Consider the following 288,358-nt stretch of genomic DNA (forward strand, 5'->3'; position numbering starts at 1 on the left):
AAGCTTCAAAAAATTTCATATTATGACATATTATGTATATGATCGCATACACATATTGTGCGTAATGGATTACTGGGAGTATACCCTCAGAAAAATATATGGGAACATCACTGCTTTTGAACCCTTCTTTAAATGACAGACCTGTTTTTTCTACTGATTCATGTTCTTACTTATTTTTTAACTGCTTTGGTTCCTTGTGTAAAGCTGTAGCTTAAGTGTGCTTAAGGTGAAGCATAAGGTATAGTTTCATCCATTTACGTAAACATTTGTCCGTGTAAATTCCCATAGATTTCAGTTTTCGAGTTTAACATGTACTTCAATTTGTTATTGACGAAGAAAATTGTAAAAAATTTGAAACTTAAAAGTAGTTCAAGTCTAAGCAGATGATTTTTCAATTCTGTCCCGAATTGAATAACTATCTGTATTTCCAAAAAGCACCGGTATATACGAAATCTTAAAAAAATATTAAAACAGTCTTTTGCTTCTGTTTTTTGTCTGTGATCTCGAAAAATTAGAAAGAAATTTATTAAGTAACAATATTTTACTTTATTACGTACATTGGCACGAATATATTTTTTTTTTTTTTTTGAGCAATCACGATTGCTTATTGCTTTCATTTGACTGTTTTTTGATGTTCCTTTGATTTTTCCCACCGCCACCCTCTGCAGCATCACCGTCGACGGGTTCCTCACGATGCTGCACCTCTAGCGAAAACCGTCTCCAGGTTTCGTCAATATCCTACACTTACACGCATACATACACGCACCTACACACATATACATATATACACCTACACACACATTCATACTCCTACACACATACATACACCTACACACACACTCACATACACACAACTACCCACACACTCATGCCTGCACACAGACACAAACACATATGCCTACACACACATACCCCCACACACACCTACACACATACACACAACTACCCACACACTCATGCCTGCACACAGACAAATACACATGCCTACACACACACTCATACCCCCCATAGACAAAGACACACTTACATATACACACACACTCGTGATTGCGAAAAACATAATTTGAATTCAAGATGACAAAATTCAAATTAATTTTTTTTTTTTTTTTTGAAATTGATGTTTGTTCTCTTTTCTGTTTTGTCTATTATCTCGAGAAATTAAAACTAGTATGTTGTGGCCATCACGAAACTTTCTTCTATATTTTTCTTTTTTTTTTTTTCTGATCCCTGCCTATGCTTGACGAGGAAGCAATATTCCCAACAAAAACAAAATGACACATGCAAAAACTTGACGACTATCCCAATGTCTGAATTATTGCAAAAGCAAAGCAAAGAGCGAAAATTGAAAGTTATTTTAAAAGCCTTGCTTGAATTAATTACAAATATTTTATTTGTTAACAAACATAAGATGGCAACAGTTAAAAATTTTAAATCATTGAGATAATATTTCCGATCATTTCCATACAATTAAAATCACGAGAAATACGCAGACGACAATCTATTACGATTTATCTTTCTTATTGTTGCATTAATAAAGCTATTTTTATTCGCAAAAAAAAAAGAAAAAAAATCAACACCTCTTGGAGCGATCGGCGTCAAAATTGAACCAAAGCCTGTTTACATATGGATTCACATATATTCCAAATTTCAACCAGAACGTAGCATTACTTCTTGAGATAGGGCACTCAAAATGGAAAAAAAGAACGGGTGATTGCGCTACCCCCCTTTTTAGCTGTTGACACAAAAATAAAATCAGTTCTTATACCCACTAAGGGCTACTTGCCGATAAATTTTTCTTTCATTCCGTTCATTATTTCTTGAGATACAGCAGTCACAATTGACGACAAAAAACGTTCTATAGCTCAACCCCCATTTGAGTTATTGACACCAAAATTGAATCAGCACCTGTTCCTGTTAATACCAACATATGGACCAAATTTTGTTTGATTCCGCCAGTTACTTCCTGAGGAATAGCAAGCACGCGTAACTCGAAAAACGTCCCATTGCTCCACCCCCCTTGGAGGAATTCGCGCCAAAAACTAATGGGCACAAGTTCACATAGGGGCACATATGTGTACTAAATTTCGTTCGATTTCATGCGGTAGTTTTTGTTGTAGAGCGGCCACAAAAAACTGGTCACACACAGACGTGACACACATACATACACACACACACACACACACAGACAGACAGACATTTTCCAAAAATGGTCGAAATGGACTCAGCACACCTCAAAACGTTCGAATCCGTCAAAATTCGAAATTCGAAAATTTGCACGAATCCAATACTTTCTTCTATATATTAGATATAGAAGAAAGTAAAAAGTAACTTTATCATGTAACATTATTTTAGATCGCTTTTTTACGTTTGTTTGTTTCTGTTTTTCCCACTGTTTTAGGATTTTCTTCATAAATAATTAAAAAGATGTAAAATTTCAGAAACACATGTTTTTACTCTTTTGTTGTTATCTGGAATTTAAAAAACAAACAAGAAACCTGAGTTTTCCGAGACATTGAGGATTAAAATAGTAACTCCCGGCTGCACATAAAATTAGCATTTTTTTCACTCAGTCATTTAAGGATGTTTTGACGAACCGCAGTCTTGCGTTCAAACAACTAAATACACAGTAAAACAAACTTGAACCTCTTGGGATTCTGTATCAAAGAAACGTGCTTGATTCATATAACAAAACCAAGCTGATCCATCACGAACTGCTTTTGTAGGAGACCCAATCCTCATCTTACATGAATAGTGTAATAATAGAAAAAAGTTGAAATAGGCAGCGATCAAATCAGTACAATGAGACGTGTTGTTGATGCAAAAATTATTTGCCATCGTTATCGAGATATAAGGTCTTCAAGTCTGCTGAATTTTCAAGAAAAGCACCTATTTATTGGGTACTAATGGTACCCGCACGGCTTTGCCCGTAATAGAAAAATTAAAAGGTCTTTTGGTTCGCCTGTATATTTACAAATAATGTATGGTGAATTTTCTCGCCAATTAACTTGTACCCATGTTACGGTTCCACGCTATGATAATTTCGTATCTCGCCGATTGGCTTGTGCCCATGTTACGGTTCGACGTTATGATAATTTCGTAATATACTCGTCCATCTTATGATGATTTTGTTCTCAAAATTGGAATAGAAAAAGAACAAAATTGAATTTTCGAAAAATCGCTTCGAGGTGCACACCTCCATGCTACAAACTAACTTTGTGCCAAATTTCATGAAAATCGGCCGAACGGTCTAGGCGCTATGCGCGTCACAGAGATCCTGACAGACAGAGGGACATTCAGCTTTATTATTAGTAAAGATAAAGAAGAAACGGATCACGCAATTTCAGTCTGCATCCATCTACGAATCGTGTGAAAGATGTCTTCCATTACTCACTAAAACTCGCTAAGTTAGCAGAGTTTTCTTAAAATTTCGGCACTCGCACGGCTTTGCCAATAGAAGAAAATTAAAAGGTCATTTGGTTTGCCTGTATATTTACAAATAATGGATGATGAATTTCTCGCCCATATGCTATGTTCATCTGCCCGCCCATGGTCGCACATGGTAGTTTGTCCGTCCACGTTATGGCAATTTGCTCGTCCATGTTATGATAATTTTCTCGGTAAAATGCTCTTAAAGTTGGAATAGAAAACGAAAAAAATCGAATTTTCTAAACCTCGCTTCGAGGTGCACACCACCATGCTACAAACTATTATTTTGCCAAATTTCATGAAACTCGGCCGAACGGTTTAGGCGTTATGTGCGTCACAGAGATCCCGACATTTAGACAGAGATCCTGACTTCCGGCTTTACTATTAGTAAAGATTTCATTATTACACTATCGTGTGGTTTCCTGGTTAAAATGCTCACTGATTTAAACGCCAAGGGGGGGGGGGGGCACTTTTTTTTACTTTTGAGTTTCCTTTTAAACTCTTCAACGTAAAGACTGCTTCAACTTGTTATTCAATAAAAAAAAAGTTTACTTTCCCTTTTCCCTCGCTTACGTTTTTGAATTTGTTCAAGAGAGGCAAGACAGCCAGTTTCTCTAACCAGAGCTTTTACAAATGTTTTTATTGTTGTCTATCACTGTGAAGATAATAGAATGCCATTGCCTCGAGAGGTTAGACTTCTTTACTAAACATATAAGACAACACAAGAAAGATTTACTGCACTAAGAGAGGAAATAACACCCAGGGCTCCGGGGGGAATCGAACCCATGACCTTCGGCATTCAAAGCGAAGTTTCTAGCCTTGGATACCTTCCTCAGAGCCATGGATACCCCAAATATTTTATTAACAGAGTTTAGTGTGCAATGTTTGAAGAGAGACACATTTCGGGTTCTCAAGTGTTTTATGTCATACGTTTTTAGCGCTGGGAAGGAATCTGCTTCAGGGCCACTACAAATTTTTCAAAAAAAAAAAAATAAAAATAAATAAATAAAACTCGTAAAGTGTGGATTTTGGGAAAAACGGTACGTGGAAATATATCATCGTTTTTCACATATTTTCTTTTGAGAAGATTTTTCATGTACAGTATTTTCGTCGAGTTGGAGGCACAGTTTGGAGGCCGCTACAGACTTATCAGAAAAAAAAATAATAATTAATTTGAATTTTGACATCTTGAATTCAAATTATGTTTTTTGCAATCACGAGTGTGTGTATGTAGGCGTGTGTATTTGTGTGTGGGGGGTATGTGTGTTTGTGTGTAGGAGGTATGTGTATGTGGGCTTGTGTATATGTGTGTGGGGGTATGTGTGTTTGTGTGTAGGAGGTATGTGTATGTGGGCTTGTGTATTTGTGTGGGGGGTATGTGTGTTTGTGTGGTGGAGGTATGTGTATGTGTGTGTAGGCTTATGTGTTTGTGTCTGTGTGCAGGCATGAATGCGTGGGTAGTTGTGTGTGTGTGTGTGTGTTTTTGTGTGTGTGTATGTGTAGGTGTCTGTATGTATGCGTGTGTGTATGTGTTTGTGTGTGCGTGCGTGTGTGTGTAGTTGTGTATGTATGCGCGTGTGTGTAGGACATGGATGCAACCTGGGGACGGCTTTCGCTATAGGAGCAGCATCGTGAGGAGCCGGTCGACGGTGATGGTGCGGAGGGTGGCGGTGGGAAAAGAAAATGATAGCACGCCAAAAACAGTCAAATGAAAGCAATAAGCAATCGTGATTGCTCAAAAAAAAAGTGTTTTTTTGTTAAAATGATGCGTGGTAAACAAAAAACATAATAAACTTTGTTGTTTTCAGTCAAAGAGTTAAACGAAGCGTTTTTTTTATCTAAAGCAGTTGTTTTTTCCTGTTGAGCCGTGTTATCTTTTACCAATACTTGTTACCGAGTTTCGTATTACGTTTAGTTGATGATTTTATCGCCTTAAATTATCATACGAAGAACTTGATATCAGGTTCAATACTATCAGAAGGTTATGCCTTTCGAGAATTTAAAACTAGAGCCAACGCCATTTTTCATTGCCATAGTATTGCTTTCTAACCTCTTGTTGATTCGCCCCACGTACTAATCCACCGTTCACTACACTTGTTAAGTTTCGTGAAATTCAATGATTTTCACGTTCATTGCCATTTTTGATTAGACGTTTAGAACGTCATAAAACATTCAGTGCCACAGGTTAAAAAAAAATTAAACTATTAAAACGAGAGATACACATAAAACATCGTAATCTAATTATCTTTTTTTCTCATCTCTTATTTCGATCTTAAAAGTTATTTATTCCAACCACGCAGCCGATCTATAAATAGATCGCGATCTATTCCCAGCTGGTTAATGGAAAGAAAAGCGTGATCCGTTCTAACTAAGGCCACTATATAAGGGGAGCTGGCTTATCCGACATTTTGGTTCCAAAACTGTGGGGGGACAGAATTAGAATTTGTAAAAAAAAAGCTTCGTTGCAGAAAACTGGCGCCCAAGTTTTAGACGTATTGCCTGATTGACGTTTGATTATTTCATTCTGTAAATGAAGAAGATTTAATTAATGCAAATAAAAAACCAATAAGGTGTGAAAAATGAGGTTCATTCCAGTTTCATTTCCCTATACATTTTTGTTGAATTTGTAAACTGAGTTATCTTTCTAAATTTACCTTAAGTGACATTTTTACTTAACTTATCATCAATTGTTTTACAACATAGCAACCAGCGAATATTATGACGTAATTTATAAATACTAGAAACAAGGTTGGATCCAAAGCTGTCTTGGAACCAAAATGTCGGATAAGTCGGCCTGTCCTATTGAAGGGGTTCTAGTTCTAATACCTTGAGAAACTGGAAAAGAAGAGATCAGTTTTGCATCAACACGTTTCATCGAGATTTTGGTTTAACGCTCGACGGAAAATCTGAATAGCGGGAACCTGTGGTTTGGATTTCTGACAACTTCGGCAAGAAGTTGCTCAATATCGAAAATACTTTTCGCAAGGTTAAGGGAGATGAATGCATTAATGGGTTTTGAGTTGGTGAGACGAACATTCCTTAGATGGGCGTGGGTAAGAGTAGAATAGGGGCGCTTGGCGACTTGTTTGCTTTCTATCTTGGCGACCCAGTAGCAGAATTTTTTTTTAGCAGTGTACGACGCAGATTAATAATAATAATAAATAGTTTGCAAGATGAACCGACTTAAATCGTAAAATCTAAATTAGCACCGAGAAAGTGCTCGAAACAAAAATGTTAATACATGTAGGGTAACAGCACCAGTAACAGACAAGCTTAAGATATCGCTCTCAGGTTAACTCAATTTTCTGAGCCTTTCAATCAATTTAGACTTTTAAAACTATTTTTATCTCATGCAACTGACGTTTGGCTGCTTCTGGATTCTCTGAATTAGTTAATCCTATTATTATTTGTCCAATTTCGGATAAAGGTCCGATCTCCCCAGTAACAGACACCGACAATTCTGATGATACCAAGTAGCATATAGGATGAGTAAATTGGACAGAATTCCCTTCTTCTCTTCAAAACGTGCAAAAGTATCTTTACTTTCAGAACTCAAATCTTATTAAATTCAAATGAACATGAAACACCAGCTGACCTCGTGGTATCTGCTCATAAGCTTCCACCACTGCCTTGTAAATACCAACATTGTTAAAAAATTTCCGGAAAATTTACGGTAATTGTTACTGGCATCCATGTTGCCAGTAACTATTACCGTAAAAATCAAATGCTACTGTAAAATTTTACGGTTTCCTCGGTAGCCCACAGCAACCAATTGGCGCTGGGATCGCTTATTTCTCCGGTAGAAATTACCGTAGAAATCAACGATGCGTTAAGTCCGCCATTTTACAGTAACAATTACCAGAAAATCTTCCTGAATTTTTAACAGTGAACTGGTTCATAAAATTCACTCTGATAAACACTAGATGGTTGCACCGTATTCATGGATCGCAGAAACATCAGTTTTACTCGCCTAAAATTTTTATTATTTAAATCCAAACTTACGACTGTCTGTTACTGGACCCTTGTCTGTTACTGGTGCCGCTACCCTACATGCTACCCAGGTTCGATTATATCCCAGGACATATGGTACAAATCTTCAATAGCTGGAGTTTCAGATTGCTTTCACTTCAAAAATTTTAGTTCTTTTCTCGATCAAACTAAGAATTAGCCTGAACACTTTTCTATGAATCTACGACGCACGTCGCATCGTCGCGCTGTTTCTCCCACCTGGCTTGGCGAAAGCTGAAAAATATTGTTTACGTCGCCAATGTGTGTTTCTAAAATTACATTCTGTTAAGGCTTTTGAGGCGTTCCATGAAAAAAAAAGCCATTTTGTACAACATTTCGCAGCTTATAAAAGGTATTGAACCAATGTTTTCGCTTTAAAAAAATCACACATACCTTAATTTGTAATTTCTGAAGTACCAAAGTGTTTTTTATTACTTTTAAATGCCTTTTTTAATGAAATGCATGATCCTACACGTGTGGTACAAAATGTCTTTTTTCCATAGAATGGTCCTTTTAGTGTTTATTATACACGCATTTGGAGGGTTATTTTACGTATTAATGGATTTGAACTAAAGGCGCAGCGATGGGAGGTCACAGCATCCTCTCAATTTTTTTTCTTATTCGAAAAACTTTGACTAACGATTCGGGAAATTTGGAGACAATATTGCAACATCGTTATTTGTTTCTTTTTTTTTTAATCACTTTTATTAATGACTGGAAAATCGTAAGGTATGACGGGTGAACATTGCTTCTATATTTGAACGAAGCATGTTTGGTGATACAATAAAACCCCTCGCGGACATCCCTCTTATGTGAACAATTTTTAATTCTCCGATTCCAAGGCAAATTACATTATTAAACCCCTGTCCTGCGGACACCCTTCTGGTTGCGGACAAAAGAATTTGTCCCGTTAGTGTCCGCATTAGAGATGTTTTACTATTTTGATCGTTGACATTTTAATCCTAACTCCAGTGGATAAAACCTAAACTCCAGTAGATGACGTTCATTGTTGGCCGCTTTTTCGTTTCTTCATTCTCCTAAAAAGACAGTCTTACCAGTAAAAAAGTTAAGTTACCGGATCCAGTTCAGCCTTTTCAAAATAAAGCATTTCCCTGCATGAACCAAAAAATATTATCAAATTACCATGCTATGGAGCAAGTTTGGTTGTTGGTGACGTCAGAGTGTTACTTGATCAATGAATTCGCTATTATATATATGAGGATGTCTAATATCACTTCTCATCAGATGTAGGTATGTTTGCGTGCTCATATTTGTATTATTTGGTAAAATTCGGATGTCCATTTGGTAAATTTTGAATTTTTCCTAAACCTTCAAGTTCAAGGATTGAAATGCTTTGAATGACTTAATTTATTTTATAACGTATGATTTTATGTTTAATTTAATGCATAATCTTGCTTACTGGTTTGTTTTGGTAATTTGACCGATAATTTTAGGCATTATTTTAATCTAATTGTCTGGTGGAATTAGTCGTTGACCTGATCGTTTTTTCAGTTCTATAAAAAAGTTTTGTTCGATACGAAACTTTTTTTATTCTTTAAACGACAACTCTAAAGAAAATATTACAACATCGTACACGAGGGATTCTAGTCATAAGAAGCAAAAAAAAAAAAAAAAAGCAAGTCAACATTTTATACTGATTTTTTAAGATGCACTTTTTTTTCACATCACGTCTTCGTTCGTTCTTCAATCCTCACATTTTCTTCCCTTTCCAAGTTCTTCAACTCTTCTTGCTCAAACAGATAAAAATGAAAAATTTATTTTGCTACTACATATTAGTCATACACTCCAAAAATAAGAAACTTTATTCAATTTTGCTGTTTACATTTAAATTCACGTACAAAAATACATCAAACAGAAGAATAAAACAACTCTTTAAAAATAATAGACTATTCATCTTTAATATACGTCAATAAATATGTACAATTTATATACATCTGAAACTTTCTAAGTTAAAATTTATGCAGAGAAGTACGTAACTATCGTACTCCGAAGGCTCCAGTACTTAAGGGAAGCTGTAAAATCATATTTTATGTGTACAAAAGGATGAAATTTCACTTATTTTGAATGCAGTTATAATAAAAAGCTAAACAACACATAAAAAGCTCAGCAGATTAAAACGAAATCCGTTTGAAATGATCCTGAAACAATACTGTATCCTGGGAATAGAAAAATAACACTCCTCGAAAATCCTTAAATCCTGCAAATCGGTCCATAAAATTCTCATCCGTTTGTACCGATGAATAAGGATTATACCGAATATTATTGAATTATATCAGGCATAATACTTATTAGTCCGTTAAGTAATGAGCATTCCCTAAAAACCCAATAATTCTGTTTCGTCCGTTAGTATTTTCAGAACGATATTACACCGTTTTGTAAATTTACAATCGCTACCGTAATTAACAAGGGTAAATTTTGGGGTTGTGCCGTTTCTATTACCAGGGTGCGCTATAGTCCTCAATTTTGTCTCAAAAATGAAAATACTACAAAATTCAACTTGAACACAAAATACTCTAAGTTAACAAGCAAAAAAATAACTTAAAACATGAAATAATACAAATAAGCAAAACAGTCAGCACAAAAAATGTAAAATAATATGAATATTTATAACAATGAGTAGATAAAATATAAACAAATAGAATTTTATGGTACAACAATTTCTCTCTATTATCCGTAAATGGATCGTAGGCAATTTTTACGAAGAAATGATCTTGTAATTGAGTTCAAGTTTGGCTTGCATCACGGTTTGTTGTAGTTGACCAGTTCTGGGATATCGCAGTAGTGTATGAGACATTCGGGATTTTTGATGTTCATGACTTCTGGGACCTGGTTGGTGGCCACGATCTGCCGGACAACGCTCTCCATCCTTTTGTTGTTTAGATTGTACTGAAACATCAAAGACATAGAAATGAAACATTATAAATGTTACAACGCTCTCTATCCTTTTGTTGTTTAGATTGTACTGAAACATCAAAGAAATAGAAATGAAACATCATAAATGGTACAACGCTCTGCATTCTTTTGTTGTTCACATTGTACTGAAACATCAAAGAAATAGAAATGAAACATTATGAATGGTACAACGCTCTCCATCCTTTTGTTGTTTAGATTGTACTGAAACACCAAAGAAATAGAAATGAAACATTATAAATGCTACATCGCTCTCCGCTCTTTTGTTTGTCTAGATTGTAATGAAACATCGAAGAAATAGAAATGAAACGTCATAAATCGTACTTTTACATGCCAACTCTTTTGCTTAGTTTCATGCTTTTTTTATAAATATTAAACAAATATGTATAGGACTCTATCACCTAATAGGCTAACAATGCCGTGACCAAGAACCCTCAATTTTTAGAAAACCCTAACTGAATAAAATTGTTTATGATCGAATGTTAGAAAAGTGATCATTAAAAAAATTAATTGTGGGTCGTGATGACACACGATATAAGAGAAACTTTTATCTTTTCTTTTTTTTTACTTTCTGAACTGTTACTTCATCCGCATGTTTTCTCTCATGCCACGCTCTTGTTCTTTCCGCACCCGACTGAGGCTTATTCATAATGAAATTGTATATTTTAATGAATAAATGGGATTATAAACAACAAGAAAACTGAACAATACTCGGAATCAGCTTTTCAATTGTTTCGGAAAACAATGAAAATAATAGTAGTAATTATAAAGTTAATTTCGTTAATAAAAGTTAACAATTTCAATTTCAAAGGTTAACTTATTTAATGTAGATTACGCTTTAAACTAATGACTTGACTTGAATCAAAGAATCCTGCATTATTTGAAAAGTTTAAATCTCCGAATATGTGCCTGCTTAAGTTCAGCCTTCAAATTAATTTGTTGTGCTGCACCATTCTCATCTCGAAGAGTTGAATCAGCTTTTTTAGTAGATTCAACTCACCAGGGAATTGCCAAGCATTCGCTTTACCCACGAGTAAACTAGTTGAGTCAACTCGGTTCAGTTTTAACAGCGTTGGTGGAGCAGCTGCTCGAATAAATTCGGCTGATTAGAAGAAAAGTTGATTCAATTAAGTCACCTCGTGTGAAGACATCGAAAAACGCCAGTCAACTAGTAGAGAGGCAACTTTTTTGGAAAGTTGATTCAACTAATCCCCTTGTGTGTAGGAGGCCTTTGATTCTGATGCGCCGTTTTGTGCAAATGAAAAGGCAAATATAAAAATTAACTGACTTCACTACAACTGATGCGGAGACATTTATTCAGATTTGAAAACCTTTTCGGGTGCATATGCGATACATGATATTTGGATGGCTGATTCTCAAAAATGTTTTATTATTGCAAAAATGTACGGATTTTTTAAAAACTAAGGTTTTTAAAAACACACAGGTTTTTTTTAAATTGTATTTAACCAAAGCGATATTGCTCGTTTTCAAATGATACGATTCTCCAGGCACAGTTTGAATTGCTAAAATGAAAACAGGCGTAGCAAAAGACGAATTTTCATGCAAATAAAGAGCTACAACTTCAATACAAAACTGTACTAAAACGTTATGCCAAACTATCTTTATCAAGCCAGGGGGTGGGGAGGGGGAGTTGTTTTTAAATTTCAGAGTCTTGTCAATCATCGTGATTTTCTAAAACGCTTTAATTCGTAAATATTCAAAAAAAAAAAAAAAAGAGCTTTTTAGCGACACCCAAGTTATGTTTCTCTGTAGATAAAAAAGTAACTCAATTTAAAGATTAATGAGCAAGAATTTATTAAAATGTACATAAAGTTTTACTTTCAAACGCGACTTTCTCAAAACGTCATTTATTTATATGTTCACAATTATACTTAAAAGAAATGTTTGCTTTAGGACTCACGCTTTTTCCTTAACAGCTGTTTTCATGTTATACAACTATTCTTTTTTATCATTTAAAAAAGGACTATTGGTTAATATTTAATAAATTGTGAAATAAACAGAATTGAATTAAAATTTCACTCCAGTAGACTCTTAGAAATATGTTGAAAACACTGTGAAATTATGAAGTTTCTATTATTAAATGGTTTTGAGAAAATAGTACATGAAATTTAGCAATGTAACCTTACGTGTATAGAAAGTACCGACTCCCTTCAATTGTTTTATTTTAAGGGTCCAGTAACTTGGGGCCTTGACCCCTCCCCCTTAAAAACCCGTGTACAGACCCAGCGCTGGTTTATAGAGTGTCATGACACTTCCCTCTCCCCTAACACGAAGAATTATTGCCTTGAACTACATTTCAAGGACTTGAATTTCTAAAAATTTCCAAATTATCGGGGGTGAGTCCCAGACCCTTATTTGTGCTTCAATATTACTCATGGGGACCCATAATGGGCTGGACAAGTGGGGACTCAAGCCCCCTCCCCCCCTTCCTCAGAAATTAGAACTTCCTTGCTTAGAACTTTTTTCTTTTCAAAAATGTAAAAACATTTTTTCTCAAGCCAATATTAAGGTATTACAAATGTCAAATTTTAATAACTCCAATCTGAACTTAAATCGGTTTCCATGGGGAAAATATCTAAGCCCCCTCATAAAATTTGCATATGATATAACTTATACCCCTCCCTCCCCCCCCTAATTTGTGGTTTTATATTAATAATGACAGCGTCGAAAACCAGATGCTGAATCCGCCCTTGAAGAGTCCTTGGTTCTGAGCCATATTGCCATTCCTAAAATGTTAATAAAGATAGATGTGAGGACTCTTATAAACAGCACTAGTAAACCGCAACCAGAATTACTACACTTACCCCAATACTTGACTTTTAATACTCATTCTTTTTACACATGTCAGTTTTAGTGCTGCCATCTATGAATTACGTATGCAACTTTTAAAGGGGGTCCGCACAGTTCAAGCTGTTGTTGTGATTCTTCCTTTACTTTTCGCAAATAAATCCATGATTATTTTATTGAAATAGTTATGTTTTTATAGTTTGTTATTTTATTAGTATCACTTGTGCGCCATATTGCTTGGTATTATTATTAAGAGTTTTATTAAAACGGTTGAACATGTTTGTTTTGAAACTGTCAGCACTTTTACGCAGGAATTCAACAAGACATACAGGAAGAGAAAAACTAGTTTTTTTTTTTTTTTTTGAATTTAGGTTCATTAATTTGTCAATATCCAGCTCAAAACAAAATTTTACGAGGTGCGTATTCTATCCTGTTCTAAAATACAGGGTGTTTATTAAGTATTGCATTGATAAAGAAACTTGTTTTAAAAAACTACTCTGTGTTTAAACATTTCTTTTTTTTAAATTTTGATCCATATTTCAAACATATTTTTCTCAACAACGTTAATACACTTATACGTGAAAACATAAAATATTTCATGCTTCTGAGTAGCTTTAGACGATTTTCAACTTCGCGCGAGTCGCTAGCATATTTAAAAGTTGTGGAAAATATCCATGCAAATCCTTAGGTTTGCCTATGCGCAAGAGGGCGCTTTTCGCTTATGCAAATTGACCACCACAAACTCAACTGCCATCTCAACTTTGTTAGATGTTCCTTTTCATCTTATCTATGATGTTTGTCGGCTCGTGGCAGTGTTTGTTCACAAGGGCAGTTTGGAAGCCTTTAAAATGGGGTCGTTTCCAAAATTTTAAAAGTACATATTTATTTCTGAAACAGCATGCTTAAAAACATCAGATTTAACAATTTTAAAAATAATTTGACAAAGTTTAATATTTTTAAAAAATTATTTTAATCTGTGCGCCGATTCACTTTTATTTTTTACGCCTCTGCACATGACATCCAAAGTGATGTAATGCCATTCACTGACGCCATTAGCGCAGAGCGCAATATTTAATTCGCTTCTGAATTATCAGAAGCTAGATATGCGGCAGACAGCAAGCGTAAGCATTCATTGCGCCAGTGGAGTACGCGCCAAGATTCATCACTTGCGACGTCATAAAGACCACGCCTTGTTTGAAAAATCGAACATTTAAAAAAACAATAAAAAATTAAACGTTTTGAAAATAAAAGATTTTCCCTCGCTCCATGTTATTATATTTTGTTCATTTTATCAACTTCACTGACTAAAACTAGTACTTTTGACTGATGGAAACAACCCCATTGTAATTTCAAAGTAAAGTTGTTTTATTCAGTAAGTTACCGCCACCATTTTGTTTGGCATTCTTGGCTTCCTTAAGAGGTTTTCCACATCCAAGCTCAGTCACTTCCTATGCCAGGCTATTAAGTGTTAATTAGCACGAAACTGCTATCCTCGGCTGGAGTTGGCTGAGCTGGCGGTGTATTTCGTGTAAAGTTGTTTTATTTTTTACTCTGTTGCCTATAATTTGTTTTATACATCTCCACCTAAATGGGCAGAAAAACGAGTCAGGCTCTATCCTAGACTTTTGCTTTTGGGGGGAAAGATAAGAGACTCGGGGCTTGTTGTAAAAAACTTTCCCTCATACTTACCGGGACATCTGGCACTTCCAATATGACCTGCGGGACGTAGTCCACCCAGAGTTCTCGGTTGATGGTGTTGGCGATCTTCTCCCTAATCTGTTGCGAGAAGGAATGTCCTTTCCTCATTTTAACGAAGAGGACGGCCCTGGTATCGCCGTTATACTTGTCCTGTCCCACGCATATGTAGTCCTGGAGCTCTTCCATCTGGTGAACTGAAAAATAAAAAGTCTTATTTAATATCAATCGAAATTGCAGTTTTGCATTCAAACTGGCTGCGTCTCCCGGCTTTTCAGGATCTACCTCGAAAATAAAAGGTATGTCAGGTGACGCGTGTTCAACAATCAGGCTTAAAAAAAATTTAAAAAACGTCAAATTTTGCGGAATATTGAGGAAAAATAACCAAAAAGGAAACACTTTAAATCCCCAGATTACAGGAAAAGCCTCAAAACAAAAGCCAGAATTTTACTTGTTCATATTCGAGAAAAAACGTGACAACAGATCTTTCTTCTCAATGATTTTCTTCACGCTACAAATTTTTAATAAAAGCATTGTTACAGAAAGTTGAGATGAAGCACTGAACAATAATTTGAATGGAGGAAAGCCCTCGAAAAATAGGTATTTTCTGTCGGAATCTAAGTATCCTAATTAATAGTTTTTAATTGATATATCCGCTAATTATTGTCGGAGGATTATGTTGTATAGCCAAACATAAAGACGGGAAAATTACGAATCTATCGATACCTGGTTCGATGGTCAGTTCTCTGGCGTTCGGGAAAAGTAACTCGGACATAGATAGATAGATACGCTCAGTTTTTAATTATGTAAGATAAGCCAAAGTGCTAAAAATCCATGCAAAACGAGACAAAATTGTAGTTTTTTGTTCAATATGTTCACATTAATAATGGTAAGAAATTGCAGTTTTCCATGTTTTCAAAGGGTTCAAAATACAGAAACTATACTTTTCACCTTACTGGAAATCTTTTATAAAAATAAAACTATGAAATATTTGAAATTTGAACATGTTGATATAAATTGTCTTTTTCATTCTGAGAATAGGTCATAAAAGCATATTGACTATTCAGGATATATTTTCCCCGAAAACCGTTACAATCTTATTTTTTGTTTTACGCAAACACGTCTTGGAATCGTCCAAAACATAAATGAATTAAAACGAATGAACATAAAAAAAATATGAAAAAGAACTTGATCAAAGCAGAGAGAGAGAGAAACTAAGTAAAATTGTTTCACACCTCCATATTTCTCTATGCCTATTCATAGAGCTGACAAAAATAACGTGCATTGTTGTTATATTGTGTTTAATACAATCACTTGTAATAAAGTGAAACGGTACATAAGTGTGATAAGTGCTTTGAGTATTTTACAACATTTATTACCTCAATAACTGCAGAAAAATTTGTTAACTGTAAAATGTTTAATTCTTATGTTAAAGGATAAATACATGAATTTCTTTATTGAAATCTCAATACATTATTTTCATTTATTCTTAAAATTATTCATTTGTAGTATGTAAATATTAATCCGAAAACCCAATTCGACTAATATTCTTAGTCAAGCCTAGTTTTTCTCAAAATCTAGGCGCTCAGGGGAAAAAAAAGTTCGGATGAAGAATTGTTAGTGTGGTGTCACAATATAAGTAAATTTACTATGTTCGTATTTTTAAACTACGTACTTGCAAAATATATATCACCAGATCCAAATCTTTCGCCGTTCTGCTTCAAGGTATCGTCACTGAAATAAGAAACACGAGATTAATAAACGGAGTACATCTTCTTTCGTGGTGTATTCAATAAATAAGAATAAAAGTATCAATAACTTATAAATTTCTCAAGTAATCGTTAATAGACAGAACTAGACACTAGATCAGAACTAGACATTGGATTTGCAAAGGTGAAAGTTTAGAATCAAAGTTTTTAAATGCGTTTCTTAAATGGGTTACTTTTTATTAGGATTATTATTTCACCACGGAAGTTGACTGCTGTAACTGGTGAATACTTAGTTTTACAAGATTTAAATAACTTATATTCGCAATTCAAATAAATTACAGGAGGCACTACAGTATCTTTGTCAGGCCGTGGTGACCTGATTGGTAAGCCGTTGAGCTGTATCTGGAGGGTCGCAGTTTCGATGCCAGCCAATCGAAGATGCTCCGTGTTCAGTAATGGTAATGGGAGCACTCTAAATATGTTCGTGGTTGCAAAGTCCTCCGAGTTCTGATTCCAAATAAATACCTCTGGGGTGTTGGATCAGGGGTTTCTCGGCTCCTGGTCTGCATCAAAAACCAGAGCTCTTTTCAGGGCCACATTCAACCAGTTAAACCACTTGTAGTGGTTTAACTGGTACGAGAGGTATTTGTACGAGGGACCCTAAAGTGCAGTATAGTACAGTCTCTGTGTGATACTCTCTTCAGGGTCCCACCCAACCGGTTAAAAAACGTGTAGTGGTAGATACGGGGACCGTGTAGTGTAGTGTAGTCTCTGTGTAATGATGGCTAAAAAAAATAAAACCAAGACTACGTTGGATATGGTCTGTTCAGTGGATCATTTGTCGTTTTCGCACAAATTTGAAATGTTTTACTTATGGCTAAATTTCTTAAATCAAAGAAAGGTGGAGTATTCAATCTCTAAAACAGCAATTAGCTGGTAAAAGTGAAATTATTGTGCAACTTGAATCGATATCATGTAAAGTTCAGTCTTTTCTGATCGAAAAAGTTTGTTAGAAAATAATAATACACATTCTAGAGGATATGAAGCGTAAGAAGTAAAATGAGACAAAAGAAGTTTTGAAATTTACAGAGCTACAGTGCGCTGTTAATTGTAGCATCAAATAGTTACATTAAGCAATATTTTTCTTGCTATACAGTTTTTAACTGAACGCTTTTTAAAGAAAGATCTCTAAATGCCTCAATTTTACCATTCTTAACCCGGGTCAACAGGATATTGAATCAAGGCGAAATCTTATTAATATTGCCGATATCTAGATTTTTATGAATGCTCCCTGTTTATAGAACCCCTGTGTAACCTGTTACAGGGTTCGTACGCTCCTTCAAAAGTCCTCCAATACTCCTTTATTTAGGAATTTTTTTTGAAGGGCCCTTTTAACTCCTTCATTTTGGTTTTAACTCCTTCAAAACTCCTTTTTAGTTCAAGACTACAAGATCTTCCTCTATGACAGTAACTTATAATACTTTGATCGACAACTAACTTCATCACAAGGGCCATTTTAATGTAGTAGTTTCGTGCATTTTTTTTTTTTTTTCATATAGATGTCATTTACTAACTGATCATAGTTAAGTCATAAAAGTTGAAGGTGAAAATAGTATTAGATTATGAAGGTGTTTCATAAGTGAAGTAAAACATGCTTAAATGGTGCTTGACTATTTTTTCAAGTTTTATGATTATTGTTTTTCCCTGTACCACACTCTCAGCAGCAGAAGTCAGGTTGTTTAATTATTAGTTAAATCTTTAAAACTACATAAGCAGATGTACTATATTAAGTGATTGTGTCAAAAAAATAATTGTTTAGTAACTAGCAATTATGGTATTGTAAAAAGGGTCTTCCACAAGTGATGTCATGTCTTGAGGAGGAGACAGGTTCAAGAAAACTGTGACAAGGGGAAGAGAGAGGGTGACAAAATGTGACATCACAGTTATTATAATAATGTTTGTAGAAAATATGACGTGTGTGTGTGACAAGAGGAGGAGTTAGGTGAAGTGTGACACTAAGTGATAAAGGGGGAAGGGGGTTAAATATGCTGAAAAAAGTGTGACATCATCTATAATGACAGCCCATTAGTACTCCTTCAAAACCTTTTTTTACTCCTTCCAAACTCCTCCAAAACTACTTCATTTTATTTCTGAAATTGAGTACGAACCCTGTGTTACGAAACATAATTCGAATAAAACTAAAGAATACATTTTCAGTACAAATCTCGAAGTCTGATTTCATGGAGCATAATAAAAATGAAGTATATTTTATACAAAGAAGTACGTATATTCTTTCTATAAAATAAAATCAATTTTGCATCACATTCTTACCTTCTTCCGATGACTACAAGTCCATTTGTACGTGGGTTTATCCAACATTCATCATTTTGACTCCATACGCCTGTTGAAATAGAGAAATTGAGAGAAAAATACATTGGAAAAATGTTAATTTCAATCAAAAATGAAAGTGAATAATACTAAGCGGATATTATGCAGTAAGTTACCACCCAAACTTTGCTTTCAATTTACGAGTTGAACCTCACCATGGCTGCAGACTCTTGCTAGTGAGGTAAAATAACTTTATCTATCAGTTTGAAGGCTCTCTTAGCTTCAATGAGAGGACTTCTTCCTCCAGCTCGGTTATTCACTATTCCAGACTGATGAGCCACAATCTCTGGATGTGATGACCGGGCTGTCAGAATATTGCATGTAGTTCTGCCTTAGCCCTATCGTATATGGGTGGTAAATTTCTGCTTAATACTTAAGCTTCTGCTTGAAACAAGTTGTTAAAAGATATTTTAACACATGTTTTTCTATTTTTTGTAGTTTGAAGCAACAAGTATTGTTTCAAATAATTTTTGCTTTTATTGTAAATCAATTAGTTTGAAAATACTGTATTCAGGGGTTCCATGAAAAAAAAAAAAAAAAAGTTCCCTTCATTAAGGAAATAAAGAAAAGTTGTTTTGACAGAAGTACTAGTCTAGCTTAGGCGTTATTCTTTCTCAATGAAAACAATAACTTGCCTTAGATGCTAACGAACTATATTTTCTCCAGTTTGAAATAATTTTACTTCAAAAATGAACTTAATGAATGTGCAGACGTTAAAAGTTATGAAAACGATTCTTTCTCTTTCTGCATAAATATTCGTCGGAAATGAAATTTTTTTTTTTAAACTTTTTAACATGTCCTCATTTGAATCGATTATTTCAGAAAGGGCGTAAGTCCTACGGGAATCCATGGGACTTACGCCCTTTCTGAAATAATCGATTCATTTATGACAAGGGCAAAACCTTAAAAGTTGCCGAAAATAGGGAAATAAAACACGAATTATACAAAATAGAATAAAAGTTAAGATGATATTTTGCAATAGCAACTGACCAACATTTGAAAAAGCGGGACAATTGACACCGATTAAAAAGAAAAAAAAAAAAACCCTATAAATTGTGATAAAATTCCGAAACATCAAGAGAAAGATAACAAGTTTTGAATGATTTCAAAGCAGAAGAAAAATCGAGAGCGAAACTGAACGAATCATTGTGCAATGAATAAAATTGTTAAGTTGTTTTATTGATAAATCTTATCAGCGAAAGCTTCTGGCTCTTACTGAAGCATTATATTACTAATGGTAAAATAATCTTTTAATGTGATACAATCAACAAAATTTACAAAGTAAGTTTAAACTTAAAACTAAAAACATAATGAATAGAATAAAATAGGAAAGCAATGGTCAGGGGCGGTCCGAACTAAAATTTTTGGGAGGGAATAAATTTTCTATTTGTCGAATAAAACTCCGACATTTACCGAATGTTAAAATGTGAGCAAAGCATCGCTGGAATTTAAACAGGAAGTTCCGTTCAGAACTAAACGAACCTTCTTTTCCGTATAATAATATCGATTATCTAGTATCTGATCAATAGTCTCAAAATTAGCTAAAATTTCAAATTATTTCGAACAAAACTAACCGTACAGGAGTCGGATTCGGAGTCAACTGCCCTAAAATTCTAGGAGTCGGGAGATGATTATCAAGAGCTATTTCCAACAAATTTTGTTTGCAATGAATCCGCCTTTAAGTTCGGGATCTAAATTGACTTTTAATTTTACCGTAGGCACTAATGTTAAAGGATTTGAACTGTTCAAAATTGAACGGAAATTCGTTCAAATCAAAAAGATTTTTTATACATGTTCTTATTCAAAAACTTTTCCCTACAAAGTTTTTTTGAAGCAAATTCGTCTCTAAGTTTGAGATTGCTTCGAATTTCCCCGTAGGCGCTAATGTTTAGTTTTTTTTTTTTTTTTTTGAACTGTTCAAAACTAAACGAAAAATTGTTCGAACCAAAAAGTGAAGTGTGTTAATGAGGTGTCCTCGCCAAGATCTTTTGAACAAAAAAAAAATTTGTTCGAATCGAATTATTCACTCAAAAGTTACAGTATTACCCCGCATTATTCGGCAGGCCGCAAAAATGGCGGGAAAATCGAATTTTCTGACATGCCGGACAATTTGAAGTTTATTTTGCAGAAAATCAAATTTACTTTCCCCATTCAGAAAGCAAACCACTGCAAGGAGAAAAAAATAAATCCCAAAAGTAACCTTCTTTCAAAAAAAAAAAAAAAAAAAAAATCTATTGCATATAATATTTGCTTGTTATTTAGGTAGGTCATTATTAATGGATTTAATTATATGCCAATAAAGTAATCAATTCAGAAGCAATTATCGTTACTGCGATTTCTTCATAATTTCTTTTAATAAATTATTTTAGGTTCCTTTTAGAGGTGTAAGTTTAATGTTTATTTATTCAATAGCTATAGTAAATTCTTTAGCACTGGTTTAGGGGTAGTAACTTACTGCTTAAATTATTGCTTACTTAGTTTTAATTTAATTCTTTTAAATTATTCGTTATTAAACTATATTTTTCTCGTTAAAATAACAAATGACATTGTTAGTAAATATTTTCACAAAATTGAACTGTTTATTAATACTAATAAGATATGTATAGAACTTATATTCATTTTTAAGCGGAACACATATTTTTTTGTAGTATTAATTGTTTTTCCTAACCTCGATTTTTCTGGCATGCCGAAAAAGACCAGGCAAGTGTTATTGAAAATTTGGTGACCCCCGAATTTTACGGCAAGCCGGATAATGCGGAATAATACGGTATTAGAGGGGGACATACAGACAGACATTTTTTTCCAACTTTCCAATTTTTAATTTTTCGATATTTATTTAATTCTTTTTTTAAATTATTTTTTGCTTTTTTGCGATATTTTTAAGATGCATTAAGCCTTCTTTCATGCTTTTTTTTCTTTCTCTAACTTTTACTGGGAAAGTAGGCTAAGACGAAAACTGCAAGAATGCAATGATGTCTCCAAATTTGCAAATCGTCAGACAAAATGTTCCGAAAAAAGAATTTTTTGGATGGTCACAGTGACCACCCGAGGGTTCACATTGAGGCACCCTTGGCGATGGTGTTTGGTGAGGAAAATTGATTAAATTTGTAGCAAATGTATTGATCTGTTAAAAGGAAAGAATGGCATTGTATCCATCAATCAAAAGTACTACTTTTAGTCACTAAAGTTGATAAAATGAGCCAAAAAAAAAAAAAACATGGAGCGAGGAAATTCTTTTATTTTCAAAACGCTTAGTTTTCAATTAATTTTTTTAAATGTCTGTTTTTTTAAACAAGGCTTGGTCTTTATGACGTCACAAGTGATGCACTCCACTGGCGCGCTGAATGCTTATGCTTGCTGTCTACCGCGTTTCCAGGTTATGATAATTCAGAAGCGAATTAAGTATTACTCTCTGCGCTAATGGCATTTCATCACTTGTGATGTCATGTGCAGAAGCGTAAAAAATAGAAACTGAATCTGCGCACCGATTAAAATAATTCTTAAAAAATACTAAAACTTGTCATTTTTTTAAAAAAATGGTCACATCCTACAAAAAAGTGTTCGTACATTTACGACTTCAATAAAATAGACCCCTATCCATTGGTTAGAATTAATTTTTCAGAATAGTTATTTATTTATAAGATCTATGATTAATACTTAACAAAACTACATGAAAAATTTTAATGAAATATTAAAACTTAATGTTTAAAAAATCAAAAACCAAAAAGTGCCGGAAATTTTATCTTACAAAAGTCTTCGTACTATTTAAAAAAAGTCTATATATTATTGAATAATCTAACTTTTTACTAATTTAATTTTTAGTAGAATATGATTCATCATCCACAACAGCTTTGGAATGTCTGAGGATAGATTTCAATGGTTTTTTATTATTATTATTTTTTGCGTAATTTCTGAGTAAGTGTTCAACCACACTTCGAGTTTTACTGTTTCTAGCTCTTTTCGTATCAAAGCCGTATTTTCGTCCAGATATCTTTAAATATGTTACATTAGGTTCAAATAATGAGATTGAGGGGATATTTTCTAATTTAGCTGCAAACGTTGAAAACCATGTGCTTCTTAACGTTATCTTGATAAGAAATAGAGTTGTTTCCGATAACCAAATTTTTGGCTTAGAGTTTAAGTTTACTTTTCAAAATATTTAAATGAACTGCATGATTCATTATTTCATCAAAGAATTCCAAACTACCAAGTCCTGATGCTGATATGCACTTTCACACAAGAACACCTTCATCGTCCTGATTAACTGGTCCAACTAAGTTCTTAAGATTAAGTTCCTATTTTTTTTTCTATTTACTATTATACAGCAATTTACCCAAAAAATGTTGAATTCATTTTTATCTGTAAGTAATTCCAAAACGTTTTGAGCTTATCTATCATTGATTTTGCGACGAAAAGCGTCAGCTTTCTGCTTTTCGCACGAATAAGTAAATTTCTGCTTGAAGAGGTCCCATGGTAATCCAGCTAATCAGAACTTGGCAAACAATTTTAGGTGAAAATTAAATATAAAATGTTTGATTAAATTATCTAGAAACTTTTACAGCACACAAATGTGTATTTTTCGTAAATGTTTTAACTGTTAATCTCCGATCACGCTTTGTTAACTTTGCTGGTTGACCCTTCCTTACCTTGTTTTCGGTGCTATTATTTTCATTAAAGCATTTTATCAATCACTTTACTATAGAATGATATAAATTAACTAATTTAGAGATATTTCAAACCAATTCACCGCTACTATGAGGAAAAAATTCAAATTTCGAATGGTGTTTTTCGTTTTTTACGAATACCAGCCATTTTAAAGTATTAACCAAAATTTAAGGGAATAAATGAACAAAATAAAGCCAAATGACTTTAAAGGGTCAACACAATGCAAAAATAATAATTAAAAAATATATATATATATACAATTTTATTCATGAATTTATTCGAAAATATTTGAGTGTATGATGACTTTTGTGTCGTGTTATTTCTCTGTCTCTTCGTTTTTTGATCTATTTCAGAATTTAAAAAAAAGAGATCATGAATATTTTGAAAAAACTACTGGGTTTTATTTAGAATAAATTCAGTATCGCGTTAATCTAGTTTTACAAAAAATATTTCAAGGTTTACGAACACTTTTGGTAGCCACTGTATGTTTTTAAGCATGCTATTTCAGAGAAAAATACTTTTAAAATTTCGGAAACCGCCCCATTCTACTTCTAGATATTTATTGGGAGCCGTCTTTAAAATCCCACTTACCTGGGTATTTGGAGAAATAGGTATCATTCAGCCGACTGTGGTTCACGTCCTTCCACAGGAACACGGGGAAGGATGGAGAGGGCGTGGCTATTACGAGTTCACCTCTTTGGCCAACGACGGAGTTTCCTGAAAAGAAACAACTTGTTTAAAACTACACAATACAGTAGAACTTCGATAAAATACAGGGTGTTTCGCTTTAACCTGCAAGACCTTTACTTTCGCAAACATTAATCCTAGATGCATACTTCCAACTTTAACAAAAGTACTAGTCTAATTGCAAAAATGTTCAAAATCAGGTACAGAGTTAAGGTATTGAAAGTTTGAAGTGAAAATAAAAAAAAGTCAAAAAATGCAAAATGTATCTTTTTATGCGGGCCCCAGGTCCCCCAACTTATATTTAGAGAAATAATCTCCATTGAAAAATAGTTCCAACACAAAAAGTTTGAAGCTAGTACGACCAATATTCACCGAGATATGAAACGCAGCGTTTTGTGACTTACACCACTTTTCACTCGCCGTCAATAACAATGTTGGGGGGGGGGGGAATATAGCGGTTAACAAGTGTTTAAAATTATATGTGTGCATAGAGTGTGGATTTCCAAATTGTTTGAGGTTTTGTTGTGTGTTTTTGCGTATCACGGCAAAACATTTACATTTTTTTTTGATAGTAATGAAAAATATAATTACCTTGTTTTTCTTACTTTGACGACTTGTCATTCTTCTGAAAGGGCAATAAGTTCCAATCTCATTTTCTGTATGGTTCCTTAAAAGTTTGAACTGGAATATCTCCTTGAGTTTTGGTCGCACAAATGTCAAGTTTTTGTGTCAGTAATAGTTTTCAATGGAGATTATTTCTCTAAATATTAGTTCGGGGACCTAGGGCCCGTATAAAAAGTTAAATTTTGTATTTTTTGACTCATTTTTATTTTTGCTTCAAACTTTCAATATCTTAACTCTGCATTTTATTTTGAACATTTTTGCAATTGGAAGTATACATCTAGGACTAACGGTTGCTAAAATAAATGTATTGTAGGTTAAAACGGAACACCTTGTATACTCCGACTCTCCGAATCGTTGCTGATTATCCAAATCGATTCCAGAGTTGCAAAAAAAAAAAAAAAAATCCTGGAAAATTGGATCGATATATATATATATATATATATATATATATATATATATATATATATATATATATATATATATATATATATATATATATATGTTTCGTAAGTAATAAAAAATAAACCAGTTTGCTTATTTTATAACGAATATATATCCGTTAGGAAAGAGAATCACTTAAAACAGCATTATGACTACAAGGACCATTCCAACTCGGCTTGAAGAAAAAAAATAGGAAAGCATAAATTTCTGTTAATTCAGAGCAAAAGCAAAATAAGAATAAAGTGTTGAAATTAATTATGATTTCTGGGCAAATTGCTAAAAAATGAAACTGATGGTGAGTTTTTAAAGCAGTGCATGGATTCCGCAGTTAAAATTCTATCCCCCTCCCTCCCACCGCATTCATTTTCAATAACGTTAAAACTACAAATGACAACGGAAATGAGGTTCACTGGAACTCCGAAATAAGTGTTTGCAATTCTTAGAGCGTTTTGTGCAATTTAAAGTTATTGTATCTGTAATTCATCGTACAAAGCTTAACATTTAATCTATAAATGGTTATCTATGTAGTTTTCTTGATACTCAACTCGATTAGTCAATTACATTAGTATTTCCTCTTTTTTTACTACGATTCTAAAATGTGAAATTATGCTAGTAAATACTGACACATTAACCGTTCAAATAATGACATCATTAAGAGCTTAATTTGCATAAAATATTCAAGTATAAAAACAAATTTTGTATCTTGACAAATTCTTGCCCGATAATGTATGTTTCAAAGAAACCTCAAAGCTGTGTCCTTTATGAAATTTACTAAAATGTTTTACAGTGTAAAATTTCAATACTACCTCAGTAGATTTTTTTTACCGTTGTATATACGAGTAATTTTACTCGTGTTTTTAACGTAAAATTAGCTACGAGCTATCGCAAAGTATCACTTGCCGAGCTGTTTGTACAAAATTTTTAATACGAGAAATTGTTCAGATTCTCACTAGGGCTGGGCGATATATCGATATATCGTCATAAATCGATATATAACTATTACCACGGTAACGATATTTAGGTTTCTATCCGTCCGATACATCGGTTGAAACGGAAATACGGGACATATTACGGAGAAATTGAAATACTGACTCAAAAATACATAAGTTTTTATAGTTCTGTATGATGGGTGAGTGCTTGAAATTTCAAGAAATTAACTGCATTCTTCAATCAGTTATTTAATTTTTAATTATAGTACAAGGAAAAATTAAAAGGGCCGCCGAATTTTAAGGTGGACCCATTGTCAGATTAGTCTCCAGATCCCATCCCCCTAAAAAGTTTTCAAGAGGCGGGGCCCTTCTAAAGATCGCGCCCCTAGTTTCTGACAAGGCTGATATGGCCCTCTCGTGGGCCCTGAAAAGTGAATGCGTGTTGGTTAAAAAAACATCTTAATGCAACAATTAAAAATTAACCAATGGAGGCATCAACACGGTTCATAATTCTAATTAAACGTAAACCATTGACATTACGCCTGAATAACAGGTTTGCGAAATATACTGAACAGAAATGTTTGTGTTAAAAAAGAAGTGAAAAAAAAAACCTAATGAGATTAAATAAAATACACCGCCAGCTCAATCATTTCCATCCGAGCTGTCGTATCTCACTTAAGCCACTCATAGATGAATGAAAATAAACTATTTTCATTCATCTTCGATAATAAGAGAGAAAATTTTTATTCCGTTCATAACACGAGGCACAACTTGAACCGGTAATCCAATTTTAAAGCCTTATCGCCGGCAACCCTGTTATTACCGTTAATGCGCTGACATTGTGTTTTTCGTGAAAGTTGTACGCATAACGTTAATGCGATGACATATTGGTGTTTGTGAAAGTTGTACGCATTAACGAAGTTGGAATTGAGTTCTACATTCACGGGCATGGGTTCTTTGTGAAAGTTCTGCGCATTTTCGGAAGAGTAACAAGTATCATGATTGAAAAAGCTGAGCTTGTCGATTGATGACATTTATTGGATGATTTACCTAGATTCTCTAAGACTGTCGGATGAAGATAAAAAGAGAGTACAATTTTTAAGCATTTTTTTTTATTTACTAATTTAACATAAATGAATAATATGCATAATTCGTGGATTTTAAAAATTATGAAAAATTTTATAGAAATAAAATAAAGACTTAAAATTTATTTAAAAACTCCAAAAATGTTTACTGCATTAATTTTGATAATATTTAAATTTTCTCAAAATAAATAATTTTCTTTAATTTTTAATTTCTCCCCCCCCCCCCGAAATTATTTAAGTTACATATCAAATTGCAGTGCATTTAGAGCTGCATTCTTTAAAGATTTATTATTAGTATTTTACTAAATCTTACTCAACCAAAAAGTAAAAAGTCTTAAAGCAAAAGCTATTAAGTGACTAAAAACAAACTATTTAAGACATCAATACGAAAATATAGTTCAAAGTACATTCAAATTATTGAGACTGCTCAAATTGAAAGATTTAAACAAATTATTGAATTGAATATTTAAAACTTTTTCGTTGCGAGGCATTTTTGTCATGCATTGAGCTATACCATTGAGCACGCCCTCCCCCCCCCCCCTCCAGGAAAGTTTTGAATTAGAGAAATAATAATATTATATTTGGAAATGTTTTTTGTTGTTTTTCGATCCTTTGCACCCCCCCCCCCCCAAGAATGTATCGATATATCGTAAATATCGATATTTGGAGAGCGATATATCGCGGTATTAAAATTCTGATATCGCCCAGCTCCTAGCTCTCACACTAAAAAAGAATTGGTGAAACTAAGGTGTGATACCTTTGTGGTCAAAGCATCGAATATCCACGCGAGTGCCGGAGATTGGATTTCGCCGCCATACGCGGGGGAGTTGAGATCAAAACCAGAGAATGCTCCGAATACTTCGGTGGCACCTACAGAGAACAGAACAGAACAAAAGCGCTTGTAACAGCGTGGCATTGAATATTTATTGACATTGAAATTTACAGTTGCAGACATTTTAATCTTTTCAGGGCTATAGCGAAGCCCAGCATCAGTGCAAAAACTCGCAAAGCGCAACAGCCAAGACTAAAAGAATACCAATCACAATTTTTGTGGTTGTGCGTTGAGCATATATGCATTAAAATGGAGCTCCATTTTAGCCTTTTACTATCTATTTGTCAGGGTTTGTGATTTTTTTTAAATTTTATATTTTTTTAATAAAAAATCGGATTTTTAAAATTTTATTAAAATCTTCAAATTTAGTAGATAATAATTACTTTACTTTTACTAGCATAATATCCTTTCATACATTAGATAAATTCATTCAGCTTACTCTTTAAACTAAAATAAGTTCTCATAAATATTCAGTATTTTTTTCAAGATTAATTAGTAATGTTATAACGTGTAGATAAGATTCTAAAAAAAAAAACATTCTAAAAATGCGAAATTAATTCATAAAAATAAAATCAACTGATTTTTAATCCATGATTTTGCTTTAAAAAAAAAGATTTAAATCTTTTTTTTTTCAAATCAAATGATTTTTTTTTAATCACTTGATTAGAATCATGATTTTAATCAAGTTGATTTAAATCAGCAAACTGTGTAAATCTGTTAGCTGTTTTTTTTTTTTTTTTTGATAGATTTTCGTCTTACTTACATTGATTTCTCACATTATTTATATTTTAGCTTTAAAAATTTTTGTAATTTTTTCATTTATACTGTAATATAATTTCATACATGTATAAATTTATGATCAATGTGAGTAAGGAGTAAGTCGACAAGAAGTCAACAGTTAATACATATTTTAAGACTACGGCGAGGCTCCAAAATCATTGCAAAAAGGCTGTACGGATAAGATTGATTATCAGTCATTCACAATCAGGGTTGCCAGATTTAGGAACAATAAATACGGGACAGAATTCTAGAAGTGAAGAGGAGGGGGTGGACTTATTTTTGAGGACGCCGCTGTAAATTCAATCTCAACAAAGCATTAAACCTCAAAAGCTGTCGCCTATCAAGGTATAAAAATACAGTAGAACCTCCATTAAGGGACACCTCCGAATAAAGGGACACCTCTATTTAAGGGACATTTTTTCTGGTCCCAGTCGCTTTGAGTAGGGACTTCCATGTATTTCCCTCCAACTAAGGGACACTCTGTTTAAGGGACAGTCACAAAGCCAAAAATGCAAAAAAATAATGTATAAGCGCATGAATTTACTGGAATTCAAGTTTCACTTTTCCTCCAAAAATATAATTTGAGTTCAGTTTGACTTAAACATAGGTATGTGAAGGAAATAAGTAATGTATTGTAAAAAAAAAAAAAAACTTGCTGAAATTAACATGCATGTTTTGCCCACTCAACAACGTATTTAAGTAGGTTCAGTGTCAATGGAGAGTGCACAGCAACTAATAAGCTTTGGATATAAAACTTAAAATTTGAACATTAATTTTAATTCACATAGTATTACATTGTAATTTTACATAACATAAAGCAAATATATGTAATCAATTATTTCAAAATTATTTCTATATGCTACAAAGCTTTGCCATTACAAAATTTCTGATTAAATTTTTAATGAATAAAATATAAACTTAGAAATTTGAATAATTATGAATTTTATTTAGCATATTAACAAACATTTTCAGTATTTAATCATAAGAGTTAATTGTCTTAGTGTTGATGTTTATTGTGATATTATACTACTAAGTACACGGCATGAATCAATTCATCCACCTCCGAATAAGGGACACCTCTATTTAAGGGACAAAATGTCCGGTCCCCTTAGTGTCCCTTATTGAGAGGTTCTACTGTAGTTTTCATTGCGAATGACGACGGCATGCGCAGAGTTATATTTCCAATATTAGTCAATCAACAAAAAAGGCAACCCATTCGGCTCCTAATAGTCTGACGCAAAAAAAAAAAAAAAAAAAAAAAAACACAAACGAAATTAAAATTTTAACATTTTTTTTTTTTTTTTTTGATGTCACATGATTTTCTTATTGATCATTATTTCACATTTTTTGTTTGTTTTTTCCCTTAAAAATAATGTCTCGTTCTGTAAAATATTGTTATCAACTAGAATACGGGACTTTAGCCGTCCCGTATGGAAGTTCCCCGGGACGCGGGACACTTTTTCAAAATACGGGACTGTCCGTTGAAATCCGGGACGTCTGGCAACCCTGTTCACAATACTTGATGTTTTTGCACTGGTTGATGGAGCTTCATTTTCCGCCCTATAAATATCTGTTAGACGTTATTTTCCTTTTTCGACGCAATCTGATTTTTTTTTTACATTATTCATATTTTAGCTCAAAAAGTGTTTTATCACTCTTTGCTTACCGTACATGCTTCCGACGAACAAATCCTTCTTGATCTTGTTTCGAAGGTACTCGAAATTTTGTTTCTTGACCGGGCTTCCCCCGATGCCGATGATCTTCAGGCAGTCCAGATTGGAGTGAGCACCTGAAGAGAACATGGTAATTATCTCTTTGCAGATTAATTACGTTTCTAGAGTATGTTTTCATGACTGCATTATGAATTATGTGTATTATGCATTACGTTTGATTATTAAGCGTTGAAAATTGTGCAATTTGAGCTTCAATTAAAAAAAATCTAAGGAACAAATTTGATTTTTTTTCCCCTCCTTACTTTTTACCATCATGAAATTTGCCGCCACTAAGGGGCCATTCATTAATTAAGTAAGGACGGTTTTAGTAATTTTTGACCCCCCCCCCCATATAAGGATACGTAAGATTTTTCCAACCCCTCCCCCCCTATTCTTACGTAAGATTCTATTTCGTTTTCCAAAATAATAAAATAACGAATCTTACATCACTGAAATCGAAATTAAATTCACTATTATTAAATGAAACCTCTTTGTGTAAAGAAATATTTACTAAAAAGTTGGAATTTAGACTGAATTTTTTTTCCGACATTTTTTTGTATATGATGCGATACTAATTAAAAATAAAATATACCTTTTAATAGTGCGATTTTTTACATTATATTTTACACTATTCATTCATTGTAAAAAAAAAATAAAAATAGCTCATCCAAAAACGTTTTTTACCTTTCAGGCGCAAATGAAATATAATCCCTGTCAAACCACTTGACCACCGCAATTTCTAATGTAAAATATAGACTTGGGAAATATTACGTAAGAATGGGTTTGAACCCCCCCCCCCCCCCAGTAATTGTATGTAGGAATGTTAACAACTCCTCTCCCCCCTCGGGACCCTTACGTAATTAATGAATGGCCCCCTAAGATATGCTGTCCTAGGCTGTGGCGAAGTTTGCCTATTCTAGGAGTCGGGCCTGCTCCCAACTCGTTCCAATTTTGACAAAATCTCTTTAGTGTCAAGTCCTTAAAAAAGTACCTTTTTCTTCCCCAAATCTGGTCAACTTTCTACCCTTTTTCCCTTTAAAACTTTATTTTGTTTTTTATCTGTAACATTGTCAATCCTTTAGTATTTTTTTTAAACTAAAATCCATCTGAATGTGTTCATAACCCGTATTGGATATTCGATTTTTACGATGTAGTAGCAGAAATGTGAAACTGCTGCCCTTATGTCTTTCTCAGGCCCAACTCTAGTAGTTATGCCGCCCTAGGCGATATTGAAAAGTACCCCCCCTTCCCTTTAATAATCATAATCTTCTTTACTAATAATAAAGCAGTAAGTCTCTCTGTCCGGAGGATGTCTGGAGGATGTCTGGAGGATGTCTGTGACGCGCATAGCGCTTAAACCGTTCGGCCGATTTTCATGAAATTTGGCACAAAGTTAGTATGTAGCATGGGGGTGTGCACCTCGAAGCGATTTTTCGAAAATTCGATGTGGTTCTTTTTTTATTCCAATTTTAAGAAAAAAAGTATCATAAATTACGAAATTAATCGTAACGTGGAACCGTAACATGGGCACAAGCCAATTGGCGAGATACGAAATGATCATAACGTGGAACCGTAATGTCGGTACAAGCCAACTGGCGAGAAAATTCACTATACATTATCTTTACTAATAATAAAGCAGTAAGTCTCTCTGTCCGGAGGATGTCTGGAGGATGTCTGGAGGATGTCTGTAGGATGTCCGTAGGGATGTCTGTGACGCGCATAGCGCTTAAACCGTTCGGCCGATTTTTCATGAAATTTGGCACAAAGTTAGTATGTAGCATGGGGGTGTGCACCTCGAAGCGATTTTTCGAAAATTCGATGTGGTTCTTTTTTTATTCCAATTTTAAGAAAAAAAGTATCATAAATTACGAAATTATCGTAACGTGGAACCGTAACATGGGCACAAGCCAATTGGCGAGATACGAAATGATCATAACGTGGAACCGTAATGTCGGTACAAAAGCCAACTGGCGAGAAAATTCACTATACATTATTTGTAAATATTCTTTATCTTTACTAATAATAAAGCAGTAAGTCTCTCTGTCCGGAGGATGTCTGGAGGATGTCTGGAGGATGTCTGTAGGATGTCCGTAGGATGTCTGTGACGCGCATAGCGCTTAAACCGTTCGGCCGATTTTCATGAAATTTGGCACAAAGTTAGTATGTAGCATGGAGGTGTGCACCTCGAAGCGATTTTTCGAAAATTCGATGTGGTTCTTTTTTTATTCCAATTTTAAGAAAAAAAGTATCATAAATTACGAAATTATCGTAACGTGGAAACGTAACATGGGCACAAGCCATTACTAATAATAAAGCTGAAAGTCTCTCTGTCCGGAGGATGTCTGGATGTCTGGATGTCTGTAGGATGTCTGTAGGATGTCTGTAGGATGTCTGTGACGCGCATAGCGCCTAAACCGTTCGGCCGATTTTCATGAAATTTGGCACAAAGTTAGTATGTAGCATGGGGGTGTGCACCTCGAAGCGATTTTTCGAAAATTCGATGTGGTTCTTTTTCTATTCCAATTTTAAGAAAAAAAAACTATCATAAATTACGAAATTATCATAACGTGAAACCGTAACATGGGCACAAGCCAATTGGCGAGATACGAAATTATCATAACGTGGAACTGTAACGTCGGTGCAAGCCAATTGGCGAGAAAATTCACCATACATTATTTGTAAATATACAAGCGAACCAAAAGTCTTTTAATTTTTCTATTACGGGCGAAGCCGTGCGGGTGCCACTAGTTACTAATAATAAAGCAGAAAGTCTCTCTGTCCGGAGGATGTCTGGATGTCTGGATGTCTGTAGGATGTCTGTAGGAGGTCTGTAGGATGTCCGTAGGATGTCTGTGACGAGCATAGCGCCTAAACCGTTCGGCCGATTTTCATGAAATTTGGCACAAAGTTAGTATGTAGCATGCTGGTGTGCACCTCGAAGCGATTTTTCGAAAATTCGATGTAGTTCTTTTTTTATTCCAATTTTAAGAAAAAAAAAACTATCATAAATTACGAAATTATCATAACGTGGAACCGTAACATGGGCACAAGCCAATTGGCGAGATACTAAATTATCATCTTCTTTACTAATAATAAAGCAGAAAGTCTCTCTGTCCGGAGGATGTCTGGATGTCTGGATGTCTGTAGGATGTCTGTAGGATGTCCGTAGGATGTCTGTGACGAGCATAGCGCCTAAACCGTTCGGCCGATTTTCGTGAAATTTGGCACAAAGTTAGTATGTAGCATGTTGGTGTGCACCTCGAAGCGATTTTTCGAAACTTCGATGTGGTTCTTTTTTTATTCCAATTTTAAGAAAAAAAACTATCATAAATTACCGAAATTATCATAACGTGGAACCGTAACATGGGCACAAGCCAATTGGCGAGATACGAAATTATCATAACGTGGAAATGTAACGTCGGTACAAGACCAATTGGCGAGAAAATTCACCATATATTATTTGTAAATATACAAGCGAACCAAAAGACCTTTAATTTTTCTATTACGGGCGAAGCCGTGCGGGTGCCACTAGTAATAATATAAAATAATATATTAATAAAATAAAAATAATAGTAAAGTGCCTAAAATTCAAGTGAGTTTCTAGTTACGCCAATTTCTTGCCTCTAAAATTAAATTGAATTTCTTGTTAAATTCCGAACTTTGTTTTGCATATCCAAGCAATGGTACACACTCTAAATAATTTTAATTTTTAGGCATTGTAGCAGTGAATCTTATGGCGCTGAAACAGATATTCATACTTTAAAAAAAATGTATTTCAATTTCGAAAATTGCCGCCCCTAAAATATACCGCCCTAGGTTGCCTACCCCAGGAGCCGGGCCTGGTCTTTCTTCAAGTTCTTGTATCGAGTATCAACGATAAAAATTACAAATATAGGGTACTTTTGCCCAGGGCCGTAACCAGACTTTTGTTTCGGAGGGGTTTTACCAAACACATTTTTTGAAATATTTATATGGTCTAACGAATTTGGTTTCATGTGTATTCTATTGATTTTTGTTACAACTAGTGGTACCCGCACGGCTTCGCCCGTAATAGAAAAATTAAAAGGTCTTTTGGTTCGCCTGTATATTTACAAATAATGTATGGTGAATTCTCTCGCCAATTGGCTTGTACCCATGTTGCGGTTCCACGTTATGATAATTTCGTATCTCGCCAAATGGCTTGTGCCCATGTTACGGTTCCACGTTATGATAATTTCGTAATTTACTCGTCCATGTTATGATAATTTTGTTCTTAAAATTGGAATCGAAAAAGAACAAAATCGAATTTTCGAAAAATCGCTTCGAGGTGCACACCCCATGCTACAAACTAACTTTGTGCCAAGTTTCATGAAAATCGGCCGAACGGTCTAGGCGCAATGCGCGTCACAGTGATCCAAACATCCTACACACATCCAGACATCCTCCGGGCAGAGAGACTTTCAGCTTTATTATTAGTAAAGATAGATTATCTAAATGGAGGGAGGAGATATTCTTACAAAATGCCGTATTGTTACGTAATAAATGAATTTCTCAATAACTACTATAAACTGCCATAAACACACAATGAGTTTGTACAATTTTTCAGTCATACTAACTTCATTTCATAAATAAAATTGAAATAATAATAATTACAACAATATTATTTTTGTCTCCAAAATGTAAATAAATAAATAAATAAATAATGGAAAGCATTTCTTTGGATCAAAAATTTCGGAGGGGGTTTCAACCGTATAAACCACCCTCTTGCATACGGACCTGCTTTTTCCGCCCTCAGTTCTAACCGCCCGTGAGTAGGGCCTCGATTTGCCCATGGTTAGTGAGCGATGTGTCAAAACGTGTTAAACAGAAACGTGTCGCATCATTCGTGTGCTAAAGAAATTCTTCTACGTATCGGAAATCTGTCGGTATAATTAATAAATAATAAATGTAATTAATAAATAATAAATAATATTAATAAATAAATAAAATAAATAAATAATGGAAAGCATTTCTTTGGATCAAAAATTTCGGAGGGGGTTTGAACCCTATAAAGCACCCCCTTGCATACGGCCCTGCTTTTTCCGCCCTCAGTTTTTACCGCCCGTGAGTAGGGCCTCGATTTGCCCATGGTTAGTGAGCGATGTGTCAAAACGTGTTAAACAGAAACGTGTCACATCTTGCTTGTGCTAAAGAAATTCTTCTACGTATCGGAAATCTGTCGGTATAATTAATAAATAATAAATATAATTAACTAGAGGACCCGACAGACGTTGTTCTGTTCAAACTTTGTAAATTGAAAAGTTGAAAAATTTCAATACACTATCAGGTGTTTGAACCTTTTAGGTGAAACAAATTAGTAAAAAGAAAATGTTTTAAGCTGTTGGGTGTCAGAATGCGTGTATTTATTACAACTTGATTTATCTATTGCCCACTGAGCAATTGTTTTATTAACTATTTTTTTCTCGCGTTCTTGAGAGATCTTCATAGATTGTATGATTTGCTCCTTCCGCCATACTCAAAGGATAAAAAGCGTCCTCAGATATTAAGTGTAAAAAACTAACTTTCCATGTAAAATAAACGGCAAATCCCGCTGCAACATCCCCCATGTGAAAAAGAATAAAACAATCAAAAAGATATCGTTTAAAAAAATGATAAAGGTAAAAATAGTTCTTTGAATAAGCGAAAATCACCCATCTCTCTCCCCCTCTCTCCCGATGTAAAATAAACACATTCTTCAACTAAAATGATTAAACACTCTTTAAAAACCAACAACAATTCTTCGCAATTTGAAATATGTCTCCAAATAAACAAAAAAAATACTATAAATTACATTAACAGTAGCTTTAAAATGCAAACAAATAATCCCGCAACTCTATTGTTTATGACCAAATTCGCCAAACTACCACGTTACTGTAATCCAGCCGATCGGTGAGCGCAGCAAACTCCGACCGATGAGCGGTCCGATCTTTTGAACGAAAACTTTTAAATCTTGCTCTCTCGCTGAGCATTTGTCTCACTATATTTCCTTGTGAACTCAAATAATCTTCATAAATTAGGGGATATTTCGATAATTGGGAATCTGGCGCGGTCGTCTCGTTTTGGGCGTAAATAATTTAATTTTGGTAACCCTGCTGATTTATAGTAACCCTATGTGAATAGATGTTTCCGATCTCTTTGATTTGCAATGAAAAATACCTCTCGCGCAGGCACTGGAGCCAAAAATTGACGCCAATGAAGAAAGATCGCCAGATTCCCAATTATCGAAATATCCTCATATATGCCTAATTTTTTCTTTTCGCCAAAGATAAAAATCTTCCACTGCACAGATCTTTTGGGTACAGAACTACCCTGTTGTAATTTATCTGAAGGAAAATAAAGTTTGCTTCGTCTTTAAATTCCTCCGTCTTTTCCTTTAATAATATACTGAATAGTTTTATAATCCTTATTGACATTGGTGCCTAAACTCAGATGGATTTAAGCTGAGAAACAAATGTTGCTAGGTACGGTACTTTCTGATTATTTGGTTAGTGAAAGAAACCCGATTTCTTCTAGTGCTTAACTTTAAAATATTATATCACAGGACCTAAAATCGATGCTTTCCAGAAATGAAGGCTTCACTCTCTCTCTCTCTCTACGTTTTATCTATTGAACAATTAACATATCACAGTAGGAAATTTCATTACAAAAAGCAGAGCTGGCTTTCTGATTGTCCTTTGGCAACGGGTTAAATATTTTTCAGTTCTCGCTCAACAATAGGTTTAAATAAATATTAATCATTTGGGAGATATAACCATCCAATGTTTAAATTAATTAATTAATTAACAAAAAATGTTTCTGATTCTTTCCATCGCGCTTCAAAACCATGCTTGCCACAATTTAATTACACACAAAAAATTTGATCAAAATCTGTCCAGCCGTTTAAAAGCCTTATGGTGACAAACGTCGGCACAGAAGATTTTTATATATTAAGATAAATAATAAATAATATTAATAAATAAATAAAATAAATAATGAAAAGCATTTCTTTGGATCGAAAATTTCGGAGGAGGTTTAAACCATATAAACCACACCCTTGCATACGGCCCTGCTTTTTCCGCCCTCAGTTTTTACCGCCCGGGAGTAGGGCATCGATTTGCCCATGGTTAGTGAGCGATGTGTCAAAACGTGTTAAACAGAAACGTGTCACATCTTTCTTGTGCTAAAGAAATTCTTCTACGTATCGGAAATCTGTCGGTATAATTAATAAATAATAAATATAATTAATAAATAATAAATAATACTAATAAATAAAATAAATAAATAATGGAAAGCATTTCTTTAGATCAAAAATTTCGGAGGGGGTTTGAACCGTATAAACCACCCCCTTGCATACGGCCCTGCTTTTTCCGCCCTCAGTTCTAACCGCCCGTGAGTAGGGCCTCGATTTGCCCATGGTTAGTGAGCGATGTGTCAAAACGTGTTAAACAGAAACGTGTCGCATCTTTCGTGTGCTAAAGAAATTCTTCTACGTATCGGAAATCTGTCGGTATAATTAATAAATAATAAATACAATTAATAAATAATAAATAATATTAATAAATAAATAAAATAAATAAATAATGGAAAGCATTTCTTTGGATCAAAAATTTCGGAGTACGTATTTAATTTCTTCTACGTATCGGAAATCTGTCGGTATAATTAATAAACAATAAATATAATTAATAAATAATATTAATAAATAAATAAAATAAATAATGAAAAGCATTTCTTTAGATCAAAAATTTCGGAGGGGGTTTGAACCCTATAAAGCACCCCCTTGCATACGGCCCTGCTTTTTCCGCCCTCAGTTCTTACCGCCCGGGAGTAGGGCCTCGATTTGCCTATGGTTAGTGAGTGATGTGTTAAAACGTGTTAAACAGAAACATGTCACATCTTTCTTGTGCTAAAGAAATTCTTCTACGTATCGGAAATCTGTCGGTATAATTAATAAATAATAAATACAATTAATAAATAAATAATAAATACAATAATACTCGATTTGCCTATGGTTAGTGAGTGATGTGTTAAAACGTGTTAAACAGAAACATGTCACATCTTTCTTGTGCTAAAGAAATTCTTCTACGTATCGGAAATCTGTCGGTATAATTAATAAATAATAAATACAATTAATAAATAATAAATAATACTAATAAATAAATAAAATAAATAAATAATGGAAAGCATTTCTTTGGATCAAAAATTTCGGAGTACGTATTTAATTTCTTCTACGTATCGGAAATCTGTCGGTATGATTAATAAACAATAAATATAATTAATAAATAATATTAATAAATAGATAAAATAAATAATGAAAAGCATTTCTTTAGATCAAAAATTTCGGAGGGGGTTTGAACCCTATAAAGCACCCCCTTGCATACGGCCCTGCTTTTTCCGCCCTCAGTTCTTACCGCCCGTGAGTAGGGCATCAATTTGCCTATGGTTAGTGAGTGATGTGTTAAAACGTGTTAAACAGATGCGTGTCACATCTTTCTTATGCTAAAGAAATTCTTCTACGTATCGGAAATATGTCGGCATACCCTTGAATTTGTTTATCAGTGATAAGTCAGCTTATTGTTATAAGATTAAAAAGCGTCTGTTTAGCAAAAATGTCTCGTATCATACTTGTTATGCAGCGATGTGCCAGCTCATTGTCTACAATGGTTGTGATGATACAAACATGCGGATAAATCCTTATCAAACAAGTTTTAATCCGTTTTTTAGAAATGATATTAATGTGATTGTTGTGCAGTTTTCTTGTTTTGAAGACATAATTGTACTTACCTTACTCATTCACGTCAAATATACTAAAAACTGATGGAAATACTGAGAAAAAAGGTTTTTTTTTTTTTGACATAAAATTAATTAGAAAAAACAAAGAAGTCTATACAATTTCTAAAAAAAAAAAATAGATAAACCCTTAAATTCATAACATTTCAAAAGCATTTTATACTTTTTCTTGGACTTCAAATTTCTGTTCCAATCATGAGAAAAACACTTTAAAAAACCATAGCTTAATTTAGGTATGGTTTATGATTAAACAACCACTTGGCAATATCGGGCTTTAAATAAAAAAAGTCTAATAATTGACCATCAAATGTTCCAAAACATTGATTAACATTGCAAAAATTACTTACTATTTAAGTTGTATATTCGAAGGTAGTTGTTTATTCGTCATAGAATTAAAAGAAGTAGGCATTCGAAGCGCTCTAAACTTTAAAAAAATAATAAAAGTTCTACATTTGCGAATGCCCCCCTCCCCCACCCCCCCCCCCAAAAAAAATCTATTTTTTCTTCGTATAGTATTTAGATGACTAAATTGGGCATGTTGTCAAATGGCAGCACGATGCAATTTGAAGGTTGAAAACTAATCTCAATACAATGTTGCCAACTCTTAAGTTTGCACATACAGATTATCTGAAATTTTTGAAATACCATTACTTTGTTCATTTACAGAGTATTTCAAAAAGAATGGTAGGGTTCCGAACGTGCATATTTCTAAGAGCAAAAATGGTACAAAAACGATATTTTTTTCACACTTAAATCATTTTCAAGATTTTCTACATGCCCTTCTCCTGACGACTGAACGATATTACATCTGTACTTCAAACTTCCGCTGCCATACACGTTGTAACATGTACACAGTCACATAAGCAATTGCTGTAGTGATCCAAATTTTCCGTTCTTCAAGATCATCAGATCCCTTACCTTTGCCCATAGGAAAAAGTCACATCGTGTTAGGTCCGGTTGACTTAATTTTGCAAATAATTACAAATTTCGAATGAAATGGTGGCACGACAGCTAGAGTTTGAAACTGGTTGTACTTGTAATAAATGCGTTCAGCATGGTTTCTTGTTTTAGGCAAAAGTAATTTTGTTTAATAAATAATTAATCAGCAAACTAAATAAATTTTTCAAAGCTATTTAAAGGTTAGTTATTTTAAATTAATTATTAATAATTTTTAATAATCAGAAAAATTACTTCGATAGCTTATTGCGATCCATTAATTAATACTCCTTCATTTTTAAACTCGAAAAAATAAGATTAAGTTCAATTTTTATTCCCTGTTTTGTAAAGAATTTGGTTTCCTTCACGCGAGGCAACTTAGTTGATTCAACTTTCGAACGGGCGGTTATCAGGATATGTAACCAGGTAGAAAAGTGAAGGAATCGCCCGGCATCCTTCGCACGACAGTCAACTAATCTGGCACGCCAGGCACATGTGCCGCTGCCATTCTCCTCCCGATGAGTTGAATGAGCTTTGTAGTTGATTCAACTCATCGGGATATTGCCAAGCGTGAGTTCTACACACGAGTAAACTAGTTGAGTCAACTAGGTTCAGTTTTAACAGCGTTGTGGAGCAGCTGCTCGAATGAATTCCGCTCATTCGAAGAAAAGTTGACTAAACTAAGTTGCCTCGTGTGAAGACAACAAAGAACGCATATCAACTAGCTGACAGGCAACTTTTTCGAAAAGTTGATTCAACTATCTGCCTTGTGTAGGAGGCCTTGAGGTCCTTGTTTTCGTTTGGGACAAACTAAAAAACTGTAGGAAGTAATGTGAAAGAATGAAGTCTTTCATAAAATCATTAACACAACCAAATAGAACTTAACTTGGAGCCATTTGCACTAAAAGTGCGCTTCCTTTCATGATTTTTTTAATTACAGCTAAACAAAATCATACTGGGAATCATTTGCATTTAAAAATAAGCATCCTTTCATAATTTTTTTAACTAGAACTAAATGCCATTTAACTGAGAACCTTTTAAGGTAAGAAATAACAACATCATAAAAGCACAAATTGCAGATTACTGCAGACACGTGTTTCGGCGTTACAGGGGAACGCCTTTTTCAATGCAAAAAGTAATGAGCTTAGCTTTCAAAAAGCAAACAGCTTAAAAGATAAAAAATGCGGATTAGCCAAACAACCAATGAGAAAATTATAAACCAATAAAGAACCAATAAGAATGCAAGCAAAATGCAAGAGTTCTCTCAGAGGCACAGTAAAACCGAAAGCAAGAATTCAACTGGACAAAAATTAAGCCAAATAAACAAAAGGAAACTGTCAATAACCGTGAACCGCAAGAAAGGAAAAGCTGAATGGAATAAAAAAAAAAAAAAACACCAGGAAATGAAATAAACAAAATCAAAAAATTTGCATCTTTTCTTGAATTTTTAAATTATAACTAAGCGAAATCTTACTGGGAACCATTTGCTGTTTCTCCATTTTGTCCACGATGCTGGTGACAAGGAAAGCAAAGGTGACCTTGTACTGTGCGACCAAGTCCCCAGAAGTTGCTGCCTTGTCTCTCATAGTAAGGGCTTCCGCAGTACAGAAACAGTTTCACCCCCAACGCGAGAGTTGGTACAAACGTATCCCACAGACTCCAGCCAACCTGAAATTAGATTCAATTGCAATTGAAGAAAAGAACCACTGTAATATTTTGTATAAAAAGGTAATCGTTTTTTAAATATATTGAACGAATGTTATTCTTCAATTAAAACTTTAACTCGTCTTCAAAGTGCTTGATTATAACCGTCGTGATTTGGAAAGAATCCAGTTAAAGTAAAGGAGAGGGAGAAAGTAAAAAAAATAAAGAACATAAATAATAAAGAAAACTGCAAAATATGTTTTTAGTTAAAGAAATTTATTTTTACTATTTGTACACAACATTTTGAAAATTAGGTTAAAAGTTATGCAGTTCATTTGAAATTCTAGGCAACTTGTGCACAAATTCCGTGATTTAAAAAATACTCCATTTTTGGGCCACTTAGAGAAAGTGTTTTTCTGTTAAATACTACAGGCCAAAGTCATGCAGAAAAGCGTTTGTATGCACAGCTGAATCTGGCTGTCATAATTAGAAACACAACAAAACACAAGTCGTAATAACCCCGCCATATTGGAGCAAGAAAATACAACTGAGCTACTGTATTAATACATTTCTTGCTTTTTCGTATGCAGGGTGTTTCAAAACTCATGGAACAATATTTAAAGGTTCATTAAAAAAACATCTAAACAAGTTATAATCAATAGGAACGTATGGTGGCATTTGATAGAGCAATATGAGACATATTGTTACAAATTCTGTAGATAGTAATTATTTTTGTGATTAATTTGTCTAAATTTGGCGTTTACTAAATTATCTGTCATCTAAAATTATTGTAGTAACGTAACCTGTAAATAGTTTCCTGTAATGAATATACAGCCCCTATACAATCGATTGAAGTTTACGGGCCCCCTATTTTTCATTGATAAAATTTGTGAATGAAATAAGAAAGTGTGGAACGGTGTAGCATTTTCTGGAATAGTTGAGAGGTCTCTTTCGGTGTGTATAAAAAGCCGTTACGCATGATAAAAGAGCAGTCTCGATTGAGAATTTGTACTGAGAGTGTATTAGCTCTGTTTATTTCGAGGCATTTCGCTGTGTTGTTTTTCGTATTTGGAAGTAAATACGTGTGTAACCGTTGAGTTTACGGTGTTGTGTGATATTTGCTTAATTGCTGATGATTAATTTAGCAGTTGTTGACGATCTTCCCTGTACATAGTGTAAATAAATTTCCTGTATTCTTAATCAAGAACTGTGTCGTCCTTTCAAGAAAGTTGGAAGTCGCACCGGATCCGTTACAATATTTTTGAAGCAAAAATTATTTGTCCTTGTCCACCTGTTTTTGAGATTCGCCATTCCACCGCCACGTGCGGGACAAAAAGAAGCTTAAATCTCATTAACATTTTATCTTTCTCCTAATATTTTAACTAAACAGGGGTAAGCAAAATTTTTAATCTTTACATTCCATACAGAGATACTCCTGAAACAGTTATATTTTCATTAAACAATTTTTTTACTTAAAATTTGCTTAATTTGCAGGCGTCACGTGCGAGGACATCCAAAGTCAATTTACTCTTGTAACTTACTTATGAATTAGTTAATATTTTTGCTCTATTAACGTACTAATGTTAAAATAAATTGTAGATTTTGAGATCAAAGGTTCCAATGTAAAGCAAACATATCTCATTTATTGAGAAATAATAGTTTAAATTTTTGAAAAAAGTTGTGTTGGGGCATTCCACGAAAAAGGTGTTATTTTGTCCCGCACGTGATGGTTCCTATGTTTCACATTCATTTTTAATTTCTGCACCTCTGAGCCAAACGAATAAGAAGCCTAAACAGATAAAGATGAAGAACTAAAGGTACTTACCGGGTAACAAGTAAAGATGACGTCACCATTTTTTAGATTCAGGTGAAAGGCAAAATCTCTCAGTTGTGTGATGAAGGTCTGAAAATAAAAATAAACCTATTTTAAAAAAAGGTGTTTTTCTGTGTATGTGTGTGTTTTGCTTAAAATACTTGTAAATACAGGGGAGCCCGCTTAATCGAATAACCAATTTTCACGGAAAATTATTCTAATATGCGGGATATTTCATTAAACGGGATTTAAAATAATAGATATCAACGGTTTGGTACATTGAAATGATATATTAAGCGGGATATCCTTTTAACCGATGTTCTAATAAGTGGGCTTGACTGTATATAACCAGTGTTGGTAATAAAGCTATGTTAAGAAGGTTATCTCCCATTTACGGTTCTGCTATGTAACAGTACTCTATTGCTGATTTTACAATGACGGCGACAGCAACGAAAACTTTGTTGCAAACTTTCTGCATGCGGTACTGGTTCTGGCATTTTATTTTCTACTAGTGGGTATCCGCACGGCTTCGCCCGTAGTGGAAAATTAAAAGCTCATTTGGTTCACCTGCATATTTACAAATAATGGATGATGAATTTCTCGCCAATTTGCTGTGTTCATTTACTCGCCAATATTACGGTTCCACGTTACGATAATTTCGAAATTTACTCGTCCACGTAATGATAATTTGCTCGGTAAAGTGTTCTTAAAATTGGAGTAGAAAAAGAACAAAATCGAATTTTCGAAAAATCGCTTCGAGGTGCACAACTCCATGCTACGAACTAACTTTGCCAAATTTCATTAAAATCGGCCGAACGGTCTCGGCGCTATGCGCGTCACAGAGATCCAGAGTTCACAACAGACAGTGATCCAGATATCCAGACAGACTTTCAGCTTTATTATTAGTAAAGATAGTTAATATGATTTTCACCTAAGGAACTGTGACCAGTTGTGATCGCACTATAGACGTATTACGGGAATGAAGAACCTTATATGATAGTGTGACATACATAATCGCTGTGATACCAATCTAAGAGTATGTTTTAGCAATGCTAGTGAAAATGATTTTGAACCATTTCAATTATAAATTACGAAACTCAAAGAACCGGACAAATGATTTTTAGGGCATGAGTAACATTTGACTCCAAATACAGTATGCTTACGTAAGAAAATCTTACATAATTAAAAACTGAGCGTATGTATATATGTATCTATGTCTGAGTTACTGCTCCCGAACGCCAGTGAACTGACCATCGAATCAGGTACCGATAGATTCGTAATTTTCCCGTTTTTATGTTTGGCTATTTAACACAATCCTCCGATAATTATTAGCGGAGACATCAATTAAAAACTTTATTATTATACTTAGAGTTTGACATAAAATCCCTGTTTTTCGAAGGCTTTCCTTCATTAAAATTATTATTCAGTGCTTCAGCTCAACTTTCTATAACAATGCTTTTATTGAAATTTGTAGCGTGAAGAATTAAACAAATAAAATTCTGACCTTTTTTTTTTTTTTTTTTTTGAGGCTTTTCCTGTAATTGGGGATTTTTAAAATGTTTCCTTTTTGGTCATTTTTCCGCAAGCTGAAGCAAAATTTTACTGATTTTTTTTTTTTTTTGTTCAATCCTGATTGTTGAACACGCGTCACTTGACATAACTTTTATTTTTTAGATAGACCGTGCAAAGCCGGGCGACGCAGCTAGTAATTCATTCAAAAGCTGTAACCAGCTTTAATCGTCATAATGTCACTTAATCTGTAACTCACGTTTTAAAACAATTTTATTCAAAAAAATAATTACCCCAGCTGAATGTACAGGACCCTTGGGTAAGCCAGTCGTTCCTGAAGTAAAATTGATGCATATGGGATGATCGAATGGCAACTGCTCAAATACTATGTCTGGAATTGTACCATCAGCATTTCGGCCGCTCTCTAAGAACTCTTCTAAAAAGCAACTGAAAAAAATCGATAATAGTACTATTATTATTTATTTCTATATTTTGACTGTGTAACTATTATGTATTACTTATTTCTTTATATTGTACTATGTATTTATTATTTAGACAATCTATAGGTGACTGATTGACATTTTCTAAATAAAACTATAAGCATTTTGTAACATTTCATGCAAATATACACTATTTTTTTAAATCTTTTCCCGTGGTTTATTGTTTTAAGCTAAATTTAATGGTGCAGTAAAATTTAACTAGTAGCTTTAGCTGTGTTTGACAACTACAGAGAATGTATCCTTCGTGTTTTTTTTACAAATTGATTTCTAATACACTTTTAGTAGACTAGTAACTTGCACAGAGAACATTGTAGACGATTAACAATGTGGTTTCCATACATTTAAAAAATCAGAAATCGATTTTGGTGAAACGGAAATGTTTCCTGAAAGAGCAGAATCTTTCCGTCAACTGCACTTTTCTGATCTATCCAAAAAAAACTTTTTCATTTTTCAAAAAAAAAAGTAGAAGTATTGTCGTATGCGCAACACAACGTGGCGAGAAGTAAAAAAAAAAAAGAACATTCCAACTGCAGTACCTTCGATTTACGAGTTGAACCTCAACATGGCCTCGGACTCTCGCTGGTGAGAGAAATTAACCTTATCTACCAGCATTTTATTTACCATTGTTGGCTTCAATAAGCTGACATCTGCCTCCAGCATGGTTATTCACTATTTCAGGTGGTTGTCGGTATATTGCATGTAGAGCATAGTGCTGTTGTATTTCAAAAGTTCTGTTTTAAAAGCAAAACCTTAAGGTTTTGAACTTATTAAACTCTGCTAATAAATTGAGAAACGAACCTCAGATAATTTTTGATTTGCTTTTGTAGAGAAAGTTAATCTATTTTGAAAAAAAAAAAAAAACAATTTGGTCTAATAACGACTACGAATGAAGTATCGTTGAACGAAAGGTAGCCTGTAAGGATTTATACTACTGCAAAAACAATTTTTCCTGCTTAAAAAAGTTTTTTTTTTTTTTTTTTTTTTTTCAAAAATTAACCAACATTTTTTTTTTTTGAAAACAAAAATAACTTACCTATTTCGAATATGAGATATATCTTTCGTTAAAGTTTCTGGTTTAACAGCTACTATAATCACTCTTTCTAACGAAGGAGTACCTAAAAAATATTTTAAGTTATTGTTATTTCTTTTTATTATTTAATGCATTCATTGAAATTACTAACATAATTTTATCCGATAATGATTGTAAAATTTTGAGATTATACGTACTTTCGACAATTTTGGCCAGGTTATCAAAGGTGTTGAATTCATCCCCGTTGTCTTGATGCCAGTCCACAGTGATTAGAAATTTAGGTTCCATCATTTTGACAATATTAGAAGCAGCCTGTAGAAATATAATTTTAATAAAGTTAATAAGTGCTGTGATACTTAATCTTTATGCAGTGCATTAATGAATGTAAAAAAAGTCTTCGCTTTGAGCATTATTATTTTCTATTTATTCAGAAGCATTTACCACATTTTATCTTTTCCACTTAACTCTTCCTATTGAAGAATAAAAATCCATCTTCGCAGTTACCAATTGCTTGGTTTATCGGTTTTAAATGCTCAGATAAATCTGAGCGAGTGGATCCCTGAGGAATCTGTTGTTCACAGGGGCACCCCGAGGAGAGGTTACTGGGATCTACCAAACATTTTCCTTCTACTTAAAATTTTGCTCCCGATTCGGCAAATTTGAAGAAAGTATTGCAACATAGTTTTTTTTCTTTGGAAATTTTTTAAAAGTTATTTCTAAAGAATGCCTAATTTTCCCTCTCGTTAAATGTTACGCATTTTTAATGTGCGTGCACTGTGCACGCTCATTTTTTATCATTCGGCAAATTCAGAATTTCATTTGGCAAATTGAGCATTTTCTCCCTCCCAAAAATTTTAGTTCGGGATGCCCCTGGTTTTGTATCAAAAGCAGGGCTGCGGAGTATGAGGGTAAATGATCGGTTGCGACTCAACGAATTTTAAGGCATTCGACTCCGACTCATTTATCCCAAAATTATTCCGACTCCGACTGTGCTAGCATTGGCAGAGTCGCAGACCTTTGAGGTAAAATGATTAGCTCCTACTCTTGGAATTTTAAAAATGTGACTCGGACTCAGACTCCTTATCCAAAATCAGCTCGCCTTGGACTCCCCGAATTCACTGCCCTGATCAAAAATGACATTTCTTCCCTACCCCCTGCTGTTTACCTTCTAGTAAAGAGAAGGATTTATATTATTGTGGAATTGCTTTTTAATTGCGATAATAAAAACATAGAATACTCACTCTTGCTCCGTAATAGGGCAAAGGTCCTCCCCATATGGCTCCAATACTTGTCGTGGCTAACATGGCATAGATAGCTTCTTTTCTATTGGACATGTAGCCTGAAATAATAAGGAATGATTTGTTACTGATGGAATATATTCTAAACCTTGTTAAAGCATTGTTACAAAAGTGGTTACTTACAGGCGACAGTATCTCCTTTCTTCAGCCCATGGGCTCTAAAAGCAGCTGCATATTGTTTTACTTCTTTGAACATTTCCGCAAAAGTGACTGACTCTTCGTTCCCTAGTTCATCTAAAAAACATAAGGTCTGGTTTAATGGAAGCTATTTGAAAGAATTTTACCTTAAATAACTCTGTGTTTATCCATACACTTTTAGAGTTTTTAGTTTGTAACGCAGCAATTGATCGTCTTGAGTGCTTATTTAAAGGATGAGCCAGAAAAGTCCAATTTACACCAATGAGGCCAACTCGTTATTCTGCTGTGTACGATAGCAAAAATTCACGAGATTGTGATTTTGTCGTCATCTGTATGCCTAGGAAACTCCATGTACAGTACAATTATGACTTTTTTTCTGGCGCATGCAAAGGAAGAGACGCGCATTCTTTTAACTATGGTAAAAAATTTAAAAGGATTTTTTTTTTTTTTTGAGAATTACGGCTCACTTGGCTCGATGCGGAATAGGTTTCTACACACAGTGCACTGATAAACGGAAAATTGCAATGGGATGGTTTCCTTCAGTCAAAACTACCACTTTTAGTCATTGAAATGGATGGAATTAGCAAAAAAAAAAAAAAAAAACATGGACCCAAAAAATACTTTTTTTCCCCAGCAGTTTTTTTTAATTAATTTTTAAAATGTCCGATTTTTCAAACAAGGCGTGGTCTTGATGACGTCACAAATGTTGCACTTTGCCGCATCTTTCTACTACGTTTCCACGTTATGTTAATCAAACAGCAAATTAAAATTGTGCTCTTTGCTTGCTATCAACCATATCGTTGCCAAAACACGTGAGTAAAGATGTGAATTAAATATTTTTCACTGTGAATGGCAACCCTGAATGGTATTTCATCATTTGTTATGTCATCGGCAGAAGCCGTAAACAATGAAAGCGCTCCGATTTAAGTAATTTTTTAAAAATATTAAACGTAAACAAATTTATCAAAAAATGGTCAGATAATATGTTTTTAAGCATGCTCTTTCAGAAAAAAATACTTCTAAAATTTTGGAATCGACCCCATTTTTGGACTTATGTCAGTTTGGCTCCAAGGTACAGAATTCATTTATCTCTTTCTTCACTCAGTAATTACTCTTAGTATTTATTCATTTAGTAGTATGTTCACACATTTAGTTTCCCAATCGAACAAAAATATTTTTAATAATTATATCGAAAATATTTTATTCGAAAAATTTTCATTATCATTTTTCCACTTATAACAGGGTAAGTTTTTTAAATTTTACTTGACAGTACCAATTTACTGCCAAAAATGAACACTAACATTTCTATACATGCTGTACTACGAAATAAAATGTTCTCTGTAGTTTTCAAAACAAATTTGAATTTTTTCATTTAAAGAAATTAATTTATCCAAACTATTTAACTTAGCTCCATATTAGCCTACTAATCAGTTCTACCGGTATTTTTTCTCTGCAAAACACGTCTATACGTATTATTCTTATTACGTGATAATTTTGTGTATCATACCAAGTAACACCTAACGCCGCGTCAGTAAGAATGCTTCGTAGCATTCAAATTTACGATCTTGTCAAACATTTAAGACTGTATTAACGCCTCACAGCAGCACTAAGACATCTTATCCCAGGAATAACACTTAGGTATCGTTCAGTAATTTACCGCCCTACAGCCAGGGCTAAGGCAGAAATACATGAAATACACCACCAGCTCAGTCAATTCCAGCCGAGGACTGCAGTTTCGTGCTTATTAGCACTCATCAACCCGGCATAAGAGTGACTGATCTGGAGGTGGAAAACCTCTTAAAGAAGCCAAGAGTGCACAACAAACTGGTAGCTAATACAAAATTAGCACAGACCAGAATATACCTGCCTTGCCTTCAATCTACGAGTTGAACTGAACCATTGTTTCGGTCACTCGTCTGGTCAGTGCTAATTCTGTATTAGCTACCAGTTTGTTGTGCACTCTTGGCTTCCTCAAGAGGTTTTCCACCTCCAGCTCATTCACTTCCTATGCCGGGCTGATGAGTGCTAATAAGCACGAAACTGCAGTCCTCGGCTGGAATTGACTGAGCTGGCGGTGTATTTCATGTACTTAGGTATCGTGTTGCTCTGATGCGACGATATGATGATTGTATTAGTGAAAAGAACACTCAATAAATTAGTTAAGGAAATTGAAAATTTGGGAGAATGCTTATTTATAATTACCAGCACATATGAGGGCCACTCTGTTATCTCTGATTCGAAGAATGTTTTCAGCAAAATTGAAAAGCGCTCCACTGAACCAATCATTATCCAAAAAACCATCACCAGTTTTTACGAGCACCTGAAATTCAAGCAAGAAATAAATATTTAGCAGTAAGTTCTCGCCCTATGAGCAGACATTTGCCACTAGCTCGGTTATTCACTATTCCTGACTGAGGAGTTCTAATAAGATCGAAACTGCTGTCTCAGGATGTAATAACCGAACTGTCTGGTAAATTGTGTGTAAAAAGTAAATAGTTCTTTGGCTAAACTAATGTTGACTTGACAGTTTTAAAATATTGCTAAATTTGTAGCATTTTAACGATATTGACATATTTAGATATAATATTTTAATACTTGATCTACTACTTAAGTATTTTAATACCATGTTTCAACCCACTTCCCATTCGCAACTCTAATAAACTATAGGTGGCGCTGTAGTCTCTGACAAATGGCTGCAGGAAAAGGAAAAACAAAGACACAACCGATAACACCTTTTCCAATGCATTGAGCAAGTATAAGTACTACATTGCACATAGATGGCAATATGAGATACCTGCCTTGTCCGCGCAAATTTGCGGTGTTACTTCTTTGGACGATTTCTTAAATCGCCGAAAGATGGCGTCTCGAAGCTCAATTACGAATTAAAGGTTTTTAAAAAAATTTTCTTTAAAAAGCTTTAAAAAATTGTTTAATATTTCATTATTAAAAATGGATTTAGAGACTTTTAAATATTAAATTCACGTACAGCATTGCGTTCTGTTACAACTAAGTTATAATAAAATAACAACAGATCTTGTCAAATCTTGTATACTTGTTAACTGAAAGCAAATTAGATTAGCTTTAAATAAAAATAAAAAAAAAAATAATAATTTGAATTTTGACATCTTGAATTCAAATTATGTTTTTCGCAATAACGAACGTGTGTGTTTGTGTGTGTGGGGGGGGGCATCTGTGGGTGTGTGTCTGTATGCATGTGTGCGTATGTGTTTGTGTGTGTAGGTGTCTGTATGTATGCCTGTGTGTGTATACGTGTATTTGTGTGTGTGGGAATATTTGTGGGTGTGTGTATGTATGCGTGTGTGCGTAGGATATGGACGCAACCTGGAGACGGTTTTCGCTATAGGAGCAGCATCCTGAGGAGCCGGTCGACGGTGATGCTGCAGAGGGTGCTGGCGAGAAAATAAAATGATAGCACATCAAAACAGTGAAATGAAAGCAATAAGCAATCGTGATTGCCCAAAGAAAAAAACATTGAATTTAAAACCGTGATTCTTTAAAAACCCTAAACTCTCAAATTGGAGAAAATACTCTTTTGAAGGATATTGAAGCATGAAACGTTTGACACTTACAATGAAAACAATATTCAAGAAAAACTTAAAAAGTTCATAAAAAAAATCGGAGCCAGCTGTAACAATTTATCTAAATCCGTCTTAATTAGTAAACGATATTTTAAGACAGATATAAAAAGCAGGTTTTAGGAACTTTCCGTTAACTTACTTAAATTAAATATTGATCAGTACTAAGGTGACACTCTAGGCTCTCGTACGAGTTTTGGAGCTGATTTTTAAACGTCATACGCGAAAATCGTTGTCCTCTTAGTTATTTGAAGTTATCTTTAAGAGGAAATACAACAAGACAGTTGAATGGGGTTGTTTCCTTCAGTCAAAAGTACTACTTTTAGTCACTGAAATCGATAGAATGAGCAATATATATATATATATATATATATATATATATATATATATATATATATATATATATATATATATATATTGACCCAGAAAATACTTTCGTTTTCCCAACAGTTTTTTTTTTTTTAATTATTTCTTTTAAATGTCCGATTTTAAAAACAAGGCGTGGTCTTGATGACGTCACAAATGATGCAATTTGGCGCATTTTTATACGCATTTACACGTTATGATAATCAAGAAGCGAATGAAATATTGCGCCCTACGCTTGCCAGCAACCGTATCGTTGCCAATACATGTGAGTAAAGATGCGAATTAAATATTTTGCTCAGTGAATGGCAACACTAAATGGCATTTCATCTTTTGTGATGTCATCGGCAGAAGCGTAAATAGTGAAAGCGCAGAGATTTAAGTAATTTTTTTGAAATATTAAACTTAAACAAATTATTTAAAAAATGGTCAGATCCTATGATTTTCAAGCATGTTCTTTCAGATAAAAATACTTTTAAAATTTTGGAAACGACCCCATTGCGAAAATGTGATTGCATACTTGAAAGCGTGTTTCGGTAGAAATGATAAATCGAATTTGAGATCACATGGACAAGCTATTAAGTCTAAAATATGTTGGTCCGGGATACATTTTGAAATTTTTTTATTAAACAGTTTAGAGTTTTGAAATTGTTTGCTCTAATTCACCATCTATTTAATAAGCAAAATCATAACATAAATACTAATTTTTTTTTATTTAAATTAATTTATTAAAAAAAAATTTGCTTTAAATCACTAAAAATCAAAATTTCTTGGTCAATTTTCAATTTTTTTTCAAAAAATTATGCACAAATATCTACGCTTTAACTTTTATTCGGCAATTTAAAAAAAAATATTAATTTAATAAAAAATAGAAAATATGTGAGGAAAAATTTCAAAAAATTCAAAGATACTTTTAAAAAAATATATTTTTAAGTTTTTTTTTTTTTTCAAATTTACCGAATAAAAAAATAAAGTTAACTGTTTGAAAAAGATATGCGCCAAATTTCATTACTTAATCTTTATCAGTTCTTGACTTACATCAGTTTGAATGCAAAAAATCAATAAAAATTGCATCATGGAGGAAAAAACGTTAAAAGTTTAAAAGCTAAAATTAATATTAATTAAATGCCTGCAACAGAAATAATTATACCTTTCCTTCCAATTAAGATATAAACAAGATTTAAATGCTGTTTTAAGTAGAAAAAAACGAAAATTTTGACGATTTTTGTGTTTCGGACCTCCTTAAGAATTTTGTTAAAAAGTTCAGACTCGTAATTTGGAGTTAGATCAAAAGTTACAGACATTTTTTTTTCATATTTCAAAGTCGATTTCAGCCGATACTGCTTTGGAACTCAGTTGAAAAGATTTTCTTGCACAAGCATGTTAAATAAAGCCATGTTTTGTTTCGAGAAACTGAAAAGTTACTCACTTCATCGTAAGGCTTTGACGTGATGACACCAAGGTGATTCCAAACTTCTTCCCAAAAATCTATATAATTCTCAGTGCTCCATTTGTGAAAATCCCAATAAGAGCCTGTAAGAAAGTTATTATCGTATAGTTCAAGTGCTAACTGAACGCAAGCATTTATATTCATAATTAAGGTAGAATTAATTATTAAAAAAAAACATCTTAACTCGATTTCCATTAGTTCGTTACTATTTTCAATTAAACATTAAGGCATATTATTACTGCATTATGGAATAATTTTTTTGTTAATTTTATTTCGATATGCTCTAAGACTTATCTCTCTATTTTCTTTTATATTTTATACATTCTTTTACTAAGCATTATTTAAGTGCAGATAGGCTTAGTATGATCTTTCTTGGGTTTTTAGGCGTAACAGCCAACTGCTAAATAATTTTACAAGCTTCCTGGTGCATGGAAGGTTTGGTAACAATGTCAAGTTACTTATTCCCAGTTAAACTAGTTCAATCTAAGCCAGTTCAATCTTCATTTCTGAGGAGAATTGATAGCCAAAACTCAGAAACTGCCTTCATGGCTTTTGCTTTTAAGCTGTATCTACCTATGTTTATTTATGCTTTTAATTTTAATCTTGGTATGTGTTTTATTAATTAATTTAGTATTTATGTAGTTGGTTGAATAAAACGTTCCAGGCAGAGACAAAAAGGAATTTTAAACGCCTAAGGTTAAAAAGCAAGCACTCAGTTGCTTAGATTCTTTCCCAATAATATGTTTAACATGTAAGTTTTGAATCTTTTTAATAATGTATTCATGTTTTCGCACCGATAAATCTGCTTTGTATGCAAGTCGGGAAAGTGTTTGCTTCCGTGCTGCTGAATTTTACTTTCTTTTCTTAAACTTAAAGCAAATTTGAAGTCACTGTTGGTTAAAAACATCGTTTAAAAAGTAGTTTCCAACACATATTCTTTCAAGCATGCTAGTTAAGTGGATTAGAAGACTTTACACTTCTGTATATGATTCTATAATGCTACTTAGTTTCGACACATATCCTGAAGCATTTCGCGCTAGGTTGCTAAAAGTAAGTATTGAGCTGACACATTCTCTATTAAAATTGCACACACGTGTTTTGGAACAAATGAAGGCATGTAGTTACGTTAGATAGCAAAGGATTTTGCAGTTTATTAGTTTTAGCTATAAATCAACATTACAAAATGTACAAAGCAAGATACCAAATTCTGCTGCTTTAGCGCTGGCTTGAAGACGGTAAATTACTGATTAACACCCAAGCTTCGCCTTCTATTGGCTAGTTTGCCCATGCCATTGCTGGGCACTATACTAGTTTCTCAACCTGGACGTTTTATTTAACTACATAAATGCTCTAGTCATGAATGACAAACTGACTAGACAGATGAGTCCACAACAAGGACGAAACTGTAGTCTCTGGATGGGACAACTGGTCTGTCGGTATATTGCAAGTATTTCTGCCTTAGCCCTGGCTTCCGCTTAGGGGCAGAAACTTATTGCTTATACTTAAGCTTCGCCTTCGATTCGCGAGTTTTACCGCACCATTTCTGGGGACTCTTTGCTGGTGTTCTAAATGGACTTTAGCTACCAGTTTGCTGATATTTTTCAGCTTCAATGGAATGAATCTGCCTCCAGCTCGGTTATTGTCTATTCCAGATTGACGAGTCCATAAAAGAACGAAACGGTAGACTCTGAATGGCATAACCGGACTGTCAGATATTGCATGTAATTCTGTCTTAGGCCCGGCTGAAGAACTGTATTACCAAGTGTACTGCTGAATTACCAAGTGCATTTAAAATTTCTTTTAAATGAAACTAATTTCCCCTATAATTATTTAAAGCTTACTTTTATGATTTTTATTACTTCAAAAAACCTCAAACTAAGTGCTTAAAAATATGCTCAATTTTTTCCTAATCCCATTTTTATTTGCAAAAAAAAAAAAAAAAAAAAAAAAAAAAAAAAAAAAAAATTAAAAAAAATAAATAAATAAAAATGAACAGATAGCTGGAATTTAATAACCACTATTTCTCTTGTGATGTCTATGGCGTTTGCAAAACTCCTATAAGTTTTGCTGCTAGAAACAAATTGTTTTGATTGGTACTTGAACTTTAACTGTCCAAACATTATCTCGAGTAATTATCTGCCGTGAGAACGTAAATTGCAGTATCTGCAGAAATGAGTTTTTGAGACATTTGAAGAAACGCACTTTGGATTTCTTTCTAACAATAGGAAATTGTGGAAATTTAACGCTTTTTTCGTGTTTTATTTTCAGCGGAAACCGGATAAGCAAGCAGTAAAATTAAAGTACGATAGATGACAAAGATGCAAAAAAAAAAATGAAAATTTTGCATTTACTGCGTTTTACCTTCGCACATGAGCTTTGTACTCACTTTAATGAAAAATTCCAACTACTTTGAAATTTGTTATAGATACAATATTTTCATTGATGACAAAAAATATTTATTTGAAATTTTTCAAGAACTGGCAATAATTCCGAACAAAGAACATTATTCATAGACGTAGGATTAAAAAAAACGATCTGGCATGACTTCTTGAAATGACTTCCCAACATGATTGTGATGTAAACTAGGGAGGTTCAAAAATACATGTAAAAAAAAAAGTTTTTTCTAGATACCGGGGCACTCCTCAATATTTTTAGACTTGTGGATAGCAACATACTGGAAGAATTTTAGCTTCCTATTTCAACTGAAAGAGGGTGCTCAACCCCCTCCACCAAGCTTCAAACGTATGGGATTGAAAAAATGCATTGAACTGAAAAAACAATGCTATGTATTGTTACAAATTCTGTAAATAGTAATTATTGTAGTAACGTAACCTGTAAATAGTTTACCGTAATGAATATACAGCCCCTATACATTCGGCTGAAGTATACGATCCCCCTATTCTTTTTTTTCATTGATAAAATTTGTGAATGAAATAAGGAAGTGTAGAACGGTGTAGCATTTTCTGGAATAGTTGAGAGGTCTCTTTCGGTGTGTATAAAAAGCCGTTATGCATGATAAAGAGTTTAGTTTCGATTGAGAATTTGTACTGAGAGTGCATTAGCTCTGTTTATTGCGAGGCATTTCGCTGTGTTGTTTCTCGTATTTGGAAGTAAATACGTGTGTAACCGTTGAGTTTACGGTGTTGTGTGATATTTGCTTAATTGCTGATGATTAGTTTAGCAGTTGTTGACGATCTTTCCTGTACATAGTGTAAATAAATTTCTTGTGTTTTTAATAAAGAACTGTGTCGTCCTTTCAAGAAAGTTGGAAGCCACACCGGATCCGTTACAGTATTATAATATGCACGAGTAATATGCATGTACAATGCAATAAAATAATTATTTACAAAAAAGCAGCTGGGGAAAATTTCTTTGCTACGGCTAATGTTAAATTAAGGGGTCACTGAGCACCATCTTTTATAGCTTGAGTTAAAAACTAAAACTTTTACAGCATAATACTATTAGTAAGTCTTTAAAAAAAAAAAATTTGAATTTTGTCATCTTGAATTCAAATTATGTTTTTCGCAATCACGAGTGTATATATGCAGGCGTGCGTGTTTGTGTGTAGGGGGTATGTGTATGCGTGTGTTGGCATGTGTGTTTGTGTCTGTGTGCAGGCATGAGTGTGTAAGTAGTTGTGTGTATGAGTGTTTGTGTGATATTTGCTTAATTGCTGATGCTTAATTTAGCAGTTGTTGACGATCTTTCCTGTACATAGTGTAAATAAATTTCTTGTGTTTTTAATGAAGAACTGTGTCGTCCTTTCAAGAAAGTTGGAAGCCACACCGGATCCGTTACAGTATTATAATATGCACGAGTAATATGCATGTACAATGCAATAAAATAATTATTTACAAAAAAGCAGCTGGGGAAAATTTCTTTGCTACGGCTAATGTTAAATTAAGGGGTCACTGAGCACCATCTTATAGCTTGAGTTAAAAACTAAAACTTTTACAGCATAATACTATTAGTAAGTCTTTAAAAAAAAAAAATTTGAATTTTGTCATCTTGAATTCAAATTATGTTTTTCGCAATCACGAGTGTATATATGCAGGCGTGCGTGTTTGTGTGTAGGGGGTATGTGTATGCGTGTGTTGGCATGTGTGTTTGTGTCTGTGTGCAGGCATGAGTGTGTAAGTAGTTGCGTGTATGAGTGTTTGTGTGATATTTGCTTAATTGCTGATGCTTAATTTAGCAGTTGTTGGCGATCTTTCCTGTACATAGTGTAAATAAATTTCTTGTGTTTTTAATGAAGAACTGTGTCGTCCTTTCAAGAAAGTTGGAAGCCACACCGGATCCGTTACAGTATTATAATATGCACGAGTAATATGCATGTACAATGCAATAAAATAATTATTTACAAAAAAGCAGCTGGGGAAAATTTCTTTGCTACGGCTAATGTTAAATTAAGGGGTCACTGAGCACCATCTTATAGCTTGAGTTAAAAACTAAAACTTTTACAGCATAATACTATTAGTAAGTCTTTAAAAAAAAAAAATTTGAATTTTGTCATCTTGAATTCAAATTATGTTTTTCGCAATCACGAGTGTATATATGCAGGCGTGCGTGTTTGTGTGTAGGGGGTATGTGTATGCGTGTGTTGGCATGTGTGTTTGTGTCTGTGTGCAGGCATGAGTGTGTAAGTAGTTGTGTGTATGAGTGTTTGTGTGATATTTGCTTAATTGCTGATGCTTAATTTAGCAGTTGTTGACGATCTTTCCTGTACATAGTGTAAATAAATTTCTTGTGTTTTTAATGAAGAACTGTGTCGTCCTTTCAAGAAAGTTGGAAGCCACACCGGATCCGTTACAGTATTATAATATGCACGAGTAATATGCATGTACAATGCAATAAAATAATTATTTACAAAAAAGCAGCTGGGGAAAATTTCTTTGCTACGGCTAATGTTAAATTAAGGGGTCACTGAGCACCATCTTATAGCTTGAGTTAAAAACTAAAACTTTTACAGCATAATACTATTAGTAAGTCTTTAAAAAAAAAAAATTTGAATTTTGTCATCTTGAATTCAAATTATGTTTTTCGCAATCACGAGTGTATATATGCAGGCGTGCGTGTTTGTGTGTAGGGGGTATGTGTATGCGTGTGTTGGCATGTGTGTTTGTGTCTGTGTGCAGGCATGAGTGTGTAAGTAGTTGTGTGTATGAGTGTTTGTGTGATATTTGCTTAATTGCTGATGCTTAATTTAGCAGTTGTTGGCGATCTTTCCTGTACATAGTGTAAATAAATTTCTTGTGTTTTTAATGAAGAACTGTGTCGTCCTTTCAAGAAAGTTGGAAGCCACACCGGATCCGTTACAGTATTATAATATGCACGAGTAATATGCATGTACAATGCAATAAAATAATTATTTACAAAAAAGCAGCTGGGGAAAATTTCTTTGCTACGGCTAATGTTAAATTAAGGGGTCACTGAGCACCATCTTATAGCTTGAGTTAAAAACTAAAACTTTTACAGCATAATACTATTAGTAAGTCTTTAAAAAAAAAATTTGAATTTTGTCATCTTGAATTCAAATTATGTTTTTCGCAATCACGAGTGTATATATGTAGGCGTGCGTGTTTGTGTGTAGGGGGTATGTGTATGCGTGTGTTGGCATGTGTGTTTGTGTCTGTGTGCAGGCATGAGTGTGTAAGTAGTTGTGTGTATGAGTGTTTGTGTGATATTTGCTTAATTGCTGATGCTTAATTTAGCAGTTGTTGACGATCTTTCCTGTACATAGTGTAAATAAATTTCTTGTGTTTTTAATAAAGAACTGTGTCGTCCTTTCAAGAAAGTTGGAAGCCACACCGGATCCGTTACAGTATTATAATATGCACGAGTAATATGCATGTACAATGCAATAAAATAATTATTTACAAAAAAGCAGCTGGGGAAAATTTCTTTGCTACGGCTAATGTTAAATTAAGGGGTCACTGAGCACCATCTTATAGCTTGAGTTAAAAACTAAAACTTTTACAGCATAATACTATTAGTAAGTCTTTAAAAAAAAAAATTTGAATTTTGTCATCTTGAATTTAAATTATGTTTTTCGCAATCACGAGTGTATATATGTAGGCGTGCGTGTTTGTGTGTAGGGGGTATGTGTATGCGTGTGTTGGCATGTGTGTTTGTGTCTGTGTGCAGGCATGAGTGTGTAAGTAAATGTGTGTATGAGTGTTTGTGTGATATTTGCTTAATTGCTGATGCTTAATTTAGCAGTTGTTGACGATCTTTCCTGTACATAGTGTAAATAAATTTCTTGTGTTTTTAATAAAGAACTGTGTCGTCCTTTCAAGAAAGTTGGAAGCCACACCGGATCCGTTACAGTATTATAATATGCACGAGTAATATGCATGTACAATGCAATAAAATAATTATTTACAAAAAAGCAGCTGGGGAAAATTTCTTTGCTACGGCTAATGTTAAATTAAGGGGTCACTGAGCACCATCTTATAGCTTGAGTTAAAAACTAAAACTTTTACAGCATAATACTATTAGTAAGTCTTAAAAAAAAAAAATTTGAATTTTGTCATCTTGAATTCAAATTATGTTTTTCGCAATCACTAGTGTATATATGCAGGCGTGCGTGTTTGTGTGTAGGGGGTATGTGTATGCGTGTGTTGGCATGTGTGTTTGTGTCTGTGTGCAGGCATGAGTGTGTAAGTAGTTGTGTGTATGAGTGTTTGTGTGATATTTGCTTAATTGCTGATGCTTAATTTAGCAGTTGTTGGCGATCTTTCCTGTACATAGTGTAAATAAATTTCTTGTGTTTTTAATAAAGAACTGTGTCGTCCTTTCAAGAAAGTTGGAAGCCACACCGGATCCGTTACAGTATTATAATATGCACGAGTAATATGCATGTACAATGCAATAAAATAATTATTTACAAAAAAGCAGCTGGGGAAAATTTCTTTGCTACGGCTAATGTTAAATTAAGGGGTCACTGAGCACCATCTTATAGCTTGAGTTAAAAACTAAAACTTTTACAGCATAATACTATTAGTAAGTCTTTAAAAAAAAAAAATTTGAATTTTGTCATCTTGAATTCAAATTATGTTTTTCGCAATCACGAGTGTATATATGCAGGCGTGCGTGTTTGTGTGTAGGGGGTATGTGTATGCGTGTGTTGGCATGTGTGTTTGTGTGTGTGCAGGCATGAGTGTGTAAGTAGTTGTGTGTATGAGTGTTTGTGTGATATTTGCTTAATTGCTGATGCTTAATTTAGCAGTTGTTGACGATCTTTCCTGTACATAGTGTAAATAAATTTCTTGTGTTTTTAATAAAGAACTGTGTCGTCCTTTCAAGAAAGTTGGAAGCCACACCGGATCCGTTACAGTATTATAATATGCACGAGTAATATGCATGTACAATGCAATAAAATAATTATTTACAAAAAAGCAGCTGGGGAAAATTTCTTTGCTACGGCTAATGTTAAATTAAGGGGTCACTGAGCACCATCTTATAGCTTGAGTTAAAAACTAAAACTTTTACAGCATAATACTATTAGTAAGTCTTTAAAAAAAAAAAATTTGAATTTTGTCATCTTGAATTCAAATTATGTTTTTCGCAATCACGAGTGTATATATGTAGGCGTGCGTGTTTGTGTGTAGGGGGTATGTGTATGCGTGTGTTGGCATGTGTGTTTGTGTCTGTGTGCAGGCATGAGTGTGTAAGTAAATGTGTGTATGAGTGTTTGTGTGATATTTGCTTAATTGCTGATGCTTAATTTAGCAGTTGTTGACGATCTTTCCTGTACATAGTGTAAATAAATTTCTTGTGTTTTTAATAAAGAACTGTGTCGTCCTTTCAAGAAAGTTGGAAGCCACACCGGATCCGTTACAGTATTATAATATGCACGAGTAATATGCATGTACAATGCAATAAAATAATTATTTACAAAAAAGCAGCTGGGGAAAATTTCTTTGCTACGGCTAATGTTAAATTAAGGGGTCACTGAGCACCATCTTATAGCTTGAGTTAAAAACTAAAACTTTTACAGCATAATACTATTAGTAAGTCTTAAAAAAAAAAAAATTTGAATTTTGTCATCTTGAATTTAAATTATGTTTTTCGCAATCACGAGTGTATATATGTAGGCGTGCGTGTTTGTGTGTAGGGGGTATGTGTATGCGTGTGTTGGCATGTGTGTTTGTGTCTGTGTGCAGGCATGAGTGTGTAAGTAGTTGTGTGTATGAGTGTTTGTGTGATATTTGCTTAATTGCTGATGCTTAATTTAGCAGTTGTTGACGATCTTTCCTGTACATAGTGTAAATAAATTTCTTGTGTTTTTAATAAAGAACTGTGTCGTCCTTTCAAGAAAGTTGGAAGCCACACCGGATCCGTTACAGTATTATAATATGCACGAGTAATATGCATGTACAATGCAATAAAATAATTATTTACAAAAAAGCAGCTGGGGAAAATTTCTTTGCTACGGCTAATGTTAAATTAAGGGGTCACTGAGCACCATCTTATAGCTTGAGTTAAAAACTAAAACTTTTACAGCATAATACTATTAGTAAGTCTTAAAAAAAAAAAAATTTGAATTTTGTCATCTTGAATTTAAATTATGTTTTTCGCAATCACGAGTGTATATATGTAGGCGTGCGTGTTTGTGTGTAGGGGGTATGTGTATGCGTGTGTTGGCATGTGTGTTTGTGTCTGTGTGCAGGCATGAGTGTGTAAGTAGTTGTGTGTATGAGTGTTTGTGTGATATTTGCTTAATTGCTGATGCTTAATTTAGCAGTTGTTGGCGATCTTTCCTGTACATAGTGTAAATAAATTTCTTGTGTTTTTAATGAAGAACTGTGTCGTCCTTTCAAGAAAGTTGGAAGCCACACCGGATCCGTTACAGTATTATAATATGCACGAGTAATATGCATGTACAATGCAATAAAATAATTATTTACAAAAAAGCAGCTGGGGAAAATTTCTTTGCTAGGGCTAATGTTAAATTAAGGGGTCACTGAGCACCATCTTTTATAGCTTGAGTTAAAAACTAAAACTTTTACAGCATAATACTATTAGTAAGTCTTTAAAAAAAAAAATTTGAATTTTGTCATCTTGAATTCAAATTATGTTTTTCGCAATCACGAGTGTATATATGTAGGCGTGCGTGTTTGTGTGTAGGGGGTATGTGTATGCGTGTGTTGGCATGTGTGTTTGTGTCTGTGTGCAGGAATGAGTGTGTAAGTAGTTGTGTGTATGAGTGTTTGTGTGATATTTGCTTAATTGCTGATGCTTAATTTAGCAGTTGTTGACGATCTTTCCTGTACATAGTGTAAATAAATTTCTTGTGTTTTTAATAAAGAACTGTGTCGTCCTTTCAAGAAAGTTGGAAGCCACACCGGATCCGTTACAGTATTATAATATGCACGAGTAATATGCATGTACAATGCAATAAAATAATTATTTACAAAAAAGCAGCTGGGGAAAATTTCTTTGCTACGGCTAATGTTAAATTAAGGGGTCACTGAGCACCATCTTATAGCTTGAGTTAAAAACTAAAACTTTTACAGCATAATACTATTAGTAAGTCTTAAAAAAAAAAAAATTTGAATTTTGTCATCTTGAATTTAAATTATGTTTTTCGCAATCACGAGTGTATATATGTAGGCGTGCGTGTTTGTGTGTAGGGGGTATGTGTATGCGTGTGTTGGCATGTGTGTTTGTGTCTGTGTGCAGGCATGAGTGTGTAAGTAAATGTGTGTATGAGTGTTTGTGTGATATTTGCTTAATTGCTGATGCTTAATTTAGCAGTTGTTGACGATCTTTCCTGTACATAGTGTAAATAAATTTCTTGTGTTTTTAATAAAGAACTGTGTCGTCCTTTCAAGAAAGTTGGAAGCCACACCGGATCCGTTACAGTATTATAATATGCACGAGTAATATGCATGTACAATGCAATAAAATAATTATTTACAAAAAAGCAGCTGGGAAAATTTCTTTGCTACGGCTAATGTTAAATTAAGGGGTCACTGAGCACCATCTTATAGCTTGAGTTAAAAACTAAAACTTTTACAGCATAATACTATTAGTAAGTCTTTAAAAAAAAAAATTTGAATTTTGTCATCTTGAATTCAAATTATGTTTTTCGCAATCACTAGTGTATATATGCAGGCGTGCGTGTTTGTGTGTAGGGGGTATGTGTATGCGTGTGTTGGCATGTGTGTTTGTGTCTGTGTGCAGGCATGAGTGTGTAAGTAGTTGTGTGTATGAGTGTTTGTGTGATATTTGCTTAATTGCTGATGCTTAATTTAGCAGTTGTTGGCGATCTTTCCTGTACATAGTGTAAATAAATTTCTTGTGTTTTTAATAAAGAACTGTGTCGTCCTTTCAAGAAAGTTGGAAGCCACACCGGATCCGTTACAGTATTATAATATGCACGAGTAATATGCATGTACAATGCAATAAAAGAATTATTTACAAAAAAGCAGCTGGGGAAAATTTCTTTGCTACGGCTAATGTTAAATTAAGGGGTCACTGAGCACCATCTTATAGCTTGAGTTAAAAACTAAAACTTTTACAGCATAATACTATTAGTAAGTCTTAAAAAAAAAAATTTGAATTTTGTCATCTTGAATTCAAATTATGTTTTTCGCAATCACGAGTGTATATATGTAGGCGTGCGTGTTTGTGTGTAGGGGGTATGTGTATGCGTGTGTTGGCATGTGTGTTTGTGTCTGTGTGCAGGCATGAGTGTGTAAGTAGTTGTGTGTATGAGTGTTTGTGTGATATTTGCTTAATTGCTGATGCTTAATTTAGCAGTTGTTGACGATCTTTCCTGTACATAGTGTAAATACATTTCTTGTGTTTTTAATAAAGAACTGTGTCGTCCTTTCAAGAAAGTTGGAAGCCACACCGGATCCGTTACAGTATTATAATATGCACGAGTAATATGCATGTACAATGCAATAAAATAATTATTTACAAAAAAGCAGCTGGGGAAAATTTCTTTGCTACGGCTAATGTTAAATTAAGGGGTCACTGAGCACCATCTTATAGCTTGAGTTAAAAACTAAAACTTTTACAGCATAATACTATTAGTAAGTCTTAAAAAAAAAAAAATTTGAATTTTGTCATCTTGAATTCAAATTATGTTTTTCGCAATCACGAGTGTATATATGTAGGCGTGCGTGTTTGTGTGTAGGGGGTATGTGTATGCGTGTGTTGGCATGTGTGTTTGTGTCTGTGTGCAGGCATGAGTGTGTAAGTAGTTGTGTGTATGGGTGTTTGTGTGATATTTGCTTAATTGCTGATGCTTAATTTAGCAGTTGTTGACGATCTTTCCTGTACATAGTGTAAATAAATTTCTTGTGTTTTTAATAAAGAACTGTGTCGTCCTTTCAAGAAAGTTGGAAGCCACACCGGATCCGTTACAGTATTATAATATGCACGAGTAATATGCATGTACAATGCAATAAAATAATTATTTACAAAAAAGCAGCTGGGGAAAATTTCTTTGCTACGGCTAATGTTAAATTAAGGGGTCACTGAGCACCATCTTATAGCTTGAGTTAAAAACTAAAACTTTTACAGCATAATACTATTAGTAAGTCTTTAAAAAAAAAAAATTTGAATTTTGTCATCTTGAATTCAAATTATGTTTTTCGCAATCACGAGTGTATATATGCAGGCGTGCGTGTTTGTGTGTAGGGGGTATGTGTATGCGTGTGTTGGCATGTGTGTTTGTGTGTGTGCAGGCATGAGTGTGTAAGTAGTTGTGTGTATGAGTGTTTGTGTGATATTTGCTTAATTGCTGATGCTTAATTTAGCAGTTGTTGACGATCTTTCCTGTACATAGTGTAAATAAATTTCTTGTGTTTTTAATAAAGAACTGTGTCGTCCTTTCAAGAAAGTTGGAAGCCACACCGGATCCGTTACAGTATTATAATATGCACGAGTAATATGCATGTACAATGCAATAAAATAATTATTTACAAAAAAGCAGCTGGGGAAAATTTCTTTGCTACGGCTAATGTTAAATTAAGGGGTCACTGAGCACCATCTTATAGCTTGAGTTAAAAACTAAAACTTTTACAGCATAATACTATTAGTAAGTCTTTAAAAAAAAAAAATTTGAATTTTGTCATCTTGAATTCAAATTATGTTTTTCGCAATCACGAGTGTATATATGTAGGCGTGCGTGTTTGTGTGTAGGGGGTATGTGTATGCGTGTGTTGGCATGTGTGTTTGTGTCTGTGTGCAGGCATGAGTGTGTAAGTAGTTGTGTGTATGAGTGTTTGTGTGATATTTGCTTAATTGCTGATGCTTAATTTAGCAGTTGTTGACGATCTTTCCTGTACATAGTGTAAATAAATTTCTTGTGTTTTTAATAAAGAACTGTGTCGTCCTTTCAAGAAAGTTGGAAGCCACACCGGATCCGTTACAGTATTATAATATGCACGAGTAATATGCATGTACAATGCAATAAAATAATTATTTACAAAAAAGCAGCTGGGGAAAATTTCTTTGCTACGGCTAATGTTAAATTAAGGGGTCACTGAGCACCATCTTATAGCTTGAGTTAAAAACTAAAACTTTTACAGCATAATACTATTAGTAAGTCTTTAAAAAAAAAAAATTTGAATTTTGTCATCTTGAATTCAAATTATGTTTTTCGCAATCACGAGTGTATATATGCAGGCGTGCGTGTTTGTGTGTAGGGGGTATGTGTATGCGTGTGTTGGCATGTGTGTTTGTGTGTGTGCAGGCATGAGTGTGTAAGTAGTTGTGTGTATGAGTGTTTGTGTGATATTTGCTTAATTGCTGATGCTTAATTTAGCAGTTGTTGACGATCTTTCCTGTACATAGTGTAAATAAATTTCTTGTGTTTTTAATAAAGAACTGTGTCGTCCTTTCAAGAAAGTTGGAAGCCACACCGGATCCGTTACAGTATTATAATATGCACGAGTAATATGCATGTACAATGCAATAAAATAATTATTTACAAAAAAGCAGCTGGGGAAAATTTCTTTGCTACGGCTAATGTTAAATTAAGGGGTCACTGAGCACCATCTTATAGCTTGAGTTAAAAACTAAAACTTTTACAGCATAATACTATTAGTAAGTCTTTAAAAAAAAAAAATTTGAATTTTGTCATCTTGAATTCAAATTATGTTTTTCGCAATCACGAGTGTATATATGTAGGCGTGCGTGTTTGTGTGTAGGGGGTATGTGTATGCGTGTGTTGGCATGTGTGTTTGTGTCTGTGTGCAGGCATGAGTGTGTAAGTAGTTGTGTGTATGAGTGTTTGTGTGATATTTGCTTAATTGCTGATGCTTAATTTAGCAGTTGTTGACGATCTTTCCTGTACATAGTGTAAATAAATTTCTTGTGTTTTTAATAAAGAACTGTGTCGTCCTTTCAAGAAAGTTGGAAGCCACACCGGATCCGTTACAGTATTATAATATGCACGAGTAATATGCATGTACAATGCAATAAAATAATTATTTACAAAAAAGCAGCTGGGAAAATTTCTTTGCTACGGCTAATGTTAAATTAAGGGGTCACTGAGCACCATCTTATAGCTTGAGTTAAAAACTAAAACTTTTACAGCATAATACTATTAGTAAGTCTTTAAAAAAAAAAATTTGAATTTTGTCATCTTGAATTCAAATTATGTTTTTCGCAATCACAAGTGTATATATGCAGGCGTGCGTGTTTGTGTGTAGGGGGTATGTGTATGCGTGTGTTGGCATGTGTGTTTGTGTGTGTGCAGGCATGAGTGTGTAAGTAGTTGTGTGTATGAGTGTTTGTGTGATATTTGCTTAATTGCTGATGCTTAATTTAGCAGTTGTTGGCGATCTTTCCTGTACATAGTGTAAATAAATTTCTTGTGTTTTTAATGAAGAACTGCGTCGTCCTTTCAAGAAAGTTGGAAGCCACACCGGATCCGTTACAGTATTATAATATGCACGAGTAATATGCATGTACAATGCAATAAAATAATTATTTACAAAAAAGCAGCTGGGAAAATTTCTTTGCTACGGCTAATGTTAAATTAAGGGGTCACTGAGCACCATCTTATAGCTTGAGTTAAAAACTAAAACTTTTACAGCATAATACTATTAGTAAGTCTTTAAAAAAAAAAAATTTGAATTTTGTCATCTTGAATTCAAATTATGTTTTTCGCAATCACGAGTGTATATATGCAGGCGTGCGTGTTTGTGTGTAGGGGGTATGTGTATGCGTGTGTTGGCATGTGTGTTTGTGTGTGTGCAGGCATGAGTGTGTAAGTAGTTGTGTGTATGAGTGTTTGTGTGATATTTGCTTAATTGCTGATGCTTAATTTAGCAGTTGTTGACGATCTTTCCTGTACATAGTGTAAATAAATTTCTTGTGTTTTTAATAAAGAACTGTGTCGTCCTTTCAAGAAAGTTGGAAGCCACACCGGATCCGTTACAGTATTATAATATGCACGAGTAATATGCATGTACAATGCAATAAAATAATTATTTACAAAAAAGCAGCTGGGAAAATTTCTTTGCTACGGCTAATGTTAAATTAAGGGGTCACTGAGCACCATCTTATAGCTTGAGTTAAAAACTAAAACTTTTACAGCATAATACTATTAGTAAGTCTTTAAAAAAAAAAAATTTGAATTTTGTCATCTTGAATTCAAATTATGTTTTTTGCAATCACGAGTGTATATATGTAGGCGTGCGTGTTTGTGTGTAGGGGGTATGTGTATGCGTGTGTTGGCATGTGTGTTTGTGTCTGTGTGCAGGCATGAGTGTGTAAGTAAATGTGTGTATGAGTGTTTGTGTGATATTTGCTTAATTGCTGATGCTTAATTTAGCAGTTGTTGACGATCTTTCCTGTACATAGTGTAAATAAATTTCTTGTGTTTTTAATAAAGAACTGTGTCGTCCTTTCAAGAAAGTTGGAAGCCACACCGGATCCGTTACAGTATTATAATATGCACGAGTAATATGCATGTACAATGCAATAAAATAATTATTTACAAAAAAGCAGCTGGGAAAATTTCTTTGCTACGGCTAATGTTAAATTAAGGGGTCACTGAGCACCATCTTATAGCTTGAGTTAAAAACTAAAACTTTTACAGCATAATACTATTAGTAAGTCTTTAAAAAAAAAAATTTGAATTTTGTCATCTTGAATTCAAATTATGTTTTTCGCAATCACGAGTGTATATATGTAGGCGTGCGTGTTTGTGTGTAGGGGGTATGTGTATGCGTGTGTTGGCATGTGTGTTTGTGTCTGTGTGCAGGCATGAGTGTGTAAGTAAATGTGTGTATGAGTGTTTGTGTGATATTTGCTTAATTGCTGATGCTTAATTTAGCAGTTGTTGACGATCTTTCCTGTACATAGTGTAAATAAATTTCTTGTGTTTTTAATGAAGAACTGTGTCGTCCTTTCAAGAAAGTTGGAAGCCACACCGGATCCGTTACAGTATTATAATATGCACGAGTAATATGCATGTACAATGCAATAAAATAATTATTTACAAAAAAGCAGCTGGGAAAATTTCTTTGCTACGGCTAATGTTAAATTAAGGGGTCACTGAGCACCATCTTATAGCTTGAGTTAAAAACTAAAACTTTTACAGCATAATACTATTAGTAAGTCTTTAAAAAAAAAAATTTGAATTTTGTCATCTTGAATTCAAATTATGTTTTTCGCAATCACGAGTGTATATATGTAGGCGTGCGTGTTTGTGTGTAGGGGGTATGTGTATGCGTGTGTTGGCATGTGTGTTTGTGTCTGTGTGCAGGCATGAGTGTGTAAGTAAATGTGTGTATGAGTGTTTGTGTGATATTTGCTTAATTGCTGATGCTTAATTTAGCAGTTGTTGACGATCTTTCCTGTACATAGTGTAAATAAATTTCTTGTGTTTTTAATGAAGAACTGTGTCGTCCTTTCAAGAAAGTTGGAAGCCACACCGGATCCGTTACAGTATTATAATATGCACGAGTAATATGCATGTACAATGCAATAAAATAATTATTTACAAAAAAGCAGCTGGGAAAATTTCTTTGCTACGGCTAATGTTAAATTAAGGGGTCACTGAGCACCATCTTATAGCTTGAGTTAAAAACTAAAACTTTTACAGCATAATACTATTAGTAAGTCTTTAAAAAAAAAAATTTGAATTTTGTCATCTTGAATTCAAATTATGTTTTTCGCAATCACGAGTGTATATATGTAGGCGTGCGTGTTTGTGTGTAGGGGGTATGTGTATGCGTGTGTTGGCATGTGTGTTTGTGTCTGTGTGCAGGCATGAGTGTGTAAGTAAATGTGTGTATGAGTGTTTGTGTGATATTTGCTTAATTGCTGATGCTTAATTTAGCAGTTGTTGACGATCTTTCCTGTACATAGTGTAAATAAATTTCTTGTGTTTTTAATGAAGAACTGTGTCGTCCTTTCAAGAAAGTTGGAAGCCACACCGGATCCGTTACAGTATTATAATATGCACGAGTAATATGCATGTACAATGCAATAAAATAATTATTTACAAAAAAGCAGCTGGGGAAAATTTCTTTGCTACGGCTAATGTTAAATTAAGGGGTCACTGAGCACCATCTTATAGCTTGAGTTAAAAACTAAAACTTTTACAGCATAATACTATTAGTAAGTCTTAAAAAAAAATAATAATAATAATAATAATAATAAATTAATTTGAATTTTGTCATCTTGAATTCAAATTATGTTTTTCGCAATCACGAGTGTGTGTGTATATGTAAGCGTGTGTTTGTGTGTGGGGGGTATGTGTGTGTGTGTAGGCATGTGTGTTTGTGTCTGTGTGCAGGCATGAGTGTGTGGGTAGTTGTGTGTATGTGTGTGTGGGGGGGTATGTGTATGTAGGCATATGTGTTTGTGTCTGTGTGCAGGCATGAGTGTGTGGGTAGTTGTGTGTATGTGAGTGTGTAGATGTGTATGTGTTTGTGTATGTGTGTAGGTGTATGTATGTGTGTGTAGGTGTATATATGTATATGTGTGTAGTTGTGTATGTATGCGCGTGTGTGTAGGACATGGATGCAACCTGGAGACGGCTTTCGCTATAGGAGCAGCATCGTGAGGACCCGGTCGACGGTGATGCTGCGGAGGGTGGCGGTGGGAAAAATCAAAGGAACGTCAAAAACAGTCAAATGAAAGCAATAAGCAATCGTGATTGCTCAAAAAAAAAAAAAATTGAATTTTGTCATCTTGAATTCAAATTATGTTTTTCGCAATCACGAGTGTATATATGTAGGCGTGCGTGTTTGTGTGTAGGGGGTATGTGTATGCGTGTGTTGGCATGTGTGTTTGTGTCTGTGTGCAGGCATGAGTGTGTAGGTAGTTGTGTGTATGAGTGTTTGTGTGTGTGGAGGCGGGGTATGTGTATGTGTGTGTAGGCATATGTGTTTGTATCTGTGTGCAGGCATGAATGTGTTTTTAGTTGTGTGTATGTGTGTAGGTTATGTCGGTGTATGTGTTTGTGTGTGTGTGTGTGCATGTGTGTGTGTAGTTGTGTATGTATGCGCGTGTGTGTAGGACATGGATGAAACCTGGAGACGGCTTTCGCTATAGGAGCAGCATCGTGAGGAGCCGGTCGACGGCGATGGTGCGGAGGGTGGCGGTCGGAAAATAAAATGATAGGAATTCAAAACAGTCAAGTGAGAACAATAAGCAATCGTGATTGCTCAAAAATAGGGGGTGTCCTGGACTCTAGCTGAAAGAAAAAGTATTTTTAAACCACCCTAATGTATACCTCGATGAAACGAAACAGTTTGAAGAAGTCACATATTTATTGTAGTAGATCATGAACGTTTTTTATATTTTTTTATGTTATGAATAACATGTAATTTACTTACCAAAATGGACGTTGTATTTTTCTTCTATTTTCCTCTTGAACTTTTCTAGATTAGAGTTAGGTACTTTTTTGTTCCATACGAGCGTGGGGTGGTGTCCCATAGAATCAACTAATCCATTTTTTCTTGCCTTGACTGAAAAAAAAAAGAGAGGAAATGTTTTAGCAAAAAACGAAGCAATTACTTTAAAGTTGGCAATAATAGAATAGCTATTAATTTATCTTCCCGTTAATCCACACATATATAATAGCGAATTAACGAGTGACGCTCCTGACGCCATCATCAATCGCCAAGTCAGTAGCAAACCAGTTTCAAATGTACAGAATCTTGCTCATTGTTAAACCACGCCCCATTTCGGATGGACTCTACTACCAGTATACCAGAAAGATCAGTTTGCTTGCTAATGAATTCACTTTTCAATGGCTAGAAAATGGTTGTATCCGATTACCGGTGGAAGAGCCCTCATAAATGGGGCGTGGCTTAAGAGTGTTTGAACCATGAATTTTTGAAACTAATGTGTTACAGATTTAAGGTAGGAAGGAGCGTTTGTTAAATAAATGTTGATTGACTGTGTGAAACATTTGAAAAATCCTCATATATTTGATAGCCAGTGATCAAGTAACGCTCCTGACGTCATCAACAATGAAACTCGCACCACTGCATGATAATTTGATTGTATATTTTGGTAATGTTTGACATGCAGGGAAATGCTTTATTGTCACAAGGCTGAACTGGATCCGGCCACTTGACTGTTTTACTGGTAAGACTCATTTTAGGGGCATGAAGAAACGAAAAAGTGGTGAACTGTAAACGCTATCTATTGGAGTTTTGGGTTCATCCACTGGAGTGAGGGTTACGATTTCAACTATGAAAGTATAACCAAACAGGCAATGGCTTCGTTCAAATGTAGAAGCAATTTTCACTCGTAATACTTTAACGGACGACTTTCTAGTTATATTAATAATACGACCGTCCTGTTTATGTTTCATTGACTGATATTTTATTGTATTTTCATAACACACTATGAAGTTGATTTTATATTAGATTTAATTTACAGAATGAGATTTAACCAAACTCAGTTTCCAAACAGTTGAAATTTATTTTTTTTAAAAATATTTTCACGATTGCAACTTTGTAATTTCCAGTAAACCTTCTGTACCGCCAAATGTTTTGTTTTTTGCTTTTCAATGACTGAATAAATTGGTTAGTTTGCTTTGTAGCTCGAAATTTGTACTATTGTATCTGGGAAACTCTAAAACTATATCAGTTATTTTACAGGCGAAATGTTAATGCTGAAAAATATAGATGGGTTCAAACCGCTGGATGAAATGTAACCAAGGTTCATAATCACTACATTTCATAAACGTTTTAAAATGATTATCAACGTCATGACAACCATTTTGAAACGTTTATGAAACATTTGAACGCTACGTGTGCTACTAGGGAAAAGTTCAAGCTTTTTTCTTCTGGCATTGTTTTGAGAAAATGTTATTTTATGAATAAATGATTATTTTATACATCGTTATGTAATTATTCGTCCTTTTTTTTTGATATAAAAACTAAAGACCTGGATTTTACCTGAGAAAAGAAAAAGATTACGTTGAAGTTCAGAAGAAGTGAAATTAAACGTTCTTCTCTCAGATTTTTTTTTTTTTTTTTTTTTTCTGCTAACTGTAACGTTTTCAGTGTAATTCATCAATAGCGGAGATATTTTGCCAGAAAGAACAAAGCAATGAATGAAGTTTAAAACAAATGATTTGAATGTGATCAAGAGTTCTTATTTATATTTCTCCTCACAAAAAAATTAATGAAGTTTAATTGAAAAAACTCGTTAACGTTAAAAAGAAACTGTTACAACTGAAAAACTGAAAGCTACAAATAAAAATCTTATAGTATAATTACAAACTGAGCTTATGTATGTATGTGTCTATGTCCGAATTACTTCCCCCGAACGTCAGTGAACTGACCATCGAACCAGGTATCGATAGATTCGTAATTTTCCCATCTTAATTGCTTTGCTATTTAACACAATCCTCCGATATGAATTAGCGGAGACATCAACTAAAACTATCAATTATGACATTTAGATTTCGACCTAAAATCCCTACTTTTCGAAGGCTTTCCTCCATTCAAATTATTATTCAGTGCTTCATCTCAATTTTCCACAACAGTGCTTCAGTTAAAATTTTTAGCGTAAAGAAAATCATTGAGAAAAACGATCTCTGTGTGTGTGTTTGCCACATTTTTCTCGAATATGAACAAATAAAATCCTCGCTGTTGTTTTGGAGCTTTTCTTGTAATCGGGGGATTCAAAATATTTTCTTTTTGGTAATTATTCCGAGATCTGCCGCAAAATTTTAGCCTCATCGTTAAATACGCGTCACTTGACATAACTTTTATTTTCGTGGCAGACCGCGCAAAGCCGGGCGACGCAGCTAGTATGAATTAAATGTCAATTACGTAGATAAGTAATAATTTCTCAACAAGACAAAAAAAAGTCTTGAGAACGACCTTGTCATCCGAGGATGCAATTTTCAAATTTTCTCCACGGCGGAAAGGGGTGAAAACTGCTTCTGGAAGTCCCACGTTTCCTCACGCGAAATCCCTTGACCGAATGGCCCAAATGACACGCAAGTTAGCATACGGGTCACTTGGGTGCTCTACCCCTTGTTCGATCTACGCATTAAGGATGTAAACAGGGGGATTTGCCTTTTCTTGGTGTGTGCGTACATTTCTGAGTGTAAATGATCTGCGAAGACTAAGCTTCCAGATTATGTCATGTTCAAGGTCGGAAATTAACATTACGCTTTTGAGACGGTTGTTATTCGAAACGTATTGCAATTTTCGACAGAAAATCAGCTCGACTGATTGATGTATGTACGTAATTATCGAGCATTACCGAAAGTAAATGAGGTTTAGGAAATTAATGAGCATAAAAGTTACATTTTTATCACTTATTATTGTTGTATTATGTCTTTTGTAACTTACAACTTGGTTACTAATAATAAACTTGAATGTCTGGATCTCTGTCTGGACGTCTAGATGTCCGACTCTCTGTGACGCGCGTAGCGCCTAGACCGTTCGGCCGATTTTTATGAAATTTGGCACAAAATTATTTTGTAGCATGGAGATGTGCACATAGGAGCGATTTTTTGAAAATTCGATTTTGTTCTTTTTCTATTCCAATTTTAAAAACATTTTATCAAGTAAATTATCGTAACATGGACGAGCAAATTATCATAACATGGGCGAGCAAACTACCATAACATGGGCGAGCAAATAACCTAAGCAATTAGGGAGAAATTCACCATCCATTATTTGTAAATATACAGGCGAGCCAAATGAGCTTTTAATTTTCTACTACAGGCAAAGTCGTGCGGGTCCCGCTAGTCTAAAATAAAATCGAATATTTGGTGTATTTTTAATTCCATTTTTGCTCTTATAGTCTAAAATTCTAATATAACTGAAACACTGAAAATATGATCCGGATACATGGGTGGCGGATAAACAGGGCTCTACTGTACTCCGTTTTGCTTGTCGATAAAAAGATGCGGATGTGGAGAGAACTGAAAGCAAGAAACCGTTAGCAAAAAAAAATGCTGTAAAAAACTGAACAATCTAGGCGGTGCAACTAAATGATGTGTGTAACTTCTTGAAATGTTAAACTAAATTAGCTGGCCTTCAATTGGTGAATGTTAAATTTAATGATTTGCGTGACTTTTATGGGCAGTTTAAACGATCTCATCAAAATGTTGTGAATGTGTTACTCAATGATCTGTGCAACATGTTATGAATAATTTACTAAATAGATAATCTGTGCCGTATCTTCTGAATTTTAAACTAACCTTTGCATCACATCTTGTTTGCTCGGATTAAGATTTTCTTAGCAACGTTCGTGATAAAAATGTAAAGTTTATTTGTACGTTGGCAGTGTGCACGATGCTTACAAGGCTATTACATCTTTAGATAAGGATATTATAGATAAGCTGAAATGAAGTGCTAGTCATTGCATATGTAGAGGAGAGTAGTAATTAATGAAACATTTTTTTCCTGTTATTTTTTTTCTTTTGATCAGTTTTTTTTTTAATTTTTTTAAAATCTTCAGAATAATTTTATTGCACATTCAACAAAATAGAACGAATTCTAAAAGGTGAAAAAAAAAATCAACTTTCATGAACGATTAAGCTAAAGCTAAAGAAATCCATTTGTCCCACTTTGCTCCACTTATAGGGTTGAATGGATCACTGATGGTTATGACTGGGACACTATTTTAATGTGAGGAAAATAGCTACGAAATATTTTTTATTTATAAAATGAATATTAACATGAATAAATGACAGAAAAGTAGTTTGTAAATAACTTAATGAGAAAGAAAACGTTTTAATCATTTAACTCGGTTAACTCAACACGTTTTAAATAGAATGGCAAACCATTCTATTTAAAACGTGTTGAGTTAAATGCCAAACATAAAACTTTTCACTGTTACTTTTTTGTAACTTAAGATTCAAGGTAAACTTTTTTCTCTTGGCATTCATTAATATTCGCAATTTCAGCAACAGCAGCGGATTTTTCAGGTATAAGCAGCAGTATTAGGAATAAGTTAAACCTTTATTTTTCACGGGATTTCAACAAACCTTGAGCTGAGATAAATTATTTTGCATGATTCTTGAACTGGGTTCCATGGAAAACTAATATTCAGCTATCAGCATTTGTTTTGATTTATTCTCCTTTACAGTTACAAGAACTCATACAAGAGCTCAAAATTATAACTAAATTTACTATAGATATCAGTTATTGCTTCAAAATGTTTATTGATTTTGTAAGTAGATTAGGACAAATGACTTCAGTTAATGACCGAAACATTTAAAAATATCTACTAACTCTGCATTTTTCCCTGCACCTAAATATCTAAAATAAAAAAGAACTTTAAACATTTAAATGCATGAAAAGAGAAAATTGTGTCCCATTCAAACTCAACAATGCTTTTAAAACGTAACTGTTTTTTTTTTGTAAAAGATAATTCTAAAATTAAACCAAAATATCTATTAAAGTGAATAAAAGAATAATCGAGTTACTCAAAATAACTGACGATTAATGAATAATTTTGAAATTAGTAACGGATTTACGAAAATGAAAGCTTACTTTTCAATCAAAGTCTTGTTAACGGTGCTCTAAAAACAAAATTGGACCAACTTAGAAAAATAAAACGTTTTCCACATTACTTGAACCACTACTTCTATCTGTTGGTATCAAAAGTTTTTTTTTAATCTGTTGCTTATATTTATAGAAGCTTGTAGGGGCTCATTAAAGCTAATGATGCTGCAATCATCTTCTCTAAATATATATGCATATGAATATATTTCTAACTATTAATGAATAATTTCTTGGTAGAATAAATTGGAAAGAATGAATGGAAAAACATCTTTACTAATAATAAAGCTGAAAGTCTCTCTGTCCGGAGGATGTCTGGATGTCTGTGAAGCACATAGCGCCTAGATCGTTGGGCCGATTTTCATGAAATTTGGCACAAAGTTAGTTTGTAGCATGGGGGGGGGGGGGTGCACCTCGAAGCAATTTTTTGAAAATTCGATGTGGTTCTTTTTCTATTCCAATTTTAAGAACAAAAATATCATAAGGTGGACGAGTAAATTACGAAATTATCATAACGTGGAACCGTAACATGGGTACAAGCCAATTGGCGAGAAAATTCGCCACATATTATTTGTAAATATACAGGCGAACCAAAAGACCTTTTAATTTTTCTATTACGGGCAAAGCCGTATGGGTACCACTAGTATTGAATAAATCCAAGAGCTTTGTGTTAAAAACAACCGTTCAATTTCATGTAATTTATACACTGTTAAAAATTCAGGAAGATTTTCTGGTAATTGTTACTGTAAAATTGCATCGCCGACGCATCGCTGATTTTTACGGTAATTTATACCGGAGAAATAAGCGATCGCAGCGCCAACTGGTTGCTGTGGCCTACCGAGGAAACCGTAAAATTTTACAGTAACATTTGATTTTTACGGTAATAGTTACTGGCAACATGGATGCCAGTAACAATTACCGTAAATTTTCCGGAAAATTTTTAACAGTGTAGGCTATAAACTCTTTGTTGGAAGCAGATATTGCTAAAGATGTATTTCTCTTAACTTTACATTTTACAGCTAAAACAAATAATTAACAAAAATCCATGTCCAGTAATTCCAATGATTTTTATTTAATTTATTAGCACTTGATTTAGCTTGAACTTTATTTCCCTAATAAAATAAATTTTGTCAAGGCTGATTTTTTAGGGTAAAAAAGGTAGTATTTCTTTACTGGAGTTGAATACAAACATAAATGAAGTCTTAAACAAATGCAAAGAAGAATGTGCGATGATATAGTTTTTCGCGTTTTGCATATAAACACTTAAACAGTAAATTTTAACTATTTAAATTTAAGTTGGAAAAAGATTGAAAGTTTTCTACACACTCGGTTTTCTACACGTTCGAGATTCAATGAAGGTTTTTATAGGAACTAAAACTGGATTATTAAATTTTACATAACTTGCTTTATCGGAAATAAGATGTGTTACAGTAAAATATTCTTGACAATCATATAAAGAAATATTGTTAGTAACGAAGTTTTCTAGGGAGGAAACAAAGAACGTTTTTTTTTTTTTTTTTTTTGGATCTGGAGAATCTCTTTGGCATTAAATTTTTTTGACGAATTAGTAAGTTATAAAATCAGTTTATCCTCAATTTCACCGACAATTCAAATTTTCTCCCCCCTTTAATAAATCAAAAGGTATGATTAAAACTGAAAAACAGAAGGTGGGGGGGGGGGGGGGGTTCGTGTCGACGAAACTGGAAAGACACCATAAGCACTGGTGTTTCAAAAAAACGTAACATGTTTGTGCACTGAGACTAACAAATAATTTCTGCAGTTTATGAAACGCTGCATTTAGTACACTTGTAACAATGTTTTTTTTTTTTTTTTTTGTATGTATGTATGTGTTTTATTGATGATTAAAACAGAAATTTGAAACCAAGAAGTCTTCCTGGCTGTTAACAGCGACAGCACTAATGTTATTTAAATATGACTCGATAAAATTATTTAAAAAAATATAAAACTAAATTGAAAATAAGTAATTATGAATGTAATGTTTGCTTATTCATTGCTTAAAAATTTTGTTATTGATCAAATTTTCATAAGTAAGCACACTATTGAATTTAAAAAAAAATACATAAAACTGCAGATTAGGAATTTAAAAAAAAGAACTTAATTAGAGTTACATTTCAAAACTATATATGCTTAAACTTAAAACCATATGTTTGAAAATATTTTCCGTTATAATTTGTTTGTTAATCTATGACATTAAAACTAATTAATTGAGATGAAGCAGTTGCAGTGACTTAATTTAGATTTCTATCTGGCAATTAATAAATTATAATGAAGATTACAGTATCAGAATGGGGTCGTTTCCAAAATTTTAAAAGTATTTTCTTTTTCTGAAAGAGCATGCTTAAAAACATAGGATCTGACCATTTTTTAAATAATTTCTTTAAGTTTAATATTTAAAAAAAATTACTTAAATCGGTGCTCTTTCATCGTTTAACGCTTCTGCCGATGACATCACAAATGATGAAATGCCATTCAGTGTTGCCATTCACGGTCCAAAATATTTAATTCGCATCTTTACTCACGTGTATTGGCAACGATATGGCTGGTAGCAAGCGTAGAGCGCAATTTTAATTCGCTGCTTGATTATCATAATGTGGAAACGTAGTAGAAAGATGTGCCAAATTGCATCATTTGTGACGTCGTAAAGGCCACGCCTTGTTTGAAAAATCGGAAATTTTAAAAAATTAATTTAAAAAAAAACTTTGGAAAATAAAAGTATTTTCTGGGTCCATGTATTTTTTTTTTTTTTTGCTCATTCTATCCATTTCAATGACTAAAAGTAGTACTTTTGACTGAAGGAAATCACCCCATTAGTAAACTGAAAGAAATAATCAAAGGAATTTCCAAATTGAACATTAAAATCTTTTAAGTATTTTTCAGTTTGTAGTTCCTTTTTTATGAAAAGTAATTGCTCTAAAACAGTGAATTATATTATAAATTTTTATACAACTAAATGTTTTTAATTGTTGCTGATCATGAATAAATATCTACTAGCATGTGTAAAACTATGATTCCTAAAATGAAAAGATTTCTTTTTTTTTCCCTCTCTCTACTCCATCCCCCCCCCCTCACACCATTTCAAATCAACTCCTTCATGACTTTCCCTCATACAGGGTAAAAGAGCTCCGCTCTGGCCCATATAAATTCCTATCTGTATCTGTAAAACTATTTCAGAAAGAAATTGATTCTTTGCGTAAAATTCAGACAGTGAGAAACAAAGGGACGTAAGTGACAAAATTAAAAATTTGGAGCTAAGCAGTAAAAATGATAGGAAACCTCTTCTCTGTTTTGGGGCGTAAAATTCAGACAGTGAGAAACAAAGGGACGTAAGTGGCAAAATTAAAAATTTGGAGCTAAGCAGTAAAAATGATAGGAAACCTCTTCTCTGTTTTGGGGCGTAAAATTCAGACAGTGAGAAACAAAGGGACGTAAGTGGCAAAATTAAAAATTTGGAGCTAAGCAGTAAAAATGATAGGAAACCTCTTCTCTGTTTTGGGGCGTAAAATTCAGACAGTGAGAAACAAAGGGACGTAAGTGGCAAAATTAAAAATTTGGAGCTAACCAGTTAAAATGATAGGAAACCTCTTTGTTTTGGGGAGACAGATAGTATTAGCGACCCAGGTAGGTGCTGCTATACAGCATGGTTTAAAAAGGAATCGAATGAAAACCTACGAATGATCTAAATTATAAACTCGTTCTACTTAAAACGTCCGCTGCCATCCCTTTGCATTTCACTGCCTCAATCGTCAGTTTGTGTGTCAATGTCAAGAGTAAAATGTTTCAGAAAACTAATTTGATTCCCAGAGAGATATTGTCGGTTTTTTCTCAAATTGACGAGAGTTAAAATATTTCACAACACTTATTTAGTGTTCAGAAGAATGTGGTATGTTTGAAAATGACGAAATTCAAACTATTTTACAAAATTAAATGTATTTCAGAAAACTCAGACATTTTATATAAAAGCGGTTTTTGGTGTAAAAGTTACAGGGATTCTTGAAACAACATAATCATTTAACTTGAAAATGACAAATAATATTCATTGTTTTTTCCGATTCTGAAACATTTACAAATGTTGTAAAACCCAAAGAATTCAATGAATAAACGTATTTCTGCACTTGGGTAAATAAACCAAATTCTACACTTTTTATTTAAAAAAAAAAAAAAAAAACTACATAACTACGTAGAATATAAAATAGCATTATCCGTCAACAACGGCTTAGGTAAACATTCACACATTCTTTTAAAATATTTCAACTATCCTCAATTCTTTTGCCGTTGTCATGACAAAAAAAAAAAAAAGATAGCGCAGTCGCTAATTAAAATAATGTGAAAGAATAAAAAAAAATTGCAGACGACTAAAAAAAAAAACTGATAAATATTAAATCTAAAACACAACAAACGATAAATTTTACCTAATTTCAACAACTCAGTGTGACTTTGAGCCACGTCGCACAATAGTTCAAAACGACAAAAAAGCGGAAAAAATTCAATAACTTTGAATATTCTCAAAAAATGCTTTGGAAAATTGTTAAAATTGTTGCATGGTAATATTTATCTTCAATGCTTGCTAATCGTATACCCTGAAAAAGCCCGAATTTTACGTCCCTCGAATCTACGTTTTCCCCACGTTTTACGTTTTTTATCATCAAGTCCCAGTTTTTCCGTACACTAATAATATTAATTTAACACGGATGGAAAGTTTGTTATTTATGAATTTCCTGCATTTCACGTTTTCCCTCGGTAGTTAAAAAAAAAAGAGAGAAAATGTTTTAAAATCAAGAAAATTCCCTCTGTGCATTTTTAAACATAATCCACTCTGTTGAAAGTTAATCCATGAAAACAGAAACGCTTCGGCTCCGTCCGTATCTGACTTTATGGACTGAAGATGAACAAGAAGAAGAGGAAACATAACTTGTCTCTTCTTTCAATACTGCATTTAAGAGCTTAATAATAGTGAAAGACTATTTTCTTTATCATAAAGACCAGGAAAAAACTTTGCAAAATGTTCCAATCCTGGAAGATGCGGTATTTACTTTGGATTCAATGACTCATAATTACTGACTATTTTCAACCTAAACACTCGGATTCGTTACTTAATGTGTTAGAATGATCTAAACTGGTGTGTACAAAAATGTTCTTTTTGTAAAATATCTTATTTTTACATTTTATAAGTGTCATCGTAGCACCCTTTATTACTATTTTTGTTTCCTTATCTGATTTTTGCTTTTTATACATTTCCTGTATTTAACGTTTTCCCATGTTTTATGTTTTTGGATTTGAATTGACGTTTTTCCACATTTTATGCATTTTATGTTTGATTCAGGCCTCTGAGAACGTGAAATCGGGGTTTCTCTGTAGTTTAAATTCATTTTGTGTTTTTAGTGAAAAATATAAATTAAATCAGTCGTATACCACATGCAAGGTTTATTTATTGCAATTGATCCCCTCGAACAATATTTTCTGGCAATGTTGACAAACTGAGAACAGCTTTATACTAGAATGATTTCGAAAAAGAAATCAGAAATTTCAAACGTTTAATGATTTTCTAATTTCATTGTTTTATGAACAGAATGGTTATTTCACTTTTTATATAGATTTCTGTATGAGTTTCAAAATTTTCTTTCTCATATGTATCTTCTTTAAAGCCAAACAGTTCCGAAAATTGTTATTTTCAGGTTACTACTGCATTGCATGTAGAATAATGCGCCGCATTAAGCCATAACAACGTAAATCTGTTTAAAAAAATCCTCTATATTTATAGATGAATGTTTCAAAAGCCCCAATTTTCGGAAACAGTAAACAAACGTTTTTAGGCTCTCTTGCAAAGTAGTGAAACTGTGACATACGTTAGTCTGGAGCATGTCAAATTGGATGACCAATTTCTTTGATAAAAAAGCAATTTACCCCCGTCATACCGTTTCGGGTTATTTTCTAACTTACTATATTGGTATTCGTAAATAGCGTAGATCGAACAAAAACATCTGCCACGACTGCAGTCGCAGGTGGTCGCAGCTAAAATGTTGTTGTTTATTTACAGGAAGGATTCAACTATTGATGTATGTAAATTTTAGCCCACCGGAAGCCGCCGATAAAAGTATATTCCACAATAATTTTCATTATATTTTTTAAAAAATAATGTTTTTTTATTTCAGGTAGTTTTTAATTTCGATGAATTTTTAATTTTTAACTACGATGTAATATGCATCCTATATGTGTGAAAAACCAATCAGAAATGACTTTTATTAAATTTTAGTCCTCCTTATTGAACGAATGAATTAAAACTGAAGTATACGTCGTACGTCCGAAAAAAGTAAAAACGCAATTGTTCAACAATCTCTGCTTTTTTTTTTGTAAAAACGAATTATTTTTTTCAAAAAATTCTTTTGGAGTAAGTTACTACAACTGAAGGGCTAAGTAATTACGGCATGAAATATTTTTTATCTTAAAACTTAAAAATTGCTATTTTTCCGCCCTTGAACCACTGTGCGTCGCGTCGCGTCGGTTCAATATGTGCCATCTCCAATTTATTAGTATGTTTGACTTTAAAAAAAAGAAAAGAAAAAAGAAGATCCAGTGCTGTACTCTCTAACAAGGTTATGAAGATTATAAAATAAGTTTTCTACAGTTTATTTTCAAACGAAAAAAAATTGACAATATTGTACACAGCTCATTGCATCATTCAGTTACTCTAAAGTTATGGTTTGGAAGCTATTTAGGAAGTTCTTGAAATTGCTGTTACTACACTATAATATTCTAAGCAGTATTATAAATGATATAACTCTTGCCGTTTTCTGGAATACAAAGGTGCAGTTTTTAAACATTTAGAAATTGTATTTTTCAGATTTAAACTTGCTAAAATAATTTATTTTACTTCTCATTTCTGACGTGATTCAAACTGACCCTCGATGTCAAGATGAATTTGATCTAGGTTAATAATTCATTTTAAAGGGATTTAATAAATGTTATTCCTTAATTTAGGATGACTGTACTGTAGTTTTAGAGTATTCCTCCGTTTTATACCAACAAATGCACTAAAACTATTAAATATGTGGGGGGCAGTTTAAAGTAGAGAAATTGTGGTTCCAAGTCACTCTGAATGTACAAGCTACTATTTATGAAATAAGCTGCCTATTTTGACATTATTTTAAAGGTCAAAAATATGTAAAGAAAACCAAAATATTATATATTTTCCTACGTAACTTCATTTTTATGATATGAAAAAGTGTACTATTTCTAAACTAATTCATATTTCAGAACAATACAATTTGATCATGATAAAAATCCTATGCCTTCATTAATGGACCCGTTATTATCTACCATTGGTATCAAGATAAAAATGCCATTAGATCAAGGGAGAATGAATGAATTGACATTTTGTACCAACTGTTTTTCCACCCATGACTTTTTCTAAAGAACAACTATGATCAAACAAAAGTACGGAGCCTAAGTTAAACGATCCCTGTTTTATTAAAAAATAATCATCGTAATCGGTTCACCTACTGAGAAGTTATGAGGCATACACACCAACATACATATACGGTATAAATTAATAACTACCTCTGTTTTGAAGTCGATTAAAAATAAGAAATTCACTGGAGATAAATAAGAAATAATCTACATAATAATATTTATCTACATAATAATATTTATAAAGTAATGACTCGACAAATTAATGTGAATAATATGAAGTACTTCGCGTAGGAAAATTTACTTTGTGTCATAATGTAACTAGAGATATTTTTGAGGAAGAAAGCTTTATTTAATCATACTTTTCCAATTATTTTCTTCGTACTTCTCCAAAATAGAAATTCAAATCAAAAGCATCAAAAATAAAAAGTGTAGAACCTCCTAGAGCAGATATCTAATTATCTATTCTATAATTGAAATCACTTAATCGCTGCGGACGGTTTGATTTAAGAATTTTTTTCTTCTCGATTTGTTTCTCAAAAAATAAGTTTCGAGCATTTGAAGTTTATTACAATGCGGTTCGATTTCATAACTTTACGTTTTTTGCCACCTAATATTATGTACTGGTTTTTATAAATTCTAAATAATATAATTGAATAAACTTAATTTTTGATTCTTTTGAATCTGGAGATTTTTTTAAATTAAAGATACATTTCATTCAACCAAACACAATATCATACACAATCCCACAGTTGCTATCCAAATGTTTAGATGAGCTACTATTGATTTCCATTTCACTTCCAATTTCTTAAAGAGTAAGACCATTTTAACACTAAATAATAACTGCGCAAATATCGAATACAAATTTGAGAATGTATTCAAATATTTAAGGCGAAGACAACTCAGTCCACAACGGTGAATTCTCGCATTCGATGGAAATCCGCACTTATTGTACTGGAACAATTAATGATGGTTCATGATGATGCTTCATTTTTTCGTCCAATTCCTCAATAACATAAGAAGTTGCATTTAGATCTGTATCTTAACTTAGTATGCAGTGCACATTATCTTGACATGTTATGGTCACGCTGAACGCTCCAGTTATTTGAATAGATACAATATTTTTATTTTTGGATGTCATTTTTCCATTTGACTGCATCAGTTTGTAGCTTTCAGATAAAACACGCTTTCTTGATATTCTGATGACTTAACGGGAAAGTACACACTCCATCCCTTGAGATCATGGCGCGTTATTATTATTACTAGCATTGTTATTATTACTATTATTATTATTATTAATATAATTACTGTCATTATTATTACTATTACTATAACTATTATTATTATTACTACTGTTATTATAATTACTATTACTATAACTATTATTATTATTATTGCTATTATTTTTTTACTATTATTATAATTATTATTGTTATTATTACTACTTTTGAAACGGAGAATAACATTGAGGATGTTTGAGATGCGTGTGTCGTGTTTCATTTACAATTCTACATCTTGCGTCGAACCTTTACCAACTTTGCATTGTAATGGAAAGTATATTGTCGTTCATTTTTTATGTTTTCGATATTTAAAGTAGTTTAAAAGCGTTCTAAGTTTAGTTTCAGAGCCAGTTTCTTCTGTTTGGGTGAAAAAACATCTGTATCGTTAAAAATTTTTGCTCCAGTTTAAGGCCTGTCAAATACTGCACGAGTTTGAACTTGTTCCCTATTCAACGAAATTCCTTTTTTATAATATTATCCTTTTTCGTTGTCCTGTTTTTAAGCTTTGTAAATTATTGAAAATAATTATTCAATTATAATCGATATACAATTAATACATTTTGTATGGAAATGCGCATATATATGTTTTCACACTAAAAGAAATCTTTCAAATTAAAAATGGCGAAAATGTTACTCATTATTGATCTGCTTTATAAATATACTGTATGTTTAAAGTAAATCATTAATCGACATCTCCGAGAATATTATCAGTTATAATTAAAGTCCTGTCAATTTTACATTAGATGGATTACTGAGCAATAGACTTGTCTTATGGGATACGTCCCTTACTGAGCAAAAATGCGCAATTTAAAAAAATGTTTATGGAATTATTCAAAATTTAATTGCATCGCAGTATAGAGCCAAAAATCCGAATTAATTGATACCATGTGATTCGGATTTTGGAAAAAAACCAAGAAAGTCGCGTTTAGGAAAATAGCATAACATTCAATCAAATAAAATAATTGTACAATATGAGTGCACATAACGTACAATGCAGTACACTACGCTACAATCTGAAATTTAATTTTTCAACGAAGTTTAACAAAAATGAACTCTTGTTGATTACTGAACATGAAGACAAATTTAATAAACTTTTTGGAATTGCGATCGGCCTTTTGACGTACTACTGAATATAGAAGTAGAGTCCATGGTCTTCTTAAAGCTCGAGGAATAAAGAAAGAATCTAACATATTTGGAACTTTTATAGGATGTTTTGTGCAGCAATAATACTGCCCTTACCATGGAATTACCGTGATAGCTGTAATTATAAAACTTGGGGGAACTTTTACGATTCTCATTCAGGCTTATGGAGGAATTTTAAATAAAAAGTTATTCAGCAACTAAAACAATGAATACGGTGGACAAATACAACATTTTTTTTCTCTCTTTCTTTCGGTTTTTTTTAAAAATATATTTATTTATTTATGTTCAGAAAAAAGAGACTACCGTCAATTCCTCAAAGTAAAAATCTTTGAAAGCTTACTCAACTTTAAAGGAATTACGAGGTGCTGTGTGGCGTATTCATTCACTGGTCAGACTACTCGGTTCTACCAGGGACTACCAGGGTTTGAGCCAGAGAGCGGGATTGCGCGATTCCAGCAACTTTTAATAAAATCCCACGCAATAAAAATCTATTTGAGCTTTGCTACCGCTGAGATCAGTCTACATATTATTATGTTAAGAAGATAGCAAATTTCTCTTCTCGGTTTTTTTTTTTTTTTTTTTCTATTTTTTCACTTTTGTTTTAAGAAGACAGCCTGTCTGAATAGAGTATTTATGACCAAGGAACAGAAAAATCTAGGAATTTGGACTTAAAGAAACAGGAGGAAAATATCGAGAATAATTATGTATGGTGCACTGAACGTTCAAACACCTGTATAACTTTAAGTTTACTTTCTGCTCCTAGTTGCACTAAACAAAATGTATTTTTTATTCCGTTTTACACAAAAATTGCGCCAAAACATTTTTGTCTGCAGAATCGTCATTTTCCGACTTTCTCTCTCTCTCTCTCTTTTTTCTCTTTTAGGCATTCATTCATTTTCCAGAACAATTGAGTACTTTATTGGCCCTTCATTTAGAAAATGATAGATTTAAAAAACAAAGATTCTTTCCAACAAAATTGACATTGAAAGAGATTTTAATACTAATTTTTCTTTAACAAAAAAGTCGGTGTCGACAAAATAAAAAGAAGCATTTTTGTTCTAACAATCAAGTAAAACAATCGCTTTCGGTTTTATAGAAATCTGATCTATATTTTATGCAAGTATTTTGTCTGTATAAATATTTGTTTAAATGTTCAAGCAATAAACTACACTTAAAAAAAAAAGAAAAAAAACACTGCTCTTACTTCAATTTTTAAAACTCCCTGTTAAAATGTAGCCCCGTGTGGGAAATCATACCATACTTTTCCCCTAGTAAGAACCCTGCCTAGTAAATAATAATAATAAATTATTGATATTTCACAGCATATTTCTCACCTTTTAATTTTTCTCCAACATGTCCATTTTCGTACGAATTGGTGCGAGCGATAGACCCCGGCATATTCTCTCGTCTCGGGTAATCCAAAGAAAAATTGACAAACTCCTACTTTTGAAGAGCGAACTCGGTGGGTCAGTGCTGTCCCGAAACCAGCCGATAATATCTACAACTCGGCAATGATCTTTAAGCTTTATTGCAGAACAGTTTTACGTTAATCTCCGCGCCCCTCCCCCCTCCTCCTCCCCGCCCGTTGTCGGCCCGGTCGCGAAACCCGACGTTTAGTTCCGCTTCTCTGCCGATGACAATGACTTGGTAGCGAAAAGTATTATTAGGGGGAAACTGCAACCACTTTTCCGAGGGGATTTCTCTTCTGATTTTACTTCCGATGAAATCATTCCATATCACTTTGAATTGATAACATCGGTAAGGTTTGTTGCGCTCCGTGGGTGTTGATTAAGATGGAAAATGTTTTTGTTTTCTGCTTATATTGTAATCGGTGAGGTAGATTAGGTTACGTCTTGGGGTTGTTACTACGTGATCGCTTTTCTGGATGTTGTATTAAGATACCAACACCTGAAGATGTTGTCTTTCTGATTCTTATTAGTGGTTAAGCATTGCTGTTTTTGAAAGTTATGATGCAATCAGCTTTATCCGTTATTTCACTAAGGATGCAAAATGGTGGCTTTTTCCCCCCATTTTTGCAACTTTAACCAACACTTTTTTTTAAAACTTTGAACAGAAAAAATAGCTTTGTTTTAGAATTTTAAGCATAAAAAAGAATATGCTATATTTATGAGTGTTTCAAAAGCGAGCTTTAACTGTTTTAGAAGTTTTAACTGTTCTAGTTAGCAATTCATTTTTATGTTCAAAAAATATGAATCGAAAACAATAAAAGGGAGGAAAGAAAAACGAAAGTTTTGGGCATTAGATTTCTTTGAAAATAGAGAGACTTTTTTCATACACCGTTGAAGGTAAACTGTAAATATTTGAGGTTTTAGTACACTTCGCAGGGGTGGGGGGTAATGAGGTCTTTGCCGGTACTTTATAGGAGTTTTAAAAGCAAAGCTGTTAAAACTTAAAAGCAAAGCTGTTAAAACTTAAAAGCAAAGTTGTTAAAACTTAAAAGCAAAGCTGTTAAAACCTAAAAGCAAAGCTGTTAAAACTGAAAGCTGGACAAACGCACAAACTAAAATGTATATAGGGATGGTGGGGGAAAATGGGTACGCCTCCTTAATTTAAGGTAAATGGAAAATTGTTATTTTGATCTTAAAATATGAGACTGCTAATATTTAGTTTAAATTGCTCTTTGGGTATGAAATAAACAATGTTTTCTTCGTTTTATTTATTTATTTATTGTTTTTTTTCCCCTTATTATTATTATTTTTAACACTCAGAGTCTTGATTTCAGTGGCAGCACACAATATTTTTAGTTAAATTATGCAGAGTACATTTTTCCTTTACATTGAAAAATGTATAGATCCAACCAACTCGTAATGAAAACCAATCAGGAGCGTTACGTGTGTGACATCTTTCAAAAAGCCTCAGTAAAAAAATTCCACCAAATGTTTAAAGGTGAAAGTCAGGTTACAAGTACGTATCAATTTAATTTATGAAGTGAGATATTTTTCTTCTAGTTCCCCAATTTGACCTTGAAGGAAAACTTTTGTTCCTTTTGTGTTACGTGAGTGATCAAAACAAAAAAAAAAAAAAATGTGACCTGCATATTTTGAGGGGTGGAAAACTTATCAAAAGTTTTTATTTAAAAATAATTGAGACATAGTTATAGTAAAGCATCTGTGTTCATAATATTTGATACTTTTTTAAAAAAACAAAATTGATGATTAAGTAAAGAAATGGCTCTTACATTTATTTTTATTTTTTTTATTTATTTTTTATTTATTTTATTTATTTATTTATTTATTTATTTATTTATTTATTTTTTTTTTTTTTTTGACTTTGTCTAAATATTATCCAATAAGGCTAAAAGCTGATATAAAAATTTCTTAAACTCAAAATTGATGCTGAAATTGAAAAGAACAGATATTTTTCTCTCAAAAACAAAGGTTGTTTCTATATTATGTGAATTTTTTTTTTTTTTTTTTGATGTGTCTGGACCACTTTTCGTGGAATTGCCCACAATCCATATGTTCCAACCGCTGCAGCACTTTCTAGAGAATAAAAATTTGAAAATTTGACTTGAAACAAAAATGCTATATCCAGATTTTTTTTTTTTTTTTCAAAACTAGTTAGGGGCTGTTCACATAGATGTCACGCTTTGAGAAAGAGGGGGTACGTGAAATTGTGACAGTTGTGAAGAGAAGAAATTAGGGGCAATGAACAAGAAATGAGGCTCCAAGAATTTTTACAAGAATAGGTTAGTAAAAAATTGCGCGACATGGTGACAAATGAGGGAGGAGGTATAATGAAGTGTGACACTTTGTAACAAAGGTTCTCACTAAGGATTGCAATACCGGACCAAATATAAAATACCGTTATTCGGTATTTTTAAAACGTAATACCGGTATTGATACCGGTATTAGGAATTTCTCAGTAAATTATCAAAAAATATTGCTTTTTTTGCCATATTTCATAATTTTGTGCGAAAAGTGCATTTTTAATGAAAATTTATTTTCAACAAATATAAAATGAAGGAACAAATGCTATAATAAGAAGTCAATGATAATAAAAAACATAATGCATATATTGAGTTGTAACTAAGCCGTGAACTCGTCTTAGTGTACCGATTTCCTGCAGTTCAAAATACTCTTTCTGCGTGTAATAATTATTATCCGATATTAACATCATCTTCAACAAATTTCTCTGGATCAGGATATAGACATGTGTTTCATTAACCCTTCGGTTTGAAATTGATGATGAATTTAACTAAATTTGATCTTATTTGTTCATTTCGCTTTTTCGTTTTCTTTTCAAAATTCTTTATAGTTATGTTAATATCTGAAAATATGATCCATTTGATTTTGCCTTTCCTCAATGTAAATTTTTAAGGTACTATGTAATTTCTAAGTGTTATCTCGCCAAGTATACAGATAAATAGCGGGACAGGACAGGGCACCATTATTGGTAACAACGAAGTAGCATTTGTTATACTAAAAATGAAAATATTTTCTCAAAATTCAGTACACTTGAGTTAAATATTAAAAATTGTATTCCATAAAATATTGTTGCTGCTGATGGTTGGAATAAATTACTTATAGCGCAAATACAATTGTAATTCCAAATTTTTTTTTAAAAAGGGCAAGAGAGCAAGAAAGGATATTTGAAAAATAAAAACATGATGCACATAAACGCACGAAAACTTTTATTCATTGATATTCTACTAATTCGTGCTATTGAAGCCAAAATTTTACATCAATACATTGATTTTTGTGTTGTCTTGCTGAAAAAGATATATAACTTTGAAGTAACAACAGATATCTAATAAGTAATATTTAAAACTCTTTAATTGAAAGATATTTATTATTTTCAGATACCGAAAATACCGGTTTTTACTGAGGCAAATGCCGGTATTTCAAAAGGTCAAAATTGCTCGAAATACCGGTATTCGGTATACTGGTATTCCGGTATTGCAATCACTAGTTCTCCCCTACTGAGTTGAAAAAAAAAATTGATCTCATTTATAGACAGTCCCCTATCTTTTATCATTTGAACAATAGTTGATAATACGGAGTTAATTACATCACTGATTAAAAATTTAAAGCTTGGCAACAATTTATGAAAAAACAAAGAAATATACCTTTCTAGTCTCTCTCTTCTTAATATTACATTAGAAATAAAGAAGTTTAATGCATGATCGACTGAAAAAGTAAAAATATCTTGTTCATTGTATTTTGCAACAATATTTAGCACAATTTTTTAGCACGACTTAAAGCTGTTACAAAATATATTTTTATAATATTACAGAATAATAGGAAATGCATATATTTGCGCATAAACAAATGAAAAAACGAGGTCGCCTGCATCAAAAACGAATAGAAGGTTAGTAAAAAAAGAAGAATATGAGCTTCTGTTTTTCTTTAGTGTCGGTTTTCCTACCCTTTTCGTCAGTTCTTCGCCATTGAGAAAAGTGAGAAAATGAAAAAAACATTACTTTCTGGTCTTCCTAATATTACAAGAGAACGAAGAAGTTTAATACATGATAGGCTGAAAAAGTAAAAAATTCTTGTTCATTGTATTTTCCAACAATATTTAACAAAATTTGAGCACGACTTGAGCTGTTACAAAATATATTTTTATAATATTACAGAATAATAGAAAATGAATATATTTGCGCATAAACAAATGAGAAAACGAGGTCGCCTGCACAAAAAACGAATAGAAGGTTAGTAAAAAAGAAGAATACGAGCGTCTGTTTTTCTTTAGTGTCTGTTTTCCTACCCTTTTCGTCACTTCCTCCACCATTGCGAAAAGTGAGAACAGTTGAAGCGAGAGCTGGCCACACTGAGTGGCCTGGATTCAGAGGGAATTCACCCGAGATGGCGAACTAGACCCCGTTATTAAGCCAGACGAACACCTTGAAAATCGGAAAGTGGGGAAATCTTTTTGGTTCTAATAACAAGTTCACAACTGAGGAAAGTTGTGATTAGAAAGCTTTCGACTAAAAAATTGGCGTTTGAAAAATCCTGGCGTGGTTTCCTCAGATTGCTATCAAAGGCGTTAACACGCCACCAAAATCATAGAAATGGAAGAAAAAAAAGTTTGGAATTGCAGTTATAATTTGCTAAAGAAGCTGGGGTAGATACAGGAGTGAAGGCTATCTGCTTTCATGTTTTTAGTCCAGCCCTTTTTAAACATGTTAACAATGCAGTTTCACGGAGTTTTGATACCTGTCCAAAATTTTGCACTTTTACCGTGAACTGACTGGTAGCAGTTATACTTATTTATTTATTTTAAAATATTTGAATATTTCTCGGTATCTTTCTGTCAAAAGCACTTGGCGCATTTTTGATCTTGTCCTTTTGATTTGATTTATCGACACCATGTTACATAACCATACATTATTTTATCATTTTAATAAACAGACAGTTTAGGCAAGAAGCAGAACAGGGCATTAAACAAGACTAAAAGTTCTATTAAAATGAAAACTAATCCGCTGAATAACTAAATTGTCATCAAAAAGTAGAATAGTAGGGGAAGATGCTGCACCCACGGACGGTTGCACCTTCGGACGTTGGTCGAGAAATTCCAGGTATCGTCGAGAGGGAACCTAATTGGGGTTCAACCGTGTGTGTCACAACCCTCTCCAATACCCCAGGAAGTTTCAACGCCATCAAACGAACATTTAAGATTCTATCACATTTTTTTTTTTTTTTTTTTTTTTTGGTAGGGTCTATGTAAAAAAAAACATGAGCAATTTCTTTTTTTTTTCGTCCGTCGTGGATTGTATTATTCATTTTTGTTGTAGGTATCATGATTCCCTGTACTTTGAAGGTTTTGTTTCTGGTTTTTAATGTTGTAAAACTGTGGTCCTGTCGATGTGACTGCCTTGCAAAACCAAAGTGGCATACTTTTGTACCCAAGGACCCAAGGACACACAACCATGTGTACCCACGGACAGTAATTTTTAGTCTCCTTGGGTCACACATGAGTCTTCTTACATTGTGAAGTACCTCAAAATAGTGCCTTGTCATCAACGTCCGAAATTTGCTTTCAACAATGATGATGAATTTGAAGTAGGGCTTGTAGTTATAGATATTATATTGGTGTTGAAGTAACCCCTACCTGTTGTAGGATCTACAGGCCGTCAATCCCACCTGTTTTCATTTAAAGTCAACTTTTCTAGGTATTTGTTTGTTAAATCTAAACTGAGTTTTTTGTGGTGGGTTAATTTTGGTTAATAGTTTCAATTTGCATATAAATTGAAGTTGTTATGTAGATACATAGAGAGCCATACTATCATGAATCTAGTTATTTTTTTGTTTAAAAACATAATTATTCATAACATCATTAACTCTCTTAAGACTAATAACTTTTTAAAGAGTTCACTGATGTTAAAGATTAAGCAAAATTAATATTAAAAAAAAGGGAAAAACCTTCAGTTAATTTTCAAAGTTTAATTTCTGTTGGATATTTTATTTAATGTTATTTTCAATGGATGTTTGAAGTATTTCAATATAAAATGACTTATGAAAATGTATTGAGTATAATTGAGTTCCTCTGACATATTTATATATTATATTTTTATATGTCTATGTGTACAAAAGCACCTGTCCGCGGGGTGAACGGGTTGTTGTACCCACGAACAAAAAAGATGGTTTTTAAGAAATTTTTTTTGATGTTGAAAGCTTTGAAATTTTCACCTGACAAAAATTGCCAAATTAGATGATAAGTTGTAGATTCTGCCAGAATTTTTTTCCGATCGATTACCCATTCCCAGAGACCAGCAAAAATTGAAAAGTAAATTTTGTCCGTGGGTACAGCAGCTTCCCCTACAGTACATTTAAAAAAAATCATTAAATAATATGTAGAGCTTTGTCAAAATAATCCAGCAGCAAAATAAAACATCATTATAACTTATATAAAAATATATAATTGATGGAAGAGCAAACATGTCGGTGACGTAAACAGAAATTTTCTGTTTTCGCAAATTTAAAAAGTAAATAAGTTGCCAATCGGCATTAAAACGATTATATTGCTTGTAAAAAAAAAAAAAAAAAAGAATGATTTTGAGTTCATACTGGGGATAAACAATTTGTTTGAAAGGAAATTCGTTGCATTGTGTGATTGCTAACAATGTTATTGAAAATATTAATTTTCTATTTAAAATTAGGCTCTTAAATTGATTGTTGCATGTTTTAAAGTTTCATAAATAAGTGGATTTAATTGAGGGAATAAACAAAAACATTCATTGAAAATATTTTATTCAACTGAATAGAAAAATAACGGTACAAAATATTACATTTCAAACAGCATTTTGGATCAGAATTTTGAGCCTGCCATTTTTATAGTCGCCAGAAAGACGGAACGAAGTTTTCGTAAATAACGTTTGTTAAACTTTCAGCTTAGAAAGCTTATAATTCCTGTGACTTTATATTGAAAAAAATGTTTAGAATGTGTAAAATATTATAGTGCTAATTTTTGTATTTATTACACCTTTATGTCCTGTTGGTTTTATGTCAGGTGGTTATTCAAGAAAATTATTTTCTTCCAAGGGGATTAAAAGGTGATATTTTTTTTTTCGAGTTAATTATAGAGAAGTTTTCATTAATTGAGAACGGTATTTGTTTCAAAGCTTACACTGGTATTTCGGTACACACAAGCAATATCATTAAGAAACTCTGAAATTTGCAGCGTGTGCAAAAAAAAAAAGAAAAAAGAAAATAAATATAAAAACATCATAAAGTATTTTAGACACTTCTACAGTACAATTATGAAAGATAATTTCTTCTGAATTGCTGATGTTTATGCAAATTGCAACAAAATTAAGCGTTAGCTTTCTGATATACATCTTCAATATAACTTGTAAAATGTATTGTATTAATTTGTATACAGCACATATTTCCTACTTTTGTTTATTTCGCATCAATGAGGGGAGTTTTTAGTCTGATTGATTTAAATAATTATACTAAAAAATTGTCTGTTTAATTGAATCAAAACTACTTTTTAAAGTCGGATTTTAATTTTTTACATAGAGCTTTAAGGATTCAACTTAATTTACTTTCTTTAACAGTTTTCTGTGCTTCAATTATAGTGCAATTTTTGTCTTTTGAAAAGTTTTCCTGACATTTTTGTCGCATATTTCATGTTTTTTTTAGTAGTTTGCGCATTTCTTGCCAAAAATATTTATTGTGATTTCGTGCTTAATATATTTGTTAAGATTTTTAAGAGCGATTTTTTATTCCCTTTCTCTTCGATTTTACTGTTTCTTCCTTTTTTTTAAAGTATTTTTGTTCATAATTTTTAAGATGTTTATTGTGTATTTATCTGTGTGTGCGTTAAGTTTTTTTTTCACGTCAAGAACATAGATGTAGCAGGATACAGTCTGACCACCGATAATATAGGAAGGCAAACATTCGGTTTACAGGCGTAAATGGACGCATCTATTAGTTTACAGGGGTGATAGTTTGTTCGTTATAGATGTGCGCTTTTGCCTAATTATTTAGACGAAGTTTTCTACAAATGACAATTTGTTTACGGCAATATTTTTTTTTAAATCTAAACTATACATGGACTCGATCTACATTCTCACTATAAAAAATTATTGATGTATTTTTTTCTAACATAATTTTGAGCTAGCCATTTTGCTTTAACATTTCCGGACGAAATGAAAGCGTTTTATTTTATTTTTGTTGTTTCCATTGAAACTCTCTTGTTTCCTTTATTTTCATCTAAGAGAACGAAATAATTAACAACGCACTAGTGGCATTGCAAAACGTGCCCTGCTAGATTCATTCAAATTTATTTACAACCTACAAGAGCTTTTCAAAATCAATATTATAGTCAAAAACCTTTTCTTTTTTTTTTTTCAAGTAAAAAGTTTTATTTTATTGCAGAAACCCGTCTAGTACAAAAATCTTTAAAACAATTTGCAAAAAAAATTACACTTGAATCCCAACACTTGATAACACTTGAACCCTTGAACTTTGAAGTAACCACAGAAGTTTTTTTTTTTTGAGCAATCGCGATTGCTTATTGTTCTCATTTGACCGTCTTTGATGTTCCGTGCCTTTTTCAACCACCACCGCCACCTGCAGGCGCGGCTGCGTCCTCCGGTAGCCGCTCCTGGTCGGTCGCGTCCGTGTCCTAGACACACGCACACTCATACACATACGCACTCACACACATACACACAGGTCTACGCACACACAAAAGCCTACACATACACAACTAATACACACGTCTCCATAAAACAGGAGGGTAGACTTGGAGGAACAAGAGCCGTGTCTAGAGACAAGTGAGTAGAGTAGTAACCAATGAGTAGGGTCCTGTCGCAACTCGTGATTGCGAAAAACATAATTTAAATTCAAAATTTAAGAATTCAAATTAATTTTTAATTTTTTTTTTTTTTTCTGTTTCCTGAAAATTTAAAATAGAGCTCTTGACGGGTGTCTGATTCAATTGTTCACTTCGAAGAAATAATTTTCTATGTACGCCTATGATGTGTACTTACGATATATTTGTGTACTTACAATATATTTGTGTGTGTGTGAAATGTGTATGCATTGTTCCTCAATAGGGAAGTTTTCCATTTTTCAGTTTTATTTTTATATGATAGAATATAACATGTACGAAAATCATCGGTGAAAAAATTTTTGCGATACGATAAGTAGTTTTTTTAAAAATAATTTTTAAAGTTCAAGCGAATGTGACGTCAAATAGCTCAGGAAGTGACGTCATCCTCTCTTCCGCCGCGCTTAGCGGGCAACGAGAAACCGACCAAAGTGCAGTTGGCTTCGTTTAAGACGCACTTGGCATCGCATTTCTGGAACATTTAAATCTCTCATCCTCTTGGAAATATTCCAACACCATCATTGATGTTACTTGAGGATGATTATGAGGCTGTACTTTAACGAATCCGGCCTTCATGGTGTGTTGAAAAGGATTATTACATTTCTTAAAAATAAAAATATCGGCCCGCTCAAAATGTCCGTAGCGAAAACAGGGGACCTTCCGCGAAAGGCTAGAGCCCTGTGACGTAAGCGTGTGACGTTTCAGAAGAGTGCACTTTTGCGCGTGGGTTTGTAAAAATTCATTAAAACTCAATCATGGTGTTTTAAAATTCGGCGATAGTGAATTTTTGAGTTTTGAGGGTCAATTAACAATATCCAATAGACAAAATAGGTATATTTAATAGGTTGCAACTTCCCTATTGTTTTCCTGTTAAAATCGATATTATTTATTCATTTTCTGACGTGGATAATGATTTCTGTTATGGAACAATCCAGTATTTCTAACACAAAAGTAGTTTCATTTGCACCACAATCTTTTAATCCTCCTTACACAAAAGTTGCCGGAGTAAACAAATTCACGCCTCTTTAAACAGCGAGTGACTCACTGTTTTAATGTCAAACACACCGCAATATCAATGGTTCTTTTCGTACGTTTGTGGAAAAAAAACTTTGTTCCCATCGCAGATTTGAGGCGCGGCCTTGATCTCCAAATCACTTTTTTCTAGAACGCGAGTTTGAATCGGATTATTAATTCCTATTTTTGACTCAAAACAATGACTCGACATTTTTCAGAAATCTGTTTGCGAGGTATGTAATGAATAAATTTTCTCGAAAGTTGAATCAATGTGACTTTCACACATAATTGAGAAAATAATTCTTTTCTTCCATTTTGAGAAAGTGATAAAAGCTCGAGGTAGCGCCCAAGTTCTCTTGCATGAAGCCTAAGCTTCATGCTAAAACGTATGATCGAGAATAACGAGTAATAAACGAGTTCGTGACACAGAAATTTTGAAATAAAGGAGCTTTGTTTCTCCTTCTATGTATATATATAATAAATTACAAAGAACTTGTAAGGTATAAATTCCGGATAATTGGTAGAAATTTGATTATCCGAAAGCTGGTTTACCGTTTGTCCAATTAATCAGATCGATCAAAGGAGGAGAGTTGCCCTTTTCCCTAACTTTTTTTTATTACGACTGTACAATGTGTATTGCATCAATTTCTACCAGTACTTCCGTTTGAACTCTTTTAAAAAGTCTATTCAAGGTAAAAAGTTGACTTCCAGACCCTCAATTAGTAACATCATTTGCAACGATGGGCATTCCTGAGCCTGGGGAGAGTGGATGAATTTTACTGAAAAACTTTGCTAAAACCGTTTTTTAAATTTGTCTTTTTTTTTGGGGGGGGGGGGGGTAACTTTTTACCAGATCTTTCTCGGTCCGGATAGTCGGCACTCAACTGTACTTTTAAAATGTTCTATCTGTCTTAGCTAGAATTAATTTTTGACACAAAGCTTTAAAATATATTTTTTTCAAACCTGAACAGTTCAAGTCGTTCGAGATGATTTTTTTGCAATTGAGGGTCTTGGAAATTTACCCAGTTATCGTTAAACTGTTTGACTCTAAAGACTAAGAGCTAATGCATTTCGGACTTGCTGGTGCTATTGAACAGCTCATATATTTCATTAAAAAAGCAATAATTCATAAAGGTAATGAGCAAAATGTTTTGCGTAAGAAATTTCAAAGCAACAGCATTTTTTTCACTATCTCTTTTTAAATTATTAATTTAAATAAAATACATATATGAGCTAAAACATGCAGGACAAAATGTTCGGTTTTTTTTTTTTTTTTTTTTTTTTTTTTTTTTGTGGAATGGCATAGCTGAAATAATTTAGGGTTGGAAAACTGATTTGAGAAAATACTGAAAGAAATGTATAAAAACGAAAATTTGGAGCTCTAATTAAACTCGTAAAAACGTGCGCTCAATTTCTTTGGAAAAGTATTAAAATACTTATGGTTCAAAGCGGAACCCGCCCCCCCCCCCCTTTTTTTTTTGGGACTGAAGGAATTATTGGCAGAAGTCTTTGAAAAACTGATTTGAGAAAATACTGAAAGAAATATTATGAAAACGAAACTTTGAAGCTCTAATTAAACTCGTAAAAACGTGCGCTCAATTTCTTTGGAAAAGTATTAAAATATTTATGGTTCAAAGTGGAACCCCCCTCCCCTTTTTTTTTTTTTGTTTTTGGGACTGAAGGCATTATTGGAAGAAGTCTTTGAAAAACTGATTTGAGAAAATACTGAAAGAAATATATAAAAACGAAAATTTGAAGCTCTAATTAAACTCGTAAAAACGTGCGCTCAATTTCTTTGGAAAAGTATTAAAATATTTATGGTTCAAAGCGGAACCCGCCCCCTTTTTTTGGACTGAAGGCATTATTGGCAGAAGTCTTTGAAAACTGAAAACTATTCAAACACATTTCGTTCGATTGATCGAAAGCAAAAATTGATTTTATATTTTATCTCTGTGAAATAAAACGCTTTCATATTTAAGTCTTGAAAAAAATTTCACTTTGTTTTGTTAGTGTTATTTTTATACATATATACATTAAAATTATTTCCCTATAAGAAATTCAGGTATCATATTCAGTAAGTTACCGCCCTATAGCCAACCACATGTTTATCATTGCTCTGCACTGAATGTCACTATGTCATTATCATTGTCATAGATACTAACAACAAATAGTTTTCCACAGATAAGCTCCGATTCAAGTGTGCGTCAAATTTTCTAGAATGAAATTTGCAAGTCCTGCAGATCTTTTTACATCTTTCAAAATATACTTGTAAAATATTCTAGAAACATAAAATATGGGTGAATGTTGCTTCAAAAGTAGTCGTTAAAAATTATCTTCCAAAAGATAACGAAAGTTAACAAAAACGAAGAAAAATGATGTTTTACATCAGAATGAAATCGAATTTCTGGAGTTTTCGATAAAACATTTGTTGAATTATCTGGTATACGCAGACTTTTGTTTCTCATATACACACACAAAACTACTTGCAACTTTATCAAACTACAGTAAAAAGGCTGTTTTTTAGAAAGATAAATATTTCAGTGAGTTACATACAGGACTCAAAGAAGAAAAAAAAGCTTTTTTCGATAAGTTAGGATCATAAGTTTATCGATCATAGTTCGTCTCGTTAGCATAATGAAAGATATGATATAGCATAAAACTATAAAATGTCATTGGACTTGAACTACACCACCGCTCATAAATTTCAATGCACTTACCAAAATTATTTTTTACAAATTTCTTGAGAAATAAATGTTTTTAACTTTTGTTGTAGAAAAGCTGTGCTCCCGATGTTATTTTCCAATAAAAAATATATATATCACTCATGCATTTAGGGGACCAGCGACAAATTAAAAAAGCCAATTTTTTTTTTTATTATTATCAACCCCCCACCTCCCTTTTTTTACACGACTGAGCCCGCAAACTGAAAACATTCCTTAAAGCACAAGAAGATGAATAATTGGGAGAAAAAGAGAAAATAAAGTCAAGACAACAGACTTCAACTAGCTTAAATTAGTTTGGATAAAGTGCGAACTGAAATTAGGCAGTCGTAAAATTCTTTCAATATCTACACATATTCAATATTAAATTTGATAGAAATATTTTTTTTAATTAAAAATGTGCATTTCAGCCATTTTTGATGTAGTCAGAAATATTTCCGAAATTTATGGTCCAATGATCTTTAAGACAGTCCCGAGAAATCATCGTTCTACTATACATTATTTATCATCTAATAACTTCTAGATCAAAACCATAATCATTTTCCTTCATCATATAACAATCTTGTCATCAAGGTTATTATCATGGTTGCGCCAGCTCAGTATGCAAAAATATTTCGATTCTCCTCTCCTAATAGATCTACTGCCCATGAAAAAAGATCGTTCGCCTGATTACCGTTCCCATGCTTGATTGACAAAGAGCGCCCATGTTGCTCGCTCCTTCCTTGGCCTAGAAGAGATGCATCGAACAATAAAAAGGTTCGAATTTACGAACGGAGATCTTGAGTCATGCTTTGTTTGCATAGGAACCCTGCCAAGCGTATCACTTGGTTGCTGAAATGAGCGCTGGAACTATGAATTGAACAAGAGATAACTTTTCATTAAGAGATAACTTTTCGCTTGAAAATTGTGTGATTACAGATCTAGATCAGGAGAACATGAGATCGTTAAATGATCTATGTATTGCGAGTGTTCCAAACAGACGCATCAATATGATAGCAATGAATCGATAAGTAAAATCATCGGTGTTGAACAGGCTTGAAGTAATTGTTATTATATAATCATAATCGACCGTAATCGATCTAAATATTATAGATTTTGATCCTGAGTACATGAGATCATTAAATGATCTATGTATTGCGAGTGTTCCAAACTGACGCATCGATATGATAGCAATGAATCGATAAGTAAAATCATCGGTGTTGAACAGGCTTGAAGTAATTGCTATTATATAATCGTAATCGACCGTAATCGATCTAAATATTATAGATTTTGATCCTGAGATGAGATCATTAAATGATCTATGTACTGCGAATGACAAAAACCCCGATTTATAAAGAGGATGTGCTACACTGATGCCATGATTTGCTATGCAACATTGAGGAAAAAGCAACTATGTTCATAACCGCCGCATTGATATGATAGTAATGCATCGATAAATAAAATCATAGGTGTCTAACTGGCTTAAAGTAATCGCGATTACCTAATTGTAACCGACCGTAATCGATTATATCTTTGCGCAATTGTAATCATTATTGTAATTCAGACATTTGCTTTAGCTGAAATCGTAATTGTAATCAAACCGTTAACATTTCATGTAATCAAAATCGTAATCAGCCAATTTATAATTGCTGATTACGATTGTCAGCGATGCGACATCGATGGTAGAGCATCTATGTTCAAAACTGACGCATCGATATGGTAGCAATGCATCGGTAAATACAATCATCGGTGTTGAACAGGCGTGAAGTACTCGCAATCACGTACTTGCAATCGATTATGTTTTTGGGAAATTGTAATCTAAATAGATGTGTGTTATATTTGTAATCGTAATTTTAATCAAAACCATTAATCTTTGATATAATCGAAATCGTAATCAGTCAACTAGTAATTGCAATTTGATCTTGTTAGGGACCATTCATTAACTACTTAAGGGTCCAGAGGGGGAGGGGGTTAGAAAAATCTCTACATAACCTTATTTGGAGGGGGGGGGGGCTCAAACCAATTCTTACGTGATGTTTTCCAATTCGATATTTTATATTAAAAATCGCCCGGTGAAGTTTTTTGTCAGAGGTCATATTTTATTTGCATCTGGAAGGTAAAAAACGAATTAGGATGAGCTGTTTTTTACTTGTTTTTACAAAGAATGAATAGTGTAAAATATAATGAAAGAATCGCACTATGTATGGCATGTTTTATTTTTAATTAGCTTTGCTTCATATAATATATTTCAAAAAATAAAAATCTTTGATTTTTACGTCAAACTGGAAGTTTAATTTAACTGACCCTTTTCTAACAATATTTTATTGTTTTGAAAAGCGAATTGAAATCTTACTTAAGAATAGGAGGGAGGGGTTCGAAAAATCTTACCTACCATTACATAAGGGGAGGAGGGGTCAAAAAATTCCAAAATCATCCTTACGTAATTAATGAATGACCCCTTAGCAGTTTTAAAAATCCAACAAAAAATGCTAATATGTACCCAAAATTGACGTTGAATTTACAGAAGATACTTAAACATTTATTCAGAGTTCGTCATTGACCCTCTGATCCCCTCCACCCCCCACTCCCTTGATCTTGATTCGCTCTTTTAAAAAATGATTTAACGGCACAACAGGAGTGGTATGACACAGCAATTCCACTTCGAGCTTTTTGGTGAAAGAAGAAGCACCTCTAACTTGCACGATAAATACATTTACCTTCCACCCCTACTGCATTTATGAACTATTCCAAACCATAGGGAGAGAACTTGTTTAGCGTGTTGGCGCAATGTTTTTGTTTTAGAAATAATGTTCTTTGTAATTCCAAGTGTCATTTTAGTAATCCTTGTTGTAACAAATGATTTTATGGTACGTTTCCATAAATACCATTTATACGCTGCATAAATTAGATAAATTGCTTCTCTTTCATTTAAATTGTCTATCATTAGTTTATTTATAGAATACCTCGTTATTTCATAGAATAACTAGTTAAAGTGTCAAATTAATAACATATTACACACTTTAACGAATTCGATCAGTTATTTCATGGAATAACTAGGTATTCTATAAAATAACTGCATTGTATACTTTAACGGTAATTATGATAACTCCAACATTTATCAGCTTGAGGGTAGATTGTCGATTCTTTAAATGCTATTGTTGACCTCTATCTATTATTATAATCAAATTTCACTCAAAACTATGCATTGTTAATCAGGTATGAGATAGGGCTTCCAATCCCGCGCCGAATTCAGTCCCTCGGGATTTCGAGATTGTAAGGAGCCAATCCCGCTTGATCCCGCGGGATTGACTTTATTCTTCTAAAAAATAAATTTTAATGTCAAACAGAAAAGATTGTGCTTTTTGAGAGGGACTGTGTTTGTTGCTTGGATTAGTAGTTTTCTCGAATTCCGTACATCAATTGTAGAGCACTAGAAAGTCAGATCCCAATTCGCAATGGGGTTGTTGCCTTCAGTCAAAAGTAGTACTTTTAGTCACTGAAATTGATAGAATATGCAAAAAAAATAAAATAATAATAATAATAATAACATGGACCCAGAAAATTCTTTCATTTTCCCGATAGTTATTTTTCATTTTTTTTTTAAATGTCCGAGTTTGCAAACAAGGCGTGGTCTTGATGACGTCACAAATGATGCTCTTTGGCGCATTTTGTATCGCGCTTTTTCCACGTTATGATAATCAAGAAGCGATTTAAAATTGCGCTCTACGCTTGCTATCAACACTATCGTTGCCAATACACGTGAGTAAAGATGGGAATTAAATATTTTGCTCTGTGAATGTCACCACAGAATGGCATTTCATCATTTGTGATGTCATCGGCAAGAAATGTAAACAACGGAAGCGCACCGATTTAATTAACGTAATTTTTTTAAAACATTAAACTTAAACAAATTATTTAAAAAATGGTTAGATCCTATGTTTTTAAGCATGTTCTTTCAGAAAAAAATACTTTTAAAATTTTGGAAACTACCCCATTATCGTTTGGTACGCGCCCTAAGTGTGCCCTAAAAAAGTCCAATGCATCTTAACAAAGCATCGCTCGTATGGGATGAGAAAGGATTTTTGCTCGAAAAATAATGCGCTTGATGAAAACGCGTATTGTGACTCCTTTTTCTATTGTGGTATTTTCTTTATTTTTTTTTCTGAAGAGTAATTTCCAGAATTTTAAATTTTAGAGATGGTTTTCGAAAATGTTTACAATTTTCGAACATTTTCTCAATTACTGAACGAATGAAAACTGATGCCTCGAATGAGAATAGCAATTCCCCCTCAGAAAAATATACTCTATTTTAGCACTCTTTCATTAGCTTCACTTGTATGTTTGTGAGTAACTCTCCTTTGGACTAAGAGTCTCTCCTTGGACTAAGAGTGGCTTATTACTGTTAGTACATTCCACCACTTTATGAGCGTTCGTAGCCGAGCGGTCTAATAAGACGCGGGTCTTCGCTGACGTCCACCTCCGGGAATCATTGGGCGTGCGTTCTAATCCCGTCAGCACCGAAATTAAATTCATAATCTTGCAACTCAATTTCCCCCCACTTTTTGTGATCGGATTCTTTTAAAATTTGAAATGCACCATCAGACCCGATGACAATGCAATATTCTATAATCAAATTAACTTATTAACGATAAGTTATTAGTTTATTCTAATTAACAGGCTTTTATCAGCTTAACTTGAATGTTTGTGGGTCCAACTTACCAATGTTTGCACATGAATCTACCAGAAAGCATTCAAAATGTCTGATGCAAATATTGCAATAAAATACTAAGATACATTCCATTATAAAAATCGAATACACGCAAAAAGATTTCATTTAAGAGTTAGCAATATTTTGTACCTACATCTTATTTAAAAATAAAATAATAGTTTAAAAAACTAAAAAAAAAACGCTTTTGTAGCAAAATGAACTAAAAAGTAAAAAAAATGAATAATAGTTTAAAAAACTAAAAAAAATGCTTTAGTAGCAAAATGAACTAAAAACAATCTTTGGATGTCAAGTATATAAAGTAATTGACCAAACACTTAATTTTACTGTAATAGAAAAAAAGCGTGGGAGGTTTCTTATCAGTTGTCTTAAATTTCTTCCACTTGTTATCCATGCAAAAATGTAAATAGGCAACTTCCCGCGCTTTTTTTTATTACAGTAAAATTAAGTTTTTATTCAATTACTTCATATACTTGTCATCCAAAGATTATTTTCAGTTCATTTTGCTACTAAAGCCTGTTTTTTTAGCTTTTTAAAAAATTATTTTATTTAGTATTTCTAAATGGTAAATCCACACGCACATCACATGATACAAAGCTTTTCTTTCTCTTGCAGAAATACGAGAAAAGTGATTCAAACTTCAGATACTTGTGAAAATAGTCGTTTTATAAGTGGCGAAAGTTGGAAACCGTTTGCCTGCCAAAAAATTGCGGGATTTGAAATCCCGCTAAATATCATGCGGGGATCGGGATTTCGAGATTGGAAACCCTAGTATGAGAGCTTAAGCTCAAGCAATTTACGCTTTCAGAGTAACGAAATGTAAAACTTGTAATGGATAAAAAAACTAACGCTGCATAAAATAATTAAATGCAATTTGTGTTGTACGAACATTTTCCGGCGATAGATGCCTGAAGTTAATAAATCTTTACTATTATGTGTTGCTTCCGACAAACGTTATTACATTGATGACCAGAGCATTTAACTCTTAGTTATTTTTCTTTTCTTATTTTTATTTATTTATTTATTTTTATTGCGCATAATCAGTTTTTGTTTAAGTAGGCGTGAGGGGGGGGGGCGGTATAATGTTCTACAAAATGTGTCATTTAAAGTTGAAAAATGAAATTTTTCAAAAAAGTTTAAATATTTATTGTATTTTTCTGTCCTCTACCTACATTCAGATATTTCTACAGACTTCATATTTTTGAGCAAAAATTTTCAGAATGAAGCAATTATGTCATCGCCCCTAATCTTTTGGAAATTCATGATTACATTTATGGATCATAATCAATCAATCGAAGATTCAACCCAAATGTGGAAATCTTCACATAATCTAATGAGAAGTAAATAACGGTCATTTGTTAAAATCTGAAACTTTATAATCTTACCCGCCATAGCAAATAAAACATGCTTAGTCCAAACTAAAGTATCCGACTAGGTTCGGAGCAGTTTTTTTTAAAAACACCATTATAAAATAATATTAATGTTTTTTAGGAGCAGAATGATCTTAAAACATGTATTTTGCTTAAAAATAAACCATAATATCAATAATTTTTCTTTTAATGGGTGATTTTTCGGCAAAAATGACTGAAAATTACCAGTTAGGAGAAACACTGTATTAATAAAAATTAACTAGCTACAAACAATTTGCTTAGATTATTTCACATATATAAATGCTACACATGAAACAAACCGCAGGTTAAGAAATATTTCAAGAATTTTAAGGTTTATTACAAATTACGTGATTTTATCCAGAAATTTCTCGAAAATTAGTCACCTTTTTTGGGTAAAAAAGCTATAAATCAAAAAAATTTCATCATTTACATAATCTGCGGTCTGTTACACTAAAAAGTACTTACAAGACAGGCATGCCAAATTTCATACTTGAATACTGAATAGAATTTGCAAAATCATGTTTTCCGTAGCCAGTATCGAGCAAAAATTGCATTCTTCAAAAAACGTAAGTAAAGATTAGACTTAACACGTGTCATACTGCAGACACTTAGTATTCAAATGCTTATAACGTGATTTCTAATTCGCGTAGATTAAAAAACCAAAATGTTTTATAATGTTAAAGGATGGGGCTGTTGAATAAAACTATTTTCAGAAAAAGTGAATTTTTGCCGAAAATCGCCTTTTCAACGTAGTCGGATAATCAACTTTAATCTTTCAGATTGTCACATATTCACGCAAAAAATCTAAAATAGAATTTTGCTTATATGCTATAGGATTTATCGTGTAGCATAAATATTTAAACGTGTGGCTCTCAATCATCTGCCAGTTTCATAAATAGAAAAAAATACATAATATAATTTGAATATTATTAAAACTTATAAAACATAATTTTGCATTCCAATCGTGTAATCACTCCACTGAAGAAGTCAACTTCTTTGATACATTAGGGTCTAACTATTAACTTTATTTTTGAGGCATACAGTCGAACCTTGATATCTCGAACCTCCTTATCTCGAAACCCTTGATGTCACGAAAAAACATTTTTCCCCTGCATTTTATATAAAACCCCAATGTATTTTCCATAGTTATCTCGAAATTTATTTTTCGAAACCCTTGATATGTCGAAATTTTTGCACAAAAGCAAGTTTCAGTTGTCGTTTTTCTTAGGCAATTTTTGTAGTAAAACCAGTTCCAGGGACCAGTTTTCATCTCTCTTCTTGGAAACTTTGATTAGGAGATTGAAGTAAGATAATAGGGAAGTGTTGGTATGAAAGGGGTGCTGTATTTTCCCCAGAGATTAGAATCTTTGTGCATTTCTCTCGAACATTTTGTTCACTTTGAGGAAAGGGGGTTGATTTTTCACCAGTCAGATTTCAAGTGAAAATGGAAAATGCGTTCCTCATTTTCATTATTCTGCTTTTTTAACTCCTACAAAATGGCTACTGAAATCTTTTTTGAATGTGGGGAGCTACTAGTTGAAGATAAGGATTTTTGAATTTTTAGGTGAAAAACCAAGTTGAAGTTGTTCATTTCAAAATTTCTTCCTGTGCACATTCGACAATTATAAAATTTCAAATCTAGTAAAATATTGAAGACTACTTTATTGATCGTAATTTAAAGCGGTCTGTCTCATAGTACATATATAAATGCATATAGCGTATGTGTATGCAATTGTGAGAATTTCTAGTGTAATTTTTTCAAAACCTTGGTAACTCAAAAACTCGATATCTCGAATTTTTTTCTGTCCCGAGAGATTTGAGATATCGAGGTTGTACTGTATGTGTTTTTTGAGTGATTTAATCCATAGAAGTATGAAAAAAACGGAGATGCTGATGTGCGCGCACACATATGCATATGTTATAGTGACATCATACTTCATGTAAATGTACTTTTGATTATTTTGACTTTCTCTTAAAAAGACTCTTTTGATGTTTTTTCCAAGATTTTTTATCTATTTTACATTATCTCAATTTTTACTCATCATAGCCGTCACGCAGTTGGAAGCACAGTTAAGTTATACAGGAGTGCTTTACATGATTTATTTGATAACTAGTGGCACCCGCACGGCTTCGCCCGTAAAAGAAAACAAAAAGGGCATTTGGTCCGCCTATATACGTATCTATTTACAGTTAATGTTTACTAAGCATTAAGTAATTTTTTTTTTCAAAATCTCTTCATATGTTTGGCAGATTTGAAAACTTACCAATACGACTACTAGTACATTAGTGGCTATTACTACAGCAACTGGATTTTAATTGTCAATATTATATAACAATAAATTATTGGCCAACTACATAATAACGAAAGAGTTTTAAAAATAAAGAATAGTAAAATAAATAAATAACAATTTTAATACGAATGTAATAGGATGATATTGAAATGCATGGACGCATTAGGTTCGACTCATGAGTGTTATCGTTATAAAACACTCTGTAATTTCGTTTCTAAAACTAAATAATGTAACATCTTGATTAAACTATCTTAACTGCTCAGCAATAAGTTAAAATGGTATAAATATTTATTTATTTACAAAATTTTAAGTATTTGTTTAACCGTGTTTCTCATAAGTATTACTTTGTTTCCTAAATAAAAGATAAAGTTTACGATAAAAACGTATAAAATTAAACATTAGATATTTTCATTGCAATTACCAAGAATAGCTAAAAAATTTCACTATTGAGACTAATTTTTAAGGATAAAGAAAACGTTTATTAATGCAAATACTGAATTTTAGCTATAGTAACTCTTGAGAGACAGTAACACTCATGTGAGATGGACTTATGAAATAAATTATTGTAGAGTTTTGACTTTAATTCCTCTAAAATATGTGGTTATTTGAATACCATATCTTAAGAATTAGATTTTCCTCACCAACGCACAAATTTCATTTTTGCAAACATTAGCTTTGTGTCATTGTACATTCTTCAATTTTTAAGAAATGGGAATTGATTTTATATATATATATATATATATATATATATACACATAGATATATATGTGTGTATATATATATATATATATCTATATATACACTAGCTGTACCCGACGCGCGTTGCTACGCCAACAAAAAAATACATCATTATACTGATTTTGATGACAATCGGTTGAACGGGGCAGAAGTTGCTACTCTGCAGTGCCACCTGGTGGCGAGTGGCTTCAATGCGCATATTATGCACCTTCTCCGTGGAAAAATACATATATATAGCAATTTTCATAATAATCCGTCCAGGTATCAAGTGAAGCCGTGACTATACTCAAATTTTGTACTCCCGCAGTTTGCCAGATCAATCAATCGCTAAAAATATCAAATAGAAAAAGTTTTTAATCCCCCCGTTGCTGTAAGCCATAAAACAATAAAGAAAGAATTTATTTGTTCAAACTCAAGAAAAATGGCAACAGCTAACTTCTTATCAATGAGATCTTTCACGCGAATTAATTTCTGCAGCCGATAATTTTATTCGTATTTATCCAATGGATTGTGACTTAAATTGGAATAAAAAAGGAACTATCGATCGGATTTTTTTTCGAACTGGTCTATAAACATTCCCAGTACCAAAAATAACAAACGGTGAAAGTTTCAGCCAAATCTGCCGGGTAGTTTTTGAGTTCATGGATGACATACAGACAAACATTCATTTATATATATATATATATATATATATATATATATATATATATATATATATATATATATATATATATATATATATATATATATATATATATATATATATATATATATGTGTGTGTGTGTGTGTGTAAAAATATCTCTTTGATAAACGTATGAGTTAAAGGTAATACAATATCCATAACTATGAATCTATTCATTATTTGAGTCTCTTTTATCACGAGTGTTAATCCCTTCTCCCGAATGTTACCAAGTAACACTCATGAGATTTATAGAAGAATTCTTCGCTGGAATTTTTGCTATTGGGGTGTTTTTGAAAATGAGCTTACTCATGTTTGATTGAAATAAAACAAAATATAGGTGAAGCATCGAGTCGGATTGTCCCGCGCGTGATGGTGGAATGGCCCACTTTTTGTTTTCTAGTGTTCTTCAATTTAAATATTCAAACCTGGTATCAAGCTCTTTTGTATCAATTTGTACTATTATTTATAGTAGAGAAGAGTTGTTCATAAAACAAAACTTTCAACCAAAAATTTAAAGGAATATTTTATGGGTATTGCTAAAACATTAATTATAGTTTAGACCGGGGCAGGTTTACGCAGTGCCCTTTTTTCAAAATTATAACTGGAGAGGCAACAGTCATAAAAGATTGATGCTTCTCCCTCTCAAATATCCTCACAAGTTTTTGAGTATCAGTCGAGCTTCTGTCTAGCCCGCAGAAAGAATAATCTTTTTTCTACCGAGTCGAGTAAATTTAGAGTAGAACGTTTTGAAACTTATTGTGAATAAATAATACTGAGTTAAGAAGGATCAAATATATAAAAATTAGCAGAATTTTATCCTTTTTTGAGAATTGTGTTTGTATGAACTGAAGATTATTACATTTTTTTTTGCACGTTAAAAATAAATCCAAACTTCGGGCAAGTTTACGCGTTGGTGTCTAATAACCTTTACTCACGTACGTGCCCTGACGCTTTTTTCGCTCCGAACTATCTCAAAACATTTTAGTATTTTTAGGCTATTTAGTTTTGAAAATCACCATTTAATTTTTAATTGAGATACAAATTCGTATCTTATAGCTTACAATCACGTAGTGCTGTCTTCATGCCCGTTCAGCTTACTTCATACACTATTCAGTGTATTAGAACGTGCATTCTCAGACCGTCTTCCGGCTTCCTTATTAGGAAAACAATCTTTGGAAGGAAATAAATTAAATACATTTGCGCAGAGAAGTAAAAGTAAATCAACAACGTTTTATCTCGAAAAACTAGCAGAATACTGCAAGACTTGTATATTCAAGTGCCAGACATTTAGCAAATTATTGCTAATTTTGTGCGATAAAAAGTCGTTGATTTACTTTTAATCTTTGGAGTGTTTTTTTTTCTTCTCTGTATGAGTCTACACTTCCATCTAGACTCATTCATCTACCTATGCTGACTAATGAATTATCCGTTCTCCTCCCTTAACTCAGTAATACTCACAGTAAAAAACCTATAAAGGAATCGGGGTTTTATCCCTATTTTTATTTTCTTTTACAAAAAAGGAAGTATTGTATTCGCGAAAATATTTTCACTCAAAAATCGGCCTTAATTTCCATTTTGCTCACCCCCGAATGAATGTTGAGTTTTTCTCTCGACACGATCACACGTGGATATATGCCTAGGAACGTACGGACACCCGAAATATCAATTTTGACGACCCCCGAGTTAATTGCAACGAATTTTCTCGTGACGTCCGTATGTACGTATGTATGTGCGTATGTGTGTATGTATCTCGCATAACTCAAAAACGGTATGTCTTAGAAAGTTGAAATTTGGTACGTAGACTCCTAGTGGGGTCTAGTTGTGCACCTTCCCTTTTGGTTGCATTCGGATGTTCCTAAGGGGGTCTTTTGCCCCTTTTTGGGGGGAAAACATTGTTAATTTCGATGTAAACTCAAGTTGTGTTATAATTTGTCGGAAACTTGGCAATATATAGTAGGACTTGATCGATGCATCGGCCTGGCCGATGCATCGGCGCCGATGGTTCAACAATTTAGCCATCGGCATCGGCATCGGCGGCCGATGCTAACTTGGAGGAAACATCGGTCCATCGGCCTTAAAAAACATCGAAAAGCCGATGGAATTGGCCGATGTTTTCGAAAAAAAAGAAGGTGCTTTGCTGTTTTTCTTTTTAATACAAAGTAAAGGGAGTAAGTCATATAAAATTTTTTACTTAAATTTCAGTATGAATTTCTATTTTAGTCATCTATGAAAGATTTTTTAATACTGCATTCAGGAACAAACAAGTTAATTATTCCGTTGTTTTTTGCCGCTGGATGTACGTATGTATCTCTCATAAGTCATTACTCAAAAATGGAAAGCTGTAGAAGGTTAAAATTTCATATGTGGGGTCTGCGTACGTTCTAGTTGTGCACTTCCCTTTTTGTTTTCAATCGGGTGCTCTAAAAGGCCTATTTACTCATTTTTGTGTAGCTATCAATTACTTATTTCAACGCAAAAATTATATAAAGCGTCTAAGACTGACGATCATTTGGTAATATGTTGCCGAATTGGAGACCAAACTTATGATTATTTTAAACTCCATTTTTTACGAGTATTTCTTATTTCCGAGAACACTTGCGTGCCCTTTCCCCCCCCCCCCCCCACCCTTTTCCACTAATTCTGAAATTAAACTCTAATTATACTTCCGAGTTGTTTAAAACTAACACCATTCATAAAATTAAGAGTTTTTTTTTTTCAAGCTTTATTTATTGTTTAGGAAGAATTTAGAGCATTAATATAAGAAATTGATTAAAGACATTTTGGATGGTGACCTAATTCGGAAATCAAAGAGACTTTTGAATTTTTTCTTCAGAAGTGCTGAAGTAGATTGAGAAACTCTTCCGAGGCGTTGGTGGTAGCGGTTCCGTGCTACTGAAGCTTAATGTTGCGAGTTACTTCAAAATCAGAGGGTGACCCCCCCCCCCCCTTCCCTCGTCGTTTCAAGCATTTCTTAAATATTTAGCGATTATTTATTTTGCTCAAGAAATTTCATTTTGTATTGTATTTCTCATACTTGTTTCACCTATAGTTCGTAATGAGCCATCTTTTTTGCATCATTTATAGCGATCGATTTTTTTATATTGTAAGTAACTATTTTTATAAAAATACATAAAATCAATGAATGAAATTAATTTTTGTTTTCATCATATTTTTAATAATAGAATATAAAAAAGTTTCAATGATTTTTCTGTTATGCAAATTTTTAACTTCAGAAAATTATTGTTAAATTGAAAAAAATAATTTGAACTTGTTTATAGTGCTTCGTAAAAAATTAAACAATCAAATTGATCAATATTATATGTGCAAACATCAGATCAAGTGGTATATGTATTAAGTTATTATTAACTTGGTAAAAATATCGAGTTTATTTATTGGAGCTGCGTTTTAAGAACCTCGCAAATTTCATGGCTATTTCTTTTTTCAGCAGAAACGTTATGTCACTGTTATAGCTGTTACGAAAAATGCAAACATTTCTATTCATAAATTTTAAATAGGTATAAAAATATTCCTATTATGATTTAATATTGTAACTTATCTGTCACCCTTTTTGTTTAATTTTATGACTATAAAACATCTACATGCAATCTATCCACTTTCATTGTGCAATTTGTTGACGATTTCATTGCTTTTTTTTTATTATTAAAAATTTTTTTGAATGATTAACCAACATAATTTAATATTTTTAAACTATACATAGTGTACATAAATCCTTACATTATTACTAAAGTCTTAGTTATATGTTCAATTTAAAAAAAATAAACCAATTGGTTATTAAACAGTGTCTTTGTTTTTCTTCCTTTTTTTTTTTCTTTCTTCCTTTTTTCTTTTTTTTTTCTTTTTTCTTTTTTTTTTTTTTTTTGGCTGTTGTTTTTTTTCTTTCATCATACAGCAGTCAAAAAAGAAGAAGCGTAACTACACCCTATACAGATTGTATGTAGTACGATCCAAAAGTTCAAGGACAAGTTGTATAAAACCTTACCCAGAATAATTCACATTACCGAAGTACATCTACCATCAAAGGGTCACCTTGAGCTACTATGTACTTCTGCCAATGTTCGTATAATTTTTGGAAACTCCTGGAAGCCATTTTTCGCAACCTCCTCTAATGCAGCTTAATCTTCATCTGAAGAAAGAAAGCGGCGTCTCTGCAAATGCTTTTTTGCTAGGAATGGGTAAAAGTCACACGGAGCTAAGTCCGACGAAACGTTATATTATTTGTCTGTCATATCAGAGTACTAGCAGTACCCGCACGGCGATGCCCGTGCTAAGAATTTAAAGGAAGTCCGTTGAATCAGAAAAATCCACGCCCCTCCCCCTGATGTGAAATGATCATTTTTCCTGAACTAAAGTTCGTACATACCTTTTCAAAAAAAAAACTATTAAAGTTTCTTTGGAATTGAAAACTATTCGCCAAAACATTAAATTAGATTTACAGTTGCTTAATAACGCTTTAGCGAGTGAAGCGATTTGTTCTATCATTTAAAATTATTCGCCAAATAAGCAAAAAGAACATCAAAGTATCTTTTAAATGTAAAATAAGTCCGCAACTCTATTATTGTTTATCGCCAAACTCGCCCAGCAACCACGCTACCGTAACCTAGTTGTTAGCCTACGAAACTAACTCCTATTAATTAATTATCCCATCCGTCTAACGAAAAAAAAAACCCCGTGGAACATTCGAAAATCGTCATCAGGAAAAATTGAAAAAGTCGTATGTTTCATTCTGATAAAAACAAAATAAAAGTTTCTTTGGAATTCAAAACTATTTGCCGAAACATTGAATTACATTTACAGTTGCTTTAAAACAATAATTCTAGACTGGATTTGCTCAGCGCCTAATGCGCCAAGCGACCACGCAACGTGACCCAGCCGATTAGCGAGCGAAGCGAACTTCAAGTGCTTCGGTAATGTGAACTATTAAGGGTAAGGTTTTATACCTTCGGTAATAAGGTTTTATACAGCTTGTCCTTGAACTTTTGGATCATACTACGTACGTATGAGTTTTCAACTTACTATTTCATGAAGTTTTTGAGTGACGCAAATTTACGTACATGAAGACATCACCAGAGAACTTGCGATAATTAACTGAGGAGATGTTCAAAATGGATATTTCGGTCATCTGTATGTTCTTAGGTACATATGCACGTACAGATGTGCCGAAAAAACTTGTGAACTTCAAATTGGGTGATCGTAAAATAAAAATTTAAATCGAAATTTGATTTTTTTTTTGTGATTACAATTACCTATTCGTAGAATGGAAGTAAAGTGAAATGAATAAATGATCCTTCAAATCCCTGACAATCTTAGTAATTTATTTCCGTTTTATTTATTTTTTTTTTTTTGCCCATCGGCAATCGGCCATCGGTCATCGGCCTTCTTTGAACAATCGGCCAACAATCGGCATCGGCCCATCGACCAAAAAATGCCATCGGTCGAGCCCTAATATATAGCCAGTCTTTTGGTTGCCAAGTTTTGTCGCCAACTTGGCGACAAATTTGGAGATTTTTTTCTTTTTTTTAATTTGGTTTCAATTTGTCCACTGTTGTTGATATTTAGAAAGTAAACAATTGAATCCATAGACTAATAATAAGAGTAGACCGAGCTTTCTCATTCTTGCTGATAAAGAAAATTGGTTCATAGATGTATCATGTGACTAGTGGAAGGGCTTGGCGAAGACTTTGGCAGCATGGTTGCTAGATGGCAGCATTTTCTATAGTTTGGCACTCGACATGTATTTTAAGACAATGTGTTTTCATTAAAAAAAACTTCCAGGTGCAGAGATTGAACTGTTTTTCTTTTAGTTATGCATTATTTTGACATTAGTAACAGTTTTTGATCAGTTTTCGGTAACTTTTATTTCATTTGGAGCTGTCAGCGTTGGCGTGAACGAAATGGCGTAAACGTTTTGCGTTAACGCAAAAATGTACTAATCGGTATCTTAAATTGAAACTGTAGGTAAAAATCTTACCGTTTGCCGATTCTTTTTAGGCGCTTGCATCTTTAATTGCTTAGAGAGTTATTGAAATTGACTAAAGAAAATGCGCAATACTATCTAAACGAAAAACTCACTATATTAACAAAATATTTACAACTTCGAATAACAAATTTGCAAATCGGACTCCATAAAAGATCATTCTTCCGTGTTCCATCAATTCTATTTATTTTATTTCGCGTTGGCGTTGATCGTCTGCTACGATTAACGCCCGCTGTTGCTAGGATATCCACCAGTCACATGGTTTGTTTTATGAGCAGCAAATGGGTTGCCATAGCTCGGTCTATTCTTATTATTAGTCTATGATTGAATCACATTAAAATTGCCAATAATGGGGAAATGACATTAAATTGGAGTAAAAGGAAGTCATGTGATGCTCACATCAGCTCGTTTACCATCGGTATTACAATTTTACTAAGTTTATTTAAATGCACTTATTTTATTTTGATTTTGATAGTTATGTACGTTTTCGCGTGGTGACCAAAAGTATTGGGACACTCTGAAAAATTCACAATTTTAAGGAATACTCGAGAAATAAAAGATAAATTGCTTTGTAACTTTTGGTCGCATGACAGGTATGCTCCAGCTGTAAATTTTCAATAAAAACTATATCACCCTTGTGTTTCGGGGGTCAGTAACAAATTGAGGAAAACGAAAATGTTTTTTGGTCATCATTCATCGTAAATAGCTCAGAATGAGCGGTAAATTTCAGAAATTGTTCACCTCGCTATGTACAACCATTTTTCACACTTTTGAGAAGGTACCACTGATATTCACGAAAATATAAGTATGTATTTCTTTCAAAACTACAAATTTTATTTGTAAGATTTTGGCTCGTAGCACGCAAAGTTTTCCCTCGAAGCTTACGAAACTTTCAGAAAACTTGACAACATACAACAGAAGCATAATACTAAAATTTGAAATAGAAATGTTGAAAATTTGATAAAATATACACATTTAAAGCAATTATTTTTTTGAAACTGTTTGGGTGTGAATAAAAAGCAGCAAATCGACTAGTAAAGAGGCATGTTATCGGGTATAAACTTCACTTATTAATTTTATAAGCAATGAAAGCAAGTAGTCTTTCAAGTGTTTACTTTTAAAAGAAATTAATAAATTGAAAACATTACTGTAATCGTTTACATTTTATTCATAAAGAATTTGAACACAATGGATGGATAATATTGTCGGTGGCTTGGGGGCGGGGATCATGACCTCTCACTCTCATGTGTATAGATAATCTGTCACAGATAGGTGGATATAGATGTATATTAGTTATAAATTAATTAATTTATTTTTTCTTATCAGTTACTTCAGTGATAAGTTGTCAATGCATTTCTTTCTTTCTTTTTTTTTTTTTTTGAATTCAAAGCTTAATCCTTTTTGAATCCAGCTAGAAATAAACACAACAATGCGTAAGTACATCGTTTTATTTACAAACAGTAATGTACAGAATATTCTTAAACATTAAAGCAATATGCTCACAAAAATAGTTAAGAAAGTTTTGTAGGCTTATCTTAGCTTTACAAAAACTAAATAAATGCATTTTTTTGTTTCAAATAAGAAGAAAAGTATTTTGATTCTTCAAAACTTCAAAACATAAAACTCAATCATAACCTCATTACCATTAAGATCATTTTAAAATTCTTCTCTTCAATAACCTTATATGCTAAGATAAGAGATACACTATCAGCTTATGCGTATGATCAAAAGTATCTTTAAAACTCAGTAGTTAATTAAATTAACTTATTTCAGTTAAAACACTTAAGCTGTGTTTTGCTGTTTACGTGCCATCAAGCTTCTAAGAGGTTTAATAACGTTGAGTAAATAAAGCCGATCATAAAACATTACTTTTTAAAAAATATATTTAATTAAAAAATTTAATTTTCAATTCATAAAACGTTGCGATCACTCACTAAATCTAAGAATTTCCGATTATTTTGTATAAAATAAGTTTAATTATAAGCGTATAAAAAACTTTCGACGAAATCAGTTACATAAAAGATGCGATTGTACCACAGTATAAAAATAAGTTATTGCAATCATCAAAATACTTTTTTGTATACATATAAAATTACAAAGAATATATAAAAACAAAAAATGAACACTTCTTATGCTAGCAGCACTTGCACTCCTAGCATTATCACATGTTAATTTTTTAAATGCACTCAATGTTTCTAGGGCAAAAATTCGAACGTTATTTCTTATCAAAAATAGATATTCAGCTTTAATATATAAAAAATATACTTTACAACAAAGAAAAATAGGAATTTACTTTTAAAATACAATGAATAATTATATACGTTATGAACTATACTTAGTTGATCACAAAGACAAGTCGGTATGTTTTGTTAAATTTCTAAAGCTTATCTTTACTTTATCTCCTTTCCGAAAACGATGTTATGACTTTAAAAAATATCAACACTTAAAACTAATTGTTTAAGCATTACTTAAAAATCAATGCAATAAAAAACACGACTCATAGATTTTAATATTTAGATTTAATATTATATGTTATAGATTTTTAAATTTAGATGAGATGTTATTTATCTTGGTTGCTAAAATTCAGCGTATTGTAACTAATTCTTGTTTACTTAAACTTTAATTTTTATTTTCATGTTGATAATTTACTAAATTTTTGATATTTTTAAATTCAATTTTGGTTTGCTAATGTAAGCGAGTTGTTTGCAATATATTAACAGAAATAGTCTTTAAAAAAGAGAAAAGAAAGAGCCTTCGGATTTTTTATGGCTAAATTAATCAAACTAAAATATTTTTCATAGTATTTTAATTCAATTAAAATGTATTGAATAAAACAATGAACATTTTTGACAAAACAAATGTCCAATTTTAATTCAATGACGAAACATTTTTTATTTACAGCATTGCGTCGAGTCTAATCTGCTGCTGGATTTTTATGAGAATACTTGTCTACTAGTTCCTGAAGAATGATAGAAGACAAATGAGCAAAGCTACAAAAGTAAGATTTTATAGTTTAATTTGTAAGAAAAACGTTCTTAACCTCATAAATCAACTTATTTCACCGTAGTTTTAACGAAGAAAAAAACAACACAGTCCTATACAGTTGAGATGTACTTTTGAGTCTTTTGGACTGTTTACGATAATAGTCTAATGGAAATATTCCATTTTGTAATGTAACCTACCTAGAGTTAATTGACAAATGGTTATCACACATCGCGTATTAAACCACAAACTATTCATCCGCAGTCCAATTTTCTATTGAAGATTTTTACTAATCATGGATCTAAATCCGATATGGATTAACAATTCATACGCGGTTCAATTTTCGAATGAAGATTTTTACCAAAAACAGATTTAAATCCGATATGGAACGTTAATAATTCATCCGCAGTCCAACTTTCGAATAAAGATTTAAAAAAAAAAATCAGTCTAAAATCGATATGGGACATTAAGTTTTGAATTCGTCACCTCTGTTGGAACCATATGAAAGACGACTTTCTTGACTGAAGATGCCTTAAATATCCGTCGTTTCACATTTTTCCAGAGAAAGGGCAAAGAGGCACTACATTTTGCATTGAAAATCAACAAAGGAAAAACGCTTCCACTTGCAAACTAAAACATATATCTCAAAGAGAGGCAATTGCCCTCTATTGTCCCCCCAAAATGACTGGCCTGCTTATAGGTATAGGTCAGCAAGGTTCGTATACTGTGCTCACGTATTGATTCATCACTTTAATATGTCAAGAAACTCTAAATACACATTTAGGATTTGGGCAAAATTATTTTTGGTTGAATATTTCTGTTTGCACTCTTGAGACTTATGCTGCCGTGTGCAGGTAAAGGGCAGTAACTGCAAATTTTTCATTTTTTTTTTCATTTTTTTTTTCATTTTTCTTTTTTTTTTTTTTTTTTTTTTTTTTTTTTTTTTTTTTTTTTTTTTTTTTTTTTTTTTTTTTTTTTGGGTCATCTATTGTACGTTATCTTTATAGTACAAGCTCGCATTTGGTTTCCGCGATAAAAAAAAAAGGCGCGAAAAAGACGTCTAATTCCAACATTTCCCTATTATTAGTATTGAGTCCAAAACGCGTTTCTTCAAATATCTCGAAAACTCATTTCCGCAGATACTGCCGTTTACCTGCACACGGCAGTATGAAGGAATGGATGTGTAGCTTAGCGATCTAATGTGGCTCTGAGAACAAGACTTTGACTTTGGACGAGTTCAGTGTAGTGTGGAGAGAACAAACGGCATTGTTTAATACTTCTGCTATCGGAGTTCGAAGTTACAAGAGCCAGATCATACATGTCGTGATTCGCAGTCCTAAGTATTTGATTATAATTAGTACAGTTGGCTCTCTGTTTTACGACGCTCTATTTAACGATTTTCTCTATTTAAAGACGACTTTTCATGGTCCCGGATGCTTCACTGTAGTTTCAAAAGCATTCTATTTAAGGACGATTTTTTGTGGTCCCTTGAAAGTCGTTAAAAAGAGAGCCAACAGTATTATTTTTTTTAAGTTCTTGGTGTTCCTTTTCGAAAAACCTGTGGTTTTGTTGACAGTGTCACTTGACATAAAAGAGACGTCGCAGTGGACTATGACCCATACCTTTTACAAACAAATCCCAAATCAACATAATCATCCTGGATTCATGTTGGTTCATACAAAAGAATATCAAAACTGACGAAAAGAGCATTAGATTCAAATGAATTCCTAGGATATATGGGACGTAAAAATGGTTGAAACTTGTTTCGCCTCCCATATGAGAATCAAAATGTCACAATGTAATTAAAAGCGCAAACAAAAAAGACGAAAAGATAAATAAAATTTGCACACAATTGTTTCGTGGGTAATAAAACGAGTCTCTTCATCAGTGCAAAACAGAGATTACAACAATTACGAAAATGGGCAAGTGAACATAAAAATACGGCAAGAGACGGAATGAATGGCCAACAAGACCGGCTTGCTCTGCTTTATTGTTCACTTGTTGTTGTGAGCCTTTTTCTCTATAGTCTTTATGGTTTGTACTTTTAATTACGCTGTGCCATTTTGCTTCGCATATTTTAGTACGAAGTTTCCGACATTTTTACAAACATATTTATAAATACTTATACATTTTCAGTCTCTTCTAAGATTATCAGAAACCAATGTTCAGTTCTTCAGTTTTTGCTAAAAAATATTTCAATTCATATGATTCACTCGTATTGGAAAAATGTGTTATTTCTGGAAACAAATCTTTCTGGGACACCTTTCAGTAATCTTGAAGCTCTGGGATGTCAACGTAAGCAGGCAGACAAGCTGGATTCTTTATGTTGTGAGATTCGGGAATTTCGTTCGTTGTTAGGATAGTTTTCAGGAGTCGTTCCATCTTTTTTCCATTCAAATTGTACTGAAAAAAGAAAAACAAATCAAGAATCAAAATGAGAATAAATGTTAAGAATAATGTCTACATCTTGTTTTGCATAAATTTTGCCTCGTGACTTGTCAAGTTGATTGCAAACCCCAACAACTTGAAAGTACAAGAATGTACCGACAGTTTGGTTCGGATATCGAGAGACTTCAATTTTCGCTCTTGCGCAGGCCCGACTTCAGGCCACATCAGTCTAGTCAGAAACTAGGGGCTCGGGCCTTGAGAGGTCCCAGCGACACTGACGCAAAAAAATGAGGGAAAAAAAGAACGGAAGAAAAAAGGAAGAAAGAAAAAAGGGGGGGGGGGACTCCGAATAAGAAAAAACGTAAAGATTAAGTAGAATTTACTTTTTTGTATTCACTGTTGTGGAACTTTAAATAGTGTTAATTGTTTTCTAATAAGAATTTTTTCCCTTTTTTTTTTCATTTCTTTTTTATTTTTTTTTATTTTTTTTACGTAGGGAGGGAAGTCCTGGCGACATAACTGACAAGGGGCCCGGCTTGGCTCTCTGCATCCCTGCTCTTGTATTAAGCTCATCAGTCTGGGATACCCATAACTGAGTTAGAAACAGATTTTCTACCATTAAAGGCAAAGTACAGCTTGATAGCTTAAAAGTAATTCGCGATACTTTTCCCGTTAGATTATAAACTCTAACTGGAATAGAAGCATCATATGAAAGTGAAATGTATAGCTAGGGTTTTTCAAAATGAGATAGAAGACGGCAGGGAATAAAGAGAAGTGCTCTATTTTGATTTTTGGCGATTAGAGCGTTTGAAGTTTTAAATAAAAAACCAAAAAGGATTTAATGCTTCAACTCGATGTTTTAAACTTTTGAACTGCTTTTTCCCCTATTCACCACGATGCTGATTTGTCATTTATTATATCGTCACCTCAGAGCAACCATAAGACATCTAATCATAGAAACAACAGTAAAATATCCTACTGTTGTTCTGAGGCGACGATATAAAGATTGAACAAAAGCTTAACTCAAGTTTTGATTTGTATTTATAATTTACAATGCATGAAATAGGCTTGAAGGGGCATTAAAAATTCCTCCGTCCTGTTTTATTGGATACTTAATGGGAAGTTACTTTCAAATAAAAAAAATACGTGTCTCACGGATGACTCTGAAGGCTTTGCATTAAACAGTCCTAAATTTTCATATCCTACCGTTATGACTTTATTAGAATGTCCCAATGATAAACGTCTGTGTTTGCATATTAGAAGCCGTTTGGTCACCTTTGACTGTTAGCTGATTTCGCTTTCACACAGTTTCACACACTTAGTATGATTTCGCTTTCGCAGATTACCTCTAAAAACGGATTTCGTTTCTCTTGTATTTCTTGAGATATTAATATTTTACTGCGAAGAAACAAAATTATACGCAGAAAAGGAATATGAAGGGGTAAAATAGGTATTGCAATATCGAATTTTTGACCCAAGTTTGAGCTAAAAAGAAAAGTGTAGGTCTTTCGCATAGTCTCAAAAATAAAATGAGGGGCGAAAAAAAATCAGTTTTTCAAAATTACAGGAACTTTGAAGTGTGCCAGATCCTCACCTCTTACATTTGAAATAAAAATAAAAACACCTTTTTAAAAGCATTTTTAAGCTCTTTAATTTGCCAATGGATAATTTTTCTAGCAAGTAAATACTTTTTGAGATATGAAACAAAAACTGAAAAAAAAAAAAACACCCAAAATCTAAGATGACAGCACGTGTTTTCTCTATTCCGGGCATATTTTGAAAGGTAACCTGGCCAGAAACATTTTCTTCTAATCACAATTATGCATAAAAATTATCTCTTTTTAAATACAGAGGGGGGGGGTGAACCTTTCTAGAGGATCTTGTATTACAATAATGCTCTTGGAGGAAAAAAAATTATTTTGCATTCAACACAACGAATCGTTTTCTACATTTGAGGCAGTGAGAAGCAAAAGATGCAGGTGAATATTTTCAAGTTTTTAGTAAAACGCGTTTAAAGTTCTGGTCCTAGGTATGCTTTCATTGAAAAGTTTTTCTAAATCATGCTGCATAGCAACGCCTACCAGGGTTACTAAGAACTACCTCATGCCCCAAAATAGAGGGCAGGCTCACCTGCCTTTTGTACTGGTTATCTCCAAATTTTTAGTTTTGGCAGTTAATGCTTTTGTATCTCACTGACTCATTTGTTTGACAAAAATCGGCGACTTCTTACCGGTACATCCTGACACTCTAAAACCACAGCGGGCACATGTTCATCAGTCAGCTGATCAAGAATTTGGTCCTTGATTTTCTGAGATAATTCTTCCGTAAAAGTGTACGCCGGCTTAACCTTGACGAACAGCACGACTCTTTGGTCCCCCACGCTATTGTCTTGGCCGACGCAGATGTAATCTTGCAACTCTTCCATCGTATGAACTGAAATGATAATATTAAGATGAAGATATAGATGGATATCGATAGATAAAAATACGCATACATAAGAATCACAACAATAATTAAATTTATTTGTTGAATGTACAAAATCAGACTCACTTGCAGAATAGATGTCGGAACTGCAAAATCGCTCTCCATTTGGGTTTAACACATCATCGCTGCAAAATGCAAATAAGTACTTAAAATCCCATATACAATAAAAATACTACGAGGATCGATCCAAAACTAAGGTTCCCATCAGTTTTACAAATATATAGCACTGTCTATTCTAATTGAAATTTACATGGTTGGAAAAAAAAAAAGTTTCTCTATTTTTATACATAATCGCTTCCTTTTTCTGTGCATTATTGTCGATGGTCGAGTGTCACAGATTTCCACCACCAACCTGTTGATTAAGCGTTTCACCCCTTTTTTGACTTCGTCGTCACTCCGGAAACGTTGACCATCAAAGTGTTTCTTAAACTCAGGAAACAAGTGGTAATCACTAGACTCGAGCTCCGGATAGGAATCAAGAACGGAGTGGTTTGTTGACTGTCATGTCCCATACTGGTGGTGGAATTATGTGACACGAAGTTAAGGCACCGTCGACAATAATGCCCAGAAAAAGATGACGATTATGTATAAAAATAGAGAAACGTTTTTTTCTTTCCAACGATGTAAATTTCAATGAGAGACAGAGCTGTATGTTTGTAAAATTGATGGGAACCTTACTTTTGGACCGACCCTGGTATTTTTTAATACTGTATGAAAAAATGCATCGTCTAATGATACGTAAAGCAAAATATAATATTAAATCCAAAATAATACACGAATTTGTTCACAGGCACGACCTTCCGGAAAATTTAACAAAATTTAACGGAAACCGAAATTTTATCTATAAAGGTTTTAGTTTGGTTTGTTCACTAAATCAAACAACAGCTGAACAGTTTTGCATAATGCAAAGTTGTTTTTGACTTGTATATTAGAGCGCTAAAAACGTTGTATACTGCTGTTCATGACGTTCGATTTCAGCTTTATTAGATACTAGTGGTACCCGCACGGCTTTGCCCGTTGTAGAAAATTAAAAGGTCATTTGGTTTGCCTGTATATTTACAAATAATGGATGATGAATTTCTCGCCAATTTGTTATGTTGCTTGTCCATGTTACGGCTCCACGTTATGATAATTTGGTAATTTACTCTTCCACGTTGTGATAATTTGCTCGGAAAATTTTTCTTAAAATTGGAATAGAAAAAGAACAAAATCGAATTTTCGAAAAATCGCTTCGAGGTGCACACCCCTATGTTATAAACTAATTCTGTGCCAAATTTCATGAAAATCGGCCCAACGGTCTAGGCACTATGCACGTCACAGAGATCCTGACAGACAGACAGACAGAGATCCGGATAGAGAGAGATACAGACAGACAGAGTTTCAACTTTATTATTAGTAATAAAGATTTTTACCAGTAGTTTGTCACTGCCTTGCTTGTGTATACATGAGCTGGATATTCGAAAACTTTAGTGTTGAAAAGTATGCAAACATTTTGAAGTTGAAAAATATTTAAAAAGTTTTGAACTACTAATCGATTTTTTTCGATGGTTAAACATATATAAATTTTCAAAAATATTTCACAAATTACATAGCTCTCCCTGTCCCTTCTCCAGCTTCCCCTCTCTCTCCCCTAAAAAATATATTGCTGCAAAATAAGCATTTTTTCTTAATTTACTTATTCCGCTATGACTTGTTCGCGTACAATTCTAAAAGACTGATTAGAAAACTTTTCTACTTTACTTTCATGTTTTTGTGCAAGCTTTATGTTTTCTTTTATCTTCTATACATATAATAAAATAAGATGTTTGTGTGTGTGTGTGTGTGGCGCGCATCCCGGGAAAACGGTAAGGCCTAGAAAGATGAAATTTGGTATACAGGTGTAGTTTTTGCTGAAGTTGTGCACCTCGGGCTTCGATTTTTGATATTTTAATTAGAAAAAAAGTTATTTAATATTTTATGTGATTTTTAGCACTTTTTAACCTCACAGACCCCGAACCAATCGCGCCAGACAAATATTTTTTGTACTATAGGGTCGGAAATTTAATTTTAAATATGATGAATGAAAAAATTTTAAAGATAGAGCAATTTTTATATTTTTTATAAATTTTTGAAAAAACCTTTATTTTGCATTTTTTTCTGGGTTTTATATTTTTCTAATATCATCCTGCGAGAAGTATCAAATCCTCATTTCTAAAATTTAAGTTGGTAATAGTAAAAACATTTCGCCCTCTTCAGAAGAAAAAAGTTCTTAAAAATACGCAATAGTTTTACAATTTTTTTAATGTTGAACACATCATGTCTTTCCACGCATCAGTCGAAAAAAGCGTTCTTTAATCTTCTATGGCTCTGACGTCACTACTAGGATTTCGTTTCGATATTTACGACGGAATCTTAATCGCAAACAATGTTAATCTTTTTTTTTTTTACTATATAGCTTACTTCTAATTTTATGACGTGATGACCACGTGTTTTTCCGGCAGCGCTTGCTTTTTTTCTTTCTTTTTTTTGTTTTATTTATGGATTGCATTTATTTCTTTTTTCATTCTCCCCCCCCCCAAGCTGGACGTTTTGTTGTATCTATATTACGTTACATTTCATAGTTGTGCGCATTTAAGTCACTAAAAACAGCGAGATTTTTTTTTCTTTGTCACTTACTTTACTTTGTTACTGTTGGCACACTACGGGGAATTTTGGAGATAACTTTTTTTTTGCTCTACTTAAATAAAAAAGCGGTTTTTTGAGTGATCTTTGTTTTTATTAGGAAATGAGCTGGGAGGTTAAAATAAATAGAGATGGATAAGAAATTTAAGAGATAGATCGCCAATCTTGGCGTAAAAATGTGAATGGCACAAAAAAAGGTAGAGATGGATTGATTAATACTGCTGCCAAATTTATTTAAACAGCCGCCAAAGGCGGCAAGCTTGAATTAAAATTGTAAATGACAAGTTAGCCAAACAGCCGCCGTAGGTGGCTGCTTGCATAGAAAGGTGAATGGCGTAAGAAGGCGAACCAGCTGGTCGCCGCAGGCGGCTAGTATTACAATAAAATTCACAAAAATCAAATATTTGAAATAAAATTTAGTACTTCGCGTTCCAAGTAGAGTGTTAATTTTACATCATCTGAGATTATTAATACCCTATACTTACGTTCTTCCTATGATGACAATGCCTCGAGTTTTAGGATCAATCCAGCATTCGTCGTTTTGACACCACATGCCTGTAAAGAAGAGAAAATGATGTTAGCTTTTTTTTGCAATGTAATGCTATGCTTTATTGGTGACGAATACAGGAGCATTATCAAAGGGAGGATGAATTAATAAGAATTTTACAGCATCGGGCTACTGTATATTGTATTGGATTGAACTAAGTTGCTTCCCTAATCTTCTTTATTTTTATCGTTACTAATAATAAAGCTGAAAGTCTCTCTGTCTGGATGTCCGGAGGATGTCTGGATCTCTGTGACGCGCATAGCGCCTAGACCGTTCGGCCGATTTTCGTGAAATTTGACACAATGTTAGTTTGTAGCATGGGGGTGTGCACCTCGAAGCGATTTTTCGAAAATTCGATGTGTTTCTTCTTCTATTCCAATTTTAAGAACAAAACTATCATAAGATGGGACGGGTAAATTACGAAATTATCATAACGTGGAACCGTAACATGGGTACAAGCCAATTGGCGAGAAAATTCACCACACATTATTTGTAAATATACAGGCGAACCAAAAGACCTTTTAATTTTTCTATTACGGGCAAAGCCGTGCGGGTACCACTAGTTACTAATAATAAAAGCTGAAAGTCTCTCTGTCTGGATGCCTGAACGATGTCTAGATGTCTGTAGGATGACTGGATCTCTGTGACGCGCATAGCGCCTAGACCGTTCAGCCGATTTTCATGAAATTTGGAACAAAGTTAGTTTGTAGCGTGGGGGTGTGCACTTCGAAGCGATTTTGCGAAAATTCGATTTTGTTCTTTTTCTATTTCAAGCGATTTTTCGAACATTCGATTTTGTTCTTTTTCTATTTCAATTTTAAGAACATTTTCCGGAGCAAAATTATCATAAGATAGACGAGTAAATTACGAAATTATCATGACGTGGAATGTTAGAGCGAATGAACATAGCCAATTGGCGAGAAATTCGTCATCCATTGTTTGTAAATATACAGGCGAACCGAATGACCTTTTAATTTTCAACTACGGGCAAAGCCGTGCGTGTACCACTAGTGTACAATATGACAGCACTTGCAGATGGGATCTCTTCCTTTTTTTTTTCACTTTACGATGGAACAACAGAAGTAAAATCTGACTCTTATTTCAACATTTTTAATGCTTTATTTCTATTCTTGTCTCAGAGTGTGTAAGTGACAGTTTTAGGTCATCCACAGAGGTTGACACTAGTCCGTCTCGTCTCTTCCCGCCAAAGTGTGAGGTGCGAGGGGAAGCTGAATGCTGCTTTAGTGAAGATGTCGGGGGATAGGAGGGGGATATAGCTGCAAGGGGAAATAAGATCTGCTTACACTTAAAATCCTAACATGAAACGAATGAAAATTTTATATCGAAAATCTAAAAAACCCATAGACATAATAAGAATAGACCGAGCTATGGCAACCCTTTGCTGCTCATGAACCAAAAAATGTGACTAGTGGATATCCTAGCAACAGCGGGCTTTGATCGTAGCAGACGATCAACGGCCGTGAGAAATAAAATAAATAGAATTAATGGAACGCGGAATATTTATGGAGTCCGATTTGTAAATTTGTTATTCTAAGTTGTAAATATTTTGTTAATATAGTGAGTTTTTCGTTTAGATAGTATTGTGCATTTTCTTTAGTCAATTTCAATAATTCTGAGCAATTAAAGATGCAAGCGCCCAAATAGAATTGGCAAACGGTAAGATTTTTACCTACAATTTCAATTTAAGATTCCGATTAGTACATTTTTGCGTTAACGCAAAACGTTTACTCCATTACGTTCACGCCAACGCTGACGTAGCAGTTCCAAATGAAATAAAAGTTACTGAAAACTGTGATCAAAAACTAATTGCTAATGTCAAAATAATTCATAACTAAAAAAAAAACAATTCAATCTCTGCACCTGGAAAAAAATTATAATGAAAACACATTACTTAAAATACATGTCGAGTGCCAAACTATAGATAATGTTGCCATCTAGTAACCATGCTGCCGAAGTTTTCGCCAAGCCTTCCACCAGTCACATGATGTATCCATGAACTAATTTTTTCATCAGCGAATCTGGGAAAGCTCGGTCTACTCTTATTATTAGTCTATGAAAAAACCTGCTTATTGCACTGAATTTACGCTCACTTCAAGCACCAAAGGAGGTATATTTGTCGTCTTCAAGAAGACTTAATTGACCTTTTTAACTTTTAAACATCAAATTTCATCACAGTTGGCGTATCCAAGCGCAAAACTATGACCTTATTACTATAACTAAAATTAGGAACATTTTTGCTTAAATTAGTGAGTTTTGCTCAAAATTTTGAACATTAAATGCTATACTTCTCACTGAAGGTATTATTTAATTGAAAAAATATTATACCTGTAAATGTCCATAGGGATTGGCCACTTTTGGCTGGTACATTTCGCTACGAAAAAAAGGGAAATGTGGCACCCTAATGAATACATGCTATGCATATGGCAAAGTCCCATTGTAACTTGATGGGGATACACGACTTATTTAAGTGTACGACAAGTTTAACCAGCACATGAAACATTATAAGTTAGATTTTCTTTTATTGGGATGGTATAAGTTCTGTTCAAAATAGTTCGGTTATAAAACGTTACAATATATATATATATATATATATGATAGCAATATTTAAGGATTGAACAAGAAAGAAAAATTCTTTTAAAAGAACGAAAAAATGAAAAAATCCCAAAATACCCTGGGGCCTCATCAGGGGGTACTCCCCAAGGGTAGATGCGTTTTTTATATGTTTCTGTTTTAATTTCACGAACTTACTCTCAAAGCGAAACTTTTGATGATTCTGCCTTAAATTATTAAATCTGTCACTAAAAAAAACCCCCTATAAAAGTTGCATTTTTTTAAATATAAATTGCTAGTGAAAACTAATCTTCCAAATAGGGTCGTTTCCAAAATTTTAAAAGTATTTTTTTCTGAAAGAGCGTGCTTAAAAACACAGGATCTGACCGTTTTTTAAATAATTTGTTTAAGTTTAATATTTTTTAAAAATTAATTAAATCGGTGAGCTTTTATTGTTTACACTCCTGTCCGATGACATCACAAATGATGAAATGCCATTCAGTGAATGGCAATTCACAGAGCAAAATATTTAATTCACATCTTTACACACGTGTATTGGCAACGATATGGTTGGTAGCAAGCGTAGAGCGCAATTCTAATCAGCTTCTTGATTATCATAACGTGGAAACGCGATAGAAAGATGCGTCAAAGTGCATCATTTGTGACGTCATCAAGACCACGCCTTGTTTGATAAATCAGACATTTTAAAAAATTAATTAAATGATAACTGTTGGTAAAATGAAAGTATTTTCTAGGTCCATGTTTTTTTTTTTTGCTTATTCTATCAATTTAAGTGACAAAAAGTACTACTTTTGACTGAAGGAAACAACCCCGTTATCAATGCCTAAACGTTGCGCACTTTATTTAAAAAAAAAATGCTGGATCGAAATGCTGGAGCTGGTCTTCCTCATCTGCAAAACCTCAAAAAGACAGGCGCCTTACCGGGAACGTTTGTCAAGTAGAGATCTTCAATTTTTCGTCCTTGTGGGTCGTTCCAAACTGCGACGGGGAAGGCTGGATTAGGAGTGCCGATGACTAGTTCTCCTCTCTGCCCGACGACTGGATTTCCTGCGAAGATAAGGACGAATTTTAACTAAGAATAATTATAAAAATTTTCGATTTCAATTTCACATCAGTGTCAAGTGGAGACATTTAAACCATGCGGTAAATATAAAAGTCTTCCGAGTTTTTCTAAACACTAGTATATTAGGGAGGTTCAAAAACACATGCAAAAAAAACGAAGTTTCTCCTTGATATCAGGACACCCCTCAATATTTTTAGACTTGTGTGTAGCATTATACTGGAAGAATTTTAGCTTCCTATTTCAACTGAAAGAGGGTGCTCAACCCCCTCCCCTAAACTTCATCAGTATGGGGAGGAGGGTTAAAAAAATACATTGAACTGAAAAAACAATGCTATAATATACACGAGTAATATGCATATACATTGCAATAAAATAATTATTTTTAAAAAAACAGCTGGGGAAATTAAATGTTTCTAAATTTGGGACATTTTCTATGCTACGACAAATGTTAAATTGAGGGATCATTGGGCACCGTCTTAAAATTTGAGTAAGAAGTTAAAACTTTTACAGCATAGCACTATTAGTAAGTCTAAAAAAAAATTAGGGGGTGTCCTGTACTCTAGCTGAAAAAGAAGTTTTTTTGAACCACCCCATTGTATATGTATCCTCATTGTTTGTGGATGATTCTGTTAAAAAAGTTTTTTAGCAGTTTTTTAGCTTAGTGATCTTACATTTTCTTCTTCTCAGATTATTTTATTTATTAAGTGGAATGTCACTTAATCTTTTTTCATTTCTATTTATGCTTTGCAAATTAGGTATTTCCATTTACCTCTTAGCTGTTGCACTTTGGGATAATTGGCAACTACATTCCTATCTTTTTGAGAGACACTGTGCATTAGATTTGTATGTAAATTATACTTTTCAGTACATTCTATATAAATTTAGCGTATAATTTAGGGATTTTCTTTTCAAAGATTTTTTTTCATCAAATGGTTTCAGGATGCATTTAGTGCTCACATATGGCCCATGGGCTCTACGTTGTGTATTGTTGTTCGACAACTTTTTGAGGCCTCCATAATGAGTCCCGTTGAGTGGGTATGTCATGGTCTTCTACCTATATAACAGCTTCATTGAGTATGAAACCAGTTTCCACCTATCATCTAGTCTCTGTGGTAAATAAAAACAGGCTGGTGTTAGTGAAAACAGAATTTCATTTGTAAACAAACAGCCATACAGTTTTCATTCACTGTTAGTATAATCCTCGACGCAGTGTACACAATGTTACCTCGTAATTCATCCTAGAGGTAAAAAAGGATCTAAAGTTGAAGAGGGAAGTTTATTACCAATTATCCTTACCGACTTATAACATAGCCTATTTAAAACAAAATTGAACGCTCTTGTTTTTCTTAATTTCGGGGTGTTTTCATTAAAACGATTTTTTTTTTAGTTTATAGAAGTAAATATGATTCTCAAATGTTTTTGAATAAGCATATGGGCTTGAGTAGATATTTTTTTTTTTCGGACTTGGCCCAATGACATTTTCCTGTTACTTTTATACACTTAAGTAACTCTCTTTCAGCTGTTTTCTTTTTTTCTTTCTCCCCCCCCCCTTTTTTTTGCTTCTTAAACACTTATTAATGAATAGACCATAGCCTTTCCATTCAAGTTAGTTAAATTTCAAGATTTAGAGTTAAAAGTAAATGCGCTGTGAAAATCCTATGAAGTTCATTCAATGCCACGAAAATAAATGTTTTTAGTGATCAATTTGCCTTTTCATTTTGAATTTATACCTAAGCTACTTTTAACAGCTTGACTTTTAAATGTAAATGGGAAATCTTGACTAATTGCAAAATATTGAAGGAATATTACACATTAGTTTTCAATATATTCCGTGTGCAAAATATCACAGGATCAAAACGATCTTGTATCACAATTAAAATTCTTTCATACACATTTTTTAAAAATTCGTTTTCATTTAATCAAAATGTCATTTTTAACTTGGAGTTTTATGTCAAACAAGCAAAATGATTAATCATGTCCCTTAAAGCAAATATAATACATTGCGTAATTCTGGGAACATTTAAGAATTTTCACGAGCACAGAAACATTTTCACAAAAATAAGAACCTTAATTCATGAGTTATTTTAATGTCCGTAAGAAACATATTTTTTGTTGCAATACTGACCTTGTGCATCAATACATTTGAGATCCACCCCCAATGCTGGTGCTTGTATTTCGGCGCTATACACGGGAGTGTTGAAATCAAATCCGGAAAACACACCGATCACTTCAGTTGCACCTACAAAGAATAAAAATAATGCATGCGATGAGTTTGGGCTCTTCAGATCATGCAAATGCTCGCATAGCAAAAGATATGTAGACATACATAGTTCTACTCTTGTATAAGAAACTGAAAAGAAAGAAAAATATCTAAAAAATAAAAGAAAAAATGGATCTAATCAAAAGAAAAGAATTAATAGTTTCAAAAGAAGAGTGCGAGACCTATGAAATTGTTTCAAAACAACATTTTTTTGTTAATATTTTTCTCCCATCTATGTTTTGCGTTGGATGTTTTTCCGATATCAAAGTCTTTTAATAGAACCAAAAATTTCATGAAAAAAGTAACTGAATATGTTTATGAATGCAAAGGCCGTGATGAAAGTTAAACCTTTTATTAGTGATGACGCCATTCATCACATTGGTAAAAGTTTTCCCCTATTAGTTGTTCAAAGAAGACTTATTTTAGAGAAGATTTGACATTGATTTTTTACAGCTCACAGTTAAATAGAATATTTAGCGTTATTATAGTTTCCTTCGCAATATATGACGTGTATGATTGTAGCTGAAAAGCTGTAATTTCCCCTACTTTTAGTTTTCCTAAGAGAGTCTTTGGTATGTTAACACTTAAAATATAAATTTAGTTTTTATATGAACCATACTTCTTTTCACATCACTCGACCTCTTAGCATATACTACCGACCTCTTATCGTAGTCTTACTAGTTAGATTATATAAAGCATACTGTCAGGGGGTCTTACATATTTCAACTTGCTATAAATATTTTCTAACTGTTAAATAAATTTCTCGTTTTAAACATTACTTTTTCTTCCTTATAACTCCTATGGAAATAAACATACTAGAACACCTTTTTATTTTTGTGACTAGCTTGCTTTTTCTGCTGGTGTTATCATTTTTTTAAAAAATATATTAACTTTACAATGATTCAAAATAACTCACTGGTTTTTTTGTATTACTCTGGTGAAAAATTAAAATAGCCCCCGAAATTACTATTATTATTTTGTATTGATATTTCTCTCTCTCTCAATGTTTGTATTTGGAATATATGCACTTACTCTTTTGCATTATTTACTTTGAAAATAATTTATTTTTAATAATTCATTATTATTACTATTTTTTTAGTTATTATTATTGACTTTCCTTTGAAAATTCAAAATTCTTTCTTATGAATACAGCTGTTAATTGAGTTCTCTCTTTTTTTTTTTTTTACAAGTTTTAAATACACATTAAAAATGCCGATGTTTCAGAACATCGATAGTTCAAATCAGTTTATTTTTTCATCGATGTATCGATACCATCCATGTTTTAATCTTCGATATGGATGTTTTATTATCGTTGTAGAACTTCTACTAGCGTACATTTGTATTTCACTCGATAATTACGTAACGTTTTACCATTAGATTTTGCTCCACTGAACTACTCTTTCTTCTCGAAGAATACTATTTTCAATTAATCAGTCTTTATAGGTTGTGCATTGTTTTTTATGACCAAAAAGAGACAGTTAAGAATGCTTTTTCCAGCTATCCTATTCAAAAAAATACAATAACTCCTACGATTTCATGAAAACGAATACAATTCGCTAAAAATATATTTGTACCGCCATTTATACTGCTATAATTTGTGGCGAAAAAAAGCAAATTCAATTAAAAACAAAGGGAGCGTCAAAGTTCACTGAGCAAAGTTTCGAGAATCATTTTTGTAACCAAACTCTTTAGAAAGATCACTGGCACCACGAACTTAAATTTTTGGGAGGGCAGAAATTCTCAATTTGCAGAATGGAACTCCAAATTTTGCCGAATGGAACTCCAAAATTTCGTGGAATGATGATAATTTTTCCCAATAAAACACCAAATTTTACTGAATGATGGTAATTTTGTGGAATAGAACACCAAATATTGCCGAATGATGATAATTATGCGGTCAATTTTTAAGGTCATGATGACCTCCCATGACCTCATCAGGGCGCCCCTGAGTAACATGTATAATGAAATCTGCCTTGTCAGCATACAAGCATAAAGCACATACAGAGAGACAGATATCTTATTTTATCGGTAAAGATAACGAAGAAATGCTCCTATCCCACAAGAACTTTCCAAATGCTGTGTTTGAGCAACTTCACACAAGCTCAAACTATCCTTAATCATTATCTCATAAACAATGTTCTTCACGAAATGTGCATAAATGTTAACGAAAGGTAAATTAAACTGCAGAAAAATCTTTAAATAAAATCCTTGAATCACTTTCACGATCAAGCATAACAACCATAACCTTGAACCAACAGTAAAACACATACTCCAAAGATTAATTTAAATACGTCGTGCTGAACGTCTATCTAGCTATTGTTTTCTTTTTATGCATTTTTGCTGTAGGCTTGTGATGTTATCTATGCTTCAGGCTTTTAGTTTGAAATATGTGGAGTGTTTTTTTATTGCAATTTGGCATAGTTTACAAGCAAAAATGCTCGATATCTGACACTTCTAGTGTTTAAATGCGAGACGACCTTGCTTGTTTGACCTCGTCATCTCTATGCTTCATTCTCAACTGAGCTAGCTGGTCAATTGCACACCTTTGTTGTTAGCAATAATCAAGCCGCACCTATTTGTTCTTGCTTGCTTTGTTGTTCTATAACCACGCCTATTTTTTAATTGATACTCTATGAGAATTATCTGAAATTAAATAAAAGAAACAGGTATAAAATATAAGGGTTGCACGCTGTACTTCATTTGTGCCAAACGTGGAATCATGAGGAAGTGTGGGGTCATGACCTTTTCTAAGGTGACCAAATACATGTAGCATATTTCGTTTCATAAACGTGTTAAAATGGTTGCTTAACGTCGTGGCAGCTATTTTAAAACGTTTATGAAACGTTTAACCATTATGTGTGCTACCTGGCAAGATAACCTAAAATTGCATTTTGGAGGTTTTAATTTCGAGAAAACACCAGGAAAGAATCCCAAACTCCCTATGTTTTGCTCGGATATTATACGTATGACCCTTCTTCGATAACGATCCAATCCAAAAATAAACTGAATTCTCCCTTGATTTTTGCAGTATTACAATGCCTTTCGGTTGAATAAGGCTGAAGAATTATGAAACAGCATTTTTGAGCTTAAGTTAATCTACAATGACCGTAGCAATCTATAATTGGCATCAAGTTTAAAACAAAATACTCATTAGATACTTATTCCGCTACTAGTCGGTTCCAATAATACGTTAACTGAAAAGCTGTTATAAAGAAGCTAAACGACAAAAGCAAAGTTTTACAGTAGAAGAAAACTATTATGAATTATTAAAATAACTGCTAAAATCTTACTGAAGAATCGTTTGTAGACTGTAAATAGTCTGTTTTGAGAATAAAACTATTCATTTGTATATCCTTAGCAGTTATTTTAATTTCATATAAAGGAATCGCTTGTGTCTGCGTGGAAAATAAAAGGATTTGTGTGAAATTAGAGCAACTGCCAAAACCATACAAAAGAATAATTTTATTTTCGTAACAGACTATTTACAGGCTACAAATGATTTCTCATGGTTCTAGCAGTTATTTTCATGACTCAATCGTTTTTACTTTCTTCTATATCTAATATATAGAAGAAAGTATTGGATTCGTGGAAATTTTCGAACTTCGAATTTTGACGGATTCGAACGTTTTGAGGTGTGCTGAGTCCATTTCGACTATTTTTGGAAAATGTCTGTCTGTCTCTCTGTGTGTGTATGTGTGTCCGTGTGTATGTGTGTGTGTGTGTCACGTCTGTGTGTGACCAGTTTTTTGTGGCCGCTCTACAGAAAAAACTACCGCATGAAATCGAACGAAATTTGGTACACATATGTGCCCCTATGTGAACTTGTGCCCATTGGTTTTTGGCGCGAATTCCTCCAAGGGGGTGGAGCAATGGGACGTTTTTTGAGTTACGCGCGCTTGCTATTCCTCAGGAAGTAACTGGCGGAATCAAAAACAATTTGGTCCATATGTTGCCATTAACAGGAACAGGTGCTGATTCAATTTTGGTGTCAATAACTCAAACGGGGGTTGAGCTATAGAACGTTTTTTGTCGTCACTTGTGCCTGCTGTATCTCAAAAAATAATGAACGGAATGAAAGAAAAATTTATCGGCGAGTAGCCCTTAGTGGGTATAAGAGCTGATTTTATTTTGATGTCAACAGCTAAAAAGGGGGTAGCGCAATCGCCCGTTCTTTTTTTCCATTGTGAGTACCCTATCTCAAGAAGTAATGCTACGTTCTGGTTGAAATTTGGAATATATGTGAATCCATATGTAAAGAGGCTTTGGTTCAATTTTGACGCCAAACGCTGTAAGAGGTGTTGATTTTTTTTTTTTTTTTTTTTGGCGAATAAAAATAGCTTTATTAATGCAACAATAGGAAAGATAAATCGTAATAGATTGTCGTCTGCGTATTTTTCGTGATTTTAATTGTATGGAAATGATCGGAAATATTATCTCAATGATTTAAAATGTTTAACTGTTGCCATCTTATGTTTGTTAACAAATAAAATATTTGTAATTAATTCAAGCAAGGCTTTTAAAATAACTTTCAATTTTCGCCCTTTGCTTTGCTTTTGCAATAATTCAGACATTGGGATGGTCGTCAAGTTTTTTGCATGTGTAATTTTGTTTTTGTTGGGAATATTGCTTCCTCGTCAAGCATGGGGAGGGATCAGAAAAAAAAAAGAAAAATATAGAAGAAAGTTTCGTGATGGCCACAACATACTAGTTTCCTTCTCCTCTAAAGCTTTGTTTTTGTCACTTGCGCCTTTTGAACAATTATTCCTCAATTGTTCAGAACTACTGAAAAATGAAGGCATTAACTATCTGTGATACAATCTGGCTTTCTTAATGTTATTCCTTAACGTTCCCTTTAACTTCGTTAAAACTTTGAGCTTTCAATGGTTTTTTCTCTTCACCGAGATAAGGTTTTGAACTTCCGGATGTGATGCATGTCACTATGAAGCATAATGCACAACTACATCCTCGCAGCGATTATTTCTTGTGAATATTATTTATCTAATGACAATAGCGGAGTGAAAATAAGTTCAGTTATTAAGTGTTGTAATTTTCTGTCGTTGATGTGCTATGGTGAATGAAAGAGTAACTTCATACTAGCAATTTAACGAAACCGCGATTTAGTGTTTGCAATTTCGGGAATCAGTGGCTTCAGTGCTGTTTGAATAAATATCATTATAAACTTCATACATTCCGCAACTCGTTCAGTATGAAAAATGCACTTTTTTCTGAAGGAATCAAAATCTAAATAATAAACACGAATAAAATGTTTACATTCGTAACCTGCGAAAACATGCGTTCGTGGATGAAACATTGAATGTCCTTTCATCCAAAAGCTTTTTTTTTTCTCTTTTTTTAATGCTTTAAAAATGTAGCTTATACTGTTATACGAGCAGTTTAACTTTTTTTTCTATTGTTTAAACCAAAATGGGATATTTTTTTAATTTAAAAAATATTTTATGGGTTGAATTAATTGCTTGAACATCAAGTCGTTCCGAGTTGGGAAAAATGCTCTTTAGAAGAAAATGTGTTTTTCTTCAACAGGCTGAAAATAGCTTCTTATTATTTATCTCCTTCTGAACACATACATTTTAAGTATTTTTTGATAAATTTATAAGCAGCCTCCAAGTAGTAGCATTCAAGAAAAAATTTCATCATTGGTACCAAAAAGAAATAACATAAACCACTTGTGAATCCACAACGTGCCCTTCTTCTACCATCGCTCATCAAATTCGGGTTAAGAGAAATTAAGAGAATATTTATGAAGGGGATGTGTGCAGAGAAAGAGAAGAAGTGGATTTCTTGCCTCTCAGGAACAAATTCAAAATTTTCAATGGAGAAAAGATAAAAGAAGGGGGTTTGTTGACATACAAAAAACAAAAAAGCCTTTTATTATGAAGAATATGAAAATCAACTGTTAGAAGCAGAAACGAAAGTCTTGCTGGCAGTCAGATCCATATGAAGGGTAGACCGGGGCACATTTACGCAGTGCCCTTTTTTCAAAACGAGTTAAAATTGGAGAGCCAACAGTCATAACAGATTGATGCTACTCCCTAGCAAATATTCTCACAAGTTTTTGAACATCAGTCGAGCTTCGGTCCAGCATGCAGAAAGAATAATCTGTTTTCTACCAAGTTGAGTAAATTTTGTGTTGAACGTTTTGAAGCTTATTGTGAATAAAAAAATTTTGAAAAAAAAGATAGAACCGACTTCAAAATTGCTCTAAAAAGTGAAAAATAATTTTATTCTTTAAACACCATCGATTATGCTTTTAAACATAATTTTTGAAGTTGGCGCAAAAACAAAACGTAAAATCCAGTGTAACCACGCTTCGTTCATATTTTTTTTCAGAAAAGCATCCAAAGTTACGAACGAAACATTTATATCGCTATTCAAATATGTTGTCATCAATGCATAATGTATGTGATAGTGAAGAAACTGGTTCTGGTTAAATTTATAGTTGTATTTGAGTTATAGCTGTGAATGATTTTATCTATCGTTTTTGCGCCAACTTCAAAAATTATGTTTAAAAGCATAATCGATGGTGTTTAAAGAATTAAATTATTTTTCACTTTTTAGAGCAATTTTGAAGTCGGTTCTATTTTTTTTTCAAAATTTTTTTATTTCATTCTTTTTAGTGTAAATGTAGGTATTTCAGAAATAATAAGAAGTTACCACCACGAAACTTCACATTTTTTTCTTAAAAATGCTCCATACTAAAAAAAAAAAAACTATTGACACGCGTCGCGATTGGCACTAAAAACTTATCTTTGTTCCTCTCTGGAAATCATGCGTACTTAATTTAATTATAACCATTTAAGTATTACGTTTTTCCTAACTAATTTACATTCCACAGCATCTAAGTTGCTCATGATGCAATCCTGTATTTTCTTACTTAGCCCCGATCATCTGTTATCGGCATAGATGATAACGATAAAAATATTACAGAGTAGTTGAGTCAAACCTAATGGTAGCATTGTGAAGGCTAAGCAGATCCTAATCAATGCATCACCTCGCTTCCAGGTTAGGTTTACCCCTACTATGGAGCAATAGCACTGAAGAAAGGGAAGATTTTGATAATTCACATAAGGTTACTATAAATCAGCAGGGTTACTAAAATAAAATTATTTACGCCAAAAATGAGACGACAGCGCCAGATTCCCCATTATCGAAATATCCCTTGAAGAAATTTGATGCTTGCTTCAGAGAAGTCTTCATTCAAAATTATCATTACAATTACTATTAATGTTACTGTTATATGGCACCAAACTTTTATAACAATGAGTTTCATATTGTCGCGTAGATGAAGATAGCGAAGACAATGTGAAAGCCAAATGAAGCAAATACTCGTTAGTCTCAACTCGAGATCTTTATTCAGAACCACGAATGAACGTTACATCTTCTTATATACAACTTGAGAAAGTGTTGGAACTTTCCAGACTTGGAAAGATACAGAAATTAATAGAAGATTCGAGAAAATATGGGAAACAGTAGAAAAGAAATTTTAGTAAAATTCACTTTGTCCTAGTCGGGATTTGAACCCGGGTCGCTCGTGTGGGAGGCGAGAATTCTACCACTGGGCCACCGTTATCCACGGGTGAAAAGTGCGAACTTCGCTACAATATCATTTTAATCATTTAATAAGGAAAGTGCATAAAATTTACTCTTTTTTGCCCATAACTTTTTTTCTAAAGAACAAATATGGTCAAACAAAGTAATGGGACCTAAGTTGAGCCATCCATTATCCATTAAAAAAAGAATCATCAAAATCGGTTCACTAGGTGAGACGCTATGAGTGGACAAACAAAAAAAAAAAAAAAACATACATACGGTATGAATTGATAACCGCCTCCTTTTTGAAGTCGGTTAATAAATAATACTTGGTTAAGAAAAAACAAATTTATAAAGATTAGCAAAATTTTATCCTTTTTTGAGAATTGTATTTGTATGAACTGAAATGTTATTAAATTTTTTTGCGCGTTAAAAAAAAGTCCAAACTTGGCGACAGGGCAAGTTGACGTGTTGAACGTCGAAGCACCTTTCGATCGCTCTTACTCTGTCGTACTTAAACGTGCCCCTGACACCTTTTTCGCTCCAAACTGTCTCAACAATTTTTAGTATTTTCCAGCTATTTAGTTTTGAAAATTACCATTTGATTTTTAATTAAGTTACACATTCGTATCTTAATTCTTATCACATTCGCTTACAATCATATAGTGCCACGTTTGGCGTCAAAATAAATATGCGTTAACGTGCCCAGTGTCCGGGTTACGTTTACGCAACCGACTTGGACTCAAAAATAATTTTTTTAACGGTTAAGAACACAAGCTGAGCAACTACTGAATATGGGTCATTTTCTCTAAACTGCTAAATTCTTGTCCTTGCTCCAAAAATAACAAACTAACTAGTATAGAAATAAAACTGACGCTAGAATGCTTTAACAACATGTTTTTATGTTTGTAAAATAAGTTAAAACAAACTCTATTATTATTATACATTTAAATAATCTTTTGACATGATAAATGTCATTCCCCTGTGTGTCCCTACCTCCACCTTAAAGCAAAATCAGCTCTAAAGATTCAGGAAGCCATGCATATTTGTACAGAAAATGTTGTTTAACCTCTTAAGAAGTGTTATGCAATGTTGTAAAATAGAAAAAAAAAATTCTTCAAGGTTTGCATTATTTTTAAAAAAAAATAGTAAAAAATGTCCTTTGATTTTTTGTCATTCCTCTGTCGAGGAATGGAATGAATGTTTCTCACACCTGGTAATAGTTGTATTAACTCATAATTTAATCTTTGAATTCTGGTCGCATCATAGAAATAATCTTAATTAGTTCTTTTTGAATAAATATACGGTGTCGAGTATTATTCGGGTGATATCAAGTTAAATTTTGATAAGTATTTTTAATGACTGTCATTACCCTGTCTTTGATAATTCATTTAATTTTGTAATAATCGCTCAATGAATGATTGACTCTTGTTCGTACAGAGTTTCCCCCCCCCCTTACTTTAAGTGACATTGATATTTGTTGTTTGCAGTTATGACAATATATGTTAACTTTAATTTTTGTCATTCCCCTGTCGTCCTTCCCCTGTAAAATGTAAAGGAAACAAATAACCACAATAACTACTTTTTGGACACCACGACATTGGATCTTTTTCAATTTAATAAAAGTAGTGTTTCCTTTTCCCACATAAATTATAATATCGTCAGTAAAACGCATTATTTCCTCTAAGTGTCATTCCCCTGGCACAGTGACTGCCATTCCTTGCCCTGTCCAAATTGCGCTGTTTAGGGAAAATGACCCATATACTAATTTTGACACCATTAACTGCTTCATAAAACCGCAAAATCTAAAATTTCCCAAGTTAAAACATAAAAATTAGAAAACTCATTGAAAAAAAAATCCGCGAAAATGTGTCCCGGTCTAGCCTACTTCTTACATGAAACAAAAATGGCACATCACAACATTTTAAACTAAAGGACAGAAAAAAAGAGTTCAAATTCGTTGTACAGTGAAAAAAAAAAAAACACATATAGGACCACCTTTCCTTTTCTTGACAGACATTTACCACCACTAATGTCCCCCTCATTAAGAGAACACCGTTGTCACGGCAGGATGATTCCGAAATTGATCTCTCTCCAAGGTTGCTGGATTTCTCCGAAAGTCGGTCATCTGCACAGAAACAGTGTCACAGAAATTCCGGAAAATGGTGTCGAACCTCTCAATGCCACCGATCGAACACGCTCGTAAACAAGTCGTTTGCACTCTCAAAGTACTGCAGATTTACGGGAAAAGATCTCAGAAAAAGTGAAACTGCGGTTTCATTTTCGGAAACGTCAAGTGTTTTTTTGTAGAAACAATGTTCTGTGGTCGAGAAGTGGAACTAACGATGTGTTTTGTGGTGATAAAAAGGGGGATCCAGTTACATTCGAATTACCCGTCGAACGTTGTCCGTGTTGTTGCTTCTCCCTACGCAGCCAAGAGATTGTTCTTCGTCACTAGTGACTATAGAGTGTCAACAGATGTCACATCAGACGTGAAACGAATGCAATACCGTTAATACTTCCTTCAGGAAATTCGATTCATTACCGACAAAGCGTTGCTTTTTTAATCCGTCTAACAGCTTAGTTAAATGAAGTCAGGTGTAGCTAACAAACCTTACAGGTCGTTAAACACTTCATGAGGAAGTTAACTCAAAACCCTTTATTTGGATAATTGTCACAAAATCTGAAGTATGAGACAGTCCAGTCATGCGTAGATTCAGAGAGGGTTAAGGAGTCATGACCCTCCTCCCTTCCTCAAGCAACCAAATATAGCTTAAATCTGCATTTTGGAGACACATTTCAAAAAATTCTCGACAAACCCCTAAATCCCGCCCAAAAATTGCACTTTGATCCTCCCTACACCCTTTCCAATTATGACCCCCGCCTAAACCAGAAGCTGAAACTGCTTTTTAATCTAATAGTCAACTTAAAGAAAGTGCAATTCGTTAAAATGTGAGGGTTCCTTATCTTACTTACACTTAGCGACAAAACTTGAACTCTTTTTTCTGTCCTTTTGAAACTTTGGGATTCTGTATAAAAAAAACGTGCTTGTTTCATGTATTAAAACCAAAATCGTCCTCGAAGTACCATTTTCATAGTAGCTTGTCATCTGAGAAGTGCACACTGATTTGAATGAAAGTCAAGCTTCTTTTTCTGCTTCTGACAATTTCCAAACTCTTCCTCATGAAAGACTGCTTTGGTTTGCGAAACGAACAAACACCAACTAAACCCTCTGCCTCAAATAAATTTTTGAATTTGCTCCTTAGATGCAAAAAAGCTTCTCCTCTGTTCAGAGCTTTTTTAAATATTTTTATAAACCGAGTTCAATGTGCAATGGTGGTAGAAAAGCACATTGTACTTTCGCAAGTAGTTTATGTGATATGTTTAATGGCCAAGAACTAAGTTTCTTTTTGGATTCGGTTATTTGCAGGTCATAGTTTTATCAAATGAAAATTTGGGGGTTGTTTTGGTTGGTACCTTTTAAAGTACTTATGGTTCGACGAGAAAATGTAGATTATACAGTGATAGCAATTTTTTCTTTACTAAGCAAGAACAATCTTAACAGCGTCTCCTATCCTAATACTCTATCCACTGTTTGACCAACCCAATTCGAGTGTTTTCAAGGCTTTTCCTCGTGTGAATGTGAAGACCCTGAATATGATCAGGAAAAGTGTGTAATTCCTTGGAATGTTTTCAACATTTGCAGAATCTTCATTTTCTGATAGCGAGATTTTAGCCCACAACAGTTTAGTCACGCAGAATTCTGTTCGATCTAGTTCGGGATTTGTTTCTCTCAAAAAGAGTAGCTAAATATAGGGCCTTATACAAGGGAAAGTTTACAGGGTTAAAACCGACTCCAAAAATTTTCGAAACTATTCTAAATAATGCTCTTGGCACATCCTAAAGATTTCTCGGAAATACGTTTGGTAAAACCCTCCCTGAAACAAAGTCTGGTCACGACTAGGGTTTCCAATCCCGCTCCGATTTCAGTCCCGCGGGATTTCGGGATTGTAAGAAGCCAATCCCGCGGGATCCCGGGATCCCGCGGTATTGACTTTATTCTTCAAAAAGTTAGATTTTAATTTATAACGCGCTTGATGAAAACGTGCTGCTTAGCTCCACTGCATTTGGTTTTAGAGATTAAATAATTGTGGACATTCAGCAAAAGATCCCCAATAAACTTCATCTCCTTATAAAATACATTTTTCTTTTCCAATGGAGGTCATGTTTGGTTTTTGTTTAAGAATTGCAAATTTCGAACAAAAACTATGTCTATTCGATTTGCGTATTTTGCTATTTCATATAACTGATTCGATTATTTCAGAAAGGGCGTAAAGCCTACGGAAATCCATTGGACTTACGCCCTTTCTGAAATAATCGATTCAACTTACACTGAGAACTCACTTTTTGCCTAATTAACGTTGGTCATTGTATCCGTGCATTTAATGCTAATTGGTTTTATCAAGTAGTATCATCAGTAAAAGTTTCTGGATAACTTTGCTAATTTTACCTGTCATTTTAAAGAGACATTCTAAAACATGAACAGTTTAACGTATGCACTGTCATGTGAGTCATCCTGTGTTTCATCTAAGTTTCAATCATCTCTTTTGGAGTCGTGCCGTTGCCGAAAATTACAGATTGCTCAGGTAATTTATCCAACATAATTTTTTCAAGGTACCACTCACATTTATAATATTAGCTTAACGATGATAAAGGCATCGACAGACACCTTCTACCGGCAAGAGAGCTTAATGTCAGGCTTTTTCTTCGGAGAAAAATATTATGCACTTTTAGTAAGTTAAAGGTTATGAGTGCATTCCTTAAACTTACATAAGCGTTCCAATATTGCATTTAGTCTACTCCAATGGATTTTGCAATTTGTAATACACTTTCTCAATTTTTTTTCTAAAGCGCAATTTTCTGGGATTGAAATTTTACCGATGGTTTACGAAAACGTTCGTAATTTTTACGCATATTCCAAATATCTAAACGAATGAAAACAATAAACTTTCTTTAATGTGTTCTAAATTGATAAATTCACCGTTTATCATATGCGACACAAAGTTTTTCTTTCTCTTCTTGCAAATATACAAGGAAGGTGATTCAAACTTCAGATGATGTCTGTGAAAATATTCATTTTATGAGGGGCAAATGTTGGAAAACGCTTGCATGGAAAATCTTTTCGGGATTAAAAATTCCGCGGGATTTTGCTCTTGATCCCGCGGGATTAATCCCGCTAAATATCATGCGGGATTTGGGATCGGGATTTCGGGATTGGAAACCCTAATCACGATCCTGGCTGAGACATTAGCCTTCAGGCTGCAGGAAGAGAATTTGCTTGACTCCTGGCTTCGTTTTTTCCGGAAAAGGAATGTGGATTTTGTGGATTTTTTCGTAAAAAAGCATTTTGTTTATTGCCATCACATCCCAGGTTTTGGGAAACAGAGTATCACCTCCTATAGTGCAGCGCAATCAGGGACTTCATGAACTTAAATTTTGGGAAGGGTAGAAATTCTCAATTTGAACTCCAAATTCTGCCGAACAATTATAATTTTTTCGAATAGAACTCCAAATTTCGCCAAATGGAGCTCAAATTTTGCCGAATAATGATAATTTTACAGCATCGTCAGACAAAATCTGCCGAATAAGGATATTTTTGGGAGGTCACAGTGACCTCCCATCGGGGCGCTCCTGAGCAACAGCCGTCATTTTTCGGACAGCAGCAACGTAGTGTTCAATGTTATTTAATATCTCTATGCATAAACCTATTGTTCTCATTAAACTTGTACGTTCAGACAAAAAATAAACTATACTAAGCGGAAAATGTCATCAAAAAATCTGTAGCAATCGGAACAAAACTTTCATGTTTGAAATAACGGTACCCGTATTAGGTAAAAGAAAGTGCTTATAAAAAATCAACGATCCAAGCAAAAAGACCGGGCAAACCAGTAATAGCAAAAGAAACGAAAGTGTTTCTATTTTCCCTTACCTTCACACAGAAACTACGTAATTCATTTTTTCCTCCTTACAACTTGTTTTTTTTTTTTTTTCTAGTAGTATTATTAGAAATCGATCGATAACTACTTTGAACATATCTGTGGCAGAATATTATATGAGTAAAGCTAAAATATTGCAGACATCAGCTGCCATCCGAAACATTGCTCGCCTTAGGCGTGGATAATAATCACGTAGTTATGTTAAATAACAACTAGCTTAAGAATGAATATGTTCGTTCCGGCTAAGTATGTGTCAATGTTTGGAAAATTAAAAGTAACGCAATCGCAGAAAGCTTTGCCCGATACCTTGACGCAATAAGCACGGGGTGTACTGTTAGAACACCGTTTCACACTTGGGCTGTTAATGAGATATAACGCGCAAATTATCGGCCATGATCCTTCGAGCTTCTTAACCAGAATAGTCGTCAGAGCGCGAAAGAAAGTCGGAGACGGGTCATTCTGACAAAAATAACAGTACGAATCAGAGTTCCCGAGTCGGAGTCAAGGACCAATAAATCAGAAAAATCACTCACATATAAATAAAATCTTAAAGTTTCTTTAAAAGTAATAGAGGAATGTGGGGGCAAAGTGAAATAGTTAAGATAACTGACCTTTTTCAAAATTAACAAATTAAAAATTCGCTTTTTTTTCAGTACGTAAAGAAATAATAATGAATTTTAAAGTAGTTTATAGTTGCATTGAATTATTATTTTTTTTATTTTATTTTTATTTATTTATTTATTTATTTTTTTTTTTTTTTTGGCAGTGAATTTGAAAGTTAAAAAAAAGTGAACATTTTCACTTTTTATGTCTTAGGGCAAAGTGAAAAATACAATTTTTTTAAATGAATGCTTTATATTTGCTTCTTAAAAATATTGTTTGTCAAATGAATGAATAAATAAAAAAATTCAATCATGAAATAAATAGATAATGAAACAATAAATGAATATATAAATAAATTAACTAATGAGAAAAAATATGAGTGAAAAAAAAATAGTGAGTGTATAAATAAGTAAGTGAATTATTTTAGGAAGGAATGTAAATGAGTTAATTACTAAATCAATACGTAAGTGGTTTAATAGTTTATTGAAGTAAACAAAATGAACTATTTCACTTTGCCCTATCCACTTTACCCTGCATACACTTTACTAATTGTACAAAACATTAAAAATACAAATAAGCTAATTTTTAATAAACAAATACTGCACCGAATATTAGTAGGTCTCAATATTTAAAAGGTGTAACAAGGACTTTATTACAGCAAGCAAATTTTTGACTTGCAACAAAATGTTACAATATGAGTATCAATTCTTGAACACAGCTTATATTAACATATGCTTTGTGTTCAAAGATAACTTTTTCCTGACTGGAATGGACTACATGTGGTAATACATAGTTAAAATATTACCAGATAGCAGGCACTAAAAACAGAGCTTTTACTTTAGCATTTCACTTTGCCCCGCTATTTAGCTTTGCCCCGCATTCCCCTACATTAAAACAAATGGGAGATTTTTCTTTTTTTTTCAAAAAATGACTGGAATCTTGGATAGTTATATATGAAATGCGTTCATATTTTATGTTTGTCTTTTGTGCATTAGTTAACATTGAACTTCGTTAAAAACAAGTTGTCTTTAAATCTTATGTAAAGTTTATATTTGCATTGCACATTCAGTTTTTTTTTATTTTTTTTTTACTTTTTTTTTTTAGAAGGGGGTGACACTACAAATTACTGACGTCAAATCTTGGACACAAACTTTTTTTTTTGTAAAGGAGTTAGGGTCGTGGGTCAAAGGTTTAAAATTCCAAAAGTCGGAGTCGACCATTTTTCTCAGAATGCGCAATTCTGCCAGTGCTGTGGAGTTAAGAATCGGAGTCGGACTGATTTTGGGGGTAAAGGAGTCGGAGTAGGAGGCTTTAAAATTCCCAGTTTCGGAACCGAAGTCGGTCATTTTCTCTCCGACTCCGTAGCCTTATAACAGAATCATGTCCTACAATTTGGATTTTTTTAAAATCAATTTTAACAATTGACACCAATTAACTAAATGTTTTTTTTTAATATGATTTTTATTGAATCTACATTTAATTGCGTCATCAAGTATCAATGGTTTGTGCGTAAGTCATGTATGAGGACTTTAAAAATATTTTGTTTTGGAACTGGAAGGAGAATGTCAGGTGTCCCAGCTCTATAATTCATTAGGACTTAAAATGTGATTTAAAATCTTGCGCAATGCAACAACGATATAAAATATGACGTTGATTGTATATTTCACATAAAAATTACAACTTGAAGAAAAAAAGCAAAACGTTGCTTTTTATTTAAATCCCAACTTGTTCTATGGTTCAAACTGAACACTCTGTTACAGCCATTTCGAAAATAAAATTTTAAAAAGTACATGAAGTCTGGTAAATTTTTAATTTTTCTAAGTAGTAAATATGCTTAGTTAACCACTTGACAAGTAATGGCCATTCAACTAAAACGGTTATTTTGTCCCGCACGTGACGCCTCATATATGTCATCTTCTTTACTAATAATAAAGCTGAAAGTCTCTCTGTCCGGAGGATGTCTGGATGTCTGTAGGATGTTTGGAGGATGTCTGTGACGCGCATAGCGCCTAGACCGTTGGGCCGATTTTCATGAAATTTGGCACAAAGTTAGTTTGTAGCATGGGGGTGTGCACCTCGAAGCGATTTTTCGAAAATTCGATGTGGTTCTTTTTCTATTCCAATTTTAAGAAAAAAACTATGATAAAATACGAAATTATCATAACGTGGAACTGTAACGTGGGTACAAGCCAATTGGCGAGAAAATTCACCATACATTATTTGTAAATATACAGGCGAACCGAAAGACCTTTAATTTTTCCATTACGGGCGAAGCCGTGCGGGTGCCACTAGTTACTAATAATAAAGCTGAAAGTCTCTCTGTCCGGATGTCTGGATGTCTGTGACGCGCATAGCGCCTAGACCGTTGGGCCGATTTTCATGAAATTTGGCACAAAGTTAGTTTGTAGCATGGGGGTGTGCACCTCGAAGCGATTTTTCGAAAATTCGATGTGGTTCTTTTTTTATTCCAATTTTAAGAAAAAAAGTATCATAAATTACGAAATTATCATAATGTGGAACCGTAACATGGGCACAAGCCAATTGGCGAGATACGAAATTATCATAACGTGGAACTGTAACGTCGGTACAAGCCAATTGGCGAGAAAATTCACCATACATTATTTGTAAATATACAGGCAAACCAAAAGACCTCTAATTTTTCTATTACGGGCGAAGCCGTGCGGGTGCCACTAATTAAAAATGCTTTAAAATATTAATGAACAATTTTGTCTGCTTCACAAATCAACTTATGTGTGATATCTTAAGCAGAAACTTTTTTCATTACTCTTTGAAATCATTCCTTTTTAAAGAAATATATAAGCCGTCACGTGCGAGACAAGCAGTTGATTTTTTTTTTTTTTTTTTTTTTTTTTGTGGAAAGGACCGTTAGAACATTGTGACAATTTATACCGATTAATTATATTTTTCATTGATGTTCCATTTGTTTATTTTATTTATTTATTTATTTGTTTTGGAAGCCAATGATTTGTGCATAAATAATTCATGGGGAGCTAAAAAAATATTTTGTTTTCGAGCAAGGAGAATTTTAAGTGTCCCAGCTTCAGTTCGTAGGAACTTAAAATATGACTTAAAATCGTGCTGAAATACAACAGCAGTATGAAATATCAGTTATATTATGTTTTTCACATAAAAATAATTATGGTTATAAAACTTAAGAAAAAAAACCATAGAAAGATTGTTTTCATTTGAATTCCAACATGTTCTATGGTTAATATTTTCCACTCAACTATTTTAAAAATAAAATTTAAAAAAATATCTTGAATCTGGTAATTATTTTTAAAAAATTTAAATAGTGTAACTTCTGTACTTAGTCACTTTGTCTTCTAAAAGTCAACATATAAGGTGAATCTTATTCAGTTTTGCTGATACTTTTAATTGTTGAATGCCCAATCTTTTACATTTGTATTCAATGATGTTTTTAGTTAAAAAATGGTTTTTATTTGAAACTAGTGGCACCCGCACGGCTTCGCCCGTAATAGAAAAATTAAAGGTCTTTTGGTTCGCTTGTATATTTACAAATGATGTATGGTGAATTTTCTCGCCAATTGGCTTGTACCGACGTTACAGTTCCACGTTATGATCATTTCGTATCTCGCCAATTGGCTTGTGCCCATGTTACGATTCCACGTTATGATAATTTCGTAATTTATGATAGTTTTTTTTTTCTTAAAATTTGAATAAAAAAAGAACCACATCGAATTTTCGAAACATCGCTTCGAGGTGCACACCCCCATGCTACATACTAACTTTGTGCCAAATTTCATGAAAATCGGCCGAACGGTTTAAGCGCTATGCGCGTCACAGACATCCTACGGACATCCTACAGACATCCTACAGACATCCTCCAGACATCCTCCGGACAGAGAGACTTACTGCTTTATTATTAGTAAAGATGACAGTTAAGGTAATAGTTTGAATTATTATTTAATTTAATTCGATTCTGTAATTGAAACCTTTCTTTATAACTTTCGACTTTTTTAAAGCTTTCCACTCTGTTGCCCGAAGTGGATAAAATATTTAAAAACCCTTCACAAATTACTCATATACAAACCATTGACACTTTACTATACACAAGTAAATAGATAATCAATTTTTAAGAAATATCGAAGTTGTTAAAACTGATCATTTAAAAGTGTCGGTCATGATTTGAACTATTTTCGTGAGACTGACCCAACATATGATGTGGACGTAAGAAAAATATAACAAGAGAAAAATTTATATTTTTTATGTTTAATAAATCAGACCATAAACAAATTATGCATTCCTTGTTCATTACTTTCTGGCAAATAACTTTCTTATTATATTACTAGCGGTATCCTCACGGCTTTGCCCGTAGTAGATAATTAAAAGGTCATTTGGTGCGCCTGTATATTTACAAATAAGGCATGATGAATTTCTCGCCAATTTGCTATGTTCTTTGCTCGCCCATGGTTGCATATGATAGTTGGCTCGTCCACATTATGGTAATTTGCTCGGTAAAATGTTCTTAAAGTTGGAATAGAGAAAGAACAAAATCGAATTATCGAAAAATCGCTTCGATGTGCTCACCCCTATGCTACGAACTAATTTTGTGCCAAATTTCATGAAAATCGGCCGAACGGTCTTGGCGCTATGCGTGTACTGTCTGATCTCGAAAGCCGCGACTAGCACCGTTGAACGGTTCTATTTTAAAAAGGGGTGACAGCTTGTTGAAGAGAATGCACCATGGTAGCATTTCTGCTAAAAAAAAAAAAAAAGCCGCAACTCGAGCCAACATCTCTAATAAACAAATCCAACGGAAAAAAAAAAAAAAATCCCCCTCACATTCGTTATCTTTCTTATCAATGTCTCCCCTATTTTGATAAAATCAGAAGCGACCTGACGCATGCGCAAATTTGAGGAAGGTTGCGGTTTAAAATGTCAAACAGTAAAAGACTTACAGAGATCCAGATATCCAGACTTTTAGCTTTGTTATTAAGGGGTTAAGTACCTCAAAAATGACCAAACGATCAAAAAAATTTTCATTGCTTATTTCAAAACTAAACACTAGTCCAAACACAGGGAAAAGTTTCATTGCTTTAGTTCAAATATTTAAAAAGTTATGAATGGTTTTAGGCCATGCTTGCTATGTGTTCTTATGCAAAAAGAAAACTTTAAATTGATTTTTCTCGATGATCGTTTTTTTTTGTGTTTTCCTCTCATAAGAATCCCTAAGGATTTTTTTCTATTAAAGATACAACTTTAAAGTAATACTTTTTGCAATTAAGATAATATATTTAACAAAACTGTGCATTGGATAAGCATTTTATAAATTATTCAAATGTTTAGAGCGTGTTATACCTTTAAAAACCAAATTTTTTTGAAAAAAAATTACGATTTTTTCAGTAATTGATCACAGAAAATTTTCTAGTAAACACAAAAGCAAATGAATGCACAGATTTTTAGAGATGATGATTGTGATCGTTTAGCAAAAAGTTTTCTTTTTATATTAGTTTAAAATTTAAAAAGCCTTAGGGATTTTAAAAAAATGAAATTTTCCTAAATGTTTTGAATTTTTAAAAAAAGTAAGCAATATTTTAAAAAAAATTTTTAAAAATTATTGATTATAAAATAAGTAAGCATGTTATGGTTTCAACAAAAAATAGAATTTACTTAAATTAAAAAAAAAAATTGCTTGAAAGGTACTGTGACTCCTTAACTAGCGATACCCGCACGGCTTTGCCCGTAGTGTAAAATTAAAAGGTCATTTGGTTAGCCTGTATATTTACAAATAATGGATGATGAATTTCTCGCCAATTGGCTATGTTCATTTGCTCGCCCATGTTCCACGTTATGATAATTTTTTCGTCCACCACGTTATGGTAATTTAGCAGACCGATCCATAAAAATGTGTCACTTACCATAAAGGCAATTCAGGAAAACATCTTTCTTAACGTGATTGAGGATGAAATCGAAATTTTGCAATTTCACGGGACTTGCGCCAATAGTCAACATCTTCAGATGTTCCATTGTGCAGTCTGGACCTGGAATGATCAAAGTGAATGAGAAATTGATTTTAAAACGAGCTGATGTGTGCATCACATGACTTCCTTTTACACCAATTTAATGCTATTTCCCTATTATTGCAATTTTAATGGGATTCTCTCTCTAACTCTTTAAATATCACTAGCAATGGCCACATTGAAAGCAGATTTAAAAAAAAAAAAAAAAAAAAATCGCCAAATTTTTCGCCAAGTTGGCGACAAAACTTGGCAACCAAAAGACTGGCGATATATCGCCAAGTGACCGCCAAATTATAACACCACTTGAGTTTGCATCGAAATTAACAATGATTTCCCCCCAAAAAGGTGCAAAAGACCCCTTTAGAAACACCCGAATGCAACCAAAATAGGAGGTGCACAACTAGACCCCACTACGAGTCTATGTACCAAATTTCAACTTTCTAGGACATACCATTTTTGAGTTATGCGAGATACATACGCACATACGCACATACACACATACGCACATACATACAGACGTCACGAGAAAAGTCGTTGTAATTACCTCGGTGATGGTCAAAATGGATATTTCGCGTGTCTATACATTCTTAGGCACTTTTCCGCATGTGGTCGAATCGAAAAAAAAACTCAACATTCATTTGGGGGTGAGCAAAATGGAAATTAAGGGCGATTTTTGAGTGAAAATTTTTTCACGAATACAATACTTCCTTTTTTGTAAAAGGAAGTAAAAAAATGTCTTCTGATCGTTTTAAATTGTTTATGCATATTTTCAAGGACCCAAAATTGTTTTGTGCTTGCATCATTTCGTTGCTGAGAGATTAGCAAATGAAAAAAGTGTTTGAAAATATAGGATAATTTTCTGTTTCAAATTTTGAGCAGTCATTAAAGGTAACTTTGATTTATCTCTGTTTTTAACTACCCCACTTATATTCTAATTTTGTTACTGATTATATTAAGAGTTAAAGCATAAAACTGAAGAAAAACTCATTAAGTATCTTCTAATCTAAGACTTACTAATCCCCATATATTTGATAGCCAATTTACTGATCTAGTAACGCTCCCGGCGTCATCAACAATGAAATTCGCTCCATAGCATGATAACTTCGGTTATTTCGATTTCAGTTCCGAGTCACAACTGACTACAACTGTATTTATGTCGAGGACTGCATACTAAGTGCCTTGCCTCCATTATTTTTTTATACCGATAGATGGCAGCACCATCACCGGATCGAACAGTTAATGAGAATTTAGAACTAGACCAGGAGCTAATAACTACCTGGTGCTAGCACCCCCAGAGGTATCGTTTCACATGGAGGACATTGAGATCACGAGCATATTTAACGTCGCCGAGTCCCCATTAATGACGGCGGTGGGTTTTCGACCATCGAGGTTCGAACTCAGGACCCTCCGGCACCGAATCCGACACTCTACCGATCGGGCTACCACGGCCCTAACTTCGGTTATGTTTGACATGCAGGGAAATTCTTTATCTTGACGAGGCTGAACTGAAACAGGTAACTTAACTGTTTTACTGGTAAGACTGTCATTCTAGGAGAATGAAGAAACGGAAAAGTAGTCAATAATGAACGCGATCTACTGAAGTTTAAGTTTAATCCATAGGAGTTAGGGTTAAAATGTCAACTACAGTAGACCCTCGTTTTACGCGGGAGTTGCGCTCCACGGAAATGCCGCGTAAATGGAAACCTAATACTAGTGTTAAAATAGGGGTTTGGTTCCGTAGATAACAAAATACTTCATTCTAGTGATGACTAATTGCATAATAAGTTTATGGGTACTTATGTCGACTTTTATGCACAACATGCGTAAAGAAAACGTAAATTAATTTCGTGTTCTGTTTATAAAGAGGAGCTGGCTATGATAGTCTTTTGGCAGTCATTAAGAATTTGTCTCTGTAATTCTTTGCGAAGCATTAACGCATCCATGATTACTTTCATGAATCATTTCCATGATAGAATCTTCCTTCACTAACAAATCAGAACGATTATTTATATTGTCTAGGAATGGCTGAAAATTGTTTCAATGTGTGTGAACGCTTCTGCACTGTTAAAAATTCAGGAAGATTTTCTGGTAATTGTTACTGTAAAATTGCATCGCCGACGCATCGCTGGTTTTTACGGTAATTTATACCGGAGAAATAAGCGATCCCAGCGCCAATTGGTTGCTGCGGCCTACCGAGGATACCGTAAAATTTTACAGTAACATTTGATTTTTACGGTAATAGTTACTGGCAATATGGATGCCAGTAACAATTACCGTAAATTTTCCGGAAATTTTTTAACAGTGTGGTTGTGCGTCTCCGACATCAGTATCCTCGTTGGTTTTAGCCTCCTTTGTGACTCATAAAAGCTCTTCTTCCAGTCAGTTTTGAACTGTGTAAGTTTAATAACTCCACTTCTATCAAGAGCTCTGGAACCAATTTCATAAAATGTCTCCAATGGCCCAAGCTCGATTATTAGCACGCCAAAATGCAATTGATTACGAGTAATATGCAATCTTGAGGAGTTCGGATTTTGAAAGAGGGAAAAATTTTATCTGTTTATATTGCCGCATCCGCGTAAAACCAAGACTCATCCGCGTAAAATAAAATTAAGGTGTCAAATCTTAAACTGCGAATAATGAAAACCGCGTAAAATAAACCCGCGTAAAACGAGGGTCTATTGCATTAAAATATTACCAAACAGGCAATGGCTTCGTTCAAATGTAGAAGCAATTTTTAAATGTCATACCTTGACGGGCGATTTTCTAATGGGTTTTTTTCTTTCAGTCAAAAGTGTAACTACTTTTAGTCACTGAAACTGATGGAATAAGCAAAAAAAAAAATACATGGAGCGAGAAAAAAACTTTCATTTTCCCAACGCTTAACTTTTAATTAATTTTTTTAATGTCCGATTTTGAAAATAAAGCTTGGTCTTTATGACATCATAAATGATGTACTTTGGCGCATCTGTCTACCGAGTTTCCACGTTATGGTAATCAAGAAGCGAATTAAATATTGCGCTCTACGCTTGCTATCAACCATATCGTTGCCAACACATGTGAGTAAAGAAGCGAATTAAATATTGTGATCTACGAATGGCATTTCATCATTTGTGATGTCATCAGCAGAAGCGTAAACAATAAAGCGAAAGCACACCGATTAAAGTAATTTTTTTAAAATATTAATCTTGGTCAAATTATTTAAAAAATGGTCAGATCCTACGTTTTAAACATGCTCTTTCAGAAAAAAATACTTTTAAAATTTTGGAAACGACCCCATTATAAAAATTATTTTAAATGAATGATTAACCCGGTTCAAAAGGATCCTACCAGCCACTTAGAGTCATTTTGAGTCACGTGGCAAATGGGGTGAAAAATAAATAAGTTTCATAAAAGTAGTTCAGCTTTGAGTCATAAAAAAAGAAGCAAAATGTGTATCGACGGATCCTTATTTAAATGTGCACTATTTAATCACAATGAACCAAATATTTCGTAAACCAGGGTTTCCTCACTCCCCCCCCCCCTTTCACCGACGGATCCAGAAATTATTCAAGGAGGGGGCGATCAATTTTTTAGTTCACCTCTACCACGTAACTAATTGACACATCCTTGGGGGGATTGTCACATCATTTTTATCTGACACATCTAAAATATAGAAAACTATCCTAGGAGGTCTGAGAACCTATATCTGTCCTTTTCCGTTGAAAGAGTTATTTTAAAATTGAGTTTTAGAATTTCAATTTCTTAGTGATTCTGGGGCAATGTTTCAACCCTCCCTCCTTTCCCTAATATGATTGAAAATCGTCTAAAATTGCCATTTTTTTTGGAACTTCAATTTCGAAAAATTACAGGAGGAAAGTCACTGAACCTATTTCTCCATTAATGCTACCTAAAATGTCTACAATCGCGTCATTAAGAATTAAACTTTGCGAAATTCCCGTGGGAAGGCCTTTAAACTCATCCTCCCAACTTCACCAAAGATCGTCTGAAGTAGCCCTTTTGAAACTTCAATTATAAAAAGCTCACCCGGGAGAGACTTTCGAACTCCATTCCCTCCCTTGGTGTCGTCAAAGTCAAACTGCATTTGTGTTTTTAGAACTTCAATTTAGAAAAATTTGTCGATGCAGGGTCCCTCAAGGGAGGAGCGATCACCCCCATCGCCCCTCCCTTGTATCCGTCCTTGCCCCCCCCCCTCAATTAAAAGCTTCCCCCGCCTTTCCTTGCCCCCCGCCAGAGTATTAAAGGGTGCAATGTTACCTGGCACGACGTTGCTCTTCTCCATCTTGTCGACGACGCTGGTGGCTAGGAAAGTGTAAGCCACTTTGTACTTGTCCAAGAGCTCCCAGAATCCAATCTCGGGATAGAAGGGACAGCCATTGTACAACACCACCGTGACTCCTAAGGCGAAATTGGCGATGAAAAGATTCCACAGATTCCAGCCCACCTAATCGGAAAATCAACCGTTTTATTTTGGTCTCCTTATCTTAAGAAAGATATTAACGTATTGGAAAGGGTTCAAAGGCGGGCTACAGGGCTAATAAGTGGACTTTCTCACTTAGACTATGATTCCAGGCTTAGAAGGCTAAAAATGTACAGTCTCGAGCAAAGAAGAGACCGAGGGGACATGATTCAGCTGTTTAAATTTATTAAAACGAAAGATGTTACGGGGCTAAAGTTTAGCACTGAAAACAGGACAAGGGGTCATTGTTTTAAGGGGATGCAGTACCGAAAAAATGTGAAATTTTCTTTAAATTGTCGATTTTTAAATTTTAGTCTTAAAATGATCCTTCAACTGTTTTCTTTGTATGTTCTAAATCTTATTCTGAAATATTAAAAGGGAAAAAAGTTATAACCGATTTCGTAACATCATGTCTGCTGTGATCCCTTTAAATGTCCTCCGGTAGTTCACATCCATTGAAAACTTTAAATGCGTTTTTCTCAGTTTCTAATTTTTACATGTTTTGGTGTATTTAAAGTGCAAAGGCTTTTTTTGTATTTAAGATAGCGATTTGAAATTTTTTGCACATGTTTATAAGTATTTGCCTCACATAATTGGGTATTTTTGAAACTCTACTTGAAACAGTTTTTTTTTTTTTTAAATCAAACTTTAAAATAAGAGATTTTTACCAATTTTTTAGACATACTGTATAAAAAAAATCATAAATATTTTTCTATAGCTCTGATATTTTAAAAAATACCTAGTTTTATGTAAAAGTGTTTGAATAGTGTTTTAAAAAAAGAATGGATTCGATACGACAAAAATTGTAGAAGGAGATAGATTTTTAAAAAAAATTTCAAAAATTTAAAAATTTTAAATTTTATATTAAATAATGAATTAACACGGCTTTTTTTGCTAAATTGTTTTATTGTATTAAATCATAAACATAAAATCATAAAAAGTTTTGAGTTAAAATGAATATAAAATTTTTTTTGATGTTTGGTACCGCGTCCCCTTAAGCTATTTAAATCTCTGGCTAACATGGATATTAGGAAAAATTATTATTTTAGCAGGGTAGTGGAACCTTGGAGCAGCTTACCGGAAGAGGTGGTAATGAGCAAGGGAGTAGATAGTTTTAAGAGGGCCATTGATCTTTACTGGGGATTATAAATTGACTTGGACCAGTCTAGCTGGGCCCAGAGCCTGTTGCTGGTCGTCACTTTTGTATTTGTATTTCGCCATCGTGATCTCTGAGAATTGAAGACTAAAATTGGAAAACGCATTAAGTGCCAAAAAAGCGTCAAAATGAAGTAATGCGAAGCATTTCACTGTGGTAAACGATTTATGTGCCTATCCCCCCTAAAAGTAGTTAAAATAACATTGTTAGGGTCCTCCAGTGGAATAAGAGTTAGCCCTGTGCGGTGGAGAGTCATTAAGTGCCATTGAAGGTTTTTGAAGGTTACTTATCTCCGTTGGTCCAAGTCTATAATGCAAAAATATGGAAAACGCAGTAAGTGCTATAATTCGCCTGGAATCTTATTTTTGATACCCTGTAAAAAAATTTATTTGGCACTTACTGTTATTTCCATTTTTAGACTTCAATTTTAGATTGTAATTTTATAAGTTTACTTATAAATATTTGTAATTTTTGCTGGCCGCTTTTCAAAAAAAAAAAAAAATGCATTTTTATACTGGGTGATATGGTTGTTCCATCGAGAGATGGTAGATATACTTCAAGCGAAAATGGAACAACTCCTTTTGTTATCGGTAATATCAATGAGAACGTGCAAGCAGACAAGTTAAACTGCTCGCGCGTTCTCGCTGATCCTGTCTACTTCAGAGTTCAGTTTCCGCTGTTAGGTTCAACCGCAAATCTTTCCGTGGAACAACTATAATAGAGTGGACACTGTTCTTTTTAATCTCTGGTAAACAAAGATTTCGGATCATGATGTATTTGTATTGTTTCCTATTCCTATTCAGAGTCACAACTGACTACAACTGTATTTATGTCGAGGTCTGCATACTAAGTGCCTTGCCTCCATTATTTTATATACCGATAGATGGCAGCACCATCACCGGATCGAACAGTTAATGTGAATTTGGAACTAGTCCAGGAGCTAATAGCTACCTGGTGCTAGCACCCCCAGAGGTATCGTTTCACTTGGAGGACATTGAGACCACGAGCATATTTAACGTCGCCCAGTCCCCTGTAATGACGACGGTGGGTCTTCGACCATCGAGGTTCGAACTCAGGACCCTCCGGCCCCGAATCCGACACTCTACCGATCGGGCTACCACGGCCCAGTTGTATGGTTTCGAAGGTAGTCTTTAATGCTGATTTCATATATTTAATCAGAATTTCTCTATCACCCACAGTTTTGTTGCAATCATGGATTTTAAGTTTGTTATTTTCTTCATGTGTTTATGTTAAAAACACAGGTATCACAATTAAAATTCTGGCATGAAAACAAGAATTTGGAGACAATCAGATTTGCTGTTACTGGAGTGGCCAAATACAGGCCTATCAATTCGAACTTTAAAAGGGGGGGGGGGGATGAAGCAAAGGGTACACTCAATGCAAATTAGACGGGAAACAACAACCACGCCCACTAGTGGTACCCGCACGGCTTTGCCCGTAATAGAAAAATTAAAAGGTTTTTTGGTTCGCCTGTATATTTACAAATAATGTATGGTGAATTTTCTCGCCAATTGGCTTGTACCCATATTACGGTTCCACGTTATGATAATTTCGTATCTCGCCAAATGGCTTGTGCCCATGTTATGCAACATTCAAACAGCGGCCGCACATCACGTTCGCCACGTAAAGCGGACAGAGTAACGTTTTCCGAAAAGGGAGAAGCATTCATACTTTGCGGAACGCGAAAAAGTCACATGTCAGTCTCTCATCCAATAGAGAGAGCGGGCTCATCTCGTAGAGACCAATGCAATGCGACGCCCAACTCTACGGACCGTCAGAAATCTGGCTTCTCGTCCCGTCGACAGGTCCCGTACAATACGGCTTGCTGTCATGGCAACGCCGGTCGAAAACTGGTTTTAGGGAGAAAAGCATACGTCGGTGACGGATGTGCGGACGTAGTGTGAATGTTGCATTACAGTTCCACGTTATGATAATTTCGTAATTTACTCGTCGATCTTATGATAATTTTGTTCTTAAAATTGGAACAAAAAAAGAACTACCTCGAATTTTCGAAAAATCGCTTCGAGGTGCACACCCCATGCTACAAACTAACTTTGTGCCAAATTTCATGAAAATCGGCGGAACGGTCTAGGCGCTATGCGCGTCACAGAGATCCTGACAGACAGACTTTCAGCTTTATTATTAGTAAAGAAAACATTAAATTTTCGAAACGGGGGGGGGGGCAGTTGATTCCCCTTTCGGATCCTTTAGGTGACTGGCCTGGGGATATGGTGACCCATCTCGTTGCACCTATTTTCATGATTTTTGCTACCTAAATTGAATCATTCTGTGCTTTTATATATGAATGCAAGAACAAAATATTTTTATATTTTCTCTCTCAGAAAACTAAATTAAAATATTGAAATATTATTGAATACGTCATGGATATGTTCGTATTTGAACATATTATGTGAGACTTGGCATTAACTATTCTAAAACTAGTTTAAAAGTTATACTATTACGTAACAGAAACATATTGCCCTCGATAGTACTAGCATATTGAGTTAAAATGAAGGAAACATATGAAGAGTAAAAAATTTTATTTGATAAAATTTAGTAAAACACATTGTGTGGGACAATTATTTCTGATATAAAATGCAGTTTAGCCAAAAATTAAATCTGTGACTGTTTTCCAACAGTTGATATGTCAAATTGAATATGTCAAAACACGATTTGCAGAGTTATCACTTTTTTTGTGAAGAATTATATGAGAGGTTTTATTTTATCATGATTTGGAAGTTCAAATTTTTTCCATTTAACTTTATCTTAGACATATCGAATTCTGATGGCATAGAAAAATACCACTCTGACCACATATCATGATCGATAAAGTAGGAAATGGTCAAATTTGACCTATCAATTTTTGGCAAATGACCACAGAAATAAACTCCAAGGATCAATTGGCTAGGGCTTTACAGTTGAACCTGCGCGAATGAGATAACAATGCCAAGAAAAATAGGAAAGAACGGCCCAATTATTCCACTGATTTTTTCCTATTGTATTAGGCCTTTTCAAAAACTTTGTGAAGACTATTGATAACACTGGAGCTAGATTAAAAGTGTGCTAAAAAACTTTTTTTTTTTTTGTACTCTAGTATAAGCAATTAAATAAATTTAGTTATTACCACGTAAAAAATGTACGTTTTAATGAATTGTTGTTGTTTTCGTGTCTAATGAAGTACAGAGTGCGAAAGATTTAGATGCCTCCAAAAGACTTGATCTGCTAATTCTAGAGCCCGGTGACTTCAGAGGATTTCAATTGGTGGTGCTCCAAGTTTTAGGAGAGAGCGAATAATGGTCTGGCAATTAAAAAATATGATCCGGGGTTAGTTGTGAATGCGGACAGTGCTTGCAAATGGGATAGGATTTAATATTAGTTGGTAATATCTTCATGCCTTTGAAATGTCCAGTACATAGCCTAGGTATTGTAGAAGAGAGGTTTCTTGGGCAGAAAAGGTCGGGGATTGTTGCGTTGCTGAAATGCTGAGTTTTAATGAATTCAATTACTAAAGGTAGTTTTTACTAAAATAATTAAAGTTGAAAAAATGTATATGTATCCTAATTAAAGTTGAAAAAAAGGATACGTATATTGTTTTAAATATCAAGTTTTGAAACTGTTGCGGGTTTTTTTTTTTCCCTAAGAATGATTTTTATTTCTCTCCGTTTTTCCGAAGAATTTCTCTCCGTTTTTCTCAAAGTACGACTACAACAAGGTAATTAATTTCTTAGAAATGCAAGATTTTTTTTAGAAGTAGTGATTTTTTAAATTTCACTGCCTTTAAAGACCTCAAGCATTGGAGATTTGGATGGCGCATTTTTTCCACTAAAACATGGGGAAATCGACCCGTCCCCATTTTTCTAATTCCAAATTTTATCAAAAATGCTTCGACGAGAGAATTTTTATAAGTGTTTTGAAGTTGCAATTCAAATAAAAGAAAATATTTCTCTGTTTTCCTAAAATTAATAAATCAACAGTATTGCTCTTTTGATTTCTACTCTTCTTGAATAAACAATCTAACTTGTATACTTTCGCATCTTACGAAGATGTAATTGCAGCTTAGCTATAGTTCGCTCAGCCGTATCCTCAGCACTTCTTTTCCCCGTATGAATTGTTTTCGTGGCGCCATCTATGAGAAGCAACGAGTAACAGAAGCTTACGCTTCTTTTCTCAAAAAAGAGTCAGTAAACGGTTCGCGTTATTTCTTTTCATAATCTGGATGCTCAAAAATTATGTTTAAAAAAAATAAATTTATTGATTAAAAATTGGGGAAAAATAATGATAAAAACTGAAAGAAACTGATTTGAAAACATAACTTCCTTTTTATTTGCTGTAAATTCTCCAATCCAAAGTTTACTCAACATTTGGAGATCTTGTTTTTGATAACATTTGCCGCTTTCTTTGAACAATGTGTGGAGTTGGGAAACAACTATCCGTTTTTTATTCATTTTAACACATTCGTATATTTAAAGCAACTTACGTCTTATTATTCTCAGATTTCCTCTTTTTTTTAATTTGACATTTTTAACCTGATTTATTTTAATTCTGATGCATGTGATTATTTTAAAGGCATTTTTTTGAAGAGAAAGAGGGGCAGATTTTATTGTTTCACTTCTGTATTTAATCCTTTTGGGAAAATGCTTTTAGCGGGGGCACACTTTATGGCAGCGTTGGTTTGAAATCTAAAAACCAATTTATAACAAAACAAAAAGAGAGGGAGAACTTACCGGATAAGGAGTGAGTACAACATCTCCTCTCTTCAAGTTACAATGAAGACCAAAATCCCTCAATAGGGGCAGGAATGACTGAAAAATAAATAAATAAATAAGTTACGTAATTAAATATGACATCCAAAAAATTAGTAGGTTTAGAAGTTAAATTAATGTCAAGAAAAAAAAACACAAATTTAAGTTTTGGCAATCAAGAATTTCAGACCAAGTATTATCTCCGTAATTCTAAAAATTTATTATTTTGTCAACATTTTAGTCAACTATTTCAGGGTTTTTTTTTTTTTTTTTTTTCATACTCTCAGATTTTTAACACTGTCTTCAGCTTATGGATTCACATAAACCTCCGTATGTACAGTAGAACTTCTGTAATTTAACCACCTAAGGGATTTTAATCAACTGGTCGACCTACGGAGGTGAGCAACAAATAAAATTGATAAACACAACAAAACCTTAGCAGTACCTCATAACAGCATCATATGCTGTACTTGTTTAACTAGTTTTTACTTTAAACTCAGTTTTTTATCAAACTATATTATTGATAGTTGAGATTTTTGAAAGAAAGGTTTAATCTGTGTTGAGCTTTTGTTTTGCAGAAAAGGTGACTGCAGAATAATGTTCTTCATTTTGATTTCCTAGAGTGCTTTACTTCAAACCATATGGCCTGGGCTGTAGAGTCGAAGAGGAAACGACCGATTCCAATTCCAGCTCAAAATTTATTCAAAGTATGATCCATTTACCTCGTACAACATTTTGAACGGTCAACCAATTTATCCAGACTTATTTTGAATGACAGGAACATCATAGTAAAATAGTCACGCTGTTACAGATCCGGTGAATACGGAGAGGGATCGAGGACCCAAATCTATTTTATGTTCCCGAAACTGAAATCTTCTTTACTAATAATAAAGCTGAAAGTCTTTCTGTCTGGATATCTGTCCGGATCTCTGTCTGTCTGTCAGGATCTCAGTGACGCGCATAGCGCCTTGACCGTTCGGCCGATTTTCATGAAAATTAGCACAGAATTAGTTTGCAGCATGGGGTGTGCACCTCGAAGCGATTTTTCGAAAATTCAAATTTGTTCTTTTTCTATTCCAATTTTAAGAACATTTTCGCGAGCAAAATTATCATAAGATGGACGAGTAAATTGTCAAGTTATCATAACATGGAACCGGAACATGGGCAAGCCAATTGGCGAGAAATTCATCATACATTATTTGTAAATATACAGGCGAACCAAAAGACCTTCTATTTTTCTATTACGGGCAAAGCCGTGTGGGTGAAACTAGTTTTGAATAAAAGGAGCTTTTTACGATGATGTTGCAGCCATTCAAGCAGCCGTGACAAAGGTGCCAAAGAACATTCCTCAGAATTTAGAAAGTCTATCGATTAATTGGTTGACCGTTCAAAACGTTGTGTTGAGTTACCAGAGGTGGCGATTGAAACTGAAAACGGGGGGGGGGGGGGGTGGCAAAAAAAAAAAAGCCATAGGACTTTTTGTGGCAGTAAAAAAAATGAAAAGAGAGAGAGAAAAACACGAGAGTACAAAAATTTTGCTAAGGCTGGTTTTGAGAGCAGATGAGTGGTAACTGATGTAAATCTAGCAACTTAACAACGTTTTTATTAAGCTTTTGATAAATTTTGTTCACAATAACTTTCCCTGACGAAACACTTAGACATAAATCAGACGTACATTATTCACCCCGAAGTATTTTGAGCTGTCAGACATTTGGCAATAATTTCATTGAACAAGTTATGGCTTGATTTTAAGTAAAACAATTGATTTTCTAATATCTAAACAATGAATACATAAGCTTAAAATTACTGCTTTTGCTAAATAATGTTTCGTAAACAGATATACAAAGTAAAGCAAATAATTATGTTCTGAAAATTTTGACACTTCTGCTTTTTTTTTTTTAATTTCTAGTTTTGGTTAAAAAAAATGAAAAACAAAATAAATGAACGATAAAAAATGGGACTGCCCCCCCTTCCCCCCTCCGAATCGCTGCCACAGAGTTAAATGGATCCTACTTTAAATAAATATTAGCTTTAAAATTACATTCTTATTTTATTCCAACACTAAAAAATTCGGTTGCTTTTAGACCACACTGTAACTGTCTCAACGTTGCTTAAACAGGAATTTTTGTCACATGACATTTTCTTAAAAAAAAAAAAAAAGGAAAAGAAGCACACCGAAACTTCAAAAGGATAATGATCATTTTTTTGGGAGTAACTGAATTGATCTAAAAGCCAGCTAAACAGTTTTAACTTAAAAAAAAAGTTGCCTGAAACTCCGTAATCTTTATCTCAGTGCTCGAAAAAAAACGTAGAGTAAACATACAGTATACAGATACCAGTGTATTCGGACTTACTCCACATCCATGGATGAGTCCTTTCGGATAACCAGTCGTTCCCGAAGTGAAATTGATGCAGATGGGATAGTTGAAAGGCAACTGTTCGAACGTCAAAGGAGGCAGGGATCCGTCGGCGTTCTTGCCAGTCTTCAAGAAGTCTTCCAAGAAGCAACTGAGAAAAGATGCGTTTTTAAATATACATGTTGTTGGGTGATGGTTTAATTTTATTACAGTAGAAAGTCAAAAGTCTGAAACAAGGGCGCCCATATAGGCATGTAAGTGGGGGCTCAAGACCCCCCCCCTCCCCTTAGAAATGAGAACTTCCTTGATTTTAGTGCTTTTTTAACACGCTTTTATTAGCTTCACCTGTATGTATGTATGTATGTATGTATCTTGTAACGGAATCTTGCAGCTCAAATTTCGCCCACTTCCTGCGATCGGATTCTTTTGAAATTTGGCACGCGACCTCAGACCCGATGACAATGCAATATTCCATAATCAAATTAATTAATTAACTCTTTTAATTGTTAGTTTCCTCCAATTTTAATCAATATTTTGGCATAAATCCAACAATGTGAAAAAGGAAAAATTTAAAAAAATACATTAAAAAATGCTCGCAAAAATTATTTAAAAATATCTACAAAACCTTTAATGTTTCTGCATCAGACAAAATTTGTTCCAATGTTCCAAGGTAATTAGAACATGAAATATAATTGTTTTTAACTAATTTCATGCCAAAATTTAGATGAGCCTTCAATTGGGAAATTCATTGCTGATCAGACCATTGTTGAACAAAACTTTTATTCAAATGCATCTCAAATTTTCAAAGTAATATGAATATGATTTCCACAAACTACATCGATGACTCAGTAGCTTCCCATCGGGGTGCCCTTGTTTTAACTTTAAGATATTACCTAGCACTCGTTTTATGAATAATTTCGTCGCCTCATAATTCTCCAACATAAGACTAAAAAACAGAAAAATAAAATAATAGTTTAAAAAACTAAAAAAACACGCTTTCGTAGCAAAATGAACTAAAAAGTGAAAAATAATCTTTGGATGATAGTAGTTGACCAATCACTTAATTTTAATGTAATACAAAAAAGCGTGGGGGGGGCTTCTTATTAGTTGTCTTGAATTTCTTCCATGTGTTGTCCAACAAAAATGTAAATAGACAGCACCCCATGCTTTTTTTTATTACATTAAAATTAAGTGATTGGTCAACTACTATCATCCAAAGATTATTTTTCACTTTTTAGTTCATTTTGCTACGAAAGCGTGCTTTTTTAGTTTTTTAAACTATTATTTTATTCTTTGCAAAAATGTATAAAAATTTATTTTCCACCCATTAATGAACAAGTTATTAAAACGTAAAATTTTAATGTTTCTAATCGGTGCTGAAATCGGTTTCCATGGAGAAAATATTCTGCTAAACCATGGGGAAATTTTTTGAGTCCCCCCCCCTTAAAATTTTGCATATGGGCGCCGTTGGTCTGAACTAATTGGAACTGCAGGTAGTTTGGATTTTCAAATTGTTCAGATTTTGAAAATAACTCGGAAAATACCGTTTACGAAAGTGGTTATACAGTGGACACCGGTTAATTGAATCAGCGGTTAATTGAATCAACCGCTTTAATGAATCAAATTGTCAAAAACAGAATAAAATCCAGCTTTGTTGAATTTTCAGCTTTATTGAATCAGCCGCTTTGTGGAATCAAAACTGTTTGGAATAAACGTGATTCATATTAGTGGCGGCCACTGTACAATAATTACATTTCTCAACAAAAATAAACTCGCATTGTTTACTGGACATAGTTAACTCGCATCATTCAAAATTACGCAAAATGAGGTACTTGTTGCCCCTGAGTTTGTTACTTACCATCTGGGATCTAATTGCTTTATGTTGTAAGACAGTGTTTCTTCTCTGCTCGGACATATAATTATTTTTTCCAGGCAGTCAAGACCTACGGAGAGAAAATGATTTTCAAAATACTTTGTCATAAAAAGTGTTTCTAAATGTTTTTTTTTCCTAAAAAAACGTATTGGCAGTCAAAATCCTATATGTAGCACATATATGTACCACAACACTCGTATAAAATTAGTTTCAATATAACAGATGCGTGATGGCGTATAAACTGTATAATCAACTGTGGCTTATCTTTTAAACTTCCAAATTACGAAGAAAAGTTTCCGAACTTTTAGTACACAACATTAATTTTGACTGCAAGAATCAATCAGTAATCGTAACATAATATGTTTTTTATTTTTTTGAGTTTTTTCAATATTTTAGGATAAATAGATGCGTATGAAATAAAACCTAGGTTTGCATTAATTATTGAGTTTACTTATTTATTTATTATTATTATTATTTTTTAAAAAAATTTGACATTTGCCACTGTTGCCCCTTGTGAGCTATAATATTATAATAAATTACATGTACATATATGTATCTGGATGTCTCACTTGCCAAATCGATTAACTGCATAAAACAAAAAATAGAAAAAAGATACGAAAAAGATTGTGTTATACATACACTGTTAAAACTACAGGATGCATTCGGCACCTTTCAGGGGTGAAACGCTTGTTCACCAGCGGCACCCAATACGGAGCCGAAATCCCACCTCTAAATAGGGTGAAAAACAGGCACCTTTTAAAAAATAGGCAGCCGGGGTGAAAAGAATGAACCTTCGGAGAGAGAAATGGCACCCTTACTGTAGATCCCCTCCCCTCCCCCGTATTGTGTGCGTTTTTGAATACAGTTGTGTATTTTTCTTTTTTTTAATAGTTTTGTTTTCATTCATGATAGTCTACGTTTTGCACACTTTTCACATTGCATGAATTCAGTACTGGAAATGATTAAAGCTTGTAATTACAGCATTTGACCATATTTCAGAGTTTTCAACATAGTTAAGAAGTGCTCACGGCTTTAATTCATCTGATCGTTCTCTACATCAGTGTTTCTCAACCTCTTTTGACCCACGGGTCGGTAAAAACAAATGAAAAACATTGCGGACCTGTGAAATTTTTATCCTTTTCTTAAAAATAAATAAAATAAATAATAATAATTATAATAACTCTCGGGGCGGTAAAAAACTTGTGAAAAAATTCTGCGTACTGATGATTTTTTTTTTGTTTTACAAAGTAATATTAAAAATGAATAAAACAATAAATATCTACAGACTTTATTTGGTATCAAAGAGTTGTCACAAATATATTTAAAGTTAAAGACGAGTAATTATTTGAATAATCATAGTTAAGTTAATGATCATTTGTGAGAAATAACCGCACCGAAAGTAAAGTGTAGATGTACTTATGAATTATTTACATGAACAGCCAAAAATATTCTGGGATATTAAAGTTACGGAAAAACAAAATCGTTTCTCAAACGTTCAAAATTTCAATCAAAATAACAATAAAATAAAATGCGCATAAAATGTTTCGACAGTTAAAAATTTAAAGAAATTCCTAACACTATCGAATAACCGCTAACAGGAAATGATTCAAACACTTGAACGAAAAAGCAAAAGAAAAAGATAGACGGAGAGAGATTTCTTTTTTATTTTTTGCGCTCGCTACACAAAGCACAAGAATCATTTTTATTTAGGCTCTCACTTGTTGATTATTGCAAATATCATTGCGGTTACTATTTCGGTGATTAAATGTTGCTTATCGAGTACTCAAGAAAATAATGATAGATACATTTAGTAGCGTTTTGAATGATGGAATTTTCGCGACAGTAACGGTAACCTGAAAATAAACAACTAACGGTACTACGGTATCGTAACGGACTAACGGTTAACTAAAAACCATTAAACGTACTTTTAACTATGTTTGAAAGCCCTAAAAGCTACAAAATGATCAAAAGCTGTACTTACTTGTTATTTTAAAGAATTATCCTACAAAAGTTGAGATTTAATCCAATAGTGTACTTCATTCAATGTGAAAGACGTAGAAGCCACGCGTAGTGCAGCCTATCATTCGTCCGCCATATTGAAGTGGTTGAATGGTGAATGTATGCCGGAAGCGCATGCGCCAGCAAGTCATTTAGCGATTGCTTGCTATTTTGGCACCCCTGTCTACGACTGTCTGCTACTTTCGCACCTCTGCTTTACTTCCTGGCCAGTATGGCACCCTTGGTCACCATGCTTTCACCTTAGGGGGAATATATTCACTCGTCTGGAACCTCTGGTTATAACAGTGTAGGAGTAAATAGAACCTAGTGTTACATTTTCTGCCATCACGTGGTCAGAAATGTACTGAACCAAAACCTTTATATAAATTCACATGCTAAGCATTAATTAAGCACTATTAAAGCGGAAATGATTTTTTTTTAAAGTGGAGTTAATCGATTTGGCAACTGAGACATCCATATATACAAATGTATTTATTTATGTATCAATACATAGAACAGTAAAGTTTTGTCAGTTAACCTTCATATCTGCATCATAACAAGAAAGTTGTTACCCAAAGGTGTGGATTATAAATCGATTTTTTTTTTTTTTTTTTTGTATTTTATTAAGGTGAAAATTGGTAATTTAGAAATGTACTATTTATAAATAAATATCATTACTAACTCTTCTACCTACTAAAACACGTTTATTCTATTATATTTTTCGTTGGTTGGATAAATCGGAAGCTTAAAAAATAGATAATTCCTTAATTGAAAAAAGAGTTTTATACAGGAATTATGCCGTTTTTGGAGTAACATTCTTTCATAAGTCCTTGATTCCAAACCGGGAAATAAATCTGTATAAAAGGGAGTCCAAGCGCGAAAGATAAGAGCCCCAACCACTCACCGTATTTTAAGCTCATAATTGATCAAATGACTTTCGTTGTATGGCATTATTAGTAATTTCTCTAGTCGTAGAGATTTCAGTTCCATTAATACTACTAAATGTGATAAAAATCGGAGATATTTTTAATGTGTCTTACAATCGCATTTCACGAAGTACGAATCGATACGCGTCAAACGTTTAGTCAAGCGTATTTTCACGCTTTGTAGTTTAAAAGAAAAAAATTAACACAATGAAAATTGAAATGGGATACTTTTAATATAAGATATTGGAATATTTTGTAAGCTTAAAATAAAAAACGCAAGACATTCTAAAAGTTAAAAATCAAAATAGCATACATATCTTCTTTCCCTGGCATCTTCCATTTCATACCTTGAGAGTTAGGTTTTCATTTATGGAATTGATCGCTGTTATGAGTTTTACAGTTTTCGCGTAAAGCTTGTTCCAGAAAGTTTTGCACTAATTTACAAAGCAGTTTTGTGTTATATCTTTTTCTAAATCCTAAGTTGTCTGTATATGAATGAAATGATTAGACTTCGAATAATTAACTTGTGTTGTTCTTTTGCTACGAATTCTTTATGAAATGAATGACATCGAAACATGAGAGTAAGTGAGGTCGGGTTGGAAAATAACATGAAATCTTACAATGTGATAGAAAAAGTAAATTTTCCACAATTGTTAGGCTTCAATATTTTTAGTACTGAGAGCAAGAATAACTTTCCAGATTTTATGAACTGCATATTTACATTGGAAAATTTGAACGAAAAGTTTTTGTCAGTGTGGCGGTAGAAGCTCACCTTACTTTAATGAATGCAAAGTTAAATCCATTGTGTATGTCAATGTGTGCCTGCAGAAATACGTCTAGACATTCTTTAAAAAGCAAATTGTTCTGTAAGCTTCTGGCCTGTTTTATTCACTTCTCATACTTATGATTTTTGAACAGATTGGTATTAAATGAATGAATAAATTACCAACGGTTTAATGCACAAAAATTGCAAATTTCTGCAGACACGTGTTTTGGGGTGACAAGGAACCCATTTTTCAATGCAAAGAAGTGTGAGCTTTTGGGTGAAAAGTCATGCGAGGAAGAATTCCTTGTGACTCCGAAACACTTGTCTGCAGTCATTTGCAATTGTTGTGCATTAAAACGTTGGTAATTCGTTCATTTGATTTTCAAGCTGTCATTTAATTTTTAAAAAGTTGAATTGGTTGGTAAGAAATCCAGTTCTGTGTGTCTTCCTGAACTACGCCTATTGAATGTTGTTGGGCTGTTTCGAAACCAATACTTCGCAACAATGGGAAATGTTAAGAATATATAAATTTTCAAAAAATTACGGTGGATAGGGAGCGAAAACGTTTAAAACTATCAGTGCAAAAATTAATTGCACTGTCCAGCAAAAAGCGTGACTATTTTCTCGAAAACATTTAATAAAAGCATATTTTTTTCATATAACATAACTGAATGCACTTGATTATGGATAAAAATTGAGTTATTTTCTGAAAAATGTCTGTGTTATTCACCATCAAAATATGTGCAAAACTTTCTGAAACAAGCCTTATTTCACTCCTCTAAAAAGAACTACACTCCTTTAGAAAAGTTTACCACTTTAAAAAAAACTCTTATCTCTTATTAAATATAACTGTAAACAATCGAATTTACTTAACTTTCAAAAAAAATAGCACACCCAAAACACATTAGAATCGTGATACGTCCCATGAAGAATCGCATCACATAAATGCTGGTCTTGACCCATGACTAACAATTCTGCTTTCACGAACAGGATGCATGTTTATTTGTAATGATGTGTATCATCTTCAATAACCTTGTTCGGTAATGGGAGAGTAAAACGTAAATATGTCATTTAAGTATAATAATTGCGTATTTTTCGACTTAAGTCCATCTTTCCTCTTGCACGGTCTTTCTCCGATATTTTAGGCAAGTAACGAAATTAAGACTTAGTAAATGGTTCTTCCTGTAATGCGTATCGTTTTTATTTTTTTCAGCATAATTTATGATTAAGTCAGTCGTATGTTCAAGTAATTATTTGTGGCTAATTATTTCTCAACTTCATGGCTCGCAGATTTCAACAAATATACGTGCGACTTCAAACAATTATTTGCATTAATTTTGTCAAATTATTACCTAACTAGGGCGAGTCAAACGTTTTCCAATAAATTACTAACTATTTTTGTAACGATATACGTACTTAAGAAACCTAGAACTATCATGTAATAACCTCTTTAGGCCATTTTTCAGCGAGTTCTTTGATACCACGACTTCATTAAAATTTTGTTATGATTCTTATAATGATTATCACAATCATAATAATTAATATTGATGTCAGAATAACCATCTTGTTATAGTGCTGTCGTACACCGAACATTCCCCTTTAGCATGGCATTTGCTTCCTGATGCCTTATGGCCTAAGTCGAACTCATAAAGCAACAGTTCTCTAATTAGTTTGGTTTTTCTACTCTATTTTGACTCGTCCACTTTACATACCTCGTATCAGAACTCAATAGAATCAAATAGAAAACATTTAATCGGTAAAATATTTTATTTTTCACTTTACGTCATAGAAAAACAAACTGAAAATCTTCTACCTTTTTTTTATGGTTCAAATTCTCTGCCAAAAATATATCAAAATGTTTCAATGCAAGTCTTATAGCAAAATACATTCTTATTTCTTTATGTACCATCAATTTCCAAACACATTTTCAATTTGTTAATTTTGGAAAAGGTTCTTAACTATTATTTCACTTTGCCCCCCATTCCCCTATATATCAGTAATGTCCTTTAGGAGATGCTTGGGTATTGAACGATAGTAAGAATTTCTGAAAGTAAAATCTTGCTTAAGTATTCATTTGCTGGTCAGATTAGCTCAAACTTCGCAAATTCTTGACTTTACTTGAAATTAATATTCATGCCAACTGTACCCTCACCATCGTTTCTTTTCTTTTTCTTTATCTTTTCTACACGTTCTACGGGGTATAATTCTTTAGTTTGGAAAAAAAAAGTCTGCACTATCTCCACTTCTCTCATAGTACGCGTGACGTAAGTTGTGGGCCCTTAGGCAAAGAACGGCCTTGCTTATAAGAAAAAATCTTCACCAAAGACGAGCTGACCGCCCGACGCATCGTAGATGACCTCCAAATATGATCAATGTAAAAAAAAAATGAAGGAAAAAGGACTTCTTCCTCGTGGCTCTTCCCATCTGTTTCTTTCAAGGTCAAACGTGAGAATTACAGCATCGAGGCGATCCAGCAAAATTGAGTCTGTTAGGCTTTTCTAAACTAGACTTTCATAAACGTGTAATTGTAATTGCCAATCATGCAGTTTGGGCAATCTATCTTATATAATTAAAAACTGAGCGTAGGTATCTATGTATGTACCTAAGCATCTATGTCCAAATGACAGCGAACTGACCATCGAACTAGGTATCGATGGATTCGTAATCTTCCCATCGTTATATTTGGCTATTTAACATAATCCTCCGGTAATAGTTAGCAGAGATATCAATTAAAAACTATTAATTATAACTTAGTTTTCGACATAAAATCCCTATTTTTCGAAGGCTTTCCTCCATTCAAATTATTATTCAGTGCTTCATCTCAACTTTCCGCAACAATGCTTTTATTAAAATTTATAGCGTGAAGAAAATCAGTGAGACGAAAGATCTTCTGCCATTTTTTGTCTCGAATATGAGCAAATAAAATTTTGGGATTTGTTTTAAAGGCTTCTCCTGTAATCAAGCCTGATTGTTGAGCACGCGGCACTTGACTTAATTTTTGTTTTCGAGGTGGACCCTGCAAAGCCTGGCGACGCAGCTACTATACTCTTAAAAACTGCGTGTCCGTCTGTGTGTGTTTCTGTAACTCTATCTCTTCCGGACTGTGAGTGTCTGCTAGATTAATACTGGTACCGTTGGATACAAGACATCCAGGGAAAAGATTCCACCCTGTCTCGTCCACTTGAACTTTAAGGGGCCGGAGATAAGATGTCGGACATCCAGGTTTTGAGAACGACGAAGGATCAAGTAGTTAGTTACATAACTAAGTGTGGAACATGAACTCACGTCTTAAGGTTGTAAGACTCGCCTTATTCAATATGTATAGATGTAGTTAAGACGTGCTTTTAAAGTTGTGCTATGAGGAAGTAACTGCTTGCGTATTTCAAGGTGATACGTGATGCCTAATCAAAATATCTCATCTGTAGAGAATGTATAAAATGTTGCATGTCAACTGAATAAACTTATGAAGCATCAGTAAAACTTTGAAAAATAAGCAAGTGCAGAATTTGTCATCGACATTGACACCCCAGAGAGTGCCACAGTGGGTCACTGGTTTAATGCCTCCGCAAACCGACACAAGTGGGTACCTGATGACAGTCAACTAACGCCTCCATCCCCACAACTTATTTATTATTAAAAGTTGTAATTATTTAATAAATCTAACAAAGGTGCGACCATGGTTTGAGAGGAAATGTGCAAGACAGTTCGGGGAAGACATACGGGGGTTGATGAATGGGACGAGATGGGTGTGGAGCCCTCTAGTATCAATAGTATTACATGAAATTTTATTTTGGTACGTAATATTAATAACAAAAATTCGAAAAATCAAAACGTTAAATGTTTATCAGCTATATCTGGTCTCCCCTGCTATCATCGATTGATTTTAAATGAAACCATTATCTCTACGTCGCTGCAGTATTGGTAAATGAAAAAAAAAAATAGACTTTTTGTCTGATATCGAAATGACCACATAGCTGTGTGCCACATGTGTCTTTTTTTTATCTTGTGGTTTCTATCTAGATATTTTATCAAATTAGTTGGCGTATAGGCCCAAACTAAAAAAATTAATAATTTTTATACCTCTTATTAAAAAATGCAAAAAAATCCGGTTTTACTGCACTTTTGAGTTTTTAGGTATTAAAAACCATACAGGACTTATTCGGCTATCAACTAACTAGAGGCTAACATTTTCTGGCTTAAATTACCTGCCTTAGATAACTTGATAATTGAATGCAAAGGAAAAACTTAATGTATCGATGTCTATTGGAAATGCAGACCACGTTTTCTTCATTACAGTTTAATATGCTGGAGAGAAGACCCTAGGAATGTACGATGACCTTGAATCACAAGGCAATGATATAAGGAATGGAGTGTTTTGCATGGTAATAGGAGCATTCATCTTTTACTCAGGGACGCTTTAGCTTTTCTTAATCTTTACACGTTTTTACTTCCATCACTTTCTTACTTGTTTGCTCCTTTTTATTGCAGATACATAGATGCATAAATTTTTAATTCACTGCTGTGGATCTGCATCCATTGGGATTTGACCTTCGAATTTTTATGCAAAACTTGAAGCCTGTTTTCAGTGGCAGATTCACCACGCCGCAATTGCTAGGGCCATCCGCGACAGAGGGGCCCGAAAGGGATCCAAACCTGCTTATGAAAAAATGTTTACGTTACGTAAAGGCCTCACAAATGCTTTACGACCGGCCCCCAGATGTGGAAATCCCCGCCGCTGCTTGTTGTGGTCATTTTGAAACTCTCAATACATCGCGATTTAGTCTTCGAGTTTGTGAGGAAATTCTGAAGCCTGTGTTACTTTTGGTCCTATCAATTCATCGCGATTTAGCCTTCGAGTTTGTGAGGAAATTCTGAAGCCTATTCTGTTACTTTTGGTCCTATCAATTCATCGCGATTTAGCCGTCGAGTTTGTGAGGGAATTCTGAAGTCTATTCTGTTACTTTTGGTCTATCAATTCATCGCGATTTAGCCTTCGAGTTTGCGAGGAAATTCTGAAGCCTCTGTTACTTTTGGTCCTATCAATTCATCGCGATTTAGCCTTCGAGTTTGCGAGGAAATTCTGAAGCCTATTCTGTTACTTTTGGTCCTATCAATTCATCGCGATTTAGCCGTCGAGTTTGTGAGGGAATTCTGAAGCCTATTCTGTTACTTTTGGTCTATCAATTCATCGCGATTTAGCCTTCGAGTTTGCGAGGAAATTCTGAAGCCTCTGTTACTTTTGGTCCTATCAATTCATCGCAATTTAGCCTTCGAGTTTGCGAGGAAATTCTGAAGCCTCTGTTACTTTTGGTCCTATCAATTCATCGCGATTTAGCCTTCGAGTTTGTGAGGAAATTCTGAAGCCTATTCTGTTACTTTTGGTCCTATCAATTCATCGCGATTTAGCCGTCGAGTTTGTGAGGGAATTCTGAAGTCTATTCTGTTACTTTTTGTCTATCAATTCATCGCGATTTAGCCTTCGAGTTTGTGAGGAAATTCTGAAGCCTCTGTTACTTTTGGTCCTATCGATTCATCGCGATTTAGCCTTCGAGTTTGCGAGGAAATTCTGAAGCCTATTCTGTTACTTTTGGTCCTATCAATTCATCGCGATTTAGCCGTCGAGTTTGTGAGGGAATTCTGAAGCCTATTCTGTTACTTTTGGTCTATCAATTCATCGCGATTTAGCCTTCGAGTTTGCGAGGAAATTCTGAAGCCTCTGTTACTTTTGGTCCTATCAATTCATCGCAATTTAGCCTTCGAGTTTGCGAGGAAATTCTGAAGCCTCTGTTACTTTTGGTCCTATCAATTCATCGCGATTTAGCCTTCGAGTTTGTGAGGAAATTCTGAAGCCTATTCTGTTACTTTTGGTCCTATCAATTCATCGCGATTTAGCCGTCGAGTTTGTGAGGGAATTCTGAAGTCTATTCTGTTACTTTTGGTCTATCAATTCATCGCGATTTAGCCTTCGAGTTTGCGAGGAAATTCTGAAGCCTCTGTTACTTTTGGTCCTATCAATTCATCGCGATTTAGCCTTCGAGTTTGCGAGGAAATTCTGAAGCCTCTGTTACTTTTGGTCCTATCAATTCATCGCGATTTAGCCTTCGAGTTTGTGAGGGAATTCTGAAGCATATTTTGGTACTTTTGGTCTTTTGGGTTACAACTTACTAGCAGTTGACCGTCTTGTGTACTCAATACCCGTGGGTGTACTGAATTTGGGATTGTTCGTCTCCTAGTTTGGATCAAAAAAAGCCGAGTTGCCATAAGAGTCTCAACCAATCGGTAAAATCTCCTCTGTGGTAAATACGAGGGACCTTGGGTTGTCAGGCATCTTGTGTTTTTATATTTGTACTAGCTGTACCCGACGCGCGTTGCTACGCCAACAAAAAAATACATCATTATACTGATTTTCATGACAATCGGTTGAACGGGGCAGAAGTTGCTACTCTGCAGTGCCACCTGGTGGCGAGTGGCTTCAATGAGCATATTATGCACCTTCTCCGTGGAAAAATACATATATATAGCAATTTTCATAATAATCGGTCCAGGTACCAAGTGAAGCCGTGACTATACTCAAATTTTGTACTCACGCAGTTTGCAAGATCAATCAGTCGCTAAAAATATCAAATAGAAAAAGTTTTAAATCCCCCCGTTGCATGAAAAGCCATAAAACAATAAAGAAACAATTTATTTGTTCAAACTCAAGAAAAATGGCAACAGCTAACTTCTTATCAATGAGATCTTTCACGCGAATTTATTTCTGCAGCCGATAATTTTATTCGTATTTATCCAATGGATTGTGGCTTAAATTGGAATAAAAAAGGAACTATCGATCGGATTTTTTCGAACTGGTCTATAAACATTCCCAGTACCAAAAATAACAAACGGTGAAAGTTTCAGCCAAATCTGCCGAGTAGTTTTTGAGTTCATGGATGACATACAGACAAACATTCATTTTTATATATATAGATTAACGGGCCATGCACGCGAAGTCCTCTAAAGATTGCTGGGGGATTTACACCTAAACGTGTGTTCTGAACTACTAAGAAGTACGTGAAGCTGGAAATGACTGAGCTGGCGGTGTATTTCACGTATTTCTGCTTTAGCCCTGGCTAATGGGCGGTAATTTACTGAATATACTAAGAAGTGTTATGTTCATCAATTACATCCATTTCTGGGTGGGATTCAACCCGAGATCGACAGCGCTGGAGCGTTTTTCTTAACTGTTTTGATTACAGGGTAGTATCTTTTTCTGAAAATGGACGGATATGCATATGTATTAAATCTACGATTCAGTGCCTTAATGCACATTTTTAAATGGAAATGGCATGAAAATTAGAAGGCTGTAAGATTGAAAATTTAATGAACGCCAAAAGAGCAAAGATCCTATGTCTTTCCAACAATGAACACTGAAACTGAGATTAAAAACTCATGAACGGTAAATGTTTCATTACGATTAAAGTGCGCATTTTGAAGTTTCAACTTAAAAGCTTCCTAATATTTTTATTTAAGGAAGATGACATGAAAGTAGATTCTTGTTGATTCAACGCAACTAATTTCGATTCAAGAAACTCTTTGTGAAGTACTAAGGTTAAGAGCTCAGTATTATGGGACCAAATATTACATGCATCTATTGAAATTAATATATCTTATCTTATGAAGTTCAGATTGATTATGGAGGTTTGTGCTTCTATAGAGTTTGAAGATCGCATGGCAATTTCTATCACAGTTAGAAAACGTTTATTTAAAAGTTTAAAAATTTTCAATCTACTTCTCTAAAGTCAAAGATTCTATGAAGCCCGGAGATCAAGCATGTCATTAAAAGCGAAGATTTTCTGAAAGGATTCCACATTGCTCTAGTTCGTTCGGAAACTCTCTACGCATGTTTGAACGAAGTCAATGCGCAATATTCAATTAATGGAAATCGAGAAAAAAAAAATTCCTTTTCTTTCTTTTGGTGGGTCACATTTTTTCTCAGCCATTTATGTAAGCATCTAATTTTTATTCATTTTAGCACATTAAAACTACAAAAGTATTAAAGTAAAAAGAAAACGAAGAGATAAGTACTGCCGTACTACATTGGATCTAAAAAGGTTGGAATTGAATTAATATAATTCAATTTCCAAAATTTTCATAAAAATTTCAAGACAATTATGAACTGTGAGTTTTTAAACACACTGCAGAATTGTTTATATTCATCAATGACTTTGTAACTCACCTTTGCATATAACTGGTATATTTTGCATTAAAGATTTCTCTACTTTGAGATCCAGAAACCTGTCGACTGTGAAGAGGAACTTTGGCAGCATTGGTCGGATAATTTTAGAAGCAGCCTGCAAAGAACATAAAATAACACATATGAAGAAAAATAAACTGAAAGGGTTGTCAAATACACTGTAAAAACGATTCACAAACGCTCCTGGAAAATAATGGGCAGCTGATGTGCCTAATTTCTTCTAGCAAAGTATCTTGGAAAAACCAGGAACGTTTTCCGCTAAAAGTCAGTAACCTTTCTGAAATTAACCTTAAAACTTTCTGAAGAAATGCGAAATCTCCTCTGTTAAAGCTAATCATGTTTCTAGAACCTCCTAGAAAAATTTAGTAGGTTTAGTGTTATTGATTAGAATCATCCTGATTTACCAAGAAGGCTCCATAAAAATCAGAGCGACCGCGGCCAAAGCTATGCAAGAAGGAACCAAGCATATATCTTGCCTGCAAGTCCTGCCTTGCAAAGCTCTAGCTATCCATGGACTTTTTCGCTCTCATTAGGAGCTTAGTCAACCTGGACAGGCCGTAAGTAATCTTAGGCCGATACACTTAATAAACAGGCTCATTCAATCTTTAAACTGGTTGTTAAAAATATTTTCCACAACAGTGAAAAGTCTGCACGCGTGCAACTTGTAGCGATTCAGAAAACTTTTTTGTGAAGATACTTGTTTTTACGGGGAAATAGGTGAAAACGTGTGAAATCCCGAGACATTCCATGGAAATAACCAGTAACGTTTCGGAATTTTGTTACAGTGTAGTAAGAACACACAACTGAATGTCAGAAAAAGGAAATGGCCGAAGTGCTCGCGGATTTCCCCCGTAAGAGGTTGAATCCGTTTCGGATGTATGTCATTTAAACTATTTGGGGGGGGGGGGGGATTTTCTTATTCAATAAAAACGTATATATTTTTAAACATTCTAACTAAATAAAAAATTGAGGTTACCACTCACCATGATTCTATTCAATTTCATAAAGTAGGATATTTAAAACTACAGAGTAACATTGTTCATTTCTTTGGTTTATTGTATCAAGATTTTGCAGAAAAATCTTTAAAAATCCAGTTCTTTTGCGCTACTTAAGAAAAATATGACACTTCATAGAAGCCAGCACGCATAAGTTAGCTTTATTTTATTTATTTTTAAGTGTTTTGTCAATTATTATAAGGTCAGCTATTTTAGAGGCGGTAATTTGAAAGCCTTGCTTTTGGATTTTTGTTTTGCACGCAGTTTTCGTTATTTTTCGAAGCTTGGTTTGTCAATTTTTGGGGCCCACAAATACTATCCAGATAATCCGAAGATTCGGATAAATGATGGGTCGAATAAACGCGATTCTATTATTTATTATTTCACTTTTTGATTGGTTTAATATTCTACTAAGCTTCTTTTCTTGTGAGTGGAATTCTGAAACGCCATGAAAAGTACTGTTTACGTAACGAAAAACTAGAATGGGTAGAAAACAAAAGTAACGATGTTTCAAGAACTTTCGGAAAGAAAACAAGAGGAAATTTTGAAAGAGTGTGAGAGAGAAAAATGAACGATCGATTCAAGGCTGCAACAATTAGCCGTGGAATTGTTGCAAGCCTTGAATCATTAACTTTAGGAAGCTCGATGAAGGACATTCTGCGTAATGAATTTTCAGAATAATTTAATTAAAAAGATCCGACTGGACAGACTGACAGACATATATTTTTCACTTCTGAAACATCTTTCAGGTTTTTAATGGACTTATGCTATCCAACTCTTTTTAATACCCTTTTTACTTATAAAAAATATAATAAAAATAAATTAAAAATTAATTTGAATTTTAACATCTGGAAATCAAATTATGTTTTTCGCAATCACGAGTGTGTGTTTATGTGTGTGTGTGTGGGGGGGGGGTATGTGTGTTTGTGTGTAGGGGTATGTGTATGTGTGTGTAGGCGTGTGTGTTTATGTGTGTGTGGGGGGGTATGTGTGTTTGTGTGTAGGGGTATGTGTATGTGTGTGTAGGTATGTGTGTTTATGTCTGTGTGCAGGGTATGAGTGTGTGGGTAGTTGTGTGTATGAGTGCTTGTGTGTGGCGGGGGGGGGGGAGAATGTGTATGTGTGTGTAGGCATATGTGTTTGTGTCTGTGTGTGGGTAGTTGTGTGTAGGTGTGTGTGTATGTGTAGGTGTCTGTATGTATGTATGCGTGCGTGTGTATGTGTTTGTGTGTGTGTATGTTTGTGTTGTGTGTGTAGCCGTATGTATGTATGTGTGTGTGTACGTGCGTGTATGTATGCGTGTAAGTGTAGGATATTGACGCAACCTGGAGACTATGCTCGCTATAGGAGCAGCATCGTGAGGAGCCGGTCGACGGTGGTGCTGCAGAGGGGGCTGGTGGGAAAATAAAATGATAGGACCTCAAAACAGTCAAATGAAAGCAAAAAGCAATCGTGATTGCTCAAAAAAAAAAACGAGAAATTTGAACTAATTTTTATACTTTTATTTGTTTTTCTCATTTTATTTTAAGTTTCCTTATAGCTCTGTTTTCCATTTTTATAGGATTTTGTAGGATGTCGTCTTATGACGGGGTAAAGCGTTTGTGTAATGTCAATTCCACTCGCATGCGGTTTTCAGCAGGTACATGGTTGAGGTAATTTAAGTGTATAGGTTTTGTCAAAAAGTTGCTACAGATATAAATAACTGTGAACAGCAATAAAGTACTATGTTTGTTTATAATATCTCTACGGAGTATAAAGTGAAAGTTTGGTGTAAAGAACAAGGAAATCCATGCTCAACACTTAAAGTTTTCAAGCTTTGTTGAATTATTTTTTTTTGCAACGGCAAAGCAAACGGTTTAACAATACTTTTCCGCAAAAAAATATGAGTAGTGAACGACGTTTCTTAAACTTCTGAGATAGCTCTAAGTAGGGTAAAGTGATATGGTAAAATATTTTACTCTGGTTGCGCGCCACCAATCTGGCAATACTTTAACAATGTTAGTAGACTCACTTTTGATTCCATCAAAAAAGAAAGTTAGCTTTAAAGATCAAGATATATAATACAAGAGATTTTCAAAATTTGTTACAAAAATAACTCTGTGTGGTACATTACGAATATTTTTTTTATAAAATTAGAAAGTTCTTGCAGTTATAAATTCAAATACTACTTGAGGCGCACTGATTTTGAGTGCAGTACTTATTTACTGAATATCATCATCTTTTAATTGCAATCGTAAAGTGCGTTTGACAACTTCATACGGGGCAAAGTGAATGGGGTAAAGTATAATAGTTTATTTTATGTATGCATTTATTGATTAATTCAGCTATTCGTTGGTTTAGTCATTTATTAATGAATTATTGAGCCTTTTTTTATTCATTTAATCATACATTTATTTAAACATTCTTTAGTTCATTTATTTAAACATTCTTTAGTTCATTTATTTTACATTCATTATTTCTTTTTTATTTATTGATTTATTTGGTTACGTTTTCCCTCGTATTTGTTTTCTTTTTATTTTTTATTTTTGCAAAGAAACTATTTTAATGAAACACATAAAAATATTTCATCACTTTGCTCCCTCCACGGTATGGGAAAAAAAGAAATTTTCCGGGTTTATTTTATTTTATTTTATTTTTTTTTTATTTTATTTATTTTTTTTTTTTTTTTGGAAAATACATTTACAGCCAAAATTTTTAAAAAATTTTCAATACAATATTTTTTGTAAAATATTCTCTCCTTACGTACTACAGTTTTCAAAATAAATTTCATATTTGCTCATTTTGAAAAAAAAATGCATTTTATCTTTCATTTTGCCCCCACATTCCCCTACTTCTTAGAAACCAAAATCAACCGTTTTACAGCTATTATGCGATGTATGAAAAATCCTAAAGTTACTATCGAGCCAAACACAATTGCGCTGAAAAACATGAACAAATTTGGCAGAAGAAGAGAGAGAAATTGCTATGGTGTGTCTATTATCTTGAACTTCACTTCTATTTCTCCTTTTCACGAAGTGAAGAAATTATTGTCTGCCCAAAAACCATTTCTGAGTCAAACCTACGTAAAGTTATAAGCTATAAGTTTGAACGTAAAGTTTGAACAAAGCATTTTGTTTTCAAGTTCCCCAATTAATCTTACACCAATTTAAAACACTTTATTAATCCTCCTACTGCTTGAAAGGGTAAACAATTTGAGAGGAGCAGCATTGCAAGTAACAAAGCCAACATAATGCTTGGGTTTATCAATAGATCTATTTCAAACAAATCTAAGAAGGTTCTTCCGCCTTTATATAGGAGTTTATTAAGACCCCATTTGGAGTAAGCTGTGCAGCTTTGGTCGCCTTATCTGAGGAAAGATATTTCTGCATTGGAAAGGGTTCAAAGAAGGGTAACTAGATTAGTAAGGGGACTTTCAGATTTAGATTTGATACCAGACTTAATATGTATAGCCTGGAGCAAAGGAGGATCAGAGGGGACATGATTCAGTTGTTTAAATTTATCAAAATGAATGCTGTTAGTGGATTAAATTTTTGCACCGAAAGCAGGACGAGGGGGTCATTGTTTTAAGCTATTCAGATCTCAGGCTAACCTGGAAATAAGGAAAAACTACTACTTTAGTAGGGTTGTGAGCACTTGGAACAGCTTACCGGAAGAGTTGGTAATGAGCAAGGGGGTGGATAGCTTTAAGAGGGCCATTGACCTTCATTGAAGACTAATAAATTGACTAGGACCAGCCTAGCTGGGCCAAGAGCCTGTTGCTGGCCGTCACATTTGTATTTGTATATTCAAGTCAAGCATTTCTCTGACCTTTTCAAACTGGTGGACTTACCTGGTCTCCATAAAAAGGCAAGGGGCCACCCCAGATAGCACCTATGCTTGCCGCCGCTAGATGGGCGTAAACTGCTTCTTTTCTGTTTGACATATAACCTATAAGGAATCAAAATAATCAGAGACCAAAAGCTAAAGAAAACATATACATTAAAACTAGCTTTAAAATATGGTTTCGGAAAAAAGTGTTTGGAGAAATTTAGGATTTTTAGATTCTTTAAACTAAAAATCTTTAGAAGCTTTAAAGTTTTTTTTATTAAGGAAGGCAGCATATATTTGCTTCTTAGTTATAAGAAATCCTTGTTTCAATGTCAATAAAAATTAGTTTTTCGATGAAGGATCATTCAAAACACAAATGTACACAAAGCATTTGCAAACTTTTTGATTTCTGAAAGCTGCTTTTACCTTTTCCGTAAAAATGATATAAGGCCAGTTTTTATTTGCTGCGCAGCACTCTGATACAAAATTACTTGTGTAAAAATAACACTTTTAAGCCGCTGACAAAAAATAATTTAAAAGTACCTCTCACTATGGGAGGTAGAAAGAGACGAATAATCAAACTTTGTAGCGAAAAGTGTGCTACCATTGTCTAAAGGTCTAAATTTCTGATAATCTTTCATTTATATAAAACATACTCCCTGCCAAAAGTTAAGACCGGAAAGAAAATTATTAATTTCCGGTAGCCAATCTGAATTGGAGAAGCTACATTTTGCTGCAGATGCCTTGGAGGATGTACCATGACATAAAAAAAATGTTTACGATAGACAAAGGGGTTACCAAAAATAATCTACGAGGATCCCCAAATTTGTGTGGGTGGTGTATTTACCAATCCGGGTATTTAACTTTTGGAAGTGGTTTTATTTAACTTCTCATAAATTTCAGCTTTAATATAATCCGCATAAATTTCCGCTCCTAGAACCAGAGTACATTATTCGTGACATTGATTCTTGATGAATTTCTTGATACGTTTTTGAAACTTCTAAATCAAAATTTGCGAATAACTTCGCTGAATATCCTCCTAAAGTACACTATGCTGTAAAAGCCAAATAAACTCTACAGTCATGCAACTTCATGCGTCCGAGCGGTACAGAAGCATCAGTGAACAACTTTGCTTATTGTTTGGACTGTTTTTTATTTCCTTTTACAAAAAAGGAAGTATTGTATTCGCGAAAAAATTTTCACTCAAAAGTCGGCCTTAATTTCTATTTTGCTCACCCCCGAATGAATGTTTTTTTTTTCGATTCTACCACACGTGGATATATGCTTAGGAACGTACAGCCACCCGAAATATCCATTTTGACGATCCCCGAGTTGATTACAACGAGGTTTTTCGTGACGTCTGTATGTACGTATGTATGCGTGTATGTATCTCGCATAACTCAAAAACGGTATGTCCTAAAAAATTTAAATTTGGTACGTGGACTCCTAGCGGGGTCTAGTTGTACACCTTCCCTTTTGGTTGCGTTCGGATGTACCTAAGGGGGTCTTTTGCTCCTTTTTGGAGGGAAATCATTGTTAATTTCAATGTAAACTCAAGTGGTGTTATAATTTGGCGGACACTTGGCGATATATCACCAGTCTTTTGGTCGCCAAGTTTTGTCGCCAACGGTGACAAATTTGGCGGTTTTTTTTTTAAATCTGGTTTCGATTTGGCCACTGTTGGGGATATTTAGAGAGTAAACTATTGAATCACATTAAAATTGCCAATAATGGGGAAATGACATTAAATTGGAGTAAAAGGAAGTCATGTGATGCACACATCAGCTCGTTTTTCTTTGGGATTACGGGCTGCCCATAAATGATGTCACACTTTTTTAAACATTTTTGATCCCTCCATTTTTGGTCGTAAAGTGTCGCATTTCACCTCCCCTCCTCATGTCACATGTCACGCAGTGTTTTATAAGCATATTCCCCTTGAAAAATGTGCGACGTCACATTTCTTGTCCCCCCCCCCCCCTCCCTTCCCTCTTGTCACAACCTATCACAATTTCACGAACCGCCTCAAAACGTGACTTCATTTGTGGACAATACGTTCGGGCAAATTGTTTTTCGTGACAAATCAATTTGGGGTGGGGGGGGGGGGGAGAATTATCGAAACGTGGAGCTTGCCAAAAAAGTCGGCAAAAAAAAAATCTCCCATTGCTGAAACTTGGCTGTCGCCATGTCTGCTTCTCATGCAAGTTTTACATTTTTGAAGTAACTTTAATTGATTTTTCATGACTTAATATGTTTATTTGACAGATTGTTTTGCGTTTTAATGGAGATTTCATGTTTTTTAATAACTTGTTTTTCCTTTGAAGAGCTACGTAACTTTTAATTGCTCAGTTTAGTTATTTGACAGATTCTTTTTTTTTTTTTAATTTCATTTCTTTTGTCATAACTTTTCATGTTGAATGCAAGAATGCTTTTGTAGATCTAAGCTTTAATGTATGCATGCAAGAGCGCTTTTGTAGTTCTAGGTTTTAATTGATGCTTTTGTAGATCTAAGCTTTAATTTATGCACGCAAGAGTGCTTTTGTGGTTTAAAATTAAACGTCGATGAAGATTAAAATCTTGGTATTTGTTACTAAAGGCGATGTTTATATTTTTTGTTGTTCAGTTCTATAATCGACGACAGACAGTTCAGATAACAGACAGTTCAAAACATTTGAAGATTCTTTAACACATTGGGGCCCGATGTCTATATTATCCAATCTTATTCATCTATAACAGCGGTTCCCAACCTTTTTTCCCTGGCGAACCCCTTGTGTAGTAAGTAATAGGTAAAAAATGAAAATACACACTATAAAATTCGGCATTTTTTTTTTTTTCAGTTTGATGTTACTTATCACTTCATAACAATAACAAACACATGACGGCAAAATATAGAGGTACAAACATAACTACAAACTAAAATGATAGCTCTTCAAAAAAAAAGGCAAAATTCCACAAAAAAGAAACCCAATTAAAGCTTCAGTACTTTGAAAAAACTCTTAAAATGTGATATTTGGGTAACAAAGAAGCTAAGTTCAAAGTTTAGCTCAATTGTCCGAGTTTTAGTCGTGCATTAAGTTCAGTATTTAAGTTGCATCTGTATTTATCTCTAAAAATGTTGAAAATTCTTCTTCACATAAAAACGTGTTAAAAATAATTTTAAGTTTACTTATTACAATGGCACTTCGCGCATTTTCGCATACGACAAGAGTAGTGTTCGCCGCACTAAAATGATAAGTTAACTAAACATAAAAAATTGACTAAAGATATTTCATATGCTCGGACATGCACTATGTAATGTTTCCATCAATTTTAACTGAATTTTCTGGTCAAAAGCTAAGGAGAAACCAAATCACCTGGCTTCAATTCCATCATTCTCAATGAAAGTGGAAAAACACGCGCCTCGTAATGACAGACTTAATTCTTGGAAAGTAAAATATGTCAGCCAATATGCTAACATTTTCGTGCGGAATGTATCGAATGTTTGAGAGACAACTGAATAAATGTTGAACAAAAAACCGCTTGACCTCAAGACTTTACAACAAACAAGTATCCTAAAATTCTGCCATTATAATATTATTTTTGCGAACCACCTTTATCTCCCTCACGAACCCCCAGGGGTTCGCGAACCACCGGTTGGGAACCGCTGATCTATAACAATACAAATGATACAAAAAAAAGAAGAAAAAAAAACGCTGTAATTTGAACATTAAACACTCAATTGTACAAACTCACATTAAGGTTTTTACAAGTACACGTTTGATTTTAATTTTAGTACTTTGAAAATTGATTGTGTCAGGACGATAAACAAAAATCATAACCTAACTTCATTGTGTCTGGAAGCTAAGCAACAATCACAATGAAGCTTCTTGTATAAAGATGCTAAGCAGCAATCACAATGAAGTTTCTTGTGTAAGGATGCTAAGCAACAATCACAATGAAGCTTCTTGTGTATGGATGTATGTAAACCAAGAATCACAATGAAGCTTCTTGTGTAAAGTTGCTAAGCAACAATCATAATGAAGCTTCTTGTGTAAGATGCTAAGCAACAATAATAATGAAGCTTTACGAATAAGGAAGTGCTCTTATATACTACTTGTTGAAGCTGATGTCGTTGAAGTCATGAATTGAAAAATACTTTGTTTTTACTGTACGACAAATTGAATCCACAGTAGGATATTTCCATTTATTCTTGAGCAAAGAAGAAAGATTAAACTATTTTTTTTCCTAGTACAATTTTTCGTCAGAGGTATTTACCAATTAAACTGCGATACTCTTGAAACAGATAGCGTTGAAACAAAGAACACATGACATTTTCCATTCAATATCTCAATCCATAAAAAGCGAAGCAATTCGCGACATTCTGTGACTGTCACACCCGGAAATTGGGACCTTCATGTCATCCTTGAGATCTGTTCTTTTTGTAGAAATAAAGGGTTTTAAAATGTCGAGCATGTTCCAGATACAACCTACCATACACGATTTGTGCTGAAACATTCAGTTAAGTATTGGGTTGACAACTAAGTTTCGGTCTTTTTTTTGTTATAAGTTTAACATTCCTCATGTCATTAAATATATTATAATAGTTGATATGATACTTTAAATCGTTTGAGACTATTTTGTTCTACCGGATTCTAAGTTTTGTTTTTCTTTTCGAGTTAAATTACGTAATTTACAGAGCATTAATTGTAATGTTAAGCGGAGTAAAATAAATATTTTTTATGCTAATTTAAGAGAACTGAAAGTGAGTTACAAACTTGAAGATACTTTTATGGTAACGTATATAGTAGTACCAATGTTATTTAAACTGACCCATGGTTTTATGAGCAAAAAAAAAAAAAAAAACGCACAAACTTTAAAATTTGCAAAAGAATATTGATGTATTTAAAGATTCTTTGTCATGTTTTTCCTAATTAAGTAAAGTTCTATAGTCTAATACATCCAAGGCCACATGATCAGTAAGGGATGTAAGGATCAAATTTTCATCCCAGTTGAGAACCATGAGGCTATGAGTCCGTAGTCTTAGTATTATAATTACTAAGACAGTGTATTACAACTCAATATTATGTCATTTGTTAAAATTAAGTGTATGACTTAGTACAGTTGAGCTTGATTGTAATGATATCATGTATAGTGACTGCTCTGTTATGTAATGTCAAAAAATATCAGTCCCTTGATGCGCCTATGTACAGTAATGATTATTTTCTATAACGTCTTTTGGCTATAGCGTCATAAATATTCTGGGTTTTTGGGCGATGTTATTACGGAGCTTCGCTGCATTTAATTAACTTAATTTAAAAAAAAACACTACGCAATCTCTTTTCGAAATAAATTCATATATAATTATACTGTTGGTTGTAGTAAATGGTTTAATTTTACGGTATCCTAAAGCCGTGAAAAAAAGTTTTCTGGGATCTTTGTTACAAAACCTTTTACCATGATGAACCATTGCGGGGTACCCCATTTATTAATGAAAAATATAATGTTTGAGTAAAGAATACAATCGTTCGTAATTATTTGTTTAAAGTGTGGATATCTATTATTGCAAGTACATTTTTCGTGAACAAAGAAATCTCAACTTTCAGTGTTCGGTTTGAATATTCAACTTACTTCAGACTCGATCTCAAAACGTCATTGCAAATATGTTAAATGGTCCAAAAAATGTGTAATAGTTTTTTTATAGTTGACAGTACTCAGAAAGTTATGTTTAGAACGACTGTTAAATACAGTAAAATCTTTGCCTGTGGCCATTACCGCCGAAAGAGGTAGTTCGTGATCCTAATTCTTTATCCTAAAAGTAAGGAAGTGAGGAAAAAGTTGTGCCACTTTTAAAGAGGTTTGAAGTTTGTTTAGAGAATTTTAACAGGAAGTTTAGAAAACGATCAAAGGGTTAAAGCATCCTCATATTGAATCTTCTTGTCTGCTATTCCTTATAATCTGTTGTCTACACATTTTTACCGGTTACGTTTGGTAAAAATAAGTTTTCGAAGTTACTTAGTACTGTTTTTAGATTTGGTCTAATGACATAATTTCTACTTCAGAAAATAATATAATGAAATGAATGGCTGGGAGCAATAACATGGTAACCCACACTTCATGCAAAATCAAAAGGTAGAAACGTTGTTAAAAACTGTACTGTTGGGTTACCATCTTTTGGGATCACCACAAATTTGAAAGGCTGAGAGTAATAACATAGTAACCCAGAACTTCAAGCGATATCAAAAAGGTGGTAACCCAACAGTACTGTTTTTAAAAACATTTTACCTTTTGATTTTGCATGAAGAGTGGGTTAACATGTTATTGCTCCCAGCCATTCAAATGCAAAATTGAATAGTAGAAATATTCATTGCAGATGACTAAAACTTACCAATTTTCTTTGCGCTCCTATTTACATGAGGAATGAGTTAAAATTTCTGTATTCTATTGATACCCCGAGTTGACCCTTCTTGCATTTTGTCCACAATAATATATATTCCACAACATAGGTGTACTGTTGTAAATTTGCCATTAAAATTGTTTCAAAATATAACCATAGACCAATTAAGGTAAATTTTAAATGGCCTCCTAAAACCAAGTCTCTAATGATGCAGTGAACTGAAGCTCATCAGTGTTTTCGATGATAGAAACATTTCCTCAATACGAAGCTATAATTTTGAATAGGCAACAAAATGCCTGATGTTCCAAACCTGATTATAGAAGCCATTTACTTTCAAAAGAATTCTGATTACATCACCACAGTTTTTTGCAAATAATTGCATTTACCAGTCATAAAAAGCTTGTTCTGACTTAAGATTGCTTGCATCATTTGCAACGTTTGGAAAATTAGCCTAATGTAACGTACAGAAAGTTCACCAGCACAATTTGCACCTGATGTAACGTAGTTTGTTTATCAACATAAATCGGATCGACCCGAATCGACGTCGATACTTACAGGCAACTCGGTCTCCCATCTGTAGTCCATTCTTCTTGAAAGCCGCGGCGTATCTCTGCACTTCATCGTGGAGGTCGTTGTAGGTCACGTACTCCTCGTTTTCTTCTTCATCTGAAGAGAAAAATGGGGTGAAAAAGGTTAATAAATGCTTTTGCAAAAGGACATTATGAGGGTGTTAGAAGTGTTACAGTGTAAGACCGAAATTAGAGACTGTCGACTTTCACCGGTGATTCAGCGGACATATTCGGTCCTCCACCGATGTCTTTCACGGGTGAATGTTGACATTTACCGGTTAGTTTCTATACATTAGAACCCAATCTGAAGAGAAAAATGAGGTGAAGAAAGTTAATAAATGCTTTTGCAGAGGACATTATGAGGGTGTTAGAAGTGTTACCGTGTAAGACCGAAATTAGAGACCTTCGCCTTTGATTCACCAAATATATTCGGTCCTTCACCGATTTCTTTGGCATGTGAATGTTGACACTCACCGATTAATATAGATACATTACAACCTCATCTGAAGAGAACAATGGGGTAAAGAAGGTTTATAAATGCTTTTGCTAAGGACATTATGAGGGTGTTAGAAGTGCTTCAGTGTTCGACCGCAATTGGGAACTGTTGACTGTCATCGGTGATTGACCGGAAATATTCGGTCCTTCGCTGATGTCTCTGGCATGTGAATGTTGATATTCACTGGCTAATGTTGATACATTATAACCTCGATTTTAGATTATTCGTTTCACATGTTATCCCGCTTACTACGTCTTTTTACGTGCTACGCCGATAATGTTAAAAAATTCCGGATTTTACGATACTTTTTTTTTTCAAAAAATCATATTTCCTCTAAAAGACTCACACCAACTTTTTTTCTCGATCTTTTTTCCAAAAAATATTTGTTTCTTAGCTTCCTGAAGCCGATCTGGCATTGTTTCTGTAACTCCTTATTGTCTTTTTAGCCTACTTTCCCAGTAAAAGTTAGAGGAAGACGAAAAAAGCATGAAAGAAGGTTTAATGCATCCTGAAAATAGTACAAAAAACAAAAAAAAGGTCAAAAATAAAAAAAATAATTAAACAAATATCGAAAGATTAAAAATTGGAAAGTAGTGTATTGAGATGGGGAAAAATGTTTGTCGGTCTGTCTGTCTGTCCCCCCCCCCCCCTTAATAACTTTTGAGTGAATATTCCGATTCGAACAAATTTTTTTTTGTTCGAAAGATCTCGGCGTGGACACCTCATTCCTATATTTCATTTTTTGATTTGAACTATTTTTTGTTCAATTTTGAACAGTTGAAAAAAACTTAACATTAGCGCCTACGGGGAAATTCAAGGCAATTCCGAACTGTGAGGCGAATTTGCTTCAAACTTTGTAGGAAAAAGCTTTTGATGAAAAACTTGTATATAAAATACCTTTTTGATCTGAACAATTTTCCGTTCAATTTTGAACGGTTCAAATTCCTTAACATTAGCGTCTACTAGGAAACTGAATGTCAATGCAGATACCGTACTTGAAGGCGGATTTACTTCAAACAAATTTTGTTGGAAATAGTTCTTGACGACAAGCTCCAGACTCCGACTCCGAGAACTTAGGGGCACCTGAATTCGACTCCGACTCCTGTGCCCGACAATTAGTCGGACTCCGACTCCCCGACTTCGACTCTGACATCTCAGCTTTGGTAAAAATTTTTACACGGAGGACAAATGACTGACTCCGATTCTTGGATATTCGACTTAGACTCCTTTATCTCAAAATGAGAGTGACTCCGACTCCGCAGCTATGGTTAATTTAGGTATTCAGTTTTCGGCGGATAAACTCGAAGTCATTTATGTTTCTACATAAAGATATGCGCAGACGATTTTTTTTTTTTTTTGACAGTGAAAAATTATTTCTTTAAGTTGACATTTTATTGTTTTTATTTATTTTGGTAAGTGCATTAATTCATTTAAAAAATTATTTTTGGCAACAGGGGAAAAAGAAACGTTTTTTTTATGATGTATTTAGTTTAATGAGCTTATTTATTTTAATTGTTTTTTTTTTCTTTTTGAAAGCTGTTAAAGAATTTTTTTATTGGAAAAAAGTGTATTATTTGCGTTGTTTAAAAGGTGCTGCTATTTTATTTGTTCGTTTAATTATTTATTTTTTTTACGCATCTAATTTTTAGATGAGATATTTTATTCCTAGAAATCAGCTTAAAATATTTAAAAAATATGTTTGAAACAATTTGCGATTTTAGCTATTTTTGAGAATATTGATCAGGTACTAGAAAGTAGTATGGGTATGCAGGAAAGTAAGCTCTTTTAGTTTTAGACGGAACTTCTGGTTTGTTAAAGCATTAAAATCTTTTTATTTGTAAATGCAATCGAAGAAGAAAAATGTTAGTATAGAATGTGCTAAAAATAAAGTTGTGTGTAAAAACAAAAACCAAGTGAAGATTACAGATTTCATCCGATAGAACTCTGCGGAAACGTCAATTTTCAAACAACATGCGGTGATTTTCACCCCCCGCCCATGATCATTATTAATTTTGCCGCATGATGCGTTTTTTGTCACTATTCCGACCGAATATGTAAAATCAGGGGTCCACTGTATTTATCAGATTTGGGTCTTTCAAGGTAGCAGAAGTCGTTTCACCTACACTACAATAATACAGCGCTTATAAACGGCGAAAAAGAATTACATTTCATACAATGTTCTAAGACAGTATTGTATTCCTCAAATTTTTGTTAATATCAATTATTATTAATTTACAGGAAAGAAGCCTTATAAATTCTTAATGAGGATTATCCTGCGGACAGCAGCCGAAGGATTGTGTCATGCTAGTAAGTTGCATTTGTTAACATTACATGATAAAAAAAAAACGAATGTTTGTATAATTTCAGTAAGTTGTGCGCATTAACATTATTTAAGTGGAAAAACTGCCGATTGACTGCTTTATGTTTGTAAGTTGTACATGTTAACATTATATAAGTAGAAAAACAACCGATTGACTACTTCATGCAGTACGTTAACATTACATAAGTGGAAAAACAATAGATTGACTGCTTTGTGCCAGTTAGTTGTGCACGTTAATATTGCATGAGTTAAAAAGAAAAAAAAACCTACTGAATAACTGCTATATGCCAATAAATTGCATAAGCTAACATAGGGAAGGGGGGAAGAATGGGGTTGTTTTCTTCAGTCAAAAGTAGTACTTTTTTTCAATGAAATTGATAGAATAAGCAAAAAATAATAATAATAATAACATGGACCCAGAAAATACTTTTATTTTCCCAAAAATCACTTTTTAATAAATTTTTTTAACTGTCTGATCTTTCAAACAAGGGCGTGGTCTTGATGACGTCACAAATGATGCTCTTTAGCGCATCTTTCTACAACGTTTCCACGTTATAATAATCAAGAAACGAATGAAAATTGCGCTCTACGCTTGCTATCAACCCTATCGTTGTCAATACACGTGAGTAAAGATGCGAATTAAACATTTTACTCTGTGAATGGCAACACTGAATGGCATTTCATCATTTGTGATGTCATCGGACAGAAGCATAAACAATGGCAGAGCACCGATTTAAGTAAGTTTTTTAAAATATTAAACTTAAACAAATTACTTAAAAAACGGTCAGATCCTATGTTTTTAAGCACGCGCTTTCAGAAAAAAATACTTTTAAAGTTTTGGAAACGACCCCTAAAAGTATTGAACTTCAGTTACTTAAGTAAAATAAACCCTTCTCTAGAGTTGCCTCATCTTGTAGCAGTAAAAACGTGCGGATAACAAAAAAGACATAAGCAAAATTCGACCAGATCCCCGAAACCTTGAATTTGCATATCTCCCTGTTTAGATCTCAACAAACATTGCGCAAATAATGTTAAGGCATAAAACACACCGAATCTCTGACCTTTTGACTTAAAACTAGTCACGATTGTTGCGTTTCACAAGCGGTAATCGTTTACCGAATAGAAAGAGGAAGAAATGTCGAATAAAACGCATTGCGGTACATTTCCGCCATTGTCTGAGAATAATGTTACAAAAAGTTGGGAGAAAGAATAAAATTAAAAGGGGGAAAGAAAAGACGAAATCTCAGATACATTTTCATGAAAAATATGTCCGAGTATATTAAATTATTTCAAAACAGAGGTACGCGGCTATTTGCAGCAGCTCAATGGCGTCGTTTCCAAAACTTTAAAAGTATTTTTTTCTGAAAGAGCATGCTTAAAATCATAGGATCTGACCATTTTTTAAATAATTTGTTCAAGTTTAATATTTTTTTAAAAATTACTTAAATCGGTGCGCTTTCATTCTTTACGCTTCTGCCGATGACGTCACAAATGATGAAATGCCATTCAGTGTTGCTAAGGCCCCTATATATACGAGCCGACGCATTAGCTCAAGATTAGCCTTTTTGGATCGGAGCGCGTGTTTGAGTGGTTGTCTTTTCTGGCGAGTTATCGCGCTGGTGATTGTTCACTGTAAGCAATTATTAGCGGCACGTGAATTGTTTATAAAATAAAATTTTATTTTCGTCAAATTTGGCGAAATCCGAAACTTTGCTGTGGTAACCCAAGCAGTGCAACAATGAAAAATCCGATCTAACTTGGCTAAACTTAAGCTGATGCGTCGGCCTGTCTATATAGCGGCTCTAAGTGTTGCCCTTCACAGACCAAAATATTTAATTCGCATCTTTACTCACGTGTATTGGCAACGATATGGTTGATGGCAAGCGTAGAGCGCAATTTTAATTCGCCGCTTGATTATCATAACGTGGAAACGCGGAAGAAAGATGCGCCAAAGAGCATCATTTGTGACGGCATCAAGACCACGCCTTGTTTGAAAAACTGGACATTTAAAAAAATTAATTAAAAAATAACTGTTGGGGAAAATAAACGTGTTTTCTGGGTCCATGTTATTATTTTTTTTTTTTTTTTTTTTGCTTATTCTATCAATTTCAGTGACTAAAAGTACTACTTTTGACTGAAGGAAACAACCCCATTTTCATTTAGAAATTTGTGTCTCTCTAATTACTTTTTAAATTATTTCTTCAAACACTTACAGGGTTGCCAACAGCTCCGCATTTTGCGGAATTGCTCCGCAAAAATAGCGAAACCCCGCGGCTCCGCAAGGAAGTTCTTTTACTCCGCGTTTCCCAGCCGAACGTTTTCAAGCTTAAATTTTGCTATTTTATCATAACAAACATGAAGTATGGAAAATTAAAATTTTTATACTCAAAAATTGAAATAGTGTTTAATGCTGTTTTATCAATTTAAAAATAATTATTTTTATACCAGTGCTTAAAATGATAATAAAAGCTCTAAAACAATATTAGATAAGTGCTTTTAGTTATTTTTATTGGTTTTTTACTAAATATACCTAACTGTTCCTTATATTTTAAATTGCTCCTCAAAATCACCACAGATGCTCCTCAAATTGTTTCTCCAAGGTTAGCAACCCTGCACTTACAGTAAGTTTTCAAATACATGCATATTTCGAATATGAACTTCAATACCAATAAATGAATAATGTGTGTGTGCAGGGCGTGCACGGGTGGGGGTAGGGAAACCTGCTGGCACGGGTCCGAGCCTGAAGGAAGCCCGATATTTTCAAAATGAGTTGTAAAATATGTGTAGGGATATAGGGTAAACAATATGGAGGGAGGTCTGTAAAAGTCATCTGTGACGGGCCCCGAAATTTCGGTGCACACCCGTGTGCGCGTGTTTGTGTGTGTCAGTGTGTGTATGTATGTATGTATGTATGTGTGTGAGAGCTTGCATGTATGTGCAGAACTTTAGTATTTGAAAATTTAGCTTTTTACTGTAATAAGAAATACTTTTAGCTTTGTAGTTGCTAAAGTGTCTTTTCTCTTAGTTTATCTAGCTCCGGAATAGCATTAAGTGAAACCTTTTCATCCGTTTTTTGGGAATTAATCATTGCAAATATCTGTTGTTTGTTATACAATGGGGTTGTTTCCTTCAGTCAAAAGTAGTACTTTTTGTCACTGAAATTGATAGAATAAGCAAAAAAAAAACCAACATGGATCCAGAAAATACTTTCATTTTCCCAACAGTTATTTTTTAATTAATTTTTTTTAAATGTCCGATTTTTCAAACAAGGCGTGGTCTTGATGACGTCACAAATGATGCTCTTTGGCGCATCTTTCTACCACGTTTCCACGTTATGGTAATCAAGAAGCGAATTAAAATTGCTCTCTATCAACCATATCGTTACCAATACACGTGAGTAAAGATGCGAATTAAATATTTTGGTCGGTGAAGGGCAACACTGAATGGCATTTCGTCATTTATGATGCCATCGGCAGAAGCTTAAACAATGAAAGAGCACCGATTTGAGTAATTTTTTAAAAATATTAAACTTAAACAAATTATTTAAAAATGGTCAGATCCTATGTTTTTAAGCATGCTCTTTCAAAAAAAAAAAACTTTTAAAATTTTGGAAACGATCCCATTAAGCTGTCAACATATCGTTTTAAAAGTTGTTGATGTTAAAGAAAACAAGAGGGCTTCTTACCAATGCAAATCATGGCGATCTCGTCATTTCTGAATCGCAGCATATTTTCGGCGAAGTTGAGGCGAGCGCCGCTGAACCACTCGATGTCGATAAATCCTTTACCATTCTTCACGGTCTACGAAAGAAAATGATTTCAAAGCGTTAAAATGTGAACAGTCCAAGTAAGAGAATTGACATTGACGACAAAACATCGATGTCCAAAAATAAAATATCGATGTATCGACTGAAAATTCGATGTTCTGGGACATTATGTTTCAAATTGTATTCCTCCACAAAAACTCCAAAAAGTTATTTAATTGTGGAAGTGATTTGAGTAAAACCACATCTGTGCCGGTGATTGGGGGCATGAAGCCTGTATTTATTAATTTGTAACTAAAATTGTGAGCTGTTAAAAAAAGCAAACAATCTCTACGTATAGTCAGAACTGCCAACTGCTACGGAAAAATCGTACACTGTTAAAAAATTTCCGGAAAATTTACGGTAATTGTTACTGGCATCCATGTTGCCAGTAACTATTACCGTAAAAGTCAAATGTTACTGTAAAATTTAACGGTTTCCTCTGTAGGTCACAGCAACCAATTGGCGCTGGGATCGCTTATTTCTCCCGTATAAATTACCGTAAAAATCAGCGATGCCGTAAGTCTGCCATTTTACAGTAACAATTACCAGAAAATCTTCCTGAATTTTTGACAGTGTAGTTACTACGAATTACAGCTTTAAACTACGACGCTACGAAAGCGGATCCAAAAACTACGATTTTTGGATTTTTTTAATTTATAACCCCCCCAAAAAAAAGAAAAAAAAAACAGCATGAAAACTAAACCGGTAAGTTCAGAAAGTCAAAGTTCTACACGTATGCTGACGGTCTATGTGCAACAAGCATCGCTTTTCGAAAGTTGCATGGTGTAAAGATGGATCGGTTTTTAGATCGCGACACTGATTCCAGTCATTGAATCTTCGGCGGAAAAACTGAAAACAATTAAATGAAGAATATAATTTTTCTAAAATTCCGTATTAATATTTTCTGTATCATACTTGAAAGTTGTTAAGTATCATTCTTTTTGTTCTTTATACCGTTGAAAATTCATGGATTCCCCCCACTGCAAAATGCTGCTACGATTTTGGATTTTCAAAAGTTGGCCGCTCTGCGTATAGTATAAAATGAAGTCTCCAAAAAGCGTCTGTGTGTTTGAACTCGGGAAAACTCGATTTCGCTGAAATGTTCAGTTTGTTCCTTTAAGTGCAGAAAAGGTTTGCAGACCAGTTCGAAAAAAATCCGATGAGTAGTTCTTTTTTTATTCCGATATAGGCCCAATTTTCACATAAATTCCCGATTATGGGGGTGAAAAATTACTTGCATATTTTAATATTATATATCGTTAGAGAGGGTAGAATTTTTCGCGTTCTGCGCAATTTGTTTTAATGCTCTAACTTAATTACGGCGGGAGTCATTTGCGTTTTTAGCTCGAATTTTTTTAGGCTTAGCTGAAATTTCGGCACTACTTTCTTCAATAAATATTTGAATAAAAAGTGAAGGAATTGTCCCACAGTTTTCTTTTTGACACGTTTGGATAGAGAGACATTTTTTACTCCAAATCTATCTCGACCTATGGTCGAAAAACTAAGCTTCTATCTTCAAAGGAAAAAACGTTACAAGAATTTTAAGTCAAAATTAAGTTCGAAAAATCTCATCTGCATTCAAGTTGTTAACCATTTTATTTTCGCTTTTCCACGGTTACGCTTTTTGAATCCATTGTTTATTTCCATCTTTCTCACTTTCAATTCTTAAGCTTATTTTATTTTGTGTTTCGATGGTAACGCTTTTTAAATCCATTTTTCTCATTTTAATTTCTTACAAGTATTTTAATATCTGTCGTCATTGTTTATAAGGGAAATTTTGCATGGTGGATTTTTTTTTCCTTTATTTAAGCCTGATTGTTGAATATATGTCACTTGACACAGTTTTTATTCTCAAGGTCGACCAGGCAACGCAGCTACTAGTTAATACAATGAAATGTTAAAACAAAGAAACCAGTTTCTTGTGTTTGTTGCTTAAGCTGTGATCGAGCGGTCAGAAACTTTAAAGGTGTAATACCATAAGACATGATTGAATATCATATTAAAGAATTTGAGAGTTCTCTCTTTTATTACGTCATGCAATATGAATAGATAATTTTTTTATTGCTCTTTGAAAAATGAAAAAGTTTCTTCTTTTCCAATTTCCATGGAAATGAAGAACCACGAAATGTTTTTACTTCCATTCTGTTGCACCATACGAGATAGGATGTGTAATGGCGGAGCAGACACTTTATTAAAATGTAACATAAAAATACACATTAATGAGTTTATAATTAAGTAAATGGTACTAGGGTAACACCCCAAGTGATTGGCACTCCCAACAAAAAATTCCTAAAATAGGATTTGTACTCAATTTTTTAAAAGTAGAAGGCTATATACCATCTGAATGTACATTTACTTTAAAGATTATAACTCCAATTCGTGTTACTAAATGGTAGCAGTGCGCAGGAAAGAGAACAATTGTGGCTTGTGTCAAATCAGCCATCTTGCAAAAGTTTCTTTTCTGACTTAACGGAAGTATGCGCATCAATCCATAAAATTCCGACTGAGAGTATACTTTAAATTTTGGTTGTAAAAGTTTTGTTTAGTTGAAAGGTGTTACTTTGAGAGTGGGTAGAAGTATATTTTTGTCCCTTTTTGGATTTTTGAAGTAATGATGTATGCCATTTAGTGGTGCTTCAGTTTTACTAGTCTCAAATAATTGGCACATGTGCATATAGTCACTAATGTGTTGAACAATATGTCATTAGTTTGATTTCTGATACTTTTGCAGCAACAATATTATATTGGTTCTATTATTGATTTGAATCCTACAGAAACTACTGTTAAATTTTTAAGAGAAACAATAAAAAACAAATATGTAATAAAAGCGCAAATATGCAATAAAAAGCAATCATTTAGATATTGCGACTGTGGAGTATTGTTTCATTTTTTATGGACCCTTAGAATCATCAGGTTAATGTTCCTTTTTCTGTGGAAACAGCTATAATTCGTAAAATCAAAACTGCATACTGACTAATGAAACAGCAATAATCTCGATATTTCTTTCCATGTAACATTCCAAATTTATTTTTATTTCTTCAAAATACTTTTTTAACGTTAAGATGTGTGATTTAACATTTTTTATTTTTTTTTTTGTAAAATTACGTACTTTAAATTAACATTAATTATTTTTCATATGATGATAAAATTCGTGTGTTATCTAAAAGTGAAAAATAAGGTGATTTTCCAGTTCTATTAACCTGTGCCAATTACTGGATCACAAGGTGTCATACACTGGGGTATCAGGTGCCAATTATTGGTGATTTTGGTAAGTTTGTATACATATATTTTTTATAAAAATATCAACACAGATATTTTTGCTTTTAGTGAACTAAATAGATGCACAGATATGCATTCTTTGATACAAAAATATTTGCAAGTAAATATTTTTTTTCTATGTAATGAAAACAGAGGTAAGTTTAAGGACAAACTCTTAAAGTGCCAATTTCTGGGTCGTTACCCTACCATTGAGAAGAGATAAAGTGGAGGGAGTGAAGACTTTCATTCATAAAACCAAGACCCCCAAGTCACGTGGTAGATTTTAAAGCAAAGCGTTGGAAGAAATCAGGTGTCGTTGGCTTGTTTCGCGTAAAACGTGCCAACGATTCGTCGTTGTTGAGTCACGTGACTTGGGGTCTTTGGGTCAGCTTTTGCTGAGCCAATGACTGGACTTGCTCCCTCCATTTTAATTCCTGCTCTAAGAGTACTACATACTGATATTTTAGCCAGAACCGCTTTGTTAAGAACTTATGTTACTACTTGTAGTTTACCATCTGCCTTTTTTTTTTCTTTTTGCAATTTTCCAGAATTATTTTATTGTCAACAGTTTTTTATATTTGTGTGCCACTTTTAACTGTCATCTGTGATCCCAATTTAATTTTTTTTATTTTTTGGAATGGTAATACTAAAAAAAAAAGAAGGCCTCATGTATCTAAGTTAACTTGAATAACTGCTGGGCATTTCCATGTATGACGGAATTTTAAATGATTACAGTAACATTATATTCATTAAAACTGCTATCTTTTCTTTGAATTTCTTCGTTAACAATTAAAATATGAAAAACAAAACAGAAAAATTAATTTTGTTTTATTTTTCAATTTTAATGCTTTTTTTGCTTCTTGGCGGAATGACATTTTTGCCAACCAAGGGGAATAATGTATAAAATCATTTGAAAATAAAAAGTTAAAAAAATTATCGTTAAATCAAATCATTTTTTCATAGAACTGGCCTGCTATGTCTATAAAAATGCCATGAAAATAATTTATTTCCGGTAGCTTACGTTTGCTTTACATTCTGTGACGCGTTTCGCCACTGCTTACGATAGAAATCACGAAAATAATTATCGAGAATTACACACCTAATTCCGTTTTCATTGGAGCATAGGAATTTTCAGTTTATGAATGGAATGTTCATAGTTATCTGTTGACGTTGATAAAAAGGAATGATTTCCGAGCTTCCTTTCTGGAAGTGGGAACACTCAGCGCACTTCCGGCAGTGAAAAGCGAAGATACGCTATCAATTTTTCATCAGAAGCTGCCAATGCTTCCTACTAGTTTTAAGACGATTCCATATAAAATGTTTTGTAAATTTTGATCGAAAATATTTGGCGTATATACATGGTTTATACGAAAAAAGCATTAATTGAGTGCATAGAAACATATATGCATTTATACTCTTTTCGATCATAATTACCTTGTTAATATAATACAAAACAATTGTATTTATTGTTACAAGTACTTGCAAATTTACAATCTGCAGTGCACTGCTTTTATTTTCCGTGAATTTTTTGCTACATGCAATATTATATATTTCTTTGAAATAAATTAATTTATTTATCGTCTGCACTATTTATTTGCATTTTGGAATGGCAACAGTTAAAAAAAAAAAAAAAAGATGCTGTGATAGAATACAAAGGTTTTTTTCTCGCCCGTAGTTGGCGGTGTATTTTACATTATGTATAACTTTGTGTAAATGAACTTCTTTTTCTACAATGCTAAATTTTAAGAATTTATTGTAAAATTCCGAAGAAAAGAAATACAAGGAACACATTGTTTCGTGGCTTTTGATAATTACGTCTCTAAACTATACTGCCGAGTTCGAAATGAGAAATTACCCTTTAAAGTTGTGTGGCTCTATGTATTTGATTCAGATGAAACTTTTTCAGATTAAGAAAATATATATTTCTCATCGAGAAATGACCATAAAACATTGTACTTTGGTAAAATATGTGGCAATGTACCACCTGGTGACAACAACTCAATTTTGACAAAAAGTGCAGGTACGACTTTTGTGCTTGGCACGGCAGTTCTCTCTACTTTTTATTCTTTCTCTTCCATCTTTAACATGACGAAGAGTAAATGAGTGAATGACATTCTTTATTGCTTGCCTTTTTACGAGTTGAACTACTTGAGTTACCATGACACATGCCAAAGTGCAGTCGATTTCATCCCTCATTCGTCATGTTGATGACGAAAGCCGACGCATCAGCTTAAGTTCAGCCATTTTGGATCGGAGCACATGTTTGATTGGTTATATTTTCTGGCAAAGTTTTCGCGTTTGGTGATTTCTCACTGTGAGCAATTATTAGCGGCACGTGAATTGTTTATTAAATAAAGTATTATTTTTGGCTAATTTGGCAAAACCCGAAACTTTGCTCCGGTAACCCTAGCTCCGCAACTATGAAAATTCGGATCCAAATGGCTAAACTTAAGCTGATTCGTCGGCCTGTATATATAGCGGCTCTATGAAGACTAAGTGTAGTATTATCTGCGTATTATTGCTACTTTAACCTACTACGAGCTTAATAATAACATTTTTTTAGTAGTACAACAAAAGACTAAAGTCACCTTTCTGCTGAAATATATCTAAAATTCTTCTATTAAGAGGAATAGAGGTAATTTATCTTAAGTTATCTCTTTAAAGATTTTTACACTGTAGCTAGCAAATGCTTAAACACTTTTAATTCCTCCTTTGTCTGATTTTAACAGTTAAGTGATAATAACAAAAATACGACTAATTTTGCTTTATCGTACACTACCAACATGCCTATATTACCACTATACCACTATGCTGTAAAGAAGTACTCCACAAAATCTTGTAAACGGTAACTACTATAAAAATATGACTCTTAAAAATATCTGACTTCCATTTATTATTTAAAGTACTATTTAACGACATTTTCTTATAATAAGAATTATGCAATTTGAAAAAACAGTGTTACTCTAATGTAGTAAAAGAACTGACCTCTTGATAGGGTGCTGAATGGATCACGCCGTAGAAATTCCATACTTCTTCCCAGAATTTTCCATAATTTTTTACAGACCATTCATGTAGCTCCCAATAGCTTTCTGAAAAAGAAAAAAAAATGCCGTTATTACAGATCTTACCTGAATATACTAAACAAGAATCTTGACTTCACTTGTTACCTGAAGTGTTTTATAGCGGCATTGAGAAAAATGTTCCCTTTTGCTATAGTGTAAATCCGCAGAAATGTTTTTTCATGGTTTCTAATTTTACAATATTAATATAAACCATTAAATAAGTAAAACTATTTCTGAAGTGAAACTTTTAATGCGTCGAGGGCTTTGAAATTCTGATCCGGAATCTTTTTGTGTGACGGAAGTAACGTAATTATTTTTCAATTGTCAAAAATGGTGAAAAATAATCGTAGTTGTACAGTAAGTTTTGTTAATAAATTAAACAAATCAATTGCAAAGTAACAAATTAGTTTTACGGAACTTAAACAAGCATATATTTGTAGACAGTTGGCATTTTAAACTTTTTAAATAATGCAGAATTTCGGTGATTTCTTCATTAGTTATATGTCATCAGTTTAAACGCGTAATCCACATTGCTTAAGTTCAGCCTTGAAATTAGTTTAACTTTATTAACAAAATTAGTTTTATAATCACTGTTTTTTGAGTAATCACGAATTGCTTATTATTTTCACTTGACCGTTGAATGACGTCCATTCTTTGATTTTATTTTTCTGAGCTTCGTTGCCCGTCAGAAATAGTTGATGATACATTATATATATATAATATATATATATATATATATATATAATGTTTATGTATATGTAAACAGATAATTGATTTTACAATTATGCTTGAATTTGTCAGCGATCGAAACAGGACACATTTGTTTTTTTTTGGTAACAATTAAAAAGGGGAATTCAAGTATTGTTTAGTTTTCTGGTTGTTTATAATATATTTTCTTCATTAAAATACACAAATTTGTTGTGAATATGAATAATTCAGGCACAAAAAGAGCCAGAGCGTGGCAAGAGGGAAAACGTGCGGGTGAAATGAGTTCATAATGCAAAAAAAAAGGGGGAAATATAAATTTTTCACTTCTATTTAGTATTTTTACGACACATAATTTTTTCCCCAAGAAAACTTGTACTTAAGAAGGAATTTTTAATAACTTTACGAATTTTTGAATTGATTTAGAATTGCTGTGCTGGAATTTTTCACACTTTACGTTCTGTGATTCAGAATTCCTTGAGCAACTGCAAACAACAAAGCATAAACGGACAAAAATGTTGGAAGAAATAAGAGTTCTAACTACACTTGAAATATAAATTCACACTTACAGTGAAAGTCATATTATCAGACTATTACTTGTATGAAATAAACTGCTCGATAAGTTTTTATGAACTAATAAAAATTCTGTACAAATCTACAAATGCATTCACAAGAAAAAAAAAATCAAGATCACACAACTATTTTTAGCTCTACCTTGTAACAAATGAAAATACTTTCAACAAAGTATAAGTCACACAAAGGATTACCTATCTTTACAGAAGAGCCTAGATGAACCGAAATCAGGACCTAACCACCTTCTCGTAAATCAGAAAAAAAAAAGAGTAGAGAAATGTGGGACAAAGTGAAATAGTTAAGATAACTTATCTTTTTTAAAATGAACAAATTGAAAATTTTGAGGTTTTTCATGGAGGAAAGCGGAAACAAAAATATTTTTCTGATGAAATATTTTCTATTTTATCACGAAAAATGTTTTTGATCCAATAAATGAATACATAAAAGAGTGAATGGATAAATGAATACTTAATGAAACAATAAATAAATGAATGAATAAATAAATGAGTAAATTAACTTATGAGAAAAGTTAATGAGTGAATGAAATAGCGAATGAATAAAAAAATAAGTGAAAGAACGAATAAATAAGTGAATTATTAAATGAAAGCATGCAAATGAATCAATAAATGAATGCGTATGTGATTTAATCAACGATTAAAAGTAAATGAAATGAACTACAGTCAAACTCGCTTATAACGAGCGCGAAGAGACTGCGATATTTGCTCGCTATAACCGAGTGCTCGTCATTTGCATCCGTGGCTTCAAAATAATTTGAAGTTTTTCTGCAATTTAGGAGCCTAGTATGTCGAGGGATATTTAACTTCAAATTCTTGTCATTTGTCATGATGGTGGTAGCATTTATTTATTTATTTATTTATTTGCTCTTTTTTGACCTTCAGGTACAATATCCTCGGACGTATACCTCGGATATGAAGCATTCTCTTCAACAAATATATAATTTTTAAATACTCCTCTACTCCACGAATTTCAAAAAAAGGGCCGTGTCTTCACTTGTTTTCATGATTTATGTCTTATCTCTATCTTTTGGTTGAATTCAAAATCTTAATGGAATTTCTCCAAAAATAGAATAATTTCTTAGGAGAAAACTAACAGACATTATATGAATTACAAAAATATTGATCGCTTTAAGCGGGCTTTGCTCGTTAAAAGCGAGATTTGTTCCCATAGACTTAACCTTGTACCAACCAAATCTTTATGATTTCCTCGCTAAAGCCAAGTTCTCGTTAACACAGGGCTCGCTATAAGCAAGTTCGACTGTATTACACTTCTCTTCATCCACTTTGCTCTGTGTGCACTTGACTAATTGTATTACACAATACATTTAAAATAAAAATAAGTTTAATATTAAACAAATAAACGCTGCACCGAATATTAGTTGGTCTCAGTTATTATTTAAAATGATAATAACGTCAATATTATAACGAAAAAGTTTTCTGTTTGCAACAAAATATTACAATATGAATCGGAATGTTTGCTCCAGTTGAGAGAGGTTGTTTCAATTATGGAGAAAGTTTGGGCTGTACAAAAATGATAGACTTTTGGCTCCTACTGTTTAGCATTTGTTAAATATTAAGACTAACTCAGAAACTTCATGCTGGGAGTTTTTTCGGTGAAATTTAAGCAAATAAATCTCTTCTTTAAAAAGTAGGGGTATGTGGGGCAAAGTGAAATGGTTAAGATGGCTGATCTTTTTCAAAATGAACAAATCGGAAATTGGCTTTGAAAATTACAGCACATAAAGAAAGAACATTCTATTTAATAATAAACATTGCGTCGAAACAGTATTTTTTATTTTTGGCAATAAATTTGAGTCTTAAAAAAAAGTGGAAAATTTTCGCTTTTTTTTTAAAATTTTATGGGGCAAAGGGAAAAATAAAATATTTTCCTGATAGAATTTTCCCTATTCGATTATAAAACATATTTTTGAGCAAAGGAATTAGTAAATAAAAGTTTGAATGGAATAAATGAATAACAAAATGAATAAATCAATTAATCTATGAAGAAAAATAAACAAGCGAGTAAAAGAGTGAATAAATAAGAAAATAAGTGAATGAATGAGTAATAAGGGAATTACTAAATGAAGAAATGTAAATGAGTTAATTAATAAATAAAAATGTATGTGATTTATATTAAATGATTGAGTGATTAAATGGAACAAGCTATTTCACTTTGGGCCATCCAACTTTGTCCGTATGTACTTGACTAATTGTACAATTTATTTAAATTACGAATAGGCTAAATATTAATTAAACTAATACTGCGTTGAATATTAGGAGGTCTCAATTAATATTTAAAATGTTAATAACAGTAATTTTATCATTTTATATTAACAAAAAGAATTTGTGACTTACAACAAAATACTACAATATGAGTATCATTCTTTAAAAATTGCCTGTATTACCAAATGCTTTAATCTTCGGCGGTATTTTTTTTTTCCTGACTGGAATAGACTACATATGGTACAATATACTGCCGTGTGCAGGTAAACGGCAGTATCTGCAGGAATGAGTTTTCGAGATATTTGAAGAAATACATTTTAGATTCAATACTAATAATAGGGAAATGTTGGAATTGGACGTCTTTTTCGCACCCTTTTTCCAGCGGAAACCAAATAAGTGAGCTTGTACAGTAAAGCTAACGTACAATAGATGACAAAAATGCAAAAAAATGAAAAATGAAAAATTTGCAGTTACTGCCTTTTACCTGCACACGGCAGTATAGTTAAAATAATACCAGATAGATGGAGCTAAAAGCAGAGTAAATATTTCACTTCTTCACTTTTCCCCGCTATTTAACTTTGCCCCATGTTTCCCTACAACTATGCCCGGGACTAGACACAAAAAATATGATTTGCCTCTATATGCATAGAAAATTGACTTACCGATTTTAAGGTCGTATTTCTCATTGATGACTTCCTTTAATCTATCTATTTCAGTGTCTTTCACCTTTTTGTTCCAAACGCAGCTTGTTCCTGTTGCGATGATATCCACTAAGCTCTTCTTAATTTTCCGCTCTGAAAACAAAAAAGAAGGTTTAGTAAAAAATGGGGTTGTTTTCTTCAGTCAAAAGTAGTACTTTTAGTCACTGAAATTGATAGAATAAGCGAAAAAAAAACATGGACCCAGAAAATTCTTTCATTTTCCCAACAGTTATTTTTGAATTAATTTTTTAAAATGTCCGATAATTCAAACGAGGCGCGGTCTTGATGACGTCACAAATGATGCTCTTTGGCGCATCTTTCTTCCGCGTTTCCACGTTATGATAATCAAGAAGCGAATTAAGACTGCGCTCTACGCTTGCCATCAACCATATCTTTGCCAATACACGTGAGTAAAGATGCGAATTAAATATTTTGCTCTGTGAAGGGCGACACAGAATGGCATTTCATCATTTGTGATGTCATCGGCAAGAAATGTTAACAATGAAAGCGCACCGATTTAAGTAATTTTTTAAAAATATTAAACTTAAACAAATTATTTAAAAACAGGTAGATCCTATGTTTTTAAGCATGTTCTTTCAGAAAAAAATACTTTTAAAATTTTGGAAACGACCCCATTTACTAAGAACTTATTTTAAATATAAAATAAGAAAAATATTTTCGCAATATCTTTCAGTTATATTTTTATTTATTTATTTATTTATTTAAAATACTGCATACTACAGAGCAAAATCCAGCTGCAGAGTGGAGTAAAAATAAGACTGGAACAGTTAACAAAATAAAAATCTGAAAAGAGTTAAAACAACTAGATTTGAAATCAAAGAATGACATTTTGAAAACATCTAAATGGCGACAATGAGTGCTAAAGAGTTTGTAACATTTCAAAAATCAAAAATTATTATAAACACAATTTAATTTAGTTAAAATATTTCTTAAACATAAATGCCATTTAAGAGTCGAATTTGGGACGGCAAGTTGGATGTAATTGACAATGTTTGGGCATTCAATTAAGTTATTAAGTCATTTGAAAGTTTTATGAAAGCTGTTGCATGCGAGCGTGAGAGAAAAACAGTTTGAAATAATTGAAAATCATCTTCTGAGAAAATGATAATATATGAATAGGAAAGAAGTTAAAAAAAAAAGCGGAATATTATTGGATACTTGTAAATCATCTGCAACTTTGACTGCGGTTTACTTTTTTTCGAGAAACCATTTGGAGATTTGCGTTTTAGCATTTGATGGTAGAAATACTCGCAAACTTAGTGGAAAATCCCTAGAGGTATTAGCTTCAGTGTTTGATGCTATAGCTTTAAATGTTTCTTTACGTAGTTATTATTTTAGATAAATGAAAAAAAAAAACTGCACTTTTAAGAGCATTCAAGTATGAAATCTTTTCGTATTTACCGCCGTGTGCACGTAAACCGTAGTCCGCAAAAATAAGTTTTTTTTTTTTTTTGAGATATTTGTGGAACTGCGTTTCCAGTTCCCCAAAAACACTCCTATGAAATTGAAATTTGACGTTCTTATCTTTTTTATTTTATTTATTTTATTTATTTATTTATTTATTTATTTATTTTTTTTGAACGAAACCGAATAAGCAAATTTGTACAACAGAGCCAAAGTACAATAAATATCAAAAAATAATAATAAATAAATAAATAAATAAAGTAAAATTTTAGCAAATACTGTCCAGGGAAGTACAGCACATGTATTTTTTAAAGATATTTTGAGCCTCTATCTGAAACAGGAACAAAATTTTTTTAATGGTTCTTCAGTATAGTGGAGCATTGATTATCAAGGTGATGCAGATCCGGTAAACGAAACATTCGAATAATTGAACAACTCTTTCAAAAGGTTTATAAAATTTTTTAAAAACTGTTGCTATTTTTTAAAAAACTATATAAAAGGTTTAAAAAACTATTTTCCGTTCATACTCAGGATTGACAAGTGTTGTAGTGCATGCATATTATGAACAACGTTCTTAGAAGTTAATTAAGCACAATTTTTCTTACAATTTTAACTGGACACCGCAGTTAAATTAATACATGTAGTTTGAACATAGAACGGTTCCAATTTTTAAAAAATGAAGAAGGCGGGAAAAAGGTATGGTACATAATTTTTCCGGTAAATTTGGCATTCGGTTATTCAGTGTACAGATAATCGGTGCTCGGCTGTCTTTCTTGTCAACTCTGTTATTCAACCATAATCTATCGATTAGTCTGTCAAATTATTCTTTTATTTAGCTTTTCCAGATGCTTTGCGTCATAACATTCGGAATTTTTTTTTTACTTAGGTATGCTTCACTCACCAAGGACACGGACGATTTAATAGTTCATTGATATTGACGTCAACTCCGCGAATCACTGTTAAACGAGTTTTTAACACGTGGGGACAATTTTTCTTGCTCTGACCAAATTATGCAGAAAATATGAATAAAATTAATTTTGAATAGGAAGCGAAAAGATTGACTCGCCCATTATTTTGAAGAACAGGTTGCAAAAGAACGTCTAATTATTTGTTTTACTCTACGATGAACTTGCCTCAAAGACAATTATTAAAAAAATTACCGTAACGCGTTTGTCCTTCGTTAATTCGCTTCCTAATGCGTAACAGGTATAATTTCGTGAGCAACAGGTGACATGAAATTGTAGACACGCAACTTCAGGTGTCGAGAAAGCTTTTCTTAATTATGTAGCCATGACGTTATGTGAAATAAATGTTTAACTCGAAATATGAATTTGCAATTATAATTGCCATTTGCACCGTGATAAATTGCTTTTCCCGAAATCCCCGAAGGTTTCAGCGGCAGCCTTTAATGTTTAACTTGAAAAGAGTTTTCTTTTTCGAGCCTAATACACACAATCTTTCAGATGACCTTCAGGTTGATGCATTAGAATGGCGATTGTTTAAAATCTTCAAGAGAGAGAAATGTTCAAGTTTAGTTGGAAAGAAAACCGTAATCTAGTTTCTACTGAAAATATTAACTTTTATGTTACTTTTTTTAATGCACCCTTAAAACTAATCTTCGAGAACTACTGTTTTTTTAATCTCACATGCAATTGGGGCAGTGCAACAAATCCAATTTTTTATATTTTGAGGATGGGAAAGGATTTGTGCTCCCCCTAGTAAGTCAACAACATTTTAGGATAATAACCGAATGCTGTTTTTGTATCGAACGTCAATGTTATATATAGCGCCATCACGAAAATCAAAATTTGGTCTGATATTTTTCAGGAAAAATTCACAATTGCTTTTTTTTTCCTTCATAAAAAAATAAACAAAAGTAAGCAAAAAGAGAACTGGATTCAAGAACATTTAATAAAATAACTTTTTAAAGCTTCACATTGAAATCGTGCTTGGTATTTTTAAATATCAATAAACGCTCTCTTCGACTTATCAGAAACAAGAAAAATAACAGAAGAAATATTTCGTCCTTGATTTTGAATGTTATATTTCTAAAATTATTATATACGCAATAATGTCTTTAAAAGAAAGGTTACATATGTAACTACTAAGTGCCCCCCTCCCTTCCCCCAAATAAATAAATAAATAAATAAATAAATGCATAAGTAGTAAGTAAAAGCAAGAAAAGGAGATGAAAGATAGGAATTATTTTTCAACCTAATACCTAAACCAAACAGCAGCTTTCAGTATTAATTTCAAAGGATATTGTAGGTAAAGTATTTAACTGCAACGCCCATTTTGATCATACATTAGATTTTAAAATTCAGTAAAAATGTAAAAATTTCATTTTTACTGAGTTGTTAAAAAGCTAAACCTTCTTTCGTAACATCTGAATAACATGTCATTCACTTGTGGGCTAGCTAATTGTTTTAAAGTTACTTTCTTCATATCGATGGACTAGAAGAAAAACCTCGAAAATCTTAAAATCTTTAAAAAAAAAAGTGCAAATGTTTACATGGTATTTGATGGATAAATTCGTATCCTGTGCGGGTTTTTTTTTTTTTTCTCTCCTTTAAAGTTCTCATTTTCTGAGTTACGTGGTTAACCTTCTAGGTTATCGTTATGTAAACAACATGTCATTAACAATTCTTTCCTTACCGAACTAGTTAGAAAAAACTTGTCTTCATAAACAATGTAACTTCAGAGCATTTTCTTTTCTCTCGGTAAATGTCTTTCAGAAAATTTTCACGTTTCTTTTTTTTCTTTTCTTATTACAAACGTGTTTCCCATATGAGGCAGTGAGAAACAAAGGGATGCAAGTGACAAAATTAAAAATTTGGAGATAACCAGTACACATGGTAGGTGAAATCCTCCTCTGTCTTGGGGCAAGAGATGGTACTAGTAGCCCTGGTAGGTGCTGCTATACAGCATGATTTAGAAAAAAAATTGCAATGAAAGCCTACCTAGGGAGTAATCTTTATACGCGTTTTACTCAAAACTTGAAACTGTTCACTTGCATCCCTTTGCTTCTCACTGCCTCATATGTCTCATTTATCTTTTATGAATCACTAGTAGAACCTAACCTGCACGGCTTTGCCCGTAATAGAAAATTAGAAGGTCTTTTGGTTCGCATGTATATTTACAAATAATGTACGGTGAATTTTCTCGCCAATTGGCTTGTGCCCATGTTACAGTTCCACATTATGATAATTTCGTAATTTACTCGTCCATCTTATGATATTTTTTTTCTTAAAATTGAAATAGAAAACGAACCACATCGAATTTTCGAAAAATCGCTTCCAGGTGCACACCCTCATTACTACAAACTAATTCTGTGCCAAATTTCATGAAAATCGGCCGAACGGTCTAGGCGCTATGCGCGTCACAGAGATCCTGACAGACAGACAGAGATCCGGACAGAGAGAGATCCTGTCTGTCAGGATGAGAGAGAGATCCGGACAGGGAGACTTTCAGCTTCTTTATTAGTAAAGATTGGTTTATTTTAGCACATTGATTGCATCTTTCGATAAAACGTTTTTTCCCCAAGAGTCACAACTATCAATCTATTAAATTTAGCTTGTTTGATTCATTTTAGTACACTGAGCGTATCTTTTAATAGAAGCTTTTTTTCTAACCAAACCATATTTATATGTCTACTAAACTGGATTGTTTAGTTTGTTTTACCATATTGACTGTGTCTTTTTATAAAACGTTTTCTCACCAAGCACATCCACCTATTAAATTTAGCATATTATATTCATTTTATCACAACGAGTGTTATCTTTTCATCAAACGCTTTCCTTCCAATAATATCTACATATTAAATTTAGATTGTTTAATTCATTTTAGCACACTTAAGCATTAAAGATGTTGTAAAGTTTGTTCTAAAAAGATTAATATTTCTTTTTTATTCTTCTTCAAGGTTTATTACATGGAAATGATATGCAAGTCTTATAATTTTATAACCGAGAGATGGTATCGTCGGCATCATGCTAAACAAAGGAATGTGAAAATTGGTACTTTTCAGGAAAGCTAAAACAATATTTTTTTTCCACCTGATGCGTTTAGCTATTTTTAATGTTTTAGTTTTTATAGCTAACTTTTAAGTGTAAAACAGTTGTTTGAAGTAGTTATGACGAGGAAGTAGCCCGTTTTGAGTTCTACGGCAAACCATCGAATTTGAAAAACTAGATTCACGATTTTTCTCATTCATTAGGTTTAGTATGCGATATTTTCAATAAATTCTCATAGCAGAAGAAATAAGGCTAACGTATTTCAGTCGTAAACATAAGAAACTATTTTGTAAGTTAATAATAACAATAATACTATTGACAATAATGATAATATGAAATAATGCATAATAATTTAATCATATAATAATATAGTAATATAATAATCATATAACATAATAATATAATCATATAATAATATAGGAATAATGCAATAATCATATAGTAAAATATTAAAAATATAATCAAGTAATAAGAACATAATAATATCTACTATTGTAATTATTTCTTTTTGGATGACTAATTATTATTATTATTATCATTATTATTATATTACTATTAATTTTATTACTAGTAGTATTACACTATTATCATTGTTATTATTATTTAAAGCAGGGTCAACAAACTTAGTGAGCTAACACAGCAACGATTCTTAAAGCCTCACGGGTCACACATACGTCAAAAATACATGGGCAAGTTTTTTTTTTAACATTTCATGCGTATGATTAGTATTCATGGAAAATTAAACAGAGTTTCTGCCGTACTTTAGCTTAAAAAATAAAATTAAAAAAAAAGAGGGTTGTAGCAAAATCAATCAGCCGAAGCCTTGAAGATGTCATTTTCCTTTTCTTTCAGCGTAAAGCAGAACGTAAATGACGATATGCATTACATAATATTTATTGAAAGTAGTCTAAGTATGTTACGAAACATGATATTGATTATGATTCGACATGAAAAAAAAAAGTGTCGTGATTCATTATGATTGCTTAAAATGCTATTCCAGATATAATCTTGGTCTGTCTTTGCAATTACTTTATTACACATATAAAAGTGCAGCAAATGACAAGGAACCAAAAGTGTGATAGTTTCTTCTTTTTTTCAGATAGTTTGATGACACAGATTTAAGATTTAAGTTAACTCTCATTTGCAACACCCATCACTGCAGTGGTGAAATTACAGTATTGAAAATTTCGCAACAGCAAGGAACACCAATGACCATTAGGGGATAAAAAAAAACACACGCAAGCGCAAATTGATTTACTTAGTTCTGTTCATCCGGAAAAAATAATATTACATTGTGCAGGTTTTTTTTTTCTTCTGCCCATTAACCCGAGCTGCAAAGCAGCGCTGTAGCATACAAATGCAAGTGACTGTAATTCAAAATGGATAGTTTTTCATAACTTTAATTGATAATAATAGTAAGAAAGATATTTTTAGTAGAGATGGGCATAATCGAGTTCTCACAATCGAATCATTCGATTATTCAAGATCACTCGAGAACTTGATTATTACGAGTTATCGATTATCAATTCTCACGTTCTCGATTATTACAGCTCGAGTTCTCGACTATCACATCTCGAGTTTTCGATTATCACATCTTGAGTTCTCGATTATCACAGCCCCAGTTCTCGATTATCAGAGCTTGAGTTCTCGATTTAAAAAAGATTGCGATGATCAATCACTAAAGTTCTCGATTTCAAAAGATCTCTTATCAATTGCTTGAGTTCTCGATTTATAAAGATCTCGACTGTCAATCACTCGATTATCATAAACGCTCGATTCCCAAGATCTCGATTATCAAAAGTTCTCGATTATACCCATCACTAGTTTTTAGTGCCTTCTGACAAAGTTTGTGAACATAACTGTTTTTAGATATATGATTGTAAAAAACGACCCTTTAACAAAACTAAATTAGCCAAATGTCTTTTTACATGACTGCCACGGGATGTCTTCATAAAGAGATATTAGTCGATACAATTTTAGTTGATAAATAATATTTATTTCTCAAAAATGTTCATTTTAAGAATAATAGGTAAACGGTCTCTTCAAAACTTTTTTCGACGAATCCTAAAAGATTTAAATTACTACTGTTTACACATCATCACTAGCAAAACGTTGAACCATTAGTTTCAAGAACTATTTTATTTTCGCAAAAACGGTAGGTGATTTCGCGAGCTAAAAAATTCGCTATGCTTAAATTTTTGCGATACCGATTTGCTCTCAAAAATTACAGCCTCGAAAAAATCGTGAAAATTACTGCCACGCGAAAATCTCAAAAATTACTGCCTTCGCGAAAATAACTGCTTTTACCGTATATTGCGCATTTGCGAAATTCCACGTAACTTTATTTTAAGGAGTTAGCTGGTTATTGCCCGCAAAATAATTCTCGACGTAGCTAAAACAAAGTTTCGTCTTATGAACTTGTTGAATGGAGAATCTATACTATATACAGATTCCCCCGAACGAAATTTAAAAAGATCAGTAAAGCAAGTTTCTCAAACTATTTTTTTGATAAGCATACTAAAAACGTAAATGAAAAATGTATCACGTGGTTTTCAAGCACGCAAATTTTTACTTCATTAAAAAGATCAAGAAAGTATTTGGACGCTTTTTAATTCTAAAAGTGCCATCTGATATTATGAGGAGCATGGCTTTGTCTGGTATTGAAAATGTGTGCCTCGGAAAGCATCTAATATCCAAGGTGACCTTGAAAGTACTGCGTGAAAAATACATCGTTAACGATAATCTTTTCATTTCACTTCCTAGTATCAAAATACCAACAACTCGTATCAAACAAAACAATTAAAACTATTATCCCCCCTTTTCCATGAAGTTCTTGTGAAGTATTCGTTCAATAAAAGTCCACTGAATCTGGGAGGATGGTGATGACACCCCGGTGCGTTTCGAAAGTGGATTGACCACCCCGGCGAAAAGTGAGAGAAAGTGAAAAGGAAAGTGGGACATCGCCCCTGAGCGAAGAACTACTTCAGCGATTCAGGCTAACCTTCTAAGCTTGGGGCAATAGGCGCGTGCTGCGCTAAGTGTGTGAAAAGACTTTCTCGAAAGCTCGTACACCCCCTCGCAAGTTCTAATATATGAAAAACTGAGGAATTTCATTTATCTGTTCTGAAAAAAGTATTATCTAACAAGATGAAACTATTAGTTAAGTGTCCCAAAAACTCATAAATCAGAATAAATAAAGTTCATAAACGTTTAGTTACAAAGCATTTTTTTTGTGCACCGTGCACGATAGCACAGAGCATTTATTAATAAACTTAGGAAAGATAAGCACAAGCTGTAATTACAGAGGTGTGAAAATTATTAGAATAATTGTGAAAGTTATAGTAAGTCCTTGTTATATTAGAGAAATGTTACTTTACTTTAACAATGTTTATACATTTAATACTGAATGGGCATCCTCTTATTTTTTAATAAAGATTCAATCCGTCTTGGCATTCTTTTTATAAGTTTTTGGCAATTAATTTGTATTTCCTCGTCATGGTGCCGAATTTGAATGAGTCCTTCTGTGAGACAATTCTTGTTCGTGAAGTTTGATTTCTTTATTTTTTTTCTTTACAATAGTTCAAATATTCTCTGTTGGGTTCATATTTGAACTGTTTTCATGCCGTAAAAGTGTTTTTATTTTTTTATTTATTTATTTATTTATTTTTATTTTTATTTTATTTTATTTTTATTTATTTATTTATTTATTTATTTATTTATTTATTTATTTTTTGCATTCAAAATTTTGATCACAAATAAATCTTCAAAACACAGAAGTCCATCGTGCCTAAATATGAAGCTCCATTTGGAAACCAAACTTTTGACTATAAAACCTTTGTTCAAGCACTTTTTCATGGTGATATTCGATCCTCATGCCTTCTACAATGCTTAAACAGACAGCATCCTGAGCGGAAATTGCGCTCTAATCCATAACTTGGGCGGTGTATTTAACCATTTATATGATGCGACGTGAAAATATTTTACTGGTACTTCTTCTGACATACTGACTGCTATCTTTTGGTATTTTAAGCATAACTTTTTGGTATTTTAAGCATAACTTTATCAGAAAACTATACCTAAAAGGTAAAAAGTACCTTAGTGCATGTAATTTGTTAAAAAATATTCTCATAAGGAAAGTTTTTGTCACATTTATAAACAGTTCTGAATCTTTAGTCAGTAGCCTATGCAATAAATTTAATTTGGGGAAAAAGATTGAACAACTTGAATTTAACTGAACAATTGAAGGAAAATTAATATTTCTCATCTTGGTCCAACTACTAGTAAATGGTTTATGCACAATTTTTGCACAAACAAATCTCTTTGTTATAGCAAATTTGATTTTAGCCCTCTTTACGAGGATAACGAGCACCGAGTTCAATTGAGACGAGTTTTCTACGAACAGAAGAATCACATAATTTTACTCTATACGCTTATAGAGATATTTTTAGTTCATGATCGGATGTTTTTCAGTCAATTTTGGCAATATGAATTAATTTCATTTCTGTTTTTGCAATAAATTTACTTTTCTACTGTGTTCCCTTCTCTGAAATTTATACATTTCCCTTTGAAATTTCAAAGATCTTTTTATTTTACACACAGATGCTTGCAAAATGTTTAGTTTTTAATGATTTCCTGGTGTGTATAGTGATTTTCTTCGATGAAACACTTTACTGCAACTAATTTTCTAGAAGAAATGTCATTTTTTTTCTCTCATGATCACGCAATAGTTCTTTAACAAAAGAAGGAAAAAAACTGCTGATTATAAACTAATTAAAGCTGCGAAAAAAATTGCATTAAGAATAAAATAATACTGATGCCAACCCATGGAAAGAATGTAAAATACTTTAAATTTATTTTAAATTCGATTGTTAATCAAACTCATGTTTTATGCAATGGGACATTACTTTAGATCAAATGTTTCTCTACTTTATAAATGCCAACATTTAACAAAGTAATGTCCCCAAAACTACTCTAAAGGAATGAAAATATGATCGGACTAACAAGAAAAAATTATCCTTCATGAATTATTGCAAGTATATACAAAATTGTTCCAGAAAAACTCAAAAAATCAATTATTCTAGTAGTTTTTACACCTCTGTACATCTACGAAAATGAACCAAATACATGTTTATAATATACTTACAAATTTGTAAAAGTTAGGAATTTAAAGTATGTTTTCAAATTTGTAAAGAATGAAAGCTTAAAACAAATTCAAAGTTTTGCAGAGACCAAAAGCTTAATGTATGTTTATAGATTGGTAGGTAAATGCAGAAATGAAAGGAATTTCGAAGTTTTGCCCCAGGCATTAAAAAATACTTTCTACTATTCACGGTTACTTTTTTTAATTTTTTTTTCCCCTTGCGGAAAAAGTTCTGTATTTCTTTTTTTTGTGTGTGTACAGCCACACCATTCATTATTTTCTGCTTCTAATTCAATGAACAAGAAATGTGTGTTACGTTCAATTAAGAATGTATCTAGGTTTCAAAACATTGGTTTTATTTTATTTTATCTTTTTATTTACTAGTTTTTCCTCCTCTTAAACGTTATTTTTCTTTCTTTCTTTCTTTTTTCTTTTTCTTTTTTTTTCTTTTTTTTTTTTTTTGAAATTTCTCGACATTTAATTACGCTGTGTATCTGAAAGATTTAAGACATGTATTATTAATAAATGTCAAGTTTAAATAAATTTATTTCTTCTATACCCGAATAAATAAATTTCGTACACAAACAAGCATCGATTATTGTGTATTTTATAAAAAGACAGCCTTTTAATGTGAGCCCCAACATTACTTTTGCAACAAAATTTAATATCTTTTTTTTTTTGAGGAAATACGGTGTCATATCACTTAGAAACAACTGTTTTATGGGATCAAGTTTTCTTACATTTTTTATTGAAAAAAATCATAACTATTAAGTTCTATTTCTAAAGTTTTGAAAATGAAGCACTTGGTTAAAATTTCAAGTAACCAGTTTGTGCGTGTGTGTGACATCAAACTCAAAGTTTTGGCATGTCTTACAAGCATTTGAGCGCCCGTGGTGTTTGCCTTCAGGTAAATCCGTTCAGGTTAAACGATAATCCTAATCAAAAGCAAGCATTTATCTCTAGAAGATCTCTACGCTTTCTTTTCCCCACCAGTGTTCCGATCCTCATCAATTCTCTTTAAATATAAGTTGTTGCAAAAGAGCCTGCTATACGTAATCACTGGAATATGTTAATTGAAGCTCAAAGCGTTCCTACTGTCGAGTGTAAACTCAACCACATTTCTAATTTTAATCCTCACATTTTATTTTTATAGGTTACAAATATTTTAAAAAACTATGCTTTACATTTGCAAATTATAATAGTAGAAAGGAATACTGTAACTAGAATTACGGGAGGGGTCATTTTGACCCCAATCAAATTTCTGTTGCTAACTACTACTCTGTATTTTCATAAAAATCTTAATTCGTCCTTGACTTCTCCTAAATCACCGTGCTGTGTAATAATTAAAAGTTTTCAAGAAAATTGTAATTCTTTTTAACTCAAACCAAAGGGTTACAACTAAAAAGTGCGGACATGTGTCATTTTGATCCTTTTGAGAAAAAAAAAAGAACTGCAAATACATTTAAAGATGCTGAAACAGAGCAGAAACTCAAAAATGTCTCTTTGAACCCATCATTTTAAGAACTTGAAGCTTTTATAATGTTTTTGCACATAAAAGGAAACATTAGCCGCTAGCTTATGAAATGCAACTGAAACAGCGCTGGTTTTTTGATGGACATTTTTTTTAAATATTTCATTATGTACCCTGAAAATCTTTATATTCTTTAAATAAACTGCATTTATTATAAATGTGTTTATTTCTAACTAATTTTTAAACAAGAAGTTCCGTCTAGAACTAGACGAGCCTACTTTCCCGTATACCCATACTACTTTCTAGTACCTGATCAATATTCTCAAAAATAGCTAAAATCGCAAATTTTTTCAAACATATGTTTTTTAATATTTTAAGCTGATTTCTAGGAATAAAATATTCCTTACTTTTCTTCAAAAAAAACGAACAAATAAAATAGCTGCACTTTTTAAGCAGCTAATACACTTCTTTCCATTAAAAAATTTTTTTAACAGCTTTCAAAACGAAAAAATAATAATAAGTTCATTAAAATAAATACATCATATAAAAAAATCGTTTCTTTTTCCCCTGTTGCCGAAAATAATTTTTTAAACGAATTAATGCACTTACCAAAAAAAAAAAAAAACAATAAAATGTCAACTAAAGAAATAATTTTCAATGTCAAAAAAAAAAAAAAAAAAATCGTCTGCGCATATTTTTCGAGTTTATTCATCGAAAACTAAATACCTAAATTAAAACTTTAGCGTGAAAATAAAAACAAATCATATCAACAATAATTATTTCACAGTTAAAACCACAGCAGCGGAGTCGGAGTCGGAGTCAATCTCATTTTGGGATAAAAGAGTCGGAGTCGAATATCCAAGAATCGGAGTCAGTCATTTGTCCTCCGTGTATAAATGTTTGCCAAAGCTACGAAGTCAGAGTCGAAGTCGGGGAGTCGGAGTCCGATTGATTGTCGGGAACAGGTGTCAGAGTCGGTGTCAGGTCCCCCTAAATTCTCGGAGTCGGAGTCGGGAGTAGGTCGTCAAGAGCTATTTCCAACAAAGTTTGTTTGAAGTAAATCCGCCTTCAAGTACGGAATCTACATTGACTTTCAGTTTCCCCGTAGACGCTAATGTTAAGGGATTTGAACTGTTCAAAATTGAACGGAAAATTGTTCAAATCAAAAAGATATCTTATATACAAGTTTTTTATCAAAAGCTTTTTCCTACAAAGTTTGTTTGAAGCAAATTCGCCTCACAGTTCGGAATTGCTTTGAATTTCCCCGTAGGCGCTAATGTTAAGTTTTTTTAAACTGTTCAAAATTGAACAAAAAATAGTTCAAATCAAAAAGTGAAATATGGGAATGAGGTGTCCTCGCCGAGATCTTTCGAACAAAAAAAAGTTTGTTCGAATCGGACTATTCATTCAAAAGTTATTAGGGGGGGACAGACAGACAGACCGACAGACAGACAGACCGACAGACAGACAGACCGACAGACAGACCGACAGACATTTTTCCCCATCTCAATACCCTACTTTCCAATTTTTAATTTTTCAATATTTATTTAATTATTTTATTTATTTTTGACTTTTTTTTGTTTTTCACGATATTTTTAAGATGCATTAAGCCTTCTTTCATGCTTTTTTCTTCTTTTTCTCACTTTTACTGGGAAAGTAGGCTAAAAACAAGCAAAATTATGTAGCGAAATATGCAAATTTCTTCTCATGGGTCAAAATGACCCCCACCGAATTTCTAGGTATAAAAAGATCGCCGTAATTCTAGTGTTAATGTACCGGTTTCTCACTGGAAATAGAGAGCAGTTTTAAAAAAACATTGAATGTAAATTATTTCTTTTATGTTGAATAAAGCAAAATTTACCAGATTTTGGTTACAAAACTGTTAGCAGTTCTGAAATCTATTTTGGGACTTAACATTAATAAAATTCCGAATTGAGGGTAGTATATTCTGAAGTTATTTTCAAATTATTATTTTATCCCCAAATTTTCTTGTTCTAATTACTAATTGAAAGTGATCTCCAATTTCAATGTTTTCAGAAAGTCTGCATCAGACTTTAAAACACCAGTCTACTTTTTTCTTTTTTTTTTTATCTTAATAACTCTCCTTTTACGCTCTTTATGATATGCTTATTTCTTATTATGATAAATAAACTACTGATTATTTCAAATGACACTTATACATGAGAATTCGTAAAATTTAAAAAGAAAGTTATAGTGTGATTTGGTGTTTTATTTTCTTATACGGAATTTTCAAAAATTGAAATTCGAAGGTACCTTCTTTTTGTAGCAAGCCCTTCAATTTCAAAACGTGGAACGATGTATCATTGAAAAGTATCTCTTCTGCTAAACACAAATCCAATGTAACAAACTTCGATTTATAGCTAATTTTCATGTATCAATAACTTTAAATTTTCATAACATGAACCGTATTATATCATGTTCACTGTAAGACTTAATCTTCTTATAAAAATTTAGTAGCTTCTATTTAACAAATTATTATTGTCCGAATTGCTAAATTTGTGAAAAATGCCAGTTTTAGGCAACTTATGTTACTTAACTTTTTACTCGATGAAATTCAACTATGTCTCATAAAATTCTCCTAAATTATTTTTCTGGAAGCATTTTAAACTGAACACTGTGTCAAAGGAAAAATTTTCGCGTGCTTTTTTGAGGTGTTTTCAGAAGTCTATAGTATAACAGATTAAATATCTCTTCCCCTTTAAATTGCAAAGAAATGCAGATTCTAAGAAGCTGGTTGCAAATGTTTTGAAAATGTATGAATAAGATTTGTTGTTATTGTCAGCAAATAAAATATGTTTCCCACGGACACGTTTTTCCTTTGTTTCCTGCCACTGATTATTATCATAAATTTAAAATTTACATATTTCATCTATTTATTTGACACAGACGAAAACTTCGATCTGAAAGTTTTGTAGTTTGAAACAATTTCAATGTATTCCGGCATTATAAATACTAACTTTAAATGTGCTAAATTTCCCCACACGAGACCAATAAAAGAACCAGTTTTCTGCACATGCGAAAAAATTCAAATGAAGTCCACTGACGCTACGAAGTTTAAGTAAAAGCTGTTAATAAAACGCTTTAATGTGTGTTCATTTCTTTAAAATTATTTCTGAGTAACCACAGTTAGAAAAAATAGAAAGCAACAAAATGATAAATAAACTACTGATTATTTCAAATGACAAATTATTATTTTTAACATTACGAAAACTGAATTGCCATGAAACGTTTGAGCCTGAAGAGTTTTAGCAAATGATTTTAAAATTATACATGGTCAGTGAAAGAACGAGTCATGCCTGTACATTGCTGGTTATGCAACAGCGTGGTAACATGTCTATTGAGATTAAATATTTTTAGTAATCGATGGACATATTCTTTTAAAACACAAAATAACAGAATCCACCAAAATTCTTAAAATATTTTCTTGCTTCTTCAGATTAACACAAAAACATTTTTGAATTTGTTTAATTTTTTCTTATTTATTTATTTATTCGTCATTATAATTGTTCATATTTTATCACTTTTTATTTTACTTTAAATTAATGTTCTTAAGTATGTAGTTGTTTTCTCTTTTTGTTTTCATTAATGTCACAGTGTGTCATAAGAATACAAAAACATAAAATTGATTTGATGATTCTAAAATTCCAAACATTTATATACAATGTTTAACAAATGCTCTTTCGGAAGAACACTATTGATAACCTGTATTTATTAATGTATAAATAAGATTGTTGAACTGTTAAAGCAAAAATGATAGTAATAAATGTCATTATTTAATGTTTCAAACTATTTAATACAATAAGATGTTACTCATACATATTGTTAGAATACAAAACATTAACCATTAATATAAACCAATAGGAATAATTTTTTAAATATCTTCTATTTTCCAGCTGAGTAAAACAAAAACTGATATAGTAAACTTAATAGTTCTATAATCATTAATGCAAATCCATTAGAAAAAAAATAGTAACCGAACACTTTTTTAGACCAAAAAACAAGATAAAAAGTAAGGGGGAAAATAATGAAAAGAAATATTTGCTACAGGATACTTATTTTCAATGGAATTGCGAGGAAAAATTCTCCGCATTAAAAAGCAAAAAGTGTTAAAAGATTATAAATATTTAGGGAGATTTCAAATGTACTGCGAATAATATATGTTACATGTTTAAGGTATAGTTACAGTTAAAGTTTTCTAGCGAATTGTTGGGTGATAATAAAAACAAAAGTTCCTTTATTTGTTCAAAGAAGCTTTTATATATATTTGGGGAAACCTCAGTAACGCACAAAATTATAGTTTACGAATTAACAATGTGCTGGAAGAAAAATTCTCCAAGATGCTTACTTGTTTAGACAGCTAACTAGAAAACTATTTTCATTGTCGTGATTACTAATTAATGATGTAGCTTTCATCAACACTCTATTTGTAGCTACCCGATCACAGTTTTTTTTTTTTTTTTCTTTTTCTTTCTGAGGATGTTTTTACGCTCAGTTATAAAACATCGACATCGATAAAACATCGAATGCTAGCCATCGGTGCTTCAGAAGATCGACATCGATGTGGTATCCCATAAATATATATATATATACATATCATATATATCATATATATATATATATATATATATATATATATATATATATATATATATATATATATATATATATATATATATATACACATATATATATCATATATATATATATATATATATATATATATATATATATATATACATATATATATCATATATATATATATATATATATATATATATATATATATATATATATATATATATATATATATATATATATATATATATATATATATATATATATAAAGGTGTTTGTGTTGCAAGGTGCAAGGTTTTCACGTTTAACCTGCAAGACCTCTATTTTCGCGACCGTTAGTCCTAGATGCATACTTCCAATAGCAAAAATGTTCAAAATCAGATGCAGAGTTAAGATATTGAAAGTATGAAGCAAAAGAAAAAAATGAGTCAAAAAATACAGTTTTTATTTTTTTATACGGGCCCTAGGTCCTCTAAATTATATTTAGTGAAATAATGTCCATTAAAAATTGTTACTTACACAAAAACTTGACATTTGTATGACCAAAACTCAGGAGAGACTAGAGTTCAAAGTTTCAAGGGATCATGCAAAAGATGAGATTAGATTTTATCGCCCTTTCAGAAGAGTGACAGGTTGTCGAAGTAAAAAAAAAAAAAACCTAAGTATTTATGTTTTTCATTGCTATTCAAAAGTAAATGGAAATGTCATGCCATGATACCCAAAAATACACTATAAAAAATTGTACAGTTTAAGAAAACACTCTTGGCACACACATAATTCTAACCCTTGTTAGCCGCTATATTTCCCCCTAAAAGGTGTTACTGACGGCGAGTGTAATGCGGTGTAAGTCACAAAACCTTGCATTTCATATTTCGGTGAATATTTGTCGTATTAATGTAAAACTTTTTGTGTTGGATTTATTTTTCAATTGCGATTATTTTCCTAAATATAAATTAGGAGGCGTAGGGCCCGTATAAAAAGTTAAATTTTGTAATTTTTGACTCATTTTTTCTTTTGCTTCAAACTGATATCTTAACTCTGCACCTGATTTTGAGCATTTTTGTGATTGGAAGTATGCATCTAGGACTAACGGTCGCGAAAATAGAGGTTTTGCAGGCTAAACGGAAACACCCTGTAGAAATATATGTGTATATAATACAAGTAATACGGTTCAAATAAAAAAAGTTCAAAATTGAATAAATTGAACGACGTAAAAAACAACGGAATATGTACTGTGGTGTCAGCGCTAAGCTGCGAAAACAATACAAACATAACATCATTACATACTAAACTCATATGAAAACATTACTTTAACTCTTTTCCCCTTTTTGACTCTGACAATGACAATGTTTTCTTCGTTTAGGGAAATGTTATTGACATTAAGTTACGTTGGGTTACCTATATAGCAGTATGGCGAAGATATTCTAGCTCAAATCCGCACCAATAACCCTTTTTCGTTAAACTTCTCAAAAAGAAGTAAACATTCTCGTATTTATTTTACCCGAGCCACACCGTATAGCTATTGAAAAAGGGATACCCATATTTACCTCACGTGTGACTTATAATTGACCGAATCCGAGGTAATTCCCAGTGAATCAACTTTTTTTTTTCTTTTCAGTAAATAATCACTCAGTTTCAGGTAAAGTAATCATTTAAATACTTTTAAAACTATTTAAGCTTACTCCACGTCAAATAAAGACGTGCCGAAAAAACATCCATAGCGGGGAAATTGGAAATTTATGCTGAAATTTGAATATTTTCTCGTGAAGACAAAACTTCCTTTTCTACTAACAAGGAAGTAAAAAATGTAAATTCCTGTTCAAACGTAATTTTGCAAGCGACGTGCTTTAAATATTTACCACGTTCTACAATGTAACTTCTGTCAAACTGAATCCTTTCATTCTCCTAATAAATCTTCCACAATTTGTTTACGGCGTGAACTGGCACTGAAAAAGCAAATAAACCGAAACTGCTCTTAAATGTTAATGAGAGAAATCAGGTCGTTCAGACCAATCGTTCGCCGCCTTTCGATTCGTAAACAAACAATACCGAACTGGATGGTTCACTTTTTGATGGAACGTGCGGCAATGCGTGTGCCACATTAATGACGAAAAATGGGATTAAATATAATCTTTTCTTCTTTTCTTTTCATGGCTTAAACTTAAGAGCATGTAAGGCTAAATGTTTTTGTCTGATTTCATTTGTTCGCAGAGGCTATTCCATTGCATAAAATGATTATTTAAGAAGATATAAGAGAAGTGTTACTGACTGTTGATGATTTGTGAGCTTCTGAATTGTTCAAAAATAAAATCAACATTTGTAACACAAAATAGCTATAAAAATATCATCTAGTAAATGACGAAAAATGGGATAAAATATAATCTTTTCTTCTTTTTATGACTTAAACTTAAGAGTATGTAAGGCTAAATGTTTTTGTCTGGTTTCATTTGTTCGCAGTGGCTATTCCATTGCTTAGAATAATTAATGAAGAAAATCTAAGAACTTTTACTGACTATTAATGTTTTTTGATCTTCTTAATTGTTCAAAAAAAAGTCAACATTTGCAACACAAAATAGCTATAAAAATTTGCATGCCCGTTTCATCTATTTAATGGCGAAAAATAGAACTAAATATAATCTTATCTTCTTTCCTTTTTATGATTTGAACTTAAGAGCATGTAAGGCTAAATGTTTTTGTCTGGTTTCATTTGTTCGCAGTGGCTATTCGATGGCATAAAATAATTATTAAAGAAAATATAAGAAGTGTTACTGACTGTTGATGATTATTGAGCTTCTTAAATGCTTCAAAAATAAAATCAACATTTGAGGCAGTGAGAAGCAAAAGGATGCAAGTGGCAAAATTAAAGATTTGGAGATAACCAGTACACATGGTAAGTGAAACCCTCCTCTGTCTTGGGGCAATATATAGTACTAGTAGCCCTGGTAGGTTCCGGTATACAGCTTGATTTAGAAAAAAATTTCAATGAAAGCCTACCTAGGATCTGATCTTTAAACGCGTTTTACTCAAAACTTCAAAATGTCCACTTGCATCCTTTTGCTTCTCACTGTCTCATTTGCAACACAAAATATCTACAAAAATTTGCACACACATTTCATCTAGTTAATGACGAAAAATGGGATTAAATATAATCTTTTCTTTTCATGACTTAAACTTAAGAGCATGTAAGGCTAAATGTTTTTCTCTGGTTTCATTTGTTCGCAGTGGCTATTCCTTTGCTTAGAATAATTAATGAAGAAAATATAAGAACTTTTACTGACTATTAATATTTTTTTATCTTCTTAATTGTTCAAAAATAAAGTCAACATTTGCAACACAAAATGCTATAAAAATTTGCATGCCCGTTTCATCTATTTAATGGCGAAAAATAGAACTAAATATAATCTTATCTTCTTTCTTTTTTATGATTTGAACTTAAGAGCATGTAAGGCTAAATGTTTTTATCTGATTTCATTTGTTCGCAGAGGCTATTCCATTGCATAAAATGATTATTGAAGAAGATATAAGAAGTGTTACTGACTGTTAATGATTTTGAGATTCTGAATTTTTCAAAAATAAAATCAACATTTGTAACACAAAATAGCTATAAAAAAATTTGCATGCACATATCATCTAGTAAATGACGAAAAGTGGGATAAAATATAATCTTTTCTTCTTTTCTTTTCATGACTTAAACTTAAGAGCATGTAAGGCTAAATGTTTTTCTCTGGTTTCATTTGTTCGCAGTGGCTATTCCTTTGCTTAGAATAATTAATGAAGAAAATATAAGAACTTTTACTGATATTAATATTTTTTGATCTTCTTAATTGTTCAAAAATAAAGTCAACATTTGCAACACAAAATGCTATAAAAATTTGCATGCCCGTTTCATCTATTTAATGGCGAAAAATAGAACTAAATATAATCTTATCTTCTTTCCTTTTTATGATTTGAACTTAAGAGCATGTAAGGCTAAATGTTTTTGTCTGGTTTCATTTGTTCGCAGTGGCTATTCGATGGCATAAAATAATTATTAAAGAAAATATAAGAAGTGTTACTGACTGTTGATGATTATTGAGCTTCTTAAATGCTTCAAAAATAAAATCAACATTTGAAGCAGTGAGAAGCAAAGGAATGCAAGTGGCAAAATTAAAAATTTAGAGATAACGAGGACAAATTCTAGGTGAACCCCTCATCTATCTTGGGGCAAGATATAGTACTAGTAGCCCTGGTAGGTTCTAGTATACTGCTTGATTTAGAAAAAAAATTCAATGAAAGCCTACCTAGGATCTGATCTTTAAACGCGTTTTGCTCCAAACTTCAAAATGTCCACTTGCATCCCTTTGCTTCTTACTGTCTCATTTGCAACACAAAATAGCTACAAAAATTTGCACACACATTTCATCTAGTTAATGACGCGAAAAATGGGATTAAATGTAATCTTTTCTTTTCATGACTTAAACTTAAGAGCGTGTAAGACTAAATGTTTTTGTCTGGTTTCATTTGTTTTCAGTGGCTCTTAATTTGATTAGAATAATTAATGAAGAAAATATGAGAAGTGTTACTGACTATTAATGATTTTTAGCTTCTTAATTTTTCAAAAATAAAATTAACACTTATAACACAAAATAGCAATAAAAATTTGCATGCAATTTTCATCTAGTTAATGACGAAAAAATGGGATTAAATATAATCTTTTCTTTTCATGACTTAAGAGCATGTAATGCTAAATATTTTTGTCTGGTTTTATTTGTTCGCAATGGCTCTTCCATTGCTTAGAATAATTAATGAAGAAATTTAAAGAAGTGTACGAAGTGTGAGACTATTAATGATTTTTGAGCTTCTTAATTGTTCTAAAATAAAGTCAGCATTTGTAACACAAAATAGCAATAAAAATTTGCATGCAGATTTCATCTAGTTAATGACGAAAAATTGGATTAAATATAATCATTTTTTCTTTTCTTTTTATGACTTAAACTTAAGAGCATGTAAGACTAAATGTTTTTCTCTGGTTTCATTTGTTTACAGTGGCTATTTATTCCATTGCATGAAATAATTACTGAAGAAGATAGAGGAAGTGTTACTGACTCTTAATTTTTTTTTTTAGCTTCTTAATTTTTCAAAAACATAATCGACATTCAAGGCACAAAATAGCAATTAAAATGACATGCACATGTTTCAAGGTTACAAACAATGACATTTTCAATTCGAGTTTTTGAATGAAAGGAGAACCGCGGAAAAAGACCAACCTAATTTCAAAAAGCCTTCGCATATCTTTTTTGCATTGAAAATTGGGTTCTTTCTAGCCATAGAAACACACGAGTGTGTGAAGATTTTTTTTAATTTTTATTTATCTATTTATTTATTTATTTTTTGGGGTGTGTGTCTGTGTATGTGCTTTTAATACAGATTATTATCGAACTATTGATCATGAATTTATCAATTTATTTTTTGTGCGTGTCCGTTTTGAATCTAGATTTTCATTATTTTGCAATCTTTAATTTTTATTCTATTTATTTGTTGTTGTTGTGTTTGCCTTTCTTATGTACATTTTTACGTTATTTTATTTTGTTTATTTATATTATCATTATTATTTTACATTTTTCCCCTAATTTTTTATCTGTTTTCCATTTAAAACTAAAGTTATTTTAAGTATTTTAGTTATTTATTTTTTAGATTTAAAGATTAAAGAAAGGTTTTTAACGTTTTTTACAATGTCATTAACATTATTATTTATAAACAATGTGTGTAAATTGTCTGGTGTACATAAATTAATACATGGGATTAAAACGATTAATAAAACCTTTTAAAACCTCATTGAATAAATAAAGAAACATAAAAGCATTCTATTTATGAAAAATGAAAGATAATAAAACATTTTGTTGGGAAATTTAAATTTGATTTTTTTGAGAAGTTTAAAGGTATTTTTATGAGAAACATTTAATCATTTTTTGTTAACACATTTATCGTATTTTTGGTACAAACAGATGGTAAATAACATGCAAAAAGCAATTTAACGTTAAAATCAACTTCGATTACTTCGAAATAAAGTGCATTTCCATTGGAAAAAAAATGGAAATGTTGCTGCACATCTTTTAACTGAGTACAACACTTTTAACCCTGTTTTCCAGTTCAAAAACTTATAGTACAATTATCACTTATACCAGTAGAGTCATTACGCTGGTGCAAAGGGAGGGCTCCTTCGTAGTTGACACCCTTATAGGGGGTTACACCCAAAGTGGATTCAAGAACTTATGAACAGAATAAAAGCTTTTATTCTGAAATTTTCCCCCAAATATATCTTAAATTGTGTTTAATAAATCAAATTGCAACAAAAATGAAGTTTAATGTTTATGGGAGGGGGTCGTTACAGTCAATTTTTGCATAAAATATGCTCATAATTTATACTTTTGTTTTAATGTAAACTTTCGTTAAACCACATAAATAAAAATTGTTTTTGAAAATTGTAGAAGCTGCTCGTTTAAACAAAACATTAAAGGTTTTTCTTTCTCGGTAGGGGAGGGGGGGGCGTGGAGATAACCCCCGATGCCCAGGTGAAGAAAACCTACAGTAAAATGTACAATGAATCAAAAAATTGTAATCAATTTATCATAGTAACGAAGCGGCTGGTATAGATGGTTTGATTACAATTATACTTATTGCCAGTACACTATATGCAATTATATGAGAAAATGAAAACACAACTTTTTTTCAGCAAGTTTTGTGCTGATTCTCTTAAATATAAAAATTCTGCAAATGGCATTTATTTTAGTTTTAAAAATACAATGACTATTACTTATATGTACACAATAGAAAAATGCAATGTTATTTGATTTGTCTTTATATGCTTTTAATGTTACGAACGTTTAATGTTATTTGAAAGAATTTTATTTAAAGCAATTAGGCCTAGTTTTCGCAGAAAATTTTCTTTTAACTTATGTTTAATCGACTTCAAATTGGACGACCATGAAAATGTGGAAAGTACCACTCATGTAATTGTAAATTGAGATCGAGTAAAAATACGTCTATTCTCTAACAAACATATATAATAATTAAAACATAACTTTTGACTTCATCTTTGCTTTTCAACCTAGTTGTTGAAAGCAAAATGATACACTAAATTATGCTGAGCGATACATTAATTGCAAGTATGAATTTTAATTGTGATAAACGGTGTTTGGAGAAAAATTTATTTTTTACTTTTTTTGCGCAATTTATAACTGCGCGAATGGTAATTAGAAGAATGTCCTCTATTATGTTTTGAAGTCTATTTAACTTTTCTTCTTTAATTGTTTAAACTATTTTCTGATAATTATTTTTTATTCACAAACATATTTTCTCATTTTCAAACGCATTTTTCATTTCCTTCAGATCTCAAGCAAAACAACATTACAGTGATATACATTTTAAAGAATTTATCAACAGTTTTTTTCGTGAGAAAAATAAAGATTAAAAAATTGATATTTTTAATCTTACCCATCACATAGTCTAGAATTTCAAGAAAGTATATTTTGATATTTTGTATTTTTTGCCATTTCTTTTCGTAGCACATTATTCTTGTTTTTTTTTTTTTTTTTTTTTTTTTGTAATTTTGTTTTCATTCTTTAAATATTTAAACATATGTTTTTTTTTTAATATACATTTTATTTTAATTTTTAGTCATTTTCTAAAAATCAGATTGTGAATGATATTTTTTAATTTTAAAATCATTTTGCTTCTTGAGAAAATAAATTGACTTTCATGCTTTGAAGCTAATTTCGAGTACTTTAGAGAAAAAAAAAGAGAAAGATTTAAGTAGAAGTACACATTTCCTAATTCGAATCTATTATTTTGAATAGATTTCTATACCAAATTTGATATTAAGCAGATTTTTCAAAGCATAATTATTTGCTTTAGGGTTTGTACTTTCCATTTTAAGAATGTCAAAAAGCATTCAACGATACAAGGCAATTCTCATTTTTTTGAAGATTGTAAGTATTAATCATTTTATTTTACTTTGGTAAGTATTTATTTTACTGATAAATTACATTATTACTTACACTTTTTAACTAACTTTTCAAAAGAACGCATGCATTTTTTGTAACTTCATTGTTACAAGATTCGATTTATAATTTTTAAAAAAATAAAACTTTTTTGTCAAAATTTTGAAGTGCTTTTTTTCGAAAAAAAATTCCTGAAGGATATTTTTAAGATACATCTTTTTTTTTCAATTATTTAAGGATATTTTTAAGTGACAAATTTTTTCTTTCTTTAAGAATATTTTAAAGCACCACTTTTTTTTATTCTTTAAGAATATTTTTTAAAAATCTTTTTTGTTTCTTTAAGGATATTTTTAAGACACACATTTTTAGTTCTTAAAGGATATTTTTAAGATACTTTTTTTTCATTCTTAAATAACATTTTCAAGCAGCACTTTTTTTTTTTTCAAATTGTTTAAGGATATTTTTAAGAGACACTTTTTTTCTTTTTAAAATGTTTTGAGGATGTTTTTAAAAGTTACTTTTTTCTATATTTAAGGATACTTTTAAGTGACACTTTTTAATTATTTAAGGATATTTTTAAACGACCCCCTTTTTTTATTCTTTAAGGATATTTTTGATATTTTTAAGAGACACTTTTTTTTTAATTCTTTAAAGATTTTTTTTAAAAGTTACCCTTTTTAAAAAACAAAATTATGGATATTTTTTGAGGACACTTTTTTATTCCATAAGGATATTTTTAAGTTAATTTTAGGCGTTTAACCCTGTTTATCACAATTTCCTTTAAACCACAGCAAAATTTATTTCATTTCAGTTAATTTGTATTCAAATCAAAGCCAGACACAAGCCTATTTATTGCATATGAACTCGAGACATTAAAATTGAAAATGACAATAAATTTAAATGATAAAAATAGAAATAAAGTCTAGACTAATAGAGGAAAACAGGAAGGGTAATAAGGTCACCCTTAAAGTGATTCCTCAAGTACGTAAAGTCAGCCTTTATAAATAAATTTCCGCCGCTCCAATTATGAACAGTTAAAAATATACTTTTATCGCTTGAAATTTTCTATTGAACTTATCAGAAAAAGAAAAAAAAAATTTGAAAATCACCCTTTTTTTTTTTTATGCTGATGCTCTGAAAGCGACTCGCCGACAAAATATGAATTATTTCGCATTTTTTCAACAAAAAATAAATAAATAAATAAAAATTGATAACATTGATAACATACTACGCTAAACAAACTTCTTGAAAAAAAAAAAATATATATATATATATATATATATATATATATATATAAATGGAAGTTTATTTGAGGTGTGTGTGTGTTCCTGAAACAAATCCACAGTTTACGTCCAATTTTCTCCAAATTTCGCACAGAGGTTCTTTGATGATCCGACATTGTCATAGGAGTTTTTTTCGCCACAATGTGGGGAGGAGAGATTCCCTCTATCGAAAGAGGTTTCGCCAGAAAATCCGTAAAACGGAATGATTATGACTATTAATATCAATTACAAAAATTTTGAAACTTTAAAAAAGTCCAAAAATTTCTAAATTTTAATTTTGAGTCACAAAATTGCTCTTTTTTCTATGCGTTTAAGGGGAATTTTTACACTTTTTTTTTATTTATTTAAATATGATTGTGGGAAATTTGTCCCTTGACAAAACTTTTATTTTCGAGGTAGACCGTGCAGTGCCAGGCAATGCAGTACCGGATACCGGGCAATGCAGTACCGCAGTACAATAAAAAGAAAATAAATGCTTGCTGCCATTACTTTTTATTGGAAAACCATATGTCTCTCCAAAACTAAATTCCATTTTACGATAGACCTTGTGGTAAATTTGGTTTGCTACCCTAATTCAATGAGAGTTACTTTAAAATTTTACGGGGAAATGTTATTTTATGGTAAAAAGTGCTGGCAATACTGTTGCCTGTATTTTTTAGCATAAATCTTTAGGAATTGTGTCTAGTATAGAAAAATCCACCGTAATTTCAACATCTACTTCAAAAATTGCAAGTTTAACTTCTATGATAATTTTGCCAATTTTTCATATTTTTAACTAAATATTGGTGCTCAATAAACTAATTGTATTAAAGAATAATGGGAAAAACAAAGGATGGCGCGCAGTGGCGTAGCCAAGGGTGGGATAGGGGCATTATACCCCCCCCCCTCCAGAAAAACAAAATTATATGCATCAACACGCATGCAGCCTACAATTTGCGCTTTTCTACCTTTAATTTCGAAAAAATTTATGTGATCCCCCCCCCCCTGAAACATTTCTTGCTACTCCACTCATGACGCAAATCGTGGAAACAACGTAAGTATCCGCAGTTTTTGCTTTACAAGGAAACACTTCAAAAAAAGTTATTCCGTACAGTAAAATTATTAATGTTAATTAATTAAATATGATTTATATTCCCTCAATAATTACTTGTTTTCTAAGGAGAGACAGTTTGCATTAGCGTAAATTATTGGACGCACACTTATCAGGCATATTTTATTCAATTTGAGAAAAATGATTTTAAACAGCTTTTGACAACAATCTGTAGGCTATATTTGAGCTATACTTGGTAGTTGAAGTTAGTACTATTAATATTAAAAGTATCATTGAAAATAATAATTTAAGAGGGAAGAAAATATATTTGTTCGACAAATAAACAAAGCAACGACAACGTTATAACTCACAAAAAGATATTTAAATTAAGCTACAGACACATGTTTCGTGGTTATAAGGAGTCAATTTTTCAATGGCTCTCGACATTTTTCTCTGGTGTATTTTCAATCAGAAGCTCGAAATATTCGGATTGAAAAAGAGGTGTTCCTAATAACTCTGAAACACGAGTCTGCAGTTTAATTTGCATGTTTGATCATCTATCTGCATGTTACACGTTATGACATTGTATATTAGTTATTCCATCCTTTTAATAAATGCATTATAATCTCTAAGAGTAGCATTAGAAAAGATTTAACTTGAACGACAGAATTCAATTTTCTTAAGATTTTTTAAAAATTAGGTGGCATTAATGAACTTTTTTGTAATGCATTAAGTAGCCACGTGATGAAGTAGCCGTTATCTTTACTAATAATAAAGCTGAAAGTCTGGATCTCTGTCCGGACGTCTGTGACGCACATAGCGTCTAGACCGTTCGGCCGATCTTCATGAAATTTGGCACAGAATTAGTTTGTAGCATAGAGGCGTGCAACTCGAAGAAATTTTTCAAAAATTCGATTTTGTTCTTTTTCTATTCTAATTTTAAGAACATTTTACCGAGCAATTATCATAACGTGGACGAACAAACTACCATAACGTGGGCAAACAAACTACCATATGCGATCATGAGCGAGCAAATTAACATAGCAAATTGGTGAGAAATTCATCATCCATTATTTGTAAATATACAGGCAAACCAAATGACCTTTTATTTTTCTACTACGGGCAAAGCTGTGCGGGTACCACTATTTGTAAATGGGTTCATTCCAGTTAAACAATACGTCACGGAGAAAATTTCTTTAGGAGGACATTGCAGTTTTTTGCCACTTTTTAACTTAAAATAATTTGAATCCAACTTTTAACAAAAGTTGGGAAATATATATTATGAATTTGTTCAAGTTACACTTTTACAACATTAATAAACCCTCAAAAGTGAGCACAATCCAATAGTTTAGAGAATAATCTTCACTAGTTTTTACTCACGTTAATTTGACTTGAGAATTTGAAGGAAGAAATTACCAACTACCTTCAGAAAAGACAAAAATCAAAATTCTAAGAAAATTCGTTTTAGGGAACAAAATTGTTTTTTTTTTTTGATGAAAAAATATTTTAAGTGGTAGTAAACATTTCAACTAAAATTTTATAGAGGGTACAATAGGGATACTTCATTATAGGGAGTTTCTCCTGTAACTGAAAATTTGTAAAATATTTTTTGTTTATTAAATATTCAATTCAAATTAATTCGGACAGTATTTATATTTAGTGCCATCCTCTTAACACTGTCCCATCTGAACTTGAAATATATAAATAAACAAAGCAACGTTACCTTGTATTCCATTCGTATGCCCGTTCATATTCCCCGCTTTCTAGTATTAATCACCAAAAGTAAGAAATAACTTTCAATTTCAAGAACAGATGCCGACTGATCAGTTTCTCCCGATGCATCAACTAGTCTCTCTTTTTCAACAGGTAAATTTGGCGACCGGATTTCCGTCGCCAAGCTTCGTGCCAACTTTTCCACCTGAGCTTCTTGGGGTGGTCCTGTCACTTTCAGATTGTTCGTCTTTTTGTCTCAGGGCCTTCCCCAATTGCCTTTTTTTATTTCCAAAAACGATGACTCGCTTGAGTTGCGGGGAGTGGTAATCCCGACGGAAGGTCAGGTTCAGCCGATAATAGAAATCTTTCAAACGTTTTGCAGGATGTGTAATTAATTTCTAATTTTTGAGAAGGTTTTTGAAAGCTTCTCACTGTCCAAGAAAATACGTTCTTTAGAAAAAATAATTCTTCTTCTTGCTCAGTGAAAATATCTTATTTTTTACCCAAAAGTATCATTTTTAGATTTTGAGACATTAAAAAACCGTGTGATGTTTTTGAGCGAATTTCTTTCACTCTTCACAGAGCAAAAATGTCATATTTTGTGGAATGTGTAGTTAATTTTTAATTTTGAGAAGAGTTTTGAAAGCTTCTCTCTGACCAAGTAAATGCGTTCTTTAGAAAAACTAATTTTTCTTGTTCAGTAAAAATATCTTATTTCTTCCCCAAAAGTATCATTTTTAGATTGTGAGACATTTAGAAACCGTGTGATGTGTTTTTGAGCGAATTTCTTTTTTTCTTGACAGAGTAAATATATCATATTTTGCAGGATGTGCAATTAATTTCTAATTTTGAGAAGAATTTTGAAAGCTTCTCACTATCCAAGTAAATGTGCTCTTGGGGAAAAAAATACTGTTTTCTTGCTGAGTGAAATTATCTTAAATCTTGCCCAAGAGTAGAGATGAAAAATTTCCGGAAATTTTGAAATGGTGGAAAAAAACCGGTTTTTTACCGGGTTTTTCGGGAAAAAATGGAAAATTTGATTTTTTTATGAATAAAATTAGGGTTTCTTAATAGCTCTGTGTTTCTTGGAACATATAAAGGGTTAAGCATTAGGAAATATATGCTATCCACACATCTGCTTGACAGAAATGCACTTAATGGTAAGATTAATTAGAACAAAAAAAAAACTTTTTGTTTTAAAACTGAGAGCTTTCATGATCAAACACTAGAAATAAGTCAAGTCGTCATTAAACCAATAATATTTGGTAATGTGTGTCTAATCGTAACAATTACATTTTCTATTTTAGATTACCTTTGAAACTTGAAGTATTAGTTGACATTTTCGACTTTCAAACGTGACTGATTTTTTTCGAAAGAAAAATAATACAATGTAACTTTACTGTCTGAAAATGAAAGCTATTGAGTTTTGAATTTTTCCAATTCTGTCTCAGACCAAATCAAAACTAAGTTGGTTTTTCTTAAGCTGAACCAAAATTAATCTGGAGTTTAAGTTTATTCATACGGCCGTGCTAAGCACAGCAGTAAAAGTAGTCATACTAGCCCTTTTGAACAAATTTGAGTTATTATAACCAAGTTGTTCTTTGTTTCGTATTTTACTTAATAAATAAAATGTTTTAGGGTAATTTGATCAAAAACTATTGTTTAAAAAAAAAAGACATCTGAATCAAATATATGGAAGAGCCACACTTTAAAATGTTACCGTTCAACCGTCTCACATCCCCCAGAACCATAGGATTTGGTCTGTAGATAGTCCAAGCACCTTAGAAAGTGTTAGATATCGCCAAAATCCGAAGTCAGGCTTGGTCTGAGATGGAATCAGCACAAGCGACAAAAAATCTCTAGTTTTTTGTGAATGAGGGCCGTAAAATGAATCAAAAAGTGAGCCAGAAAGACATTTTAGAAGTTAGTCATTTAAGAAGTACTTCTGGGCCTAAGAGCACTTCATCATTGTAAACTGGACATTTTCCTTTAACTCCACACCGATTCAAATGGCCAAAAAGACAAGAGTGATGCTAGGCGCATTGTTTTTGACATGATATCTTTTGAGTGGACACTCTACTCGCTCGACCTCAATCCCATTTATTACACTGTATAGTCTATTTTGGAGTCAAAGGTCTACCCGAAACACACAAAATTGAACTCTCTAAACCAATTGCTTTATAGGGAATAACATTCATTAAAGGACTTGCTGTCCTTGAATGAAAATTTCAATAAGCAGTTGCATCTCTGTATTACTGCAAAAGGCTGCCAGTTTGAAACCAATTAAATTTATTGATTGCTAAAGGACTTCTAATGTTATTATTTTTTGTGTTTTGTTAATTTATCTGTTTTTAATAAAGTTTCTTAGAAATTGCTTGCCCGATGTTTTTTTTTCCGCACCCTGTATAAGGTTTGTACTGGTTCGCACAGTCAGCAGAAACATAGTTTTGTGATTAAAGTTATGCTTTTTTGTTTTATGAAGAAAGAAAATAAATTCTTCACTAAGGTTATTGGTTTAAGCTTTTTTGAAAAAAGTATTATTAAACATTTTTTGATCTATATGCAAATTATATTGTCATACAAAAACTTGCTTAATATTAGACAGTATTTTAACATAAAACGGGGGGGGGGGAGGAAATTACATCAGAATTTAAGCGTGAGAAATTTCTAATCACTTTTTGCTGAAAATTTCAATTAAAACCTTGAATAGTTGAAAAAATTTTATTTTTTTTTAAATTTTTCCGAAGTGGAAATTTACTTCTTCGGAAAAAACGGTTTTATCCGTTTTTTCGGAAATTTTCCGGTTTTTTTCCGACTGTTTTCATCTGTACCCAAGAGTATCATTTTTAGTTTGTGAGACATTTAGAAATCGTGTGATGTGTTTTTGAGAGAATTTCTTTTTCTCTTGACAGAGTAAATATATCATGTTTTGCAGGATGTGTAATTCATTTCTAATTTTGAGAAGTTTTTCGAAAGCTTCTCCTTGTCCAAACAAATGCGTTGTTTAGAAAAAAAATAATTTTCTTCTTGCTCAGTAAAATTACCTTATTTATTGCTTAAAAAAAAATTTAAAATTGTGAGACATTTAGAAACCGTGTGATGTGTTTAGAGCAATATCTTTTTTTTTTTTTGCTTACACAAAATATTATTTTTAGTTTAAAGACCCTGAGATATCGTAATCTCTTTTGAGCAAAATTCTTTAGTCTTGCTTGAGTGAAGAATCAACTTTTGTACCAAAATGCAATTCTTAGTTTATGATACGTTTAGAAACCGTGTGGTTTGTTTATGAAACAAAATCCCTTTAGAATATATAATCAATAGTAGAAAATATCAATTTTGCAGAATCATCATTTTTAGTTAAAGGGCCATTAAGAGACATCGCGATGTGTTTTGAGAAAGACTCTTCTATCTTGGTTGAGTAAAGAATCTTACTTTTGAACGAAAATGTAGTTTCTGCTTAATACAACCCAAATTCAAAATAATAGAATACTTCCCACTTTTTGGAAAAAAAATTTGTTCTAACCAAATATAAGAGCAAATTAGGTATTTAAATGAACGTTCCACCCTTCTTAGACCTTAAAGTGTGCATTTCATTTCAAATATACTCATTTAAAAATAATCTTAGACAGAATAATCCAAAAGTTTATAGTGATGCAGATTTACATTGAGTCAAAAATTTAGAATATTCAAATTAAAGGGAGGAAAACACTTTCAAAAGAAACAATATCAATACTAGAATGCGTCGTTTTTTGCTGGATTCAATGCTTTAATCCTTTCTACCACCTGCTTACATTAATCGTTTCTGACACTGTTTCCATACCCTCTTCAATGCGACAACGAGCTCAGTTTTGTTGGCGGGCACCAGGCCTCGAATCGCTTTCTTTATATTTGACGGTCCCTCAAGTTCTTGATCGCATTAAGATTGGTAGAGTTGCTTGACCAGTCTAATACCGAAATTCCTCTTTCTATTTAAAATCTATGAGTCGATTTTGAGATGTGACACGGAGTAGAATCTTGCTGAAAGATAAAATGTGTCACTAAATGCGTAACTGCTGTGCCTCAGATGAAGTTATTGATAACCATGCGTTAATTATGCAGTATTATTGATAAACAGCGGAAGTCACGCATTGTTTTATTTTAAGATAGATATAACTTCCCGATTCAGAACAGCCCTCATGCACCCACAAACCAAGAAGGATGTGTCAAAGTGGAAAGAACGTCTTGCACAAGATTACTCATACGCTTTTCTTTTTAAACGTCAAACCCGAACACCTTCTTTTGTTCACAGATATTTCAAAAAAAGATTCATCACTGAATATAATACTTTTCCAACTATGTTGCCCCTGTTTGAGCTTATCTCTGCTATAGGAGAGTAGTGCACATTTCTGCTTTATGTTTATCTTTGGTCTTACTTCGTAGATCCGCAATTAAAACTGCAGTTTATGCAACCGTCTAAGTGTAGTTAGCGTGGATAAGATAACTATACATTCTGTCCAACACTTATGGACGTAAGAAGCATTCCTCAACGGATATAGATTTCAAAACGTTCATTTGAATTGAATTGGATAATTGTTTTTCTAACTTTAAGAAATGATACAATATGTAATTTTTTTTCCTATTTATCACCTTGACAACCCGTTTTGAGCAATAAAAGACTTTAAAAAGAGCGTAAAATTATCTGGGTGCCAAGCTCCATACTTGTGACAAACTACAGGTTAACAGGTATGCAAATATTTTCGCTACTTTTTAAAATTCACATTGAATGAATAGATTATTCTAGTTTTTTGACCTATATAAAAAATCTATCTATTTTTCCAATGTGTTTATGATCTATAAATTGTTAAAATAATATCTGAAAAGTTGTTTAAATTGATTTACCCGTTCATGAATAACAAGTTTTAGTCTTTTTAATTTGTATGCGTTCATTTTTCCTGATTCGGGGACAAATTTTGTTCAAACAGTTCTAATATTCTATTATTTTGAATTTGGTTAGTGAGACATTTAGAAACCGCGTGATGTGTTTTGAGCCATATATCTTTTCTCTTGATCGAATTAGACAAAATAAAGTTTTTTAGTTTATGAGTTATTTAGAAACCGTGGGAAGTGTTTTGAGCAAAACTCTTTATCTTGATTGAGGTAAAAAAAAAAAAACATTTCGCACAAAAAATTTTATATTTAGTTTATAACACGTTAAGAAACTGTAAAGTGTGTTTTTGGAACTAAATCTTTTTTTCATGATTGAGTTTTTTCATGTTGAGCTTCTGTTGATTCAGTTAAAGTATCACACTTTTGTACAATAATCTCTCTCTTTTTTTTTTTTTTACTATAGTATTTTTGCCTGTGCGTAACTTTTCATGGCGTAAACGTTCAACAAAAATTGGAAAACATTTTATAATTAAGCTGAGTTCTTCCTTTGGAGCGTAGATAAGAAGCTTTGAAAAAAAAAAGTGCTCTAAAGTTTGTGTAACGAAATACTAATTTCTTAATCTTAAGTTTAGTCTTAGTAAAGCAATAGATATTTAACAAAAATCTATTAAAAGGCAGTGAAATAGTCATGTAGCCTTGATGTAAGTGAATCTAGTAACAACTACAGCCTAGATTAAAAACACAAAAAAAAATAAAGTAAGCGTGCAATCGTGCACTAAAAATACTCAAATATGCACAAAAAAACTCAAATAAACATGTACTAAAATTAAAAAAAATATGCACTAAAAATTGTAAGAAGTGTGCACTAAAAATTTTAAAAATATGTACTTAATTTATTATTTTTTACTTCTGTAAAAGGAAAAAGTTGTCACATATGAATTTATTTTTCCTCCTGAACATTCTATTTCAACATGTTACTATCAAGGGAAAAATTCTAAAACTCTTATGCATGTCAATTACTTTTAGTATTACAATTAATTGCAATATGCTCTTCAAAAGTTTCTGCAGCCAGACGTTACCTTTTGTCATTTAAGATTATTTCTAGAGACGAAAATACTCTTTCAACTTCAGTAGGAGTTATTGGGAAGTATTTCACTGTGCTCATCGCCGTGAAAAACCAGTCTGAAGAATAAAGGATAAAATATTTTTTTTAACTCTACAATTTTTTTCCGGATAAACCGGAGAACCAGATAAACAGGGGCCCGATAAACGAAGTTCTACGGCAGTACTTCTATTTCAAATCAATTCAAATACTTATCCTAAATAATAGCGTTAAAGTTTTGTGACTCAAAATTTTCAGCCGCTCAAACTCTTTAGAAACATGCTCCCAAAAAATGATCGAATACAGGGTCGCTCACTGACCTACCATTCCTAGAAAACAATGTTTGTCTCTTATTGGCTCTCGGAAGGGGCAGTTTTCCTTTTTGACAAGATAGTTTTTCATTGGTCGTCCGATTTTTTTTTTTTTTTTTTTTTTTTTTTTTTTTTTTTTTTTTTGTGGTGAGTGTTTAAGGATGCGTCGTTCATGAACAAATGGGTCTAAAAGAACGAAACCTTAAAAAAATGAACGGTTCAGAATGATCTCCTAAAAATGAACGGCCATTCCTTTGAATGGAGAACAGATTGGAACATTGTATTGATGCACTTGTGATAAAACCGCTTTTTTTTTTTCTTTCATTTCATTACAATTAGAATCATCTTCAAATTTTAACACTCAATCAATCTCAAATTTCCTTTTTCTCAATACAATATAAGGTAAACATACCAGTAGGGGCCAATGCCTCAGTGTAGTGGCTTCTTCAAGGTTTATATTTGAAAAAATAGGATTCCAGGTTTTCCAATGGATTCAAACGTGATACACTTAAATCCATTGGGTGACCTGGAGTCCTATTTTTCAAACATAAACCTTGAAGCACTGTCCACTACTGGTATGTTTAACTGAATGTATTCATTGTGAACCATTTTTACTTTCTGTGTCTACTTTATTCATTATTTTTCTTTAAACATTGTAGTTCATTCGTATTTTTCAATGTGTCCATTAGTAATATTTTGTGTAGATTACTGACAAACGATTGGACTTTCCACTTCTTATCCCAAGGACATGTTAAAATCATTCGCATGCTTTCTGTCGCCAAAACTATTTCTAAAAATTCCTTTTATCCCTTTTTAGGCTATCCTTTGGTCTACTCTGCCGTGTGCAGGTAAACGGCAGTATCTGCAGAAATGAGTTTTTGAGATATTTAAAAAAACGCGTTTTGGATTCAATACTAACAATAGGAAAATGTTGGAATTAGACGTCTTTATCGCGTCTTTTTTTCAGCGGAAACCAAATAAGCGAGCTTGTACACAAAAAGTAACGTACAATAGATGACAAAAATGCAAAAAAAAAAATTAATAAATAAGTAAAAAATTTGCAGTTACTGCCTTTTACCTGCACACGGCAGTACTATCTTTAACAATCCTTTTAACTACTATCAAAATTAATTTGGCTTTTTTTTTTGAACTAGTTTGGCGATTCTTAAGTCTAAATTTTGCATTCAGTATCCTTAGAATTTTTACCCTTTCGCGCCATCCTTGACTATTCACGAAAATTTATAAACAACGCGCTAGACGCGTTACAAGAAAAGAAGAGCGAATAGGTTAATAGCGGTTTAAACTTTTTTCTTTCCTTTTACAAAAAAGGAAGTATTGTATTCGCGAAAAAAATTTCACTCAATTTTGACCTTAATTTCCATTTTGCTCACCCCCGAATGAATGTTGAGTATTTTTTTTTCGACTCAACCACACGAGGATAAGTGCCTAAGAACGTATAGACACGCAAAATAACCATTTTGACGATTCCCGAGAAAAAAAAACAACGAGTTTTCTCCTGACGTCTGTATGTACGTATGTACGTGCGTATGTATATCGCATAACTTAAGAACGGAATGTCCTAGAAAGTTGAAATTTGACTCCTAGTGGGGTCTAGTTGAGCACCCTCTTTGGTTGCATTCGGATGCTCCAAAGGGGGTTTTTTGCCCCATTTTGGGGGAAATCATTGTTAATTTCGATGTATACTCAAGTGGTGTTATAATTTGGCGGACACTTGGCGATATATCGCCAGTTCTTTGGACGCCAAGTTTTGTCGCCAACTTAGCGATAAATTTGGCGATTTTTTTTTTTTTTTTTTTTTTTTTTTTAAATCTGGCTTCAATTTGGTCACTGTTGGTGATATTTAGAGAGTAAACTATTGAATCATATTAAAAATGCCAATAATGGGGAAACGACATTAAATTGGAGTAAAAGGAAGTCATGTGATGCACACATCAGCTCGTTTTTTCTCCTTATTTGAATACTTGGTGCGAGTTATCCCATGGGATAATTTTGACACTTCCTAATATTCAGGTGAGTCGTGTTTTTTAAATTAAATTATACGGTACCCCGATTGAGTTACTAATATTTTTGTTAATACTTTTTTTCGTTACATATGATGTATTGGTATATGTACATCTCAACATTCTATATCTCAACCACAAGAAAATATTTTCTTATTAATTTTTGTAGGCATATTTTCTTGCTTTTAGATAAAATGTAATTAATTTTGTACCATACAGGAATCGGACATGCAACTTTTCAAAGGACTTGTCTTGCCACTCATCTACCGATAAATAGCTTACAAAATGATCTACAATTGCTTTATACATCTAAACGTAAATAAAATATTTCTTGATATTTTTATTGATACATTTTCTGAGTGTCAGGCAGCTTTTGTTGCTTTTTCTTAAAAGAACTAGAAAATCGTCCGTCAAGAAATGACAGGTGAATATTTCTTCTACATTTCAATGAAGCCGTTGCCTGTTTGGTGACAGTTTGATTGTTGAAATTTTAACCCTAACTCCAGTGAATTAATCCTAAACTCCAGTAGATAGCTTTGAATGTTGACCATTTCTTCGTTTATTCATTCTCCTAAAATGAGTCTGACTGATCATGGCCCCACTGAATGCGCTGGCGCTTACCAGGCCTTGACAATTTTTGACTTTTCTGTGTTAAACCGGGGCAACTATTTCTGCACTTGAACATGGCCACACTAGATGGGAAAACTTCAAAACTTCATATTTGCCCATTCTGACCGCAAGGAGGCGCCACAAGCCACGGTTGCATCAACCAATCAACGACAAGTTTCAAAGCTTGTTTATTTTAATTAATAAATGAAACAGAAAACAAACATTAATATTTCGCAAGATGCTCAGAAATATACCGAATCAACCAATTCGAATCGGATCAGTAATGTTATTCAGTTGATTATTTAATGCGTAAATTGAGCATCTAAAGTTGGTTTGGCAATTTCTTTTAATTTAATTTTACATGCTCATTTATAGTTTGTGCTTCATTTGTTGGATTATTTTACGCTTAATGGAGAAACTTAATTATTCAGAGGATTATTTTTTATTTTAATGGACTTTTTGATTTTGTTTCTAGGCTTGCTTCGCTTATAAGTCTTTAAAAAGACAAAATAGTTCATGGTATCGCCAAATAAGTACTTTATATGTAACTTGAAATAGTCCATGACAATAAATAAAATAGAAACTAATCGCCAGCTTAAAAAATGCACCGCTACGTACCTATAACGGAAAATTACCCCCCTCCCCACCCTTTTTAGCCTACTTTCCCAGTAAAAGTCAGAAAAAGAAGAAAAAAGCATGAAAGAAGGCTTAATGCATCTTAAAAATATCGTGAAAAACAAAAAAAAGTCAAAAATAAATAAAATAATTAAATAAATATTGAAAAATTAAAAATTGGAAAGTAGGGTATTGAGATGGGGAAAAATGTCTGTCTGTCGGTCTGTCTGTCGGTCTGTCTGTCTGTCCCCCCCTAATAACTTTTGAATGAATAGTCCGATTCGAACAAACTTTTTTTTGTTCAAAAGATCTCGGCGAGGACACCTCATTCCCATATTTCACTTTTTGATTTGAACTACTTTTTGTTCAATTTTGAACAGTTCAAAAAAACTTAACGTTAGCGCCTACGGGGAAATTCAAAGCAATTCCGAACTTTGAGGCGAATTTGCTTCAAACAAACTTTGTAGGAAAAAGCTTTTGATAAAAAACTTGTATATAAGATATCTTTTTGATTTGAACAATTTTCCGTTCAATTTTGAACAGTTCAAATCCCTTAACATTAGCGCCTACGGGGAAACTGAAAGTCAATGTAGATTCCGTACTTGAAGGCGGATTTACTTCAAACAAACTTTGTTGGAAATAGCTCTTGACGACCTACTCCCGACTCCGACTCCGAGAATTTAGTTGGACCTGACACCGACTCTGACTCCTGTTCCCGACAATTAATCGGACTCCGACTCCCCGACTTCGACTCTGACTTCGTAGGTTTGGCAAACATTTATACACGGAGGACAAATGACTGACTCCGATTCTTGGATATTCGACTCCGACTCTTTTATCCCAAAATGAGATTGACTCCGACTCCGCTGCTGTGGTTTTAACTGTGAAATAATTATTGTTGATATGATTTGTTTTTATTTTCACGCTAAAGTTTTAATTTAGGTATTTAGTTTTCGGTGAATAAACTCGAAAAATGTGCGCAGACGATCTTTTTTTTTTTTTTGACAATGAAAATTATTTTTTTAAGTTGACATTTTATTGTTTTTTTTTTATTTTGGTAAGTGCATTAATTCGTTTAAAAAATTATTTTCGGTAACAGGGGAAAAAGAAACGATTTTTTTTAATATGATGTATTTATTTTAATGAACTTATTATTATTTTTTCGTTTTGAAAGCTGTTAAAAAATTTTTTTAATGGAAAGAAGTGTATTAGCTACTTTGTTTAAAAGGTGCTGCTATTTTATTTGTTCGTTTTTTTGAAGAAAAGTAAGAAATATTTTATTCCTAGAAATCAGCTTAAAATATTTAAAAAAAATATGTTTGAAAAAATTTGCGATTTTAGCTATTTTTGAGAATATTGATCAGGTACTAGAAAGTAGTATGGGTATACGGGAAAGTAGGCTCGTCTAGTTCTAGACGGAACTTCTTGTTTTATTTTAAGAAATGCTAGATATTTAGAGCTGCTCCTAATGTTATACAATTAGAAGAAGATGACAAAAATTTGTAAGCAGATCTTAGACTCCTGCGGATTCTTGACGATCTACTGTGTGGTTGTATTTTATTTTTCCAACAGAAAATTCATATCCAAATTTTCGCCAAACTTGGCGATCAAATATCTTACAAAGTTTCTAGTTCAAAGCTCCTTTCTCATTCATTTTTCAAGTGTAGAAAATAGTTTTTTTATGACTAGAATTCAATGTTTACAGGATTTTACATCGCTAAATATTTTAATTTTCTTAAAAATACAGTCGATTTGCGATAACTCGAAGTCCGAAACATTACTATAACTCGAAATTTTTATCAAGTCCCTACTTTTTTGTCTTTAATTCCATTCTAATTGTTATAAATAACTCGAAGTTAACTTCTTTCAACTCGAAGTTTTTTCCAGGATTACTCGAAATTTATTTCGAAAGAACGAAAAAAAAAAAAAAGAAAGAAAGAAGTGACTATGGGAGAAAAATTATTTCACCTTCATTTCCAATCCGAATTTGAAACGAACGAAGATGTGCACATTTCCTGAAGTAGAATCAGCTCTATTCAAGCGGTTCCAATATGCTTTTGATTTTTTTCTACCAATACATTTGATTAAACTGTGCATATTGTGCTAAAAAACTTAAGTTCTATAATTTTGTCTGTTATATGTATATATTAAAGCATTCGATGGTTTTTAGTATTAAAATATCAAAAATCAAAACTATCGTTAAGTAAAACTTTCGATAAGTCGAAGTTTTCCATCTTTCTTTTTTACATTCGAGCTGTCGCAAATCGAATGTATGTTTAAAAATATCTTTAAAATGGCAAATAAAAAAAATCATATCATTGTTTTGCTTTTGCAAGGACAAAATAAATTTTGTACGGAACTCTCCCCTGCTAGGATTTTACAAAATATCAACAGTGTTGATATTTTGTAAAATAATCTGTTCCACTTTTTTTTTTAAAAAATTAGTTTCACAAATTCATGTGTAGATATTTGAGGAGTTTCTTTCCCTATTGCATGTATTTGTTAAATGTTAAAAATAAATTTTAAAAAATAATAATAATTTGAATTTTGGCTGCTTGAGTTCGAATAAAGTTATTCACGATCATGAATTGCAATAGGATCCTACTCGTTGGGTTTCTTGTTTCTACAAATGGAATGAAATGGAAATGACCAAGAAATTTGCGCCCGTCATAATATGACTGTTGATTTTCTAGAATAGGTAATATGAGTCTGTAAATAAGATAAATATTTTATGGCCGAATCTGACCTTTATCATAAAAATTATTATTTGCGTGAACACTTTATAACAATTGAAAAATATATTGAAGTAATAGCACCTGGGATGCTAACGGTAAGGTGGGAGCCTGGGGGTGGGGATAGAACCTGAACTAAAGTGAACGCTCTCCGGTCTTTGCGCCTTCCGATGTGTGTATGTACACTCAAACCTGTTTTTGTGCGGACTTTTTTTTGTGTAGTTTATAAAAATTATTTATAAAACGAGCGAAAATTTTAAAGGTTTTTTTTTTTTTTTTTTTTTTTTTTGAAAGAACATTTTTAAAATCATAGGATCGGACCATTTTTTAAAATAACTTGACTAAGTTTAATATTTAAAAAATAATGCATTAATCGGTGCGCTTTCATTGTTTACGCTTCTGCAGATGACATCACAAATGATGAAATGCCATTCACTGATGCCACTCACAGAGCACAATATTCAATTAGTTTCTTTACTCACAAGTGTTGGCAACTATATGATTGATAGTAAGCGTAGAGTGCAATATGTAATTCGCTTCTTGATCATCATAACGTAGAAACGCGGTAGACAGATGCGCCAAAATACATCATTTGTGATGCCTTATTTTCAAAATCAGACATTTAAAAAATTAAAAACTAAGCTTCGAAAAAATGAAAGTTTTTTCTAGCTCCATGTTATTTTTATTTATTTTTTGATTATGCTAAGAATTTCCTTTTGTAAGGAAAAAAATCTGCACTTTTTCGAAATAGCTCTTGTGCACTAAACGTTTGTGCATCTCTATGCGTATTGTGCACTAATATACTACTAAAATCTACACTAAAGTTATTATAACATGAGATGTGCTAAAAATGGAAGGGGAAAAAGATAAATGACATTATTTTGGTGTCGGTAAAACATTGGTGCCAGAACCACGGACCCGTCGTAGAACCATGTATTAGTCACACTCTGATTTTAAATGTTTTTAAAATTATGTGAATGGTTCATTTTCTCAAATTGCCATCATATTTTTAACTTTTCTATTGTTCTTCTTCATTTGAAAAAGAATATTCCTAACCAGGCCTGTCAAGTGGGGATATCACGGGGGGGGGGGCAATTATGACACCCCTAAATTTTACAAACATACTAAAATTAGGCATTATGCTTGTTTTTTCCCGAACACAAAACCTTTGCCCACCCCCCGCGAATTTTTAAATGTCGAACCTGTTCCCAAGCGTACATTTTTAATTAAATTCTGTTCGTTGTAAAATATACACACTACATTACGAGTGAAAAGAATGGCAATTGTTAACGTAAATTCCTATACCCCCCCCCCCTCTAATCCCCATCAGGGTCAAAAGGGGCAATGAATGACCCTCTCAAGTTTTGCGAAATGAATGTATTTACAGATTGCGGAGCGTGTTTTTTTTTTTTTTTTTTTTTTTCGATGTAATTTATTGAGCAGAAAAAAAATTCGCATGTAAATGAGCATGTAAAATTAGAAATGAGGGCTGCCTGCCATATATCATCAATCTTAGAACTGTTGTATCCAAAAAGGAAACCCCAAGGGATTTTCAATAAAAAATTTCAAAATTATTCAAAGCTTTCAAAAAAAAAAAAAAAAAGTTTGAAAAAATATATTAAGAATTACGCATTAATATTAAAAAAAAATCATATGTTTTCTGTGTTTAGTTAAAAAATTTTATTACGCGTAATTTTCGATATAATATTAAAATAATGACAAGAAATGCTCTTCACCTTTGTAATACAATGTTTATTCAGCACTTTTTCTCTTCATTCCTTTTTACTTTCTTCTATATCTAATATATAGAAGAAAGTATTGGATTCGTGCAAATTTTCGAATTTCGAATTTTGACGGATTCGAACGTTTTGAGGTGTGCTGAGTCCATTTCGACTATTTTTGGAAAATGTCTGTCTATCTGTGTGTGTGTGTGTGTGTGTATGTATGTATGTGTGTGTGTATGTATGTATGTATGTGTGTATGTATGTGTGTCACGTCTGTGTGTGACCAGTTTTTTGTGGCCGCTCTACAGCAAAAACTACCGCATGAAATCGAACGAAATTTGGTACACATATGTGCCCCTGTGTGAACTTATGCCCATTGGTTTTTGGCGCGAATTCCTTCAAGGGGAGTGGAACAATGGGACGTTTTTTGAGTTACGCGTGCTTGCTATTCCTCAGGAAGTAACTGGCGGAATCAAACAAAATTTCGTCCATATGTTGCCCCTAACAGGAGCAGGTGCTGATTCAATTTTGGTGTCAATAGCTCAAACGGGGGTTGAGTTATAGAACGTTTTTTGCCGTCGATTGTGACTGCTGTATCTCAAGAAATAACGAACGGAATCAAACAAAAATTTTTTGACAAGTAGCCCTTAGTGGGTATAAGAGCTGATTTTATTTTGGTGTCAACAGCTAAAAAGGGGGTAGCGCAATCGCCCGTTCTTTTTTTCCATTGTGAGTGCCCTATCTCAAGAAGTAATGCTACGTTCTGGTTGAAATTTGGAATATATGTGAATCCTTATGTAAACAGGCTTTGGTTCAATTTTGACTCCAATCGCTCCAAGAGGTGTTGATTTTTTTTTTTTTTTTTGCGAATAAAAATAGTTTTATTAATGCAACAATAAGAAAGATAAATCGTAATAGATTGTCGTCTGCGTATTTCTCGTGATTTTAATTGTATGGAAATGATCGGAAATATTATCTCAATGATTTAAAATTTTTAACTGTTGCCATCTTATGTTTGTTAACAAATAAAATATTTGTAATTAATTCAAACAAGGCTTTTAAAATAACTTTCAATTTTCGCTCTTTGCTTTGCTTTTGCAATAATTCAGACATTGGGATGGTCGTCAAGTTTTTGCATGTGTAATTTTGTTTTTGTTAGGAATATTGCTTCCTCGTCAAGCATGGGGAGGGATCAGAAAAAGGAAAAATATAGAAGAAAGTTTCGTAATGGCCACAACATACTAGTTTTGAAATTGAAATTTTCGTCAAATGACGTACGCCCGATAATAAGTAGAGAAATCACGTATTCAGAGATGCCAAAGCGCCAACGCTCACAATCACGCCAAGTGGAAACAAAAACAGGGGTAGCCAGTGGCGCCCTCTTTGTTGCCATGAGTTTCAGCGATTGCCACGGCCGTTAAGTATTCAGTGGGGCCATGGACTGATAAAACAGTTAAGTTACCGGATCCAGTTCAGCCTCGTTAAAATAAAGCCTTTCCCTGCATGGCAGACATTAATAAAAAATATTATCAATTTAAAATTCAATTATATTTTTTGGTAATGTTATTTTTTTTTTTTTTTGATAATATTAAGTTTAAAAAAATATTATCAAATCTCGCCGTGGCGCGACTTTCATTGCTGATGACGTCTGGAGCATTACTCGATCATTTGCTATTATGTATGTGAGGATATAAGGAAACCAATGAAACAATTTTCGGTGTACGAAAGTAAGTCTCGCAGATATTGTCGCTAGAAGGACGAATGGGCGTAGCTCAAAAAAATCGAAAAATGAGTTATGACCACCACAGAAATGTTCAAATTCAATTTTATAATGTAACCAATGGCCGTGTCTCTACAATTAATAGTAAAAAAAGTTACAGTCCCTCACAATGATGGCGGTGCTCAAGCGATACAGTAAGCTGAAAATCTTTAAATCGGTTTTCTGCAAACTATTATATTTCCGGCAACTTTTTTGAATAAACGAAGTCGTTCAAATGAACGAGTTCAGAGAATGGGTCAAAAGAAGGATCATTAAAAAAAAAAAACGACATTGAACATCTTTATGAGGATTTTAAGTGGGTCTGTCGTAGGAAAAATTGTTCATTCAGTGCTTGACGCGCGTCCATCCAGTTCAATTCAGACCAATCCAGCGACGGAGAAGCTGTTGGAGCTGTTTCATCCTGATTAACTAAAACCAAAGCATCCAAAACGATTCAAAAAAGAAGATATGTTACACCGAATGAATTTATAAGAAACCAGGAAGAGAAGGAGAATATCAAGACAAAGAGAAGAAATAGAAAAGGAAGTTTTAACGGTAGTTCTGAACATGGAAGAAAGTTAGATCAACTGTTTCAAATGCAAAATGTGGTGTACCTAAACATGTCAACATCTTTCAAACTGCAGTACCACATGATTTCCTGTTTTCGAAATGCAAGCAAATTATAAAATAATGATTTATACTTAGTGTAACGTTTTGTTTCCTTTGTTTAAATATCTGGATTTTCAAACCTTTTATTTCAACAAAAAAAAAAAAAAAATAGCATGACTATTAAATTGTTATAGCTGCAAAATCTAGAAAGTAACTTAATTTATGATATAGCCCAGTCAATAAAGGCCAAAAATGACCTAATGTCGGAACAAATTAGGGACAAGCCGAGTTTTTGCCAGTTGTTAGTAGGCAAGGAGGGGAGTATTTTCCCAAAAGTCCCTCGGCTCTCCCCCTTGAGCTTTCTCCCCAGCCCCTCTTAAGTATAAAATTATAGGTTGTTAAAGAAATGCTTATATATCCGTTAAATATCATTCAAATCTTTTAAACTTAACATATTTTTAATCCTTATAACATGACAAATAAGAAAATATCTTTAAATGTTTTATACAGTGAATAGTTTTTTTGTAACTCGAGCAATTACGTCATTTTTCTTCACTTTTCGTTTTTAATGATATAATCTTGGGATCTTCTTACGTTTAATATTAAGTTTTCGAAAAAAATAGGCAGCGTAGTTTTTAGAGCAGTTTCTAAGCTTTCCAAAGATATATACATATGTAGAATTTTAGTCAACTTTACGCAGAAAACGCACGACAAGACGGCAAGCACCAACTTGCCGATGCTCTAGAGAAACTTTCTTCTTACTCCTTTCAATTAAAGGCTTCTGACGGAAGAAATTAGTGACATGCTGTTTTTTTTTTTTTTTTTGTCCGTATTTAACACCAAATGAGAGAGGAGTATTTTCTCAAAAGTTCCCTTCCATTTTAGCCCCCTACAAGCCTCCCCTTTCCCCTCTCAAGTTGATTTTGCCCGCGTTTCTAATTATGAGCATATCTTGGTCACTGTTCCCACGAAATGCATAAACTTTACCCTATTTAATTCGTAAAAAAAAATTCTTCAACCTGAACTTTTCAGGCAAAATAGTATTCGCTCAGTAAATCTCTAAATTACGGAAACGTTTTAGATTTAAATGTGTATTTTCAATTGGATTCAGAAAACAACGTCTACATTTTTAATAACATCTCGAAATAGTTGAAGAAATGTAGAAACACGTGTTCTCACCTTTTAAGCAACGTAATACTTGCACATATCAAAGTTTTTATTTGTGCTCCCCTCCGGGAGCACAAATAAAAACTTTAAGGTATAAAAACTTTAACAAACTTTAAAAACTTTAAGGTATAAAAACTTCAACAAACGTTTAAGGGTGGCCGGGGGGCCACCCTTAAACGGTTCATTTTGCAAGTGTTTCCAATTATGACCATGTTTCAGTCATTATTAATTTTTAACTTATTAATTTTACATCATTTTATTCTTTAAAATCTATTCTTTAATAGTAATACATTTAGGAAAGTTCAGAAAAAATATTTATTTTAAAGAAAATCTCTAAATTTGAAAATAATTGAGCGGAAGTAGTAGCACGATTTTTAAACTCTCTAACGGTGATTTTGCGCATAAAACTTTAGAAATATCCACGCACAGATACAAACTGTAAGAGTAACACTAAATGTGCGACCGTCACTATGGTATTATCATCACAAACCTACTACTCACCCCTATTTTTTTTCTTTTTTTTTTGCCATTGTTTTTGATAAAAGAAATTTAAAGCAATAAAAATGGGTATCATGTCAGCTCAGTTGGAAAATACTTGCCCGGCCTTTGAGGGGGCTCAGCACGGAATCGAAACAGTTTTTATTTCAAAGTTTTATTGGGGGAAGGGATGATATTGACGAGGGGCCCGCCTTGGCTCTTGGGTGACCCTGAACCTACCGTCCTACATATACAATATTCGTCACAATCAACTTTACATGAACTCGACACCGAATTCGACACCGCTCACTTGGTGCAAAACTTTTTTCAGAAATTCAATGGCTGGAGAATTTTTTCTCCTTTCTGTTTTCGCTAATTGACTCCAAATTCCATCCCATTCAGTTTTTGATAAATTGTTCTTAAGTCAATTGACTGCACGGTATCATTGGACTTGGTCATTGGACTTGGACTTGCTGGTTACTTGCAGGTGACATTAAGTCATTGGACTTGCATGTAAACTAGTGACTTAACAAAAATGTTGATGCTTGGCCGTTGAGTTTCCGCTGAAGATTTTATCATTTCAATGGCTTTTATCTTTCCCAAACCGTAAAAGCATGATGTTGTGTCACACCCAGTGATTGCATGAGCAAACAAAAGACTTTTTCTAACTTCCCTATGCTGCTGGATTAAAATGCCAATGGTGTAATAAATTTTCATTGGTTTCTTGCCAATAATCTTGCAAAACATTCATGTTTTTTTTTTTCCTGGAGTAAGAGCCACAAACAAAGACAACAAATTTCGAGCACCCTTTGAACTTCTGTAGAGGAAATTTCACTATATATACATCAGCATCATCTTCCGCTGTCAATGCTGGTATTCTTTCGTCCATCCGTAAAACTATTATTTGCAGCATTCTTTTTTTTTTTTTTTTTTGAGTTATCACGATTGCTTATTGCTTTCATTTGACCGTCCTTGGCGTTTGGTTCCTTCAGGCGCGGCTCCGAGCACTGTCTCCTGAAATCCGTTTCTCCTGGTCGGCGTCCATATCCTACACACACGCGCGCTCATACACATACACACACACGCTCATACACACACGCCTACGTGCATACACACTGGTCTACGCACACACACAAGCTTACACATGCACGCACGCGCGCCTACACATACACACACGCCTGCACACACACACACACACATACATACAACTATACACACGTAACCGCCCAGGAGGAGGGGTTGGCTTGGGGGGGACAGGAGCTGTTTCTAGAAACAATAGCCCCCAATGAGTAGGGCCCTGTCGCAACTCGTGATTGCGAAAAACATAATTTGAATTCAAAATTTCAGAATTCAAGTTAATTTGATTTTTAATTTGTTTTTTTTTTCTCATATTTCCTAAAAAAAATTCTTTTTGTGTCATGCTTTCTGTGTTGTCCTCAAAGTACAAGCACATGAATTTTTCCTTGAGGCTCTTCTATTTCGCTCCTCATTTTTAGGAGTTTAACGATCTGGATATTCTTTAAAGATTACAGTAATGTTTTGTTCATAAGTAGAAAAAATCTAGTACTTACCATAATTATTTACAACTTCTCCATAGGTGGTGTTATGTAGCTATCTTACATAATGGATTAAAAATGCTCTGTCAAGCACAAAGGCTAAAAAACATAATGTGGAACAATAAAATACGTTAGAATCAAGGAAAGGGTAGATTTGACAATTTTATCGATATATCTGCTAAGAAAACGCCTTTTGACAGTGTCAATTACACTCTTAATTATCAATAAAAAAAGTATCTGAAAACTTGGCGAGTTCTAATATATTCCTCTGTAGGAATCTTAAGTATTAAACAAGTAAGATTTCTGACGAAGAATAGTCACATTTAAGTACACATTGCACTGCATTCTGAACAACCCAAAAGGTATAATCAAAGATTTTTTTTTTTAAACCAAAAGGTTAAGACATAAGTTAATTATTTTTCTTCTACTGTTTCGAGATCAAAAGTTTGTCAAAAATTTAGGAATTGTTTTTAAAAAACTAATAGAAAATACGCATTAGAAATAAAAACAGTTTTCGCAATTTAGCACTTTATTGAGCAAATATTAAATTTTCTGAAAACTTCAGGTTAAAGAACGGATTTTTAGGAATAATATAGTGTAATGTGTATCGTCAAACTGTCATTTCGAGTGAACAGCGACCAAGATATGCTCATAATTACACTGCTTGACAATTGCTAAGGAACAATTACGTTTTTTGGATAAATAAGAATAGATAATGGCTAAAGAAACAGAACGAAATATATAGTTAGTACACTGTAAAAAAAATCCGTAAAATTTACAGAAAAAAACTGTCAGCCAGGACGCCAGTTTTCTTCCGTTTATTTTACAGAAATCTTCCGTATTTTTATTACTTATTCAAGCTGATTTATTATTTTATGAAGATTAAAAAATGAAACTATACTTTCATAAATCCATTTCAATATTTACTATACTACTACGAAATACATGTATACAAAGGTAAATTTCCGAATATGCCTCTGTAACAGATGACAAAAAAACATAATAATAAAATATTGATTAGAATGCAATGAAATGGAAGTTGCAAACGATTTAAGACTTACTCGCTTTAAATAAATATAAGATCAAAAACTCGAGCACGAGAACGAAAATCCAAACACGCGGGCGAAATTTCGAAGATTCGAAGAAAAACAAAGTATAACCGGTTACAGATTCAAAAAAACAGAGGAATCCTGTATTTTATTACGAACAGTTTTTTTCTGTAAAAAATACGGATAACTTCTTCAAAATTTACAGTTTTTTTTTTTACAGTGTAGGGAGGATGTGCTTTTATTATAAGTACAAAATAATACAGATATAAGTGCATCAATGAAGTAAAAACTTAAAAATAAAAAATAATCCTGCCTTAAATGATTTTCATACAACCACAGAAAATGATCTAGGTCAGAATGATGGAGACATGAGTACATTAGTATGATGTATGATTACCAGGGACACAAAATGCACAACTTACATCTGTTTTCCATACTCCCCATTAATTATTGAGGAGTGCTTGGGGGATATTTTCCCACTCCTCTCTCAATGCGGATTTGAGTTCTTGTACTGTTTTGGGAGGGACGGTTCTTCTCGCAACACGTCTGCCAAGAACCTCCTAAGCAAGTTCAATTGGATTTCAGTCGGGAAAGTAAGCAGGCCACTGCATACGGAGAATGTTTTCACTTTGCAGCATGTCTGACACTTCAATGCTCCAGTGGGGCCGTGTATCGTCGTCCGTAAAGAGAAAGTCTGGACCTACAGCCTCCCCTAAAAAGACGAACATGAACCAGCATAACATCTCTGCAATACATTTGCGACGTACCGCTTTCTTATTCAAAAATGTGAAGCGGTGTTCTGCCATTGTGCATGATACCTGCCCACACCATGACGCTTGGACCGTATCGATCACGTTCACAAACAAATTTTTGTGCAAAACGTGTTCCACGCTCTCTCCACAGTAGTTGGTGACCAGAATCACATGTCACACTGAAACGAGATTCGTCAGAGAACATCACTCTAGACCAATTTTGGCGATCCCACCAACACGTTCCTTACACCAGCGTAATCTTTCTCGACGACGGCGTGGTTGAACTTGGATGCAGCGTACGGGCTTCCGAGCGTACAAACCGACATTATTTACTCGCCGTGAGATGGTTCTTGCAGAACCATGTGTACCGGTAGTGGTTGTTAGATTTGCAGCTATCTGTCCAGGAGTGAAACTTCTGTTCCTTTTTGCCACGTGGGCTACATAGCGATCCTCTGAAGGTGTGGTGATCCTACCACGTCCCCCGGCATGCTTTTGCAAAACATTTCCACCTTCAGCAGCCTTCTTTAATCGGCAGATGGCACTTTTTCATACACCCATTGCAGCAACCACAGTGGTGACACTTTGACCTGCTTCCAGTCGTCCAACTTCTCGTCCATGATCGTAGATACTCAAATGATGTCTTGCTGACATTTTACTCTTGAGTATTTCAAGAACCAAACAGAATTTCAGAGAAAATCCTTTTTTAACATCCAGCAATATTTTTGTTAAAAACCAAACAGCGTGAATTTTTGTACGAATCTTGAGCATGTATGCACTGTCTTTTATACAGATAACGAGTCTTGGTCTATCACACCATCTGAACTTGAATTTATTTCCATTGGCCAGGTGGTTGAGGTACAAATTTGCATAAATCACTTGTTTCTTAGAAATTGTCAAGCAGTGTAGAAACGCGTGCAAAATCAACTTGAAAGGCGGGAGGGGAGGCTGGTGGGGGCCAAAATGGAAAAAAACTTTTGAGAAAATACTCCTCTCTCATTTAATATTAATTACGAAAAAAAAAACAGCATGTCACTAATTTCTTCCGTCAGAAACCTTTAATTGAAAGGGGTAAGAAGAAAGTTTCTCTAGTGCATCAGCAAGTTGGTGCTTGCCGTCTTGTCACGCTTTTTATGCGTAAAGTTGATGGTAAAATTCTATGTATGTATATATCTTTGAAAAGCTTAGAAACTGCTCTAAAAACTACGCTGCCTATTTTTTTTTTTTTTTTCAAAAAACTAATATTAGACGTAAGAAGTACCCAAGATTACATCATTAAAAACGAAAAATGCAGAAAAAATGACGTAATTGCTTGAGATACAAAAAAAAAACTATTAATTGTATAAAACATTTAAAGATATTTTCTTATTTGTCATGTAATAAGGATTAAAAATATGTTAAGTTTAAAAAATTTGAATAATATTTAACGGATGTATAATCATTTTTTTAACAACCTATAATTTTATACTTAAGAGGGGCTAGGGGGAGAAAGCTCAAGGGGGAGAGACGGGGAACTTTTGGGAAAATACTCCCCTCCTTGGGTACTGTCAAAAATTCAGCCTGTCCCTAATTTGTTCCGACATAAACCCTTGATTGACTGGGGTAATATACATTGCTTACACTAACTGTATTGGGACATACTTTTCTACTATGAGATACTAATTTAGTTTCAACAATAATTTGGAATTTGATATTGAGAACAACTTTGTAGTGGCATGACTCCTGACCAAAAAGCAGTTACTCATTTTGGCTTTAACTGCAGAAACCACTTTGGATGCTTAAAATTTCAGTTGCCAGTTGAAGCAGTGAGAAGCAAAGGGATGTAAGTGCCAAAATTATAAAAACCTGTATATAACCAGTGCAAATGGTAGATAACAGCGGTGTCCCCTGGGAGGGGGGTCATGGCGCAGACTGCGCCATTGAAATTATTAGGGGGTTGTTTTGAGGAGTCTTTTTCTCATTTTTGAGGCGGCTGTTGTTTCTTGGGGGTCTTTGTGATATTTAGGGGGAGGTGCGCCTTTTGTCTTAGGGGGTGAATACCCTTGTAGATTAACATCTCTGTTTTGGGGCAAGACATAGTAGTAGTAGATAGTAGTAGTAGGTGCTGTTATACAGCATGATTTAGAAAAACTTTTCAATAAAAGTCTATCTAAGATCGGAGCTTTAAACGCGTTTAACTCAAAACTTGAAAATGTCCAATTACATCCTTTAGCTTCTCACTGCCTTAATTAATCCTGATTACATATACGAAAGGTTGCAATACATTTAATCGCTTCAGAGCAACAAATGGATATCTTAGTGTTAAACCTGGGATTAAATGTCTTAGTGTTTGCTTTGAGGCGACGATGTATCGTCAACATAATTTCTGATATCTAAAGTGTGCGTGTGCTGTAGGAATTAGTAATTGAAGACCTTTGCGTAACAGTCGTCTGAAAAGTGGAAGGTCTTAGGCATTGATCCCCCCCCCCCCCCCCCGATGCAGTTAAAAACCTAGAATCATCTCTTCTACGCCGTATAAAAAACATAAAAATGTTTCAACTTAAAAATAATTCTCTTTGATTATATAAGAATACACAAGAAATAAATTAGGGAGTGTTTCTCTGCAGGAGAATCTGGAAAAAAAATCGCTAAAAAACAACCCAGACAAAGACGTTCACTGCTCAAAGATCTAATTACTTTTTTGTTCATTGAGCAAGGATAAAAAATAACATAAAGGCTAAATTTGTCAACTTTTTTCGATCACGTTCTCCAAAATTCAATAAATAGCCCCTCTATAATTATCCATCTGTGGTCATCAAGCAAGGATAAAATAAACATAAATCTACAAACTAAACAGCTTCATTCCGATGATGTCCTCCAAAATATCAAAACGTGTTTCCAACTTGAGTTAGAAGCACCGCTCTAAACGTGATTTTTTTTTTCTTTAATAGCAGCCATTATATAACAAAACTCTCACAAGGATATTCTTTTTTTCGAGTGGGGAGATAGTTGTTTCTTGCATACGCTATTGAGGAAAATAAATTTAAAATGCTATAAAAAAGCAGTTCGATTCGTTCTAAATTCAAACACAGATTTCGTGTCCTTAAAAATCTAGTAATTTTTCCTAGTAAAGTATTTGATATGCATGGCACGTCGCAACTACTTCTATTTAGTTTATTTGTCATTAAAAATACATTAAGTTAAATACAACCTTTTTTATTTGACAGGAATAACAAACTTTGATGAACATGGTATCTATTTTTAACAGCAGCACTCACATCTTAAGAGTGTTATTACTATAAAGCTCTAGAACAACTCCCAAAGTATTGTTTAGTTAAGGTAAATAAATACCTTTGTGCTGAAAAGTAAAGTAAGAAATAACAAAGTCAAAAAGCACAAATTGCAAATTACTGCAGACATGTGTTTCGGCGTTACAAGGAGCGCCTTTTTCAATGCAAAATAATTAAGCTTATGGATGAAAAGACATCCGAAAAAAGCTGTGAAAAGGGCGATCCTTGTAACGCCAAAACACGTGTTTGCAGTTATCTGCAATTTGTGCTTTTTGATGTTGTTATTTCTTACTTTATTGTTTAGTTATCAAAAATCATTTCTTACTTTATTGTTTAGTTATCAAAAATCAAAGTATAGGTAACTGCGTTGCCGACCGTTGCGTGATCTACCTCGAAAATAAAAGTTTTGTCAGTCACTCATGTTCAATAATCAGGCTTTAAAAAAAAGCTCAAAGTTTCCATTCAACGTGCAAAACAATCAATGTTATGACTCAAAATTTAAATTCAGACCCCTTTGGACTTATTTAACTTCAAAAATTCTGTCATTTTCGTTAATAGGCGTAATTATTCCGTTTCATGGATTTTATGATGAAACCCCTCTCCCCTAAGTGAATTTCTAAGCAACAAAGGATCTCTGTGCCAATATTGGAAAAGATTCGTCGTATCGTAAACTGTGGATTTGTTATAAGGAACATACACGCACAGCTATTTTTACTTCCTTTTTCAAAAGAAGTATTGCAATCGCAAAAAAAGAAAATAAATAAATAATAATAATCCCTCAATTATCAATTTCCTTTTTACTCACCGCGAAATAAAGGTTGAGTAGTTTTTTTTTTTTTTTTTTTTTCCTGACCCATCCGCAAGTGCATATGTACTTAACAACGTATGGACAGTCGAAATGATAATTTTGACGATCCCCGAGTTAATTTTCACGTTCTCTTGTGACGTTTGTATGTGCGAGTATGTATGTATGTATGTATTTCGTATAAATCAAAAATGGTATACCGTAGAAAGTTGAAATTTTGTATTTAGACCCTGAATAGGGTCTAGTTGCGCACCTTTCTTTTTGGTTGCATTAGAATGTTCCAAAAGAGGTCTTTTACATACTTGGGGGGGGGGGGGGGAATCAGTGTAAATTTCAATGTCATCATCAGTGAGTTTATAATTTGGCGTTCACTTGGCGAAATAAATCCAAGGTTATGGTCGTCACGTTTTTGTCACCAATTTAGTGATGTATCCCCAAGTTGGAGACTAATTTGGAGGGAAAAAATATTTTTGAGCAATCACGATTGCTTATTGTTCTCACTTGACCGTCCTTGATGTTCCGGTTCCTTTTTCAGCTTGGACCAGGGCCTCTGCAGCACCACCGCCGGCCGTCCTCCAGGCGCGGCTGTCCCCCGGTCCTGAGCTTTTCCTGGTCGGAGGCGTCTATGTCCTACACACACGCACGCTCACACACATACAAGCACACGACTTCACACATTCCTACACACACATACACACACTCATGCCTGCACACAGACACAAACACACATGCCTACATACACCCACACACACGAACGCCTACACACACACACACAAACGCCTACACGCACACGCGCGTACACAACACTCACTCACACACATGCATACATACACTTACGCACACACGCACCCACACACATGCGCCTACACAAACACACACATGCGACTACACAAACACACACGCTCGTGATTGCGAAAAACATAATTTGAATTCAAGATGCCAAACATTCATTTTTTTTTTTTTTTTTTTTTTTTTTTTTTTTTTTTTTTTTTTTTTTGAATTTGTTTTCTGTTTGGCACCAATGGCAAAATTTAGCGAGTTATCCATTGAATCATGTTAAAATTGTATATATTTCGAAAGTGAATCTCTGTAAAACACTTCTTTGCGTAGGTTCGCAACATACTAGGGGTGTAAATACTCGTAGTTAAAGTGTTTTCTTGCTCACTCTTACACTGAGAAAAATGAAGTTTTCAAAAATGAGTACATTCATGCTTCCAAATTTTCTTGAAACCTTTTGTTTCAAATATGAGCACCCATGTTTTCAGATTGTGTGCTGAATTATTTCATACTCAAAAATGAGTACATAATACACAGTTTTGAAATTATTATATGTTCAAGAATGAGCACAAATATCTCAAAAATGAGCTCATGTGCACATGTTGATTTAAGTATTTGATGAGTATTTAAATGTTTCAAATTTGAATACCACGTAGTCGGAGCCATTTTGACTCGCGATATGTTCAAATTTGAGCACTTTTCGTCATTTTTGAAATTGTTGTTTTTAGAGTGCAGGTACTACTACAAGAGTGCCCACGTGGGGGGGGGGGGCTATGGCGCAGACTGCGGCATTGATATTTTGGGGGCGGTATAGCCTATCAATTCTCTTGAACTGAAACTTCTAGTACGACCAACCAACCAAATGCAGCTTTTAAGAAAACTTTTGTACGTGAAAGAATCCGCGGTAAATCGTATCTAGATGCGTTTTTTGAAGTAGAAGTGGCCAGTCAATGTCTCAGAGTGAATTGTATACGTTCCAGCCTAATTAAGCTAATAACTTAAACGAGAATAAAACAGCCTATAACTTTCACTGAAAATATCTCTCATGCAATTCTTATCTGAGGTTAAGATTGAGCCATCACAAATGGAGAAAGGGCCAAACGTGACAGTTCCCTTCGTCTGAGCACCTGCAGGTGCGTGTCAGTCCCAATTAACCCGAAATTATTATTAAAATCACGTTTCGACTGAAGATAGGTGTGCTGATAGCTATTAAAGAAAAGGAAACTTTGAAAAATAAAATTTCCGGGTGGTTTATTGCTCTTTGTAACCACAGAAACTTTCCAGAAGCAATCGCTTTCGACGGAGAGGGAGAAATGTTAAAGAACAGAGGGAGCATGTTAATTTGTCAGACATTTAAAAGTCAAAGCAAGAGCTAAACAGAAACGTTCAATAATGGAAAACCCCTAACACTTCTAATTCCAATGCAAACCAGTGGCGAAGGGGGGGGGGGGTGAAAACACCTTCCCAAAGGCATTGATTTTAACATAACTGCAAATTTATACAGTAATTTATGCATATGAAAGGACTGTTTTGATGAAAAAAAAACCCTCCGGAATGTATTTTTGATGAAGAAAACCCTCCAGAAAGTATTTTTTGTCAAAAAAAACCCTCCAGAAGCTACTTTTTATCAAAAAAAACCCTCAAGAAGGTATTTTTGATCAAAAAAAAAAAACCCTCCAGAAGGTATATTTTATCAAAAAACCCCTTAAGAAGGTATTTTTGATCAAAACGAACCCTTCAGAAGGTATTTTTTATCAAAAAAAACCCTCCTAAAGGAATTTTTTATCAAAAAAAAAAAAAAAACTCTCCAGAAGGTATTTTTTATCAAAAATAACCCCCAAGAAGGTATTTTTTTTATTAGAAATCCCTCTTCAGAAGGTATTTCTGGCTGCGCTAGTGGAAAGAATAACCATTTCAGTGATGTATTTTAGTATTAGTTTAATTTTAGTTCTAATATAGCGCCACACTGTTTTAGAGCTAACATTTTTTTTCTTTTTTTTTTTACGCACCTCACATGAATCTTGCAGACCAAACCACATAAAGTGAAAATGTCTTTAAATTATATTAAAACAATTATCGAGAATATAATAGCGAATGATCGAGTAACACTCCTGATGTCATCAACAATGAAACTCGCTCCACGGCATGATAATAAGATTTTTTTTTTTTTTTTGGTGATGTTTGACATGCAGGGAAATGCTTTATTGTGACAAGGCTGAACTGGATCCGGTCACTTAACTGTTTTACTGGTAAAACTTTTATTTTAGGAGAGTGAAGAAACGAAAAAGTGGTTAACAATGAACGCTATCTACTGGTGTTTAGGGTTCATCCTCTGAAGTAAGGGTTAAAATTCCAACTATCAAAATATCACTATACAGGTAATAGCTTCATTAAAATGTAGAAGAGTAGAACATTTTTCACCCGTCATAGCTTGACGGGTGACTTTCCAGTCGTTATATAATTCTTATATAAACACTTCGATAAAATATCGAACTGGTTTACATAAGAGAGAGGTTATGTAAGTCATTTTTGATGAACTAATGTTAGTTGCGATATTCTCCAAGCTGCGGGTAGAATTTTTTAATGGCAGAACTAATTGAACATTACGCAACGCACTGCTCTAATGGAGATATTGTTTCGTTTGATGATAATTTTAGGGTATTTACTTAGTTGCGGGTTTACAGGTTTGCGCTTCTGTCGCGCAATGCACTTTGTGGGCCCCCTTAGAGACGAAGAGTATTACATGAAACATTTTTGAACTGCTAAAAACAGGAGGTAAAATAGTTCAAATCAAGAAAATCTTTTCTGTACATGTTCTTCGTCAAGCGCTTTTCCACTTTCGTTCGTTTGAATCAAATTTGTCTTTAGTTTCGGGATTTATACTTGCCTTAAATTTCCCCGCAGACGCCAGGTTAGTTTTGCCCCAACTATTTAAAGAAGAGCACTTTTCCTGTGGGTTGGCTATTTTTGGCTGATTTCACGAAACGGTTTGGCTATTTTTCTCAATTTTGATCTGGCAACCCTGTAACGAAAGTATTTAAATTAAAAACTAATTTGGGATGGAGGGAGTATTTGTTAATGATGGAAAGTGTTTGAATAATACAAGATAAATGTGGGCGTATGAATTATTTTGAGTTGAATCAACTCCCCTTTCAACCAAAAAAACTAATGTAGCATTAAAAATGATTCTTGCCAAAAATCCAGTTGCAGTGAAAATGATTCTGGCAGAAAGTTTTGACATAGGGAATATTTTCATCGTCTCCTTCCATCTTCCACTAACTACTTCGCAAAGCTCCACGTTTTTTTTTATCCGAGTGAATTATAAATGTCTTTATGATTATTAAATGCAAAGCGTGTCAAAACCCTGTTATTCCATAAAATATGTTAAGCCAGTTTATCTCTAGGGAATATGTAAAATAGAAACAAGATCATTCTCAGGCCCGTGTCCAGGATTTCATAAAGGGAGGGGTTGAAACTTTTTACCTATGTAACTTACGTTGTCAAAGGAAAACTAACTACGCGTGTTGAATAGTTCATTTAGTTCGATAACTAGGCTTTTTTTTTTTAATACGTTTTGTGTTTTTTTTTTTTTTTTTTTTTTTTTTCGAAATGAAATCCTATTTGTACAGTTGAACATTTTGTAAAAGCACACATATTTCTTTTATGCCACCAAATGCTAGTTTCTTTCTTCCTTTTTTTTTTCTTTTGTTTTTCCATCAAATAACATTGAACAGGAATTTAATGAAAATAAAAATTTTATTTAAAAGAAATTGCTGTTTCGCATAGAAACACTCTTCTAATGTGTGAAACGACTAATTCATCCAACACTAAAGGCGTACCATAAAAAAACAGTAAGCAAAGTAACCATTTTCCAAGCCCCCTAAGTTTTTTTTTGGGAGGGGGGGCTACGTCGTTGTCTAATATTCGTTTAGGTAATTTTCCCTTGCATGCTTACAGCATTGCCGGACTCTCCAGCCATTCCATTTTTTCAAGCACTTAGAAGCGAAGGGGCTTGGGAATCCTACAATTGAGGAAAATGGTAATTGTTAAACATGGGGAAATATTAAAGAGGGTGAATACTGTATCAGAGTTTAACTCTAAAATTAATTAAAACTTAAAATACGTTTTGGAAAATCGTTTAATGATTCATTGATTTTTTTTCAATGGGAGGGGTTTAACCCTTAAAACCCTCCCCTTGGACACGGCTCTGATCATTCTAGTAGTGTTGCAAGAAATTCAACAGTTATTAATATCGTTAAATGAAGCTACGTCTACACGTGTCAGAATATTGTTCAAATTACAAAAGCAGTGGTTGAGTCTCTGGATAATTACACTGCCAGTCACTTACTACCTGTTGTGTTTTATCTAATTGTGCCGTCAAATCTTTAAGATGTAAAGGAATCATTAAAAAGTTCATTCAAAGAAATCTTACCGTTTTAAAAAGGACTTCGAATCATATTACAGTGCTGGCCAAATTATTAGAATAAGACTGTTAGACTAGACTGTTTTAAAAGCAAATTCTTTATTGATTACATAACTATTAACACATTAACGAACAGTGAAATAATTATCTAAGATTTAGTATGCATTCCCTTGTTCCTGATGAGCATTTTAAGTCTTTTTGGCATACTTTTCACAAGGTTTACACCATTTCTAAAGAAGGAGGTAAAAAATTGTTTATACTCACTATTATATATACTAACATACACATTCTCACTAATTACCTAAAACTAACTTTAAATATAACAGAACACACTAATAAAAAGAACTAGTGAACTGTTTAAGCTAATTGAGGTTATGTTCCTGGTAGGTAGATAAACAAAGAACATAAACAAAGCAGACAGTACTGCCACCTGCAAGCATTAAATTATGCTAAAATAACGTAATAATCAGTGTACAATATGTACTGTACATTAACAGTAAAATAAATAGTATTTTAGTACAAAAAGTGTACAAAAAACAAAACAATCTCTTTAGTCTAATAATTTGGCCAGCACTGTACAGTCGAACTCCTACTATCCGAACTCGGACTATTCGAATCTCTTTCATAATTTCAGTAAAAAATTAAGGCAGATTTTTAAAAAGATTTGGTTGCAAAGCTAACGTAAGAGCAGCGCGAACGATTGGTACGATGAGTCACCACTTCATAGTGCAGTTGTATTATTGGCTTCTCATATACAGCACGTGTAAGTACACTTAACATGTAAAAATGTTCACTTTTCATTTAATTTATTAAAAGCTCTTTTTCTCTCCTCCTTAATTTAATAGTACGATTTGAACAAATTTTTTTTTGTTCAAAAGATCTCGGCAAAGACACCTCATTACCACATTTCACTTTTTGATTTGAACAATTTTTCGTTCAATTTTGAACAGTTCAAAAAAACTTAACATTAGCGCCAACGGAGAAACTTAAGGCAAAAATAAATTTTGAACTTATGGAGGCGAATTGACTTCAAACTTTGTAGGAGAAAGTTTTTAATGAAGAACATGTATCCAAAATATCTTTTTGATTTGAACAATTTTCCGTTCAATTTTGAACAATTCAAATCTCTTGACATTTGCGCCTACGGGAAACTGAAAGCCAATATAGATTTCGAACTTAAAGGTGGATTTACTTTAAACAAATTTTGTTGGAAATAGCTCTCGACGTCCTACTCCCGACTCCGACTCTAAGAGTTTTGGGGAACTTGACTCCGACTCCTGTGCCGGAAAATTAGTCGGCTTCCGACTTCGACTCTGACTTTTGGAGCAGCTCTGAGCTTTGGCAAACATTTATACACAGAATAAAAATAACTGACTCCAACTCTTGGAAATTCGACTCCTGTATCAAAAATAAGTCCCACTCCGACTTCGCAAACATTGGCAGAGTTGCGGACTTTAAATGAAAATGGCCGATTCCAGCTCCGAGTCTTTGAATTAAAAATTTCGACTCTCGAATCTAGCTCTTTTGTTTCATAAACAGATTGGCTCCGACTTCGCAGTCATAGTTTTTACTGTGAAATACTTATTGGTGATATGATTTGTTTTTATTTCCACTTTAAAGTCTTAATTTATGCATTCAGTTTTTGGCGAAGAAATTCGGAACCCTTTATTATGTTTCTACATAAAGATATGCCATACGATTTTTTTTTGTCAAAAGTATTTACAACAGCGGGAAAAAAAGATTATTATTATTATAATTATTATTATTTTGCTATATGATGAATTTATTTTAATGAGCTTTTAATTTTAATTCTTTTTTTTTCTTTTTGAAATCGGCTAAGGATTTTTTTTTTTAATTGAAAAAAAATTATTCGCTGCTTTGTTTAAAAGCTGCTGCTACTTTGTTTGATTGTTTATTTTTTATTCATCTAATTCTTGATGAGCGAGACATTTTTTATTACTAGAAATCAGCTTAAAATATTAAAAAATTATGTTTGAAATAATTTGCGATTTTAGCTTATTTTGAGAATACTGATCAGATACTAGAAAGTCGATATTGGTATACGGGAAAGTAGGCTCGTTTACTTCTATACGGTACTTCTTTTTAAATCGGAAAAACTATTTATTATTATTATTGCGAGAGCAAAAATGTTTCTCTCGTATCTAAATAATACCTAGTTTTTGAAATGAAATTAGTATTGGATTATTTTTCTCAAAACTTTTATGCTTTACGGTTTTTTTTTTTTTTTTTTTTTTTTTTTTTTTTTTTTTTTTTGGTGAGGAATCTTTTAGTTTCAAAGATTTATTTTTTATAACGTTTAAGCGGATAAGCGTCGGAGATATATGTAGTAGAGTTGAATTACAGCAAAATTTTCCCCTATGAAATTTCAAATCGAAATATTGAAAAATTTATAAATAAAGAAAGTAGAACAGTTAATACTGTGTAAAGGAAGATAATTTTAAGCTTTCTCTAAAAAAAATTATGTTACGTTGTACTCTCTACCAAATAAAATAAAACATTATTAAAAGTGAAGAATTAAAAATATCAATAAATCAATTGTATGAAAAATATTCGTAAAATCGTTTGTGGTTATTTCCTTTGTGTATAAAAAAAAGCGCTTCCGATTGAATGAATCTATCAATGCTTTATCTTCAGCAATGTTAAGTCTACGTAAAAATTTGTTTTGTTTTTCATAACTTTTGTATTTTATTTCTGGGAACAAAAAAAAAACTAAACAATTTTTCAAAACCTCTGTAGATTAAGGAATTATGTGATGCCGAAGGTTTTGTTTATTTTAGTGTCGTTTTGGATGCAATGATTTGAACTTCTTCAATAGGCGCTTGTGTGGCTTGCTTTTTTTTGAATAGTTCATAAGGGGGAACATGAAAATTATCAGATCAAAACATCCTCCTCTACATGCTTTATACCGAAAGTTTTTGTTCTCATAAAGTTATTTCGAAGCAATTCCACCTGTTAAAACAGTAAGGGCCCTGTTCCGGAGAAAAATCGGCAGCATACCGCTACAGATTGACGTCATAACTCCTCCAACAAACTGTCTCCGTATTGAAATTCCGCAACCGGAGACGGTTTGAGGAAGAAATAAGGACGTTATCTCGAGCGGAATGCTTTCGATTTTTTTTCTGGGATAGAGCCCTGAAATCATTGAGGGTTCCTAAGGATGGGGGCCCTGAATTCACCCGCTATTTAGGGTTTTCGTCCCCATATTGAAGCGACCTTCGTCCTATGTGAATCCCTGAGCATCAAAGGAACTATGTGCCACATTTGTCAAAGATTTGACGCAAACAGTGGGTTTGTATAAGGAACACGACAAACACACATACAGCCTACTGCCGTGGGAATGTACAGCGCAGTATCTGCAGAAATGAGTTTTTGAGATAATTGAAGAAATTCGTTTTGAATACCACACTAATAATAGCTGGGTTATAGTTGGTCCATGCAAATATCCGAGCTCACGATTTGGTAAGGCCATGTTAACTTGAAACAACATAGTCAAACCAGTACTGTCTAACCACGGATTGTATGGAAAGGTAAACATCCGGTTTACACGCGGAAATGGAAGCATCTATTAGTTTTCAGGGATGTCAGATTTGGCAGATGTATGTTAGCCTCTAAATTAAGCAGAGTCTCATTCAAACGAGCGGAATACGCGCATAAAATTTTTATTTTTCCCCTCATTCAGATGGAGTCGCCTTAACTGGATGTTTGCCAATTCCATACAATCCGTGATGGTCAAACAGTAATATATAAGGTAAACAGTAGTGGCCAGTACTTCAGTAGTGGCCACCAAAGAAGCACTGGCCGAAAGTGCATCAAACGTGCAGTTTGCACGACACATTACCTCCTTCAAAGGGCGCTCATATGCAAAATTTTAGGGAGGGGGGGCTCATATATTTTTTCCAGGTTTAGCAGGAGATTTTCTCCATGGAAACCGATTTCAGTACAGACTAGAGTTATTAAAATATGACATTTTTAATAACTTATTACTTCATGGCTGGAAAAGAAATATTTGTACATTTTTCAAAGAAAAAAGCACTAAAAGCAAGGAAGTTATAATTTTTATGGGGGGGGGGGCCTTGAGCCCCCACTTGCCCCCTATATGAGCGCTCTTACCTCCTTCACGTTTGAATCCATTGGAAACCTAAAATCCAGTTTTTTTTTTCAAATACGAACCTTAAAGTGCTAACTACTGAAGCACTATTAAGCACTGCCCACTACTGGTGCGTTTACCTTATATAATATATGTATGGAAACTTTTAATTTAAAAACGTACTTATGAAAGACGTATTTATAAAAGAACAAATAATAGTGACTTATTTCTTTTTCGTAACTGAGTAAAATTAGGCAAACGAAAAGGCAACATTTTTTTTCCGCCCTATGCCGTTGTAGAATCGCATTACATAAACGTATTAATGTTCTTATAGTACGTAAAGCGCACGTTTTTGAATAAATGTATAAAATTTTGCTCGGCAATAATAGAGGTGAAAATCTTTAGAGTGACCTTAAGCGAAACTTAAACGTATTCTGGAACCTTCCTTGGAACTTTGTTACATGCAGTCTCTCAAAAACCACAAAATCAGTTTAAGAAAAGCTTTAATGACTTAATGGCTATGAGGAAAACGATTAAAGGTTAACACTTAAGTTTAGCAGTGGCGACTCAAAATCGCCTTCCGTTCATTATACAGAGTTGACCTTTGAGTTCTTTTTACCTCTAAAGTGCTTTATTTTGATTTTCTTTGAAAATATCTTTCATAGAGAGGCGAGTTAGAGAGGGCAGTAAATATATATATATATATATATATATATATATATATATATATATATATATATATATATATATATATATATGATTCGTTGATTTTTTATGAGTTTCTGATTGATAGAAATGTATTGCAGTCGAATTCCGTTTTAACTGAACCCGAGGGACAAGTAAAACATTTCGCAGTATTGAAATTTTGTTATATTCCGCTTATTAGAATCACATTCGGAATGAGGACTTCTGATTGAATAAAGCGGAGGACTGTATAAACCGGCATACTTATACACTTGGAGAATTAAAAAGGTTTTAAATGTTTTTAATACCCTGAAAAAGAAATGAACTACTTTCTTTTTTTTAACTGTTTCAAATACAGTTGACATTTTGACTGCGCATGATGTGCATTTCTTTTTTTAGTTTACACAAAGGTTTTAAAGTACAGCCGCATTAACAAAAATTTGAAGGTACAGATTCAACATCTTTTAAAAAGTTTGAAAATTTTCCTTTCTTTCAACATTACCTCCTCTTTGCTCTGAAGAGCATCGTATGACATTAAGCGCTTTTCCGACATTCATTGAAGAGGGCAAATTTGGCATTGGGATTTCCTCATCTTCCGAGACTGATTCCTCCATTCCTTGGTGCGACATAACTTTGGAATTTGTTATGTGCTGCAATTTTTAATATTTTTACTGTCTTTTTCAGTTTTTAACAAATGCTCTCCAAAAAGCTTGATTTTATAAAACGACGATAATATCGTTTTATTAAAGGATGGTTTTTGTTATTTGTTTGAGCCAAAAGGGCGTAAGTCATGTAGTTTTGTTCCAAAAGGGGTAAAGTCATTTTTTTTCTTTTTTATTTTTGAATAAATATACTTTGAATATTCCTAACCGAATAATTTAGTGTTGTTATCAGCCATAGAGTACTTGATAAAAATCTTTTTCTTTTCGTTAGTGGTAAATCTTACAGAACAGAATCCTGTTTTTTCAACAGTGGAAAAGATTAAAATTCCTTTTGGAAATAAGCTCTTCATATTACAGTGAGGTACGCAGTAGGTTTTTCAGAGGGGTCAATTTTTCAAACATATGTAAGCACTGTCCCCTCCTCCCTCTTAAAGAGTACAGACAGTCAAAAATTGTTGCTAATGCAATGTTTTTTTACTTCCTTTTACAAAAAAGGAAGTATTGTATTCGCGAAAAAATTTTCACTCAAAAATCGCCCTTAATTTCCATTTTGCTCACCCCCAAATGAATGTTGAGTTTTTTTTTCGATTCGACCACATGCGGAAAAGTGCCTAAGAATGTATAGACACGCGAAATATCCATTTTGACCATCACCGAGGTAATTACAACGACTTTTCTCGTGACGTCTGTATGTATGTGCGTATGTGTGTATTAGGGTGTCCCAAGATATAATGGCGAAAAAAAAGTTTGTGAAATCGAATATGCATACCCTCCAAATTTTTTCCATTTTACCTCAGAAACATGAGAAAAAAGTTTCATTGCAATAAAATAACGGGAACCCGTGCCGACTTGAGGTCAAAGTTGGACCTGAAATCCTGTACGGCGACTACAGTGGAAAGATTGCTAACTGCATCATTCCTTACTACACGCGACATCAATTTATTTAAAGCAGATATTTACAACAATATTAGACTAAAAGAAACATTACTGCACATATTTTTAATTCACTGTTTGCTTTTTGCAGTCAGGATAGAGCTTTCGATGCTCTTGAACGCAACGTAACATAGATTGTTTTTGTTCCTCATCAGCTGTTAGCAAACCATGAAAGTCCTGCATCATTTTTACAGCTCTTTCAGCTGCATCGTTTACTGCTCTAAGCATTGAGACAGTCTTTTTCACATCAAGGAATGAAATATTACTGACCATACCATAAAAGCTGGATGAATTTTTGTAGAGCAGCTTTTGAAATAATTGGGTCCACATTTTCATACACTTTTATCAAAAAGCACAAATCTTTGTTGGATGCTTTGACTGCCAAAATGCATTGAAGCCATGGTTTCACGTATATTGTCACTACAAACAAGCAGACATCAAACAATGCTTCATTTTCCTTCGTATCTAATTTTAGTTGTGAACTAAATAAAATAGTAATATTTTTAGGGAGTAAATCGCTCGAGCCATCCATCGAGCTTTGTGCATGGCTCTTGGAGGTTTTATTTTAAATTCATTTTCTGTATCTCCACCTAAAAATATGTTAGGCAATTTTATCAACTCTTGATAGTCATATTACTAAGTTTAGCACGGTAAAAGTCAAGTAAATTTTCCAAGTTAGGGTACAGTTCGGAACAACTCCGCAGCTCCTCCATAGCACTGTATTTTAGTGGATAGATCAGTTCATATATATGACGGCGGCAAGCAAAGGAAAGCATTTCTCTATAAAATTTTTGCTCAAGAATAGCTCAAGAACCACTTAAAGGAACTGTTCTGGAAGCTGTAGTATCACAACAGAGAGTTTTAACTTTGTCTTCGAGATTCCAATCTAAAACTGCCTTTCAAACAGCCTCTGTTTGTTCTTTTCCTGTGGAATTATCCAGTTTAGACTCAGCAATGAGTTGTTCCGTCACATCCATATAAAATAACTATAGATAAGCGATCTTCTTTTGATTTTTGAGCACTCAAACAGTTTCATATCCCAAGGTAAATTCACAACAGAAGGTACCTCGTACTGAAAACCAATTTTTCTTCTTTCCTCGTGCTCCTTCCGCTTTTCGGTTCGAATTCTTTGAATTGAAGATACCTATAGTCCGGTCAATTTAGGCAGTTGAAATAACAAAAATTCCGGGAAAGCTAAATTTTTGTCGAGACCTTGGGCTTACTATTACAAATAAGGTGCCAAAAGTCCCCATCGATCCCATGTGCGCTAAAAAAGTTATTCGGGGTCAAAGGTCAAAATTTTACGTTTTTTGCATTTTTCTCAAAAACGGTAAGTTTTATCGAAAAGTACCGCAGACCAAAGCTGTAGATCTCAAAATTCTCTATAAAAATGGTCCTTATGATTTTTTCTCCAAGGTCAAACCTTCCCAGATATTGCGTACTCTCAAAAGCCAGCCAGTCATTTACAGAATCCCCTCTACTCGCGTGGCCTTGAATAATATTTGGCTATTCTAGTCCGTGTGGCGTCGTTCACATACCCAGGGGTGCCCAACCCACTAAGGGCATGGGCGCACCCCTCAATATCGCGGAGACCCCCCCCCCCTCAAAAGCAAGAGCCCCTTTCCAAAAACTGAGAAAAATACCCCTCAAAACAATCCCCCTAAAAATTTCGATGGTGCAGTCTGGGTCATGACCCCTCCTGGGGGGGGGGTGGAAGGGCACCCCTGACGTACCTGCTTCTTTTAGAGTTAAACGTGCAGTTCGAGTGAATAAACGTATTAATCACAAGCGTCTGCTGTAGTTTGGGCTGATCAATATTTAAGAAAAATGTCACAATTTCGCTTTATTTGCAATAAACTTTTGACTGAAGGTGAAACTGTTGTGCTGGGCAGTTGTGGAATGCCAACTTTAATCGATGCAAGTCTCAGGAGAAGTTATAAGAATGCTGATTATTTAAGAAGTCAAAAGTCCGTTACAATTCGCATGAATTGCAGAAAATCATACACCCGGAAAAATTCAATCTCTGCAGCAACGTGAGGATAAAGAGGCTAGTACTTCAAAAGTAAGTCCTCCTCGTACTGTAGCGCGATTAAGTAAATTTGAATCCAGCTTTTGTTTTTAAAAACACTGCTTATTTTGTGGCTGTAAAGCGGATGAGGAGGCTGAGAAGAAGAAAACGCAGAAAAATGAAAGAAAAATTCATAAAGCAGCGACTAAATCATACTCAAAATTAAAACGTGCAAGAGCAGCTTTTGACACACCTCAGAACGATCTTTAGCTAATTTTAAAAGGGATTCTTTGAATGTAAGTGTGGAAACTTTATAAATTTTTCTGCGATAATTCTGAGTTTTGTTCTTCTCAGCTTCTTCATCTGCTTCCTCGCCACAAAATAAGCAGTGTTTTTTACAATAAAAGCTGGATTCAGATTCACTTAATCCCGCTCTTGTTCGAGGTGGACTTACTTTTGAAGTACTGGCCATGCTCATTAGGGTGGATTAAAAAAAAAAAAAAAATCAAAATCTGATAAACGCTAAGTAATAGCCCGGAAAAGTTGCCTTTTATAGAGATATTTGGTTCAACAAAAGGATTTTGACCGCAAAAAATATCTTGAAGTGTCGCTCGCGCCTCGAAGTTGACCATTAATGCATAAAAACTGGAAAAAGTTATATTAAATTCATCAAATATCAAAATTTGAGAAATTTGATGTTATTGCTCTTAAGAGTAGGCTCTTTGTGTAGATTACACATTGCATAAGATCATTTTATTAATAAATTGTATTTTAAAGTTCCACACATGCGTTGAGTCATGAATTTGACCAATATAGTCAGAATTGAATAACATCGTGTTGCTCCGTACTTAGAGGAAAAATATAGAGAATATTAGAAGTAATGATTTGTAAAAGTTTGTTTTCATATTAATTAATTCTTACATAAATACGAAAAAAAAAAGTTATAAAAGCATTTCTTATCTAGTAAAAAAATGTTTAATTCTCCACTTAGCAGATAACTTTGGCGCAAAATGTCAAATTTACCTATGAGAGAAAACATAAGTTAAGCATAAAAATTTTAACATAATGTGGCTTGCAACAGCCCACATCAGTCACCCTTTGAAACAAAAGACGTTGCTAAAGAAATTTTAATGGGTTCTGAGCCCTCAAACTGTAACCACATTGATTAGAATAACACATAAGTTTGGCATGCGAGTTGAACTATTTTACTTCTCATAACTTTCAGTCTTGATTGAAATTGTGACTTGGTGGTATTGTGGCTTAATATTTCTAGATTCTAATCTGACTCGAATAAATCCATCCCTTTTGGTTAGGCAGCAAACTGTACCCTGACATTTATTTTTCTTATTTTACCTATCGTCTCACTGCATTAGTATGACATGTAAGGTTTTGAGTACCTGACACTTCTTCTTCTTATTTTACCTATCGTCTCGCTGCTTTAGTAGGACGTGAAGTTTTGAAAACCATACTACTCAGTAGGTACGCCACCAAGCAATTTCTTTCAAAATTTTATCGGAAGTCCCCTTTTTGAAAGAGGGAGCTGCCGAGTTTTACCAGTTCTGCTTATCGATGAGCTCATAGCAGTCTCTATGCTTCAAAATTGAAATCTGGAATTATACATATTGATTGTCCATCTTCGAACTGATCGTCGTAATCCGTCTTGAAACAAGTTCTCTGATGATGGTCATCCGCAATGCCTAGTGTTATATTTTTTAGATTCTCAAAGTAACCAGTTTGCAGAACAAGAGCTGATGATCTAAACATAGTACGATGGCAAGTTTAAAAAATTCTATTGTATAGCAAAAATTTACAATTTCAGATTTCAACTTGAGTTCTTTGATAAGCAGAAGTGGGAAAACTCGGATAATCTTCTTAGAAAAAGGAATATCAGATAAAACTTTAAAAGAAATGGTGCTTGAGGGCGTAACTACTGAATTATATGGTTTCCAATACCTCACGTTATACTAAAGCAGTGAGACGATGCGTAAAATTAGACAAAGAAGCGTCAAACACAGTTTGTTGTCTAACCAAAAGAGATGGAATACTTAGAGTCAGATTAGAATCCAGAAATCTTACTCACAATGTATCACTAGGGCCAAATATTGTCAGAAGCCAAGATAATAATGCGACTCGCCAGCCAAACTATGTTTTATTGTATGAAATGTGGTTACAGTTTGAGATCTCAAAAAACATTTAAAAGGGGATTGTTTTGAGGGGTATTTTTCTCAGTTTTTGGAAAGGGGCTCTTGCTTTTAAGGGGGGGGGGGGGCTCCGCGATATTGAGGGGTGCGCCCATGCCCTTAGTGGGTTGGGCACCCCTGGGTATGTGAACGACGCCACACGGACTAGAATAGCCAGATGTTATTCAAGGCCATGCAAGTAGAGGGGATTCTGTAAATGACTGGCTGTCTTTTGAGAGTACGCAATATCTGGGAAGGTTTGGTCTTGGAGAAAAAAATTATAAGGACCATTTTTATGGAGAATTTTGAGATCTATAACTTTGGTCTGCGGTACTTTTCGATAAAACTTACCGTTTTTGAGAAAAAGCCAAAAAACCTAAAATTTTGACCTTTGACCCCGAATAACTTTTTTAGCGCACATGGGATCGATGGGGACTTTTGGCACCTTATTTGTAATAGTAAGCCCAAGGTCCCTACAAAAATTTAGCTTTCCCGGAATTTTTGTTATTTGATCACTATTTTTATGTCTAAATTGACCGGGCTACTATGGGACATTCATCAATGTTACACCCAAGTGCGTCAATAGTAGCTTCAAGAATAAACACATAATCTCGTATACTTGGACACCTGTCCAATGCAGTAACTGATTTTGGAGTAATAAAATCGCTCCTCATTACATATTTACTTGTTCCAGGTTCTGATAATACTTGTTTCAGGTTCTGGAATACTTGTTCCAGGTTCTGATATATTTGTTCCAGGTTCTTGTATACTTGTTCCAGGTTCTGATAAACTTGTTACAGGTACTGATTTATATGTTTCAGGGAAATTTTCACTAGAGCTCGAAAAGGAATCTTCTTGTACATGCTCATACAATTCCGCGGATGTTGAAGTGGAATCGTATTTAATGCGCCTGTTTTCTTCTTTGACAGCTCAAAGTCGAGCCCTTTCCTCTTAGACGGCAAGTTTTTTTATCCACTCCACCTAAAGTGACCACGTCGGCTGGGCTCTGTTTGGAATTGCAAGAAAATCCCATCTTCCTCTATTTTGATTAACTGAAGTGCATCAGCATGTGCAATATTGAATAAATTGTTTAAATTACTCTAAAATTCTTGTTGGCGCTGCCTGAATACTACTTGCAGTTTCATTGCATTTTTTTTTAAAGTCTCTCCAAATTTGATTTAGGTTTTTAAGTTTATTCACACAATTTGGCAACGATTTGGTGGGAATGCGTGCCTTTTCCCAAAAGATGATGCATTCCCGAATAGCGAGATTTGCGCTTTCACTGATGGTTAAATTTTGCTTCTCGAATGTTATAAAACAAAACAGACAGAACTTGTCCGTTAGAGGGAAGTTTTCAAGCTCGTAGTTTGGTGTTTTACGACTCCTTTTAAAAATATCTCTTTTTTCGAACTTTGCAATTCCACTGCCATGTTTCGTTCCCTATGGAAGGACTATACTGCGCTCGCTGACCGGAATGTATTCGTACTGACATGTTTGACGGTTTGGAAATTGCTACGGATAAGTCCCCCCCCCCTCCCCCAACATATGTTTTTCTGTTTTCATTTGTTTTCTGTGCACTATTTACAGTTGTTTTGAGCTTTGCAAAGCATCGCGTCGCCAGCGTTCGCTTGCTTATGAATACACGTGCTATTTACACGTTTAGACCTTTAGGCGCAAGTCGGCACGGGTTACCCTGCTTCAAATTGCATGAAACTTTTTTTACAACGGTTTTGATATAAAAGGAAAAAAATAAGAGGGTATGCGTTTAAAAAAAACGACTTTCATTTTTTTGGGACACCCTAGTGTGTATGTGCGTATGTGCGTATGTGCGTATGTATCTCGCATAACTCAAAAATGGTATGTCCTAGAAAGTTGAAATTTGGTACATAGACTCGTAGTGGGGTCTAGTTGTGCACCTCCCCTTTTGGTTGCTTTCGGATGTTCCTAAGGGGGTCTTTTGCACCTTTTTGGGGGGAAATCATTGTTAATTTCGATGTAAACTCAAGTGGCGTTATAATTTGTCAGACACTTGGCGATATATCGCCAGTCTTTTGGTCGCGAAGTTTTGTCGCCAACTTGGCGACAAATTTGGCGGAGTTTTTTTTTTTTTTTTTTTGGTTTCAATTTGGCCATTGTTGGTGATATTTAGAGAATAAATATTGAATCACATTAAAATAGCGAATAATGGGGAAATGACATTAAATTGGAGTAAAAGGAAGTCATGTGATGCACACATCAGCTCGTTTTTTTTTTTTGTTTTATTAATATAATAATTTTTTAGACATTTTTTAAAAAAAATTGAAAATGGTTATAAGATGTGGATAATGTATGAATATTTTGGGTTAATCCTGAAGGTAGGTTCATGCCCCCATCCCCCTCTTCCGTGCACCACTGATTTATTATAAATATAAGTGCAGGTATATTTGTAATATATATAAGTACAGGTACATTTGAGTATGTACATAAGTACAGGTATATTTGTGGGACTATTTTTTCCACTGAATAATATACTTATACAGTTACGAAAAGGATTTCTCTAAACTCGATACACGTACATTAGAAGTTCTCTACAAATTCGGCCATAATTTACTTTGAAATCAATGGAAGCTTCATTCGGCACAAAGATACATATCTACCGCAGACGATACTCTTATTCTTATCACCACTTTCTTTAAGAACTTTTACATCACAATCCTTTACATGACTGTTACAGAAACAATTGGAGCTAACTTCGAAAAAAAAATCTCAAGAACGAATTAAAAGCGATGATATCACTTTCGGTATCTCTTTAAGCGAGCAGTCTACCGTTTCAGAAGAGTTCTTTCCGGATTCTTGTTGCGAATCGTGACAAAACTCCCCTTTGTCACCTCTGCAAGGTTGACGAAAGTCGCTCCGGGGATCCAGTGAGAAACAATGTCCGAAAACGACTGGAGCAAGACGGACCTCACTGATCCGTCCTTTCGAACACCCTCCTAAAGATGTGACGAACCTTAACCTAGAAAATTAAGATCCGAGACGTGGATGAAGGAAGAAATGGCTGCCTGACATTGAGCATTTGTCGCTTTTTCGTAATTGGCGATGTCGATTGGCTTCGTGCGATAATACTGGCGGTCGCTCAGTGTCGAAATGGAATTGGTTTTCTGTGAGTGCTGTCTACGCTTTTATGTTATTAATTACCTTGCCGAGGGAAGACCCTTGACTTTTCTTCTTGAGAAAGTCCCGTTTCTCATCGGATGGGTGAACACAGCTGAGGTAACACAGGAGTACTCGTGAGAGTTTTACTTGCCCTTTTTACGATGCATTCCAATCGACACCATGCTTCAGATGTAAGGTAGTTAAAAGAAGCTGTTCTTGCGTATTATTCCGTCGACTATTTTCGTCAAAACCTTAACTATCACCGAGTGAAAATTAAGATCGTAAAATCTCGCCAAAAATCTTAATTTGGAAGATTTTAAAAATGAGTAGTTTGGTGACGTCATTGTTAGCAGATGAAGTTTTGGTTTTAACGAAATTGGTCGACGGAAAAGCGTAACTATCAAAGAAACTAGCATCGCTTCAAGGGCGGATCCAGAAAATGTTCAAGGAAAGGGCGATTGTTTTTTGCATTTTACTCTTCGGAACTTCAATTTCTAAAAACATTCCAAGAAGTGCACTGAACCACATATTTTACCTTTATGTAATCAAAGGTGTCCTACAGTTGTGTTTCTTTCGAAAACTATCCAGGGTGAGCCTTTGAACTTATCCCTAATATCATCTTAGATCTTTTAAAGTTGAGATTTTGGAACTTCAATTTCGAAAAAAGTCCTGTAGAAAGCTCTGGTCCCTATTCCCAAAGCCCAGAGTAATAAGAGATGGACTTCGATTGCGTTTTCAAAATTTCAATTCCAGGAAAATTTCGGGGAAGAGCTCCCGTTCTTCTAAAATCTAAGATTATGTAAAATTGCGTTTTTGGAACTTTAACATTGAGAATATACCTAAAGATAGTTTCTGTATCTCGGCTCAAGGAGGGGGGGGGGATCGCTACCATCGCCCCTCTCTTGTATCCGTCCCTGCATCGCTTATAACCGAAATTCGAGCAATTGTGTTTAGTGTCTCTCCACATCTATTTGCCTTCAAACTGTTTGCGTTCTTCCTGGAGGCATAGAAGCAATATAATTTGTTCACTTTCAGATGATAATGTAAACATTTTTATTGTTATGGATTCGAGAGCTACCATGTATCAACACTAAGTTAGGGGTGGTCAACCTTTCTGACATGATCAGTGCTGTACCCAGGATGCGCAAGCCGGGGTTCTTGTCTCGGGCGGCAACTTTTGGGGGATGGCAAATTCACTCTATTTCTTTGTTCTTTTCGTTGAAACTCCTTGTACTGTTGATTGACCAGCCGACACAAATGCATCAGCCATGTTTTTTTCCTTATCCAACGCATGTGAACGAATTTCGTTCCTTAGAAGTTCTAAATTCACTTTTGAATGTTTTTGACCTCTCTCCCCCCCCCCCCCTTTGAGTACCTCGTAGAAGATCTTGTTTCGAAGCGGAACAATAATAAGAGTGTGTGAACCAAGCTATAAAAGAGATGGATGACGTTTTTACGTGGCAGCCAATCAGCAGGCTCCAAATTTTTTCCATCGTCTCTAACAATGTAAAAGTTGCTTATATGCACCCTGGTTGGGAAAAATCGTTGATTCGGCACTGGGCAAGATACTATTATCTGCAAAATATATATATATGCGTGGTTTTTTAAAATTTTTCATCATACTGATTTTGGGTACTGTGGACATTCACGAAATTTTCTTCTCTATATTTCTTATGAACGCTCAGGTTTTACGTAAAAGAGACTAGGATTTGGTGACTTCAGAACATTTCAAGCTTAAATTATTACGGATAACCCGCAACCACGTTCTATTGTCTCGGTGTAATTTCTAATTTATGTATACATACTAATTAGAAGAAGGATAACATGAAAAGTCTCCATTAAATTTTAAAGGAAATTTTTTGCCTTTACCGATCTTTTGTCCGATTTTAAGTAATAAGCAAAAGTGCAACAGATAAAATAAAAATGATTGAGCCTCTTTTAATCATAGTGAAAAAAAGGCCAACTAGCAGCCAATCAGCATGAAGAACTAGAATTTGTGCTTGCTGTACGGCCGCACAATCAGAGCTTATTTTAAGCTATTAATTGCTTTTTTTTTCTATTTCCCCCTTTTTTTTCAATTAAAAAAATAGGTTTTTGTGAGCCTCTGTTAATACTCCGACGTGTCTCTGCTACGGGTTAGCTATCATTGCCCTCAAGTTTTCTTAAATATTTCCATCATGGAAGAGTCGGTAGTTCGTAAATCAATACACATTGCTGATTTAGTGTCTTGCTTGTAGTAAGTTCAACTATGAGTCATAATTAATTAACTGGATGCGTAATTTATCAGACTTACATTCAAGTACAATTTCTGAGCATGAAATGTGAAATGATTGGCAATTTCCATTACAACAACTGAAACAATTTTTCAAGCACATCAACAATCCCGAATTGAGCCAGGAACTCCGCTCTTTCTTTCTTATGATTTGTCTTAGCTAATAGCGAAAAACAAAGCTTCAATGATTTAAACTGAAGCATCTGGTGCTCTTAAATAGTAGAATATATCTCACTCCGTCAATACTATATATCCGTTATAAATCAGTCATCAAATATCCGTTATAAATCTGACTTACATTCAAGTACAATTTCTGAGCATGAAATGTGAAAGATTGGCAATTTCCATTACAACAACTGAAACAATTTTTCAAGCATATCAACAATCCCAAATTGAACCAGGAACTCCGCTCTTTCTCTCTTATGATTTGTCTTAGCTAATAGCGAAAAACAAAGCTTCAATGATTGAAACTGAAGCATCTGGTGCTCTTAAATAGTAGAATATATCTCGCTCCGTCAATACTATTTATCCGTTTTAAATCAGTCATCAAATATCCGTTACAAATCTGACTTACATTCAAGTACAATTTCTGAGCATGAAATGTGAAATGATTGGCAATTTCCATTACAACAATTGAAACAATTTTTCAAGCATATCAACAATCCCAAATTGAACCAGGAACTCCGCTCTTTCTCTCTTATGATTTGTCTTAGCTAATAGCGAAAAACAAAGCTTCAATGATTGAAACTGAAGCACCTGGTGCTCTTAAAGAGTAGAATATATCTCATTCCGTCAATACTATATATCCGTTATAAATCAGTCATCAAATATCCGTTACAAATCTGACTTACATTCAAGTACAATTTCTGAGCATGAAATGTGAAATGATTGGCAATTTCCATTACAACAACTGAAACAGTTTTTCAAGCATATCAACAATCCCAAATTGAACCAGGAACTCCGCTCTTTCTCTCTTATGATTTGTCTTAGCTAATAGCGAAAAACAAAGCTTCAATGATTGAAACTGAAGCATCTGGTGCTCTTAAATAGTAGAATATATCTCATTCCGTCAATACTGTATATCCATTATAAATCAGTCATCAAATATTCGTTATAAATCTGACTTACATTCAAGTACAATTTCTGAGCATGAAATGTGAAATGATTGGCAATTTCCATTACAACAACTGAAAAAACTTTTCAACCACATCAACAATCCCAAATTGAGCCAGGAACTCCGCTCTTTCTCTCATGATTTGTCTTAGCGAATAGCGAAAAACAAAACTTCAATGATTGAAACTGAAGCATCTGGTGCTCTTAAATAGTAAAATGTATCTCATTCCGTCAATATCGTATATCCGTTAAAAGTCAGTAGCATAGCCAAAATGTAAAACTCGCAAGTAACCCTACCCTAATTTGCTTCGCTTTAAATATTCCTTCTAATATTGATCTTAATTGAAAGAAAATGAAAAAAAAAATATTTAAAAAAAATTACAACTTTTTGTATGCAAACTTTTTATAAAGCTTTAAATTGAATTGTTTGTTTCGTCAAAAATAGCAATAGATCTATGCGATAAATAACTCCTCGCGCACGACAAAGTACAATTCAATATTTTCAGAAGTAAGTAAAATTGCAAAATAATGAACTACTAGCTGCGTCGCCCGGCTTCGCACAGTCTACTTCGAAAATAAAAGTTATGTCAAGTGACGCGTGTTCAACTATCAGGTTTGAAAAAAAAAATCAGTAACATTTTGCGGAAGATTGCTGAAAAAATAACCAAAAAGTAAACATTTTAAATCCCCCCGATTACAGGAAAAGCCTTTAAAACAAAAGCCAGAACTTTATTTGTTCATATTCGAGAAAAAAATGGCAACAGATCTTTCATTTAATGAATTTCTTCACCGCTACAAATTTTAATAAAAGCATTGTTGCAGAAAGTTATGAAGCACTAAATAATAATTTGAACGGAGGAAAGCCTTTGAAAATAGGGATTTTATGTCAAAATCTAAGTGTCATAATTAATAGTTTTTCATTGATATCTCCACTAATTATTATCGGAGGATTATGTTAAATATCCAAACATAAAGACGGGAAAATTACGAATCTATCGATACCTGTTTCGATGGTCAGTTCACTCTCGTTCGGGAGAAATATCTTGGACATACATATATAGGTACATACGCTCAATTTTTAATAATATAAGATTATTCTTATAAGAATTTCTCACATAAAATGAAAAATATGCGGAAAAGATTAGAAGAAGAGGAGAAAATCAGGCTAAAGAAATCAGGTTATGGAACAAAAGCCTACAAAGGGAAAAGAAAGTTTTAAAAAGTAAAGAAAGTTCTGCAGCAAATATTGTGATGTTGTGAAAAAATCGTCTGATATTTAAATGTAATTTTAACAAAAAATGTTCGCAACTCCAACAAACTATAGGAGGCGCTGCAGCCACTGTCTAATGGCGGATGAAAAAACTAAAACAAACGCACGCTGTAACGCATAAATTGCTTCTAAACTTAGGAAATGAGAGAAATTTTAGTTCGCATTGCATGATTTTTTGTTTTTTATTCATTTGAAAAGATTTTTCAAAGTCTTTTGGTTATTCTGACCCTTGTATAGAAAGAGATTAGAAATCAAAAAGTATTACGAAAGTAAAAAATTAATGCAAAACACACAGTAAGTTGTTCTGAAGCAGCCATTTTCACGATGTTGAATACGGAATTCATAAATCTTTGGTTCGCTTCGAACAGCATTTTCATTTTGTACCGTTTTTTCTATACTTTAGTACATATTATGTCCAGTTTCGTGACATTTCCGGCATTTGTTGACATTTTTGTGACATTTCCGGCATTTTTGTCACATAGTGCACATACGTGACAGACTGTCAAGAGTAACATTTAACACTAGATAATTTATTTCTATGACTATATGATTGGATATCAAAAGAAATCATCATGCATTATTTTCATTCATCATGGAAATGATTTAACTGATATGCGAAATCTTGTCAAGATACATTATTCTTTCACACAATTTTTAAACCATAACTCTATAAACAGATTTTTGGCGAAACTCTTCCACCGATAATGACAGCTTTTGCAGAGCAATTCGGAACTCCAGCGCTCGAATACGCTACCTTGCGGTGATTTACATAACTGCCGAAAAAACTAAAACATGGCGTTCCACGTATGTCTGTTGACGTAAACATAGGCAGTTTGTTATGAGTATTTATTAACGCATTCGATGTGTCTTGGATTGCTTTCAGCAACAGAAAGTGTTTTGTTCCTTAATGGTATTCTCGAGCTCCTCAAAATAATGTTAGTTTTCATTATTTCCCTCTAAAAAGTGAGTTGACTGTCGTAAATGGAATGTCATAATGTCCTAAACACAAGAAAATTCGGGATTAACAAACTTCGCATTTGCAAGTCTATTCGAAGCATTTTTTTTTTTTTTTCGAAGAGGATAACTTTATGTCAGGTAATTTTTTTTATTGTTTTGTGTGAATTTGAAAGAATATGTTTTTTTTTTTTTTTTTTAAATCTTAAGCTCAAAAGAAGAATAGTATGCAAAATATTTTCTCGAATATATTGTCGTAGAACGGAATGAAAAATGTTTAACGCTGAGAATTTTCATCGCCAAAATAGTGGTATTTTAGTTTAGGGTTATAGTTTTAGTATTGTGCGTGCGGAGAACAATTGGCGAGATTTTGTCAGTCAGTTGTTTACCATTTTTATTTTTTATCCTGTGTGGATTAAAATGTTAGAAAGATAACAGAATTCGATAAGTTTAAAGAAATAATGGAAGATCAATTAAAAAGAAAACTACCGCTATGTATCCGTGCGAATTTTATTGATGATGCATGACAGAATTAAATCATAATTCAGAAATTAGAAACATACGAAACCGAATGTAAACCAATTAGCGCTAGCCAAACAAAACAAAGAACTTTCATCTTCCTCTTTTGATAACACTGATAAACAAAGGTTTATTTACATGAAATATTTATAGTGTTCATATGGCTACAATAAAAATGTAGTTTCATCAAGAGTTGTTAAATTTCGAATTCAGCATCGTGGAAATGACTGCTTCAGAACAACTTACTGTGTGTTTTGCATTAATTT

General features: G+C 33.3%; 2 protein-coding genes across 2 annotated transcripts; both read right to left on the bottom strand.

Moving 5' to 3' along the window:
* Positions 1-9,273: 9,273 nt before the first annotated feature.
* On the bottom strand, positions 9,274-88,096 carry LOC129229349 (acetoacetyl-CoA synthetase-like). The gene is given in 20 exon segments (XM_054863639.1): positions 9,274-10,341; positions 14,863-15,065; positions 16,544-16,602; positions 18,909-18,978; positions 24,222-24,347; positions 28,154-28,183; positions 28,186-28,266; positions 30,675-30,797; positions 41,915-41,999; positions 42,001-42,108; positions 43,910-43,987; positions 45,700-45,853; positions 46,940-47,021; positions 47,134-47,248; positions 48,178-48,275; positions 48,358-48,468; positions 50,575-50,692; positions 53,761-53,864; positions 71,598-71,729; positions 87,928-88,096. Coding segments are annotated over 20 exon segments (2,088 nt in total). The 5' UTR covers positions 87,992-88,096; the 3' UTR covers positions 9,274-10,194.
* Positions 88,097-117,866: 29,770 nt separating this feature from the next.
* Positions 117,867-237,757, bottom strand: LOC129230105 (acetoacetyl-CoA synthetase-like). The gene is made up of 18 exons (XM_054864506.1): positions 237,645-237,757; positions 208,949-209,080; positions 204,692-204,795; positions 198,329-198,443; positions 191,814-191,924; positions 184,911-185,008; positions 180,069-180,183; positions 168,149-168,233; positions 166,288-166,441; positions 163,916-163,993; positions 157,813-157,999; positions 153,457-153,579; positions 133,275-133,388; positions 131,008-131,133; positions 127,433-127,502; positions 124,353-124,411; positions 124,033-124,235; positions 117,867-121,817 (listed from the first exon to the last, which is right to left on the bottom strand). Exons 1-18 carry the CDS (start codon positions 237,670-237,672, stop codon positions 121,680-121,682), a joined length of 2,040 nt encoding a protein of 679 aa, XP_054720481.1. The 5' UTR covers positions 237,673-237,757; the 3' UTR covers positions 117,867-121,679.
* Positions 237,758-288,358: the final 50,601 nt, after the last annotated feature.

Source organism: Uloborus diversus, chromosome 9 (assembly GCF_026930045.1).
Source record: "Uloborus diversus isolate 005 chromosome 9, Udiv.v.3.1, whole genome shotgun sequence".
Taxonomy (NCBI): Eukaryota; Metazoa; Arthropoda; class Arachnida; order Araneae; family Uloboridae; genus Uloborus; species Uloborus diversus.

Excerpts from the sequence above, each read along its gene's own strand:
- LOC129230105 (XM_054864506.1), bottom strand. The coding sequence starts at position 237,672 with ATGAACGGGCATACGAATGGAATACAAG. Across the intron at positions 166,442-168,148 it reads AAGCAATTAGATCCCAGATG|TTGCTTCTTGGAAGACTTCT; the intron begins GTAAGTAACAAA and ends ATCTTTTCTCAG. Across the intron at positions 124,412-127,432 it reads ATTGTCATCATAGGAAGAAC|CGATGATGTGTTAAACCCAA; the intron begins GTAAGTATAGGG and ends TGCATTTTGCAG.